Genomic DNA, 288,358 nt, shown 5'->3' with positions numbered 1-288,358 from the left:
CTCCGGACGCGCAGGCTCAGCGGCCATGGCTCACAGGCCCAGCCGCTCCGCGGCATGTGGGATCTTCCCGGACCGGGGCATGAACCAGTGTCCCCTGCATCGGCAGGCGGATTCTCAACCACTGTGCCACCAGGGAAGCCCTGTAAAGGTAATTCAATTAATTTGCCTAATAATTCTTATTTAGCTATAAAGGCTTTTCCAGCATGTGCCTTGGAGAACTGTTAGGGCTTAGACTTTCTCTTTTAAAAGTCTCCAGTTTCCCGTTTCGAAGCATTTATCAAATGACGGGGGTGGGGAGTGCCTTCTGCTTAATCCATTCCCCTATTTCTGCTGGTGTTTGATAGTTTGTCTGGGTGATCTGTGTATTTTATCAAGTTACATTTCTCATTCCCCTGGGAACTCATGAGAGAAAGGTCTATGAACATTTCTGGAAGATCTTATCAAAAGCTGTATGCTCTCTGGAAGCCCAAACACAGAGCCAGGCATCATAGCAAAGTCTAGGTCAATGCGAAAACAAAGGACACTTCTCACGTGTCTCTGTCGAGAGGGTTTGGCCATCACTCTCATTGGATTATATGATCCTTTTTTAAAAGGGAATTTTCTTTTATTCCCCAAGAGCCTTGCACAAAAGAGGCATGTAAAGTAAATTATAAAACTCCACATTTTTCTGCCTGCTGGTCAGACTATATTCCTTTTGATAGGGAGTGTGTGTGTGTGTGTGCGTGTGTGTGTGCATGTGCGTGCATGTGTGTGTGTGTGTTGGGGGGAATGATATCATATGGCAAAAACAATTATTTTGTGATCTTTCTTTTCCAATGGCTTATTTACAAAATCTATGCTTTTGATTTTCCAGGCTTTGGCACTATATTCAAAAATCAGCCCTTGGAATTCCAAAAATAATATTCCCCCCATACCCACACCCTGCCAAGAGAAAACTCTCTTATTTTCTCTCTCAAAAAAGCCTGGTTTATGTAAATAAAAAGTGCTATGGCTTCCAAGCAATTGGGTCTGCTCTGAATTTACAAAATCCATGCAGCAATTTACTTGACTAAAGGCTCCCTCCCCTGGAAAGCAGTGTCTATCTAAGCATTCCAGAGAAAGCCAGACTGTACCTTGAGTGGTGGGAGTGCAAGGAAGAGCAGGGGCAGCAGCTTCTTGATGTAGCCAAACACTAGCTCCGGTACATCAGTACCTATCAGCAGAATTAAATTGAATACCGTGGACACAGCTAGTGGTTTCCAGCAGGTGTGGGTAACCGGAAGTCACCCTCACCAGCTGGCATCACATCTCACTGGGAGACTTCAGCCCAGCCACTTGTCCTTCATCCTTCTCAGGCATCAGAGAGAAAGCAGAGGTCGTCAGATACAATCGGCATCAATTTTCTTCCCCATCCCCCATTTCTAAACTAACCTTGGTTAGCATACATTCTTTCCTTTTTCTCTCCTGACTCGAAAGATGAATAGTTCCTATTTCTGTGTAATGGCGATCCTGGCAAATGTCTAATTGTCTGTTAGGACATGGAGTAAACGTCCTCTCTTCTGTGACTCCTAGACTGATTCAGCATGTGGCACATCCGTCACTCCATTTTTGTGCTCCTCTGTTGTGGCAGTGCTCTTCCTACTCTGTATCTCTAGACACTTCTCTCCCTCCTGCTGGATCATGAGCTGCTCAAGCATGGCGACTGTGCCTTATTTCTTTTTATCTTCAGAACATAGCACAGTGCTTGCATATGATACATGATCCTTTTAGGATTATAGAATATGTGATAGACTGAGTCACATGCTTCAAGGAAATTGATATGGGAGTGCTGCATAAAATGGATGGGAGAGGGACTTCCCTGGTGGCGCAGTGGTTGAGAGTCCGCCTGCCAATGCGGGGGACACGGGTTCGTGCCCCGGTCCGGGAAGATCCCACATGCCATGGAGCGGCTGGGCCCGTGAGCCATGGCCGCTGAGCTTGCGCGTCCGGAGCCTGTGCTCCGCAACGGGAGAGGCCACAGCAGTGAGAGGCCCGCGTACCGCAAAAAAAAAAGAAAAAGATGGGAGAATGGAAAAATTGGTGATGACTATAACTGTATCTAGTACTGGAGCTCTGGAAAGAGATCAGATATTTAGATAAATATTTGGGAAAGGAAATAGCTACTTTAGGATTCCCAAGGGTAATGATTGCAGGAAGAATTAATGGGATGATATAGTCTTGTGAAATTTTTCAAATATAAATTTTGAAACAAAGAAAAAAATCCTACAAACACTTCAGCAAAAGAAACAGAAGTTACCTCTTTTGGGGGAGCACAGGTTAAGATATATTAAGGCAGAAGATATATTAAGACAGCCATTAGGACTAGTCACAAATATTCTGGTTTTCTTTCCCTTCTGGGAACACGATAGGATTACCCATCTTTTTTTCCGTGGGCCTCTCACTGTTGTGGCCTCTCCCGTTGCGGAGCACAGGCTCCGGACGTGCAGGCTCAGCGGCCATGGCTCACGGGCCCAGCCACTCCGCGGCATGTGGGATCCTCCTGGACCGGGGCACGAACCTGTGTCCCCTGCATCGGCAGGCGGACTCTCAACCACTGCGCCACCAGGGAAGCACAGTATTACCCATCTTTAACCGTCTCTGAATTAGGTAGGACTGTATGACTTGCACTGTCGTGCGGAGTGATGTTGTTGACTTCCAGCTGGAAACTTTAAGTGACAGAGCACAGTTTGCCAAGTCCTTTTTTCTCTCGTGTGCTCATTAAATAACATATTTAGATGAAGCCCTCCATTAGGCTGGATCCCTGAGCAGAGCCACTCTACTGATCTGTGTTGGACATATAGCATGAGTGAAAAATAAACCTTTGTTGTGTTAAGCCACTACGCTTTGAGGGTTCTTTGTTACTGCAACATCACCCAAACTATCCTGACTGATGCACAGGTTAACCTGCTCAAATATCCGTATGCTACCTGGTCATTCACGGTCACAGGTTCCTTCCTTTTCATAGCCTTCCCATCCCCCTAGTGTATTTCCTCATCCACACGGTTAAAGATTATTCTCTAGCTCCACTTCTGCATTCCAGCCCTAGGGAAGAAACAAAGGGCAGTCAATTTACTTGTAGGGAAATAAAGTTGTACATATCACTCTTCCTCACATTCCAGTCATGAAAACCTGCTCGAAGCAACACGTCTAATGGCATGGGAGGCTGGCAAAAGTGGTCACTAGCCGGGTGGTTATGTGCCTGACTAAATCCGGAGGAGCGCAGGATTGGTTCTATTACGAAAAAGAAGAAAATGGATCCTGGGGACAATCTACAGTGTCTGCCATAGGGTACATGGCATGTTTAAGGAACTGAAGTAAGTGTTGTATAGCTATGGCTAGAGAATCTAGTGAGACGTGGAGAGTGGCTCAGGAAGAGGCACCAGAGATAAGTGAGGCCAAGATCAAGCAAGGCCTTCCAAGAGTTATTTCAATGTGGTGGAAAGCCACCGAAGAGTTTTAAGGGGGAGCATCACAGTCAGATTTGCATTCGGGAAAATATTCTTCTGGTTGCAGGAGGGAGGGTAAATGGAAGAAGGGAAATTAGGCAGCGTTTGCAGCATCCAGGTGAGAGCTGGTCGTCAGACTGGGGCAGGGGCTCTGGTGATCAGGAGATGAAGCTTAATTCCACCGTGACGTGGAGCACAGAATCAAGAATCCTGAAAATGTGGGTGAAGGACACAGGGGTTGAGGGAAGAGGAGAGTTAAAGACGTTCCCAGGCATTCTGGCTTTAGGATTGAAGTGGAAAGTGCTGTCATTATTTGGAGGGAAACTTCTGGCAGAGGAACAGGATAGTGGGTTTTTCAGGGGCCTGGGGTAGAAGGTGGGGAGCTCACAGGTAGGCTGCACCATTGTGTGGCTGGGTCCTAGTTCTTATGTTGGGTAATTTTTTCATTTAAAAAAATAAGATTTTGTACCTTACTTAGACGTTTTATATATTATTTTGTATGTATCAGCATAATTTAAACATTTTCCAAAGGGGTCTACACATAACCCAAGATTGAGAAACACTGTCCCAGGGAACGACTATGATTTTTATCTTAAAAAAAATTCAAAATTAGTGTTAACAAGTCTGTGTCACGCTGTTAAATAATCTCCAACAAAGTATTCTCAGAGGCTAAAATTTAATTAATACAACTTCTTATTAGATAGTTTTTGTACTTGTAAAATATATTCCTAGTTAATCGAATGAGTTGCATTCTCAAAATGTTAAAAGTCAATTTCCAAAAATTACAGCTTTGGCTTTGGAAATATTGAGATTTAGCTCTTATTTCTAACAGTGCTATAAACAGCAGGGCCAGGTTCTGTTGAGATAATTACTGTTGTGTGACAACGAATCATGTTGCCTGCACATGGAAGAAGGCTTATGGTTTTATTCTGTATGAATTCAGCTCATCCAGAAGTGATCTCAAATTCTTTGGGTCCAGGGGGCCAGGGCCCGCCCCTTATAATCCCAATAAACATTGTTATCAGACCCATGTGAAGAGTATTCCCACAGGCCCTGACACTTGTACTGATAAGGAGCTAGTTCTTTATTAAAATCAATAGTTGGGGTTATATTTTGAATTCAAAGAGCTTAGTTTATACTTGATAGCAGCCCATGGCATCAAAAGCTGAGGAAAGATCAACAACACTTGAACGAACTTACTCTTTCAGCAAGATTTTTTGAAGAGGTGCTACTAGCAGGAGAATAGCCATAGCTATTAGATTAAGAAGCCCAGATTTACAATTTATTTAGAAGGAAATTGACGTAGACATTACCTGGAATGTCCAATGTGTTATTGGTTAAAATATAAGGTCAATAGAGGTTTCCCTTTTATTTTATTTTATTTATTTATTTTTTTTGCGGTACGCAGGCCTCTCACTGTTGTGGCCTCTCCCGTTGCAGAGCACAGGCTCCGGACACGCAGGCTCAGCAGCCATGGCTCATGGGCCCAGCCACTCCGTGGCATGTGGGATCTTCCCGGACCGGGGCACGAACCCACGTCCCCTGCATCTGCAGGCGGACCCTCAACCACTGCGCCACCAGGGAAGCCCCCCTTTTATTTTTTAAAAAGAGGAGAGTTTCTGTTATATGTCCCAGCAAAGAAGGATGTTAGAGAGTAGGTGCTTGTTCTTGAAAAGGTCGGGAGGCTGGAAATACCTCCAGGGTACTTTATTTTTCTGGAGGTTTTCATACAACCTTAGAAGAATTTCTGAATCTAGTCAGAAAGAAATCTTAGATTTTTAAAAATGTTTTTCAGCATTTCATGAATTTTAGACAATAAACATATTCATCAAATGTCATTTCCACTTAAAATCAACCTCCCTCCGTTGAGTCAGCCTGGGGTTCGACCCGAAAAAAAAAAAAAGAAAATACTTTCCATATTTGAATGTGTGAAAGGTGGCAGAGCAAGGACCGTATTGGCTCTGGACCTTGTGAAGGCTGGTGCTTCCTGATGGCTTTCTGTGGGCCCGGTTCTGGGCTGAACACCATACATACTTCTTTCATTTTTTACGCCATTAAAAAATTTCCAACAAAGTATTCTCAGAGGCTAAAATTTAATTAATACTTCTTATTAGATATGTTTTGTACTTGTAAAATGTACTCTTAGTTAACTGGATGAGTTGTATTCTCAAAATTAGACAATACACAGACAATCCTCAGATCACTATGAGGTAGGTACTGTCATTATCCCCATTTTACAGATGAAGTCTAGAGCCTTAGAGGTTAAAATGACACTGCTGGATCCAGAGCCTGGCCTCTTCACCACTCCTATAAGTGAACAAATACAAAATGTCAATCTGCGTAAGACGGTGGACATACAGATGTGGAAAAATTCAGTTTCTATCTATCCTATTAATACCAGGGTTGAGTCCTTCCAAGGAGATCAAAGGTCATAGGAATGGTTTGGAAGACCTGGCACTCCTTCCCTTCCTCTTGCAGGTTTCCTTTCTATGTCTGACCATGAGCAAATCAGTTGCCACTCAGCTCCTTAAGCTGCATGACTCAGGTCCTCAGCAATCACTACCATCAGTCTACCGATCAAGTCAACAAACACATGCTGAATTCCCACTCTAGATGAGGGATAAGTAGATAAACAAGGCAGGATGCCTGTCTAGTTGGGAGAGAAGATGTTAGACAAGAGATGCGTTCAAATATGCTCTGCTGGTGGCCCAGTACCATCCCCCTCCTGAACATGCTTAGTGCTCACTTGGGGCTTGTATCTGCTTGTGACAGATCTTGAAGTATTTACATTTTCACACGTGTGTATCTTTGATTCTCTCAGATGCTGTAAGCACCTCCATGTTTAAACAAGGTGATGCTGCACTCTGGGAGGTGCTTTCTCTAAAGCGAAGCATCTTCGTGGGCCTGACTGATGAAGCATTGTATTTGCAGATATTTATAGCAAGTCTAGAACTGAAAAGAATTTACTCTGAGTTTTAAAAAAAGTGTTGGCTTTTGACACTTGCAATACTTAAAAGAATTCTATTTGACCAAAAGACAGTCACAAGTCTAAAATGTTACATTTAAAACAGAAAACTACATCAATTCACACTAAATTACAAATCCTAACTAATATAATAATTTTGCTGTATGTGTGAGAGTGAATATTTGGGATATTTATGTTTCAAGAATTACTACAGTTATAAGTGATATTTTATAAACAGGATGAGTTTAAGGATTTTTCACTATTAGACATAGTTAAAAATTCTAGGTCCTTAGGAATCAGCACTTTCATTTGTATGAAACAGTCCTTAGGCAGTAATCAAATATGGGCACAAAAATGTAAGTGTAAGCGTGTTCACCATAATATTATTTATATAATACTAAAAATACTTGGGGTTAAAAATGAAATAACCAACAAGAGGGGAATGGACTACTGTGCAGACACATAAAATGTTTTCATGAAATAGTTAATAATATGAGAAAATGTTAACGTTAAGTTAAAAATAAAAGATAAGGACTACCAGACAACCATGGTAATGATCTCAACTCTGTAACAACCGTGCCCTCAGCCACATGGGGATGCCCTTCAGCAGCCTTATTTAGTTTCTGTGACTCTGACCCACTACCCGTGGAATTTAGGATTAGGGTTGAGATTGAAAGATAGTTTTCTTGGCTGGTCACACAAGTAGCTATGTGGACATGAAGCTGGGAGCGGGGCGAGAGACAGAAAGAGAGAGAGAGAGAGAAAAGGGGAGAGAGAGAGAGGGAGAAAAGGGGAGAGAGAGAGAGACAGGGGGAGAGAGAGAGAGAGAGAACACATAGGTGAGTGGATTCCCTGATGGCTTCAAGTGCTGTATCCAGGCCCTTACTGGTACCACTTCAATTCTTTCCCTTTCCACTTAAGCTGAAGTCATCGCATTGAAAAATTACTCACATTACAATTAGACAAGCAAAGAAAACAGAGATACTTTCATCTTGAAAATAGATCTGATCTTCCTTACGAGCTCCCCTGGCGAGTGAGAGAACTGTGTTTTAGACACATGCAGTGAATGCAGTGTAATCCAATGACTTTGTTAAAGAGTCTCTGCGTATATCATATGCCATGAATGCCTTAGCATTTTATATTTTAGATTAGCTTCCCCCTTACGGCTCTTCTTTAAAATGGTGTCTGGGAATTTAGAGGGCTTACGTCTATTCAGTGTCCTTCTGGAATCCATTGCTGAGACACGCAACCAGCATAGCTCAAGGCCTCTTTTTGCTTTGTTTAGCTAGCCTGGTAAGCCCTGCCTACTGACTCATTTCTTCAGCTCTTGCGGTGGGCCCCCGAAATTTTGCTGTGTCTCCTATTCTAGCGCCAGGGTCTCTTTGCCCTAAAGATGCTGATCTCTTCCATCAGGTATCTAGCTAAAGACTGACTCATTTCAGAATACACTTTGGGGCGTTCAGGAGATTCTGGGATCCCGTACATTCCATATAGAAACTGAGGATGGCTCGGGAGAACCACACTCAGGTCTACTGTTTGCCTGTCTCAGTAGGTGGTGAGGACCACCTGTGAGATGGCCTCTCCTACACTTCCACATGGAAAGTGGGCAATGGCACTGCTCTTCACGTCCACTCTCCTGTCTCCTCCTTCCAGGACTTTGGCCAGAGAGAAGGCACAACATTGTGTCTCACCATGGACTTGCTTTTTTTCCCTTTCTACTTCTCACAAGCCACCAGAATTAGAAGGGATGGGCTTTCTCCCCTTTGTCCTTAACATCCTCCTACATCATATGCTCTACCTTCCGCTGATCATACTTAACCTGTTCCTTTCTCTGGGGCTCTGAGGTGGGGGGAGAGTGGGAGAGAAATCAGCCTCTGATAAAAAAAAAGGTATCAGGATTGGAAGGTTTATATCAGAATGAATAAAATGGATTCTTATTGCTGGGAAACCAAAAGATTAAGATACCAGGATACACAACTGTATGTAGAAGATTAGCCTAAGTCTGTAAATACACACACACACACACACACACACACACACACAGGCATACACACACTCACTCAAAGGCTCTTTAAACTATTATCTCTGCTTTATTTAGATTTGAAGTGGGGCTAAGCTCCTTGTTCACTGAGAGTCTTTGTTATAAAAAGTTCAAGTAAAAAGACCATAAAGTCTTCATCATGCTTTGAAATGTGTATGCATTCTTCTGCGACCCGTGTACATCAGTCCTGGCTAGGGTTGCGGCAAGTGTTTTCTTGTAATTACCTGACGCCTGTAGATGAGATAATGATGTCAACTTCTTCCCAGAAGAGAGACACAAGATTTTAAAAGATGTTCTGAAAGATCTTTCCAGTTATATTGCCCTGCGAACCTACAAAGGCTGAATCTGGGGGAAAGTTGAAGGAAGAAAGAAGCCGTCTTTGACGCTTGCTTTTATATTGACAAAGTTTTTCCTGAATGAGTCTGATCAATCTTCCTCTAACTCAGAAGAACTTTAAATGCTTTTCTTGGTTTCCCTTCCTGGTCCTGTCACATGAAGCAAGTATACAACCTCTTGTGTGTAAAAGGATGATGAGAACAATGCATACTTCAGAGGTTGCTGTGAAAGTTTGACCAGAAATGGAAAAGTTTTCAAATCCCAGAGGGATTCTGGGCACCCTTGGGTCACTGTCGGGGCAGGGTCTGCCAGCACCTCAAAACAGACAAGTCACTTTCTTCATGAGTATCTTAGATAATTCTCCCAGATCAGGAGGTCGAGTACAGTGAGACAAAAAGGGTTTAAATGGATCGATTACTGTCTGGAAAATTGTTGGGAAAAGAGAAATGGTTTGAAGTGGGATGCTGAGGTTGAAATCCTGCTCAGGTTGAATTCCCACTCATTCTATGAGTTTGAGCACATCACTTGGCTTCTCTGAGCCTCCGTTTCCTACGTGCAAACGGTAAACCTGCTCTGCTCAGGAAGATCATTGGAAGTGAATAGATAGTCTTCAGAAAGCAAAGCAAAACCAAACCTGAATGGTGAATAAGCATGTGAGACGATAACCAACTGCACTAATAAGCAGGGAAATGCACATTCAGATGACAAGTTATGCCTCAGATTGACAAAGATTTTGAAGTAGGACAATATTGAATATTGGTCAAAATGAGGGGAAATAGGAATTTACAATCACTATTAGAGTTTCGTTGATATAATTCCCATGGAGATAAATTTGTTTATATTGAGTAAATTTGAGAATGTATTCGTCTACAACCTAATCACTTCATGTGTGCTCTGTGAAATGTCTTTGCATACAAGCACAAGGAAACGTACAAGGATATTTATTTGAGTACTTCTCATAATAACAAAAATTTGACACTCAAAATATATGTCAAAGAGGAATACATAAATTAAATATTCATACAACTGAATACCACATAGTAGTTAAAAGGAAGAGATAAAATTATATATATTATATCTATAAGATAGTGCATTTTGAAATGGATAAATTTTAAAAACCTAACGTTTTTACCCAGGTATATCTATCTATTACTATTTATGTAAATTAGAAATACTCTTTCACACAAAGATATATATATATATATATATATATATATATATATATATATATACATATCTCCAAAATAGACTGCTAATATACATACAGATGAAATGAAAGCGGTAATAGTTACCTCTGGGGAATAGAAAGGAGATGAGACTGGAAGTTGGTGTGAAGGAGATTTCAACTATATTGTGATAAGAAAGAAAAGATCTGATAAGAAAGAAAAGCAAATATGAGCAAATGCTAACAGTTCTTAATTCTGTACGTGGCTGTCTTTTTAATTTTCTTAAAATAAAGATTATCATTATTCTTGACTAATACTTAGTAGTCATCATTACCATGACTTCAAAGAGATTTATAAAATTAAAGAAAAACAATGCGTTAAAAAAAAAAAAAAAACAAAAAAAACAAAAAAAAAAAAAAAAGAAAAACAATGCAAGTGAACCCACCATTTACATAATTAGTCTGTAAAAGCAATTGAAATTTAATTCCTAGGGCTTCTGACTGTCAGATGGTCAGGAAGGAGATACAGGAAGTAGGGCGTAGGCAGAGGTGGTCGCCCACAACATCAACAAAGAAGGCAGTTAGGACAAGCCTTCCCCATGCATCTTTTACAGACTTAAACTGCCCTTTGTTGTTGTTTTGTTTGTTTGTTTTGATGTGGACCATTTTTAAAGTCTTTATTGAATTTGCTACAATATTGCTTCTGTTTTTTTGGCCCCGAGGCATGTGGGATCTTAGCTCCCCGACCAGGGATCGAGCCCTCACCCCCTGCATTGGAAGGCGAAGTCTTAACCACTGGACCGCCAGGGAAGCCCTGTAAACTGCTTATTTTGTTTCTTTGTGAAAGAAACCCCCCCCCCCGACCTTTCTCTTTCAAGACCACTCTGGATGTCCGCATTAAGCTGATCCCATCTGTATAAAAAGGTTGAAGTTGGGAGGGAGGGCCTAAGGACGGCTGTGGCATCCCACATGTCCCTGGATACAGACTGAGAAGCCCCACTACCCACCCTGACTGTCCAAACTAAACACACCTCATATTTATTTCCTTATCAAGTTTCCAGTGACCCCTGTCATCCATTCTGCAAACACAGTCGCTGCAGCGTTTGAACAGTGTAGCTCTGAAGTTTGGCATGAAATAAGAGAAATATGGAGCCTCAGCGCAAACAAAAACAGCCCTTTCGTCACCTTTATTAGGCCATGTGGTTTTCTAAAGTGAATTTTCAACCAAGGCCATTTTTACCCCATCAATTATTAAATGAATCAAGGGCATTAAAAAAGGAAGATAAGATGTTTGAGACCTTTCAAGTTCTTGAACTTTGTGTGTTCAGTTAGCGGTGATAGGAATGGAGGGGCCAGAGGAATGTGGGGAAGGGACAAATTAAAATCACTGTGACAACTACAATGGCGTAGACGCCTAGACTTCACAGAAATCACTTCTAGACTTAACAGCAATCAACTACACTGCCGTAGACTTCTAGACTTCACAGATATTAACCATGGCCCCAAGAGCAATATGGGAAAGAAATTATCCTGGACCTAAAATAAAGCAGATAGGAGACAAAAAGTGGTCAGAATGGATATTTTAAATTGTAGTAAGGGTTTTTGTGTTACACCTTTTTTTCTTGAGTTACTCATTGATCCAGTCTTAGGATACATTATGATTTAACTCAGCCTTTTTTCCCTTCTTTGCCTGAGATACATACAAAACATGAATCTCAGATGGAAAAACACTACAGTATTTCACAGTTGCCACACCCATTGGTGTTGGTGGCTTGGATTTTACTGGCTACATCCTGTCACTATATGATGGTCACTATGTGACTATAAGCTGTCACTCTGCTCATTGCTCTTAAGAAAGAACACTGGAAGGTGTGGAACAATATTATAGAATACATTTGAATTTGTTAGAATTTATTTTTAAAAGAAGTCATTATCCAAAGCTGGTATTTTATAATTTGTAACAGATTATTGATGTCAAACACCACAACCGATCAGGACAAACCTGTTTCTATCAATAGATTAGTGAAAACTGATGATCTAGATTTCTGGTTAACGACTTCAAGTTCTGAGGTAATTAAGAATTTGAAAAGAGTAAAAGAATAACCTCACAAAGACTTGTTGTAAATGACAACCAAGAAACAAAATATTGCTACTAACGTGCCAAAGAATATTTCACCTTTTTAAAAAATTGGGATACAGACATAAAACATTATATTAGTTTCAGGCATACAGCATAATGATTCAGTATTTGTATATGTTGTGAAATGATCACCACAATAAGTCTAGTTAACATCCATCATCACACACAGTAAATCAATATTTGAATACATAACATTTTTACAATGTAAAGAGCTAAGATGGTTTGATGAGCAACACCTTAATCTTCCTATTATGTAATTAAGGAAAAGTTTCTGAGAAAACATAAGGATGAACTAGAATTAGTAAACAAGATGGGAAAACTTCAACCTTACTAATACTACAAAAAATACAAATTAAAATTAGGCCCAGTAATTAGTTTGCATCAAGTTATATTCATGCAGATGTCTATTATAATACAATTTATTATAATAAAATTAGGATCTTATTATAATTAAAAATTTGTAACAACCAGTTTGGGTTTGTTAAGTGATCTTTGGTCTACTTATAACATGGCCTGCTATTTAGCTATTAAAATGATATGTATTAAAGACTAGGTACTTAAATAAAAAGCATGATAAAATCATATTAAGTACAAAAAATAGATCCACTAATGGATATACAAACTTGCAGGGATTTCCTCGTGGTCCAGTGGTTAGGACTCCAAGATTTCTCTGCTGAGGGTGCGGGTTCAATCCCTGGTCGAGGAACTAAGATCGCACAAGACTCAAGGAAAGGCCAAATTAAAAAAAAAAAAAAAGCAACAATTTAGACCAAAAGAAACAAAAACCCCAGCACTTAAAAAAGTGGAAGAAAACACCTGAAAAAATAAAAATGAGCTCTCACTGAGAAGATACAAACTCTAGCTTGCCAGTCATCTAGATGAAATAGCAGGTACAGATGAAGATCAAACCAGCTGCTAAGTTAGCAGAAAGCTTTTCTCCCAAGGCCATGCTGCAGCTGTAAATGTCATAAGGGCTCCCTTCTTCAAGGGACACTTACTCTCTTACTCACTGGAAAATCTTGTTTTCTAATATCTAGATGGTCAGAAAGTTTGCTCTTTGAAATCATAAGAATAAGAATGAAGCGCTCCATTCTTGCTGCGAGGATTTCAGTCCTTTGACCCAGAGAAGTTGCCTTGACGTTCAACCCGTGAGCAGAGTTTCAGATGAGGGATTTCTGGCACATCATTTCACATCTATCTTAACTTTGTGGTTTCCAAGGAAAAAGGACTCTGGTCTACTTTGCAGTCCAGACTTCACATTGACTCTTTCATCCACAGCTCTTCTTTGATCTGAGCCTATCAAAGCATTGCTTCTCTTAAATCCTGTAAAAACCCTTCCTTTCTTTCTTGGGTGAGACGTCCCATGGTTCCTCTGGTTTGTGGTCTCCCTTATTGGAAAAAAAAAGTCAATAAAGGTGATTTTTCAGACTACAGCTTTCTCTGCTAGCAGCCTTTGGCTGATTGGGCTAGAACACATGACAGTGGTAATGGGGACCATTTTCACGTGAGAGGATTGCTCTCTCAATATTGTATTTTTCAATGCAAAACTATTTCTTTCATAATGTAGAAAAGTTGGGCACTATGATTTTCAACTAAAATTAATCATGTAAGTCTCACATTAAGCAAACACATCACAGTACTATCCATAATTATATCTGGTTGGTAAAATTATGGGTAATTTATTTTTCCTTCCCTGAGCTTTTCTATTTTTTTCTAAAATCATTATAATAAAAATGTGTTGCTTTTTAAATTAGAAATGTCAGTAGTTACTATTTAAAAAAACCTTTTGACAAAAATTCTGCTTATTAACAAAATGAAAGCTATGCTTTTTGACAATTACACTGCAGTGTGGGAGATGGAAACCAATTTAGGGCCCCGCCAGAGGAAGAAGGCTGTGGTGCTTCCTCCAATCAGGTGATGGTGGAAATCTCTGTCACCTCTGACAAGCCACCTTGGCCTCTGTCCTCATTTCCCATTTGGAAAACAGTGATCCATAAACTATTGCTCTGTTTAAGCCTTTAAGAAGCACACTTATTTTAGGGTCTTAGCAAGAGAAGGCTGGAAGACTTTGATTTAGGAATACTGAAGAATAATCTTTTTTCAACTCCCTTAATGTTCAAATGATTTATTAACATCCTCCATTTGATAACTAAGGCCTAAGGAAGGTCATTCTACTGCTTTGAACTCAAACCAGAAATGAGTATTTCAGAAGTTTTATTGTCAGTCTCATTCATTATGTGGCTTTATTCAAGTTCATCTTTCTGGCCTTGCACAGTATTTCTGAGGCTTATTTGAAGTCTTCGGTTAAAATGCAATGCTATGGGGAGGAAGGGGATAGAGGAAAATTTAAAAACATTGTGCTAAGATATATAGAACATAAACTTTTCCATTTTAGTCACTTTAAGTGTACAATTCAGTGGCATTAGTGCATTCATAATGTTGCGTGACCATCACAACTATGTCTCTCCAAAACTCTTTCAGCACCCCAAACAGAAACTCTGTACACATTAATGAAAAACTCCCCATTTTCCTTTCCCTCCCTAACCCTTGGTAACCTCTAATTTACTTGCTATCTCCATGAATATGCTTACTCTAGATATTTCATATAAGGACAATATTTGTCCTCTTATGTTTGGCTTAATTCACTTAGCATTATGTTTTCAAGCTTCATCCATGTTGTAGCACATTTCATGCCTTTATTCCTTTTTATTGCTGAATAATATTTCATTGTACACGTATATGTCATTTTGTTTATCCATTTGTCCATTGATAGACACTTGGGGTTGTTTCCACCTGTGTTGGTTACTGTGAAAAATGCTGCTGTGAGCATTGGTTTACAAGTATCTGTGGAATCCCTGTTTTCAATTCTTTTGGCAATACTTCTAGGAATAGAATTGCAGGGTCATATAGTAATTCTATGTTTAATTTTTTGAGGAACTGCCATGCTGTTTCCCCAGTGGCTGCACCATTTTACATCCCATTAGCAATTTACAAGAGTTCTAATTTAAGGATAAAGGTAAATTTGGGACCTAATCCCAACTCTTCTAAGGATTTGGTTTATTTTTTAATGTACTGAATTCTGTGTGGCATATCTCATTCTTTGTTGCACCATTTTTTCTTTTTCTTCTGTTGAATTACAGACGTTGACTGTCTCTGAGGATAGGAGATTAATTCATCACTTGCCTTGGTATTTATGCCTCTAGATTATCCTTTGAGTGATTACACTGGTATTTCAATAACTAAAATCTTTTGGCTGGATTTCAAGAAGGACCTTCTTCATATCCAATTCCAAATTTGCAAATAGGATTACAGTACTACAAAATATATTATACATTATATTATGTCATATGTAATTTAATTATATATTTAATATATATTCCATTATAATAAAATCACCTAGAAATAAAGGTGACCTTTGTATTACATGTAATGAGATATTGTTATGTCATTCTCTTGGGGAAAGAACCTGGGGAAAAAATTTCCCACTTGATATATATATAATATATATAATATATGTTATATATATAATATATAGTATATATATATATATTTTTAAGGAGAGATTTATGCTTTAAGATTAGCTAACTTTGGGACTTCCCTGGTGGCACCGTGGTTAAGAATCCGCCTGCCAATGCAGGGGACACGGGTTCAAGACCTGGTCCGGGAAGATCCCACATGCCGTGGAGCAACTAAGCTGGTGCGCCACAACTACTGAGCCTGCGCTCTAGAGCCCGTGAACCTCAACCACTGAGCCTGCTTGCCACAACTTCTGAAGCCCTCGAGCCTAGAGCCCGTGCTTCGCAGCAGGAGAAGCCACTGCAGTGAGAAGCCCTCGCACTGCAACGAAGAGCAACCCCCGCTCACCACAACTAGAGAAAGCCCGCGAGCAGCAACGAAGACCCAACGCAACCAAAAATAAATTAAAAAAAAAAAAAAAAAAAGATTAGCTAACTTTGGTTCCAATGTGAGTACAGGTGATGCCCACTTTCTTAGAAAGCATACAAATCCTTCCAGATGGTCACTCTCTATCCTATTCCTAATTGTTCTTGGCAGTTGGCAGTGGAGTGTCTGGAGTGTTGAAATGTCGTACAATCTAATCAGTAGCAAGATATCTAAGAAGCATGCTGTATCTAAATACTGAATATACCTGCTTTTTGTTTTCCTGGTTATTATCATCTGGTCATCCTGCTTTTGTGAACTTCCAGGAAGGATACTGGTAAAGCTACCTGTTTCTTAGACACTGGGCTCCCTGGAGAATTGTCACGTTTCAAACATGGAATTGCCTGGAAAAAGCAACATCCACATTCTCTTGCACTGTCATTCCAAAGGCAAAATGCCAGAGAGCTTCCATTTCCTCCTCCAGATTTACCTTCCTGTTCTCTGTCCTGGGACCTTTATGAACTACATCAACATGTCCCTAAACCCTCCGGCTTCTGGGTTGGTGAAGTCAGTGGGGAGCCAGGAAGGCGATCAGAGGGAGAAAGAGGGAGGACAGAGATTTATTTCTCTGGCTCCTTTCCTGAGCAGTCATCTCTGGCTGGCTGGGACTCTTCACAAAAGGTCACTCTCACGTACTTCTCTTATAGACAATTCTCTCCCTTTTTGGCTTCTGCTGTCACTCTCCCTCTGTTCCTAGTTTCCTGCACTATTCCTTGTGGTTCTCCTACTTTGGTAATGAGTTTCTTTGTAAATAATGTCTTCCTGATTTAGTTTCACTTGACTGTCCATCTTTTTTTCTGTTGGAACCCGGATTGATACAGCCAAGAAAAGGGTTTGGGTGTTGCTGTGTCTTTAAATAAAGCTCACCCTGGCTAAACTAGTGATTTTCTCTCTTAGGCTGTGACAGTTCTGGGTGACACTATTTCAATAGATATCATGAAATTCTCAAAACCATTTCAACTGTAACTCAGAACCCCAGACTTGACATTTAGCATCTGTAACAGGTGGGAATGAAGGACTGTGATTGTTAGAATCATTGGCTCGGTCATTCTTGGCCATTAAAAGAAGTACATTCCAGGTGGCTGGGCATGAGGCCAAGGAGTGGCAAACACACATGCCCAAGAACAAGTCAGGGGAAGACAAGAGAAAATATTGGATACTGTGAGTTAGAGGGTGGATGCTTTGCTCAAGGGCATTCAAATTCAAATTAATAAAAAATACTGAAAAACTAGCAAAACTAAGCTATATATATACTTTTGGATACAAGCACAGGTGTACTTTTTTGGATGCAAGCACAGCTGTAATGAAAAGTGATGACATGTTTACTAATGACTGTAAGTCAAGTTAGTGACTGTGTCTGAAGCAGGAGAGGGAGGGTGTTGTCATCAGGAAGGGACACAAGGGTCCTTCTGAGGGTGCTGTATTAGCTTTCTTGGGCTGCCATAACAAAATACCACAGACTGGGTGGCTTAAAAAGCAGAAATTAATTTTCCCACATTCTGGAGGCTGGAAGCCCAAGATCAAGGTTGTTGGCAAGTTTGATTTCTTCTGAGGCATCTCCGTTTGGCTGCAGATGGCTGTCTTCTCACTATGTCCTTACATGGTGTTTCCTCTGTGCCTGCATATTTTTGCTTTCTCTGGGCCTCCCATATTTCTCTTCTTATAAGGACACAAGTCATATTGGGTTAGGGCACCCCCTAATGACCTAATAACCTTAATTATCTCTTTAAAGGCCCTGTCTCCAAATAATACACTCACATTATGAAGTGTTAGGGGTTTGGGCTTCAACATAAGAATTTGGGGAGGGCACAGTTCAGCTCATAATACATGCTGATGTTCTATGTCTTGACCTGGAAAATGGTTTCAGAGGTATTGAATTTATAATTATTTATTAAACTATATATCCACGTATTATGCATGTTTATGATGCTTATGTTATATTTCACAACTGTTCGAAGGTAAACAAGTCAGTATACCACGCTGGTCAAAAGAACAGTTCTGGACCACCCTTTCAGGCTTTTTGTCAAGGCCAATAACACTCATTTCTATGAAGATCATCAAAAATGAGGAATATACTAGGATAAGGCAATTCATCTTCTTAGTGCTGTTTTTCTTCCTCAAGAATGTTACAATATGGAATATTTCAGGATACTTATTCAGAATAAATGATACAAAAATATTTTACTGATTTTATTTTACTTCTTCTGAATATTAAAACTGTGTGTGTGTTTTACAAACTCTGGTGTCTGTATAATCTCCACTCCCCCAAACTCGCAGGCATGAGACAGGCTGCCCTCCTGTGAATTATGCTTTGAATCTGTCCTTGGGTTGTGGTGACCTTGTGAAACTTGTGGTTCTAGAAATGAAGCTGCTCTACTAAAAGAGATCAGCATTTCCAAAAGGAGCAGCATGTTACAATTCAGAAGGGAGAGAGGTGTTTTGTTTTTCATGCTCATTGAGGAAAAAAGGTGTTCATCACCAAACAGAAGTTTATCACTGTGCGTTCATTTCCACACTGTGCCATTGAGATAACTTAAAATGTAATTGAATTGTGCAATATCTGTTCTTAGTAGGACAATCAAAAATTAGGTTGTACATTTCCACTAAGATCAGGAACGAGACAAGGTTGCCCACTGCCACCGCTATTATTCAACATAGTTTTGAAATTTTAGCCACAGCAATCAGAGAAGAAAGAGAAATAAAAGGAATCCAAATTGGAAAAGAAGTAAAGCTGCCACTGTTTGCAGATGACATGATACTATACGTAGAGAATCCTAAAGATGCTACCAGAAAACTACTAGAACTAATCAATGAATTTGGTAAAGTAGCAGGATACAAAATTAATGCACAGAAATCTCTTGCATTCCCATACACTAATGATGAAAAATCTGAAAGAGAAATTAAGAAAACATGCTTATTTACCATTGCAACAAAAAGAATAAAATACCTAGGAATAAACCTACCCAAGAAGTCAAAAGACCTGTATGCAGAAAACTATAAGACACTCATGAAAGAAATTAAAGATGATACAAACAGATGGAGAGATATACCATGTTCTTGGATTGGAAGAATCAACACTGTGAAAATGACTCTACTACCCAAAGCAGTCTACAGCTTCAATGCAATCCCTATCAAACTACCTATGGCATTTTTCACAGACTAGAACAAAAAACTGCACAATTTGTATGGAAACACAAAAGACTCCAAATAGCCAAAGCAATCTTGAGAAAGAAAAACAGAGCTGGAGGAATCAGGCTCCCTGGCTTCAGATTATACTACAAAGCTACAGTAATCAAGACAGCATGATACTGGAACAAAAAACAGAATTATAGATCAGTGGAACAGGATAGAAAGCCCAGAGATAAAACCATGCACATATGGTCACCTTATTTTTGATAAAGGAGGCAAGAATATACAACGGAGAAAAGACAGTCTCTTCAATAAGTGGTGCTGGGAAAACTGGACAGCTACGTGTAAAAGAATGAAATTAGAACACTCCTTAACACCATACACAAAAATAAACTCAAAATGGATTAAAGACCTAAATGTAAGGCCAGACACTATAAAACTCTTAGAGGAAAACATAGGCAGAACACTGTATGACATAAATCACAGCAAGATCCTTTTTGACCCACCTCCTAGAGAAATGGAAATAAAAACAAAAGTAAACAAATGGGACCTAATGAAACTTAAAAGCCTTTGCATAGTGAAGGAAACTATAAACAAGTCGAAAAGAAAACCCTCAGAATGGGAGAAAATATTTGCAAATGAAGCAACTGACAAAGGATTAATCTCCAAAATTTACAAGGAGCTCATGCAGCTCAATATCAAAAAAACAAACAATCCAATCCAAGAATGGGCAGAAGACCTAAATAGACATTTCTCCAAAGAAGATATACAGACTGCCAACAAACACCTGAAAGGATGCTCAATGTCACTAATCATTAGAGAAATGAAAATCAAAACTACAATGAGGTGTCACCTCACACCAGTCAGAATGGCCATCATCAAAAAATCTACAAACAATAAATGCTGGAGAGGGTGTGGAGAAAAGAGAACTCTTTGCACTGCTGGTGGGAATATAAATTGATACAGCCACTATGGAGAACCGTATGGAGGTTCCTTAAAAAACTAAAAATAGAATTACCATATGACCCAGCAATCCCACTACGGGGCATATACCCTGAGAAAACCATAATTCAAGAAGAGTCATGTACCACAATGCTCATTGCAGCACTATTTATAATACCCAGGACATGGAAGCAACCTAAGTGTCCATCGACAGATGAATGGATGAAGAAGATGTGGCACATATATACAATGGAATATTACTCAGCCATAAAAAGAAACGAAACTGAGTTTTTTTGTAGTGAGGTGGATGGACCTAAGTCTGTTACACAGAGTGAAGCAAGTCAGAAAGAGAAAAACAAATACCGTATGCTAACGCATATATATGGAATCTAAAAAAAAAATTGGTTCTGAAGAACCTAGGGTCAGGACGGGAATAAAGACGCAGACATAGAGAATGGACTTGAGGACACGGGGAGGAGGAAGGGTAAGCTGGGATGAAGTGAGAGAGTGGTATGGACATATATACACTACCAGATGTAAAATAGATAGCTAGTGGGAAGCAGCCACATAGCACAGGGAGATCAGCTCGGTGCTTTGTGACCACCTAGAGGGGTGGGATAGGGAGGGTGGGAGGAAGACTTAAGAAGGAGGGGATATGGGGATATATGTATACGTATAGCTGATTCACTTTGTTATACAGTAGAAACTAACACACCATTGTAAAGCAATTATACTCCAATAAAGACGTTAAAAAAAAAAAGAAAGCAGCAAAGATGTTAAAACGTTACTAAAGGGGATGGACAAGATAAATGACCTGGGTCGAGTAAAAAGACTGATGGATGGTGGTGATGAGAGTTCACTTAAGGCAGGGAAGTGAAGTGAGTGAAAATGTTATCCTTCTTCCCATCCCCCTCCTCCTCCAAAAAAGGGAGGGAAGGGTGTTCATCAGATCAAAGAATCCAGCAAGATTAATGCAAGGGAATGGAAGAAACCCAACGTAAGGGATGGGATGGTGAGACAGGGTGTGATGGCCTTTTCTTGACTGAGGAAAGAGAGGCAGGGCTGGAAGAAACTGGCTGCATAGAATTTAATCCTGACACACACTGGAATAGACTATTGATTTCTTGAAAAATATAGCTATGACTCAGTGAAGACACGTAATTTTCGTTGCTTTACAACTTGAAAAAACTTTTTTACATGGACTGTTTTATTTAAAGGCAAGACCCATATCACATACTAATTCCTATAGAAGTTCGTACACGGAGGGGCTCAAAATAAGCTTGTTTCTTGTGGATTCAAATATTTTATTAGAAACAAAGAACACAATCAGTTAAGTCTAGGGCAATGCAAGGGAATCTAGGGAAAGAATGAGGCACAGTCAGGCACATTTTAATGGGCGATGGTAGGATAGAAGAGAGCTAGTTGATAAGCATTGCAAAGTGTAGCGGAAAGGAGCTTGGGTCTGGAGTCCGACGCATCTCAGTTGGATTTGTGGCTTTTGTGCGTCTGTGTGTGTGACTGCGGGGGGACCTGTGAGTCTCAGCTTCAAAACCTCAAAAATGATGACCAGGGTGGCAAACTGCTCCCTGGGAAGCCGAATGCAACCTGATATGTGTCAGATTTTGGTCACCATGGAGCTTTTTTAAAAGTTGATTTTGACAAGGTTCTGTCCATTCGTTATAAAAGAAGGGATAGGGGAACCACCACGTTGCTATGAAATTACTGAAACTGACTGATGCAGAAGGGACCAGGTTAAGTTTTCCACCATCTAATAGAAATGGAAGCCAAGAAGAGAGTTAAGTCCAATTACAGAGAATTACAGAGTCACATTTCTTAAGCACTTCAGTTTGTAGCCTATGAAATTAATACCCACTCGGCTAGTTAATATTAATTATTGCATTTGGATTTTCTCAGCTCCTTAGAAAATTGTAGGTATGACCTTGTAGCTTTATTTTCCTCACCGTTCCTGCTAGAAACAGGTTTTCTTTGTTCAAATATCCTCTCCCCCCCACCCTCTGCCATTCGTGCAGTAGCATTTGGTTTGGTCACTTTGAGCAATTGAAATTTAGGGTCCAAACTAATGTAACTTAGAGAAAGGGAAAGAAAGAAAATGAGATTGATTTAAGCAATCTATTTCTAATTGCTAATAAAAGGGGAAAGTCTTTAAGTATCTGAGAAAAACTGCTCTCTGGTAAAGCAATCTAAGGCTGTTAGAATGGCAAAAGTTCCATTCTTTAGTCCCCAGGTTGAAAAACTCACTTTAAACTCTGCCTAAAAGCTCCCAGAAATCTTTCAGGACAGTAAATAATAATGGTACCATTTTTACCGTTTCAAAAAGCAGCAGAATATAGGATAAGTAAGAGTTTCAAAGTCAGACCTATGTGTGTGGAATGGATCCTCCATTTATGAGCTGAATACACTTGGATAAAAGCCCCAGTCCATCATCTGTGAGATGGGAGCTGCTGTCTGCATCTTAGAGGATGATCTTAGAGGTCTTTTCTCACCTCCTACTTGCTAGCAGAACACAGGGCAGCAGGCTCAGGAAACTTCAGTGGCGGAATCTTGATTAGCTGACTGGTAAAAATGCCCGCATTTCCCAGTGTGTTCTGTGGAACACTAGTTCAGTGAGGGGTTCATTTTTATATAATTTTGGGAAATGCCGAGTTCTCGTCTGTTACCTTCTTGGAGACTCAAAACATATATTTTTATATTCAAGTCTCAGATGAAGCCCTCACTAAGAAAGTTGTTTAATTTAGTGTTTTCCACTTGTCCTTGACCACAGAACTCTGTTTCCACATTCTACTTATTGCCAACCATAAAATTAACCTTCAAGAAACACACTTTGGGAAATGTTGCATAAATATTTATTTATTGCTTTCAAATAAGTTATGTTGAACTGTAAAGCCCTGAAAGACTGTTCTATAATATATTTGCATCTAAATTATTTATATCTAAATTATTCTTTCTTAGGCTAATATCAAAATTACCCTTAGCATCTTTATCTCTTGGTGGAGATGATTTAATAAAATCCTGTGCCATTGGAAATTGGCTGAGTTTTAAACATTTTCTCATGAACTACAGAAAGTAAACAATCAACAATGACTGTACACAGACACTTACAGGACACTTGTGAGGTGCTTTTGTGACTTTAAACTGTAATAACTTTGTATAAACACAGGCAATTCCTAAACTTTTTCTAGGATAGACAAACATAACTGCAATATTATATTAGCTATCTGTCAGTATGATTTTTCAACCCATTATAAATACACAGTATACATTTTAGCTGCTGAAAAGTTTTGTAAATTGCACCCCTCATTCAGTGAACACTGAACAAGAGCCTTAGAAACAAATACTCAGTCACAAACATACAAATAATTAACATATACATACACTGTTTTATATTTGATGATGATAATGAAATCCTACAATTATAACTAAAAGGAGCAATGCATGACCTGGAATCCTCGTTTTCTTAACAGGTGTTATAAGAATGTGTGTCATAGGAATTAGAGACAGTTACTTCTTGGGAAGAACTTGAACCATCATATTAGGCAAAATGTTTCTAGGACCACTAAATGGAGGACAGAGGACAGAGACAAGTCTGAGCCCCTGAAGGAGTCAGTCACCTAGTAGGGACAGGATGCACCTCCACCTCACAGGTACACAGTGTCTCTCAACAGGGCTGACATGTCCATGCCTCACATATTTTAGATTCATTTCCTTTTTCAGCCATTTCAGGTCTTACTGACACCTCAACCAATGAATGCTGATTTTCAAAAAGTTTTATCCAGGTAAGGAAAAAACATCATGGATGGTGTAGTTGGTAGAATAATGGCCACTCAAAAATATCAAGTCCTAATCCCTGAACTTGTAATTGACATCTTAATAGTACTACTGGAGGATTTCAAAACAGAATGGATGGTCAGAGTGGAAAGAGACAGTTTAATCTGAAGCAATTAAAGTAGCTTAATGTTACCAAGCAAATGACTAATTAAATACATTGCTAAGGCCTCCCCCAGGACCTTGGAAATGGTTCATGAAGTGAGGGATGCTGTATTGCAAGCTTCATTAACTTCCCAGTGAAGCCACCCCTGCTCCCATGCAATCTTTATTTTTCTAATTTGTAGACGTACTTCACTGAAAACTTAAAATTTTCACAGCATACATGCTCAGTAAATATTTGTTGATTCATATTCTAAAAGGAAAACTAAAAAAATGCAAAACTGCTTTTGAGGAATGCACTTTTGCAGTATTTTTGTAGCAGTTTTTGAAGTGAGGTTACATATAGAAATAAATGGGAAGGAAACATTCTCCTTTTTGGCTAATTTGGAATTAACAGAATCTCAAAAATATCTTGATTTAGCAATATTAAGTGTTGTGCAAATTTTTTCATTCTATCCCCACAGTGAGTTTGAAATCAATTATGACTAAGTCTTTTTTAAAGATTGAACTTTTGAGATCATCAATCTATAAGTGACTCTAATTCACCAATTTGTTGCCATTACATTTTTCAAACAAATATTGAATCAATATGTGATAATCCATATTAAAATATGAAATAAATCAAAAGGTATAAAGAATCCCAAAAAAATTTGTCCAAGAACTCTGAATGGGAAAGCAAACAAAATGTTACCACTAAATAAAACATGGCAAGTAAAAGAGGTAAAATAAGAACTGAAAAGAGATGCCTTTTTTTTTTCTGGAATGTGGGTTTGTCTGTATAGTAGTCGCTGTTTTCATTTTGGTTGCTGGGTCTTTCTAGAGCCTTTGTTTCTTACCCAACAGCATGTATGCACTTATATATACTTAACGTATACCCTTCTGCTTACTTTAGTAAAATAATTTCTTTACTGGAAATATTTGTGAAAATCATTGCATATCAAAGAGATTTCTTGGAAGTGGAGAATCTTGGTTTACTTGTTTGACTTTTTTTTTCTTAAATCAGTTGATTTTTAAAAAAATAATTAATTTATTTATTTTTGGCTGTGTTGGGTCTTCACTGCTGCACGCAGGCTTTCTCTAGTTGCGGCGAGTGGGGGCTACACTTTGTTGCGGTGCACGGGCTTCCCATTGCGGTGGCTTCTCTTGTTGCGGAGCATGGGCTCTAGTCATGTGGGCTTCAGTAGTTGAGGCACGTGGGCTTCAGTAGCTGTGGCATGTGGGCTCAGTAGTTGTGGCGCATGGGCTTAGTTGCTCCGCAGCATGTGAGATCTTCCCAGACGAGGGCTTGAACCTGTGTCCCCTGCATTGGCTGGTGGATTCTTAACCACTGCGCCACCAGGCTTTCAATGTTACTTTAATATGCATGCTTAGCTAAGTTATTTAACTGCTCAGTATCCAGTTTTCATGTCTGTGGAATTAATAATAGAGACCACAGCTCAGTCAGGATGATGATGATGGTGGTGATGGTGATGATGATAAACTTCAGAGTAAAATCCAAACTCTGTACAGCAGGTGAGACTGCTCTTCCACCTTCCCCGTTTGCCTGGCCTTTTTTTCCTGCCACTTCTCTTATTATTTCAGACATGAAATAGGCTCTGGCCAGATAGGGAAGTTCATTAATCCTTAAGTTCACCCTGACATTTTTTAACTCTAGCACTATTAACTACGTGTGTTCATGCTGTTCGAGACTAGAGATTCCCAATCCTTGGTACACAATAAAGTCCTCTGAAGAGCCTAACCCCCACTCCAAATCATTTAAATTAGAATATTTAGGCATCAGTATTTTTTTTTAAAACTCAGTATTCTTCAAAATACTAACATAATATGGAGGAGAGGGTTGGATTCTGTGAAGGTTTAGATGAAACAAATTTACTAATGCTTTCGTAATTGTTGAAATTTGGTGATAAGTACAAGGGGGTCCATTCTACTATTTGGTTTGCTTTGTAAAGGTTTGAATTTTTTCATAATAAAATGTTTTTTTACAAAAGCTTCCCAGGTGAATCTTATGTGCACTCAGAATCTACTTTCTGGGGATCCCAACCTGTAATAAAAACTATGAAACTAGAATCTTTACTCTCCTTTCTTTTAAACCTCTGCATTAACTAATTAATTAGCTAATGAATGAATTAAACAGATGTTTATAAATGTTTATTCTGAGCTGGGATAGTCCTAGCCTACGTCAGACTCTGGAGACCCCTTAAGAAGCTTACAATATAGTTAGATGAGACAAACTATAGGTCTTAGGGGTAGATAACATGTTCAGCGAAGAGTAGGGCATAAAGGAAGACAAAGGTGTGTGTGTGTGTCGGGGAGGCAGGTCAGTTGTACATCAGGGAAGCATTAAGGACTGCTTCATGGAAAAGTGACTCTGAATAGATAACCAACCTACAAGGACTTACTGTATAGCACAGGGAACTCTGCTCAATATTCTGTAATAACCTACATGGGAAAAGAATTTGAAAAAGAATAGAAAAAAAGAAAAGAAATTGACTCTGAAGATGTGTTTGGTGAAATCCTACCCACTCTTTAAGATCCAGCTCAAATTCTACTTCCTAAATCCTTGATTTCTGTTACCAAACATAAATAATCTGTTTCCACTCTGTTCTGTAATCTTTTGTTTCTACATGTTATTTCAATTACGTCTCATGTTATAAGACTATAAGCTCTTTGAGATGAAGAATTGTTTTATGTATATTTGCATCCTTTAAACCCTTCTAGAAAAGTGACGAATATTATTAGCACTCAGTAAAAGTATGCTGAATTAAATAAAATAGAGTATCCTTCTAATTTATTGCTATATTAAATAATTTTGTCATATCATTTGACATTTGAGTTCACACATTGCCTTAATGGGCAATCGATATTAATTTAGGAAAGAGTACTGGTCTAAAAGAAAACTGTGTCAAATTGGAAAGAGAAATTTTTTGTCAAAAATGGACACTGCTCCTTTCAAAGAGCTATAAATAAACGCCCTAATTTTTCTGCTCACCGAGAGAGGCACACTTTCTAGCTAAGTACAGTCCTGAATGTTTTGTTCTCTTGAAAGCACCTAGGATTCAAAGGCTTTTCTTCTCTGGCTTGCTCAGCCAGAGAAGAGTTGCTTTATCAGCTGCATAAAATTTGAAATAACCCAATTCTGTCACTTTGGTGGGAACAAATAATTAAAAGAAAGTTGGTTGGCAGAGAGAAAAAGCACAAAAAAGGAAAAAGCAAAGCACAGGAAAAATATCATTGAGGCACTTTCTTTGCACTTCATTAGTTTTGAATGTGGTAGTACTTTTTGCTTTGAACTTGATCAATTCAAGGCCATTCCTAATGCTTGGTTTAAAGCACCTGAGAGGGAGCGGTGAAGGAGGAATATTTTCCACACACTAGGAAGGCCCTTCACTGGCAGAGACAGGGAGTGGATGGGGAGGAAGCTTCGGACCCACGGAGGAGAGCGCAGCAACAGGGGTGCAGAGAGCAAAGCAGAGAGATTCCTGCACAGAGGATCGGTGCCGACCAGCACTCAGCAGCCCGAGAGGCTTGTCTGCTCACCCGCCGGGGCGGGCGGGGCTGGGAGCTGAGGCTCGGGCTTTGGGCGGAGCGCAGGGAGAGGACTGGGGTTGGCTGCGTGAACACAGCCTGCAGGGGGTTAGTGCACCACGGCTGGCCGGAAGGGAGTCCGGGAAAAGTCTGGAACTGCCGAAGAGGCAAGAGACTTTTTCTTCCCTCTTTGTTTCCTGGTGCGCGAGGAGAGGGGATAAAGAACGCTGCTTAAAGGAGCTTCAGAGACGGGCGCGAGCGCCGCGGCTCTCAGCGAGGACAACAGAGGTGGGCATGAGATGCTAAGGCTGCTGTTGCAGCCACCAAGAAGCCTGTGTGCAAGCACAGGTCACTATCCACACCTCCCCTTCCGGGAGCCTCTGCGGCCCGCCACTGCCAGGGTCCCGTGATCCAGGGACACCTTCCCCAGGAGAACAGACGGCGTGCCTCAGGCTGTGGCAACGTCACGCTGGCCTCTGCTGCTGCAGGGTCACCCTGGCCTGAGTGAGCCAGAGGCCCCTAATCAGCTGCTATTTTAACCTCGTCCTGTCTGGGAGAACAACAGATGCCCTCAGGTGACCTACAAGCAGAGACGGAGCCAAATCCAGAGCTGAACACCCGGAGCTGTGCAAACAAAGAAGAGAAAGGGAAATCTCTCCCAGCAGCCTCAGGAGCAGCGGATTAAATCTCTACAATCAACTTCATGTACCCTGCATCTGTGGAATACCTGAATAGACAACGAATCATCCCAAAATAGAGGCGGTGGACTCTGGGAGCAACTGTAGATTTGGGGTTTGCTTTCTGCATCTAATTTGTTTCTGGTTTTATGTTTACCTTAGTTTAGTATTTACAGTTTGTCATCATTGGTAGATTTGTTTATTGATTTGGTTGCTCTCTTCCTTTTTTTATATATATATTTTTTTCTTTTTCACTTTTTGTGAGTGTGTGTGTGTGTGCTTCTTTGTGTGATTATGTCTGCATAGCTTTGCTTTTACCATTTGTCCTAGGATTCTGACTGTCTGTTTTTTGTCTGTTGTTTGCTTGTTTTAGTAGAGTTTTTAGTGCTTGTTATCATTGGTGGATTTGTTTTTTGGTTTGGTTGCTCTCTTATTTCTTTCTCTTTTTTTATTACTTTTTTAGTTAAAAAATTTAATAATATTAAAAAAATTTATTTTAATCACTTTATTTTATTATTTATTTTTCTTTCTTTATTTTTCTCCCTTTTCTTCTGAACTGAGTGCCTGACAGGGTCCTGGTGCTCCGGCCGGGTGTCAGGCCTGAGCCTCTGAGGTGACAGAGGTGAATTCAGGACATTGGTCCACCAGACACATCCAAGCCCCATGTAATATCAAATGGCGAAAGATCTCCCAGAGATCTCCATCTCAACGCTAAGATCCAGCTCCACTCAATGACCAGCAAGCTACAGTTCTGGACACCCTAGGCCAAACAACTAGCAAGACAGGAACACAGCCCTACCCATTAGCAGAGAGGCTGCCAAAAATCATAATAAGTTCACAGACACCCCAAAACACACGACCGGACGTGGTCCTGCCCACCAGAAAGACAAGATCCAGCTTCATGCACCAGAACACAGGCACCAGTCCCCTCCACCAGGAAGCTTACACAACCCACTGAACCAACCTTACGCAGTCGGGGCAGACACCAAAAACAATGGTAACTATGAACATGCAGCCTGCGAAAAGGAGACCCCAAACACAGTAAGTTAAGCAAAATGAGAAGACAGAGAAGTACACAGCAGATGAAGAAGCAAGGTTAAAACCTACCAGACCAAACAAATGAAGAGGAAATAGGCAGCCTACCTGAAAAACAATTCAGACTAATGATAGTGAAGATGATCCAAAATCTTAGAAATAGAATGGAGAAAATACAAGAAATGGTTAACAAGGATCTAGAAGAACTAAAGAGCAAACAAGCAATGAAGAACAACACAATAAATGAAATTAAAAATTCTCTAGAAGGAATCAATAGCAGAATAACTGAGGCAGAAGAACAGATAAGTGACCTGGAAGATAAAATAGTGGAAATAACTACCGCAGAGCAGAATAAAGAATAAAGAATGACAAGAGTGAGGACAATCTCAGAGACCTCTGAGACAACATTAATGCACCACATTTGAATTATAGGGGTCCCAGAAGAAGAAGAGAAAAAAAAGGGATGGAGAAAATATTTGAAGAGATTATAGTTGAAAACTTCCCTAATACGGGAAAGGAAATAGTCAATCAAGTCCAGGAAGCACAGAGAGTCCCATACAGGATAAATCCAAGGAGAAATGCCAAGACACATATTACTCAAACTATCAAAAATTAAATACAAAGAAAAATATTAATTAAATATTAAATAATATTAAATATTATTAAATATTCCCAGCAAGAGAAAAACAACAAATAACATACAAGGGAATCCCCATGAGGTTAACAGCTGATCGTTCAGCAGAAACTCTGAAAGCCAGAAAGGAGTGGCAGGACCTATTTAAAGTGATGAAAGGGAAAAATCTACAACCAAGATTACTCTACCCAGCAAGGATCTCATTCAGATTTGACACAGAAATTAAAACCTTTACAGACAAGTAAAAGCTAAGAGAATTCAGCACCACCAAACCAGCTTTAAAACAAATGCTAAAGGAACTTCTCTAATCAGGAAACACAAGAGAAGAAAAGGCCTACAGTAACAAACCCAAAACAATTAAGAAAATGGGAATAGGAACATACATATCAATAACTACCTTAAATGTAAATGGATTAAATGCTCCAACCAAAAGACATAGACCAGCTGAATGGATACAAAAACAAGACCCACATATATGCTGTCTACAAGAGACCCACTTCAGACCTAGGAAACATACAGACTGAAAGTGAGGGGATGGAAAAAGATATTCCATGCAAATGGAAATCAAAAGAAAGCTGGCAGGGCTTCCCTGGTGGCGCAGTGGTTGAGAGTCTGCCTGCCGATGCAGGGGACACGAGTTCGTGCCCCGGTCTGGGATGATCCCACATGCCGCAGAGCGGCTAGGCCCATGAGCCATGGCCGCTGAGCCTGCATATCCGGAGCCTGTGCTCTGCAATGGGAGAGGCCACAACAGTGAGAGGCCCGCGTACCACAAAAAAAAGAAAAAAAAAAAAAAATGCTGGCATAGCAATTCTCATAACAGACAAAATAGACTGTAAAATAAAGACTATTACAAGAGACAAAGAAGGACAGTACATAATGATCAAGGGATCAATCCAAGAAGAAGATATAACAATTGTAAATATTTATGCACCCAACATAGGAGCACCTCAATACATAAGGCAAATACTAACAGCCATAAAAGGGGAAATTGACAGTAACACAGTCATAGTAGGGGACTTTAACAGCCCACTTTCACCAATGGACAGATCATCCAAAATGAAAATAAATAAGAAAACACAAGCTTTTAATGATACATTAAACAAGATGGACTTAATTGATATTTACAGGACATTCCACCCAAAAGCAACAGAATACAGTTTCTTCTCAAGTGCTCATGGAACATTCTCCAGGATAGATCATATCTTGGGTCACAAATCAAGCATTAGTAAATTTAAGAAAATTGAAATCTATCAAGAACCTTTTCTGACCACAACGCTATGAGACTAGATATCAGTTACAGGAAAAAATCTGTAAAAAATACAAACACATGGAGGCTAAACAATACACTACTTAATAACCAAGAGATCACTGAAGAAATCAAGAGTAAATCAAAAAATACCTAGAAACAAATGACAATGAAAACACGACGACCCAAAACCTATGGGATGCAGCAAAAGCAGTTCTAAGAGGGAAGTTTATAGCAATACAATCCTGCCTCAAGAAACAAGAAACATCTCAAATAAACAACCTAACCTTACACCTAAAGCAGTTAGATAAAGAATAAAAACCCCCTAAAGTTAGCAGAAGGAAAGAAATCATAAAGATCAGATCAGAAATAAATGAAAAAGAAATGAAGGAAACAATAGCAAAGATCAATAAAACTAAAAGCTGGTTCTTTGAGAAGATAAAACAAAATTGATAAACCATTAGCCAGACTCATAAAGGGAGAAGACTCAAATCAACAGAATTAGAAATGAAAAAGGAGACGTAACAACTGACACTGCAGAAATACAAAGGATCACGAGAGATTACTACAAGCAACTATATGCCAATAAAATGGACAATCTGGAAGAAATGGAAAAATTCTTAGAAAAGCACAACCTTCTGAGACTGAACCAGGGAGAAATAGAAAATATAAACCGACCAATCATAAGCACTGAAATTGAAACTGTGATTAAAAATCTTCCAACAAACAAAAGCCCAGGACCAGATGGCTTCACAGGCGAATTTTATCAAACATTTAGAGAAGAGCTAACACCTATCCTTCTGAAACTCTTCCAAAATATAGCAGAGGGAGGAACACTCCCAAACTCATTCTATGAGGCCACCATCACTCTGATACCAAAACCAGACAAGTTGTCACACAAAAAAGAAAAAAGAAAACTAAAGGCCAATATCACTGATGAACATAGATGCAAAAATCCTTACGAAAATACTGGCAAAGAGAATCCAACAGCACATTGAAAGGATCACACACCATGATTAAGTGGGGTTTATCCCAGGAATGCAAGGATTCTTCAATATATGCAAATCAATCAATGTGATACACCATATTAGCAAATTGAAGGATAAAATCCATATGATCATCTCAATAGATGCTGAAAAAGCTTTTAACAAAATTCAACAACCATTTAAAATAGCACTCTCCAGAAAGTAGGCATAGAGAGAACTTACCTCAGCATAATAAAGGCCATATATGAGAAACCCACAGCCAGCATCATTTTCAATGGTAAAAAACTGAAACCATTTCCACTAAGATCAGGAACAAGACAAGGTTGCTCATTCTCACCACTGTTATTCAACATAGTTTCTGAAGTTTTAGCCACAGCAATCAGAGAAGAAAAAGAAATAAAAGGAATCCAAAAAAAAAAAAAAAAGGAATCCAATTGGAAAAGAAGAAGTAAAGCTGTCACTGTTTGCAGATGTATGACAGTATACATAGAGAATCCCAAAGATGGTACCAGAAAACTCCTAGAGCTAATCAATGAATTTGATAAAGTAGCAAGCTACAAAATTAATGCACAGAAATCTCTTGCATTCCTATAAGCTACTGATGAAAAATCTGAAAGAGAAATTAAGGAAACACTCCTATTTACCATTTCAACAAAAAGAATAAAATACCCAGGAATAAACCTAATTAAGGAGACAAATGACCTGTATGCAGAAAACTATAAGACACTGATGAAAGAAATTAAAGGTGATACAAAGAGATGGAGAGCTATACCATGTTCTTGGAATGGAAGAATCAACATTGTGAAAATGACTATACTACACAAAGCAATCTACAGATTCAATGCAATCCCTATCAAACTACCTCTGGCATATTTCACATAACTGGAACAAAAAATTGCACAATTTGTGTGGAAACACAAAAGACTCTGAATAGCCAAAGCAATCTTGAGAAAGAAAAACGGAGCTGGAGAAATGAGGCTCCAGGTCTTCAGACTGTACTACAAAGCTACAGTAATCAAGACAGTATAGTACTGGCACAAAAAACAGATATATAGATCAATGTAACAGGATAGAAAGCCCAGAGATAAACCCATGCACATATGGTCAGCTTATTTTTGATAAAGGAGGCAAGAATATACAATGGAGAAAAGACAGTCTCTTCAATAAGTGGTGCTGGGAAAACTGGAAAAAAAGAATGAAATTAGAACACTCCCTAACACCATGCACAAAAATAAACTCAAAATGGATTAAAGACCTAAATGTAAGGCCAGACACTATCAGACTTTTAGAGGAAAACATAGGTAGAACACTGTATGACATAAATCACAGCAAGATCCTTTGGACCCACCTCCTAGAGAAATGGAAATAAAAAACAACAACAACAAAAAAACAAGTGGGACCTATTGAAACCTAAAAGCTTTTGCACAGCAAAGGAAACCATAAACAAGATGAAAAGACAACCCTCAGACTGGGAGAAAATATTTGCAATCAAAGCAACTGACAAAGGATTAATCTCCAAAATATACAAGCAGCTCATGCAGCTCAATATCAAAGAAACAAACAACCCAATCCAAAAATGGGCAGAAGACCTACATAGACATTTCTCCAAAGAAGATATACAGATTGCCAACAAACACCTGAAAGGATGCTCAATGTCACAAATCATTAGAGAAAAGCAAATCAAAGTACAATGAGATATCACCTCACTCCAGTCAGAATAGCCATCAAAATATCTACATACAATAAATGCTGGAGAGGGTGTGGAGAAAAGGGAGCCCTCTTGCACTGTTGGTGGGAATGTACATTGATACAGCCACTATGGAGAACCGTATGGAGGTTCCTTAAAAAACTAAAAATAGAACTACCATATGACCCAGCAATCCCACTACTGGGCATATACCTCTAGAAAACCATAATTGAAAAAGAGTCATGTACCACAATGTTCATTGCAGCTCTATTTACAATAGCCAGGACATGGAAGCAACCTAACTGTCCATCAACAGCTGAATGGATAAAGAAGATGTGACACATATATACAATGGACTAATACTCAGCCATAAAAAGAAATGAAATTGTGTTATTTGCAGTGAGGTGGATGGACCCAGAGACCGTCGTACAGAGTGAAGTAATTCAGAAAGAGAAAAACAAATACTGTATTCTAACACATATATATGGAATGTAAAAAAAAAAAAAAGGTTCTGAAGTCCTAGGGGCAGGACAGGAATAAAGTCGCAAATGTAGAGAATGGACTTGAGGACACAGGGAGGGGGAAGGGTAAGCTGGGACGAAGTGAGAGAGTGGCATGGACATATATACACTACCAAATGTAAAATAGATAGCTAGTGGAAAGTAGCCACATGCACAGGTAGATCAGCTCGGTGCTTTGTGACTACCTAGATGTGGGATAGGGAGGGTGGGAGGGTAATGCAAGAGGGAGGAGAAATGGGAATATATGTATATTTATAGCTGATTCACTTTGTTATACAGCAGAAACTAGCACACCATTGTAAAGCAACTATACTCCAATAAAGATGTTAATAAAAAAAGAAATTACATGATATGATGGAGAATTTCAGTAGAGGATCTGAGGACTATATTTAAAAAGTCAAAGGGAAATTGTGAAACTGTAATTTAATAACTGAAATTAAGAGCTCATTATATAGATTCAATAATATATCAGACAAGCTGACAGGAATAATGCCTTCCTCTGTGGGAGAGGGAGGGGTAGTGATGTGCTGTACAGGGTGTCCAGTGATATTCTCTTCCTTTTATCTGGTTACATGAATGTGTTCATTTTATAATAATGTATCAAGGTGTACATAGATAACCTGTATTCTATTACATATGTGTGTTAACTGATGAGATTTGTTCATTAAAACACATAAATTATCCTCAAAGAGATACTCTGAAATTCTTGGAGGCATGGAGTGTTTTAGGAAACTGAACTCCTGTAGGTGGGCCAAAACACCAAGAGAAAATAGGTAATAACATTTTTTTTTTGTTTTTTTGCGGTACGCGGGCCTCTCACTGTTGTGGCCTCTCGCGTTGCGGAGCACAGGCTCCGAACGCGCAGGCCCAGCGGCCGTGGCTCACTGGCCCAGCCGCTCCGCGGCATGCAGGATCCTCCCGGACCAGGGCACGAACCCACATCCCCTGCATCCGCAGGTGGACTCTCAACCACTGTGCCACCAGGGAAGCCCGGTAATAACATTTTTAAGAGAAAAATGTTAGACTCTTCAATGACTTCCTCTGAACTGACTTGCTGGATGAACTGACATGCACCACTCCCTCTGTTTAGCCTTCTGATGGATGCCCACAGAATTTAAACACTCAGCTGGTAGAATCACTTCTTCCATTTGTTAGGGTGTGTGATTACAAGTCAGATGTGTTTGCTACTAAACCTGAAACTAAGCCTATTGTATCAATACTTCTTTCTTTAATAATACAAAATTTAGTTAAATATTATATAAATTAATGACAGCTGAGTGCAAAAAAAAGGAATTGTTTCTAAGTATTCTATGGAATACTTCTTTCTTTAATAATACAAAATTTAGTTAAATATTATATAAATTAATGACAGCTGAGTGCAAAAAAAAGGAATTGTTTCTATGGAAAGTTGAATGCTTCCTCAGTAGAGGTGACTCAGTAGAAAAGAAAAATAACAGACTGCACAATAAATAAGGAAGGTCATTGAGGAATAATCTTTTTGTGTGACACCCCATTACCATCTTATCCATTGAGAGGAATGTGCAGACCCAGGTGAACATACAGATATGTGCATAATAAAGATAACGTAATGATTACTACTTCATAGGGTTTTTCTGCGAACCAAATGAATTGATTTATCTAAGTGATTTAGAAAACATAGACTAAATGTTAGCTATTATTATTAGGCATTAATACAGAAAAGCCAGAACTTGGATTCAAGTCCTTAAACAGAAATAGCTGTATTTCATGAGGTTTCTTTTTTTAAGTGCTATTGTGTTACAAAATAATTTGCTGACTTAGGTGAAAACATGCCCCCCCAATGGCCATATTCTGGCAATACTGAAATCAAGTGGACCCCAGCCAATAATTGGAAATGTATGCAAATCATATAGATGAATAATATTTAAGCTTGCTTTTTTCTGTTGTACAGGGGCAATCAGAGAAAATGAAAAAAAGATGGTGACAGTTGACCACTGATATAACCATAAACGGAACAAGTAAAATCCATGGGTTTAATCAAAATTAGCTTTATTATTTATCTCTCACTATTCCGTTAAATTCTATGGCTTTGCATCTTTTTTTTTTTTTACTTTTTATTTTATACTGGAGTATAGTTGATTAACAATGTTGTGATAGTTTCAGGTGTACAGCAAAGTGATTCAGTTATACATATACATGTATCTATTTTTTTTCAAATTCTTTTCCCATTTAGGTTGTTACACAATATTGAGCAGATTTCCCTGTGCTATACAGTAGGTCCTTGTTTGTTATCCGTTTTAAATATAGCAGTGTGTACATGTCAATCTCAAACTCCCTAGCTATCCCATCCCCCCACCCTTCCTCCCTGGTAACCGTAAGTTCCTTCTCTAAGTGTGTGAGTCTGTTTCTGTTTTGTAAGTAAGTTCGTTTGTATAATTTCTTTTTAGATTCTGCTTATATGATATCACACGATATTTCTCTTTCTCTGTCTGACTTACTCACTCAGTATGACAATCTTTAGGTCCATCCATGTTGCTGCAAATGGCAAAATTTCATTCTTTTTTATGGCTGAGTAATATTCCATTGTATATATGTGCCACACCTTCTTTCTCCATTCCTCTGTTTTTTTTTTTTCTTTAAAGGATTATTTCCAGTATTTTTTTAAACATCTTTATTGGAGTATAATTGCTCCACTCCTCTGTTGATGGACATTTAGTTTGCTTCCATGTCTTGACTATTGTAAACAATGCTGCAATTAACATTGGGGTGCATGTATCCTTTCGGACCGTGTTTTTCTCTGGATATATACCCAGGAGTGGGATTGCAGAATCATATGTTAGCTCTATTTTTAGTTTTTTAAGGAACCTCCATACTGTTCTCCATAGTGGCTGTACCAATTTACATTCCCACCAACAGTGCAAGAGGGTTCCCTTTTCTCCACACCCTCTCCAGCGTTTATTGTTTGTGGATTTTTTGGTGATGGCCATTCTGACCGGTGTGAAGTGATATCTCATTGTAGTTTTGATTTGCATTTCTCTAATAATTAGCGATGTTGAATATCCCTATGGCTTTGCATCTTCCTCTGTCTGACAGAAATTTAGGGTAAGCCCTACTTACCGTAAAGAAAATCACAGACTTCTTTGATCACATTTAGGTAATAAAAACAACCTCAATTCAGTAATAGGAACACATGATGCTTGAACTCCATTCAAGTTTCAGCTTCTCTCCTTCCCCGGATCAGACCTGCTCCAGGCTGGCTGTGAACAGTGTGAGAGGGTCTCTTCCACTCTTCCCCAGCTGACCCTCTACCTCACCCCTTCTTGCTACCTCCATGACTGACCCCGCCAGGATTAGAGCTATGTGGAGGAGGGGGAGAAAAGGAAAGGAAAAGCCTGACTTAACCACATGGGCTTTCCCTGGGCTCGGGAGCTCTTAGAAGCTGTTTCTCTCCTAAGACCATGTACCCCATCACTGGGGGAGTCTTGGCTGCATTCCCTGTGTGGGAGATTGTATCTCCTCTGGCTGTTCACCTGGGCTTTCTTCTTCAGCTTCTGGGCATACAGTGGTCCATTCTTCTGTTAGGGTCACTTTGGACAGGCTCTCTGGCCCACATGCAAGGACACACATGAGTGTGTGTGTAACCATTTCCCTGACCATCTCTGTTAACACAGGTAATCTCCAGTGCACGGGCCTCTCTTTGCTCCAATATCTGAGCAGATGGCCAACCCACCTCTGCCTTTTACATTCATCTGATACTGGTTGGACACCAGTCCTTGTGGCACTCAGTGTTCAGGGGACACTCATCAAACTCTCCAGGTTCCAGAGGCTTGAGGTAGGGAGAAGCATCCTTCTTTAGGGATAGGCTATACAGCCCATTAACCACCAGACCCCCAGATTTTCTTTCCATCTTCCTGGCCTCTCCAACCTCCAACCTCAGTTTGTATTCAAAACACTATACCTTTAAAAATTCCCTCCTCAAATCTTGTACAGTAGTTTCGTACCTTACTTTGTAACATGGCATCTGTTGTCTTGGCGCTTCAAGCCAAATGAGACAAACATAATTCTCTCCCCTCTAGTAATTTTTTGCACAGTAGGAATGGCCACAAAAACTTATCTAATTCACGGATTTGTGTCTGAATGTGTAAGTGCTTACTGAATATTTACTGAATGCTGGATAAATGTGCTAATACAAGTTTCCTTTTTGTAGACATAATTTGCTTAACTGGTTATGATGGAAAATGGTTTCCTCTGAGATCTTTCATCTTGGGTGAAGCTGTCCTGTCAGGAGGGGTTTGAGCTACCTTACCTGAGATCAGTAATCAGGACTACCCTTTGTAGCCTTTTCCATGCCTATGTTTCTAGAAGCAATGGTGCCAAACTTGTGAAAAACATCATAGCTTCCTGTTCCAGAAACAACTTGCTTTATCTCTTATTCTCTCCTGAATTCCATAATCCATTCATCTGGGGGCATTTTAGATTCTGAGAAAATGGATTCAAAGCCTGACTCATCATTTTTAAAATTTTTTTATTTTTGCGGTACGCGGGCCTCTCACTGCTGTGCCTCTCCCATTGTGGAGCACAGGCTCCGGACGCGCAGGTTCAGCGGCCATGGCTCACGGGCCCAGCCGCTCCATGGCATGTGGGATCTTCCCGGACTGGGGCATGAACCCGTGTCCCCTGCATCAGCAGGCGGACTCTCAACCACTGCGCCATCAGGGAAGCCCCTGACTCATCATTTTTGTTCTGGCTTCCAGCTGCTAAATAACCCTCCAATGAGTAGGTAGAAAGGAAGTTTCACTTCTTCTTCAAATCCCTGCTGGAAAGAAATCAGGCCCTTGGAAGGCATGAGATCCAGGGACACCACATCTGGGCTGGGTGAAGCAGACACAGAGTCTTGGAACCAGGAGTGGTAACTAACCTCTGTCTCCACAGCTGGGAGGGGGTAAGCTGCTGGGCAGCAAGGAGCAGTTATCTGCAAACGAGTCTCCTGCTGGAGGGACAGAGCTGATTCCTGGCCTGCCACACTGAGAATGGAGCCAAAGCCCTTACTGTGCTTAAGAGTTCATAGCATTGTCACGTTGACCCCCTCCGTGGCTCGGGCCATTCCAGCCTGGCCTTCTTGGTGTTACTCATCCAAGGCAGCTCTTATCTGCCTCAACCTCATCACCTGCTTTTCTCTCTATCTGGAAATGCCTTTCCCCAGATCTGTGCATGACTCACTCTCACTTCTTTCAGTTCTCTGCTCTAAAACCATTTCTGCAAAAAGAACTTCACTGACCATCTTACTTAAAATAGCTCCCAGCCCTCCACCTGAGTCACGGTACTCCCTCATCCTGCTGTATTGCAATGCACCTGTCCCTGTCTGATGTATTCATTTTTATCTATTTGCTTATTTTCTGGGTCCTTTCCTTGAGAGTAATCTTCATGAGGGCAGAGGCTTCATCCATGGCTGTTCACAACACCTCAGACACTTAGTAGGTGTCCCATAAATATTTCTTTAATTAATAAGTGTTATCCTATTTGTTTTCACTTTTGTTTGCATAAAGTATCTCACATGCACAGAAGTCTGAGAGTGTGACTTACAAGCTAAATTGTGAGAAAGTCTTATAATCCAAACATGGACCTTTAGAATGGACACTGCAAAAATGGAGCCTCTGGCTTTCTCCAAAACTGCATTAGGAAATGACTGTGTATTAGTTTCCTATGGCTGCCACAGCAAATTACCACAAAGTAGGTGGCTCTGTGGTAATTTGTGTGTAAACAACAGAAATTTATTCCCTCACAGTTTTGGAGGCAAGAAGTTCAAAATCAAGTTGTCAGCAGGGCCATACTCCTTCTGGGGCTCAAGGGGACTGGGGGAGAAATCCCTATTTCACTTCTTCCAGTTTCTGGTGGCTGTTGGCATTCTTTGACTCCAATCTTTGCCTCCATCTTCATGTCATTTTCTCCTCTGTGTGTGTCTCTCTCCTCTAAGGACACGTGTCTGGATTTAGGAGACACCTGGGGAAACCAGGCTGATTACCTCATCTCAAAACCCTAAATTTAATTACATCTGCAAAGACTCTTTTTCCAGTAAGGTAACATTCATAGGTTCCAGGGGGTTAAGACATGGACATATCTTTTTAGGGGTCCACTACAGATAATAAAGGTAAAATTTGAGTTCGGTGTTTCAGATTCATAGTTAAACTTACTAAGTCTATGGCTTCCATTTGGACAGCAGTATTTCAAAAACCTCCTTTCAAAAGGAAATATAAAGTGTCAAACTGAAGCACACAGCACAAGTATAATTTGAAATTTAATCAACTGAGGATAACTTAAACTGACTTTTCACTATACCTAGTAAATAATCATCCCAAATCAGCCCCATGCAAAGGTGTGAAGCAGGCAGATTTTGCCTTTGCCCCTACTCTTTATTTCCTTTTGTTAGCCTATTTCTTTTTAGCAGCACCCCTTCCATATTCTACACTGTATTAATCAACCTGCAGGTTTTCAGAAAAGTATTTCACGTTTTAACCTTGCCATCCATATTTATTCAGAAATTTTCTGCTTTCATTTTCTTCCCTTAGTGTTTGTTGAAGTCGTGTGGCCGGTCCTTGATAATTTTTGTTTGCAGTTTAGATTTTTGTTTTGTTCTCATTGACACCCGTGTTATGGGTTGAATTGTGGTCCCCCTACCACTGCACCAAAGATATATCCAAGTCCTAACCCCCAGTATCAGACTATTATCTTATTTGGAAACGGGGCTTTACAGAGGTAATCAAGTTAAAATGAGATTATCAGGGAACCCTAATTCAATCTGACTAGTGTCTGTATAAAAGGGGGAAATTTAAACACAGAGACAGACAGGTACAGAGGAAAGACAGCCATGCAAAGATGGAGGATTTAAGTGATACATCGATAAGCTGAGGAAAGCGAAGGATTGCTGGCAACTACCATAAGCTAGGAAGAGGCAAGGAAGGACCCTTCCCTACAGGGAAATCAGGCCCTGCCAGCACCTGATTTCAGACTTCTAGCCTCCATAATGGTGAGACAATAAATGTCTGTTGTTTTCAGCCACCCAGTTTGCTGTACTTTGCTATGGCTGTCCTAGGAAATTAACACAAGCTCTGGCCTCTGTTACCCGCCTTCCTTAAGCGCACAGAATTCACTCTCCTCCTACTACTGCCCTCCTAGTTGCTATCTGGGTTTCTGTCTCAGTGTTTTGGTGAGACTTAGAATAATGAAGGGAAAGGCTAATCATTTGTTTGAAGCTCCAAAGAGGTTTTAGGAAAATGATTTCAACATTTGAGGCAAGGGAATGCATGTGTAATAGTTCAGGATAAGGGCTTATTTATACAATCTCAAATTGGCCAGTGAATATGTTAGTTCATATAAAAGCTGCATAATTATTTAACATGGTTTAAGATATAAGATAACTTAAGAAGACAGGAATCCTGTTGTGAGAATAATTGGACACAGGGTAAAGCTGGAGTAATTGTCTCATATGAATTTTTTATTTATAAAAATATGAATTTTCCCCTTATCGCCTCTTTTCTCCACCCCTAGCCTCCCAACAGGGCTCCATCTTTGCTCCTCAGGTGTGGCACGCCCCATCTCCAGGAGCAGAGAGCAGAGGGACCCATTGGTGATCCCCAGGATACAGCAGCAGGCTCGGCCCTGTGCCAGAACACTTGAGGTCTACCTGTGTCTCTAGATGCGGAAGGTGCCTCTCAGTGGCTGGCACTACTAGGGGTTGTCCTCACCATTTTAGTATTGTTTATATGGGAAAAGATGTCCGCATGACATGTAATTTGTAGTTTTGTTCTATTTTTAACTCTGAGAAGGAAAAGTTTCCTATAATATATCCATTGTCAATATTTAATCATCTAACAAATGCATGTTTTCTTATTTCCGTGCTGTGTGAAAGTAAGGCACTCATTCACATTCTTAGAAAAGGGATTACCTTCCCAGAATATATGTGCATTTTATTAGGGGCCCTGATCCGAAGACATTAATACCTGTATCTTATACTCTGTAGGGTTGGTGAGGGTAGATTTTTTGGCAGGGGTCTTGCCTAATGTGTCTCAAATCACACAGCAGAATGGCTACCCACACCGTCTTTGTATAAAGTTTTCCTGAAAGCTTGGCAAAATGAAAGTGCAGCACTGTGTGCAAACTCTGACGGTCGAACAGTAGGTGGCATCCCAGCTCATGGAGCAAAAAGGGTCATACAAAGTGCCTGAGAGGAGTGCATGTCAGCCTTGCCTTATGCAGGGTACCGGGTGATGGTTGCCTCTCCCCTGGGATCGGTGCTCTGCCGTACTACCCACAGATGATGTTTCCAATACTTTCTGAAGTAGCAACCAAGAAGTGTTGGGTCAATGTCACCATCTGGTGACTAGTGCCGCAAACCATCTAACCTGAAAGTTGTTGCTACTTTCTTGAACAAATTAGACAGAACAGAACCTAACTCCCAACAATCTGTTTTTCCTTAAGTGCCAGCATTCACTATCAAGAATAAACAAAATTTTCCCCCAACTTTTCCCTCTTTTATTTAATTACCATATTGTAATAATATTTTCTATTTGAAATACATAACATTTTAAATTAAATGATTTTAGTTTTAAATTAAATCTTTGAAGGTCAGTCTGGTGATCTGCTTTCTGTGTATAACATTGTTACTGCGGATAAATGTCTTCACAGTTCCAAACTATTGCGATTTCCTGATAATTTGGAAGAAAAAAATATGTAAATATATACACACACATATATATACCACCAAATACTTCAATTTCAGGATGCAAAATGTATCATTTTCTTTCATCCTTTAAATAAAATGTAATATTTTCCAAATCTCCATCTTGCTGTAATAGTGGGAAATTCAAACTCATTCATTATTGGATTCTCTTCCCCCAGTTTCACCAGGGTTATTCAAAGGTCCAAGGAGTCTTATTCAGGCCAGGTCTAATGTGAAGGGCCCTCTGGTCTTTGGTCTTCATGGTCACTGCTGATTGTGGTGGCAGCACACAGAGAACAGTTGGTTCCATTGGTTTATCAACTCAGGGGCAGAGAGATCTTTGCCAAGTATTGAGGTTCCCTTCCCAGAGTCTAAGCTGTCTAGTTGCACCAGGCAGGCATTGCCTCCCCAGGGGTCCTGCCGTCCCCCCAAGTTTCCACACTCTGAGCAGCTATATATTGCACGTTATGAAATTGTGTCATTGAGTCTTTGAAAAGGGTAGTAGCAGATACTGTTTGGATTGCATTTCGTGTGGCTCTAAAGACATACACCATTCTGATTTTTAAAACTGGGGTTATTTCAGAAAGGTTTTCACCCTGTGTAACACACACACTCAACCCCAAAACATTTAAAAATAATTTTCGAGCCGAGAGGCAAGTCCTACTGGCGCAGCTGCGGTTGCTCTCATGCAATGCCTCCTATAGGCAGGGAGAGGTCCGGTACTAGCTTTTCCTTTCCTGATCCTCTCTCCGTGCAGGACTCTCTCTAGAGTCATTTGCTTCGTCAGAAAGAGTTAAACATCCACAAGCAGCAAATCTACTATTTATCTTCCTCCAAGGAGAATTACTTCAAAATCAAGATATGACTGTTGGATAATACATTTAAGAATTGAATGGATATTTTAAAATGTCCTTTTTCTCTGAAAACCAACTTCCTTCAGTTTCCTTGGAAAAATTAAAAAATCCTGCAGAGCTGGTGATGATAAATGCAGCCCTTGGCCAACTTTGCCTGTGTTGGAGTGTTGGAGGTGCTGATGTAGGGGTTTTTATTTTTTTGTTTTTTTTTTTAGTTATTTCGGGGAATAGAGCTTATTTAAATTCCACCATTTGAAAAAAGAACCCACCCTCAGACAGTGCTGTTTCATGTTGGTTGAATAATTCACGAATGGGCAGATGGAAGGACACATATAGCTACAAACTGAGTGTCCCTTCAGATAAGCACCCTTCTGTTAAACATTCCCTATCCAGTTCCTCATGGTTAAAGCCAGTACTTGAGAGGAATGAACAAGATCACTTCTCCACTAAAATACCACGTGTACGCAGTATTTATTAAATTCCTTACTAGCCGAGGTATATGCCTCTGGAATATTCTAGATCAAGACAGAGTAATCAGAATCCAGGATTGTATTGCAAAATAAGCATCCTGTCAAAGAATTATGCTCCTGAGTTTCTTTATTTCTGAAAAAATAAATTTGTTTTGGAAAAGCACAATTATTGCTTTACCCATTCAAAAGCATGAGCAAATTGATACAGCCACTATGGAGAACAGTATGGAGGTTCCTTAAAAAACTACAAATAGAATTACCATATGACCCAGCAATCCCACTACTGGGCATACACCCTGAGAAAACCATAATTCAAAAAGAGTCATGTACCACAATGTTCACTGCAGCTCTATTTACAATAGCCAGGACTTGGAAGCAACCTAAGTGTCCATCGACTGATGAATGGATAAAGAAGATGGGGCACATATATACAATGGAATATTACTCAGCCATAAAAAGAAATGAAACTGATGAGTTATTTGTAGTGAGGTGGGTGGACCTAGAGTCTGTCATATAGAGTGAAGTAGTCAGAAAGAGAAAAACAAATACTGTATGCTGACATATATATGGAATATTAAAAAAAAAAAGTCATAAAGAACCTAGGGGCAAGACAGGAATAAAGATGCAGATGTAGAGAATGGACTTGAGGACACGGGGAGGGGGAAGGGTAAGCTGGGATGAACTAAGAGAGTGGCATGGACATATATACACTACCAAATATAAAATAGATAGCTAGTGGGAAGCAGCTGCATAGCACAGGGAGATCAGCTCGGTGCTTTGTGACCACCTAGAGGGGTGGGATAGGGAGGGTGGGAGGGAGGGAGATGCAAGAGGGAAGAGATATGGGGACATATGTATATGTATAGCTGATTCACTTTGTTATAAAGCAGAAACTAACACACCATTGTAAAGCAATTATACTCCAATAAAGATGGTAAAAAAAATAAATAAATAAAACAGCGGATGATCTTTGAATATTCAAAAAAAAAAAAAAAAAAAAAGCATGAGCAGAAAAGCAGAACTAAAGCCACTGCCATGTTTTCCTGAGACTCTCAGCCCAGGCCTCCTGCAGAGCAGCAGTGAGGGGTTGTGTGACTCAGGGAATCAAGCACCAGGCTCAGCTGCTGGGGCCTTCACCTAATTTTCAGTGACCTTGTGAAAAATACTTCAAGTGTCTGTGCCTCTGCTTGCTTTTGTGAGGAGAATATCAGCCTCCCACCAAGAGAGTATGGGGGTGAATAGCCAATGAGTGTAATTGAAATTGCCTTGCTAATACTGTGTGAAGAGCTGTGTGAAGTGCAGAATGATAAAGCTACTCGGTGTAGGATGACTGGAAGGTGAAGGATGACAAATGGTCTGGTGTATTTCCAGATCTACAATTCAGTCATGCTGTAGCTTGGAATTCTTTGAAGGCTTTGTCATGGTCTAAGGCTATGAATGACTTGTTTTAGTCCTAAAGAAATGAAACATTAACAACTTGCATAATCAGGCATTTCAATAAGAATTTGGAAGATATATGTCTATTTTTAGATCCTAGAGGCTTCAGAAGTCATTCAGTCCACCACCACCCAGACCCAGTGATAAAGGAACCACATCCCTGAGTAGGGCCATTTCCCATGGAAAGACACTCACCATCTCCTGGTGAATATGTTAGGCGGCAATTCTTCCTGATACTGAGTTGAATTCTGATTCCCTGTAATGTCCATCCATTGGTTCTAGTCCTATTCTCTGAAACAACAAAATCAGTCTACTCCTTTTTCCATGTGATAGACTTTCAAATTATTGAAGTCAGCACTCCCATTTTTCTTGAGTTTCTGTCTTCAGCTAAAATGTTTCCTTTTCCATTCCTTATATGACAAGGTACCTATAGCTTCTCATCATCAATGCCATCCTCTTGTAATTCAGTCTAGCTTGTTTTTGTTTCTCTTAAACTGTAGTCTTCAGAATGCATCACTACCTTAAGCAGTGGGTCTAATCGTTCAAGGCTCAGTGAGGCCTCTTTTATTTACATTTTAATCAAACAGGTATTTATTCATTATCTTTATGGATATAATAATGAACAATACAGACATAATTCTTGGCCTTGTGAAGCTTATGTTTGGAAATGGGAGAAGTACATGGAGAAGACCCCCCTCCCAAAAAGATAGCTACACAAAGTCAATAAAATAATTCCAAGTCTTGAGACAAGGACCAGGAACAAACTCAGAACCAGGAACAGAATTCTTGGGGTGGGTATGGATGGTTAGAGCTCAACCTCCATTCCCCCCTCCTTCTAGTTCATCTCCCTTTTCTCCCTAGCTTGGAAAGCTAGCACTATACTTCCCAGACAGCCTTGTAGGTAGGAGTCTGGATAGAAATTAGGTCCCACCAAATAAATGCAACTCAGGTAGGCCCTTGTTAAGAAATTTTATTAATGAAATAAAAAGCCACTGAATAATTTTAAGCAGATTCTAACATTTATATCTTTAACAGGTTTAGATAACTGATAAGGTCAATTTCCCATTATTTCTTTTTTCTTTTGAAATTTTTATGCTATTTTTCATTCAGTTATACTTCTAGATGAATTTTGGGATAATTTTATCAATTAAAAAATCCAACCGTGGATGATTATACTGGGTTAAGCTTAAAAATTAATTTGAGAAGAAATGATTTAATTTTCCATCCTTGACATATTATCTCTCTCCACTTATGTAAATTTTCTATCTCTTAAAAAATTGAAAAGTAAGCTAAACATACTGAATATTGCTACAACAAGGAATTATTGGGACACTGTGAGAACTTACAATAGTGGAACCTAAGCCATACTCACGGTCAGAGGCAAGTCTTTCCAAATGTGACATCTCAGTTGAGTCTTACAGAATGAATAGGAGTTCACGGGCAGAGAGAGAGGTGAGGGAAGAAACTTCCAGACAACTTGCTCAACTTATAGGAAGGCCCAGAGGCAAAAGAGAGTATGGGATGATGCTTCAAGGTACTGAAAAAGTTTAAAATGGCTAGCACATAAATTCCAAAAGCAGAGGAGGACAAAAATGGAACAATCTAGGTAAGCAATAGTCAAATTATGAAGAGCTTTGTAAGCTGTATTTGGGTATTTAGATGTACGTTTGGAGTTTAGATGGCAGAACCAACTTGACGTAGTAATAGAAGGGTAGGGATGGTGTTGGGAAGGGAGGTGTTAAGTAGAGTGCCCAGGCTTCTGGCTTTGGACTTGGGAGAATGGCTATGCTTTTCACAGAGACAAGAACACGAGATGAATCATATCTGAGGGGGAAAAGATCATTAATGCATGTTTGTACCTGTTGGATTCACGGGCCCGGGGACACCCAAGCGGAAATGTTCAGCAGACTTTGAATCACAACCAAAGAAGATCAAAACCACAGATGAGCGATGTAGATGGAGATATTGGTTTCTGAATCGTTGTAACTGAAGACACAGAAGTGGACAGGATCAGCCAAGGACAGTGCGAGGATTAAGAAGTACAAGAAAAACAACATGGAACTTAGACCCTTTGCTCTGAAACCCGAGGATAACCCTGGTGAATTTAGAAGTCCCATTACATTGGTGACTCATACTGCACTCATGTAAACCTTCTGGTTCCTTTCATGTAAACTCTAGCAAGGCCACCTTGTTGCAAGTGACAGAGACCCAACTCAAACTAGCTTAAGAAAGGGAAAAAAAGGAGCATGGGCTCAAAAACTAGGAGATCCAAGGTAGACTTTAGACATCACTACATCCAGGGGACTTGAAAGCTTATTTCTGATTTGTAAACTTCTATAGAGAATCTCCTTCTACATGGTAGGCAAGAGGAACCCCAGCCAACCTAGCTCACAACCTCAAAGCTTAGCAGTATCAGTAGAAAGAATATTGCTCTCTTCAAGTGTGTGTGTATATGTGTGTATATATATGTGTGTATATATATCTTATATATATATCTTAGAGAAGACACCAATTGGCCCTGCCTAGGTCTTATGCCCAACCATAACTCAATTGCAGTGACCAAGATAATGGAGCAATGTCATTGGATATCTTATATCTGGATCTCTAAGAAAAGCCAAAATTCTTGAAATCCACTCCAGACCTTCTGAATCAGAATATCTGGGGAAGAGTCCCAGAAGTTACTAATTTTTACAAGGGGCTAGAGTGATTCTTATTGGAGTGGGATCTTATTCACAGATCATGTTTTGAGAAATACTGCAGGCTCCAGCACTGCTGGGATAGGATGCTGCCTGAGAGGACCTCAGGTCTGTACCCTGTCAACTTTGGTGAATTTAGAAAATGTTCAGACTTTTGAGTGGACTTGAAAGGACTTGGGGTGAAATCTGGTCTGAATCACTTCATTAAATATATGACCAGGCAATTCATTTAACTCCCTTTGACATTTAGTTCCCTCATTTCAGCACCCAGGGAAAATACTTACCCAGAATGGCTGTGCAAGGTTAAATCAAACATTTGTGAGGTCTGGTTGCCCACTAGCTTTCACCATTGCTTAGGCCCCTCAAACCCGTGACTAAGGTCTAGGTCTTCCATTTCTCGGGGTCGGTCCTGCCTCCAGTATCATCTGTCATTTGCTGCCTAAGACAGTCGCAATGTTCAATTCTTCCATATTCTTTTAGGTCCCTAGGCTGCATTTAAGGGATGGTAAACTCAGCCTGACCACACAGACCCTCACTATCTCTCTGTCGCTCCTTTTACCTGCCATACCTCTACCTGTCCCAACCTGCACACTCAGCTGCTCAGGGAGCCTTTTTTTTTTTTTGCGGTACATGGGCCTCCCACTGCCGTGGCCTCTCCCGTTGTGGAGCACAGCCTCCGGACGCGCAGGCTCAGCGGCCGTGGCTCACGGGCCCAGTCGCTCCACGGCATGTGGGATCTTCCCGGACTGGGCACGAACCTGTGTCCCCTGCATCGGCAGGCGGACTCTCAATCACTGTGCCACCAGGGAAGCCCTAGGGAGCTTTTTAAATCTCCACATTCTGTACTTCTGAACCCAGTCTATAGGCCTGGAATATATTTTCATGTATGACTTGGTACAAATAATATTGTCTCGAGGTGAAAGTTAATCTGGGCTTTTAGAGACTGCCAGACTGCAAGAGAAATAGCAATTATCACTTTTTTTTTTCAGGAGAAAACATCTCATATAAACGACTTGATAACAGACAGACTCATGAGACTCCTTGAAGAGCTACACTTAGATAAAAGTAGACAAAAACCCACAAATGCCACACTACGTTCTCCATGTACTTGGTCCTCCATCATTTTTTAATATTCTTTTTTTTCCATCTGCCGTCTTGGGAGAAATAGAAAAGCAAAGAGCACACAGAAAACTGTTCTGTGATTTAAAAAGAAGATGACGCCACTTATGAGAGCCCTGATGGTGTCAACCAGCACATATTAGAAATGGGACAAGGAACGAGATGGTGTCAGTGCTCTGTGAACTCATACCACCAGAAAGCACTTCACCATGCTCTCAGAATGCTCCCAGATACATGCTGAGAAGAGGTTTGTACAATCGCTCTTATGTGAAAGCACAGCTTTTTCAGTATCTAACTTTCTTGGATATTAAATGCACTGTGCTGTATTTTGTGTATTTTCCCCTTCTGTGTGGTTTCTGTGTTGGTGCCAGAAGATAAGTTAGTGGGACTCTCACCCAAATCGTCCAAAGGCCTTTATTCTATACTTTGTTCCTTACAGTCAAGTGGCATTTTTCTTCTAAAAAACTTAAAGTGGCAAGACACTATTTTGATATTATTTTATCCTCTATTATCGTATTTTTCCTTCCCTGTATTCTCTTTGTTGAAACAGTTCCTAAGTTCCCCCCTCCCTGCCCCCACTCCTACCTCCAGAGAGGAAGGGACAGATAAACTTGGAAATTCTGGCTTTTATTTTCCAAATCCTAAGCCCTGGAGGGAGGAGAAAATTTATGGGCCCAGAGAAAGTGACCTTAATAAGCATGGTGGGTAAAGGATTCCACAAGATGAGAAACAGTCCCCAGAGCCCAGGGCTGTGGAGAAAGAGATGGGCAAGTTCATGCCCTACTTCCTGGTCGTGCTAGCAGAGAAGATCTTGGGTCTCAAGAGCAGAAGAGACTAAGGCAAGCAAGACCATGGAGACCAAGGCTTTGTGGGTTCTCTAACCAGGCTCATAAACTCAACGTATCCAGGTTCCTTGTGGGTAACATACATGTGAGGTTGGAAGTGGTGTGAATGGGAGACTAAGGGGGCTTGTACAGAACTCTAGAGTGTGTGCCCTGCCCAAAGGCAATCTAATTCTACATTTAAAAAGCACAAAAGAAACCAATTTGCTGTACTTGACAAGTTTTGGCCCATGGTCCCGGGGCCACACTGAATGGAGCGATGGCTGTGTTAGTAGTATTTACTGTGGGCAGATTGCTAAGATTCAGGTGTACCCAATGCCTTGCTACCACATCAGCTCCCAAACATTGCCATTAACTCAGAGTAGAATAAGAGTGGTGAAATCTTGAAATGGCCCAGGTTAATAGTAGTAGAAGTTTCAAGATGAGGCTTCAGATAGAAATTAAACTGAGTTAAAGAAATTTTCAGAAGTTTCTTGTATACCTGACTTTGTGGGCTGTTGATACTCCTATCATTAGAGAGGTGTCTAGGATAGTTATGGCTCCACCAGTGTGGAGCTTGGTGCTACTAATAACCAGCTGCGTGATCTCAGGAAAGTCACTTAGCAACTCAAGCCTGTTTCTTCAGCTATTAAAGAGAAACAATAGTAATACCCCTTCAGAAGTTTGCTGCATTAAATGAGACAACGTAGGACAAGGACCTGGAACAATGCTTGCCTCCAAATAAGCAAGCCCTCAGATTGTAACTCTTCATACCAATGAGGCTGATACCTTGTGTTCATTGCCTCACAGTGAGTTTGGTGAAATACTAATTGGCGAGCTTTGGTTGTATCAACATTGAAGATGTCAATACATTGATTCTCTTGTCACTCTTGTCCCATCTTGCTCCTCTCACCCTCATATAAAGGTACTTTTAGAGTCTCCTCCATCAAGCTAGAGTCTCAGACATCCTCAGACTCACTTGAATTTTGGGTTTAACACGGCTTAGGATCAACGTAGGTTCTTTACTACAACTTCCAGTGAAGTTGGGCTTCAATCGATAGATTAGAAGAAATCAGAAATTTCTTTTTGGAAACTTTATTTTTTGTCAACCTTATTTTCATTTCCTGTTTAAGAGTCTGTGGAAGAACAGCTTAAGACCATTCAGTGGTTGTTCCTACCTACCCAGTGGCCTGAGCAGGAAGAACGGCAGACCAGTCTTCAGTGGCTGGCGTCAGCAGGGAACTGCTGGATAGGCACCAGGGGCACATGCACACCTTCAGACCAGTCTGCAACCTTAGGTTGTGTAGCAGTAAATTAGGGAGCTGAGGCAGTCCATTGACCCTGAAATTCCTCCTTGGTCACAGCCTTTTAATCAGTGGCTTACTATTCTATTGCAATCTCTTCAGGATCTCTGTAGAAGTAGAGATCAGGCATGACCTCCCACGAGTGTTCACGGGAGGTGAAGCCACGCATGTATAGAACTTCCCTGGCTGCAATCCACCACCCCTCCCTGTTGTTGTACTGGGTGGCAACGTTTGCATAGCGTGGAGGAGAGTCCATGTTACACAGAGCAACTGTAGGCGGGTCAACATAAGTGCCTGCGTGAGAGGCTGGTGGGCAGCCCTGGGATCAGTAACCACCGGAAATCTTGGCTCCCGGAAGCCTGCTGGGATCTGGTTGGTGAAGGTTCCGGGAGTGAAGCAGCCAGCAATAGGAGTAGTAGCAGTGGCAGCAGCAAACTTCAGCACAGTCTGCGGGCTGGTATTCCTGGAGGATATGACACCGACGTTAGCCGGTTTCAATGGACAACAGCGGCACGAGCTGTCAGCAGAGCTTCTCCCAGGGTCTCTTCAGATTTGTAATATAGATGCTCTCATTTTTTCCTTTTGCAGATGTACTGTTCCCTTTGGAAGTCAAGGTTGATGCCACCTAAATGAATTCCTCCTTTATTTGCAGGACATCAAGGGCTCCCGACATTGTGAAAATTTCCCTTTAAGTTACAACAGGAACCCAGAACAACACCATATGGACCTCTCTCTGAATAGCTTGGAAAGGCCAGAAAATTTAATTGAAACTGAGTGAAAACACTTCTATGAGAGGCTAAGTTGCTGTGGTCCACAATTGTAGTCTTTGGGACTCTACTTTGATTCAAGAAGTGAAAAATATTCAGAGCCGGAAGGATAAGAATGTATCCTTTATACCAAAGACTTTAGATACCACTTCTCTCAGCTGAACTATTGAGTTATTGCAACTCCTCACTCCTGAGATGTTGTGTTTAGTTTTCTACCTAAACTGTTCACACTGGTGGAGAAAATCACGCAACTCATGGATCTTCAGCTGGACCTTTAGTTCTGCCTGGCAATTCTGGGCTGCCCTAGTTATTTTTCTCTTTGCCATCGTCTATAATGACTTCTCAAACCACCTATTCTGTGGCATCCTTCTTCACTTGCAATAAATGATCTTGTTTTCTCCTTGCTCTGGATTTTTCCCTCCTGCCTCTGTGGCAGCCATCCTCCATCAGTCAGCCTCACTGACCCCTGTATCTTCAGTTTCTCTCTTTACAGGCTCATCCTCATTATCTAAACTTGCTCACAGAGTTCCTTTAGTAAAAGACAAAGAACAAAAAAATGAAACTGTTGCTCAGCCTTAGGTTTCCCCGCAGCTGCCTGTCTATCACCACCTTTCCCTTCCAAATCAAGCATTTGTAAATGTTGTGTCTATTTCTCTCCCCACTTCCTCACCTCTCTGCTATTTCTCTGCCCACCAAAGTCTGGGGGTATGCCTCTTGCCTTTCCATAGCAACTGCTCCTTCTAGACAAATCCAATGGCAAGTTTTGGGTCCTCACCTCCATCCAGTGGCGTGTTTGACACTACTGACCCTCGGCTGTCCTCTCATCTGTCTGGGAACTCCTAAATTTTCTCAGATGCGTCTCTCTGTTTGCCCAGTGTTTATACATCTACATTCTTTGAGGTTCTGCCTGGGACCTTTTCTCTCACTCTTTATGCTCTTTCTGGGTGAAGAATCTAATCCTGCGCCATCAATTACTGTCTTAAAAAAATCTAATAGTGTAATTGGAATCATTCTTATCTTTCCAGCTCCTCAAATTACATATCCAGGCTCCAAGTCCTTTAGAATCCTCACATCAGATCTTTGAGATCATTGCCATTGCCCCAAACACTTCAGATTCTTGTCATCTTTCACTAAACTTTTTTTTTTTTTTTGCGGTACGTGGACCTCACTATTGTGGCCTCTCCCGTTGCGGAGCACAGGCTCCGGACGCGCAGGCTCAGCGGCCATGGCTCACGGGCCCAGCCGCTCCGCGGCATGTGGGATCTTCCCGGACCGGGGCACGAACCTTCGTCCCCTGCATTGGCAGGTGGACTCTCAACCACTGCACCACCAGGGAAGCCCTTTCACTAAACTTTTGAAGTAGACTTCTGGCTGGGCTACTGTGTCTCATCTTTGTTCCATCTAATCAACATCACAGTCAGAGATCTCTCCGAAACAGTCAGCCAACGTTTTCTGTTAAGGGCCAATAGTAATTATCTTAGAGAGAGCCCTATGATTTCTGTTGCAACTATTCAAATCTACCTTTGTAGCACGACATCAGCCATAGACAATATGAAAATAAATAGGCACAAATGTGGTTTAATAAAACTAGTTATGAAACAGGCAGTGGACCAGGTTTGGCTTCTGATGCATAGATTGCTGATCCCTGTTTTGAAATACAAACTTGAATACATCCTTCCCATTGCCTTTTTCTTTTTTTTAAGTTCACAGATTTTATTATTTTTTAAAATTTATTTATTTATTTTTTGGCTGTGTTGGGTGTTTGTTGCTGCGCGTGGGCTTCTCATTGCAGTGGCTTCTCTTGGTGCAGAGCATGGGCTCTAGGCGTGAGGGCTTCAGTAGTTGTGGTACACGGGCTCAGTAGTTGTGGCTCACAGGCTCTAGAGCTCAGGCTCAGTAGTTGTGGTGCACGGGTTTAGTTGCTCCGCGGCATGTGGGATCTTCCTGGACCAGGGCTTGAAGCCGTGTCCCCTGCATTGACAGGAGGATTCTTAACCACCGTGCCACCAGGGAAGCCCCCACTGCCTTTAGAATAAATTATAAGTTCTTGAAAACAGCTTATGAGCCCGGCCAAACCGCTTACCATCCGCCTGCATCACAAACTCAGCTCCAGCCATACTGGAAGACTTGAATTTATTGCATTGTGTTTTGATGTGCAGCTAACCTATTAGGTCTATTGGGGGCTGATATTCCAAACAACGCAAGCTTAAGAGGCATGAACTGATGTAGGTTTGAATTATAGCTCTGTCCTCACTAAAACTGTCATATCTGGCAAGCCTCAATTTCTTCATTTATGAGAATAAATGGGGATACTTATATTATCCGGGAATAAGAATATTATCTGCCTCTTACATAATTCAGTTGCTTAAAATCAAATGGCATATTGAAGATGAAAGCGCTCATAAACTGTAATGTGTTATATAAATGTCCATGTTGCCTACATAGGCTTGGCCAGTCCCCAGCTCTCCTTTTCCCCATCAGAACATGTCAGCCGGGGTCTCTCTGATCTTGATCTCTATATCTACCTGCTTTTTTGGCAGCATGGGTCAGCTGCAGCTCAGCAGGGCCCTGGAGGATTCAGGCCACCTGTCGTCTCCTCAGATCGACCCACTTTTTCCTTTGCAGGGCAGCCCCCTCTCACGTCCCTCCCCAGCCCCAAATCTGGTAATGGAAACCCTGGCCCAGACCCAGCCCGTTTCTGGAGCAATTTCTCACTCCCATGAGGGTTAATTAGAAATGACGTGTGTGTGTGTGTGTGTGTGTGTGTTGGGAGAGGTGGTGACAGACAAGGGAAGAATTAGGCTACTCACTATATCTAGCCTCTCTTGTTTCATTACTGTTCCAGGGAGGGGACAGTGCATTTCCAAATGGAGGAATTATAGACTGAGCAGATTGTAAGGAAAAGTATGTCACATCATTGTATCTTAATGAATCATCTATGCCCTTTGTGAGCCTGGGAATTATTCCCACCTTTGCAGCACCAGAATATGGTCCATAATTTAACATCAAATGGGACTTTTAATTTTTATATTTACCTTTTTTTTTTAAAGCTGCTTTATAGCTTCTAACTTTACTTGTCTTCTTATTTAAAGATTCTCTGACTCATTCAGGCTTCTTAACCCACCTATTGAAATTTTCTGACAGGAATCAAAAGCACAGACAACTAATCTTCCACATTCTTTAAAGTTTTGAAGAAATAGCAGCCTTAACATCTGGGCACTGGGATCAATTACACAGGAGGACACTATAAAGAAGCAGCAAAGGAACAGAGCAGAGCAGTTGTTTTTTTATTTTTCACTATCTAGAACTAGAGCAAATTACTTTTTCATGATAGAGAACTAGAAAATGCACTTTAAAAAATACTTTATAGAAGATTCATTTTTTGGATTACAAAATTACTAAGAAGATCATGACAGGCATTTACATACATAAATTTCATCTACTGTGAGTGGTGCCTTACAAAGAATCTTTTGTATATATATAAAATCTTTTGTATATGTATAAATTGCATAGTATAACATTTTCACAAAAGAGGAAGTTCTGTAGGCATTTCTATAACTGATTTTCATTTCAGATTTGATTAGAAATCCATTTCATTGTCTTAATCTTTTTCTTTTCCTGTGTAAAAAAATTCCTTTATGTAAATTAATTAACTATACAAAAGCTTCTAGACCTTGCACATTAGGGCAACTACTATATATACCCCAAATATTATGTTAAATGTTGAACTGCAAGAATAGAGCTACGCAATCTATTACTAGATTTCCTGGGCATCTCTTTAAGTTTTTGAATGAGTATAGAGACGCTTCATTATGAAACAGATATAACAATTATAAATGTATTATACATACCTGACAACAGAGCCCCAAAATATATGAAGCAAAAATTGACAGAATTAAAGGGAGAAATACAATAATAGCTACAATAATAGCTGAGTATGGACTTCCCTGGTGGCGCAGTGGTTAAGAATCCGCCTGTCAATGCAGGGGACACGGGTTCGAGCCCTGGTCTGGGAAGATCCCACATGCTGCGGAGCAACTAAGCCTGCGTGACACAACTACTGAAGCCCACGTGCCTAGAGCCCCTGCTCTGCAACAAGAGAAGCCACTGAGAAGCCCGCCCACGACAGCAAAGAGTAACCCCAGCTTGCTGAAACTAGAGAAAAGCCCGAGCGCAGCAATGAAGACCCAATGCAGCCCCCCCCCCAAAAACAAAAAAAGGTGAGTGCTTCCATATCCTACTTTCTATAATGGACTGAACAACTAAACAGAAGATCAATAAGGAAACTGAAGATTTGAACAGCACTATAAACAAACTTGCCCTGAGAGACATATATATAACACTCCACCCAAGCAAGCAGAATACACATTTTTTCTCAAGTGCATTTGGAACATTTTCTAAGATAGACCATATGTTAGAATACAAAACAAGTCTCAGTAAATATTTTAAGTTTGAAATCATCCAAAGTATCTTCTCTGATCACAAGGGAATAAAACTAGAAATCAATAACAGAAGGAAAACTGGAAAATTCACAAATTTGAGAAAATCAAAGAAATACTCTTAGCACAATTCAACCCATAACAAGGATTACTGGATTTTTCCCCCTCAAGTCCAGTTAGAAAACTGGAAAATGACTCTAATGGCCCAACTGGAGATTAAGTGTTATCCCTGAGCCAGTTAGTTGGGGCCAAGGTAACTGGAGTAAGCAGAGGCTAATCCTTGTATAGACACACAATGGGGTTTGGGTGATTTTCCAGGAACAGGAAAGGGACCTGATCAGACAATATGGTAGGTCCACCATGCTGAGAGTGGTTCACATAAAGTCAAAAGAGTTATAAGGAAATTAATATTTAAGATACACAGGGGGAAGGGAGGCTGGTAAGATAAGGATCATCTATTGCTCAGCTGGGTGAGGGAAAGCTTTCACCTCTGTTGCCCAGGCAACATGAATCTCTGCATCTGGAAGTAGCAAGGGCCAGCGAACCCGAGAGTGGTTATCTCTGGCTTTCTAAGCCAAAGAGAATAGAGCAAAATGCGTCATTAGAACAACATTCCCTGAGCTAAACATTGAGAGCTGAAGTACAGAAAAAAATCAGTTGAATAACCTAAGAAAGACATAAGATAGAGGCATAACTTAGACCAATGCCAGAGATCAGGCTGTTGCCCACAAAAGTACATATGCACGTTTCTAGAAGCATATGAGAAGGGTAGGCTGAGTCCAATAGCGAGACTTGATGATTTTAAGAATATCTTTATTTCTTTACTCTAATTCTTTCATATATATTTCATTTCTTTTGTTCTTTGTCTCTGGAGGTGGAATGGAAAGAATGCTTCTGCATTCTAGGAGCAAAGGTTTATATTGCAATTGTCACTTAAAGGGGAAGATCTTACCCACTTCAGGTGATCTCCCTGAGCGTTGTTTGTGGTGTCCCTCTTTTAACGGTGTGGTTCTCAAGGCAGAGCTTTCTTTTGTCCAGAAACGTCCGAGCTCAGCTCTGTTGTTGGTAATTAACAGGCTCTTCACCTTTCTTCAGGGAGAACTACCTTTTTCTTCTTGCCCTTGGCAGTGACCAGTCATTCTTTGACAGCTTGGTAAAATTCCTAGGAGAGAAAGGATAAGAATGGCTCTCAGCAGATTCATGAGGAAATTCTTTTGTAAGGAGTTTAAATTAGGAAATACATTGACTTTAAATAGTGTTTGTCTCATTTTGAAAACTTAGTGAAATGTCTTTCAAATATTTTAGATTCATTTAAGTTCATTTGATACATAAACTACGTGACAACTAAAAGAAACCTTCTTGAGTACTCTAAAAATATATTAAAAAAATTAACATTACAATATTGAAGAAACTTAAATTTTGTTAAATGTCCTCAAACTGGACACAACCTTACTAAGATTTCATTTTGAAATCACAACTTTAAATTAATTATTCAATTATTCATTTTAAATTGGAATTACAAGGCTGATCTCTTACTCGAATTGGCTAAATTCTTATAAACATAACAAATATGAAATATTAATATTACACAGATTCAATAACACAAATATTAATGCTATGGTTTTGATTACTTATACATTTTTATATTTAATTCTAAATCTTTGCAGAATTGAAAAATGCTTAACTATCAAGGAGATATTTATGCCTTTGCAAACAATTTTGAAGGATATCTTCTCTGCTGGTTGAAATTCTGTAAGAGTGGAGGATTTCAGCTGAGACACTGATTGGATTCTTGTGGATGACATTGATGGGCCATTTTTTGACCTGTTATCTTAAGATCCTCTAAATAGGGTGGCCTGATGGCACTCATGGTCCCTATTCCTGTGACTAGGTTGTATATTACCCAATTCTTTTATCTACTCACAGAGTATGAGGCTCCCTTTCAGTAGTACATAAATTATTCTCTTATATCCTTTTTTTTCTTTCAGGGGGTTCTGGCTGAGGGATCTTGTACCAGCTACATATTTCTACATAATAAACTACTTCAAAACTTAGTGGCTTTAATAAAAAACTCTATTTTATTATATCTCACAATTCTGTGGCTCAGAAATTTGGCAGGAATCAGCTGGTTCATTCTTCTGTTCCATCAAGTGACCTCCATTAACACCACGTGGAAGAGAAAGATTATCCAGCTGAACCCTACAGCATTCATGACCTACAAAACTGTGAAATCTAATAAAATGGTCTGAAAAGTCCAGAGAGGTTTTATTCCCATGTCTCATACTTTAGGAGAATGGCTGGAAGGCTGGGCTTAGTTGGGACTGTCAACTGAAGTGCTTACATGTGGTGTCTCTAGCAATGTGACCTTAGGGTAGTCAGACTTCTTACGTAGACTCTAAGGGCACTAAAAGCAAGTGTTCCTGTAAGCAAGGTGGAAGCTGCGCGGGCTTTTGTGATCTAACCTCAGAAGTCACATGGGGTTCACCTGCCATGAGACTTGACTAGTTGAAGAGTCACAAGCCCCATCCATATTCAAGGAAAGGGGACATAGACACCCCTTTCTATGGCAGAAGTGTCAACAAATATGTGACCACACTTTAAACCTGCCACAAAGCTATTAGAATAATTAAAGGTCTTTTCCATTTAACTCGAAAGGTCTTTGACTTTGATGTGCATTCTTTTCAAATACTTCCTGTATGTTATGAACGCATAGAAATTAAAACAATATCTGATTAATTCTAGGTATATTGCATGGCATTTTCTCACAATCTGGTCATGACTTTGAAAGGTCTTTCTATTTGGTAAAATGACCTCGAAAGATCATTCTACTCGATGAAATCCTGTACAAGAAAATTTCTGTCCTTTATTTGCTGATGAGCCACAGATGCCATCTCTTGAAATGAACTCAGAGGTGAAATGTCCTGGTCTTACATGAATGATTTTTTGAATTTTTCTAACTGATAAATGTGCTATGAAGAATATTTTATGTTCTTATATACTCAATTCAACAAATATAGAATGAGTATCTTCTGTAAGTGAAGTGCACATTAAAGAAAGGTTTGGATTTTATCAGGTGTAGATGGCTAGGAAGTCATTCAAAATGAATGGGACAAGACAGCAATCTAGGGAAGACATTTCTGAGAATAGTGTGTTAAGAAAAGATGCAAGAAGGTCTGCAACCTGCTTCATTCAGTCGGACTTGCAGACCAAATTCCTTCTGTTGTCTTACTCTATCTGGTTAACTCCTACAGGTTCTTAATCTTGATTCCACTTTTTGGGTGATTCTGTCCATTGTCCCTCATTGAAACAAGAATTGGTAGATGTTGAATAAATATTTGTTGACTGAATAAATGAATGGCCAATTTCAGAGAATCTAAATATAATAAATCAACTCTTCACACTAAAATTATAGTGCTCATAATTTAATTTTTCAATGATCAGAAAGCATTTTAAATTCTCACTAGTACCTTTGGTAATCATTGTAAATAATCAGTTATCGTTGTTTTTGTCACTCAACTTATTTTGCTTTTCTGGGTATTTTAATTCCAGGTAAAGAAGCACATACTGTATTTCTCTCTAAATGTTTTTTCTATCTAAATAAGATGATAGAGAGTCAGGACTCTAAGAATTCAGAGTGAGCTCACTGATATACAAACAATCACCAGCTCTTTTCAGTGGCTACTGTAAAATATCCTTAGGAATAGAATCTTGTTTGGTTCCAGTGAAATGCCCTGAAGAATGCACAATGCTTGATGTGTGCTAAAGGCAAGATAATACTGCAAAGTTGCCATCCCCTAAATTCAGGTGGTTTTGATCTCACTCAGTTGTGTCTTATAATGTGGGTCTGGAGAGAGATTTGCTTGATCTGCCACTGATTTAGTTGCCGGATCGCCCTACCTTTTACATTTCATTGGTTCGTTCTATCTCCATGTTCATCTCCTCTTTCCACTCCAAATATCATGTCCTCTTTGTTTTGTCTTACAGGCTTTGTGCTGCTCTTGAAAATAACCTACTATAGTTAAGGGGGCCTGAGAGGAAAAGCTATCTGTGATTTAGGGTGATGATTTCAATTTTCAACCCTCTAAATATAGAGTCTACTTGCTTGAAAAAATGTGTTTAGAATGGGATCAGTTGTGGCAGGTTTCTTGCTTTCAGGAATCTGATGGGAGTGCTGAACAGAGGGGAGGAATGAAATGTGAAATGAGTTTCATAGTCCTGAACCTTGGCAGGCTGAGCTGTGTCACAGTGGGAAACAATTCAGGGGGAGTGTGACATGGGCGAGTGGATGTGTTTTCTCCTTATGCTATTGCAGCTAAGTGACTGGGGTGTCAGTATTTTGCTACCATTTAAAAACAAAAAGGGTTCCTGGTAGGAGGGCCTCTAGTTATTTTTGATTTATTACCTAATTTTCAGACACTAGAAATTAACAACAAGAAATGAACATGGGCAGAGAATAGCAGAAGCTCTGCAATGATGATTCATTCATATGAATAAATAACATCTTTTCAGCATTAAGACAAACTAGGTGTGACCATTTTCGAAACACCAAGGTCTTTTATCTTTTATTTCCTAGAATTACATCATTGTACACTGTACAATGAAGAAATTGTGCAAAGAGCTGTTCATGAACATTAGCCTCTTTTCTAAACTGGTCCATGAGATTTTTAGTAAGTAGTCTTTGGAGGGAAAAATGGGTTTTTTTCCCCCTTTGAAAAATGAAGTAAGAGAAAGGAGTATTGCTGATCTAGTGTGCTTAAAATTGTAAAAAAAAAAAATCAGTAAAAAATTTTCATGTACAAAGATTCTAATGCCGATCTGGCCTCCTTTTCCATGGAATATAAATCTGTATGATTCAGCTAATTTTGCCACATGGTTTTTACTCAGGTAATGCAGTAATAGATTAAAAAATTAAAAAAAAATATATATATATATATTTTTTTGCGGTACGTGGGCCTCTCACTGTTGTGGTCTCTCCCGTTGCGGAGCACAAGCTCTGGATGTGCAGGCTCAGCGGCCATGGCTCACGAGCCCAGCCTCTCCGTGGCATGTGGGATCTTCCCGGACCGGGGCACGAACCCGTGTCCCCTGCATCGGCAGGCGGACTCTCAACCACTGCGCCACCAGGGAAGCCCTGCATATTCACTTTTTAAAAACAATAGATAACTCTTTAGATTTTCTATATATTCTTGTTTCAGTTTCAGTAAGTTGTGTTTTTCAAGGAATTTATCAGTTTCCTCTAAGTTGTTAAATATATTTCCATAAAGTTAAATGTGATTGCTACTGGTGGCCACCTCACAACTGCAAAAGGAACGAGCTTTATTATGATGTATGGAGAAAAATATTAGATAGACAGAAGGAACCTGGGTGCTGATGAGAATGAATTGCTTCTGAAGCTGCCCACCTCTGGGCAGCTTTTTACATAAAATAGCTTTTTTTTTTTCTTTTTTTGCTTAAACTAGTTTGCATATGAGTAGAGTGAGACTAGAGTAACACAACTTTAATCCTTAAATTCCAATAAATATTTCATTTGTACTGCTGAGCCACAAAATGAACCCACACCAATCTTTGCATACCTTGTTTGATTGAACATTTTTTATACTTTTTCTTTTATTGTTTAAAAACCAGTATGTTTATCATTCATATCACAAAGGGCTACTTTTCCTAATAAACAAGAAGTTCTTCAAATCAATAAGAAAATAACAATTGAATAGAAAAATAAGCAAATGCCACAAACAGACAATTCACAGGAAAGGAAATAAAAGTAGATCTTAAATATAAAAGAGGCTTACCTTCACTCATAATAAGATAAATGAAAATGAAAATTACACTACTTTACACTATTTTTCTTCCATCAGATTGCAAAGACAAATCTATTTGATAACACTATTCTGGCAGGTGTGGAGAAATGGCATTACATATGTTACTGATGGTTATTTAATTGGTACAACTTTTATGAAGGGTCATGTGGCACCATCATTTTTTATTGGAGTATAATTGCTTTACAATGTCGTGTTAATTTCTGCTGTATAACAAAGTGAATCAGCTATATGTATACATATATTCCCTCCCTCTTGGACCTCCCCCACTCCAGCCCACCCATCTAGGTCACCATAGAGCACAAAGCTGAGCTCCCTGTGCTATACAGCAGGTTCACTAGCTAGATACACTAGCTATCTATTTTACATATAATAGTGTATATATGTCAATGCTACTCTCTCAATTTGTCCCACTCTCCCTTTCCCCTCTGTGTCCACAAGTCTGTTTTCTACATCTGCATCTCTTTTCCTGCCCTGCAAATAAGTTCATCAGTACCATTTTTCTAGATTCCATATATATGTGTTAATATTCAATATTTGTTTTTCTCTTTCTGACTTACTTCACTCTGCATGACAGACTCTAGGTCCAACCACGTCTCTACAAATGACCCAATTTCGTTCCTTTTTACGGCTGAGTAATATTCCTTTGAATATATGTACCACATCTTCTTTATCCATTCATCTGTCGATGGACATTTATGTTGCCTCCATGTCCTGACTATTGTAAATAATGCTGCAATGAACATTGGGATACATGTCTCTTTTTGAATTATGGTTTTCTCAGGGTATATGCCCAGTAGTGGGATTGCTGGGTCATACGGTTCTAGCAATTCCATTTATGGGAATTGAGCTTACAAATATAATTATACTCATTGAAATTATATTTTCACAAGTTTATTACTTTCAGTTTTGTTTGCCATAGCAAAAGATTGGAAACAACCTATATGTCTAGGTACATAAAACTAGTTAAATAACTTAGGGTGTACTATATAATGTAATACCATGGAAGTATTAAAAAAAATGGAAAAAATCATCTAGAAAGAGAAAAAATAATATCAAAGATATATTGTTTAAAATAGGTACAGAGCAGTATATATAATGTGCTATCAATTATGTAAAAGGAGAAAAATAATGTTTTGGAATTTATATGTATTTGTGTTTGCATAAATTTATATTTTTGCAATATATGAATTTGCTCAACTTTTGTAAACTATCTCTAAAAGGATACACAGGTAAGTAAGTGATGACTTTTTTTGCCTTCAGGAAGGGAAACCAGGGGGTTAGAGGTCAGCATCAGATGAGGCTTGAACTTTTTGAATTTAAATACAAAAATATTTTGAAAAATAAAAAAGCACAATTAAAAAAACCAAATAGCCAAACAAATATATATATGTATATATATATGTATGCATACATGTAGACATGAGAACAATTTCTGTTAGTACTTTCTAAAAATCGTTTTAAAGAATTTATTTTAAGGATTTCTTTTTCTCTAAAGTTGCATCTTCATATTATTCTTTAGGCATGTTTTTTGAGTAAATAAGGGCGTGCATTCAAATTTATTGACACAGAAAGATGCCCGTATCACATACCATACAAAATTGCATATATATGTATATATACTTAGAAGACATATGTATACACACACAGACACACAGACACACACACACACACACACACACACACACACACACACTAACCCCTAGAGAGATACTTGGAAGTAGTGCAGGTATCAAGTATTATCCATAATAATCTCTCTCTAAGTGATAGCATTTTCATGATTTTTGCTTTCTTCTTTGTACTTTTCTATAATTGAATTTACTACACACAATGAATATGTATCTCTTCTCCCCCAAAGAATAAAGTTTTTGTAAAAGAATGCAAAATATTCATAAGTTGGAAAAATTTATCCCATAGTGAATAATATTAAGTGTAGTGTTTTTTTCTAAATTGCCACTTGAAATTAGAATAAAAACACTGCATTTTAAAATAAAAACTGCTAGTTCCCTTCCTTAATAGCATACCAGCCTAATAGGAGCAGTATTTTTCTAAGGTTCCAGATATTTCCAGGCGTCACAGTCCCACGTGTTTTCCTGCCAGAGCTTTCCTGGCTGCAACGTTGTTTTTTCTTGCAAAAAAAGATTTACAGAAAAAACTTGTAAAAGAAAGGCACTACTTCAGCAAAATTTTTAGACTCTTTTATCAGATAGGATTTGCAGGCTGAACACGACCCGCCTTACCTTAGCCTAATGTAGGAGGGATGGTTTGGCCTGACGTTTATACCCCTTTTCTGGAGAACTGCTAGGTTATTTCTCCTCTCCACCCTGTCCTTTGGCACTGATGAATTTTATTCAAGCTCCTCTTCAAGTCTTGCAAAGTTGCCAGCACACTTGCTCCCTACACTATATTGTTACATGACCTCTTAACCCAGTAACTCCCATCTTATAATTACAACATGGAAAGAAGTACAGAATTTCCAATGCCAATCACTAGTGTGCACATACTAAAAAAACAAAACATAGCTATAATACATATTATTACACACAAAGAAAAACAGTGTCTTTTTCCTGTGTTGTGCCAGTTCTTCAGGATCAATAGATTTAAACTTGCTGGATCATCCAACCTAAATCATGAAACAATAAATGATTTAAAAATCTGCCTACAGGGACTTCCCTGGTGGCACAGGCGTTAGGAGTCCGCCTGCCAATGGAGGGGACATGGGTTCGATCCCTGGTCTGGGAAGATCCCACATGCTGCGGAACAGCTAAGCCCGTGCACCACTACTAATGAGCCTGTTCTCTAGAGCCCGCGAGCCACAACTGCTGAGCCCATGTGCCACAGCTCCTGAAGCCCGCCCGCCTAGAGCCTATGCCCCACAACAAGAGAAGCCACTGCAGTGAGAAGCACCGCAACAAAGAGTAACCCCTGCTCGCCGATTCTGGGGTCAGAGATAAAGAATATTACCACTCATAGCAAAAGCAGTACATAGACTTTCATGTTCATTTGCATCAGTTTCCCATGGCCCCCAAGTCCAGGCACTATACAAAGAGCCCTTGGTGGATGCCTGTAGACGCATTGAGCTGCATTACAGGAGAACACTGATCTTGGGGAATCTTTCACTTTTAGAGTGAGCCTACTCTTAGTCTTGGGGAGATGTACCTCATCCCTCAAGTTTGTTCCCTACAAACACCATCCTGAAAAAGGCCTAGTAAATATCTGTCAGGGTCTTGCAATCTTGGCATACCAAGCAAGGACGTGCAGGACTGCTCAAAACCCATGGCAAAATTGCTTCACCCAAAGGGGCAGAGGGTGGAAAATTACAGACTGCATGAAATCTGGCCTGCTACCTTTTTTTTTTTACTATCCATGAGCTAAGGACGGTTTTTACGTTTGAACTCTGAATAAAAAAATTATTATGCCCCACAAAAGAGAATTCTATTCTTCTCACTAATAGACCCATATTACAAAAAATTTTACTCAATTGTTATTAAAATACCTTGACTTTTATCAATAAAAAAATCTCTTTTTTTAAATGTTTCTATATTGTATCGTTGATTTTGTTTCTTTGCCTGCAAGCCCGAAATTATCTGACTCTTTTTTTTTTTTTTTTTGCCGTACGCGGGCCTCTCACTGCTGTGGTCTCTCCCGTTGCGGAGCACAGGCTCCGGACGCGCAGGCTCAGCGGCCATGGCTCACGGGCCCAGCCGCTCCGCGGAATGTGGGATCCTCCAGGACCGGGGCACGAACCCGTGTCCTCTGCATTGGCAGGCGGACTCTCAACCACTGCGCCACCAGGGAAGCCCTAAATTATCTGACTCTTGACAGAAAAAGTTTGCTGGTTTCTGATCTAGGTAACTGAGAAAAAATTCACAAATGGTCCTACTTGTCATTTTTGTAACTGCTAATTTCATTGCTAAGCTTAGAGGAAATGTGTGACTAACCAAATTAGTTCAGATGTGTGCAGATTCTTTTTTTAAATATAATTTTTGAATAGGTAAACATGTACATTATTTAATTCAAATCAGAATTTATAAGGCTTCTTACCAGCTTTTCTCCCCTAGTCAGGTTGGTCTTTGAGTCTCCCATCGCCAAAGCTGAGGTTTATCACTTAAAAACACCTTGGCTTTGTATTTAGTCTGATAATAAAAAAGACTAGCATGCTTGAATTAAAGCGATAGAATACTGCTTATCCAAACTTTTTTATTTGTATCATTTTCTCTTCTTTCTTGGATCCAGCTTGCCTGGATTAGCTTTATTTAATCCTCAGTACAAATGTCAAACTAGTTAAAGTTGGTGTTTCAGTTATGTATTGGTGCATAATAAGTTACGTCCAAACTTAGAGGCTTGGAGCAATAACAATTTATTATGTCTCACAATTCTGTGGGTTGACCAGATGGTTCTCCTGCATTCTGGAGGGGTCAGCTGGAGTGCTGAGATGGCTGGAAGGGCCGTAATGGCCTCCCTCATGTTGCTGGCTGTTGGTGCCAGGGGCTAGCCGGGAACTCAGTTGGGATTTTTGGCTGGGGCCTTGGTTCTTCTCTAAACGGGTCTCTCACATGGCTGCCTGGTTTTTTATCGAGTGGACATTGGGCTCTGAGAAAGAGCATTCCAAACCTAGTCTAAGAAGTTACGCACAAACCACTGAATTACATTGATCAAAATATATCACAGAAATGTATCCTGGTTATGCAAGATGTTAACGTTATGGGAAGCTGGGTGAAGGGTACACAGGATCCCATCATATTATGTTTGCAACTCTTCTACAAATAAAAATTATTTAAAAATAAAAAATTTACAAAGAAATAAGTCATGGGGTTAGCTCGGATTTAAGGGGAGGGTAAATAGACTCCACTTTTTAAAAAAAATTTATTTAATTAATTAATTTATTTTTGGCTGCATTGGGTCTTCGTTTCTGCATGTGGGATTTCTCTAGTTGCGGCGAGCGGGGCCTACCCTTCATTGCGGTGTGCGGGCTTCTCATTGCAGTGGCTTCTCTTGTTGCAGAACATGGGCTCTAGGCTCATGGGCTTCAGTAGTTGTGGCACGTGGACTCAGTATTTGTGACTTGCTGACTCTAGAGCGCGGGGTCAGTAGTTGTGGTGCATGGGCTTAGTTGCTCTGTGGCATGTGGGATCTTCCTGGACCATGGATTGAACCCGTGTCCCCTGCAATGGCAGGCGGATTCTTAACGACTGCACCATAAGGGAAGTCCCTAGACTCCACTTTTTGATGGGGGAATGACCAGTTTATATTACAAGAGAGCATGTGGTATGGGAGGGGTTGTTGTAGCAACCTAGTGGGCTTCTAACAGTGTCTTCTGTTCAGGACATCTTAGCCATGGCATGAGTTGGAGAGAGTGTGTGTGTGTATGTGTGTGTATGTGTGTGTGTGTGTGTGTCTGATTTCTAATGCTTTCCCACCTGAATTTCACAATTTCACTTTTAAGCCAACTATTAAGAAATACTTCTGGGTTCGTATTGCTATCCACTCCTCCTTGGATCACTTTTTTTGAACATGATCCAGAAAAAATAGGTTGTCTTGGGTAAAGTTAAGGAATGGTCACTGACTTGACTACTGTGATGTGCTGATCCCAAGACTGGGACTCAGACATAGAAATCCATCACATGCAAATGGCGCATGAGCTAAAGTAGAGAGCATTTGTTCCTGAAGGACCTGGGTCTCTCGGTTGCAACCTCTAGAATCTAGATGAACTGCTAATCATCAGTATTTGCTTTGTGAGCTAATCAATCACAGAACACTTTAAATTTGAAAGCTTGGCTGTGATAATTTGCAAGTCATTTGTAAACACCTCAGAATTTATTTAAACTACATTTTACCATCTGCCTTTGTCTTTCCTGAAGTTCCAAATTCCACTTTCTGCTCTTCTTTTAACCTTTCATCATACCCCAGCATGGGAACAGAGGATTTATGAGGGAAGAGGAAGAAATCTGGGGTTGTTTGGCACAGAGATTCTCTCCAAAACTTGTTTAAGAAAGTGTCATATTCGTAAATGAAAGTGATCTATGTTTTACTTCTTGTGCTGTCTATCTATATCGGATTTAGTATAAGAGACATGCTAGTTTTCCAAAATGAACTGGAAAGGTTTCCATCTTTGCATGTTCAGCAAAAATTTAAATAACACAGGAGCCATCTGTTCTTTGAGTAGGACACATTTTTTAAAAATAGGTCTTTGATAAGTTAAAAATTTTTTTCAGTGACTATTAGTATATTCTAGTTTTCTATTTATTCTTGAATCAGTTTTTAAAATTTATTTTTCTAGAAAATCAGCAATTTCACCTAGATCTTCAAATTTGTTGGCAAAAAGCTGTGCATGATACTTTATTATGACCTTTCAAATGTATCCTTACTTGTGGTTTTACTGTCTTTCTCATTGATAGTTTTTCCTTTTTTGTTTTATCTCTTTTCCTTGGTTAATCTTAGCTATCTTTTTTCTTTTTCATTGTCTTTTTGGAAGAAAAAGCTCTGATTCTATTTATTAATTTTACTTTTCTGTTTGCTTTCTAATTTATTAATTTTATTAATTTCTTTGGCTTTGTGACTACTCTCAGTTTACTGATAAAGTCCAGAAGCTGAGAAAACTGAGTGGTAAAATTTCAACATGGGTATGAAAGTTGTCGAAATTGGTGGTGAGGCATGTGGTAGAGAGGGAGGCCGCTGGATGTGGTAGGGGCTTCTGAATGGTCAGTAAACAAAGTTGGGAGATGAGGGACCACTTAGTTTAGTATGAGTGGTAATCCAAAGACAGTCCTTTTGAGTGATTTCCCTGAAATGTAATGAATAATTTAAAGATGTTTATAGTAAGTAGAGCATAAAGGACAGAAAGGAAATAAAACGAGCATATTTAATGGTGCTTAGGTAGATCTACTCTGCTCTGACTGCTCTCAAATTGTTTTACAGCAATCAAGAGCTTCATGATTTCTAGGAAAAAAATTACTCAGAAGGTTATACTTCTAAATTTAAATTTATGAAATATTTTGTTATTCAGTGATGCCTTTTCTTCCATCCAGAGCCATGAACTTCCCACGTCAAGATGTAGAATCTCTCCTTCTTGAAACAAAGGCAGATTCCTAATGAGCAGAAAGAGGTTTTTAATGCCACTGGGAAAGCAAACTATCCTTCTGCCATTTTGATAACTTAAGGAGAATAATTGACATTGAATTAGGAGTGGAGGGCTTTGTCTCAGGCTTCAACAGCTAATAACGTATTACAGAGAAGCAATTCCTTGGATTCAGATTCCTCTGGGATCAAGTGTCTGTCTTACTGAATTTGAATGCAGAGCATATAAAACTTGTCCCAGCATTTAATGCAAACCAGATAATGAAGCATTTATATGTACTGCTCTCAGTAATGTCCAACAATTTTCATTACATCCCCCATCTTTAATTCCCTGGCCTCAAGAACCTGGGCCCCATAAACCTCTTAAAATGAAAAATTTCACATTATTCTCTTCCAACCTATTATTATCTCCTCATGAGTCTCCGAACCTCCTAGTTTTGCCTATCCTGAACTCAACCATCTTTGAATTTTTTGCCTACCCTCACTTTCCTCTTACAAATAATGGTTTTTAAATTCAGCTGTACACATGTGGTTCAGACGCATTCTTGCTTTCAGAGGAACTAGGAGTCACCAAACACCAAAATATATTAGACATTGTGGCAGGCATTGGCTACCTAACAAGATTTACTCTCCCCTTTCCTTTAATAAGAAAATTGTGATTTTAAGCTGGGCACATAACTGCTCAACCAAAAGGAAATCTTCTTAAAGATTTCCTTAAAAGGGAGTGTGTAGGTTTTTCTCCTATCCTTTCTTTGTCCAGCTGTCCAAAAGAGGGGTCACGGGTCAGTGAACTATAGTCTTTGGATAAGGAAAGTAGGAAATTTGGTGAGAAGAATTACTGTGGATTATGAATTGTGTCTTCTACCCTCAAGTCTTACATAGAAGCCCTAACCCCCAATGTGACTGCGTTTGGAGATAGGGTCTTTGGGGAGACCATTAAGGTGAAATGAGGTCATAAATGTGGTACCCTAATCTGATGGGACTGGTGTCCTTGTTAGAAGAGGAAGAAACACCAGATCTCTTCTCTCTCTCTCTCTCTCTCTCTCTCTCTCTCTCTCTCTCTCTCTCTCTCGGTGAACACAAAAATACCATGGAGGATACAATGAGAAGGCGGCTGTCTACAAACTAGGAAGAGAGGCCTCACCAGAAACCAAGTCTGATGGCACCTTGATCTTGGACTTCTAGCCTACAGAACTGTGAGAAAATAAATGTTGCTTATGCCACCCAGTCTGTGGTATCTTGTTGTGGCAGCCTTAGCAGGCTAATACAGGTGTATGGGAACTCTCTGTACTATCTTTGCAACTTTTCTGTAAATTGACAATTATTTTTAAATAAAAAACTTATTAAAGAAAAATACAGTGAGAAGAAAGAAGAGAAAGAAAGGTAGAACACAAAATGGACAGAAGGCATAAATACAAAGCTAGGCTGTGTTGGAGAGTGGTTCTTCTCCACCTCATTCCTTTAAATCAGCCGCTGACATTTTTGAATTCATTCCTTTCACCTTCCTGCTTTACCTCCCCTGCCTTCTTCATTGTACTTCCATATGACTAGCCCTCTATTTTGTGAGTCCTCCCATCTTCCTCCTCCCTCATATCTGTATATTTAGCTTCTTGGTTATAAGAATTAAACAAGCTATGTACTAGAGCTACTTCATGCAGCCCGTGTTATTTCATGATTATGATGTGATTCTTATAATGTTCAAGGCCACAGGTAACACATGCCAAATGAATGGCGTAGCCTCTGAAGACGACTGGATTCCAGGGACAAAGGGAGTCTGGTAGGGACCTGAATGGATTCTGACAATATTCTCTGTGTGTATAATGATATAACGAATAAGGAAACTGAGGTTCAAAGAAACCAGGTAACTTTCTAACATTACCCCCTGCTATATGATCTGAATGTTTGTGTACCCCCCAAATTTATATGTTGATATCTTGACCCCTAAGGTGATGCTTTTAGGAGGTGAGGCCTTTGAGAGGTAATTAGGTCATGAAGGTGGAGCCCTCATGAATGCGATTAGTTCCCTTATGAAAGAGACTCCAGAGGGATCCTTTGCCCATTCTTCTGCCATATGGAGGTACAATGAGAAGCCTGCAGTCTGCAAAATGACCTTCACCCGACCATGCTAGAACCTTGATCTTGGGTTTCCAGCCTCCAAAACTGTGAGCAATAAACTTCTCTTATTTTTAAGCCACCCAGTCTGCAGCCCAAATGGACTTAGACATCCCCTTACCAATACCAGTAAGTCTACATTAACAGAGAATCCTAGCTATTTAGTCCCAGGCCTCAAAGTGCCTGGCACACAGGGGCACTCATTAAGTGCCTATTGTGTGAATGTCTCAGTCCTCTTCAGTTGTTACATTGGAGTTCATAGTGCACAGCCTCTAATTTAAATCCCTGGCTACTTTGCCACATTGTCATCATCCTTGGATGGTGGTTGTTAGGACCTTTGAATAAGAAAATAATTGAATATTTCTCCAAATAATCTCCTTTTATATACTGTCACTGTCTTTGGGCTTAACAACCCCACATCCTGTCACCATGACAACACACTGTCCTTAGTCCCATTCAGACCATTAGACATACTTTATAAGTAGAATATTTGGTTTCATTCTACCCCATTTCGACTTAAATTTTTTGTGTGTGATAAAACCAGAGATACTAAACAACATATTAAGTCTTTGCTTTAAAACTCAGGCTATGGTGTTTTCATGAGGTTTTGATTTAATAGTTCACACAGGTCATGTGAGATTTGTCATGAGCATTTAACATTTAGAAACTATTTATTTTGTTCTCGCAACAAGTAGCAAGAAACTTCTATCTGGTAGGTGTAAAATTAGGTTCCAGAAACACAAAGATGAGCAAAAACGCCTTTCCTTCCCTGGGGACACTAACAACACAACACCTAGTATGTTCATGGGTATGACGCATGAATCTGTAAATTTAAAATTAGAGATAATATGGTCAGATAGCGTTTCCCTCTTTTCTGCTAACACAAACACAACCAACTATTGATGTCCTCATATCTGCAGTTTGCTTTAGATTTTACTCTGAGAGTCTCAGATTATCCTAATGCTGAAGGGTTTATAACCTATCAAAAGACAAGACAGTCAAATTAGCGAAAGGAGAGACAGCACATTAATTCCAATCAGTGGGTTGTCTTCTTGTCTTGTTTCAAAATACATTTGGTAGAGAAGCAGTTTCCTTTACCTCAGGTAATAAAATATGCTCTAGGAAAGTTTTCAGAAAATAAAAAAATTCCACACTATTTAATTATATTTTATATTCAGTCTTAATGATTATCTTTCAGATTTTTCTAGGGGTAGGAAGAATGTGCAGAACTAACTGGGATTGGTAATACCAATGGTAATAATAGTTATTATATGTATTAGGCATGGTAATCTGCCTATTTACACTCATTACCTCATTTAATCCTTATAATAATCTAGTGGAATATGTACTATCATCAGCCCCATTTAAAAAATGAGGACTCTGAGGCTTAAAGAGATTAAGTAATTTGCTGAGCTCCTAAATAGTGGAGGAGAGGGGACGAAGTTTTGGATATTATTGGTACTCATCTTCATTAATAAAAAGTCCATCTTCATTTGTTCTCAAGGTAAATGTCACACAGACCATTTGCAGCAGAATTTTTGCAATCAGGGAATATTTTATTAAGCCAAGACATTTCTAGTCCCTTGTCATATATCTCGGGTTATTAACGTCTCTCTTGTTAGGAGCTAAATCTACTTCCTGTCGCTCTGTAATACCAAAATATCTCCAGTTAGTTAGACTGTGGAATCCAGAACAGTACCCCTGAGGTCGTTGTGATGTTGATGTTTCTATTTGGATCTTCTTCCTCTCCTTCTCCGGGAGCCATTCTCTGCATCCCTGACTCACAGCACATGCTAACGGCTCCGGGTGGCAGTGATGCAAGCCGCCTTAGTTAATAAGCCCATTAGCAGTCAGCACCATTGTGGGTGGAAGAGAAAACAACTCTCAGTTTGGGGTGAAATAAAAATACACACTGTATACTGAGGCAACAGAAAGGAATGGGAGTACAACTGTGAAAGGCACAGTTATTATTCCCTTAGAGACCCCGTACTGTACAAAGCTCCTTAAAATATTTTATTCTCATCTTTCCATGACTAAGAAGTATTTCTTAATGTTGAAAACAGAAGAAAAAAAAAAACCCACTGAAACTAAAACCTGAAAGTTCATGGAAAGAATTAGGTTTCACCCAGAGTCCTGTAAATGGTCCAAGAAGAAAAATCAGAGTTTAAAAAAGGAAAGAAAGAAAAAGCAGAGCTCTTTAGGATTTCAGAGTTAATGGGTAAACCTCCAAATTGCTGGCCACTTGAAAGCAGCTTAGATGAACACCCAGAATTCTGAGACTTCAATAAGGAGGAGCCTAATTACTCAGATCTACGGTGACAGGAAAAAAGAGGTTGCTCTGCAAGATTCTTGCCCTCCAGGGGTGATTAAAATATGGTCCTAATTCCAAGATGCATCTTAGGGTGGCCTAGACCATGGTTTCTTAGCCTCAGCACCACTGACATTAGGGCCAGGTGATTCTTTGCTGTGGGGCCTGTCTTTTGCATTGTGGGATGTTTACCAGCATCCCTGCCCTGTCCACTAGATGCTGGGAACATACCTCCTCCCTCAGTCATGACAATCAAAAATGTCTCTAGACATTGTCAAGTGTTCCGTATGGAGCAAAATCACCAATGGTTTAGAGAACCAACGGCTTAGACGTCCCTTGTTCACGCTCCTATAACGTGTGGTGACCCAGCTGACACTTCTTCAGGAGACCCAAGCTATATAGGGTCAACCCAGGGGTAAGGACTTCTACACTCCTTCAGATGGCTTTGAATTCCAACTCATTTACTTACTAGCTGTATGGTCTTGGTCAAGTTACAGAATAATAAGATATTGGTAGTTAATATTTATTAAGTGCATACGCATTCACTTTTCAACCAGAGTGTACTGAAGGAGCCAGGAAATATACTAGGTCCTGTGGATATGATTCTGAGCCAGAATAATACTGACTCTGATTTCGTGGAACTTAACAGCCTAGTGATGGGATGGAAATTAATCAAACTACTGCTCATGTAAATGCATAACTACCCAGTCAGATGAGTGCTGTGAAGTAAAGTACATGGCATTAGCATGTACATAGGTCCTATGGTTGGAGAAAGCATCAGGCATTCTGAAAGATCAATGTGGTTGAGCCACAGAAAGCAGATTTGCCAGAGGCCAGAGAGTTTGCTAAGCACCTTCCCTGTGGGATGGCATGGAGTGGGTTCATGCCACATGATACGGGTACTGTTGTTAATACCCCTATTTTTTAAAACAAAATTCATAAGTTATCCCTCCCCTCCTTTCCCCTTTGGTAACCATAAGTTTGTTTTCTATGTCTGTGAGTCTGTTTCTGTTTCATAGCTAAAAACATTTGTACCATTTTTTAGATTCCACATATAAGTGATATATTCATCTTTCTCTGTCTGACTTACTTAGTGTGATAATCTCTGGGTCTATCCATGTTGCTGCAAATGGCATTATTTCATTCTTTTTTATGGCTGAGTTGTATTCCATTGTATATATGTACATCTTCTTTACCCGTTCATCTGTCGATAGACATTTAGGTTGATTCCATGTCTTGGCTATTGTCAATAGTGCTGCTATGAACATTGGGGTGTGTGTATGTTTTCAAATTAGAGTTTTCTCTGGATATATGTCCAGGAGTTAGATTGCTGGATCATATGGTAGCTCTATTTTTAGTTTTTAAAGAAACCTCCATACTGTTTTCCATAGTGGCTGCACCAATTCACATTCCCAACAACAGTGTAGGGGAGTTCCCTTTTCTTCACATCTTTTCCAGCATTTATTATTTGTAGACTTTTTGAGGTGATACCTCACTGTAGTTTTGATTTGTATTTCTCTGATAATTAGTGATGTTGAGCATCTTTTCATGTGCCTATTGGCCATTTGGATGTCTTCTTTGGAGAAATGTCTATTTTGGTCTTCTGTCTATTTTTTGATTGGGTATTTTGTTTTTTGTTATTGAGTTGTATGAACTGTTTGTATATTTTGGAAATTAAGCCCTCGTCGGTTGTATCATTTGCAAGCATCACTAATTTTGATGCTGACAAATTTATCATCCTTTTGTTTAAGGTATTTACATTTTGTGTGTCATTTAAGAAAACCTTTCTTACCCAAAGCCATGAAGACATTTTCTTATAAAATGTCTAGAGTTTTATTTTGTTTTATTTTTTAATAAATTTATTTATTTGGCTGTGTTTGGTTTTCATTGCTGCATGCAGGCTTTCTCTAGTTGCAGTTAGCGGGGGCTACTCTTCGTTGCGGTGCGTGGGCTTCTCACTGCGGTGGCTTCTCTTGTTGTGGAGCATGGGCTCTAGGCATGTGGACTTCTGTATTTGTGGCACACGGGCTCAGCAGTTGTGGCTCGCAGGCTCTTAGTTGCTCTGCGGCAGGCTCAGTAGTTGTGGCACATGGGCTTAGTTGCTCTGCGGCATATGGGATCTTCCTGGACCAGGGATCGAACCTGTGTGTCCTGCAATGGAGGGAAGATTCTTAACCACTGTGCCACCAGGGAAGTCCCTAAAGTTTTATTTTTTAATGTAAGTCTTTCACACACCTAGAGATGATTTCTGTATGTGGTGTAATGTAGGAATCTGATTTTGTATTTTTCATATGGATAACCAATTGTTTTAGCACTCTTGAACTCTGCTGATCAGTATTGCCACCTCTGTCACATAAACATTAACCAAATGTGTATAGATCTGCTTCTGGGCTATCTCTTCTCTTCTATTTGTCTTTCCTTGTCACATTATCTTAGTTATTACAGTTTTGTAATGTCTTTATCTGGTAGCATATGTCTTGATCCTATCTAATATTGTTTTTAATATTCTTGACCCTTTGTTTCTCCAGGTAGATTTTAGGGTAAACTTTCAAGTTCTACCAAATCTTGTGGGCTTTTTTATAGGAATTATATTAAATTTAAAGATTAATCTGAAAGAAGTATTATATTTTGATTTCCTAAATATATACATCGCTCTACTTATTTTGGTCTTCTTTAATACCCTTCAGTAAAGTTTATAATTTTCTCCAAGTCAAGCACATATTTTATTATGTTTGTTTCTAGATTCCTCATGTCTTAAAATTACATTTTCTAACTATCTGTTGCTAGCATATAAAAATGCAATTGATTTTTGTATATTGAGCTTATATCCAACAATCTTGCTGAACTCTCTGTTTAGATCTCATAATTTGTCTGTAGATTTTCTTGGGTTTTCTAAGTAGACAACCATAATGACTATACTCATACACCAATACACATATTTACCACATGAGGATCTGTGATGTTGTCACTCAGCCAAGGTCACGTGATTTGAGAGCAGGGAAGCTGTGGTTCAAGACCAGATCTGTTGTACTTAATAGCCTGTGTTCTTTCACCACTCAGTTATGCTACCTCTTCATTATCCCATCTTTTAGTGTTTTGTTTGATTGATTCTTTTTGTTCTTTTTTTCAATTCTTATGTATTTTATTTTGCAAACTTTTTCTTTTTGAATTGTTATGTTTTAAATATATTTTTCTTCCTGCAATAGCTAAGACTTCCAGTGGTAGCTTGGACTTGCATTAAAATATAAAATATAAGCAATATAGTAGATATTCTTGATTTGTTCTTGGTTTTAAAGAACTGTTTCTACATTTACACCATCAGGTATGATATTTACTGTAGAATTAAATATATATATCCCCTATACTAGATTAAGAAATTCCTTCTATGTAAATATTGCTCAAACATTTTATCATCAATGGAAACTAAATTTTTTCTAGTGCTTTTTTTCTGCATGTACTTAGACATTTTTCCTCCAAACTATTATTGCAGTGACTTACATTATTGGATATGGTAAATTACAGTAATAGATTTGAGCCTCAGTTTTCTCATCTGCAAACTGAGAAAAATCTTTACTTTGCTTGGTTTGGTGAGGAATAAATTAAATAGTGTCTATGAAGAATTGCCACGCAGGCACAAAATAAAGACCACACCCATGTCTTCCTTTTGCCCCATGATCCACTCTCTGCTCTGACACTGTGCCCTAGGACTGTGTTCATAATTAATGACTTCTTTGTGGCTGTCTCTAGTTAAGTTCAGCCAACGGGCGGTGGCAGCAGGCCACTGAAGTATTGGAAAAGGGTGAATAGAGTGTTTATTCTACCAGCCATGTCCTCGACAGGCCACACCAGACTGTGTGCATTTCTCTACTGAAGAGGTCAGTTCCTATCATGTAGCCCTCTCCACAGAGCTGCCTCATCCAGATTGTGTTAACCATACCCTCTCCCGCCTCTTTGAGCCCAGAGTTGATATAGCTCTCCACGCCCACATGTACTTACCAGACTCTGAGTTTTGCTGTCTTCACCTTGGTTTCCTTAATCTCTGCCCACATCTTTGTAAAATGTCCCTTTACTTAACTGTCATCAAATGATTCAGTTTGAGTGCCTGTGTTTCATCCTGGGAACCTGATGAATACAGAGAAAAATAAATAAATTGTTCATTCCATCCCACTACAACCTGAATATGGAAATGGATGAGCTATTTATTTAGTTTTTGCAATTCTAATTTTTTAATGTCCCTCTATTTTCACAGTTTTCAGGCAATGAAAGCATTTTAGGAAATTTGAAAGACTGGCAAGCCGCCTGAGTGGAAATGGATGAGTTTTTTCTTTTTTTTAACATCTTTATTGGACTATAATGGCTTTACAATGGTGTGTTAGTTTCTGCTTTATAACAAAGTGAATCAGTTATACATATACATATGTCCCCATATCTCTTCTCTCTTTCATCTCCCTCCCTCCCACCCTCCTTATCCCACCCCTCTAGGTGGTCACAAAGCACCGAGCTGATCTCCCTGTGCTATGCAGCTGCTTCCCACTAGCTATCTATTTTACGTTTGGTAGTGTATATATGTCCATGCCACTCTCTCACCTTGTCCCCACTTACCCTTCCCCCTCCCCATATCCTCAAGTCCATTTTCTAGTAGGTCTGCATCTTTATTCCCATCTTGCCCCTAGGTTCTTCATGACCTTTTTTTTTTTTTTTTAGATTCCATATATATGTGTTAGCATATTTGTTTTTCTCTTTCTGACTTACTTCACTCTGTATGACAGTCTCTAGGTCCATCCACCTCACTACAAATAACTCAGTTTCGTTCTTTTTATGGCTGAGTAATATTCCACTGTATATATGTGCCCCATCTTCTTTATCCATTCATCTGTTGATGGACACTTAGGTTGCTTCCATGTCCTGGCTATTGTAAATAGAGCTGCAATGAACATTGTGGTACAAGTCTCTTTTTGAATTATGGTTTTCTCAGGGTATATACCCAGTAGTGGGATTGCTGTGTCATATGGTAGTTCTATTTGTAGTTTTTTAAGGAACCTCCATACTGTTCTCCATAGTGGCTGTATCAATTTACATTCCCCCTAACAGCACAACAGGGCTCCCGTTTCTCCACACCCTTTCCAGCATTTCTTGTTTGTAGATTTTTTGAGGATGGCCATTCTGACTGGTGTGAGGTGATACCTCATTGTAGTTTTGATTTGCATTTCTCTTATGATTAGTGATGTTGAGCATCCTTTCATGTGTTTGTTGGCAATCTGTATATCTTCTTTGGAGAAATGTCTATTTAGGTCTTCTGCCCATTTTTTGATTGGGTTGTTTCTTTTTTTGATATTGAGCTGCATGAGCTGCTTGTATATTTTGGAGATTAATCCTTTGTCAATTGCTTTATTTGCAAATGTTTTCTCCCATTCGGAGGGTTGTCTTTTCATCTTTTTTTATGGTTTCCTTTGCTGTGCAAACGCTTTTAAGTGTCATTAGCTCCCATATATTAATTTTTGTTTTTATTTTCATTACTCTAGGAGGTGGGTCAAAAAGGATCTTGCTGCAATTTATATCAAAGACTGTTCTGCCTATGCTTTCTTCTAAGAGTTTTATAATATCCATCTTACATTTAGGTCTTTCATCCATTTTGAGTTTTTTTTTGTGTAGGGTGTTAGGGAGTGTTCTAATTTCATTCTTTTATATGTAGCTGCCCAGTTTTCCCGGCACCACTTATTGATGAGGCTGCCTTTTCTCCATTATATATTCTTGCCTCCTTTGTCAAAGATAAGGTGACCATAGGTGTGTGGGTTTAGCTCTGGGCTTTCTATCCTGATCCATTGATCTATATTTCTGTTTTTGCGCCAGTACCACACTCTCTTGATTACTGTAGCTTTGTAGTTTAGTCTGAAGTCCAGGAGCCTGATTCCTCCAGCTCCATTTTTCTTTCTCAAGTTTGCTTTGAACTAGTGGGAGGTAGCTGTGAAGGAGGAAAGGTTTCCAATCACTAGGAAGGCCCTTTGCGGGCAGAGACTGCAGGTGGCAGAGGGGGAAGCTTTGGAGCCATGGAGGAGAGTGCAGCAACAGGGGTGTGGAGGGCAAAGCTGAGAGATTCCCGCACAGAGGATCAGAGCCGAGCAGCATTCACCAGCCCGAGAGGCTTGTCTGCTCACCCGCTGGGAAAGGTGGAGGCTGGGAGCTGGGACTCGGGCTTTGGAGGTCATACCCTAGGGAGAGGACTGGGGTTGGCTGCGTGAACACAACCTGAAGGGGGCTAGTGTGCAGCTAGCCGGGAGGGAGGCTGGGAAAAAGTCTGGAGCTGCGAAGAGGTAAGAGACTTTTTCTTCCCTCTTTGTTTCCTGGTGCGCGAGGAGAGGGGATTAAGTGCCTTGCTTAAAGGAGCTCCAGAGACGGGCGCGAGCCGTGGCTATCAGCGCGGACCCCAGAGGCGGGCATGAGGCATTAAGGCTGCTGCTGCAGCCACCAAGAAGCCTGTGTGCGAGCACAGGTCACTATCCACACCTCTCCTCCCGGGAGCCTGTGCAGCCCGCCACTGCCAGGGTCCCATGATCCAGGGACGGCTTCCCCAGGAGAACACACGGCATGCCTCAGTTGGTGCAATGTCACGTCGGCCTCTGCCGCCACAGGCTCGCCCCACACTCTGTACCCCTCCCTCCCCCTGGTGTGAGCCAGAGCCCCCGAATGAGCTGCTTCTTTAACCCTGTCCAGTCTGAGCGAAGAACAGACGCCCTCAGGTGACCTATACGCAGAGGCGGGGCCAAATCCAAAGCTGAACCCCAGGAGCTGTGCAAACAAAAAAGAGAAAGGGAAATCTCTCCCAGCAGCATCGGAAGCAGCAGATTAAAGCTCCACAATCAACTTGATGTACCCTGCATCTGTGGAATACATGAATAGAGAACGAATCATCCCAACTTGAGGAGGTGGACTTTGGGACCAATGATATATATATATATTTTTTTTTTTTTTTCCCTTTTTCTCTTTTTGTGAATGTGCATGTGTATGCTCCTGTGTGTGATTTTGTCTGTATAGCTTTGCTTTTACCATTTGTCCTAGGGTTCTGTCTGTCCAGTTTATTTATTTATTTTTTTAGTATAGTTTTTAGTGCTTGTTATCAGCGGTGGATTTGTTTTTTGGTTTGGTGGCTCTCTTCTTTCTTTCTTTCCTTTTTTTTATTACTTAAAATATTTTTTAATAATTATTTTTTATTTTAATAACTTTATTTTATTTTGTTTATTTTATCTTCTTCTTTATTTCTTTCTTTTTTTTTTTCTTCCTTTTATTCTGAGGTGTGTGGATGACAGGCTATTGGTGCTCCAGCCAGGTGTCAGGGCTGTGCCTCTGAGGTGGGAGAGTCAAGCTCAGGACATTGGTCCACAAGAGACCTCCCAGCTCCACATAATATCAAATGGTGAAAATCTCCCAGAGATCTCCATCTCAACGCCAAGACCCAGTTCCACTCAACAACCCTCAAGATAGAGTGCTGGACACCCTATGCCAAACAACTAGCAAGACAGGAATACAACCCCACCCATTAGCAGAGAGGCTGCCTAAAATCATAATAAGGACACAAACACCCCAAAATACATCACCAGACTTGGACCTGCCCAGCAGAAAGCCAAGATCCAGCCTCATCCACCAGCACACAGGCACTAGTCTCCACCACCAGGAAGCCTACACAACCCACTGAACCAACCTTACCCACTCAGGGCAGACACCAAAAACAACGGGAACTACGAACCTGCAGTCTGTGAAAGGGAGACCCCAAACACAGTAAGTTAAGCAAAATGAGAAGACAGAGAAACACACAGCAGATGAAGGAGCAAGGTAAAAACCCACCAGACCTAACAAATGAAGAGGAAATAGGCAGCCTACCTGAAAAAGAATTCAGACTAATGATAGTAAAGATGATCCACCCAAGAGGGAAGAGATGTGGGGATATATGTGTATGTATAACTGATTCACTTTATTATAAATCAGAAACTAACACACCATTGTAAAGCAATTACACTCCAATAAAGATGTTAAAAAGAAAAGAAAAGAAAGCCATAAAAAAAAAAAAAAAAGACTGCTTGGCTACTCGGGGTCTTTTGTGTTTCCATACAAATTGTGCAATTTTTTGTTCTAATTCTGTGAAAAATGCCATTGGTAATTTGATAGGGATTGCATTGAACCTGTAGATTGCTTTGGATAGTATAGTCATTTTCACAATATTGATTCTTCCAATCCAGGAGCATGGTATATCTCTCCATCTGTTTGTGTTGTCTTTGATTTTTTTCATCAGTGTCTTATAGTTTTCTGCATACAGGTCTTTTACCTTTATAGGTGGCTTTATTCTTAGGTATTTTATTCTTTTTGTTGCAGTGGTAAATGAGATGGTTTTCTTAATTTCTCTTTCTGATTTTTCATTTTTAGTGTATAGGAATGCTAGAGATATCTGTGTATCAATTTGGTATCCTGTGACTTTACTAAATTCATTGATTAGCACTAGTAGTGTTCTGGTGGTATCTTTAGGATTTTCTACATATAGTATAATGTCATCTGCAAAAAGTGACAGTTTTACTTCTTTTCCAATTTGTATTCCTTTTATTTCTTTTTCTTCTCTGGTTGCCGTGGCTAGGACTTCCAAAACTATGTTGAAAAATAGTGGTAAGAGTGGGCACCCTTGTCTTGCTCCTGATCTTAGAGGAAATGCTTCCAGTTTTTCACCATTGAGAATAATATTTGCTGTGGTTTTGTCATATATGACCTTTATTATGTTGAGGTAGGTTCCCTCTATGCCCACTTTCTGGAGAGTTTTTATCATAAATGGGTGTTGAATTTTGTCAAAAGCTTTCTCTGCATCTATTGAGATGATCATATGGTTTTTATCCTTCAGTTTGTTAATATGGTTTATTACATGGATTGATTTGCATATATTGAAGAATCCTCACGTATATTGAAGAATCCTTGCAAGTGATAAATGCCACTTGACCATGGTTTATGATCCTTTTAATGTATTGTTGGATTCTGTTTGCTAGTATTTTGGTGAGGATTTTTGCCTCTATGTTCATCAGTGATATTGGTCTATAATTTTCTTTTTTGGGGATATCTTTGTCTGGTTTTGGTATCAGGGTGATGCTGGCTTTATGGAATGAGTTTGGGAGTGTTCTTCCCTCTGTAATTTTTTGGAAGCATTTGAGAAGGATAGGTGTTAACTCTTCTCTAAATGTTTGATAGAATTTTCCTGTGAAGCCATCTGGTCCTGGGCTTTTGTTTGTTGGAAGACTTTTAATCACAGTTTCAGTGCTTCTGATTGGTCTGTTCATATTTTCTATTTCTTCCCGGTTCAGTCTTGGAAGGTTGCACTTTTCTAAGAATTTGTCCATTTCTTCCAGGTTGTCATTTTATTGGCATATAGTTGCTTGTAGTAGTCTCTTACAATCTTTTATATTTCTATGGTGTCTGTTTTAACATCTCCTTTTTCATTTCTAATTCTATTGATTTGAGTCTTCTCCCTTTTTTTCTTGATGAGTCTGGCTAAAGGTTTATAAATTTTGTTTATTATCTCAAAGAATCAGCTTTTAGTTTTATTGATCTTTATTGATCTTTACTACTGTTTTCTTCATTTCTTTTTCCAATAATGTATTTAAAAGCTCTAATAATTATATGAAAATAAACCAAATAGAAAGCAAAGAATGTAGAGAGTCTCTGGATTGACTCATTTAAAATCCTCCCCAACATCAATTCTATTGTGCCTTCCTGTGTGTAAAACTAACAGTTACATTCCGCCGTCTCTCTTAAAGGTAGAGTTCCAGGTGTAACTCAGGTTGCAACATTCAAAGAAGCTCTCCCTCTGAGTTATGTGGAGGGAAAAGAAGAGTTTGGGGCGTCCTTTTCGCCAATAGAGATCATTGCACCAGTGGCATATTGCTGTCAGCAGCAGTGGCTTTCAGATTCAACAGCTTCCTATTGTGGAAGAGCCAGCAGCTGCTGAAGTTCAGCCCATTTCTGCAGTCATCCCGACAATTCTGGGAGTTGTCTCTATCCCTGAAAAAAACCTCTTCACTAGTGGAGTGGATTCTGCTGCCTACCACTAAAAACTCTAAGACAATTGGTATAGTGCATCACTGAATCCTCAGTATAGCTGAAATGAACCATAATAGGAAAAGAAGAAGACCTTTGAAACAGTAGAGTCGATTCACTTAGTCTGCACCAGGTGTTGTGCTCTGCAAAGTGCTTGGAGTACAGCCCCTAAGGAGCTCCCCATGAGCATTTTTGTACACGGGTGTGGGGAATGGCGTGGTTTGGGAGGGGGGCAAGGAGAAGCTGACAGAGAAAAACAACCAAATATTAAACATGGAGGTAAGAGCAGCGTATTGTATAAACCTTACCACTGTTTGAAGCCTGACACCTTTTAAAATCAGAGAACTCAGGAAGGGAGGAAGGAGAAGAGAGATGAAGGAAGGAAAAGAAAGGAAAGAGGAAGAATATCTGATGCTTGTAGATATTATTTGACCAGCATGATGTACAAACATTATCTTATTTAAAATACCATCACGGTATACCAGATACGTTGAGAATATTGATCCTGTTTTAGAGATGAGAAAACTGAGGCTCAGAGTCTGGGATTTAAATCCACACCCATCTATACCAAGAACTTACACTGTTTTTAACTTAGTGTAGTGTGATGGGGATAGGGAGAGACAATAAAATTTAGGGTTATCTGTACAAAGTTATTAATTTAATACCCAGTCCGTAGAATGAGATTTAAAATTGTGAGCATTTTTTCCCTTAAACTTTAATTACAGCTTGCTGAGTTTTCCTCTACATAAATTCAAATTTTTATACTATGGACATTTACGGGGCAAATTTGAAATGAGGACATGAATGTTTCTGGATATTGCTTACCACTCCTGAAAATTTTGCTGATTTGGCCTGATCGTTCCTATGAATAACTTTGCGAGGTGGGGAAGTGTAAAGTTAGGAGGAACAAGTTTACCAGAATGAACTATGATTAATGACAACACGTAATTCCCTTAAAGTTTTAAACTAAGAATGCATGTAAATGAATAACCTTTTTAAGGACAGACATGCTGCATCACCAGTAGAGTTTACTTAATTTATTTTGACAACTGCTTCTAATTACTTATATAACGCATTACATGGGTAATAAAAATGCTTAATAGGATAAGACCTCATTGCTATTTCAGATCAAGTGAGAGGTGTGTGTATTGATTTGCCAGGCATGTGTGTGTGTGTGTGTGTGTGTGTGTGTGTGTGTGTGCACGCACTGGGAGGATTCATTCAAAGAAACTTTTGAAATGTCAGGTGTAAAAAGAGATTAATTCCCACGTGGAATGTGAAAAAAACTCTTCAATTGGTGAATACTGACAATTCTCAGCTGTGGAAAGCAATAGCTAAAATTTATTTTAGGTTAAATTATATTCTAAAGCTAATTTAAATGTTAGTTCTTGCGCGAGTCAACCTATTATATGTTAATCTAGCGCCCCCTTGTGTAATAGATTTTAATAAAGTTTGGGAGTCAGTATTTATATACTGTTTTCTGATAAAGTTCTGGTATCTATAATATATAAACAATTCTTACAACTCAGCGACAAAACCCCCAACTATCCAATTAAAAAATGAACAATGAATGTGAACGTACATTTCTCCGAGAAAGATATACAAAATGGCCAATGAGCACATGAATATTTGCTCAAATTATTAATCCTTAGAGAAACGCGAATCAAAACCACAATGAAATCGCACTTCACACACATTAGGGTGGCTTATATACTATATTTTGATTTCTAATTTCTAAAGGAATATTGGATCGTGATATTATTTTACCTTTGTTTTTTTTTGTATTTCGAAAGGCATACATAATAAAAAATATAGAAAGGAGTGAGACTGAAATTTTCAGGTTTACGTACTACGCCTATGACTGTCATTGAACAAAAACCACTTATGCATCAGGACATTTCTTAAGAAAATCAGATTCACTCTCAGGAATAAAGGAAAAATAACTTTGTAAAACAGGAGAATTTGTTCTGATTCTTGGAATTTCAGGGCAAGAAGAAAATGTGGAGACCTAGTGAGAGGCAGGAAGTGGTTGGCATTTGTGTTTCCTGTGCAAATACTGCTGTCACCGTGTGAGGGCAGCACAGGCTAAACGGCATTATTAGTCCTTCATATGGAGCGTGGTTTTATGACAAATTTCTCTCCCTTTTTTTTTTTTTTTTGCGGTACGCAGGCCTCTCACTGCTGTGGCCTCTCCCGCTGTGGCGTACGGGCTGCGGACGCGCAGGCCCAGTGGCCATGGCTCACGGGCCCAGCCGCTCCGCGGTATGTGGGAACTTCCCGGACCGGGGAACGAACTTGTGTCGCCTGCATCGGCAGGCAGACTCTCAACCACTGCGCCACCAGGGAAGGCCCCGAATTTTCCTTTTTAAAGAAGGTTGTGGTGCAGATACAGAGAACAGACTAGTGGTTACTGGTGGGGAGAGGGAAGGGGAGCAACGTACGGGTGGGGAGTGGGAGGTTCAAACTACTGGGTATAAGATAGGCTACAAGGATGTATTGTACAACATGGGGAAGAGAGCCAGTACTGAACCCTGTAAATGGAGTGTAACCTTTAAGAATTGTCTATTTTCAAAAAAAAGACTCACTGTCTGTGTTCTTCTGTTCCCTTAATATCGTTATTACTGAGATCTGTTCAAGGGCAAGCATTGCAGCCAGGCTTAAATCACAAAATGACTTAGGCCAAAAGTGGCTTCTCTTACGTCAAAAACTATAACTGGCTCTTTTCCTCGGGGGAATTCTTGCCCTATCTGCTTACAGAAGTATATTCTTCCTCATAGTAAGATTTTCAATGTGGCACAAAAACTTGTTTACTAATAGAACGAAAAAGCTTTAGTTTCTCTGTAAAAGGAAGTCAAAAGTATACAAACCTATGCACAGTAATGTTTTTGTTTTTTTATATTATTTGGAAATGATCTAGATATTCAATGAATACCCATCAATCAAGTTATCTCAGTATGACTATAAAGTTTCAAGTAACCAAAAAGATTTTGGAAATTATTTTTAAGTACACATACCATAAAGTACAATTATTGTTGAAAAGTTTATTTATAAACTTATATCTCACTTACACCTATTTAATTTACTTGTTAATAACCGTTACGTTTAGATTACTCATGAAAATTTCATTAGACTTTGAACAGGTAACCATGTTCTTAAGTTATCTTTCTTGCTGACAAATTCTGTGACAGAGATAACACGAGCTTATTTTAGTAAACCTAGGTAGAATAAAAGTTTTATATTTAATGCTGATGACTCTAAAGGCATGACTTCTAAAATTAAATCAACAAACTAGATTTTATTTATTAATGTGGGCAGAGAAAGTCAGCCCACCTTATCAGTAAACAAAGGATACTGTGGCCATGAAGCCATCAGTCACTGCAGCCACCCCTGCTGGTGCTCCGTGAAGGTCTTCAGGACGGAGAAAAACAGGACACTGGCAGTAGATAGTTAAGGTGCATAGCAAAGGAACAATTTCATTGACCCTAGACCCTTGCATCTTCTAATACATAGAAAAGCACTAAATTCTTTAACTTGAGAAGTCTGCTTTTGTTTAATTAGCGCTAATCTTTTGATGTTCTACTACCTGTTTTTTGTTTGTTTGTTTGAACTCCTATATATCCTGACTTCTCCCTTACCTCTTTGGAACAGTCCCTCAGAGCTATCTGAGAGGCTGTCTCCCAGGCTTATGTCCTCAGTATGTCCACTAAACAAAACATAATTATCAACTTTTAGATTGTGCATTTTTTTAGTAGACACTGAAGACTTATCCTAGATCATGTGAACTTGAAAACACATTTGGGTTACTTTCAATATTTCTGAGAGTCTAGAAATACTTAATTCATATAGGCACTTATTTTTCTTTAAGCCAATTACATAGAGTTCTTTTACAGATTAATGTTGGCAATACCGTCTGCAGGTAGAAAAATATCACACATCTATAATGTACATACATAGACATACATAAACATATAGACAGATGAAAACAAATCTTATAACTTTTGTTTTAAAATTTTAGCTGTGAGATGGGTAAGATAATGCAAAACTCACTAGCTTATAAAAGAACAATTTGATCCAAATAGTGTTTCTGGCTGATGGCATAAGTTTATCTGTTCAGACAGCCTAAATTTTTTACTAACATTTGTGGAGTTTTAAGATTTTTCATTTGCCTAGATTCTAAGTAACTTTCCTTTCTTCCCCTGCTTCTGATAAGAATGACCTCCTTGAAGTTTGCACTTCAAAGATACGACATAATTAAGAGTTCCAAGGGAAAACCAAGTAGAACATTTACATCTCAAAGGCACGGGGAAAACGCAAGTTCCTCCAAGAAGGACTTTTGTTTCTTAAATTCAGATTTTTTTAAAATACAATATCTGCAAGCCTTTTGAGATGACTAGGGGAGGTTTGGGGATTGGTAAAAAGGATAGGTGGGCTTTGATTTGCTTCTAGAGCTGAATTCCGTTTCTTGTAAAGATTAGATTCGTAAACAAGTACAATTGTTTCTAATTCCTCTAGGGATTGGGTTGCAGCTTGAGTGACATCGTAGGTTGATCCACCCATCTGACTATATTATCTTCAATTTGCTTCTTTAGATCAGGGAAATCTTCAACTTAGATAGAAATAAAATATTCCTCTGTTTGAGACTTAGAGCTTTGTCTTTGGAAGGTTTTTCTTTCCCTTTGGGTACATAGTTTCATTTAGCTTAGGGACAAATGCCTTAAAAGAAGTTTCTATCAGGCTCTGAGTATCAGCTGCTAGTTTGGCCAACTTTTGACCATAGAGCTACTGAAAAAAATCCTTTCAAATGACTTGTCAGGTCTCAGTCGAGACAAACAAAGAGAACACTGACCCCCCTAAAAAATAAGAAAGGAAGAAAGAAAGAAAAGGAAAAGAAAAGAAAGACAATTCCTCTGAGGGCTGGCAATAATTGGTAGGACCGAAGCTACAAATGTGGTGCAACTCATATTTCTATTCCACCACATTTTGGGGTCCCCAACCTGATGGTTGCCAAGTCAAGTTCTCAGGACACAAAATGAAACAAACAGGAAGGTAACAGCTGTCCCAGGGAAAGAAAGGAGCAATAACTGATAGGTCTGGATTTGGAAAAGTAGGGACAATGTGAAATTTTATTTTCCTTTCTAGACTGGCAGTACAGACAGAGATTTGGGAGAGCTATCAAAAGAATTCTCATCCTTCTGTCAGTTTTCCTAGGATTTAATCTGTAGGCTCTGGAGTAAGTTGGGTTTAAAGTAGAGTGTAGCTCCACTATTTACCAGAAGTTGTCAAGATTTTCCAATAATTTTAATTTTAGTTTCCCTTTGGCTGTTTAAGGGAATAACTGGTAGCAGTTACAGGAGAACCCCTTGGAGTCCCGTCAACACTGATATGGGCCCATAAGGGGGAACTTCGAGGGTAGATATGGGGGTGTCTGTAAGGCCACTAAATTGGTGCACTTTTTTAAATGGTGTGTAGTCTCTTCAGAGTGGAGAGACAATTCAGACAGAAAGTTAGTAGAATGAGTACTCAAGTAAAGGGTAGAAGGAAGCAGTAGACGTTATGTGTGCCTTACAGTCTTTTGTTTTAGGTACCTCTTGTATCTTTAATTTTTCATTAGCCTTTTCCAAGGAATCTTTGAATAAAGTTACTTTGGAATTTTGAAGCTTTTTGGAAGCTTCTGCATGCCAATTAAATTAGGGATCCCATTCTGTTTGTTTGATTTGGGAGCCCTTGCTTTCAAATGAACTTCTTAAATAAACAATTTTGTCTAATTGGAACATTCCTCATAAAGCCATTGCAGTTCAAGGTTGTCTTTAATAAGATTGGTCCATGCACATAAAGAGACACCATAATTTTTTTAAAATATTTATTTATATGTTTACTTATTTGGCTGTGCAGGGTCTTAGTTGCAGCACGCAGGATCTTCGTTGTTGCTTGTGGAATCTTTAGTTGTGGCATGCGGGAACTTTAGTTGTTGCATGTGAACTCTTAGTTGCAGCATGTGGGATCTAGTTCCCTGACCAGGGATTGAACCCAGGCCCCCTGCATTGGGAGCACAGAGCCTTAGGCACTGGACCACCAGGGAAGTCCCATAATTTTTTTTAACATAAAACTGGCTGAGGTTCCTAAAGGGGGGGCATCCTTAGAACATTTAGACGACTGAGATCTAATTTTTGGAGTTTTCCTGAGGGCAAAGAAAAAAAGTTCTAGATAGCTTAACGGGTATGCTTAGGGTTGGGACTTGGGTTTTTTTTTTTTTTTTGCGGTACGCGGGCCTCTCACTGTTGTGGTCTCTCCCGTTGCGGAGCACAGGCTCCGGACGCGCAGGCTCAGCGGCCATGGCTCACGGGCCTAGCTGCTCCGCGGCATGTGGGATCTTCCTGGACCGGGGCACGAACCGTGTCCCCCACATCAGCAAGCGGATTCTCAACCACTGCGCCACCAGGGAAGCCCCTGGGTATTTTTTGATAGTATGCCTTTCACAGGATACTTCTTTTTCCTGGTAGATGGCCTTAGCTCTATTTGACCCACGACCAGCTCTTCCTCCTTGGAGGGAATTTTCTTGCAGGTGGCTAGAGACCTGTTGTCAAACTTACTCATCCGTGACCACATTATCCTTACATGGGAATCTTGTGCTTTGGAGACAATTTTCTCTCAAATAAAGGTGACAAGTTCTTCAACACTGTTGGACTTCCCGGGTGGCGCAGGGGTGGAGAGCCTGCCTGCCGATACAGGAAGCATGGGTTCGTGTCCCGGTCCGGGAAGATCCTACACACTGCAGAGCGGCTGGGCCCGTGAGCCATGGCCGCTGAGCCTGCGCGTCCGGAGCCTGTGCTCCGCAACGGGAGAGGCCCGCGTACCGTAAAAAAAAAAAAAAGGTGACAAGTCCTTTAACACTATTTATGTTCTTGATTGGTGCCTACTGATTTTAGTTTTGCTCTCAGGGAAATTCACAGTTTAAGTCTAAACCAAGCACGCTCTAATTCAGAAACCGAAAGAGTACTCAGCAGAAGGACAATCTGTCCTTATCCAAATCCTGAATAAAGTCAGAGAATTAGACCAAAAGGAGGGAGCTCAAAATCCAGGAGGAGACTCGTCAAATCAGAAGCAGAAGGTGACCCAGGGAAACACTGAGCTCAAGGCATTCAGTGCAAATACTTTGCTGGATTCCAAGGGTCATTGTCCCTTCAGGGGGTCATTTTCTTCAGATCCCACATTCTGTCACCATTGAATGTCAGCCTAAATAAGGAGGTAAATTGAGGTGACATCAAATTACCAGAAATTGGGTTTATTTGGGAATAGCCAAGGAATTGCAATCTGGGAAACACAGGCAGGTCCATTGAAGATTTGGGGTGGGTTGTACTTCTGGGCAAGGAGCTCAAAGAAGGGGAAGTCCAGCCGGAGTTAAAGCAGTAATTTCATTGGCTTGAGGGTGGGGATGTTCGTTGGTCAGGAGATAAGTCTTGGACTTCTATAAACCAGGCATTCACAGGAAATCAGTCTCTCATTTCCTAAGCTCCATTCGTCTGAGGGGGCATGCGTGAGATTCTCCATTTCATATATTCTGGTTCCATTTTAGGTTGAAACTCCTTCACACCGGGTATCTCCCACTTATACGGGAGGTATACATGCTATTAAACTTCTGTTTGTTTTTCTCCTTTTAATCTGTCTTTTATTACAGAGGAGTCTCAGCTAAGAACCTAGAGGGGTAGAGGGAAAATTATTGCCCCCCCACAAGAAGAGTTAATTTAATAACTGCCTCAAATGGTGAAAAGAGAGTGTCATTTGTTTATTTTTTTCTGACTTTTCCTTCTGTTAGTATCACTATGGAGTCGTGGATTTTTATAAATTCAATGAATTTCAATAAACTACCGTTATGGAGGGGGGAGGTTTCAAACCATCACGAATATAACCAGTGGAAGACCCTTTAAGCTGGCTCCTGGGTCCTTTGCACATGACTCCATCAGCCTCTGAAAGTGTTCTTGCTTGCTTTGGGGTACCAAATCTGAATCCTTGGTATGAAAGACAAAAATTCCTGTTCTAAGAGTGCTAAAGGCAAATGCAGTGACATCATATCTTAGATATTTCAGTGAGCAAAGGTAAAAAATACATATTTTTAAAAAATGAGTTCCTATGGGTATTTCTAATCTTGTCATTACAGTATTTTTACTTAATTTCTTTAATTTTATAGTTTTATCTCCCTCCACTTATATTTCATCCTATAATGTAAAGAAACTACTTTTAAAAACAATACCATAACACAACATTGTAAAACAACTATACCCTAATAAAAGAAAACAAAGAACACAAAAATTAAAACAAAAAACAATACCAGTATTACCACTGAAAAAAGTTAAAACATTATTTTTCCATAGATTTTCTTCCCCTTAGAGTGCATCCCAGTAAGAATGTACAGTTGGGACTTCCTTGGTGGTCCAGTGGGTAAGACTCTGTGCTCCCAGTGCAGGGGGCTGAGGTTCGATCCCTGGTCAGGGAAATAGACCCTGCATGTGTGCCACAGCTAAAGAGTTCGCATGCTGCAACTAAGAGTCTGTGAGCCACAACTGAGTCCAGTCCGCATGCAGCAACTAAGAAGTCCGCATGCTGCAACTAAGACCCGGCACAGCCTAAATAAATAAATATTAGAAAAAGAAAAAGGAAAAAAAAAAAGAATGTACAGTCAAGGTACTCTCTTTTAAAGTTACTTGAAATACATCTTTCCTCTGTGGAGTAACCCTAATAATTTAATATACAGTCAGGGTCATTTATTTTGTTTGGCTTTCAATTTCAGTCACTGAGATTTAAATAAAATGATATTCTTTAGCAGGTAATGACTCAGAAATCAGATCCCGATAAGAAATCTTCCTTCCATCCTGCCTCTTCCACCTCATTTCTCCCCACCATAGGTAATCATTTTTCATGGTGTCTTCTTTAGCCTCCTAATGTTTATTTTTGCAAGAGGATATTGCGTCTTATTTCCTTCCTTTCCTACACAAAGGGCAGCATATCATTTATTTTTATACTCCCTTGCTTTTGTACATAACCCTATATCCCGGTGATCTCTCCACAGCGGTGTTATCGCTACCTTCTTCTAACTTCATATATTGAGTTTCCTAATCCAGCATCTTTTGAATAGTCTCACTACATTTAGGGGACGATGTAGCCTCACAAGGGTAGATAGAGCCCAGAAAAGCTGATTCCCACACCTCCCCACAAACCGTCCTCCCCCTTTCAAAATGGCATTCTTATATTTCCTGGGCTCCTCCAGTCAGGCTGAGCGGGCAGTGAGTGTTTGGGGAAGGCAGTTATGCATGACACCCCTTCTGATGGCCTTGGGGGCAGCAGGACGGTGAGGCTTCTGCGTGGTTCCAACAGTTCCTGGTACAGAAGCGTCCTGGGTGACTATGGCATTTGCAGATTTGATAAAGTCCACTTAATGGCATCAGGACAAACAGTAGCATCTGGTGGCAGCAGTCACTGTGAGGGCCCCCTTGTCAGGCCCCCTCTGTGGTGATGTCTGGGGGCTTGTTCCCAGAAACAGCCTTGAGCCTGGTTTTCCAGTCAACCCAACACTTCTCTGAGCTGCCTGGGATCCTTTTAATAAAATCCTTTTTCAGCTTAATTGGCCAGAGTATGTTTTCCTTGCTTACAACTAGGAACTCTGACCTAAATGCTCTTTATGAAAAAATAATGATTAAACAAGACTAAATAAAGAGAGTGAGGAAAAGGAGTGTACCATCTGTCCTTAGTTCATCTGTAATAGATTATCCTTGACGCACTCTCTCTCAGCCTGTCCTCAATATTTCTATTATGTTCATTCTGCTTAAAAAAAGATAAAAGCAACCAAATTTTGAATTCTATGTTTTGCTTCCTCCTTGTGTACCGGGATGATAATTGCAGATAGTAAACTGAAGTTTAGCTCTCTACCCAATGCCAGCATTTCTCAGCATCGAGGCTCCTTCTTTTGTTCTGGCATCCAAGATGACTTTGAGGATGACTGCTCTCAAGATACAAATGGTAAAGAAAGAAGAGTCAAACTGTTGACTTTTGGGTCTCTAGGGAGATTCTCGTGAACTCCCTCAGTAAGGGAGATGTTAATCTTCAAAACATGATTTTCCGTTTCAAGAGCCAGGTATTTGAGGGTACCACGAAATCTGATTATTGGTTTTTGTTTTAGTCCGAAAATCTCATCTTTGAATATCAAGAGCAAAATCAGGAGAACTCACACATGAATGTTTATGCCAAAACACGGTGAGAAGAACGGGGGATATCGTAAGGGGAGGTTCGGGTTTTCTCCCACTTCTAGAGATGTGTGGCTGAGTGGGTCAGTGGACCTGGAGGTGCCTTGGGGTGATGCAGGAGCATGGGAGAGAGCTTTGTGACCTGGCTGCCCAAGAGCAGAGGGGCACAGCAGAAGCAGCCAATAAGGGACTAAAGGAACGGTTAACCTCAGCAGCAAGTATCCACAGAGAACTGGCTGCATAACAGACCCTTGCATGCCCCTGATGCCATGATCCTAGTTGAGTATCATCAAGCTCACTGCCTGGAATATGGGATCTAGGTAACAATGTTCTCCTGTTGTTATCACATTATTATCAATATGCTGGAGCACTTCTTGGTCACCGCTGGACTTAAGCACACGATTCATTAAGTTACTATAGGCTAGGGACGTCCCTGGTGGTCCAGTGGCTAAGATTCTGCGCTCCCAATGCAGGGGGCCCGGGTTTGATTCCTAGTCAGGGAACTAAGATCCTGCATACCGCAACTAAGACCCAGTGTAGCCAAATAAATAAATATATTTTTAAAAAAGTTACTGTAGGGGGCTTCCCTGGTGGCGCAGTTGTTGAGAGTCCGCCTGCCGATGCGCGGGACACGGGTTCGTGCCCCGGTCCGGGAAGATCCCACATGCCGCGGAGCGGCTGGGCCCGTGAGCCATGGCCGCTGAGCCTGCGCGTCCGGAGGCTGTGCTCCGCAACGGGAGAGGCCACAACAGTGAGAGGCCCGCGTGCCGCAAAAAAAATAATAATAAAAAATAATAAATAAAATAAATAAAAAGTTACCGTAGGCTACTGAAAAGAGGGACTGGAGGACTCCCGAGAGAACATGGCGCACAGCCGTGCCCTGGGCACACTCAGACCTCCAGGGAGAGTCAGAGCTGGGAATGAAGTAGAATATTGGGTTTGGGGAGGTCAGAAACCTCACACCTCACTGGTGCCTCTGTCACTATGTTGCAGGGGCTGGGTCAGGCTGTATAGGTTCAGGAAGAGGGAGGAGGAACAGGGGTCCTGTGAGGCTGACAGTGCAGAGAGAAGACATGGCAGAACCCCCAGAGACAGAGCCGGGAAAGCATAACATGACCTGGACAAGGCTGGTGTTGGGTGCTTTCTATGACTCCTCTCTTTATGCCTAACCGAACCCGGACACTGGGACTCCTCCGAAGATAGGGCACTCCAACTGGTTCCATGAGCTCCATTACTTTTGTTTTTCATCTCTTGATTCCTTCCCACGAATCTATAAGGCTCAGGCTGCTTTTTAGGGTTCACATACAAGTTTATAAGTAAAAACATATGGGAGTTTATCCTCCTTTCCTCATAATAGATTGTAAACTCCTCTGAGACGGAGGAACCCGCCTTCTACAAGATGCCTTCTATTATGTACTACGCAAACAGGGGAGAGTTTTCAAATATTAACTGACTGACTAGACCCCTCCATTCTGATGGGAATGCTGGCAGCTCCATCCTCAGCGTCACAGGTGAAAATAACAAATAGCACTAGATGTCCCGAACGTGTTTGTTTTTCTTTCCCAAGAGGACTACCTTGTGCTTCCCTAAGCCATTTCACCTGGTGGCTCATAAAACCGTAACCCTGCCCAACAAACTTGTCTGACAAATGACCTCACAGAAGCTGAAGCTAATAACCTTGAGGACAAACCAGCATTTCTGGCTTCACCTGTTGGCTCGAAGTATCTGGGCTGATTGCCCATGTTTTCTTAACTTTGTTCCACATTTAATTTTATTAAAAAACATTGTACTAATTGGCAAATTAATGAGGTTTCATAAGATAAAAATGTAAAACACTTAACACAGCTTTGACACCAAGCAAGCTCTCCCTACGTGAGCTAATCTTATTACCCGATCTTCAGATGTATCACCTTATTCATCCTTCTCTCCCGTAATCATATACCACTATATGAGAAAGCAATGTCTAAGTTGTTGAACTTTTTGCTTGATATATGTTTTAAGGTATGCCCCCTCCTATTTCTCCTGCATTTGCTACTTTCTAAAGTGGTCACAAATATTAGCACAGTAAGAAGTACATGAAAAGAAACTGCATTCTCTGTGCATTATTCATGGCCTTCGTTACCCAGAAAGGGCCAGCCTAGTTTTCTTTTGTTTTTGTTTTTTTGTGGTACGCGGGCCTTTCCCTGTTGTGGCCTCTCCCGTTGCGGAGCAAAGGCTCCGGACGCGCAGGCGCAGAGGCCATGGCTCACGGGCCCAGCCGCTCCGCGGCATGTGGGATCTTCCCGGACCGGGGCACGAACCTGTGTCCCCTGCATCGGAAGGCGGACTCTCAACCACTGCGCCACCAGGGAAGCCCCAGCCTAGTTTTCTATTTCCACACGGACATTTTGCAGAGCCCACATTCAGCGTGACTGGTAGCATCATGGCAGGTAATTTTTTTACTCAGCCGGATCTAGACATCCACACAAGCCTAAATCTTGAAAAGAAAGCTGAAGCCCCTCTTGGGAAATTGCTTTGCAGGAAATGTACTGCCTTGTTTGGGTAGTGTGTCCACTCAGATGGATCTCTAAGGACCCTATGACGGGATTCAAGTCAGTAAAATGTGCAGGGGACGTTTTCCTTTTTTTTTTTGCGGTAGGCGGGCCTCTCACTGTTGTGGCCTCTCCCGTTGCGGAGCACAGGCTCCGGACGCACAGGCTCAGCGGCCATGGCTCACGGGCCCAGCCGCTCCGCGGCATGTGGGATCTTCGCGGACCGGGGCACAAACCTGTGTCCCCTGCATCGGCAGGCGGACTCTCAACCACTGCGCCACCAGGGAAGCCCCGTTTTCCTGTTTTGAACTTGCTTCTCCTCCACCCAAGGAGGTAAGATACCTTTGCCTACTATGGAGATTTCAATGAGGACTGGGAATGCCAATGTCAGCTTAGTTCAGTGGTTCTCAAATTTTCATCTGCTTCAAAATCATTTGAGAAGTTTGAGAAAAGTCAGAATCCAGGTCCTAGTCACTCACTTCCCCCCTCCACACAGATTCTAATTTGCTAGACCAGGGAGGGGGTCCTAGGAATCTGCTTTTTTAACTCATCCACTGGGTGACTCATTGGTAGGTGGTACACAGACCACAATCTGAGAAACACTGGGAAGGCCCATTTACAGTCTCCCACTTAACAAGCATTTACTGGGTGCACAGGGTAAAACTGGGCATCAGGAGTAAAACTAGGCATGCAGTGTATTCCAAGAGAATACAAAGCACTGATGAAATAGACAGTTTTCAAAGCATGTTCACATCTTTTGTTTCCTCTCCACGTCAACCATGTGAGAGAGGCAGAGTACAGATTGGCTCTTAGATTGAGAGGCTACTGTCTTTAGTGGCTAACTGATTACTTTTAACAAGATGAAATGCTTTTTGTGCTAGTCAATACTGAAGTTAGTTTTTTTGAAAAACAAAAGACTACTTTTTTCTTCATTCTACTCATGAAGATATAACATTTAATTCCTATAAGAGTGACTTGTAACATTTCTAGATCACGGAACCCCACCCCCTCTTAAGAATCTGATGAAAGTGAGGAACTGGCCTCTGAGTGTACAGATGCACATGCCCATGAAACACTGCCGAAAATTCCATCCATGGACACCAGTTAATCTACCTTGTCCTAGAAGCTTGCTCTTTTCAAATGCAAACCTAACACTGTTTATTCAGCAAATATTTTTAGGACACTTACACTAGGCAAAAGCACTGTGTTAGATGTGGGGTAGCGATTTGTGTTTTAACAAGCCCTCCAGGTGGTTCCGATGTATGCTAAAGTTTGATATCCATTGGCCTAAACCAAAATGCTCCCCATAGGTTCAGATTTATTTGTGGGGGGCCATCACTGGTGTTTTTAAAACCTCTTCAGGAAATTTTCATACACAGGCAGAGTTGAGACTCACTGGTTTAAACGTTGGAAATGTGGTTTCTGGTCCCTGATAAACGCTCACTGTCCCCAAAGGAAGAAAATCCGATGTCCACACCTATGTATCTATGGATCCCAGCATGCACGGTGACAGTAGGCTTGGAGTTTTAAAGCCGTCCATTACGACCAGGCAGGCCTTTTGCAGTCATGAGGTCACTTTGGAGGTGATGTTCCAATGCTCCTCCTCCTTCCAACTAATTTATTGTTTAAGAGCAGAAGCCCCAGGTCCTGCTTTCTAGTTAATTACTAAATATTAATTTATCTTTTAGAGTTGTTTTAATGGAAAAGATAAAACACAATCTCTGAGTGGTTTGTATGACACTAGAGGATAGAAAATCCATTCCTGGGGTAGAGGCTTTTAACTTCCAATTGCTGTCCTTAGTGACAAATAGATCAATTTTTGTTACTGATCAGTTGCTCTGCTAACAGTTTCTGTTAAGACATCTATTTCACAACTAATGGAGAAATTGTTGTTTTGGAGAGCTTGTAGGCTTTTGATTCACACGAGAAGAAATTTTTGCAAGTCACTGTCCTCTGGAATATCTGCGTAGGGTCACTAAAGTCAGGTAAAAGACATTGCCTTGCCCAATAGAATGATTTTTATTAAATAAGGAAATATACATATACATGTATATATAATTTAAAAATAATAGCCATTATTATTCATTATAATTAATCTACAATAAATTGAGCATTTATTATAGATGGACACTGTATTAGACACATTACATACATTAGTTAGTATATTCTTCACCAGAATCATTCAAAGTTATTATTATCCCCATTTTGTAGATGTTGTTCAAGGTCAAATACTCCGGATTCAAAGCCAGACATTTCTGATTCCAGATCTATGAACTTTTCACAATATTGCACTCTCCTATTATGACACATAGAGTCCTAATATTCATATCGTGCTTCATCAATTACCATGAGGAAGACTGTTACGACAGAATTCCAAACTCCTCGTGTAACTGAACGCTTAAAATGTTTGAGGGGAATTCCTTGGCGGTCCGGTGGTTAAGACTCAGTGCTTCCACTGTAGGGAACATGGGTTCAATCCCTGGTCGGGGCACTGAGATCCTGCAAGCGGTGCACTGTGGCCAAAAAAAAAAAAATTTGAGGAACTAACTGCGCAACGCTCATCGTCGCCCTTTCTAGTTCCTATGACAGCTGCCTCTGTTTTAAGCTGGTAAAATACTCTTATTCAGTATTGGGTTTATCTTGGCTGTTGTATGAGAGCCTGTAGAATGGATAACTTTGGAATTTTAACAGTAATTTCAATAGTAGTGAAGAGTGAAAAACAATCTAAATATTCATCATTCAAGTTAATTATGGCAAGATCATTTGATAGAATATTGATATCTCTTTAAAGCAGTCTTCAAAAAATTATTCATAACATAGGAACTGTTCAGAAAATAATTCTAAGAGAATAAAACGAGATATAAAATTGTTCCCAATGAACAAAGTTGTTTGCAATGAACAACACATGTAAATACATAAGATATTAGAAAGTAACATAGCAGAAAATCAGCAGTATTTATATATGAGAGGTAGGGTTGTGGGTAAACCTACATTTTCTTATTTTTTCAATATTTTACAATGGGCACATATCCATTTTTAATAATAAAAATATTATTTTGGTCTATCATCAGGAAGAAAAATAAAAATTATGAGGAACCTGACAGATTATTTAGTGAATAATTGAGTTGTCTAATTGAAATGATAAATGTCTCCAATCAGTCTCCTTAGAGATATTCATGTTTGGATATAAAACTTTTCTGAAACTATGTCTGTTTTATAGAAAACCACACATTACTAACACGTTCCTTGTGAGTTTGGCATTATAAAATATTGGTTCATATATATTCATTGTTTTCATGCTAGAAATAGAGTAGAAGGTGCCTGGTACAAAGTATGTTGTCATTAAATATTTGCTGAATGAATGAATGAGTAGGAGACAATTTCTCAGGTTGTAATGCACAAAGAGGTCACCTTCTGTCTACTTTCTTTTACCGTTGCAATCTTGGATTCTTTTTTTTTTTAAATCAATCAGCTGGTATGTTTATGAGCATTGTCCTATAAATATTTTAATCATAATTTTCTCTAAGCCTTCTCTTGGAGGATTAGTGTAAATATGCTTAAAACAGAAATATGAATTCAACTAATACTAAAACTACATGTGTCTTAATGAGGGTATAACTTCTTTTTGTCAATGTAGAAAAGAAAGCCTCAAATCTTAAACTTGCATACAATTGTCTGAAATCCTTGAAAACAGTAGAAGCTCTTCCCAATAGCACAAATCTTCCTGGAAGTTCACTTGTAATAGAGTTTGGCAACAAAGTCCATGGACATTACACTGTAAATACCACTTATATCCCTGCTTTCAACAGCCTTGTTGGTAAAAATTTTGAAACTTTGGAAGTACCGTACCAGAAGGTAGACCTCAGTGGGAATGGAAAACAATGGATATTCCTAAATCTGAGAAAAGAGCAGTGACTAGATCCACCCAATTGAGAAACCACTTATCCCTAACTAAAGTTGTATTTTTATACTCCTAGGGCTTTCTGGCTGTTCTCCCAGTCTCTATTTGCCACTGACTCTCACAAACATTTTAGGACCACTTTTTTGAACAGACACAAATAAAGCAGCCTATGGCATTTCAAGAAAAAAAATTGTGTATCAAAACATTTTAAATTTACTATTTAGTTGCTTATTTATTTTTCCCATGCTTTGAGACTATGAAGAATTGGAGGGTGCTTTTAGGCAACACACATAATCTAATAATCAAAAATATACTAAAAATCAGGATCAGATAAAATGAAAGTGAACACACACACACACACACACACACACACACACACACAAAATCAGCTTTGAGCTTCCTGGAAAACATAGCCCCAAAGAAAAGTCCAAAAGAAGAAAACTTAACTTTCTCAGGCCAAGCAACACTTTATAGCATTCAGTTCTGAAAGAAATTACTCAGGGGACTTCGTGTAGGGAACACTTAAAGATATAGCACACAATAACTTCAATAATAACTCCACTGCAAATATAGATATAAGGCTGCTTATATCTAAGACTTATAATATATAAGGCTTCTTCTTATTGTGTCCTTCCAAAAAGATCAATTTCATGATACTAAAAAGCAACCCTGGGAGATCAGTCTGCAGTGAATCAAAACAGTGCACAAGGATATTACCTTCTTAGATTGTGGTTCAAACCCTGAATAAAACCTACATTAAAAAAAATCAGAATGGATGAATTGCTTCACTTGAGAACACTCATCTATTAATAGATGTAGGTATAAAGTGTCATTGATTGAAGGATGTTCCAGCCAAATACTGTAAGATCAACTAATAGGGGAGTGGCCAAGTTGGCAGCGTAGGAAGACCCTGAGCTCATCTCCTCCATGGGCACACCAAAGTTACAACTATTTATAGAGCAACTCTTGATGAGAAGAACTGGAAGACTAGCAGAAAAGATCTTCTACAATTAAAGACATAAAGAAGTAACCATGAGATGGGTAGGAGGGGCAGAGATATGGTATAGTCAAGATCTATACCTCCAGGTGGGCAATTTACAAATGGGAGGATAATTACAATGGCAGAGGTTCTCCTCAAGAAGTGAGTAGTCTGAGTCCTACATTAGGCTCCCAAGCCTGGGGATCCTGCACCAGGAATGTGAGCTTCCAGAATGTTTGGCTTTGAAGGTCAGCATGGTTTACTTTCAGGAGAGCCAGAGGGCTGTGGGAAATAGAGACTCCACTCTTAAAGGGCCTACCCACAATCTCACATGCTCTGGAATCCAGGGCAAAAGCAGTAATTTGAAAGGAGCCTGGGTCAGACCTACCTGCAAATCTTGGAGGACCTCCCGAAGAGGCAGGAGGCAATCTGGGGGCATAGACACTGGCAGCAGAGCTCCTTGGTTGCATAGGACATCTCCTACCAAAGACCACTTCTCCAAGGCCAGGAAACATAACCTACCTACAAGATACATAGAAATAAAATCAGCAAATTAAGCAAAGTAAGGCAACAGAGGAATATGTCCAAAATGAAGGAACAGGATAAAATCTCAGAAGAACTAAGTGAAGCGGAGATAGGCAATCTCCTCTACAGAATTCAAGATAATGATTATAAAGATGTTCCAAGAACTCAGGAGAAGATTGGATGAACAGAGGGAGAAGTTAGCAGTTTTTAACAAAGGGTTAGGAAATATAAAGAAGAACCAAACAGAGATGAAAAATACAATAATTGAAATGAAAAATACATTATAAGGAATCAATAGTAAATTAGATGATACAGAGGAATGGATCAGCAAACTGGAAGACAGAGTAGTAGAAAACACTGAAGCTGAACAGGAAAAAGAAAAAAAAAAAAGAAGTGAGGACAGTTTAAGAGACAACATCAAGCATAGCATTTGCATTATAGGAGTCCCAGAATTAGACGAGGGAGAGAAAGGGGCAGAGAACTTATGTGAAGACATAATAGCTGAAAACTTCTCTAACCTGGGAAAGGAAACAGACATCCAGGTCCAGTAAGCACACAGAGTCCCAAATAGGATCAACTCAAAGAGGACCACAGCAAGACACATGGTAGTTAAAATGGCAAAAATTAAAGATAAAGAGAATATTAAAAGCAGCAAGGGAAAAGCAACAAGTTATACACACAAGGGAACCCCCATAGCGCTATCAGCTGACTATTCAGCAGGAAGTCTGCAGGCCAGAAGGGAGTGGCAGCATATATTTAAAGTGATGAAAGGGAAAAATCTACAACTAAGAATATTCTACCCAGCAAGGCTTTTCATTCAGATTTGATGGAGAGATCAAAAGATTTAGAGACAGACAAAAGCTAAAAGAGTTCAGCACCACCAAACCAGCTTTACAAGAAATGTTAAGGCAACTTATCTAAGCAAAAGCGGAAAGGCCACAACTAGAAACATGCAATTATGAAAGGACAATCTCATTGGTAAAGGCAAATGTACAATAAAGATAGTAAATCAGCCATGTATAAAGCTAGCAGGAAAAAAAAAAAAAAAAAGCTAGCAGGAAAGTTAAAATACAAAAGTAGTAAAATCATCTATATCCACAATATGTAGTTAAGAGATACACAAAACAAAAAGATGTAAAATATAATTTCAAAAACAGTAAACATTGGTGGGGGGGTTAGTAAAAATGCAGGGTTTTAAAAATGTATCTACTTAAGAGATCAGCAACTTTAATCGCTTCTCGGCCTTTTGGCTAAGATCAAGTGAAGAGATCAGCAACTTTAAATAATCATATATATAATAATATATATATACTGCTATGTACAGTGTGGGGAACATAGTCAATAACTATGTAGTATGGTGACATATTGTAACTAGACTTATCATGGTGATCATTTTGAAACATATATAAATACCAAATCACTATGTTGTGTAACAGGAACTAACATAGTGTTGTAGGTCAATTATACTTCAAAAACAAACTCATAGAAAAAGAGATCAGATTTGTGGTTACCAGAGGTAGGGGGTAAGGGAAGGGGGAATGGCATGAAGGTGGTCAAAAGGTACAGACTTCCAGTTATAAGATAAATAAGTACTAGGGATGCAATATACAACATGATAAGTATAATTAATAGTGCTGTATGTTATATATGAAAATTGTTAAGAGAGTAGATCTTAATAGCTCTCATCACAAGAAAAATATTTTTTTCTATTTCTTTAATTTTATATCTATATGAGATGATGGATGTTCACTAAACTTATTGTGAGAATCATTTCATGATATTTGTAAGTCAAATCATCATGCTGTACACCTTAACCTTATATAGTGCTGTATGTCAATTACATCTCAATCAAACTGGAAAAAAACACCAACAGTGGACTGGGACCAATTAGCTCAAAAGCCTGCTGGCACCAAATTCAAGTTTTTACACATCTAGTGACTTCCCTGGTGGCGCAGTGGTTAAGAATCCGCCTGCCAATGCAGGGGACACGGGTTCGAACCCTGGTCTGGGAAGATCCCACATGCCACAGAGCAACTAAGACCATGCGCCACAACTACTGAATCTGTGCTCTAGAGCCTGAACCACAACTACTGAGCCTGTATGCCACAACTACTGAAGCCTATGCACCTAGAACCTGTGCTCGATGACAAGAGAAGCCACCGCAATGAGAAGCCCACACACAGCAACAAAGAGTAGCTCCCGCTCTCCGCAACTAGAGAAAGCCTGCACACAGCAACGAAGGCCCAACAGAGCCAAAAAAAATAGTAAATTAATAAATAAATTAATTAATTAAAAAAATTTTTTTACACATCTAGTTGTTTTAAGCATTGCCCAAATAAACAAAATTTTAGCCATTTAGAGCTGCCTATCTGCTTTGCATACTTCACCAAATAGCGCCCAACATCTGCTGGTCATAGATAAGATAAACCCTGTGATTATATAGGTGCCAAGCTGCTGCTGCCCTTCAGAGCTTTCTGCCCCAGAGGCTTCCTGGGAGACTGCTGAGAAACAGCACATAAACATTTAAGTACCCTCTTTTCTGGGAATTTCCTTGCCCTTCTCTCCTTCTGGATGTCCCCCTCCCCCAAATAATCTCTGGATTGTTTGGTTCTGGTTCTGTGAGGGACTATTTTCAGATGGATGGATGGTTATAGGAATAGGGGTGTGTGTGTGTGTGTGTGTGTGTATTTCCTAGCTCTGCCTGCTGAAAGAGCACAGAGGCAATGATTTCCCAGGAGCGATGGGCATTCCTGGCACCCGGATCTTAGTTTCCACATACCATTCTCAAATAAAAGGAACTGGGGCTCCTTGGACAAATGGCTAGCCCCAGGGCTGTCATAGGGAAAGAACAAGATGAAAGTACAAGACGAGCCTGGAATATCTCGTGGTTCCAGAAAGTAAGGAAGTGCTCAATAAAGATGGTGTCATTAAAACAAGATACACAAGTCAGCTTGAAACATTGGCCAAATCTGGGGTAATCTGAGAACAAAATAATAAACGGTAATGTTTTATGTCAGGCAGCTATAACAAAATACTATAGACTGTGGCTTAAACAATAGAAATTTCTCACAGTTCTAGAGTTCAAAATCAAGATGCCAGTAAGGTAGGTTTCTTTCTTTTGGCTTGTAGGCAGCTGTCATCTCTCTGTGTGCTCACAGGACCTCTTATTTGTGCAATCATGGAGAGAGAGAGCAAATTTTTGGTGTACCTTCTTATAAGGGCAATAATCCCATCATGAGGGCCCCACCCTCATGACCTCATCTAACCCTAATTACCTCCCAAAGCCTCCTATTTTCAAATACCATTGAGGGTGCAGGGTTCAGCCTATCAACTGGATGTGGGGGACACCAACATTTGTAATAGAATATGATGGATCAATACCCATAGAGTAGAAACCACGAACACATGGTGATATGAATAACTGAATAAATAAATAAATGGGGAAGGAATAAAAGCTCTTTGTTAGAGTAGAATTCCAACTAATAAATGTAAAAAGTGATGGAAATAAATGATCACCATTTGGCAAATGTCACAGTAATAACTCTTTTAGTCAAGAATCATCAATGAAGGCTAAACTTAGTGGGTTGAAGTATAATGAGAAACAGGATAATTACATAAAACTGATTAACCTCACAAGATATGTATTAATCACAAAGAGAAAAATAGTAACTCTACAGTGGAGAAACCTGGCAAATCCTACTTTAACTGAGAGATCAAAGTCAACCTCAACAGTAATGGGAGAAATCAACATCACATGCCCTCTAACGTGATACACTGAGAGTATACAATATTACTTTTGTGGTATTCTTGCAAAAATGTAAAACTTGAATTGAATCAGAGGAAACCTCAGACAAACCTAAGTTGAGCGACTCTTTAAAAGTCTGAAGTTTATGAAAGACAAAGAAAAACTGAGGAACTGTGATTAAAGGAGATTAAAGGTGATTAAAGGAGTCTAAGGGGACATAACAAGTTCATGCAATCTGTGATCCTAGCTTCATCCTGAGTTAAGGACTCTGTCTATATATTATACCTCTGGTCCCACATAACGAAAAGTACAGAAGCAAGCAGTAAATAAAATGGTTTTTAGTAAATACTTATTGATTACTTACCAAGGAATCTAGGTAGGTGGAGCCCTCTGCTTTCATCAGCCTCCCTCTCTTTGAGTAGCAATGTGTTTTGAACCACCCACAGAATGTAAGTGTGCACGTACACAGGTCAGAGGAGCTCTGTCCTTCACCAGAGAATTGATAGCCTATAAGCTAAAAAACTGAGTGGCTGCCTTCAAAGTGCCGGACTCTGCCAAGTAAAGATGTTTCATGATCTCAGAGGTGACTCTCATTCGTCCTTAACTCTGGAAAGCCAGAGAGCCAAGCCTCCTTGCTGATGTGTCCTGAGGACACATCTTCAAACGGTTTACCCAAAGAGTGGATATCTTGTCGATTCCCCCTTTTGGGAAATGTCACTGGAAAGACCATAAGTTCAACTTTCTACTGTATTTTGCTAGAATACTCTCAAAAATTCACCTGTAAACTTCCAGTTTCCAAGAATAGCAGGCTAGGTTATTGAGATCATCTCTCTTGATGACAACAACTAAAAATAATGGGCAAAACTCACTTAAAAGCAGTGATGGCCTAACATGACAGTAAAGAATTGTGAGGTTAAAATTAAAAGGGAAAATGGGAGCCTCAGGAAGTAAGCTAGAACAGAAGCTGCTTTTGCTCTGGGGCATTTGAAAGTTCAGGTAAATTTTAACTTTTATTTTGACAGCCTTGTGGAGTGAAATGGACATAAATCAAAGCTCAGGGCATATAAAAAGTTCAGAATTAAAGAAGAAACCTTAAAAAAAAAAGCTGTGACCCTTTAGAGGGACTATCCTTAGAGTAAGGTGGACAAGAAGTTAACCAGTTTTTACAAAGATTTGCATCCAAGTTGCAATTCACCTGGGTGGCACTGAGACCCTGGGCCCTGAATTGGATTTAAGGTAGTTTTAGACTTGTTGTGCCCCAGGTACCTGGAAACTACACAGATTTTATCGGAGGAAGATACTTTTATCATCTCCTCACATTATTCCTGAAAATATTTTCATTAACAATGACCAGCACAAAGGTGACCTAGCATTAAAAAACAAATCACCATAAGAAAGAAACAATAAGAATAGAAGTAGGCCTAAAAAGATTTCAAACACTAATTACCAGCTACAGACTACAAGCTGACTCTATTTACTATGTTTAAAGAAATGAAAGACAAACTTGGAAATAGCTACAGGGAGAAGAAACCCATATCAAAAAAATGGATAATAATTGAGAATTCATTAAAGAGATTTAGCTGATGGACAAATTATTGAACCAGGGAATAGATCAGAAGATGTTCCCTGGAATGCAACATGGAAAGATAAAAAGACAAAAAGAGCAAGAGATAAGAGAATAGACTTAGAAGGCCTAACATACTTTTCACTTTAATCCCAGAAGGAGCGGAGAAAGGTGAGGCGGAGAATATGAGACACTTGCACATATAAAAATGGCTGGGAATTAAAAACAACCTGATAAACAATATTCATCCACAGATTCAAGAAGCCAAAAAAATCCAAGAAAGATATATAGAAATGCACAGCTAGACCCAGCACACCAAAACTACAGAAAGCCAAAGGCAAAGAGAAAAATCTTGAAAACGACTAGACAAAACCCCACTTTCCTCCAGAAATGCCTCATTGGGAGCTTAGATAATGTAATTCCCAGAGCATGAATCAAGATAACCTTAACACAAAATCCTGCCATCTCTTAAATGAACACACTTCTGGTTTCCATGAATAGTTACAAGAAATTGATATCCAGTGCTGATTAATACACAGACACACTAAAACTCCTCAGCAAAAAAGGAAATTTTGTTTTTAATTTCAGTTTAATTTTCCAGAGAAGTCAGACTTTGAGGGCATCCACCATTTAGTAGGACAAATCAAAAGAAAGTAACCACTGAAACATAATGTATAATGATTTGACTCTCTGGGTCTAGGTAGAGAACCAGATGAATTTTCTACAGATTCTTTGTCAACTTTTTCAGAGTATATGGTTCACTACTCACCAGGTTTCATTTCTGAAAGATTCCGAAAATCCTTTTAATTTTTTAAAAGCTAAAGTTTGACTGTCTTGTTTATAAGAATGAAGAAGTCTTGCAGGTGAAGAGAGGTGGCATGAGAAGTGGGAGTGGCATTAGAGGGATTCAAGAAACGTGGATCCCGTTCTCAGCTCTAGACTCAATTCGTTGTGTGAGTTGAACAAGCTGCTCTACCTCGGGGGACACGGTTTTTCCATATGCCTGACTTCTTACATTCCCAGCCACATTACCTTGGAGTAAATCTAGATCCCAATAACAGGCATACACAGTAGTTCTCTGGCTCCAATCTTTGCCTGTTAGTGCAGGACCTTAAGTCCCTACACTATTTCTAGGGTACTCTCAGGTGACTCACATGTGCTCATGAAACCAGAGATGATCATTTTCTGTGATTTATACCTTCTTCCTTCTCTCTTAGATTCTGTCTGGGAGTCTGCCACTGCAGCTTCCGAAATGAAACTTAAATACCTTCCCCATCCCAAGGCTGCAGTTCAGGGTCCCCTTGGGAACTGAGGGATAGCTCTGGAGACTTCGGGGCACCAGGTGGGTGGGTCTTCCACTTTGGGGTTACTCACTGTCTCCTGGTGCAGTGCTGCCCCGAGCTCCTATGCTCATAGAGAGATCAGTGACATCCCGACATTTTGTTTCCTATAGCCCCCACACCCTCAGGAGGACTGCCTCAAGTCTGACTGGGTAAAGAGAGGAAGGCAAAGAAAGAGGAGGAGGCTATAAATACATAGTCATGAAGTGACATGAGCCAGACGCTCAGAGTGAAGCTGCTTTCATGGCCGCCCACTCTGCTTAAGCTTCTAGCATGCCTCCAAGGGTTAGAAGAGTTCCTTCCTAGAGACATGACTAGGTAACGTACCAGCGATCATTAGTTTGAACATTTCTATAAAATCAAAGTGTTCCAGGAGCGAGCCCCTTCTTATTGTATTGGGTTTAAAGAGTTCGGGCAAAAAAGAGTGGATATATGTATATGTATAGCTGAATCAGTTTGCTGTACAGCAGAAACTAACACAACATTATAAATCAACTATACTCTAATAAAAAATAATAATAAAAAAAAGAACACTCAGTAATTCAAGAAAACTTAAGAACCACCAACCTGGAAACACTGGTGCCGAGCGTGAACGTCCCATCTGTAGCACGTACATCGTAGACCCACCCCCCCTGCTGTTGTACCCACACCCCTCACACCCACCCTGACCCAGACCGAGATGAAGCAGGCTCCAATGCCAGCCTTTCAGGTCACTTCCTGAGTAAGAGATGGCTTAAAGAAAAAGAAAATCTTTAATGGAATCTGTTCTCAAATAATATGTTACAACAAAATATAAAGAATGTACACAATACAAAAATATTTAGAAGAAAAAAAAAGTTTGGGCAATGCATCAGACAAAAGGGTTCCCTGAAATCACTTCATTAGAGATTTAGTCCTTTGGATTTTTTGTACTTTCTAGTTCTTTATAAAAGTGCTAAGACTCCTGGGCTTCATTGGAAGACAGTCGTGTTTGTTAGTTGGCTGATGAAAGGACAATGCAGAGATGGGCCACAGTTTGAAGCCTTAGAAAGAGAAAGAGGTAGACAGTAAGAGCTCTATGATTTTTTGGTTTCTCTCATCATGTAACTTATTTATTCATCCTTTCTTTTTATTGCAAAACCATTAGCGGAGGGCTCGTAAGGGTTGCACTGTGTTCCCCTAAAGATATGGTGAAGTCCTTATCTCCAGTTCCTCAGAATGTGGCCGTATTTGGAAATAGGGTCATTGCATACATGTATAACTAGTCAAATGAGGTCATACTGAAGTAGGGCGGGCCCTAATCCAATATGACCTGTGACCTTATAAGAAGACGGCCATGGGAAAACACAGAGACACAGGGAGAAGACCATGTGAAGATGGAGGATTAGAGTGATGTATCTACAAGCCAAGGAATGCCACAGGTCGCTGGAAAACCACCAGAAGCTAGGAAGAGGCAAGAAACGATTCTCCTATCGGTTTCAGGAGGAGCATGGCTCTGTGACACCTTGATTTCAAACTTCCAGCCTCCAGAATTATGCGATAACAGATTTCTGCTCTTTTAAGTCATCCAGTTTGTGATATTTTGTTATGGTAGCTCTAGGCAACTAATACAAGGGCCTGTGTGTCAAACCTCATTCTAGTGGCTTTGGATCAAAGTCAAATAAGATGTAGTCCCATCTTCAGGAAAGTGCTAGATAGGATTTCAGAGAGAGAGAGAGAGAGACAGAGACAGACAGAGAGAGAGAGTGAAAGACGGAGGGAGAGGAGAGATATTAGATAAGAGGTTTGTACTACTAGGAGAAGGGCTTTAAAAACTTAATATGTACACTCTAAAATAAAGGAAAGGATTGAGCTGGAAAAACTGGAGCTCTGATAGGATGATATAGGTAAGATGCCCTCTGTCTTCTTCCTTTTGAAGTCCTGAGATGACAGCTTTGGAGATCAAAAAGATGGTTTATGTTCACAACAAAAAGGAAACAGTAATCACTAGAAGTCGGCATGGGTTTACCAAGAAGAGAGTGTCTCTCAGGGTCAATTCATCACCTTTGACAGGGAAGTCAGACTGGTAAGTGACAAAATGTAGCAGGCAAAGTGTAGCAAGAATTTATTGACATACCTGGAAGTTTTCCTTATGATATCCTTACAGCCAAGATAGAGTGGTTGAGCTGGGAACTGAGGGAACAGCTGTACCTATGGATCCATGACTAATGAATGGAACTATGACAATCTGGGCTGAGGTTTCCATCGGAAGGCCAAGGAGCTCTTTCATAGGTGCTGCCCTGTTCAGTACTTTTATCAGTGAATTGGAAAGTCAAGCATTACCAAATTTGTCTTTGATGGGCTAGATGCCTCCATCTACACCTGGATGTGGGCACTTGGTTCTGGATAGAATCGCATAGTTAAGGAGGCCATAGGGAAGCCAGAAGATGTTTTGAAGGGAATGACCAAGTTGATGACCTGAAGGAGAGTAGCCATTATGTAATAGAAGAAACTGGTGAGGTATTTGGGGATATACAGGCTAAACAATAGAGAATGCAAGAAGTACATGAAGCCGAGGGATAGTGTGTTTTACTTGGATTGAAGGGTTGTAATCACCGGGTCAAGTAATAGGAAGGCAAACTCAGCTTGATATAGAAGGAACTTTCAGATGTTAGAGTAAAAATAATACACCCACAATGAAACCTGAAAGATACCAAATCTCTATGGACTCATCTACAAATTTAGTAAAAATCCTAGCAGGATTTTTTTTAAGGAACCCATCAACTTATTCTGAGTATGTAGATGAACAGAGGCTCATAAATAGCTAAATCAGTTTTGAAAAAGAAGAGCAAAATGTTACTATTAACCGAAGAATGGTAAGGTATACCGTAAAGCCAGGATAATCAAAGAGTGTGGACCTGGTACAGCCACAGGTAAATAAGCCAATGGATCAGAAGAGCCCATGTGTCTAGGGGAACTTGGTACACGAGGGAAATAACACTCGAATCCATGAGGCAAAATGGAAGGACGGCTCAGTGGGTGTTGTTGAGGAAACGGATGGACTCTACAAGGGAAAATAGAGTTGGAAAACTTACACAATGTACAAAGATGGGTATAGATGGATTAAAGAACTAAATGTGAAACATAAACTCTAAAGCAAATAGGAGAAAATACAGAAAGATATATTTGTGATCTTGGAGTAGAAAGGACTTAATGAAACTTCCAAAGTGCAAAGCATAAGGAAAAAATTATTCAACTGTCCATTTCAAAAAATAAGAATCTTGAGTGATGACATATAAAGTTATCAGGTTACTGACAGATTAGAAAAAAGTTATTTGCAATGTGAAACCATAAGAGGTTAATACTTAGCTATACAAAATACCCCAAGTAAATATCTAGGGTATATTGGGTTGGCCAGAAAGTTCGTTTGGGTTTTTCTATAAGATCTTACACACTGGTCTGCCAGGCACACATAGCTGACACTTCATCTGCGTTTAGAATGTAAAGTCCAGTGGTTAGGTGGCTCCAGAATGCCTACGACTGTGTCATGGCTCTTCCTCTTTGTGACATTTGGCAACCCCTCTGAACTTTAGTTGCTTCATCAGTACAATAACACAAATAATGAGACTGGTCATAAAATTCACATAAGGATTAAATGAGATAATATAAAACAGAACAGCATCTGGCACATGATAAAAACTCAGTCGTGGCTGTTTTTGCATCTCTATTTCATTTTGATATTATGAGTCCAATAACTGTTACTTTCCCACATATCGTATTTCAAAATTAGTATGGTAACGCTTGTGGGTTATTAATCAGGCAATTAATTTTTTCTTTAATTAATAATCAGAAAAGGAAGTCATATGCCTTCCCTGAGACTGTGCTCTGGTGGTGTATGAGGTGTGCCTCGTGGATTAACTATTAATCCCAGAGTGAAAACTGAATTCAGCGTTGTAGAGCTGGAAAGGATGTGGGAGACCATCTTGCTAGTCCCAGCCCTTTCGACACAGGAGGATGCAAAGACCTGGAGGAGGTAAGTACCATGCCCTGAGTTTGCACCGCAAGAACCATAGCACTTCTTCTGTGGTTTTGATTAATTAATTATGACTAGAAAAGATAATTAGGAAATCAAAGTGGTGATTAGGAAAGATTAATGTCACCAGCTGGCTTTGTCAAATGGGTGTGAACTGTCTACATGAATGATCTCACTTAATTAGAGACCTAGACCCAGAGGACTCATAGTTATTCCAAGTATGAACTTGCTGGACTTCCACTTGACTGTTGCTTTGTTTCAGTAGGTGGAGCCACTCTCCCTCATTAGAATAAAGTAAACAGATTTAACTCAATTATAAATAGAAAAAAAATATGTGCTCTCCGTCACTGAGAGTTGCACAGAGTGACGACTGCCTCGAAACCCTGGGTGCAGCGGTGAGCAGTGCCGGAGCATGAGTTCCAAGCCAGAATCCATAGGGATCATCGGAGCTCCTTTCTCAAAGGGCCAGGTGAGTAAAAACCCTGGCTTTGAATAACCGGAATTTATGAGAAAGTTTCGAACTTCAAAATTAGTAAGGTGTTAATGTCTAGTTAGTTAAATTCCCTGATACAACCCGACCTGAAATCTACGTTTCAAAGTCCTCTCACCATTTTGCATCATTGTATAATTATGGTCACAAATCCATTTATTCTTATGGCTCCTAATCTCAGCCACAGCTAATTTTATTTAAATCTGCTGAATTTTTCCTCATAATTTTTTAAGAGAAAATATTTTTATTTGAATGGAAATAGACTATTTCTGCATTGTAGCTACTCATTTAGATTTCCGTGCTCTCGATGCTTTTGGTGTTACTGTGTATGTAGAAGGAGATAGAATTTTAAGAAAACACATTTGTTTAGTTATGTAATTAACACCTAGAAAATTTCATAGACGGGCAGCAACCTTTAGAATTTAAAAATGTGGATAACCTAAACATTATTGATTTATCAACTTTGTGAGTGATTTATATTATTTTAGGGCTTTCATGATTCTATAAAAGTACTGATTTCATGGACTCGGTAGAGTCTCTTGTGCACCTCTCTTTGAGGGAGGAAGAAAGAAAAACAAAAAAGGAAACCCACCTGCAAGTTGACCACATTGAAAGGACAAATGAATTTATCAAACTCCCAGATTCCAAAACATGCCAGCCACACGTAAATGTACAGTCTTTTTTTTTTCTGCCCAGGCACACTCATTCTGGTAAATCTAATGAGATTACAGATATCTTCGACTCCTGTAAGCGTCTGTGCTAACAGAGGGGGGATGGGGAAGTACAAAAACAAAAACAAACAGAATAGAGTGTTAATTGACACCTTCCCAGGCTGATTTTTTGTGGTTGTGGTTGTTTTAAATGGGGTTTCTCAGGTGTCTTAGAACTTTCTCTTTGCCCGTCTGAGCAATGTATTTCTTCTCTTAGTTTTGAACTCTTGCTTTGCACTCTGGCTTTTTTATTACAAAACAAATTGGGACAGGTCGGAGGTTAGAGATGCAAACTGCATTTGGACTGTTAGTCAATACTGCTTCACTTTCCCTGGAAATCTTCCAAAGGTCTCTCCTGAAACACAGGGACATTTTGCTGACAAAGAAGTGTTTCTTTTAATGCTGGGGGTAATTGCAAAATCCACAATGTGCTCACCTATTCTTGGGACAGGTTCTAACAAAGATAGCCCTGAAATAACTGATAAAAAAAGAAGGAAGGAAAGAAGAGAGGAGGGAGGAAGGAAGGAAGGAAGGAAGGGAGGAAACGGCTTGAATATGCTCTGACCCCTGGACCTCAGCAGAAGGCCAAATGCTGATAATAACAGCCACTCCAGGGGATAATATTTTGAAATATAGCCAGATGCATTTTCCATTCTCCATAATTCTTCCTTCCTGACTTCTACAGCTCTTCCTTATTAAAACATGGCCCGGGGCTTCCCTGGTGGCGCAGTGGTTGAGAGTCCACCTGCCGATGCAGGGACACGGGTTCATGCCCCGGTCTGGGAAGATCCCACATGTCGCGGAGCGGCTGGGCCCGTAAGCCATGGCTGCTGAGCCTACGCGTCCGGAGCCTGTGCACCGCAACGGGAGAGGCCACAACAGTGAGAGGCCCGCGTACCGCAAAAAAAACGACGACGACAAAAAAAAAAAACATGGCCGCGTGAGAATGAAGCTTATTGTCTCGTGATAGTAAGGACTCAGAGAGAGATATTTTTCTACACTAAGCCATAGCATAGAAGGGAGAAAAATGGCCAACATATAAATTTCTGTCCTCACTTAAAGGAGGTAAAATTGGATAAATAGGCAAAAGAGAGGATTAAAGGGCTAGAAGGTTGAATCTGAAAAAGGACTCCATTCCCTTGCAGGGCAGTGGTTAGGGGGAGGAGGTGGTGGCAAAGAATGAAGTAGGTATTGTATTGATTTTACTGTTGAGTTAACTAAGGCTCAGAGAGATTTGAGAACTTGCTCAAGGTCACACAGCTTTGACTGTGTAATTCCAGACAGGACTGTCTGATACCAGAGCCTGTGCTCCCGACCTGCACTGGTGCATCTTTAGATCTATAGCGGATCTTAGAGTTGCAGTCAGTTAGGGAATGGAGCCCAGCTTCAAAGTCAGTAGAGCTAACAAAGAACAATGAGAAAAGACCAATCATTAGAAGCAGTTTGAATCAGACAAAAAAAAAAAAAAAAGCTAAAAAGTGTCACTCTGTGAAATTGATCGACTGTGATATTGTAATAAATATACAGCTGGGCCTCCATATCTGCGGGTTCTGTATCTGGAATATCTTTATGTCATTTTATGTAAGGGACTTGAGCATCCGTGCAGGGGGCAGGGGGTAGGGGGAGTAGGGGTGGGGCGATGGGGAGGTGGTGGGGTAGGGTGGGTGTCCTGGAACCAATCCTCTACAGATACTGAGGGAGGACTTTTGTATCAACTAAGGGGTGTATAAGATTTGTTGTGGTTTTTTTTTTTTTATAAATCTTAAAGTTTAGAATGGTGTTATTTTTATTTTTATTTTTTTGGCGGTAGGCAGGCCTCTCACTGTTGTGGCCTCTCCCGTTGCGGAGCACAGGCTTCGGATGCGCAGGTTCAGCGGCCATGGCTCACGGGCCCAGCCGCTCCGCGGCATGTGGGATCTTCCCGGACCGGGGCATGAACCCATGTCCCCTGCATTGGCAGGCGGACTCTCAACCACTGCGCCACCAGGGAGGCCCCAGAATGGTGTTATTTTTAAAATTTTTATTGAAATATAGTTGATTTATAATGTTGTGTTAGTTTTGAGTGTACAGCAAAGTGATTCAGTTTTATATATGAACGTAAATTTTAAATTCTTTTCCATTATAGGTTATTACAAGATGTTGAGTATAGTTTTCTGTGCTATACAGTAGGTGCTTGTTGGTTATCTATTTTATATATAGTAGTGTGTATATTTTAATCCCGAACTCCTAATTTATCCCCTCCTCCGTCTCCCCTTTGGTAATCATAAGTTTGTTTTGTATGTCTGTGAGTCTATTTCTGTTTTGTAAATAAGTTCACTTGTAAGGGGTATATGAGATTTGTTCTAAAGTTTGAAAGGGAGAGGGAAAAAGGGCAGGGAGTTTTATCAAATTGACAATTTTTGAGCATCTACTAAGTGTCAGCTCCGTACTACAAAATACAGTGCTGGAAGTGTAGAAAAAATTGGACTGAAATCTAATAATGGAGAAAAGACAAAACAAACACAAAACCAAGGCAAAATCTGAGCCAAGCAGCACGCTGTTGGGGTTTAAAGAAGGAGAAATTGTATCTACTTGAGAGGGGGTGGGAGTCATACAGAAAAGGAGTGGAGTGAAGGAGCAAATGTGTCCATCTGAGTGTGGGGCGTCCCTGGCTGCCAGGGACAGGAATTTGACATGGAGGATTTGCCCGGCAGACAGGGCAAGTCATCCGGTAATTTGAGTTGGGAAGAAATATCTACTTAGTTTGGTGCCGCAGCCCAATCCTGGGGATAGATCCACCTGTCTTTTGGCACACCTTCTCCCCTGGGAACACAAAGTAACCTCCTGTATTGAAAAGGCTTGTTGGAAATTAGAATCAGAGAGACACATGCGAGAACCAGTTCTTTAGATGGCTAATCTGCCAGGAGGCTGGAGAAGATTTACATCCAGGAGGAAGCGTGTTAGCTTCCCTGATGTAAAATGAGCAAAGGTAGAATTGTGCCAACTGTGCTTAACCAGGTCAAAATACCTGAAATACCGGGTTAGTTTTGTGGTTTCGGCTCCCGGGTGATGATTTTCCCTGCTGCCTGCTTTCTCCCCAAGAGCCCTAACTTACCACCGTGAGGACCTGCAAGTAGGTCTTTCTCATGCCACGCTCTTTTTTCTTTCTTCCTTATGTTTTTACTCAAGCTGTTCCCCTGGTTTGCAAAGTTTCTCTATCACCCTATCTATTTTCCTGAACACCTACTCACGTTGCAGAACTCAGCAGAAATATCAGCCTACTCCACGCAGACTTCTCTGACACACTCTGCTCCTGGCAGAGTTAGGATCATCCTGTTTTTGTGGTTATGAATCTTGTATCTGCGTTGAAGCAAGTCTCTAAGCACTGTAATTGGGATTAAATATCCAAATCCCCTATTAGCTTGTTAGTTACTCAAAGACAGAAGCCCTCTCCTTTTAATCACTGTATCTCCATCTCTCAGAGTGCTTTTGCACAAAGTATGTGTTCACTGTGCTGGTAACGCGGTGCGATGGAGAAGAGGAGATGCAAGTTTTGGAATCTAAAGAATGCGGATGTGAACTAAGGCTCTCCCACTTGTTAGGAAAGTTATATAACCTTTCTGATTCTGGATCTTCATATTTGACATAGGGGTAATTCAATCTACCTTGCTGTGATGATTAAATGAGATCATGTAAATTCCTGACTCTGTAGGTATTCAAAAATTGATACTCTTCAATTGATTAATGAAAAGGGTTCCTATTGTGGGCATCAGATGGTCATGATAATGTCTGAATTACTCTATTTTTTAATTGTTCAGCCACGAGGAGGGGTGGAAGAAGGCCCTACAGTATTGAGGAAGGCTGGTCTGCTTGAGAAACTTAAAGAACTAGGTAATTTGAAAAAATGAATTACTTTTTATTGAAGTATAGTTAATGTACAATATTATATGTTACATATATGTACAATATAATGCTTCACATTTTTAAAGGTTATACTCCATTTACAGTTATTATGAAATGTTGGCTTATATTTCCTGTGTTGTACAATATATCCTTGTAGCTTATTTTGTACATAGTAGTTTGTACCTCTTAATCCCTTACCCCTATATTGCCCCTCCCCACTGGTAACCACTAGTTTGAGCAAGGTAATTTTTAACTTGAAAGATCAGCCTGATTTTCTTCTCACTCTGAAGGAAGGACCAGGCTCCTGCTAAAAGAGAGTGTGTCTGGAGTGACATTTATACCACAGAATTGCAGCATTGGCTATAACCTTAGAAGTACAGCCTATAAAAAAAGCAGTGATGGGGAGCATGCTCAGTAAATACTGTTGGATGAATATCCTCACTCAGATCTTTTGTCTTTCCAGCCAGACTCTTGCATAAGAGAATGTGTGTGTGCAAGACCTGGGGGTGGGTGGTAGGCGAGTCAGAGGAATTGAAAATGAAAAGCCAGGGGCAGCAAGAAGTACACTACTAGCAAGAGGACCCCTATTTGTGAAAGGAAAGAAAATAAAACAGTGATATAATAACAATAATAGTACCTAGTGTTTGCATGGTGTGTATATGTGTACACATATACATACATGTATACGAGCATGCAAATGCAAAGTGATATAATTTTAAAAGTATGGGCTAAAGTCAAGGTCATCTTTATATTTAGAACTCTGATGAAGTGTTGGGGAGGATATGGAGCAGCTCGAACCCTCGTGTATTTCTGGCGGGAAGGCATAATGGTACAGCCACTTTGGGAAGCACTTCAGCAGTTTCTTAAATAAACATACATTTACCTCTCGACCCAGCAAATCTTCTCCTAGATATTTACCCAAGAGAAGTCAAAACATATACTATAAACACTACTACCCGAATGTTTGTGGCAGTATTATTTATAAAAGCCAAGAAATGGAAACGAAATGCCTATTAACCGGTGAATGGATAAACAAAACTGGTACATCCATACTACGGGATAGTACTCAACAATAAAAAGGAACAGACTGCTGACATAGGCAAGAACATGATGAATGGCAAAGACGTCATGCTGAGAGAAAGAAGCCAGACACAAAAGACTACCAACTGTGTGAAATTTTAGAAAAGACCAAAGCATAGCAGGACAAAGATCAGTAGTTGCCTGAGGGTGGGGCAGGGATTGACCAGAAAGGGGCACGAGGGCGAGGGAATTTAGGGGGTGATGAAAATATTCTAAATCTTGATTATGGTGATGGTTGCAAGACTGTAGATATTTCTAAGACTGGTTGACCTGTACATTTAAAGTGAGTGAATTTTAGTGAATAACAATTATACCTCATAAAGCAAAAAAAAAAAAAAAAAAAAAAAAGACCCCAAGAGAGAACAGAAGGCTTGGGGAAATGGACTAGACTAGTCCCTCTGTTAACAAGCATAATTTGGTCATATTTTATATCAGGTTGAATCTCTTGAAGGTGTTAGTGAATCATGGATACACATGGACATTTAATGACTGCAGCGTACAATGACTGGTTAGTTCAGAACACTGTACTTATATCACATGAAGCTCTGTACATTGAAGCCTAAACAGGGCCTTTTAGGGAGTGACCTAGGTCCTTAGAAACTTTGGGCTAGCTGCAATTTCTTTTTTTAAAGAAGTATAATAATAGAGCTTTTATTTCCTGACCTCACAAAAGCTTTAAGGCTCGTTGCTAATCATACGTTCTTATTTAATTCAGACCGTCCCACTATGAGGCAGGTACGATGGACAGAGCAGGGAGCTGAGCTGCTTCAGCTGGTGACAGATTGGACTGAAACCATGGGCTGTTAATATAGTGTGAGAAAATTTAGAAAATATTGGTGTATTTTCTTCTGGCATAAATATATATGTATACATATTCTTTTAAAAACAATTTCTTCATTACATATACAAAACACGCTTATTGTAGTAAAGTAGACAGCACAAAAACAGAGACAGAGACCAAGACAGTGATGCCACCCATTAAGAGCAAACCAGCTTATCACTGTTACACTTTCGTGTCTAGCCTAACTGGCTCGATTCAAGCAGTATCGATATTTGCAGAGAATCCAGTATACAGCAGGCACAGGTGTACAGCAAGGGTGGGATGATGCTGTCAGGCAACAGTGGACGAGGTTTTTTACCTTCACAAGTTTTTACAGCCATTCCAGACTTTTTTTTTTTTTTTTGCAAATACACCTATTTGGTAAAATTGGAATCATCCTACAGGCTGTTTTGTAATCTCTTTTTTTACTTAGTAACCTGAAACTTTTAATTTTAATTATAGAGTGTGATGTGAAAGATTATGGGGCCCTGACCTTTGCTGATGTCCCTAATGACAGTCCCTTTCAAATCATGAAGAATCCAAGGTCTGTGGGAAAAGCAAGTGAACAGCTGGCTGATGTGGTGGCAGAAATCAAGAGGAACGGAAGGACCAGTCTTGTACTGGGCGGAGACCACAGGTCTTTTTTAATGATTATCTCTATGGAGTCTGGCACAAATACTGTAAAGGAAGTATCACCAAAACCATGAGAAGAGAGAAAATAAGGAAGGGAGAGCACTGATCAATATTTTATACCAAATTTTCTGTCTTTTTTCTTTTAATTTTATTGGTTACTACTTTATTTTGGAAACATAAATTTAGCTCTGTTTGAAGGCTTGCATTATCTGTATAACAGCAGAAAATACATGACATGTGAATGGATTTAGGCAAAATATTCAGGCTTACATTTCTAAACAAATGAGCACTGAGGAAATTCATAGTCAGTTTACTGTGCTTGATTACTGATAATAGAAACAACTCATTTAGGTCAACAACTAGAGCATGCGTTTTCCCATTATAAAAGTTAATAATTGTAAAAATTTTGAAATACACACACATATATAAAAGGGAAAAAACAATGGCAGTTGTAATTCTCTAACAACCGTTTCTACTGGAATTTTGAAAATCTGGCATACTTCCTTCCTGCCATAATTTTTTCCTTGTGTATGATTTTAACAATTGTGTATTATCCTGTTTTGTTCTTAATCTACACTACAAATTTCCTTATGTTACTTCATGATATATACAAGCATAATTGTTTATTGTTGCTTAATTTTTCATCAAGGTATGATATCACTATATATATCCATATTTTCAGATATTCAGATTATTTTCAAATTTTCACCACTATAAATAATGTGGCAAAGATAATTTTTGCGTGCAAGTCTTTCCATGTTTACTCTCAAGGTCCCACGATATGTTATCAGAAGAGGTATAAATAGATAAAAAGTACAAACATTACAATAGCTCTTGATGCAAGAGTCAGTTACCTCATCCCCCTCTGTTTTCTCCCCTAAAGCCAAAGAGTTACCAGGGCTTCTGTGACAAAACTGCCACTGAGAAACTGGAGCTCACTTTCTTTTCTAAGTGGAAAAATTTGTAAGTGGAAATTTTAAGAGTGGCAAATGGCCAAAGGAAAAGAAACCTGTAGGGAAAGACAAACATCAAGCTGAATCAATACATGAACATCAAGAAACGACTGCTTCCACTTTGAGAATCTGAAAGTTCACGATTCTCTGGAGGATTCCTGAACATTCACAAGTGGGAGAATGCAAGCACTGCATGGCAAATCCTGATCTTTTAACTTTTGTGTAAGATGTTACTTAGCATTTTCATTCCGGCAAGTTTTCTGGAGCTTGGAATGTTTGAGATGAACTTTGAGGGTTCTGGATCTGGCTAAGAGCGGGTCCTTAAATACATAGCAGGAGACTAGAAAGTTCCAGCAGAGGATCTGAGTGAGTGAGCTCCCAGGATACACTGGCTGAAGTGGATGTAAGGACTTCCGAGTGATGCTTCCCAATTGTAAAATAATTGGATTTTAAGAAAAATGGAAGGACTCTGTCATAATTCACTTGGGAGAATTAGTATTTACCGAGAGAGATAAGAGTACAGAAAACGAGCCTGATTTAACCCTGAGAGTTGAGTGGTGTCTCATGCTAAAAAATTTCTTGTGTGGCTACTGTCTTTTCACACAGGTAATTTTTAGTTAAACTATAATTTGCAATTTTATTAGAAGGTGGTTTTGAAAAAAATTACAAATTTATTAGTAATGCCATTGAAGGGAATAAATATAACTTGTTAGTAAATATTAAGTATAAGCTATACTTTCTCTATTGTTATCATTGTTTAATTGGCATCTCCAGTTTAAAACCTCTCAGAAATATTAGCCACTTTGACTTAAAGGAAAATCAGGTGGGGATGTTGCATCTATGATATGATGTACGTAATGATACTGCAAACCTGATGTCCATACAAACTTCTTTTCCTCTCAAGTTTGGCAATTGGCAGCATCTCTGGCCATGCCAGGGTCCACCCAGATCTCTGTGTCATTTGGGTGGATGCTCACACCGACATCAACACTCCACTGACAACCACAACTGGGAACTTACATGGACAACCTGTATCTTTCCTCCTGAAGGAACTAAAGGGAAAGGTAAACAGCTGGTTGGTATTTTGTTACAAAAGAATTATCTTTAGCAGAAGCTCAGGAGGCGGAAGGGAAGTAAGAACCCCTGGGCCATCTTCTTGATTAACTTCTCAAACTTTTTTCTGGGCAGCCAATAAGCAATGGGTGGGCGGATAGAGGTGGTGAGGCTCTGTACCTCTACCTTACTTGACAGTTTGCAAACTGACTTCATATGTAGCTTCCCTTCTGATTCTTAAACTACCCTTTGTAGTAGGTGGGGCAGAGAGGAATCCTCTATAAACAAGTTAACAGAGGTTCAGAGGTTAACAGACATACCAAATGTGCAGCAAGGACCAGAACTGGTCTCCTGGCACCTCCTCCTTCTACTACAAACCCCAAAGCCTCTCATTCTTACCAAGTGTCCCCTCCACATCATAGGGCCTTTTCAAACATGGAGTTTTAAAATGAGGATTATGGTGGTTTATTATTTAACATCTTTACTATGAGAAACATATATCTAAACCACAAGAGGAAGAACTACCTCCTTGGAAACTTCTTTTCTAAAAGACGTCAAGATGACATTCCAGAATGAGATTTAACATTGTAGTTCATAATTTTATTGATATGCTGTAGCCTATCAATAAAACAATTTTTTATTGATTCAACCGTAGCAAATTGGCCGTTGTGATGATACTTGGGGATCAAAACCTCCTTAATGTTAAATGTCAGCAGCAATGTTTTCCGAACAGATGACCAAAATGATAGGCTTGCAAAATGCGTAGCCAGCTCATGGGAACAGCCAAGCTTGGCTCCAGGACATCTGAAGATATGGTCAAACCAAAGGTCTGATCGAAAATTTCCCTTAGCCACTCTCAACCACCCTCTGGATTAAGTCTTTACTGAGAAAGCGAAGAAAAGAAGGAAGCTATGAAAGTAATGGAAGCACACTGATTTCTTTACAGAAGAGTTCCAGGAGAGCAGGGCAGAGTGGAAATGGGGCGCAGGGCAGGTAAACGCTGACAAGTGATTCAGGTTAGGTGTGGGCCACAGGGTGAAGCTGGGTAAGGCCAAAGCAAACAAGGGTAGCACAGGCGGGCCGGAACTTCTTCATTTTGTATTATATTTTAATGATTTCCCTGAGATTTATGTTCTAAACCAGACACACGCAATCTAACAAGTGTCCTTAACTTTCAATGTAAGATTTGCTCAAGAGAAGCATATATAACCCAATGGAACCATTGCAATTCTAGATTCCCGATGTCCCAGGATTCTCCTGGGTGACTCCCTGCCTATCTGCCAAAGATATTGTGTATATTGGCCTGAGAGACGTGGACCCTGGGGAACAGTAAGTTTATTCCTTGATGGGACTTATCTTCCTTTTTGTCCTTTCTCTTGCTAGGTGTGCTGGTCGAGCCAATGAGAAAAAATTATTTTCAGCACCAAGTCTATATATCTATATCTACACATATTTATATGTATACACGTACATACACATACGTGTATGTATTCAGGTGATTTTTACGTTGACTTGCTATTTAGAAATATATTGATATATACATACAGTTCACCAAACTTAATATTTTTTTTAATCTCACCACACTGATCTTTTCTTTAAAAGGAAACAAGAGGGCATAGGGTCAGTCTCCTTATAAATTGTAGATTAATATATATCCTCTTTCATAGCTACATTTTGAAAATTCTGGGAATTAAATACTTTTCAATGACTGAAGTGGATAAACTGGGAATTGGCAAGGTGATGGAAGAAGCATTCAGCTATCTACTAGGAAGGTATGATACTTTGTGTGTGTGTATGTGTGTTTGTATGTGTGTAACATAAATATTATGAAAAGGACTTGCTACTGACACTGGTCAGTGTAAGTTATTAATAAAGCAAGGAAGTACAATCATGGAACGTCACTGGGTCGTTACTTTTTATAAAGTAAGAACTGTATTTTTCTACGAAATATTAAACCACCAATTTTAAACTGAATTCCTTTCCCACCTCTTAAAAGAAAGAAAAGGCCAATTCATTTGAGCTTTGATGTTGATGGACTGGACCCGTCTTTCACACCAGCTACTGGCACACCAGTCCAGGGAGGTCTGTCTTACAGAGAAGGTCTCTACATCACAGAAGAAATTTACAAAACAGGTATGTAAAAATCTGAGTGAATAAAGAAGGAAGTGTACACCCGGCCAATATATACTGATACCTCCCAAATCTGAAGATGGAGCCCCAACAGACACTTCCTAAATGTCCATTGCATGATGCAATGACTGAAATGTTTTCAGTTATTACACCTCTTTCTATTCCCAGATAATATTTCAAGTCAGTCTGTACTAAATTAAAAATGTCAACCATTTAATAAATTACATTATTTCCATTTGTTGTTGTAGGGCTACTGTCAGGATTAGATATAATGGAAGTGAACCCATCTCTGGGGAAGACACCAGAAGAAGTAACTCGGACAGTGAACACAGCAGTAGCAATAACCTTGGCTTGCTTTGGAGCTGCTCGGGAGGGTAACCATAAGCCTACCGATTACCTTAACCCGCCTAAGTAAACATGGAAGCGTCATATAAAAATCTCACAGTTAATGACATAATTAGCAAATCGACTAGTTTAAACTCCTAGTTATCCTCCCAAAGGTTTGGTCTTTCAGAAAAACGTTTTGCCTTGGTAAAAGTTAGTACAATTAGTATAAACTGTATCAATTCCCTCTTGGTATGAAATTCAAGATATGGAAATGCTAACTTTTGTGAAATTAAAAAGCTTATATTCCCATTTTGGCAAAAGCCTTATCGTTAGAGAAATACACATTCATTTCCAAATAAAAATATGCTGGCATTAAAAATAAACACCTGTATCAGCCCCCGTACATAGAGTGGAACTCTTGATTTCAGGAGATAAAGCTACCCAACCTGAAAAGGGACCATATTGCCATGTTGTTCAAAGCTGTAATCCCTAGAAACTTCTTTTCTCTTTATCTCTTTGTAAGATTCTGTCACTGCTACACAGGTTTCTAAATACATGCAAAACACACACACACAGGTGAGAGTGTCAACCTGGAAAAGCAACTGATTTATTTTTAAAAACAGATTAAAGAATCACCACTTAAGGATGACTTTATTAAGCTTATGCATTTCTAGCTATGTTCTTTTCTTTTCTTTTTTTTTTTTTAAAGAAGATGTTGGGGGTAGGAGTTTAGTAATTTATTTATTTTTGCTGTGTTGGGTCTTCGTTTCTGTGCGAGGGCTTTCTCTAGTTGTGGCAAGTGGGGGCCACTCTTCATCGCGGTGCGCGGGCCTCTCACTATCGTGGCCTCTCTTGTTGCGGAGCACAGGCTCCAGACGCTCAGGCTCAGTAGTTGTGGCTCACGGGCCTAGTTGTTCCGCGGCATGTGGGATCCTCCCAGACCAGGGCTCGAACCCGTGTCCCCTGCATTAGCAGGGAGTTTCTCAACCACTGCGCCACTAGGGAAGCCCTAGCTATGTTATTTTCTTACAAGACTTCCAACTCATTTCATATAGTAAGTTCAAGTCCATGGCAAAGGCAAAAACTTGCCAATCTAGCCTAGAAATATTAGCCCATTTACTTGGAAATCTATGATAAAAAATTTAAGCCATTTAAAAAAGAATATGAACCTATTTGCTCCAGTAATGCAATGAAACCTAGAGTCCTTTACTTGACAAAAATCTCTTATCCCAGATACACCAAAAGAGATTTATGTATAAAAGGATTTGTAATAACTATTTTACATGTGTGGTGCCTTTAAAACAGTGTATTTGAAGACTGAATAAGTCAATAATACTAAAAAATAAAAACAATGGTCAAGATAGGAAAGATTGAGAGTGCCTAGTAAAAGTCATTTAATCAGATATGTCCCCATTCCTAGGTAGCTCTAGTACATTGTTGTGGATATGAACAACATGTAGCTTACTTTATCTCTTAGAGACAAAAACATAGGGAGATGGGAGTTGGAAGTCAACAGATTCACCATTTGAATCAGAATAAAACAATCTGAACATCACTGCCTCTACTCCACCACTATGTAGCGTGATCATGTTCAGATTTAACAGACTGAAGTCCGTTTTCACCACAGCACACCCTGACTTCACTGAGTCACTGGTAGAGACACTGGCACCTGATTAGACTGAGGTGCTGGAGACCCACTATTGATGGCTTGTGGAGGCACTGCAGCCGGTTCCATCTTGCTAATGTGAGTGATGAATCGAAGACGAAGTTTTAAAGCTGGTTTTAAATTACAGATAATCTTCTCTACCTAAAAAATGAAAACAAATTAAAAAGTATTTTAACCAGAGAACTTCAATTTCCAACCTTTAAAGAAGCAATTTATACATATCCTGAGACAATAAACTAGGGAGTGGAACAGGTGGATGAGAAGTTTCTCTGAATGTTTTGTGTTTTAACAAAAGCAGATAAAACTTTCTGTCTTACATGAGAAGAAACATGTGTTGCCCCTCACACACACATTATATATATATGTATATATGTGTATGTGCGTCTATCTATCTATGCATACACTTACAAAAACATACTCATTTACCTAGCTAGCCAGTCGTCCCACTGACGATAGCTAGTAGAGTTTACACTGGGAATTCTACATACCCACCAAGGGGATCATCCTTTTAAGATACCATCTTCACGTAAGGTATCACGTAAGGGAAGCATAAAGCACGATTATATGTCGAAGTTCTCTGAATAACTTACGTTCATAACATTTATCTATAAAGCTAACTTTTTGGTTTTGATTTACACTTGAAATTCAAACTAAAGAATATAAGATCTACTCTTCCTTAAAAAACTTTAAAGAAATAAATACATCAAGCAGTTCCAGAGCTTTCTTAGCTTTACTCAGATGTTTTTGGATCTTACTAGGAAAGGTCAGCCCATTAATAATTCTTCCTTTTTGTATTCCCCTTGTGTCAAAGTTCCTTAGGCCCAAATACAGGGAATATGCTAACGAGAACATGTCTGACTTGGTTCCCACGTGACAATCCTGCTGAGGCATGGAGGCGACACCCTCCCCACCCCATGTCGCCAGCTCCAAGGAACGAAGCCCTCAGACTAGGAGTCATATGTTTACGTCTATCAATTTATGTTCCTTTCCCATTTTAGAGAGAAATAACATTGAAGTATGGAGGGGAGGTCACTTAATTCCACCTATCTGCCCTCTATCCACCCTTCTCAAACAGCTGAGATCCTGGTTCCCACAGACAGGAAACTCAGTTATGATTTAAGGAGGACCCTTCCACTTTGAGACAGCTCTCCCAGGGAATGGCTCTTTATATGTTGAGTTACAACGTGCCTCCCTTTAACTTCACCAGTTTGTATACCTTTTAAAGTGACACAGAACAAATTTAATACCTATTCCAAATGGCAACGCCCAAATAGTAAGAATACAATGAATTCCCCAGGACTTTAAAAATTCAAGTTAAGCACCCCCAGTTCCTTCAAATACCCTTCATTAGTTATTCTCCTGACCCTCCCGGTTTTAGTCTTCTTGTCATGCTGCGATTTGTCTCACATCCTCACGGTGTACCCTAATCACTGTGGGGAAAACCAGGCCCTGCTTCACTTATAACACAAGGCCTCTCTGATCTTTTCAGTAACCATACCGTACTGTTTCTTCCTAATGAGTTTACTGTTAATAAACCCCCAGGTCTTTTTCAGATGTTTTGCTGCAAATATCAAGGGGAAAAGTGTGAGAAATTATAATAGGTATTTACTTTAACACGATGTCCAGAGTAATATGCCACGTAGCCTAAAAAGGTCTATTAACCTTGTCCCCTTAAAAGAAAAAAATTAACCAAAAACCCCACTCACCCAAACAAAAAAGTCTATCCGCCATATATTTAAGTTTTCTAAACTAAATGTCATTAAAAAATAATTAAAGTGAACTTACTTGCTCTTTTACACTGTCACCAGTAAACATGTACTTCATATGATACAGGAAGTCACAGATGGGATCCATGTAGTTTAAGTGGGTGCTACACTGGTCTACGTTCAGCAACATGTCATAAAATGCCACACCAATCTATTTAAACAAATAATATAAAATTATTTAAATGGTAAGAAAATGGTTCAATAATTCAGCTTGATGCAGCTAGACTCCATTACAAGACTAGCACAGAGGATAACATGTTTGTTGAGGAATTGTCACTATCAGACAGACCTCTGTGCACATGGGTGATATGATACTGCCTGCATTTATAATGGAATCCAGAGTGCTACAAACTGCCTCCTAATAGAGCTTACATGCAACTTCTCTTGCTAATAGTATTCGCTTAAACTTAAGAGCTAGACAATCCCTTTTCTAGAAACGATCTCTCAATTGCTGGGATATCTGCAATCTTAGGGAGCCTTTATATTGGACCTTCTTAGTTCCATTTGGTGGCTCATACTTTAAGGGTCTACTCCTGGCTCATTTTCTTTTATCTATACTCTTGTTATAGGTGATTGACTTCAACCATTCCCATCATTTTAATGAATTCCTCTGTACTACAGAGAATGTTCTCAAATGCACTTCTCCGTCCTTAACTTTCTTCTCAACCTTGATGACAGATATTTTCCCCTGCATCTCCAGTTCAACACATCACACATCAAACTCGTTATAGGCATACTAAGTTATGGGGACACTAAGGCCTCAAGAATTGCTCTTAGACCCCACTAAAATGGTTTTCCTACTAATGGTAATGATATGCAGTTTGAAAAACACTGGGAAAGAAATCTTAATATATCTTTTAGAACTTAATCTTATCACGGAAAACCCAGATTTTATTCTACCTCTATCATACATCGAGTTCTCTCTTGCTGAAATCTTTGTAAAAATGGTCCCACGAGATGGTACACATAAAGCAACTGGAACTCAGTCTTCACTATAGGAAGAAGTACTTCAGTGAGAAACCTAAAATTTAAAAATAAAAATTTATTGTTACTTGAAATCAGTTGAATTGTTTGAACTTTGTTAATACAGCCTACCCGGGTATTTGCAAAATTTGTAATCTTCTAAAAAACGTTTCCTTTAATTTTGGTAACATTTTAAATTAATCTCACATCTCTCACTGGCTCTTATTTTCATTTGATTATTGAAATAAATTACTTCAGATTTAGAAGTCATTCCTAATAGTAAAATTACTGAATGACAGAATGAGAATTATTTGAAATAAAAAGAGAATAACCAACCTAATATAAAGGCCATTCTCAAGAAACATGAATCTAATTAATACCAATTATACAGTCAAAAAAAAAAAAATCAGAAGATAGCCTAATATTAGTTATGCAGTTCCAAAGCCAACTTTGGGGATATATTCTGGAAAAAGAATGCATTTGACTAAGCCTCCCAAAATGGTAATGGAAAACAAGATACCAGATTGTTACTTGTACATACAAATTAATTTCATTCAAACAATTCCGAAATAAAGGAGGCTTCCTGATACCTAGAATCTACTTAAGACTTTTACTTCTAAGTTGTTCTATTGAATGAGATATATACCTCATGCACAAATGAGATTAAAAAACAAAAACAAAATGATAAATCAAATGTCTTTAAGAAATCATAATACCTACTTGGGAATGAGAGAAAGTTGCCCGATGCTAGAATGGTGCCACACCGCATGTGCCAGAGCTAACGTGTAGCTGCAGCTCATCTCAGAGTAGGACTGATGACAGGCAGTGAAATCAAAGAGGCGGAAAGGATAGCCGACCCACTCCGTCTCAGACGTCAGGCTGGGACTGCTGATAACACTCACAATTCGATCATGAAGGACGATCCAATACGGCTCCTTTAAAACCAGGAGAAAGCCTCGTGAAAAATAGCATTTACCCAGTATTCCACCCCATATCCAGTATTCTACTCCAAAGCTTAAAATAATAGCACTTTCTCATGTCCAGTTCATTTAGTATCTGATATTTACTACATGGTAAATTGACTTTGCCTATGTTTATTATACGGATAACACTGGTACACATTTGTAATTCATAACTATGTGTGTGTGTATATATATTTTGGAGGAGTGTAAGGAAAAAGTGATTCATAAAGGTGCATAAAAAACAAGTGTGAAAAAAAAAAAACAAGTGTGGAAAGCTCGGGTTTAGACAATATTACTGACATTCAAAGATGTCAGACAACTGTGTGGTGCTGACTAGACACGTGTGGAGGTCACAGAAGGGAGACTTCACATGGGCGGAGAAGTCATGGAAGACTTCACTGAAGAAGCAAGCCCTAAGCCAGCAGAGAATGAGTAAGCTTTAGAGAAGGTGACAGAAGGAATAAGGTTCTGATATATTCTCTTACATGGCAGAAGTACCTGAAACATGTCTCAACAAGCATTATTGCAGGAGCAAAGGCTCTAGATACATAACATGTTATGGGGGTTGAAAGTAGATCAGATTTTAATGGGAAAACTAAGGCTGGATAGGTAAGGTGGGACCAGAGATGCAGGGACCCATAAGTCAGGTAGATTTATTTAGATCTGATGCAAAATGCAAACAAAATAGTCACTGTAGATTTCTGAAGCAATAACAACGTGAAAGCTTAAAAAATATGAAACATTTCATTAACTGCATGACAAGCTTATACAAATCACAATGATTAACTCACTGGTAGGGCAGTGATGATCAATCCAATTGCATTCATCCATGCTGTAATGTTCTCTCTTGGCACTAAAGGCTGACTATTAGTGGGGAAAAAAGAATAAAAGAGTGAAATTATAAAAGTGACAATGGATCTTATTTTGAGAACATATATCATTTGGGGGGTGACAACTGACCTATTTCAATAAAACTACAATGGATTTTTAGCGAGTAAAAATATAAACAAAAGCTAAATAAGGCTTTTCTTCTTTTTTTGGTCATCTCCTTTAACAATGGTTGCTGAGCTAAAAGACTATTTCACTTATGTATACTTCTTCTCCAATCATTATCCCCTACTTTACGTTGGTCTTTAAGAAGGGAATCTTGAAAGACTATCTTTAGTGAGAAGTTAACATTATTCCTAAATTAAATGTCAAACAGCTAATAAAGAGTAGAAGTGGGAACAAACCCAGGTCTTCTGACCCTGTTCAGGGCTCATTCCATTTCATCTATATTACAAAGACAAGATCTGGACCCAAAAGACAGCCACTATTCAACGTGCGTTGGCCTTGGGAAAACAGGTTTGCCACACAGCTCCAAATAAAATATCATTCTCTACAAATAAACAATGAATCTTACTGCAGGAAACAGGATACACACCTTTTCAGGACAACATTTAGAAGAGCATTTCCAACATCTTGGCCTGAAACAGCCAAGGCCATGAGCTCCACACAAGTAACATGCAGTGCGTGGGCAGCGGGGTTGGGAAACTCATTGAATCTCCAGTCACAGTTTGGGAATGGACCAGGAGATTTGCCAGCCATTGGTGCAGATGATTAAAGCAATAACTATTTGATTATTTTGAGATTAAAGGCTCACATTTGTATAATGCTTTACAGTTTTCAAATGTTTCACATGTAAACATCTCATTCGATTACCAATTCATCTGATTATGAGGCCTCAAGAAGTGATTTATTGGAGAGCTTAAGAGGCAAACAATACAAACCAAATACAAATAAATTTGACATGACCGAAGTGTACTGATAACAACCATGTGGTCAACCACAGGTATAAACAATTGGTCTTACATAAGTGGGCTCTTGTAATTGTGACATGACAGCTATAGATGCAACCAAGGTATCTGTAGGCTTTATCAACCTATTTTCTTTTAATAGTTATAGGAAAGTTAATAAGAACATTACTTTCTCATGAGTAATTCTTTTACTTCAGGAAATAATTCCTTGCATACGAAAAGAAATCATGCCCATTTATGTAAAATTGCTCTATCTAGTAAATAGTGGCATGATGTATAGACATATTAAGCACAGTGTGCTAATAATTTAAAACAACATAAAAGTGAAGAAATAAAAATACCAATATAGAATCTCTTTCACTAAAAAAAAAAAATAAGGTTTTATTGTTATCTATTAATGTTTTAAAAAACATTCAGGGATTTATTTAAAGCAACAAAATTCTATGTTCTCCAGTGGCAAACAAGATGTATGTTCTATAACACATAGTACATTTATTTAGGAATAGGATTTTTTTTCTTTAAAACAGATCTCTTCTCTAAGGTCTTTTTTGAAATATAAATTTTAATGGAGTAAATTTCTGCCTATCTGACATAATGCTGCTAATTTAAGATTTCAAAACCTTCAAAACATTTCAAATAAAATGATCTTAAAAAATTGAAATCTTAGAATATATCAAAATCTTGGAATATTTAAAGACAATATATATTTACACAAATCAACATATAGTTATTTCTGAAGTGTCTGGAAAAATCACAGTAAAAAGGATATTATCTACTAGTCTGCCAATCAATTTGCAATAGTAGGAGTCATCTGGGACCCAGGGATTGTCTTCTCGTGCATTCATAGCGCATTTCAGGTAAGTGTCACTTAGACACCAGCCCTGTGGTCGATTATCCTTGAGCGACCCAATGATTGCATGGACAAGTTTTCGTTTGAGACTTTCGCGATTTCTCAGGTGCATTTCATAATAGTGCAGAGTGTTATACAAATAGGTCACTGGACGATCTGCCAAATAGAAAACGGATCGTTACAATGTTACCTGGTTACTGACAGCTGTGAAAAACTAATCCTGTATTTTCAAGATTACCAAAAAAACAGCTCAGAAAGTTATAAAACTATTTCACATGTTGGGCAATTGCATACAATGAATATTTTTATTCTAGGACAACGCAGAAGGCTTCTAACAATATACACAGCTTATACTGAAGGATATTCATCACATTCTGACATAGCAATTCCAGTCCTGGAAATTTATCCTGCAAAAATGACTTATGTGTAAGCAATGTTGCTGCAGCCCTGTTTATACTAGCAAAAGATTAGAACAGTGTAAATGGTGAAAAACAGGGGACTGGTTAGGTCAATTATGGCATGTATGAAGCAGCTTTGTACGTACTGATACAAAATAATCAACCCTAATACATTATAAAGGTTAAAAAAAATAAGGTGCAGAACAATGTATATATTACATAATATTTGTGAAAAAAAATAAACTACCAACTCCAGAGTATTTAAGGTAGGATACACAAGAAACTGGTAATAGTAATTGCCAACAGGGAAAGAAACTGACTAGCTGGAGGATAGGGATGGGACTAACTACTTTTCACTGCATCATGTGCATACATTACCCAATACAGAAGAAAAGCATTTTTTTTTTTTTTTTGGTGGTACGCGGGCCTCTCACTGTTGTGGCCTCTCCTGTTGTGGAGCACAGGCTCCGGACGCACAGGCTCAGCGGCCATGGCTCACGGGCCCAGCCGCTCCGCGACATGTGGGAACTTCCCGGACCGGGGCACGAACTCGTGTCCCCTGCATCGGCACGCGGACTCTCAACCACTGCACCACCAGGGAAGCCCCAAGAAAAGTATTTTTAAAGGAATGCTCCCTTGAACTTCATACCTACTCTGCAGTGCTAAAACGCAATTCAGACTTCTGCTTTGAAGGGAGACATCTCAGATTAAGGACTAAGAAAAACTGCCCCCAGATAAATACGCCCTGTCCCCACAGTGGCTGCTCCAGGACTTCTGTGCTCTGCCACTGACCTCACCATGCCCCAGTTACCAGGCTCAAAGCTTTAGAGTTGTCCTCGATTTCTTTCTTTTGATATTTTCCCCATAACTGGTCAATCAAGCCCAATTCCTACTTCCTTGACTATCTGTCCCTTCTTTCTCATTTTCAATGCCACCCTACTTGTTTAGATGCTAATCATACACCTGAACGTCTTGACATAAGTCTTTGAAATGGCTTCCTCCTTCCAAGACATGCTGCGGCTAGAACTGGACTCACCTTTCTAAAAGAATGCTTTCCATACCATGACTTTACTCAGTAACTTCTAGTTAACTCTTGAATATCTGCAGGTTATAAAATTCTAACTTCTCAGCCTGGCATTTACGGTGATCTACCACCAGGTACAATTTAGCCCACTGTTTTCAAAATGTCTTGTTTTTTAACACCTCCATGATTTTCCAAAGGATTCTTTCTGCTTATCATGCTCTCTTCTCCTTTCTCTTTATACAAATTACATACATCATAGTTCAAACACTATCCATCCAAGAAGCCTGCCAAGATCTGTTTAGCTCATAGTAACATTAGTCTGTTCTGAACTCATACTTCCCTCCTATACTGATTTGGTAATTAATCACACAATATATAAAATAAGGGCTCTCTAGTATATTACTTTTTTTTTGGCTATGATTTAACTATTGATATTTTTATGTTTTCTATTTTATACTTCATGGCATCATCACATAGCACTGCCCCTCAAAAACATTTTTATTAAAAATTATTAAAATAAAACCTTTAGAACTACTATTACCCAAATGGTCATGCCCAGCTTAGTTTTGTCTATAGAGCTATTAGATGGAATTAAAATTTGAAAAAGCTCACCATGAAATTTATATAAGCCTCCCAGGTGATCTAGTAGAGTCTCCAATGACTTGGATACTGGGAGCAACTCTAAAAATCTGTGGATTACTATATCAAATACTGGAAGGAAACGGAGACACACATTTCCAAAATAGATGGGTAGATATGGAGACTGGATCGGCACAGGAGGATCGACCTGCTCTGCCAGGCCCTCAAAATAGAGCTTCTCCGGGTATTTCTGTGGAAGTGAGGAAATGGTAAATGTTTATGGGATCTTTTGTAATTTTCTTAAAAAAGGAGCTAAATAAACCTGTCATTTTTCGAAGAGTATGAAACTGTGTTTGTTCCTGCAATGCAATGAAATCTAGAGTCCTTTACTCACCAAAAATCTCTATTATCCCAAAGATATACCAAAAGAGATTTACATATGAAAGGACTGGTAATAACGCTTTTCATTTTGTATTGTAAGTACCCATGTCTACTAAAACTGTAGTTTCAATTTATTCTTAACATTAGAGATACTCTAGAACCTTGAGAAAGTTAAGGGAGCTAATTCACTTCTATACAGACCAGAGAGAAAAGAGCAGAGCTGCAGAGAAAACAGCCAAGTCAAATAGCCAAATACCAAAGTTTGGCCTTAAAAGGGATTAACTGAAGCACTAATTTTAATTAGTACCTTGTGATAATTCATGTGCTTGGTGTGCCAGTCATTCTGTAGCCAGTGTTCTGGGGAATTTTCCTTCACAAAGTCACTTACTCGATTTCTAAAATCATTTGGTTTGAGCAACAGCAACTGAATTATGAAATAACAAACCTGGGCTTCATTCCCTTCATGACTACGCATGGCCTTTGGAGAAGAACAGAAAAATTAAATGAAAATGCCCAACCTGTGCAAAAGCATGGCTCTAAAGAGTCTAAATTTGAAAACAGTAAAACTCACGATTATTAGAATTTCATTATATGTCTAGTCTACCCCAAAAAAACTGTTCAGCATTCCTCCAACATATCTGACCCTTTCTTGCCTATTTTTGGCTCTCACCTAGAATGTCCATCTTTATTTTTTGAAATTTAACCTACCTTTTAAGATCTACCACCTAGGTAGATGTAATCTCATTGTTGCCTGGCAATATTTTCCCTACACCTCTAACTTATCCTTTTATTTTACTGATTTATAAACTTACCTTATTTCCCTTCCTAGACTATAACCATCTTTATATCTATGCTCTACAGCTAAGAGGTAAATGTTAACCACTTAAGCTCCCTAAATATCACCACTATAGTATTAAAAAAAAAATGTAGCATTGTCCAGCCTGGTTCAGTGATTTTTCTTAAAATTTGGTCTGAAATAGACATCAAAATCAGGAGAAAAAACTGCTTGGGGAATACTGGGTGGCTATAAGAAACACTCAGTTATGACTATGGCTACCAAAGTGTACAGAAATGGTTATAAGTACTGAAAAAAGATTCAGTGACCTTTTACTACTTCCTGCCTCTATTAGGAGCCTTTGAGAATCAACTCAAGGCATTACAAGGCCAGGACCACATCTGTCTTATTTACTTCTATACCTTCTGTGCATACAACACAGTAGATATTCAGTACATGCTTACTGAATGAATGAAGAAATTGGGGAATCTCTAGTTCCTTCGGGAATTGATAGCAATACTTGTTTTACAGTATAAATTTATTAAATCCTTAGAAACAACACAGAACAGATCAGCACAAGATCCATTAGCCACACACATCGATCCAAAAGAGAATGGGACTGCTTAGAAATCTGTTCTTAAGTAAATGTATTCTTACCAGGCAGAGAATTAATCTGTCCAATGTAACGATGTTGTACTTCCATACCATGTCATTAAGAATTTCAATGCATTTGTTGAGTTGCTGACCCCCAGCTGATGTAGAGAACTCATATACCAGGAAATCTGCAAATGTTCTCACATGGACTACCAAGGCCCTAGCTCCAATTCTCTCTAACACTCTGGAAAGCAGAGAGTAAAAAATAAATTGCATTGCTGTAGGGTATAATGGATTGCCAAATGGAATGCAGATCTAGGTTTCTGGCTTACCTATAGCCAATCTGATTAATATGATCTGTTTCCAGGAGCATTTTCCAGAGAAGACAAAGGAAGAGAGGAGGAGAGCGTTGTGCAGAAAAGTGGGTAATGATGTCATTTTCATTCGTCATTGACTTCCACTTCCTATACTCCTCCTCCACGTTTTTTTTCAGATTAAAACGGCTTTCCTGAGGTACATTATTTTGTTTAAAGAATGCCTACAAGGAAGAACAGAAGTTTATTTCAATGGTTGTAGTAAAAAGGGCTATGGCTACAGAGTCAAGAAACCAGCTCCAGGCTTGACTCTAACACTAATAAATTCCAGGTCACCTCAAGCAGCTCAGTAATCAAGGCCTGAATTTCTATACTGGGAAAATACAGAGGCTTGATTGGATTATCTGTAAATTTCTTTCCTAGATTTTCTAAACAGAAATTCCAAGCAAGCCTGAATTTCAAACTTTCTTCAATCATCTGTTGATACTTCTGCTCATCTTTGGGAAAAAAAAAAGGAAAAGAAAAAGAAATTTAAGTACTCTTTGGTTACATATCTTAGTATATCTATAAGGAAAATCCATTACACTAGCCAAGTGATTCTCAGAGTATGGTCCCCAGACCATCTGTATCAGTGTTACCTGGGACCTGTAAGAAATGCAAATTCTCAGGCCTTATCCCAGACCTACTGAATCAGAATCTCTGCAGCTGGGGTCCAGCGATCTTTAGCTAAACAAGCGCTCCAGGTGATTCTGATAAGTTTGAAAAGACCTACTGTTCCAGCCCTATTAAAAGTTACAGAAAACAGATGTTCATTATGCCTAAAATTTTCTCTGCGAAGTGGAAGTCAGATGAGGTTTTCCTTTCTCCATATTATAAAAGCCAAGTTTATAGTTTTCTCTTTGTGTGATTTTAAAAAATCAGTCAAATGTACATGATGTGTATTCTGTGAAGCTCCATTACACTGTATTTCTCCCCACTGCTGTTCTATGAGAAAGAATTTTTCAGTTAATGTGTTAAATCTCATAAGATTCTAAAACTGTTCACTAGTAAGATGAAGCCATAACAATTAAATTTTTAGAAACATATCCAGTCCTATAATAAGACAAGGAAAAAACTCAAGAGATTTTGGAAGTAATAGCAAGGATTTACAAAAAAAGAAATAAAAGCTAATTTTCTCTGGGTATCATCAAAACTCTCTAGAATAACACAGTAAATGGGAAGAATGATTTCATATACTGTAGACTCAATATATAATTCAAGATGAAATTACCTGCAGTGGGCCTGGAAAACAACTAAGGGTGTGTGAAGCCCAATTATGAGGAGTAAAACTCATGATGGTCTGAAGGATGTCTTTACACCAAGTTCCCTGAATTGAATCAGAGCCTGTAAAAAAATCTAAACACAAGCAAACAAATGTAACCCAGATATAAAAGATCATGGCCACAATTCATAAAGGATTTCACAGAGAAGTCACAAGTATGTACACTCAGAGAATTTCACTGCAGTGCATTCACTACTTAACTAGTAATCACATCGGTAAATGTGAACATAACGAGTGAAAAGAAGACAAAAGACATCTGGTATCTTTTTTTTTTTTTTAATTACAGCGCACCAATGATAAAAGATTGGTACAGGCCCATCACGACTGCTCATTTAGTTCACTCTGACAACGAGGTATTAGCACTTTACTGAGCCAAGGAAATAGAATTAATAAAGTACCACATATCTCTTCTGGTGGTTCAAACAGCTATAGACTATAACTCTCTAAACCAAAGAGGTTTATTTATGTAAAATAAGACAGTTTACACAAAGGTATTTGAGGTTGCTAAATTCAATAACTATTTCTTTAAAATAGCCATTCTCAAAGTGTGGTCTGTAGACTCTGTGGGTCCCCAGTATCCTTTCAAGGATTCGATGAGGTCAATGCTATTGAAATAATAATAATACTAAGATATCATTGGCCATTTCACTGTGTTGAAATGTGCACTGATGGCACAAAAGCAATGGTGGGTAACACTGCTGGCCCTCAGAACAAATCAAACAGTGGCACCAAACAATACTAACAGCCACTGTAATCTTCACCACAAAACACTCTTAGCAGGAAAAAAAAAAGTGCCAGTTTCACTTAAGAATATCCTTGATAAAGTAGTAAAAAAGATTGTATCTCAGCCCTTAAGTACATCTATTTGTAATATTCTGTGTGATAAAATGGAAGTACACATAAGGTGTTCCACCTACACACCAAAGTATGATGGGTATCTTGAGGAAAAATACTTGTGCGATTGAGTACTGGGTCAAATTAGTTCTTTTTTTTCAATGGAATTCCGATTTTACTTGAAAGAACATATAGTTTTCTGGATTTGGGCGTTAGGCAGACATTTTCTTGAAAATTAACAAAGGGAGTCTGTCACTTCAAGAAGAACAAATGACTGCATCTTTTACCAATGATAAAATTTGACCTTTCAAGTGAAAATTAGAATTTTGGAAAACTTATATACACTACCACAAGCCTAATAGTTTTCCAAAACTTAAAGAATTTTTCTAATGAAATCTGTAGTGAGATTAAAAAATGTAATTTTCTTATACTACATAATGAAATGTGTCAACATTTACAAGCTCTATCTACAGAACTCAGCAAACCAATGTTTTCTAAAAAAAACAATTCATGAATTTACAAAATATGCATGAACACAAAATCCATTAAATGTACAAAATAGACCAGTGGGTTATAAGGTAACAGAGTACGAAGAGTTCACTGATAGGACTTTGTACTCCATTTAAGAAACTATCAATTTTTCAATTTTGTGTGACATCAAACAATATTCATAATTAGCTGAAAATGCTATTAAAATACTCTTCCCCTTTCCATCTCCTACCTGTGTGAGGCCATTTCCTTTTTACTTACTTCTACTAAAATAACACTTGCAATAGATGAGATGTAGAAGCAAATAAGAGAATCCAGCAATGTTCCTTTACATCAGACATTAAAGAAAGATGCAAAGGGCTTCCCTGGTGGCACACTGGTTAAGCATCTGCCTGCCAATGCAGGGGACACGGGTTTGAGCCCTGGTCTGGAAGGATCCCACATGCCACAGAGCAACTAAGCCCGTGTGCCACAACTACTGAGCCTGTGCTCTAGAACCCACGAGCCACAACTACTGAGCCCACATGCCACAACTACTGAAGCCCAGTGCGCCTGGAGTCTGCTCCGCAACGGGAAGCCACCACAATGAGGGCCGCGCACTGCAACGAAGAGTAGCCCCTGCTCACCACAACTAGAGAAAGCCCGCGCACAGCAACAAAGACCCAATACAGCCAAAAATAAACAAACAAACAAATAAATAAAGCAGCTCTATAAAAAAAAAAGAAAGATGCAAAACATGTAAAACAATGGTACTTCTCACTAAAGTTTTGTTTTGGAGACAACAGGATTTATTTTTCATAAAAATTACATCATGTATGTTAACATGCAATAGGTTTATTACTGTTATTTTAAAATAAATCAAATATTTAAAAAACTCCTACTTTAATATCTGACAAAGTAAATATCATATATGTAATCCATATAACAGAAAATCTTTGGGAATTTCAATTATTATTATTATTTTTTAAGAGTATAAAGTGGTCCTGAGACCAAAAAGCTCAGGAACCATGACTTTAAAATGATGTTAGATGACCAAAACTGATGTTCAACCTAGTTAAAATGGTAGTACACAGAGAAGAATTTACATTAATTACTGAAATGGTGAAGATATCAAAACAACAACTGGTTTTTTGGAAACAAGTGAGAAGAATCTTTTCAGTAGGTTACCCTCCCCCCTGCCCCGTAGTAGTCAGGAGGGACACAGCACACTCTGACTCATCTGTGTCTGTTGGTAGTGGCTGCATATTCACTGTACCTGTTACGTGAGTTGCTCTAGCTAAGGTCAATATCAAGGCGCGGTTCAGTTCTTCAGATTCCGCTGAAAGCACCGTTTTGGGATCGCTAAGGAAGCGTGTAAACTGTGGCTGTACCTCCGAGCTACCTAATGCTGTTATAAGCCTGAGTGCAGTGCTCTCAACACTGAAAAGTGGGAGAACAAAAACAATCATTAAAAGATTAAGCTGTAGATAACATCTCAGAACTACAGAATTAAATCTAATTCTAGGTTAATCACAATGGGAAAACATGCAAACTATAAATTTCCCTTGTTTGGTTAAAAACAAACAGACAAATGAACTCGTCTTTTGTGTGGGAATGAGCTTTGCTTAATTTGTTTTAAAAGCCCGACGTGCCAAATTTTACAGCAAAAACCAACTGACATTTTTACACATTTGAAAAAGATAGCTTGTAGCCTGCAGGACTAAAAAATTTCACCCGGATGCACAGCATTTCAAAAAGTACGTCCTTTAAAATTTGAAATGTATTTTCACTTAGAGAAAATCAAAATGACGTGATACTTTAACCATAATCTGAAGTATATTTGAATCCAGTATTCTAAAGGGCTAAGTTAGAATACAATGTCGAAGGTCTTGGAAGTACTTGTTCTCAGTCCACAGATCCCTAGGCAAAAATTCAACTATCTTACTAGGTTTCTATTTAAAAACGCTGGATTCTACTTCTTCTATACTGGAAATAAAACACTCCAGAAGCCCTGGAGTTTTATGACAGTGAATAAAAATACTGTGAGGTAATGGATTAAGTTCCCCATCTCCAACAAAGTTTCTAATAAATCCAAGGAAAGACAGTCTCCAATGAGCTCACCAGAGATGGAGCTGGTTCTGGTTGGTTTGTGCAACTGCAGCCAAAGTATGAAGATGACTCAGGAGCTGAACTCTGTAATGAGGCTGAATGTGGTGCATCCGGTAGCTGAACATCTCAAGAAGCGTGTGCAAGATCCCCCAGGCATGAGACTTGAAAACAGTTGGCAAAAGCTGACCTTGAGGAACAAGACAGTTTAAGGCACCAATCAGTAACAGCTATGTATTAAGAGATACCTGAAGAAAAGTCACACTGAATAAAATCCATGCAAAGATTCTGATCATGAACACACACACATACAAACATACAGATACACATGCACACATATATACTCATATATTTTCCAAATTTTCTCCATAATTTGTACTTTAATTTTAAGGAAGAAAATCCAGATCCTAATTTTTGGGTTGGCCAAAAAGTTCGTTCGAGTTTTTCTGTTACAAAACGAACTTTCTGGCCAACCCAACAATACCAACTTTGCTTTTTTTTTTCTGGAATTTGACAAATGATACTCAAGTTCATCTGGAAAGGTAAAATAAGAGCGAGGATATGGAAAAAAATTACTCTAACCTTCCTCACTTCTTTATTTTTATTCAGTTATCTTTTAAATTACTTTCATAACGTTACTGTTCCCAACCTTTTGAAGCATGAGGATCACTTTCTAATACACAAATTGCATCACACCCCCCCCCTCCCTGCTAATAAAGTTTAATTTGACTTTCAATTATCTGGAAAAAAGAGTAACCATGGTTAAAATGATACTGTATTAATAAAAGGTTAAAATTACCTCAAATCAGAAAAACACTTCCATATTAGAAAATATCTATTATTTAGAACTGCATAACAACCAACAGACGTCGTACAATGTCTTCTGCAATGCAGGAACACCCCCTGCCTATTGCCAGTCAGACTTGGTACTCATTGCTGCCCCGGGCAAACCAGAAAGAGAGGCAAATGGGACCGTTGGTTTTTATATGAGTACAGGCATCATGTCTGTCCTGCTCACTGCATCCCAAGCACCTAGCACAATTACACACCCCCCTTTCTTAACCATAACTTTACTTTAAAACATGCATCCCACTCCCTTGACCCTCTGTGAGAGTCTATCCCTCTTTTTTGTTTTATTTTTCTCTGTAAGGTTTATCACCTGACATATTCCATATTTCGATTATTTACATTTGTTGTCTGTCTTCCTCATTTAGCAGGTAAGCTCTATGATGGCAGTGATTTCTGTACACTGCTATATCCCTAACAACTAGAAAAGTATACATTGAATGAATGGAAGCGTTAATGGTTAAAAACACCAGAAAGTCCTGTCTTACTGATAAATCCTTTGATGCCCAAAGACTCTATTTCCATATAGACCAATAAACGGCTGTACGTTTCCACTAGGGCTGGAGCCAAGGCCACACTGGACTTTGCATGAGCCAGTTTTATCACTCTGGTAGCAATGCTGTGGATAAGGCTGAGGAGAAACAACATATTAAAATAAAAGAAAATAAAAATTCATTACTTTTGACATAAACACAGGAATTATTCTACTTATTGAGAACTTGGTATAAATCTGAACTTAAATATATGAAATGAATCAGCTCTGTTTTAATCACTTAGGTTGTACAGGACACATGGTAGTGATGCACTGTACAACCTGAGACTAATTCTGGTTTCCACGCTGCTTTCAATGTGCCTCAGGATCTCTCTGCTCACAGAAAAGCAAAATTTGGGTACAACTCATGTACCCAACTCAAAATTTGGGTACATGCTTGAATGGTTTTAGGCTGTTTCTTTTTCAAATATGTAACTAAAACCATTTAAGAAATTAACTTTTGTTACAGAATTACTTAACAAATCACTGGTAAGACCCAAATATTAGGTACTAAAGGGACTTTCCTCAATTTTGTCACATATGCCAGTAAAGCGCTTGTATAATTCTAGCACAGTGTTAACCATTTGAAAAAGAGCATGTTTTTTCTAGAATCAATGACCCCCCACCTGGAGGTCCACACATACATTCTCTTTGACCTAGGCAGTGTTTGAAGTTTGAGCCAACACTTAATGGTTGAGAGTCTAGAAATAAAAGCCCTTTCCAAAAAAAACAAGAACTAGATTCACTAATGTTCATTCTTACATTGCAGAAATTAGCACAAGTGGCAGCACCATTAAGTTGAGCCCCTCCCGCTCCAGTCAGCCTCAACCCCTCTATACACGCAGGCTTCCGTGCACACTATTACCTGATTCGCCTTCACGCAGCCCCAGGCAGGCATCACTCACTTACATTATCAGCTTGGCTCCTATGGGCACTTGAGGTTCTAGAATCACACCCAACACAGCCCTTTCTGTCTTTTAGAAACCATAAATGTCAATTCTAAAAGCACTCTTATGTACAGTCAACATAGGAAAGATATTACAGTTTTTGCATCCCTGGACTCAGCAATTCTACTTCCAGCAAATTATTTGATAAAAATGGAATTATGGATAGGTGCAAAGACAGCCAGAAAGGTGCAAAGACAGCCAGAAAGATAATCTTCATAGCCATCTTTATAACACTGAGACACTGCAATCTCAGTATCCAACTATGTGGAACTGACTAAAGAATCATACATAGACACACAAAAGACTTCTTTGTAGCAATTAAAACAGATGTTCCTGAAGAGCACTAGACTAAAAACATGTTTAATTAAAAAAAAACCAAAAAACAGGTGTGTAATAGATTATATGAGAAAAAGGTGGTTATAAAATAGTACTGTAGTTAAGAACACATTTTGAAAAAACAAAAATACCCCCTATAAATTCATATATTTACACATAGAAAAAAGACTCAAAACATATATATAAATATAATTTTACAATGCTTATTTCTTATGGAGGGATTATAGCAATTATTTTCATTTTCTTTGGGTTTATTTGTATATTCTAGAATTCCTATAATAAACAATACCATTTTTGTAATAAAATAAACCTAAAGGTTTTTAAAAATATGCCTGGCCATAAAATATACACACATAATCATGAAATCAAGTCTTTGCTGCGCTGATATCAATTCCCTGGCATAGGACGAAATAAATAAGAAAGAACATACCTCATTTTGGCATGAACTGTCAGTGAATCCAGGAGGTTCATTGGTAAGGGAGTAATAGATCCTGAAGCCAAACAGCTCGTTCCAGGAAGAGGTATCCTCATAATTCCATTTCCATAAATAGTTTCTACCAGAGCTCCCATGGGTAATGTAAAACATTCTGAATTTGTAGAGTATGCATTACACAGCAGGGCGATCTTATAGTCATTCATCTGTAAACTTTTATTTCTAAGACTCTGCTGTAGGAACCTAAAATTTCAAGTTCCATTCAACAGAAAAAAAATGCAAATAATTTCTAGAAAGGTAATTTGCATTTCTAAAAAAGTTTAATTTCATGCAACCATATATTTATTCCTATAGGTATTATAGTTTCTGCCCAAAACACAGTGTTAACACATATAAAAGACTGAGAAGCATTTTAGAAAGAATGTAATGATAAGTGAACACTGAATGGTTGTTAAGTATGTACTATATATACTGTACAAAGATTCAGATAATGAAGAAATAACTCACAGATTCATGAACTAGTCTTCTACTTATCTATTTGCTTAAGTACAATAATATACCTTCATTACAGATGTCACTAAGAAAAAATGGTTAAGGGTTACCTCATAAAATGAAAGCCAAATGAAATGTGAAGTCTGACTACCCTACAGTCTCCTATGAAGAGATCTGACAGTCCTTTTCAGAAGTTCAGCTATTCCTAATCCTAACACCCTTGACGGAAGCCCAGTCCTATCTAAAAGAGGGCATCTTCTTTGAGTAATCGCAGCTTTGGAAATGATGTAAGGGAGCATGCCAGCCAGACCAGCTCAATCAATCCTGGCAGCCCAGGGAGTGAAAGATATCCCAGTCAGATCATGCTCAAGTTCCAAGTACTTAAACAATTTTGAAACATTTTCACATAGTTTTGGAAATTAAGTATTTTAACTAAGGTAAAACATGTAAAAGCGTAGACCTGAAAATTAAAAAAAAAAAAAAATATATCTCCACATACATTATAAACAGGCTTGGTTAATCTTCTAGTTGCTTTCTGCTGCAACTGATCAGGTTCCCTTAGTTATAACGTACACATTAAATATTTACCCTTACCTCTAGTGGATGTGGGAAGATTTCCATACTTCACATAAATACTGAGACCAATATTAGTCTACAACCCACTATTTATTAAATTAAAAAAATGAACTGTCAAGCTACAAACAACTTACTCATGGTGAAGCTTTAGGGAATGAGGTATTGGAATCTGTAGCCTGGAGTTGTCATTCTGGGCTTTTCTATTGAGGTGAATCCAAATGCAGGTCATTGCAAAGGCATGAGTTGACTGGGGTTTGTTAATGTCAGGAACTGGGATAAACTAGAAAAGAACAATTTAAATATAAGAAAGAGTAGAATTAACTAATTATATATATTTTAGTAATCCATTTCTGCTGTATCTCATAATTTAGCTCCAACTGTCCTTTGACTGTTCAATAACACAAATCAGAAGATCTAACAGCTATCAAATATTGAAACTACTGCAAGATTGTTTTTACTTGCCAAGAAAATAACTGAAATCCACAGGTGCTTAGTCAAGCTTTTCCTACTGCCACAAAGCATTCATAATCATTAAATTTTTATTCTTGGACTCCCCTGGTAGCGCAGTGGTTAAGAATCTGCCTGCCAGTGCAGGAGACCCGGGTTCGAGCCCTGGTCCAGGAAGAACCCACATGCCACGGAGCAACTAAGCCCGTGTGCCACAACTACTGAGCCTGCGCTCTAGAGACCGCGAGCCACAACTACTGAAGCCCGCACGCCTAGATCCCGTGCTCCACAGCAAGAGAAGCCACCGCAACGAGAAGCCTGCGCACTGCAACGAAGTGTAGTCCCCGCTCGCCACAACTAGAGAAAGCCTGCATGCAGCAATGAAGACCCAATGAAGCCAAAAATAAATAATCAAATAAATTTACTAAAAAAGTTTTATTCTTTAAAAATTAAACACATCATTATGAAAAAAATTAATCACATCATTATCTTACTGAGTGTGATAAATATGAATACAGAGTTTCTAAAAGTCACATATATGCTTTCCAAGAACATATAAGAGACATGCAATCTAAATGAGTAGCATAAAACATATTGTTTATTGATGGGTGAAATGACACGGATGTCTGGAATTTGCTTTAAAATCATCGGCATTAATAAAAAAGATGAGGAAAGAAGACGAAATAAGAATATTTCTTGGACTTCCCTGGTGGCACAGTGGTTAAGAATCCACCTGCCATTGCAGAGGACACGGGTTCGATCCCTGGTCTGGGAAGATCCCACATGCTGCAGAGCAAATAAGCTCGTGTGCTGCAACTACTGAAGCCTGAGCACCTAGAGCCTGTGCTCTGCAGCAAAGAGAAGCCACTGCAATGAGAAGTCCACACACAGCAATGAAGACCCAATGCAGCCAAAAAAAAAAAAAAAAAAAAAAAAAAAAAAAAAAAAAAAATTCTTGGTGATGGGACATGAGTGTCTTTTTCTATTTACTCTACATTTTTTGTGCATTTAAAAATTTCCATAATAAAATGTTTCTAAAAAATGACAATCATCAATATATACCATATTTTACTCAAATACCTTATATAATAAAACACTAGTGTGACACACTCAATTGGCAAACAACCAAAAAAACCATATTAACAGATACTGATATTATGTGGTCATTCAACTGTGTATAGATTAAAACAGTTTCATGCTTTTAAAAACTGTAACCCTGTTTAGAAGGTAGAGAAAGAGCTTGTCATACTAGATGTTCAACTGTGATTTAAGATAAACTTCAAAAATAATCTAGTTCAATTTCGTCACTTTATACAGGAGTAAACTAATGTCAAGAAAAACTGAATGTCTATCCCATGATCACAGCAATCACAAAAACTTGGAAAAGAACCATGTTGCCAGCTTTCAAGTCCAGTGCTCTTTTCACAAAATCACACTAAAATCCTTAAACATAAATTAGACATAATTCTAATCACATTGTTAACTATTTAGTAAAACTTACTTCTTTTTCTGGGTACAGAAGGTCAAAGAGCTTCATGACAGGGAGAAAATCAGCTAGTGCATTTTTCTGAATACTTCCAGAAATGAATTGCAAGAGAACCCACATCAGATGATCTCTGCCTTTAATCAGTCCTCGCCCTGCTAACTGTAAAAAATGTTTAAATACAAATCTACACAGCCAGTTAAAGAAACAGATACAGTAAAGTTTAAAAAAAAAGAAAGAGAGAGAAACCTTGTTCTCAGAAAGTTAGCATCTTTTTTTTTTAAACATCTTTATTGGAGTATAATTGCTTTACAATGGTGTGTTAGTTTCTGCTTTATAACAAAGTGAATCAGTTATACATATACATATGTTCCCATATCTCTTCCCTCTTGCGTCTCCCTCCCTCCCACCCTCCCTATCCCACCCCTCCAGGCGGTCACAAAGCACTGAGCTGATTTCCCTGAGCTGATCTCCCTGTGCTATGCGGATGCTTCCCACTAGCCATCTACCTTACGTTTGGTAGTGTATATATGTCCATGCCTCTCTCTCGCTTTGTCACAGCTTACCCTTCCCCCTACCTATAACCTCAAGTCCATTCTCTAGTAGGTCTGTGTCTTTATTCCTGTCTTACCCCTAAGCTCTTCATGACATTTTATTTTCTTAAATTCCATATATATGTGTTAGCATACGGTATTTGTCTTTCTCTTTCTGACTTACTTCACTCTGTATGACAGACTCTAGGTCTATCCACCTCATTACAAATAGCTCAATTTCATTCTTTTTATGGCTGAGTAATATTCCATTGTATATATGCGCCACATCTTCTTTATCCATTCATCCGATGATGGACACTTAGGTTGTTTCCATCTCTGGGCTATTGTAAATAGAGCTGCAATGAACATTTTGGTACATGACTCTTTTTGAATTATGGTTTTCTCAGGGTACATGCCCAGTAGTGGGATTGCTGGGTCATATGGTAGTTCTATTTGTAGTTTTTTAAGGAACCTCCATACGTTCTCCATAGTGGCTGTATCAGTTTACATTCCCACCAACAGTGCAAGAGGGTTCCCTTTTCTCCACACCCTCTCCAGCATTTAGTGTTTGTAGGTTTTTTGATGATGGCCATTCTGATTGGTGTGAGGTGATACCTCATTGTAGTTTTGATTTGCATTTCTCTAATGATTAGTGATGTTGAGCATCCTTTCAAATGTTTGTTGGCAATCTGTATATCTTCTTTGGAGAAATGTCTATTTAGGTCTTCTGCCCATTTTTGGATTGGGTTGTTTTTTTTTTTTGTTATTGAGCTGCATGAGCTGCTTATAAATTTTGGAGATTAATCCTTTGTCAGTTGCTTCATTTGCAAGTTGTGTTTGTGTTTTGGTCTTGTTTATGGTTCCCTTTGCTGTGCAAAAGCTTTGAAGTTTCATTAGGTCCCATTTGTCTATTTTTGTTTTTATTTCCATTTCTCTAGGAGGTGGGTCAGAAAGGATCTTGCTGTGATTTATAGCATCTAACTTTTACATTTACTAATTACTTTTTCTCCACTCAAGGCACACCCAGCAAAGCCTTTTAAATTATTTTAATATTATATGTTTTCTCCCTGACCTCCAAAACAACTATGCATATCAAAAATTAAATGTTTTAAAACATGATTAAGTCGATAATGTATGCATGAGAATCAAGTTTAATTCTGGAACATTACGAAAAATATTTCATCAAAACACGAGTACTTTATTATACCAAAAGGATGAAATTTATTGTTTTTACTCCTCAAGGACTGGTTATCCAACACAACTGGTTTCCTGGTTTCCTGTAGATTATAACAGAAACCAGTGGTGGTGATCGGGGTGGTGGGTAAGTGGTGGTTGAAAGGATTTTAACAACTCTTATGAAAATATTTCCCCCAAATAATCTAGACTATCAAGATGTTATAGATACAACAACACTATTTTATTCCCATTCAATGTGTCCAAAGCCTTAGGCCTAAAACCAACCCTTTCCACAACTTACTCTTCCACTTGTATTCCCTGTTTTGGATTCATTGTTCTACTCTTTCATTCACCTGTCTAAGCAGAAACCAGTGAGTGATCCTAGATTCCTGTTACTCCCTGTCACCTATCGTCACCAAGTCGTATTCACCTCCCAGCATACCGGGTTTCTGGCTCCTCCTCTCTGTCCTGGTTTAGGTCTTCAGCATCTCTCATCCGGACCACTGCAACAGCTCCCTTACTAATTTCTTTGCTTCTGATTTTGGCTCCATCCATCTCTACATCACTGTCTTCCTACATGTGGTCATTAGCAGCAATTTTTCCAACTTGTATATGATGATGTCATTCCCTTCCTCATTTGCTTCCCAAAGTAAATTTAACTCAGAACAAACACAGGGTCATATAAAGTTCTCCATGTCTGGCCTTACCTTCCTGCTTTCTTCATCTCACCAACACTTTCCCTTTTACATTTTTCTTTCCAGCTATCACACGCTTTTGTCCCTTTCCAAATGACCATCTTATTGTTATGGAAACACTTTCCTATCTTTTCCTCTTGGCAAATTTCTACTTGCCTTTCAAGTAATAGTTTCAAGATCCCTTTGAGAAAGCCATTCCTGATGTCTTTAATAGGGACTATTCTCTCATTCCTATCACAAGGAAACATGCTTCCATTATGCGAACTATAATATTATAATCAAATTGTTTATACCTATATCTTCCCACCGGTAAAGAGCTCTTTGAGGGTACTATACTAGTGCCTTTTCATTTTGTATCTCCTGGTCCTTGCACTGTGAATATGTGGAATGAATAAGTGAATGCAGTTTTTATGGTGACAAGAAAATGAGAAGTTAAGAAATCATAAAGGCACCGAACAAAACAGAAATCAGAGCTCGGAACTTCTGTTCACTAGGTAACATCCACACCAGTCTAAAACATACTAATCAACAGGTAAAGTGGCTCTGACAAAGGGTGTGGTACTTACCTTCTGATGAAGAGAAAGGACCATATGTGGAAAACTTGCAAACTGGAAAAGCACAAAGAAAATGAGCTGACTCGAGAGATGCTGCCAGAGGAGTTGGCTTGTTCCCCCGTCATCAAACTTCTCCTCGGTCTCCGATCGCTCCATGGCATAAACCACCAGATCCACCAACTGGTCCTCCAGCACAGGGCAGCGCTGCTTGTGCTGTAGGGCAGAGATTAAATACAGTATTCCAAAAGCCTCCCGGTTAGTTTCAGAAGTTACCAGTTAATGGGCATTAATCGTAACAAGAGGCTGAGAAGCATGGAATGAAGTTGAACTTAGAAAGTTAAGGTTAGATTTAGTCTGTTAAAGCTGCATCATGTTACATTATCATAGAGGACGAGTATCATAAAAAATTATTTTTCAGGTCTCACACAAAACAGCCTTCCCATTAACTTTTGACTTTCACTATAGACATCATTGTTCCAATATGACAAAGGGCACTACACAGTAGAAAATTTTGTTATTTATTTTTTGAACAAAGATCATTTAAAAGACAAACGAAATGGGGATAACAGTATTAAGTTTGCAATCTAGCTCAAAATATGAAAACCCTGGATTTCCAGGAATTAAATACTATGACAGGAGAGCAAACAAAGCAGTGTGTGATCTATTTATTTAAAAGTAATCACCACATGTTTACACTAACTTTATATACAGAGGTATACCTAAATAGCTTCCAGATTACTCAATGTCTATTTTTCAATGCGTGGTATTGATCTGATACTGAAAGGAAAACTTCCTCTACAAAAAAAAAAAACTTGATCTCAAAGTTAAATCTCTGCTCTTCCCTCTTAGAAGCCAAACATAATGCAGCTTTAATTTTAAATTAGACTATTTTAAAAATCTAAAACAAGAAAAAGAATTGAGTTTAAACACTAAAAATGAAAATGCAACTTCCCTTTCTAGAGGCAAAAAGATTTATGCTTTTTTAAAGTGATTTTAAAAAATGTACTTTTACCAAAAGAAATATGTTAAGCCATATTTTAAGCCATTTTTATACTTTTAATAAAATGTTATATGACTCAATAGCCAGGCAGTTGGAAGCCTTTCTAATGAATACAATACTAACATAGATGCTTTCCCTATAAACTTTAGATGTGATTATTAGTCTTTTGCCATGAAAAAGGGATATGATTTCCTTAAATTTAGGGGAAAAATGCAAAATGGGGACAAATTTGGAAAAAAAACAAAACATAATGAAGAGCATCCCCTCTTTTGCATGCTTTCTGCCAGCTCCAAACTTGTAAAGCTCCAATATAGCTGCACTTTCTTAAAGCATGCAAATAAAACAAACATCTATCCAAAACAGTAAGCATCAATGGTTGTTTCATATTTTTTCCAAAAACACAATGCCATGATCACAGTTCAATCACATTACAGGTTTACGAAGAGCAATATTAACACCACCAGTTGGGACTACAGTACTTTTCCTCCAAATGTAATTATCATCATGAAGCAGAGCAAAGTGCAACAGACAACACTACAAACTATTTCTTAAATCAGCATGCACAACTACTGTGTACAGGGCTTGAAATTCACTAGTTCTGCCAACCACCAACAACCTAAGAAATGTGTCAGACAACACAAATTTAGAGCGAGATCATTCAAAGTATACAAGAGTCAGAAAAATTTGTGAAAAGAAGTAAAGCCAGAATTTCCAGTAGGAATTTTTCTTCAGTGATGGGAATGTGCTGCTAGTTGGAAACTAACCAATTTGTCATCTATTCCTCCATCCATGATGGTCTTCCATCAGTCTGCTTCAGGAAAAAAGAATAAACTAAACAAAATTGGTGTTTAGCACCTGGGTCATTTTTGAGTTTCCCTTATTAGTATTAGCTATTTGTTTCAGAGAACTGGATTTTTACCTACATATTTTTAGGACTGCAGTGATTGATGGTCATATAGTTAATGATTTAGAGGAAAACCAAAAATATTAAGATTTTGGCAAAGTAAGAACAACTAGGAAATTTACAGTCAAAGCTGATAAGCTTTCAGTATATACCATGACTCAAGACTACCCCCAGATTTTCTGTTAACAATAAAATCAGTCAGGAATCTCTACGGCACCAAATGCACTGGTTGGTCTGAGGGTAGCAGAACATCTATCAGAATGAACTCTATATTTCCCGGATGTTTTTGGTTAAATCCAAGGATAGTTCTCACACCAAGTTTAGGGATAGCTTACACATGTTCCTTTTTTTACTCGCCAATTTTAATAATACCAAAAAAAAAAAAAAAAAAGAGGGAAAAGTCTGGAGTATAAAATGATCTGTGCTACTAACTACTTTAGAATAAGTTTTGCTTTAGTTTTCAACTGCTAAAAGATAATTACATTAAAATTAAGATTCTCCACCACATAAATTTTATAAAGTGGAAGAAATGAAAATTAGTAAATCAGTTTAATGATCTGTGAATAAAGGCTAATTATCAGTCATAGGGTGTGATAATTCTGGAAGCCAATGGATGCTATGTCTATACACAACTTGCTGAAAGCTTTCATAAATTTAAGTCTTAAGAGATAGGCATACAAATTGAATTAGTTTACATCATATGTATATGTATGTTTAGTTAAAGCCTGTGTTAACAATAAGAATCTAAATTCAGTATTTTAACAATGCAATTTCTGCATAACAGCTCAAACTGTATTGGAAATTTGTATTAAATTTTCAGTTTTGGTAAATGCTGAAAATCAGGCACAAGGAATTAACAGAAACATTAACATTAAGCCCCACCCATGCCCCTGATTTTTTCCCACCACTATTTAAAATGGCAAATGATAATGCTTTCCGTCTTAGTAAGCATATCCTATATTAAGTGGCCCCTGACAATTTCATATAAGTTTTGGTACTGCTTATGTGGTGCAATTTTAACATATTGTACTTAGGTGGGCGTAAGTTAACTTAAAATCATTATTTCAGTGCCAGAAATCAATTTTAAAGCAGTATCTATTTAGGACAGGTTGGGAAGAAAAATCCCATTGTATGTCATTTATCATATTCTCTACCAATCAGAACTGGAGTCCCATGCCAGTTAGTACCACGTTCAATGGTGCCTTTTAAGGATAAACTGAGTGATCAGTCTAGTACTTCACTGTCTCAGGGTAGCCAGAGTTCACATACCACCACAAAAGAGCTTGAGGAGTGAATCTGTTTTGTGATGCTCTTATTCAGTACAAAGAATACAAACTCTTGTGCAAATACACAAAACAGGATTCTTACACTGTGAACACTACCTTGCTGGTCACAGAACTGGGCTATTTATGACCTTCTGAATGCAACCAATTTTAGGATAAAATACCACAGCCCAATTCCTACTGGAAAATGCAATATGGACAGCTCTTAAAAGGTTTCAAAGCTTTAAGTAAATTATTGCATTGCTAGAGAGAGGACAAGAAAGTATAGTGCAGGATATAGTTCTGTAATGATAAGAGATGTGATGAGATAACTTGTTTATTTTTAATCATATGCTTCTTATACAGTGTGCTCTCATTTTCTACCCTGCTCTCCAGGTGGTAAAAATAATATATCAAGTCAATGCAGCATATATCTTACAAGTGCGCTCACTACAGTTTTCTCCCAAAACAATGATGAATTGTGAACTTTTGACAATGTTTACACTACAGTGAGATCAATATTAATAATGTTCTGTCAGCATTTCCATTATAAACTTTATTTTTTACGGATTTATGTCTTAGTCATAAACTTTTTTTAGGTTGAAACTTGTTACTGAAAGGATCAGATCAGAAACACCCTTCTCTAAATTTTGTCAATTTCTAGTTTGAGACGAGCTGCCCCCAAAAGCAAAAAGCTAAGGATGGCTAAGGATATTTGCGGGAAGGTACTTGCAGCTCAAATGACCATGGGTACTTTATTCATCAAACTGCAAAAAGAAACTGAGTCAAGTATGCCTTAAAGTGCACTGCAAAAATTAGTTTTAAGACATAGCATGAAGCATTCTTTCAAGGTTCACTGAATACTTACCTCTAACTCAAGTGAAAGCTGATCAGAGTTAAAGACTTGGTGTTTAAGATGTTACATTGACAGGTTATGTGAGGTTAACTGTCAGATACTGTGGGGTGAAGCAGTTTCAGTTTCACATGAACAAAGGCTTGTCCAAACAAGGAGACTTGGTAAATTTTTCAGAAGAAAAAACTTAAAATAATAAAAGAGATACTGCTACTAGGGTGAGGTTTGGCATGCAAAGTTTCAACACTGAGCAAGTTTTATGGCCAAGCTATATGTCCTTAAAAATAGGGCTTTATAAATGGAAGCACTGGCACAACCTTCACTATAGTATTGCAAACAGCAACGCTATTTTATATAACCTAGACAAGAATGTCTTTTTAAAATCAAAAAGCTGGTCTATTTTAATATGTTGGGCTCAAAAATTTTTAACAAAAATAATGAGAACCACTATTTTGCTTAAAATCTCAAAGGTGAAAAGTCCTGCAACAGACTTGGGACTGTATAAGAGTTTGGTTTATAAAGTTTGGCCATTTCGTGTTCCTCCTGCCACAGGTGGACTTCAGCTGCGAGGCACTCACTGCAGGAGGAGGACACTTCTGGCAAAGACTGACAAAGAAGGGTGTTTGTCAAGCAGGTGTGGGGTCACCTAAGAGTGTGACATTTCTTAGTCAATCTCCATGTTTCCAAAAAAACTTCCCCATGTAAAGCGTACCACTCCAACTTTTAAAAGTAACATATCTCTGTTAAAGTGCTTTTGTTCTCTTTTTTGTTTTGTTTTTAATTTGTTTTTGTTTTTAGGCAAAGCAACATAAGTATTTTTATTGATGTTGTTGTTTGTTTATGTTTTAATAGTCTGGAAAGATAAAGGCCACCACAAATCTTTCCATCTCTGAAAATTCCACCAGGCTAGCTTTAGCCCTAAAGTATGAAAAACAGTAAAATGGAGTGGGAAGGAAAAACAACCCATCAAAAAAGTGACAGGCTTTATCACGTGCCAGGTGTTGTCTCTTGATTTGATTAAAAAAAAAGAATATTAAAAAAAACAAACACCAAAAACCAAAAACAAAAACAATCCACCAAAAACAACTCTCATATCCCAAGAAGAAATTCATTTTAGTGGCCTTGGTCTCAGCATGGTCCTGCCAATTTCAAGCCCCGACCATACATGTATTCTCTAAATGGAATCAGTGGCTACAAAGCGGCCAGCGTATCGTTAGTCACAATACAACAGTAAGGTTGTGAACATACCTGAGCAATGTTCAAGGTCTAGAGCATTGGAGGATGGGCAGGACAAGACAGGACAGAACAAAAATAAAGGAAGAAAAAAAGAAAAGACAAAACAGTGACTATGAGGCCAGCCTCAAGGAACCCAGAGTCAGCACAAACCCTCCCACATGTTAAACCACCAAAAACAAACACACACCAAAAAGAAAAAAAAAAAATCAGCAATTGAGGCCATGCTGAAAATACCAAGGGTTATAAAAATAGACACCCAAACAACAAAAAAAGTCAAAAATTATGGTTAAGTCATGTGTAGGTTTCTCTGGCAAAAGGTATACTTGAAACTGGCCTTATAGAAAAAAAAGCAATGCAAAATAAACCAATTTTTAAAATATCTCCTTCTTAATTTAAATATTCTTAAAGCAATATATAAATGATAAGAACAATACATTGTTTAATAAACCATATATTAAAAAAAATCACCAAATAGTTCTTAACTGTTTTGCTCAGTTAGCTATAGCAAAGAAAAGAGAAAAGAATAGTGCAGATTCTATGCAGAATTTACTAGGTTTCTAGCACAGTACAGTACCTGCTTATTTAAACCTAGCATATTGCAGACCATATCCCTGGAATAAGGCTGCTCCAAAACATATCTCAACAAAGCAGTCTGTGGTTCAAACAGATCCTTTAAAGAAAATAAAGAAAATTATTGCTTCAAGATCAAAGTTAATGTTAATTCAAATAATTTGAAATTGGGATCAAAAAATCCTCTAAAGGCACTTGTTACCTTCACAGAGTAGGCAGTATCTAGTGGAAAAAAATCATAGGATTTTAGTGCTTACAATTAATCTGTTCCCACCCCTCATTTGATAAATGATGTAATTGAGGTGAAGGGACTTGCCCAAGGTCATAGAGGAAAAGTTAGAAATGGCTTCAGCTACAGTCACGTGGAAGTCTTAAGCATCACTGTAGGGAAAGGATTTTTTCCCCCAGAAATCTAATCAAAGAGGAATGGAGGCAGTTTCTATTCATTCTCCTACAAGTGTAAACATAGACATCATTTCCAAATTTGGAGAGGACTTGATAGCACACGGGTTAAGAGTTCAAGTTCTGACTATACTATTTCCTAAATGTGGGGCCTTTTAGTCAAGTTACTACCCCACTGTCTCAGTTTCATCATCTGGATAATGGAAATATTAAGATGATAGTTAAGAATAAAAGTTGTCGCAAAGTAAGCTCTTAAAACAGTGACTGGCACATAGTAAGTTCACAATAAGTTCCTCTGTTTTCATTATTACTGCTATCATGATTGCAAATTCCATTTAGTTTTCCACTTTTTCATCTTCTAAGGTTTTGCTGACTAATATGCCAAGAACCCAGCATTGTCACTTTAGTTGCACTATTTTACAATCCTCACTTTTGGAAGTTTCCTAATCACTGTCTATGTCATTTTCATGTCATTTTTGACATGAAAACATTTACATGAAAGCTATCTTGCCCTCCCCATACCCTGCTCTGTCACTACTCCAAACCCCAAGATAATAAAATAAATGTCATATTTCGTTATAGCTTTATGTCTATATCACACATTTCATTTTATGGATATTTGTGGATTTTTTTCCTTTGAGAAATTTCTACTCTACTTTTGTCCTCCCCTTTTGAAAAAAATCTAACAGGAGGCTCACTCTTCAAATTTTAGGGACGCTGCAAATTCATTTTTGGTCCCTGCTTTGTAAAGGAAAAGTGAAAACAAGGAATCAATTAAAAACTTCAATTTTCTAACACCAAGTGCTTTGCCAGAAGTGGACCATTGGAACATAGACACCTGCAATATCATAAACCACAAGCTGTACTTGGATATTGAAATCATATGATAAACCATAAACTATCTTTCATTAAATATTTACTTCTTCAGTCTATGAAGAGACAGTTTAGCCTTACACATCAAATACTCCAGGATGAAGACTCTTAGATGGATCAAGAAAGTTCCATCGTATTTAGTAACATACCTTATCATATGGCAAGAGGCCTTTCAAAGGAAAACGGAGAGTTGCAGGGTCCAATTTCCATGAATTACAAATGGCGCCTGAGTTATTTACAACTGGCAGAAGGCTGCAACGGCCTGTATGCATTACAAAAAAAAGTTTCTAAATAAATGTGAACATAGCAATGCCTGGCCCTTCATTCACTCTACAACTATTTAATGAACATCTATGCTGAACCAGGCACTGGTTAAAAATATGTTTTAATTAGATATAAGTTTGGGAATTTTCTTTGATTATTTTTAGCCCAGATGGTTAAAGACCAATTTGTACAGGCCTTCTAAACTCACAAATGTTGCATTTGTCCAGGGACAGAGGTCGGCAAGCTACAATCCATGGACAAAATCTGCCTGTTTTTGTAAAGCTGTACTGGAACACTGTTGCTTTTGCACTGTAATGGCAGAGTTGAGTAGTTGCAGCAGACTGTATAGCCCACAAAGCCTAAAATATTTGTTATATGACCATTTATAGAAAAAGTTTACAGACGCTTAATCTAGGGTCAACCTGAGTAACTTTAAACATGATGCTCCTAGAAGCCTTAGATGTAGTATATGACCATCAATCAGTTCATGTATCCAAATGCCTGATAAACACTGTCACTGCGATGTCCCACACGCACCTCAAGTTCAACATAACTTAAACTAAATTCGTCATCATCCTTCTCAATCCTTCCATAATTCATTAAATGATGTCAATATCTACTCAGTTACAAAAACTAAAAGCCTAAGAATTATCTGTCTAGTGTCTGTTTAGTTTTTGTATTTCCAGTGTCCAGAATAGCACCTGACTCACAGAAAGTGCTAAAAACTTCATCATTGACTAAATAACGTCTATATTCCAGGCTGTTCTGAGGCCACCATGATTTCTAGAAATTATTCAGGAATATATATGAGCACTGCAAAAACTGCAAATCACGTGCTTATTTTTAAAAGAAAATTCTGAGAATCTAACAAACATGAAAAAATGGAAAACAAAATAAATGAAATACAGCGCAAAGGTGTAAATTGGAATGGGCTGAGAGAGTCAGATAATCGAGGGGCAGATCTACTGTGACTTCCAGTTGCCTAGAGATTCCATGGTGCTTTACTAGCTCTACTAAAAGTTCCCTCTAATCACCAGGAAACACATCTTCTAGAATGGTTCTATCTGAAGCTTAGACCAGTCCAGACAGTTACTTAACACACTTAGTACCTGAAGCAAGTAAAAGGACATTATTAAGCTCCTAAAGTTATACTAAAATGACAAGTCACCAAGACATGTATAAGACACCATCCATCAACTTTGTTCAATAGTCAGATCACTAAAGACCAGGTACTATTTAGTATATTTTGAATTATAATCCTACCACAAATGGAGTTGATCCTTGCTGTGGGCCTGAAGGTGTCCACAAAGTCTGATACCAGGTTTCCAAGTAACTGACACAAAACAAAACAAAAAAGTATAAAAATAAAATCAAGATTGCTCTGAATACAAGAATCATTTACATAAAATGAGATAATATGTAAAGATTTAGTACAATTCCTGGCACATAGAATTACTCAAAGGTTAGTTCTCTTTTGCTTCCTTCCAAACAATTACTGACCAGTTCATTTCTTCCTGAATTAAGCCAGGTCATACCACCATGTTCTTAGCTATTCGATGAAGCTATGTATATTTCATCACATAATATATAAACTGTCTCAGCAGGATAGCAGAGAAATGAAAGAAATACGTATTACGTATTATCTAAGGATAAAGTGTTAAAAGAATAAGCACACAAAAAAATCACATTATTATCTAAGAATAAAGTGATCATTAAAAGAATAAGCACACAAAAAATCAGATTAATATAACGATTTTTAATAAAACTTTCTATTAAAAATTTTAGAAAATATCAAATTTACCCAGTGTGGAAGTTTTCCCTCAGGATATAATTTCCTGATCTCTGTGACTGCAAAATATGCTGGTAATAAACAAGCATTTCTTTCCAAGATATATGCTATAACCTAAGAAAAATAAGAGGGTGATGTTATTATTCTGACTAGTCCCACAGATAAGCCCCTTAAATGCAACAACAAGAACTATGGTATTAAAAAGTAGAGATATTACTTCATGGATTCACTGGGCTTAAACTGTAGCATAAAAAATTTGTTTATATGTGAATATCTAAAAATGAAGATTAATAAATACTAAAATGACTGCTGATAGTAAGAAACATTGAAAATGCATCAATTATTGGTAGACTCTAGTAGGAAGGCAACAGACTAACAATTCTTGCAACATTAGTTACAAAGCACAAAGATCTTTTAAGTTGTGCAGGCTGATGTTTTAAAATGGTTGAAAATACTTGAATATCAATATTGTTGCTTTCATAGTTAAAAACCATGAATTAATTAAAATATAAAATTTCCCTTTGAAATACAACAGAACTGAAATAGAACCTTTAAAACACGATTTTTGTAGAAGTAAAGAAATGGAACGTTTTACAAGCTACTGTAAGTTTTAAAAGCACAGAACTATGTAAAACTAGACTTCTTTTAGGATATGATCAATGAATTGCAGACATGTTTACCTCTCTTGCTGCTAGAAGCTGCTGTACTACAGCTGAGCTCACTGTATTGGGAATTGTTAAGGTTTTCTCCAAAATCACTTTTAAGAGATCTCGAACACCCTGATAGAACAAAAAAGTCATAGGTTAAAATATAAAAACGTACCCGGTGCTAGTTAAAACATCTAAAGTTTTCAAGGTTATACACTTGGAAAAAAAAATGTTACCCTCAAGGTCACACTTTTGATTTTTTCTGAACCAGCGCTAACATTCAACCTCCTAACATTAACCCAAGACATGTGTCATGTTCCAAAGCAGGATTCTAAAGGATGGCTTGCAATATGAATGAACGAAGAAAGTCACTTATAAATAAAAATTAAACTTTCCACACTCTGCTAAGCTTTTTTGACCATCACAACATTAGAAGAGTTTCTATTACTATGAGGGGCCAAAAAGTTTAATTTGAGCTTAACGGACAGAAATATATTTGAATATAACTTGAAAATACTCTGAAAACATGAACAATAATACAAACTTTCTGGCAGATGACCTTTTCTACTCCTTCCCATTGCATGTTCTAACTTTATTCCCCCTTCTCATCATCCATCACATACTTTAATCCCTCAAACTTATCGAATAAGGCCATTCTGTTAACTGGTCATCCATATCTATCACCAGTTGCATTATTTCAGAGCAGAATCTGATACATAGAGAAGAAATTTCATTCCATAGTATAAACAATGTGATCAATCTTGTAAAAAAGACAGACAAAACATATATATGAAAGAAATTAGAAACAATTATAAAGCACCATACAAATAAGTACGGAGGTAAAAACCACATATTAATGCTAAGAAAAGTGAAGTACAAGTACAGAGAAAATAATCAGAAAAAGCTTCTTAGAATTAATTCAAGCCAATACTTATCAGTTAAGTCATTTTAGATTAGCAAAAATACAGACATAAAGCACAGGGTCAGGTATTGGCAAGTCTTTCAAAAAGGACAATAACAAAAGTGGCTTGAATGAAGGAGAAGCTTCTGCAGCTATGGAGCTCCTGAGATGTATTATGAGACACAATTAGAGACTGTATGCTGTTGTTTTTGGTCAAGAGCAGAGTGCTGAAGACACCAGTTAAGGAAGGAAATGTGTCCAAGGGAGGTCAAGGTGAAGCAGGACTTGCTCCCTTCATCAGTTGATGCCTGCATCTCTTCTCAGTTCCATACACACCTGCTCTGTGCTTTCATTGGAAAGGGGCCCCAACATCCTAAGATCTGTGGCATGAAGGGACCCAGAGTCTGCCTGGTGACTTCCCTACTTGTCACAGAAATTTACCAGCCACCTGCATTTTTAAGAATGTTGGGAGGGGAGCAGAGAAGCTGCGAGAAACACTGAGCAATTTTAAATCCCTTCAGGAGATACAACAAAAAAGGAGATTTTGTAAATGGTTCCACTTCATTTCTCCCATGTGAAATTATGATATGTACACTGAATAAGTAATCACACCTAACAACGATTACTTTTTATATTGAATAATTAGGAAAAAAATACCTTGTAATCCACTCCTCCAATTATTTTCCGAACCAGTTTAAATGTTAAGGCCCAAAGCTGTGTTCTTTCCCATTCAAGTGTGTCAGAGTTTATCAGGGATTCACAAACCATCCTAGAAAAAAGGAATACCCATTCCAATTACAAGACAGAATTTTTGCAAGTTCTCTAATAGCCAAGGTCTGCGTACTTTGGATATTATATTTGCCACAGTAAGGTTTTTTTTTTTTTTTTTTTTTGGCCGCGTTGGGTCTTCATTGCTGTGTGCGGGTTTTCTCTAGTTGTGATGAGGAGGCTTCTCATTGCGGTGGCTTCTCTTCTTGCAGAGCACGGGCTCTAAGGCACATGGGCTCAGTAGTTGTGGCGCACGGGCTTAGATCTCCGTGGCATGTGGGATCTTCCCAGACCAGGGATTGAACCCATGTCCCCTGTATTGGCAGGCGGATTCTTAACCACTGTGCCACCAGGGAAGTCCCAGTAAGTATTTTTCATAAAGGTACATATTACTCAAGCACACTTTCAAAAAATTACGTATAGTATTTTACATTTTTTACTTATATGAAAGACTAAACACAAAGTAGAACTAAATAATATTAATTACATTATATTTTTACTAGAAAGATATGTACCAAAAGCTATTGGTTAAATATTTACCAGTTTGTGGCAAACTGTATTTTTCCAAGATGGCTGCAAGAAGACTTTCGATCCCACATGCTCTTCTAAAATGTGACATTGATACTCCTCCCATGAAAAGTATCAGTGTCATTCTCTACCCCTCAACCTGGGCAGGCCTAATACTGGCAAATGGGATGCTGTATGACTTTCAAGGCAAGGTGATAAAGCTTCTGCCTAGCCCTCTTATGAATGCTTGCTCTTGGACTCCACTACGCGGTGAGAAAGTCCAGGTTACATGGAGAAGGCACATGTAGGTTCTGGCCAACAGTGCCAGCTGATGTCTCAGATGACAGCCAGGTATCATCCACCAGATATGAATGGGGAAACCTTTGTCAGGACTCCAGTCATAGCCACTATCCGATTGCAATCACGAGACCTGAGAAAAAACTACATACTACTTGCCCAGTCAAGCACTATAATCGTGAATGTTAATAATAAAAGGATTATTATTGTTTTAAGCCACAAAGTATTGAAGTAATTCACCACACAGCAAAAGTAAACTGGAACCGACTGAGCAATTCCATTCCTGGGTATATAGCCAAAAAAAACCAAAACACTAAACTGAAAAGATACATGCACCCCAATGTTCACAGCAGGATTATTTACAATTGCCAAGATATGGAAGCAACCTAAGTGTCCCTCAACAGATGAATGGATAAAAAAGACATGCCATACACACACACACACACACACACACACACACACACACACACACACACACACACACAGTGGAATACTACTCATCAATAAAAAAAGAATGAAACTGTGTCATCTGCAACAACATGGATGGACTTGAAGGGTATTGTGCTAAGTGAAATAAGTCAGACAGAGAAAGACAAATACTGTATGATAACACTTACATGTAGAATCTAAAAAATACAATAAACAAACTAGTGAATATAACAAAAACAACAAAAGTTAACTGGAACAAGCTCATGAACGTGAGTGATTTTAGTCTCTGGACTGAAAGGCAAAGTCTGCCTGGTTTTGAGCACCGTAAGTATACAACTCTAAGAATACTGCATCCTAGAAATTAAAAATGAGATATTACAAAGGATTACTTGTTGAGCCCAACTTCCTTCTTCATTCCCTCAACCAATTTCTAAACATTAATAAAAAAGAAAATTCTGGGCTTCCCTGGTGGCGCAGTGGTTAAGAATCCTCCTGCCAATACAGGGGACACGGGTTCGAGCCCTGGTCCGGGAAGATCCCACATGCTGCGGAGCAACTAAGTCCGTGCGCCACAACTACTGAGCCTGCGCTCCAGAGCCCATGAGCCACAACTATGGAGCCTGCGAGCCACAACTACTGAGCCCACGCACCACAACTACTGAAGCCTGGGCGCCCTAGAGCCCGTGCTCTGCAGCAAGAGAAGCCACCGCAATGAGAAGCCCGCGCACAGCAACGAAGAGTAGCCCCCACTCACCGCAACTAGAGGAAGCCCACGCACAGTAACAAAGACCCAATGCAGGCAAAATTAAAATAAATAAAATAAAATAAATACATTTATAAAAGAAAGACAGAAAGAAAGAAAATTCTTTAGATTGCTCATATTCACCATTAAACGTACCTGGGTGGAAGGAGACCAGTCTCGACCGCCATTGCTAAGCAGTCATAAAGAAAAGAAATTCTTTTAGGACTATGCTGGCCATGAATGAATTTAACAATCCACTGGATGCACTGTTCGTGAGATTCCTGGAAAATCAGAAAATGATCATGCTTTAGGTCTAAACTTACATTTTGTAACTAACAAATAGCTAACAGTTCCTGGGAGTATATCAAGACTATGAATGATATACTCCATTATAAATTCATGGATGAAAACAAATTCTAAAAAAAAAAACTGAAAAAATTCAGATTTAGTACTTGAGTTATAGTAAGCTTAAAATCATACAATTATATAAACTTCCACCATTTTTACTACATGGCACCTCCAAAAAGAGTACGATTTTATTAACATATTCATGATCAATAGAAAACTCTAGCAAAGATTGTGTACGGCATTGTAAGCAGTGCCCTTACTGGCAGATATAAATATTCCTGTCACTGGGGGAAAAATCCACTATGAATTAGTACATCAGCCTCATGAGAATTTCATGAGTCTAATCCCTAAGAGCCCAATGAGTTATGAATCTAATGACATATCCAATTTCTAGACTTGCAAAACTTTAAATCTGATACCAAAATGTAGTACCCAAATCACAGATTATCTTCTAGGATATCCTCAAGATGTCCTGCTCCTCTGTGCTACCACTGTCCCTGATACACACTTCTACTGTTGAACATATAATGCTGATTTAGAAATACTTATTTTCTTCCCAGCTCCTCCATTAGAATATAAAATTTTCGAAGACAAGGGCTGTGTCTTAACTCATAAAATGTTTAACGAATTATTAAAATATTAAAGTATGTCATAAAGATGTTCAACATCACTCAGAGAAATGCAAAAATAAAACCACACTGAAATAAAATTTCTCCTGTTTTTAGATTGGCAAAGATCAAAAAGTTCAAAGATCAAAAAGTAGATTAACATTCTATTACGAGGCTCTAGGGAACAGATACTCTTACACATTGCTATCGGGAGTATAAATTGGTAAAACCCTTATGGAAAGCTATTAGGCAATTTCTATAAAAACTACACATAGACATACCCTCTGACCCAGCAACACTATAAATTTATTCTGTGTCCCACGCATAAAACTGTGCATTATAGTATTATTTAAAGTGAAAAAAGGTAAGAAGCAACCTGTCAGTTGGTAGGAGACTGGTTAAATAAAGGAAGGTGCAGTCATATAATAAATATTATGTTGCTATAAGAAAGTAAGAAAGGAAGGCAGAAGTAACTCTTAATGGATTGATGTAGAATTACTTTGAGAATTTAATATTAAGAGGAAAAAAGCAAGGTGTTAGTGAACGGTGTACACGGCATATGAACATTCTATAAAAATGATTCTATGCATAAAACACTTCTAGGGGCTTCCCTGGTGGTGCAGTGGTTAAGAATCCACCTGCCAATGCAGAAGACACGGGTTCAAGCCCTGGTCGGGGAAGATCCCACATGCTGCAGAGCAATTAAGCCCCTGCACCACAACTACTAAGCCTGTGCTCTAGAGCCCGCATACCACAAATACTGAAGCCTGTGCACCTAGAGCTCGTGCTCTGCAACAAGAGGAGCAACTGCAATGAGAAGCCCATGCACCGCAACGAAAAGTAGCCCCTGCTCACTGCAACTAGAAAAACCCTGCACGCAGCAATGAAGACCCAATGCAGCCAAAAATAAATAAATAAAATAAATGTATTAAAATAAAACGCTTCTAGAAGGAAACATGAACTGGGAATGCTGTTTGCAAACAGAAAAAGAAACAAGCAATTAAGCTAAGAAAGATGGAAGGCAGATTCATCATTGGGTCCAACCCTTTGCATTTTGTACCGTATGAATATATTATCTATTAAAAGATAATTAGGGTGCTTCCCTGGTGGCGCAGTGGCTAAGAATCTGCCTGCCAAAGCAGGGGACACGGGTTCGAGCCCTGGTCCAGGAAGATCCCACAAGCCGTGGAGCAAATAAGTGCGTGCGCCACAACTACTGGGCCTGCACTCTAGAGCTCACGAGCCAGAACTACTGAGTGCGTGTGCCACAACTCCTGAAGGCTGCGTGCCTAGAGCCCGTGCTCTGCAACAAGAGAAGCCACCACAATGAGAAGCCCGCACACCGCGACTAAGAGTAGCCCCCGCTCGCCGCAACTACAGAAAGTCCGCGCGCAGCAATGAAGACCCAACGCAGCCAAAAAATAAATAAATAAAAAGAAAAAAAATAATTAAAAGTAAAAGAAATTTAAAAAAACGAATGCATTGAAACTCTGTGATTCATGTCTGAGTAGCAAGTCGTAACCACCAGCAGCTCAAGTGCAAACAGTTCTCATTTTCCTACCAAAATGCACCACGAGAAGATGAGGTACTACTGGACTATGAGCTCTTTAAGGATCACACACTTTGTCTTTTTCAAGGCTGCATTTTCTGGTGAATGTTCTCTGTTACTAAGTTTTACTGCTCCTTTCCTCAATTTTATTATATCTTTGTACCCTTATTGTGGCATCTTTGTATCAATGCTGGGCCAGTTTCCAGTTCCTAAAAATAGAAAATTTTATCCATTACACTCCCTAACACAGCTGTTTAGAAGTACACCAAATAAATCAGCATAGGATCAAAATGGTTTTATATAATCTAACTTGGGAGAGATTTATAAAAACAACTCACTGTGCTGTCGTCAACCTGATTTTTCAATACAGATTCTCTACTGGAAGAATACAAATTGAAACAAATGGAAATCAGAATTGACAAATAAAAGATGATGACAATTTTATTTCTCCTTTCCCAGAAAGACCTTAACAGCAACATCAAAGAAAATGTGAAAAAAGAAAGGGTCAAAATTCATCAGCTGAGTGTATTAAAAATGCAGAGCTCACCTGAGAAAGACCACCCCAAAACTGTCTGAAGGCCCCCAGACAGCTAATTAGTTTTGTTTTTTCATCTTCAGGGGTGTCCATAAACATGCTAAAAAACAAAAATAGCATTATTTGCCACTAGTTTTAAAAAGGTAATTCAACATAATCAGAATAGTGGATCTTAAAAACCTCCAAAACAGACCTAAATAAAATCTTACAAAGATACACTCAGGTAAAAACAGAAAAATCTGCCATGCATATACTCACCCAGGGAAAGCCTCTTCTATAATTTCCGTTTTCTGTTAAAAAAAAAAAAAGTAAACGACGTGAATTTTGTTTTTTTAAAAAGGGAGGGGGAGGGGCGTGCCCGAGAAAATAATACAATGCAACAAGGGCAAGTCACCTTAATCAACAACGCGCAGAAACAAACAATACCTGCCTGCTTGGCCTGTAACAAAGGGTGTTGCGGATTTCAAAGGAAACTTGGAATTGGACAGCAGTTTGAGAACTGCTCAACCGTTGCACACATACACGGTTTCACAACAAAGAAGAGATGGAGGAGAGGTTGCCCGGGCCAGGTTTCTTGAGTCGTTGCCCGCGAGCCACCCCCTCTCCCAGCCATCGTCCTGGATCCCTGGCCGTTCCACTCACCACCACCTCCTCAAAAATGCTCTGCAGTTGCGTTTCCATCTGGACCATCTCCCCCGCCTTCCTTGGACACCAGGCGCGCTGCCCGGGTCAGACCCGAGCTCCGGCAATGGAGGGGCAGAGGGCCGCACACGCCTGTAGGAAACCTCAGCTCGCCGGGGTCAGTTTCTTCCCCAAGCGCCCAGCTGAGTCCGTCCCCTGTTTGTTGCAGGGCCCAGCAAACAACCGGAAGCTGCACGGCCCAGCAAACAACCGGAAGCTGCACGGAAGCCGGATCGCTGGGTGTCCGCTGATTACGAAACCCGCAGAAACTAGGGACACAGTCAGATGGTTCCGCCTGTGGAGAAGTGCGGCGCGCGAGCCAGACGAGAGCGCCCCTAAGTGGAACCTCGAGCCTAAGTCACCGCGAGGCCCGGTCGGCTGCAGACCGCAACTTTGCGGCTGAAGCGGGAATTGCTTCCCGCTTGGTGCTGATGCTTTTGCACGGCGGGAAGAAAACAAGCTTGAGACCCAGGGGCTAGAGCCTGCTGGAAATGCTCCTCTTGCGACCTGGGGCAACCTGATGTCTACGAGCTGCTGACCTTCTAGGACTCCGTCAGCAGCCTGAAGCCAGGAGTTGAAAGCTCACTTTTCTAGACGACAGGGACAATGCCTTCTCAACTGTGGTAACCTCAGTGCCTTGCAGAGTGCCAGAAGCACAGCAGGCTTTCAATGAAGGTTGAAAAGGTGAATGAACGCATCACTACTGATTTTTAATTAAAGTAATCGAATAATAATATATACTGTTTTCAGTTATGATCATCAAAAAATAATAATATTTATCAATTACTAAATACATATAGCCTCTTTGGTGGTGGGTAGGGATGGAGAAGGGTGGCAAAGAGGAAGGTTGATTCAGTGGCATGGTCGGAGCAGATACACTGAGTGGTGTGCCCCCCACCGCTGTATTCTTTGAAGCATCAGTTGACATTTTTGTGGAAACTTGCTCTCATTCTTCAAGCTGATTTAGGTGTCTCTTCTTTGTCTTCATATAACACTTTTGTGTGTAAGTAGTAGAGGACTTCATTTATGGAATATTTATCCACCGTTCCCTCAGTGCTAGACACGGTGATAGGTATTCACTGAACTGTATTACAGAGTGTATTTTGCAGAATATCTGAGCTATTATAGAAGGGTGACAGAGCCAGAATTATTAAAATCCAAGTACCCTAGCAACCTATTGTTCTTTTTTGTATGCTAAACAGATTATTTTATTGTGGATTGTCTTCAACCAGATTCACTTCTAAGACAGCTTTCATTTACTAGCAGATTTCCATGTTTCGGCTCTGTGTTTCGAAATTGGTATATTCTCTCTTTTTAAACATCTTTATTGGAGTATAATTGCTTTACAATGGTGTGTTAGTTTTTGCTTTATAACAAAGTGAATCTGCTATACATATACATATATCCCCATATCTCCTCCCTCTTGTATCTCCCTCCCACCCTCCACCCTCCCTACCCCACCCCTCTAGGTGGTCTCAAAGCACCGAGCTGATCTCCCTGTGCTATGCGGCTGCTTCCCACGAGCTATCTATTTTACATTCGGTAGTGTATATATGTCCAGGCCACTCTCTCACTTTGTCCCAGCTTACCCTTCCCCCTCCCCGTGTCCTCAACTCCATTCTCTAGTCTGCGTCTTTATTCCTGTCCTGCCCCTAGGTTCTTCAGAGAAATCGGTATATTCTCAGCAAATGCCAGCTACTCTTGATATTGGCCAGGGCTTGTACAATTAAGTAGGTAAAATGGTCAGGTAAGAATTATTTGTCATAACCAAATACAAAGTAATTTTTATATTATGCTTGCTGATGCTCTATTCACTGAATAAAAGTTGACCATCCATTTCTAGACCTTCTTCAAGTGTTTCCCCCCAAGTCATGTTTTTAAATTGATGTATAATTTGTATACAGTGAAATGCATATTTTAAATATACAGCTCCATGAATTTTGACAAATGTTGACACTTGTTTAACTACTACCTCAGGCAAGATATAGAATATTTCTATCTTCCCAGAAAGTTCTTAGAGTCCTTTTGCAGCCAATCCCCCTCCCAGAGGCAAACACTGGTTTAATTTAAGTAATCATTAATTAGTTTGCATGTTCTCAAAGTTTATATAATTGGATTCACACAGTATTTACTATTTGTGTCTAACTTCTTTCACACAACTTTGTATTTTGAGATCTATCCATGTATATCATTCCATCATATGAATATACCACAGATTATTTTTCAATTCACCTGTTGATGGATATTTACATTTTCAGTTTTGACTACTACAAATAAAGTTGCTATGAACATTCTCAAACAAGTCTCTCTGTAGACATATATTATTTTTCTAAGAGCAGAATTTTGGAGTCATATAGTAAGTATATGCTTAACTTTATAAGAAGTTGGCAAACAGTTCTCCAAAATGGTTTTTACTCTTTTTACACTCTGATACTACAAATTTGTGTGGTTTCTAATTGCTCTACATCCTTGTCAGCATTTAGTGTTGTCAATCTTTTTACTTTTAGCCGTTCCAATGGGTGTGGATTTTCCTAGTGACTAATGATGTTGATTTTTAAAAAAATGTGTATCTTATAAGCTTTTCAGATATCTCTCATGAAGGGTCTGTTTAAGTCTTTTGCTTGCTATTAATCAGGTGATTTCTTATATATACATTTATTTGTAGGAGTACTTATATATTCTGTATACAAGTCTTTTATCAAATCCATGCATGGTGAATGTTTTCTCTCTGTTTTGGCTTGCTTTTTCATTTTTAAAATGATGCCTTTGATTAGCAGAAAATTTTAATTTTGATGAAGTCCAATTTATTATGTTTAAATTTTATGGTTATTGTTTTAAGTAGCCTATGAAATCTTTATCTACCCTAAGGTCATGGAGCTATCCTCCAATGTTTTCTTCTAAGAACTAAGCTTTATAGTTAGTATAGATAGTGTAGATATATAGCTCAAGTATTTACATCCATGATTCATCTTTAATTAGTTTTTGTAGGTGGGGTGCATGTGTGTGTATGTGTTAGGGTGGGGCAGGGCTCTCTCCTCCTTGTTTCCAGAGGGGTCATGGCTGCTGCCTAGGGCTGAGTTGCTCAGCTGCCACCCTGATGGGCCTAGAGAACAGAGCCTCAAGCTAAAGAGAATTATTCTTGAGCCTTAAAGTCTAATGGAATTTTCCCTGCCAGGTCTCAGACTCACCTGGGACCCATGTGACCCCTTCTTTTGGAACAGGAATGCTGGTCTCACCAGTGTATTTTGAAGCAGATAATTTGTTTTGTAGTTTCACGTGTTCATAGAAAGGAATTTTGCCAAAGGATGAATCATACCTCTAGTTTCATCCATTTGTTCTATCACCGTTTGTTGAAATTACCCTTCTTTCTTCATTGCATTGCCTTGTATTAGTCTGGGTCTCTTTTTAGACTCTCTATTCTGTTCTTTTGATCTATTTGTCTATCCTTATGCCAATATCATATTGTCTCAGTTGCTGTAGCTAATTAGTAAGTCTTGAAGTAAGGTAGCTTAAGTTCTCCAAATTTATGTTTTAAGCTTATTTTGGTTATTCTAAATCCTTTGCATTTCCATATAACTTTAAAAATCAGCTTGTCCATTTTGCTAAACAAATACTGAGATTTTTATTGGGATTAAATTGAATCTATAGTGTAATTTGGAGATAATTGATACCTAAGCAATATTAAATCTTTTAGTCCACAAACAGGGTTGATCTCTCCATTTATTTAGTCTTCTTTTATTTCTTTCAGCAATCTTTTATAGTTTTCAGTGTGCAGATATTACATATCTTCTGTTAAATTTAATCTTATGTATTTTATATGCATTTTGGGGGGATGGTATTTCAAGTAGCATTTTAAAAATTCTGTTTTCCAGTTGTTTATTGCTAACATATAGAAATACAATTGCTCTTTGGATATTGGTCATTAATCCTGCGACCTTGCTCAATTCACTTTTTAGTTCTAGTAGTTTTTTATAGAACCCTTAGAATCGTCTCTGTCCACAATTGGTTGTCTGTAAATAGGACAGTTTTACTTCTTCCTTTTCAACTTACTTCTTCCTTTATTTCTGTTTCATGCTTTACTGTATTGGCTAGGACCTTCAGCAGTACAATGTTGAATAGAAGTGGTGAGAACACACACCTTTGCCAAGTTCTTGATCTTAGGGGGAAAACAGCCTTTCATAAAGTCTGATGCTAGCTGTAGTTTTTTCACTGATTTTCATTATCATTTCATTGATACTGTTTGTCAGATTGAGGAAGTTCTTTTCTATTCCTAGTTTACTGGAAGTTTTTATCATGAATAGATATTGGACCTTGTCAAATTTTTCTCTGCCTCTATTGAGATTTTTCAGGTTTACTCTGTTAATGTGATGGGTTTAATTGATGGGGTTTTGAATTGTGGGAGAAGGGAATTTCCCCCTCTTTTTCCTCTTAGTTCTTTTGAATGGCAATTAAAATGACATAAGGCAGATTAACAGGAGAAAATCAAATTTATTACATATATACAGGGAACCCTCATAAGCATAAAGAATTCCAAAGGCAGTAAGGCAAGATGAGGTATATTTATTATTCTGGACTGGAGAGAAGGAGGTAGGGGTCTGGGACTTCAGAGGGACATAAGGCATTCACAGGAAGATGAAAAGAATTAATATTTGGTAAGCATATGTTTGCTAGGCCATCTAGGGACAGCGGAACACAGATAGGACTTTGATCTAACTAGCCTTGGTAGGTTCCTCCCTGTCTACCACACCTAGTTCATACTTTACTATAGTATCCATGGTGTTGACTCCTTCCTCAGACAGGTCTTCTATCATAAATTCTTTTAGACAATAAATAGGGGAAGGTTCAAAGGTTCTTCCTGAGCCTTTTCAGCATGCCAGAGTGGCACATCTTGGGGCAGCCTACCCTGAACCCCATCAAAATGCTAAACCAATTTTGCTTCCATGGGATACATGCTATTCGGTCATGATATATATTTTCTATATATTTCTGGATTCTATCTGCTAATATTTTATTGAGATTTTATTTTTTTTCATATGCTACTATCATTGCCAACTCCTAACAAAACATGCCTTTTTTTGAATAATCAACTTTAACTAGTGAAGAAAACTGCTGGGAGTCATAGGCCTCCAAAAGCCCTTTAACTTTTTTTTGTTTTGAAGGCTGTGGAATACCTCGTACAGCTGAACTCGTGTCGTTCACTTGCTAGGTGACGAGCTAATAATTCTCCTGTCGTGGCTTTGACCTGGCAGATATCTAGTTCCCCAACATTATATACAACACAATATGCCCTTGTTACCATGTAAGAGCTTCTAACAACCTGAAATGAAAGCATTCCAGTTTCCTGCTGCAGAGTCGCTTCAAGAGTTAGGCTGAGTGTATTAATTTGCTAGGGCTGCCGTAACAATAGAAACTGGCTGGCTTAAACAATAGAAATGTACTTTCTCACAATTCTGAGATCAAGGTGCTAGAAATTTGAGATCAAGGTTTTCTATTTTACTCAATAAGTCAAAATCCATTATTATCATTATTTATTTTGATAAATATATAAGAAATATTTATGATTCATAAATTTATCAGTTGGTTGGTTTCTTCGGAGGCCTTTCTCCTTGGCTTGCAGATGGCTGTCTTCTCCCTGTGTCTTCACATGGTCTTCCCTCTGTGCATGTCTGTGGCGAATTTCTTCTTCTTATAATGACACCAGTCATATTGGATTAGGGCCCACCATTATGACCTCATTTTAACTTAATTACCTCTTTATTTGGACCCTCTGTCCAAATAAATTACATCTTCAACATGTGAATTTGGAGGCATACAGTTCAGCCTCAAAACTCCTTCCTCTGGGCCCCCAAATGCACGTCCTTCTAGCATGCAAAATACATTCAGCCCATTACAACAGCTCTCAAATCTTAACCACTCCAGCATCAGTTCCAAGTCCAAACTCTCGTCTAAATATCCTCTAAATCAGGTATAGGTGCTTCAGGTGTGAGGCATTCTGAGGTAAAATTCCCCTTCAGCTATGAGGCTGTGAAACCAGATCTGCTTCCAAAGCACAATGATAGGACAGATAGGACAAGCCTAGGATATACATTCCCATTCCAAAAGGGAAAAATTGAAAAGAATAAAGGGGTCACAAGTTCCAAGCAACTCTGAAATCCAGCTGGGCAATTTCCACTAGATTTTGAGGCTTGAGAAGATCCTTTTCGGTTTGATTATTTGCTCTGTCCTCCAGGATGGGTGTGTGTGTGGGTGGTGGCTCGGTGGAGCTTGTAGGCACCTAAGTGGCGTGACGTGGGCATCCAAGCATGGGAGGGGTGGTGGTGAGGTTGAGAGGCTGGTTGCATACAGGGGAGTTTATCAAATAAGCAGAAATAATAAGTTCAGTGAAAGTCTGGTTTCACACTGTGGGAGAAGGGGAATACATATGTGGAAAGAGAAAACTAGGATGAACCCTATAGTGCTTGATTGAAATTGGATATTTTGATATGAACTCATGGATTTAATAGACGGGTAGTTTTAGAAATAAATACAGTATGAGCTGTCCTAGCTTTCCTCAAACATGACCAAAGCTTTAGCAGAAAGAAAAATTAAGTGGAGCGGCAGATTGAGCAAAAGGGTGAACATAAAACTGTACCTAAGGAAGTATACTGGTGGTCAGGTCAGTGTGACATATCAGTGCAATTTTGCATAGTGGAGCCTTGGTGCTGAGAACAGGAAATATGTCAGAAGTTCAGGAAACAAGCTAAGGCAGAAATAGAGGTAAAGGTGACCAGCAGGAGTTGGGCAAAGTGAGATCAACCAGGATGTCTTTGTAAAAACGGCTAGTATATTTGGATCGCTGTTAGAGCTGGTCTTAGGACAAATAGTTGAATCATCCTGGAGAGTGAGTCCAAGGTAGTACCTCTCAGAATTGGAGAGCCCTGAAAGCCAGGATGGGTTGTTTGAGTCATCAGCTCATGTGATGATCACTTTGGGCTTGTAAATAATGGAGTGAGCTAAATTTGGTTTTCCTTCTGTCTCTTAGAAAATAGACATTTGGTTTAGAAGAAATACTGGGCCAGATTTGAGGATCAGGGGATGCACCTACCTTCCTAAGGAATAGGATATAGCAATTCTAATGGAAAGCTGGAAACCCTAGATGCTGAGGATGGAGATGAAGCAGCTTAGAATCTTTGGAGGATGGGAATAGACCAGTCAGTTGTCTCCTACTGTTGTCATCTTCTTCTCCCCCTAGCTTGGTGATGCTTGTCTTAGTTGAAGCCAGGTGTAGAAACAGGGGTCAAAGTCCATTCAGGTGGAGGAGGCTTTTTAAAATGAGAGATGTGAATTATGAATTAATGTCTTTCAGTTTGGCTGTGCATGGATTAGTTACTAATACCTGATAAGGTTCTTCCCATTGTGGCTGCAAAGAATCTTTTATTTGATGTCCTTTCCAATAAACAAAATCTCTAGGTTTTAATTTATGATCCTTTTCATTTCTTGGGAATTTGCTGTAAAGGTAGTTACTAATTTTTTTTAAAGTGTCTTAATAAGACCCTGGTAATAATGTAATATATTTCCTTTGAATCATTGTGGGTGAAAGTTTCCAAAATATTGTTTTCCCAGAAAACCATTTTCTCAGATACCCAATGGATTAAAGAATGTACATGCTGGGGAGGCTTCCCTGGTGGTGCTGTGGTTAAGAATCCGCCTGCCAATGCAGGGGACACGGGTTCGAGCCCTGGTCCGGGAAGCTCCCACATGCTGCAGAGTAACTAAGTCCATGCGCCACAACTACTGAGCCTGCGCTCTAGAGCCCGTGAGCCACAACTACTGCACCCGCGTGCCTAGAGCCCATGCTCCGCAACAAAGAGAAGCCACCACAATGAGAAGCCTGCGCACTGCAACCAAGAGGGTAGCTCCTGCTCGCTACAACTAGAGAAAGCCCTTGTGCAGCAAGAAAGACCCAACGCAGCCAAAAATAAATAAATTTATTAAAAAAAAAAGAATGTACATGCTGGAGTAACGGCAGTTCGGCTTCACTAGACACTATAAGTTTTGTTTTGTTTTGTTTCATCAGGTCTAAACCATATATGCGTGGTGGGGTCAAAATTCCCCCCTTTTCTTGCCATGTCCATTTCCCTTCTGTAGTGGCAATTTCTTGAGCCTGTAGAAAGAAACCTTTTACTGGGTTAGCAGGGTTAACGGTGAGCATTCTCGAGGCTGAACAGGATGAATATTTAAAGCTGCTTGTTGGGCTGCAGCAACAGCAAGCTGTTTCTTTTAGCTTCCCTAGTGTCAGATTTGGAATGCCCTGTTGTCTTGGTAATTGCTAACTGTTTTGGCACTTGTATAACAGTTAATAACTCTGCAACCTGTCTTTTTTTTTTTTTTTTTTTTTTTGCGGTATGCGGGCCTCTCACCGTTGTGGCCTCTCCCGTTGCAGAGCACAGGCTCCGGACGCGCAGGCTCAGCGGCCATGACTCAAGGGCCCAACCGCTCCGCGGCATGTGGAATCTTCCCAGACCGGGGCACGAACCCGTGTCCCCTGCATCGGCAGGCGGACTCTCAACCACTGCGCCACCAGGGAAGCCCTGCAACCTGTCTTTTCTTTTAGTTTTTACAGGTTGTCCTGAAGAGGTTAAAAACCTCATTGTTTTCATAGCATTCCAAAGTTTTGTGCCATTCCAAAAGAATAGCGACCATCATTATAAATATTTGTCACCTGGTCTTCAGCTAGTTGACAAGCTAGAGTTAAGGCAATTCACTCGGCTTGTTGTGCTGACTTTTTTTCTGATAAATAAAAGCTTTCAGTTATATCCTCTACGGATGTGATTACATCTCCAGCTCTGTAACGTCCCTGCTCGTCCCTTAAGTAGGAACCATCTGTAAATCTAATTAGATCAGCCTTATCAACGGGGCTCCTTGTAAGTCATTCCAGGGAGCAAGAAGATAATCTGTCAACAAAACGCAGTCGTAGTTGTTTTCTTCCTGTGATGCTGGAAGCAAGGTTACAAGATTAATGTTATTACATCAAACCAAGGTGGTGCGAGGTGCAGAAAGCAACATTACTTCATAAGAAGTTTGTTGGCTTTCAGAATTGTGCTGAATGTGGTGAGAGTTTAGAAGAGACTCAACTGGGTGTGGGACATAAATACTTAAAGGAGACCCTATTCCTGTTTCTTCAGTAGCCTCTCTGAAATAACCTTCAGACAAAGTGGAAGTCCTTTTGCTACCTAGTCTAATTTAGTTTTGGAGCATAAAAGCAAGTCATCTGTAAGCATTTTTGTAAAAGCATCAGAGTAAGACAATAACTGTCTATAAATGAACGACTTAAAAAGCGTTGTTCAATGCTTTTTCTCATGTATCAGAATTTATTGGTTAGATTACAGACTGTTTATATTGTTCTGACTCTGTAGCTATTATTTACACTGTATTATTTACACAATGCAATACAGTGCATTGTGATTATATTTTCCTTTTCTGTACAACTTTTTGTTTTGTTTTAGGGGTTAATCATTGTGCCATGTTTTTTCTTTGCTTAGTTTGGGATGTGCCTATGAGTAATTCATCCAGAAACCTCCATCTGAGATATTTGTCTCTTCTCAGGAAGTTCAGATACATAAAGTATATACCAATTTTATCTTCCTCTTGCAGACATCCCTCCTGGAACTTCTGTCCTCCTCTGCCAGTCTGGATTGGCTACTCTCTAAGCTTGCCTCCTGGCTACTATCCTGTCTAGTGTCCTGGAGATTCTCTTTTGTTCTCCCTTACATGCATCTTCTGTTCGCTCAGTTTCATGTCTTCCTCTTTCTCAATTTACTCTCCTGTTTGAAGATGGAAGAGATCATATCCTCCATTCATTTCCTCAGAAAGACTATTTCTTTCCCCCCCAACTTTTTATTTTGAGAAAATTTAAACCTAGAGAAAAATGGCAGGAATTTTGCAATCGTCACATGTTATTTTACATATTTTACCACATTTGCTATTTCTCTCTGTCTCTCTCTCTCCTCTCTGTCCCTCGTCTTCTCCCTATCAATCTATTATCTTTATATGAACTATGTGAGAATTATTTACAGATGTCATAATTCACTCCTAAATACTTCATTGTGTGTTTTCTGAAAGTCCTGCATGTGGGACCTGACTTTCATAACCACAGTACACATAGCACACTCAGGAAATTTAACATCAATATCATACTGTTATCTAAAATACATCCGTACTCACAGTTCCTCAACTGTCCCAATAATGTCCTTCACATATTTTTTTTTCTCCCATCCAGGAATCAAACAAGGGTCTTGCATTGCATTTAGTTGTTAGGTTTCTGTGATCTCCTTTAACTGAAAGAGTTCATTAACCCATTCTTTTCCCCACTTTTCATAAAATTGACATTTTTGAAGATTCCAGGGCAGTTGTTTTGCAGAATGTCCCTCGGTTTGGGTTTGTCTCATTTCTCATGATTATATTCAGGTTAAACATATTTTGTTTTCTGTAGGTATGCTATTGTATCCTTAAAAGTGTTATGTTTAGAAGGTTTAGCTCTTGCCTTTGAGACTCAGAGGTAAGCTATATAGAAAACAAATACATACATATACCTATGCATATACCTACACATATATGCACATAAAGTTTGTGCATAATTTCAAGTGGTCCACAGACCTTCCCTTTAAGCCTATCCATGTAAGCACATGAAATCTTGGCAAAGTTTTCTGCTGTAAGTACAATTGGCACGGGTGATGGGACTCATGTTTTCACTACTCAACAACAGTGCTTGAGTTACTTTTTAAGTCACATAGTGCTTACTAGAAATGTTACCTCTTAAGGTACTGTTATGGGCTGACTCGTTTCCCCCAAATTCATATGTTGAAGTCCTAATCCTCCGTACCTTAGGATGTGACTGTTTTTGGAATAGGGTCTTTAAAGAGGTAATTAAGTTAAAATAAAGTCATTAGGGTGGGTCCTAATACATGATGGTTGGCGTCCTTATGAGAAGAGAAAATTATGACACAAAGACATCAGGGAAGTGCACACACAGGGAGACCACTGTGTGAAGACAGCCATCTGCAAGTCAAGGATAGAGGCTTTAGAAAAATGCAACTCTGCTGACGACTTGATCTGAAACTTCTAGCCTCCAAAATTATGAAAGAATACATTTCTGCTGTTTACATCACCTAGTCTGGGGTACCTTGTTATGGCAGCCCTAGCAAACTAATATAGGTACCTTTCTGAATCCCCTGAAAAAAGTTTATTATTTCCTCTTCTATTCCCCTGGCATTTCATTAATACTACTAGTATAGCACATCTCACATTATATTATGGTTTAACATGTCTATTTCTTCTACCAGACTGAAGTTCTTTAGAAGAGATACAGAAACGGAACATTCTTGCATCTCCTAACACCTGGCATAAAATCTGGGGCTTGGTGGTTCTCAGTTATTATTGTTACTCTGCATTGAATAAAAGCACCCAGCGTGGCGTTATTTCATGGGTGAGGCTTCCTTTGAGGTAATAGCTATTTCTGAAATGCTGGATGTAGAGAAAGATTTGGATCACATACCTGTAAGGTTGTCATAATTTATAACAATTTGTTTCACTAGACATTTATGACTTAAACCTCCAAGGTCATGTCTGAAACCATTAAATAATTTTAGCAAATGTTCATTGAATGTTTTCTAGGTGCCAGCCATTGTGCTAGATAAAATGGAACAAAATGGCAAGCCTAACCTAATGTAGCCCCTGCCTCAATGGAGCTGGAATGCCAGAGAGATTCCAAGTTTTGGGGAAATAGCCCAGTGCCTGTCAGGCTTTAAAGAAGTGGAGTGAACTCACAGCCCTTATCTTCATGAACTGACACTTGTGGGGCTGCTCTCCCAAACACTGGTGAACTCAGGCAGCATGGCGGGACTCCAGTTTTGGGATGTCTCTTCTGGAGATGTCCCTAGAAATTGTGTCATGAATGACACTCCCTTGAAAACACTAAAAACAGCAAGAGCCTAGGAAAGCTTGGACACTTTTTGGAAATAAAATTATTTCTGGGTTTTGAAATGAACAAGAGTGGGCCACTAGAATTCTAACACTAGTAGGGCAGATCTGCACTTGAGGCAAAGAAAGAGAAGTAGTTCTCCAGACCCCAGACACAACCTTAGAAAAGTTGACTGTTCAGTAGAAGACAATTGCCACAATTGGAGGCATCAAATCAGGTTTCTGACTTTTTGAATCATCAGAGGTAGTAATCAAGGGTTCAAGTGATGAGCTGGGGTGGGTTTCTCTGGTTGAGTACATTAGTGCCAGCCTCCAAAACTGCAGAGGGTCAGTTAGTGAATATTTTAAGCTTTGTGGGCCAAGAGGCATAACCAAAGATACTATGTAGGTATGTGTATGAAATTAAAAATGTGTGTACTTATATAGTAAAAGGAAACAAATTTCACAAATTTTTATTGATAAAATTAAAAATAAAGTAGTAGAGCTTTTTTTTCCCCTAGGGTTGGGGGATAACCTTTTGTTTAGTTGAGGTTCAAAATTACTGTTACCTGTCTTCAATATGCATCTGTGCTGACTGGTAATGAGATTTTATGTATTTCATCTTGAGAAGTGTTTTTTCATACACGTAGGTATGCAAAATACTGATATCAGTCCACAAGCATTGATTCTACTTTATCAATCATTGTTTGGATGTCTAGTAACCCAGTCACTTTATTAGTATTTCAGTTCCAGGAACCAGGGTCCTATAGTCCATGGTGAGATTTTGCCTTGTCCTTTCCTGTATACTGCTGCCTCTTGGCCCTGGTTTTGCATTGCTAACACCAGTCCCACCTGGACAGCTTGGTCTAGATTCAGCTCCAATATTGGATCTCCACTTGCCAAGGGCTAGCATCTGTCCTTTCTATACCACCTGCCTATCTGGTTAGCCTTTTTTCGTAATAAGCCCTCCTTGAAGTTGGCCACCTGCCCATGCATCCCTGCTCTTATGTTACTTGAGGTCTCCCTGTCTTGATGGACTTTTTCTGCTGGACCTGAGCCTAATATCTACCTCACCTCCACCACCCTCAGAGTATCTAGTTTCTCTGAACTTTTCCTGTCTGGCTTGTCCAACTACCACCCAAGCTCGAGTGGGAGAACCAGCAAGGGCAGTTCTATAAGACTTAAGGAAGTTGATGTTGGCAGGCCCTTGGGGTTTTCCTGAGACATTAACAAGTGGGCTTTTTGTGATTCTAGAAAATTCCCAGAAATCTGTGGACAGGGGGACCTTGTAGAATGTAAAAAATATTTATGATTGGTGGGGGATGTAATGATAGCTGCCTTTCAGAGCCCAAGTGTTCTAAGCATTAGAATATGCAGAGTGAAGCTTTCAGAACCCAGAAGGTGGAGATTGTTCTAAAACTGAAGGGAAGAAGAATTGTGAGGCTTCCAAGTTTCAAGTAACTTAGAAAATGTAGGTTCAGATGACACAGGCAGTCTAGTCCAAAGTCTAAATTGCCGGGAAGCTGTGGATTTGGCTGGTGTCCAATGTTTAGGAGAACTGTTAAGAAATTTCTAAGACTTGAGAAACTCAAAAGAGGTTGGAGCTTAGGACTCAGGGGAATTGTTATAGCAGAAAATATGACCAGAAGCTGGGCAATGCCAACATCTCTACTGTACATACCTGTACATGTCCCAGGTAGATTGTCTGAGGTTTACTACCCTCAGGAGCTGAAGGATTAAGATATTTCTCCATTATAATATCCAACATTTATTAGCATGGAGATAATCTGAGATCACTTTGAAAATGAAGAATCTAATGTCAAGAGTCAATTAACTTGTAACAGACATAAGACTCTATCAGAGGCCTCCTGACTTCCTTACCTAATGTTTTCTTGTGTTCTCAAGGTTGAAGGGGGTTGGGGAACAAAGGTGGAAGAAGAGAGGAGGGGTGTTCTGACAGTGTGGGAGATTAAACAACTGGTTATGATAGTGTAGCCAAGTTGACATACAAAACAAACCACCACAGAGAGGTAGATAAAGCCAGGAGCACTGTGAACCAGACTCAAGGAGACTAGATAGATTGTCCTAAGTGCACATAGGCAATTAGAACCCAGAAACCAAGAAAAACTGAAGGCTTAAGTCAGATGAGTACACAAAAGCCGTAGGTCCTAGGAATCTCCTAATTTGGAGGCAAATTGCAATGTAGACTTAATCTATCTTTTATAAAATCAGTATGTCATGACACAACAATAACAACAAAATACTCTGCAGTGGGAGCCTGAAGACATGGCAGAATCTCGTTTCTGAGAGATCGCTCACCAAGGTGATCTGGGCAGATGATCAAGTCCTCTAGCTTTATCTGTACAGTCATCAATTTTGATTAGAATCCAGAGTGAAAGTTTGCAGAAGAGAATCCAAAAGCGCATACAGGACTCAAAGCACGTGTTTGGACTTGATTTCAGAGAGGCAGCAGTGAGTGGTGGCTTGAAGAGAGATCTTAGTTCCCTGCCCAGGAGTTGAACCTGGGTAGCCTGGATGAAAACCAGGAATCCTAGCCACTAGACCAGCAAGGCGTAGAGGCTAGAAGCAAATTTTCCCTGGCTCTTTCCCCCATTGAAAAATGCATTTCTCAAGGAGGCAAAAACAAAGTTGATTATTAGAGACACAGCACAACAACAAGTGGGAGAGCACACAGAGAGACAGTTTGTTTAGTTAAGACGGAAGCAAGGCAGAGATACACACCAGGAGAGAAAGGGTACGGGCATCCCCCCCAATGTGGAGGAGCCCCGTAAAAGGCGGTTAAGTCATTTATACAGGTCAGTTCTTCCAGTCTTTGTCTTCCCTCTGGCCAATCGTCTTATTTTGTCCCCTTGGCTAATTTGTCTCAGGACCCTCCCCTAGGTGCACGCGTACCCCTCAGCCAAGATGGATTTCAATGCAAAGGTATCTGGGAAGAAAAAAACAGGACACTATGGCCCGGCATCCCCTGACTTTTGAACCCCAAAGAGCCTTTCTTGGCATGTGTAGTGTCTCCCTTGCCCCAAGGAGGGGAAATATGTTACCTCTTGAGCCTTTACTCAAACAGGGTTTCTTAAGGTGTCCACAGGAGACAAAGCCTGGCTATTCACCCTCTCTCTGTTGTTACTTCCATTTCAGAGTAAACAGGAGGCTGATTGTAAATGCCTAACCTGGAGCCTACCTATCTCCTGTCTCAGGCAATGCAAACAGGAAGCTACTTGTAAGTGTCTATCCTGAAGCCCACTTTTTCCTGCCCCATGAAATGTAAACAGGAGGCCAGTTGTAAATGCCCAGCCTGGAGCCCATCTGTCTCCTGCCTCAGATTGATCTTGGCTACATTAAAAAAAATCACGTAGAAGGATACTTAAAAATACTGCCGCCTTTGCCAAAAGTCCAGAAGATTCTAATCCAATCAATGTGGAGCCTGGGCTTCAGAATTTAAAAACTTAAAATTAAAAAACTACTTTGGGTGCTTCTACGTTTACCTGGTACAAAGAACCATTTGCCAAACGTATTCAAATATGTTTTTGTTCATTTCTGAATTTTTGAAGACCTGGTAGTTCATTGTGGTCCATGGAAAGAAGTCTGCGAGACCGTGAATTAGATTTTCTCTGAACCTTAATTCCTTCTGTTACTGCAACAAATGCAGATGCTTCCACTAGCAGGTCTGTAGGTGGAATTGGTGAAGTGGCGGGGCATAGTGGATGGAGAAAGTGATGGGAAAGAATAGCACAAATCCTCAAAGCCACGAAAGGAAACATGGCTTTTATGCTGCAGATTTTTTCATGAAGGGAGTGCACTTCAATAACAGAAAAAGGGATTTAGCTACAATTTTCAGAAATATTCTTAATATTTATGTCATTGTATATTAGGATAGATTCATTTCTTATTTCTTTCCACGGTCTTTAGGGTTGTAATAATTTGAATAGTGGTTTCCAAAGAATGTACTGCAGTCTACAGGATTTTTATAATCTTTACACTAAAAGAGAGTTTTCAAGCTTTATTTGATTAAATAAAGGAGGTTATCATAGGACTAATGTTCTGTTGACTTAAAAAAAATGCACAACGTGAGAGTTGCCAGTTAAGTTTTATTTGGAGCAAAATGAGGACTGCGGCCTGGGAGACGGCGTTGCAGATGCTTCTGAGAAACTGCTCCGAAGAGGCAAGGCGAGGAGCCAGTTTATATAGAAGTTTTGTAACAAAGGGCAGGTAGTCTGTACGTCAAAAAATTACTGTTAAAGAAAACCAGATATCTCAAGTTAAGGAATTTAGTACTCTTCTATGTATGTGAAGATGCAAGTGTCTGGGCTCACTGAAATCATTCCTTTAATATGCACCTCAGCTATCTAGGGGCCAGTATCCTGTGTTTTCATATCCTGAGTTTCCTCAGCGCTCACGGTAGGGAGTGGCTGCCGTCTGATGGCTGCTAGATGGCAGGTATTCTTTTCAGCCCTGGGTTTCCTCAGGGCTCACTGGCTCATGTTGGAGGGTTACAATCGTTGATGACTGTGACACCCTTTGTTTACTGACATGGTAGAAAATATTTCATTTATCAGTTCCATGGAATCACACTTTGAGAATTATTGCCTTAGGGCCGTTTAAAATAGAAATGTGTAAAACCCACCATTTATTAGAACTCTCTTAGGCCACACTGCTACTAATTTAGCTTCTTTCATCAGAAATCAGTAACCCCCTCTCAGCATGAAATATATGTATCATGAGACCAATCTCGTCTATGTAAATAAGAAAGGATCCCATTTAATTAGTTAGTGAAAATTACCTTGGATTTGGGGCTATAGAAGACTTGGGTTCCAGTTCCACTTCTGGCATCTAGTAAATGTGACTTGGGACAAGTAAGTCACATAATTTAAATAATCAGAGCCTTACTTGACTACTCTAAAATGCAAGTCATAATTATCACATGATTAATACTTTATACAGATTTGGCAGAGTTGGAGTTTTTATATGGATAAAGCACATGGTTAATATGTTAGTTTTCAACAGTGACAGGAAGTTTATATAAATGTAGAAACTTTCTAGAATTTTGGTAACAAGGTGTTTTGTTTGGGGTTATTTTTAAAGAAAATCAATGATCATTGTATTAAAATTTGATTATTATATTATTCTTGTTACATATATTTTGATTAGTATTTAGTAGAAACCATAAGGAGAGAAAGAACAGTTGTCTACAATGTACTAGAAATGAACTTTTATCTCTCGACACTGTTATTTTTTCCTCTCTCTTGATTGCCCAATCACTAAAGAGCTGTGCTCTTCCCAAACATTTAAAAGTCAGTTACAGCCCCGTAATTCATACAGTTTCTCTTTGCCAGACTAGAAAAACGAAGGAGTTCTACCATTTTCTGGTAGAACAGGTTTATACAGCTAACAGAACAATGGATCCTACTCTGGGTTTATCAACGGAAGAACCTGTTATGAGAAACACTGTTAAGAAGTACAAAATAATTTGTATTGTAAGTACATTTTAACATTTTCGTCTCTGTAGCTTTGTGACTAATGGTAGGGGTATGACTCCCCGATTGTATTTGTTTGTGTTGCTATTTAAATGTAAAGTTTTAAGTAATTGTGTTCAGTTTTATCCCTTATGACAACTCTAAAGCAAAGTGAATCACATTTTGCAAATAAGAAATTTGAGTAACAACAAATTAATATTTGATCAATCTAAAAGGTTGGGATCTGTGGCAGAACATTTAGCAGCACTGATTTTACCATGATTATAATTATATTTATCTCCCAAGTCACCATTTTTAATTTATTTTGCATGAATATTTTAAGACAAGAGAGTGAGGAATTAAAATCACTGTGTCTTATATTCTTTGTTGGACTCTTGATTTTATCCTATTTTACTTCACTCCTAGAGGTGGTCTCTTTTTCCTATTTTCTCTTTCTTGTTCCCTTACATGGTAAGATCTTCCCTGTCCTAAAACAACAACAACAATAACAAAACAAAAACAAAAAACTTTCCTTGACTTCATTACATTCTCTTTTCCTTCTACCATCAAACTTTCAGCTCTAGCCATTGTCTCAATTTTCTCACCACCCAACCATTTTTTGTTCTCTAGCTTTGCTTTTACTGTACTCAAGTCACCTCCTCAAAAGTCAGCCCTTCTCCCCTATCCTTCTCCTGCTGAGTCTCCTAACAATAATACACAGATATTGTGGAGCAGTTTCTCATTTTGAATTCTTCTGTCCCCTTGCTTTCATGATGGCATTGACATTCCCATTTTTAGCACTTTTCTCCTTACCTGCTTTATTGGCTGATTTATCTTTCTTCTCATTATGCATTTCACCAAACCCTATCTAAAGATCCTTTCGTTAGGAAATCTCACCTTCTTTAATGGTTTTAAGAGCATATTCTCCACCAAGAATTCCAAGTCGGCCACTAGTTCTGACCTCTTGCTGAGTGTCTACCACACCATTCCAAGTGCCTGCTTGCTGGCTCCTCAATCCAGCACCTTCCTTGTAGCTAAAACCATTTGCATAGTTTTCTCACACCTATACTGCTGCAGTTTTCTCTTAAATTCCCTACTTTTCTTCTTTTTTCTTTCTTTCTTTTTTTTTTTTTTTTTTTGCGGTATGCGGGCCTCTCACTGTTGTGGCCTCTCCCGTTGAGGAGCACGGGCTCCGGACGCGCAGGCTCAGCGGCCATGGCTCACGGGCCCAGCTGCTCCGCGGCATGTGGGATCTTCCCGGACCGGGGCAAGAACCCGTGTCCCCTGTATGGGCAGGCGGACTCTCAAACACTGCGCCACCAGGGAAGCCCAATTCCCTACTTTTTTTAATGTCATTGCCATTCTCTCTGTCACGCAAGCATTGTTTGGAGGAGTAAATGAAACAGTGTGTATATGTATTGAGCTCAGTGACTATAACAAAGGAAACTCTCAAGATATTCTATTTATTTATTGTTCTGGGAACTTTGGCATTCTCTTTTAGCTCTTATGCCATTTACTATATTTATCCTACCTTATTAATTCAGGGAATTATCAACTCCTCGGGAGCAAAGTCTGTTCATCGTTTATTTCCCTTCGTTGTATCCTTTTAGTGGGTTGTTAGTACACGTAAACAGAAGCTCAATAGTTTAAAATCATAGCTTCAAAGTTACCCTATTGTTTCTAAATTTTAGTACAAGTTTTATTTAAAATTTTTTAATGTACCTATTGTGTTTCTAGCATTCTTTTTTCAGCCAAGCTAAAGCCAAATGTTGGTTTCTCAGTGATTTCTGGAGTCCAAAGCACTCCCCTCTCCATTTTGTAGATAGCATTAGATAGTTTAAGATATATTCGCACCTTAATATCAAGAAGCTTATTCAGAATTACATACTTAGAGTCAATGATTATACAACATTGAAAATGAACCTTTTTATCCTTGAGGAGATTACAGAATAATGCGAGAGCAAGTCATAAATATATGGAACAAGTACAAAATCACTAAGAAATAGACATGAAGATTTAACATTAAAAAGTTTTAAAGCATCCTAAGGACAGCTAGGTGTTGTCTATTGTTCCAGCAAGTTTGAATGGCCAAAGGACCAAAAATAAGATGTAAACTGAGATATAGCCGAAATGTAAATCTATGACACATGAGGTTTACCATAGGAGAGTTTCCCAGTGCTTTGTTGCTTTGTAGCGTTAGTAGCCTTAGTCAGCTGTGGCTCTTGAGCATCATAATAAGGGAAAAAGTGCTAATGATGTTATTTAATAACTGTTTATGTTTACTTTGCCCTCTCCATCCTCTCCACTGAATGAATACCTGCTGGAAGGTCACTGACCCTTGGGCTAATTTTGAGTCTTCATGAAAAAATTTTAACCATATTTTCCCAATCACTGAATTCACTTCTATTGTAAAAATTAGATATGTTAATTTCCAGATGATTTTTCAGAAGGAAAACAGACAAAATCTATAGTTTATGTAGGGTTTTTATTATCTAAGCAAATTTTGATGTTGTTTTTTTTTCTTTTATAAAAGCGATTTTTAAAAAAGAAACATAACAAAGTTTATTTGTATTGTAAAATACTTTAAGTAATCTGTGTACCTGTTGCATTTGTATTCTTTATGGTGATACATATTATTTAAGCTCTGTCATCCAGTATGCTTATCATTGGACTTAATGGATAGGGAAAGAGGTCAGTGGGAAGAATTCTCTTTAATTTATATCACAGTTTAACTTCAGTAATAGTATAAAGTCCATTACACTGAAGAGCTTTGTCAGTAGTAGTGATAATGAATGACATACACAATCTTTGGTCACATGACTTCCTGGTTACCCCTAAGACATTTGTTTGCACTGCAGATCAAAGCAGATAATTTGCTAGTTAATTATTTGGACATTTTATATATATATATATATATATATATATATATATATATATATATATATTTATTTATTTATTTTTGCGGTACGCGGACCTCTCAGTGTTGTGGCCTCTCCCGTTGCGGAGCACAGGCTCCGGACGCGCAGGCTCAGCGGCCATGGCTCACAGGCCCAGCCCCTCCGCTGCATGTGGGATCTTCCCAGACCGGGGCACGAAACCGTGTCCCCTGCATCGGCAGGCAGACTCTCAACCACTGTGCCACCAGGGAAGCCCTGGACATTATATTTTTATATGTTAAATATTCTCATTATTCTCTGATGGTCAGAGTGGGAGAGAAAAACCCTGCTTCCTGGGAATGAGGTAGTTAACGATTTCACAGTTTTGGAATGCTTTTAAATAAATGATCTCCAAACATGTATCTAGTTAAGAAAGGAAAATGGGCAAAGGTAAATGGCCCCTTGGTTTCATTTGTACTTTAACTCAATTTGGGGTTAAACTAACTAGGACTAACGTATTTGAATTTGAAGATCTGTAATAAATGGTATTTTAACATTCTTCCCAAACCTTTCTTACTTAATGCCTGAAAATAATCAGGCATTAAATAAAATTCTGTCCCCTTATCATTGTTGGATCTGGTAATGTGAAAAGCTAGCAGGCTGTGCTCCCTTAACAATCACCAAGGGAGGGCAGTTGTCTGGGTCTTTGTATATTTTAACAAAATGGTAAATGTCACATTTTTTTGTTAATAGGTTCTTCTCACTTTGTTGGTGGCTGTGTCACTTGCGTTAGGCCTGGTGGCTGGACTCAGGCAACATGAAGAGCAAGGTACTCCCCTCAACATTTTCTCAGAAACTTTCCTTCTTTCTTCTTTCTCCTCCCCTTCCCTGTTATATAACCTGGACTCGCCTCCTTTCTAGGCTAGGCTAGGCTCCCCTTTCTCCCATGCCCCACTTGTCAGGAGCCCACATCTGTGGTTAGCACTCTCCACTGCCGCTTCTGGACTTTCCTCTTTGACCTCATCTCCCTGCTTCTTTGAGATTCATATCATTCCAGTATTTGCCCCTTTTCCTCACTTTCACAGAGGACTTTGGTAACTGAATCAAAGATTCCTTCTCTCCCAGCTCCTACTCTAATCATTAATATCCTATGATAAACTTGACTTCGAAAGTCTTAGTTGCTTCACTCCCATGACTTCCTACCACCACTTTTGTACCTTGATATCACGTTAGTGTTACCCCATCCCAGAAATATCACCATTTCTTGGTTAGGCAGTGCCACTTTCCTGAAATGTAGTGCACAATAAAAGCTTCACATTTTTTTTCTCATAAGAAGCAAAGAAAAATAGGAGATCTGTGGCTCAAAGTATCAAAACACCTCCCATCCCTTTTGCCATATTACATTAGTACGAACAGTAAATAAACCATTTGCAAGCGATTCAATAAAAAGCACTTTCTATAATCTTACTATGTATTGTTTTGACACTTTTACTAAGGGAAAGTATGAGGTCAAGTGTTAGATAATTTATTCTCCTTTTTTATATGGTTGATTAACTTCTAATTTGACTCCAATGGGGAAAGTCTTCTTCAGTGGGAGACTCTTGGTGAGGTTAACTGGCAATTTTCCAATTATGTTTTCACTTAGTAATTTACAAACACTCAGTACCCCTGCTGTAACATGGGAACACAGTGGAACTGAAAAGATGGGCATTGGCTGGAAAATTACTGTCTTTTCTTGGTCACTTGGCTGTTGTGTTTCTGAGCTGCAGTACCAGTCCTAGATCTAGCAAATGCTGGCAGGTCATTTTGGTGGTATTATTCTGATGTTAGTGTGCACAGGTGGGCATCATTTCTTGGTTATTTCATCCCACAAATCACATAAACTAATTGCAAAAGGCATATGGTAATCTCTGAGCAAAATCTCCAATTATTCCAGCTCTTTCCCTCCTTTCCTTACGTTAGTACAGCTACTGACTGGCTCCCTAGTCATTGTTCCTTATTCTCTTCCTTTCATCTCAGTCTATCAGGGCTTGTGTGGCATCACTCTCCTCTCCCTCCCACCCAGGGGATTGGTGTTTAACGCCAGCTTCTTTTTGCCAGCATCCTAACATAGTCACCCCCTCGTTCTTCCACCACAACTGTTTCCTAAACCCCAACCCTTGATCATCTTCACCATTCTCTGCTCCAATTAACCTACTTTTCATAGGCAATATATATTTTTTCTAGTGTGAGTTTTTTTTTTTTTTTTTTTTTTTTTTTGCGGTACGCGGGCCTCTCACTGTTGTGGCCTCTCCCGTTGCGGAGCACAGGCTCCGGACGCGCAGGCTCAGCGGCCATGGCTCACAGGCCCAGCCGCTCCGCGGCATGTGGGATCTTCCTGGATCGGAGCACGAACCCGTGTCCCCTGCATCGGCAGGCGGACTCTCAACCACTGCGCCACCAGGGAAGCCCTCTAGTGTGAGTTTTTAAACAAGTTTTTCTAGTTTGAGTGACAAATTTCTCAATTTATGTGCACATCCTTTTTACCTGTTCTTCAACAATTGAGCACTAACGCTGTGCTAGGCACTATTCTAATTACTGGGGATATAGTGATAAAGGAAACAGACAAAAATCCCTCAAAGGGTTTACATTCTAGCATGGAAGACAGATAATTAAAATTGAGCAATATATATATATATATATATATATATAATATGAAGGGAAAGTGCTAAGGAATAAGTAAAACTGAAAAGGGGAACATGAAATATTGAGTCAGGGTGGGTGGGGTGTGCGTAATGACTTTTGAGTAAAGAGCTAAAGGAAGTGAGGAAGAAACAAGGATATTTTGGAAAAGAACATTCCAGGCAAGAGAAAATAGCAAGTGCAAAGGCCTAAGGGAGGAGCTTATCTGGCATATGTTCTATTTAAAGAATAACAGGAGATCAGTGAGCTAGAGCTAAGAGGCCCAGAGGGAGGGTAGTCATAAAATGAGATCAGCCAAAGAGGAGTTGATCACAGAGGGGTTGGTAGGTCAAAATACGGCTTTTGGCTTTCATTCTGAGTGTGATGGGGAGTGATTGGAGGTTTTGAGCAGAGGAATGACATGACATGCTGTGGTTTGCTTTTCAACATGATCGCTCAGGCTGCTGTGTTATGAATAAATGGCAGAGCGAAACCAGGAGAAATAGAGAGACCAATTAGAAAATTATTGCAATAATATAGACAAGCCATATGTCTTGGACCAGGGTGGTAGCATTGTAACTGATGAAAAGTACTTGGATTCTGGAGATCTTTTGATGTAATAGATAGATTTTATCAACAGATTGGATATGGAGTGAGAAACAGAGAAGTCAAGAATGACCTCAAGATTTTCAGCATGAACATCAGAAAATATGGCATTTCCATAATTCAGATGGGGAAGGCTATAGAAGGAGCTGGTTTGGGAAGAATAATCAGGAACTCAGTTTTGGATATGTTAAATTTGAAATACCTACTAGATGTCCAAGTAGAAAAGTCAAAAAGTAGTTGTATATAAAAGACTGGCTTTTGGGGGAAGTTCTGGCTGGACATGCAACATGGTGGTTACCAGCATCATACATGGGCTTTAAAGAAATGTGACCAGGGTATGCCAACCTTAAAGGACTGGAAGATGAAGGGAGGAGAACACAGAAGACTAGGAAGGAGGGTCAGGAATGTGGGAAGAAAGCCAGGTGATTGTTTTGTCCTGAAGTTCAAGTGCGGAAAATGTTTCAAAGGAGTGAATGTAAAAATGTAAAGACGTTTTATGTAAATGGCATATAAACTTTTCCCCTTACTTTCTCACAGGACTTTGTAGCTATCTAATTACAGTGCATGCACTTATTGTTATGTACCTATCTACTTAATACATAGTGCTCTTTGGTGTGTATCCAACATGCCATTGGACCTATACCCTCTCCCAGAGTTGCTTTTAGGAAATTTGATATCATTCTGACTTGTGATCCTGTACACATTTCTCCTGATCTATCTCTGGGAGCTTTCCAGATCTCTTTATCCCTATTGATCCCTTGGTGTGAGTTTTGCTGTGAAATTTGGTGAGCACCTTTGACATAATAATGTTTACTCTTCAACTCTGGGAAATTTTATTATGATTTCTTTAATAATATCATTTCCATTTTCTTTGTTTTCACTTTTCAGTAGTACCTCCCTGTTTCAAGGTCAACTAAGTAGTAGCCTTAATTATATCTGCAAAGTTCCTCTGCCATGTAAGGCAGTAGATTCACAGTCTCGAGGATTAGGGGATGGAATCTTCTTGAAAACCATAATTCTGCCTACCACACCCCTCTACTGAGTTTTCCATTACTGCTCTCACGTTTTTATTTCTAAGAGCACCCTGAACGTGATTTCCCTTTTTAAAATTATAGTTTACTTTCTTATTTAATGGATGCAATTTCTTTTCTGAGCATCTCAATATCAGTTGTGTGTTTGTGTGTGCGTGATCGTGTGTGTGTTTAACTCTTCTGCTCCTTGCAATATTTCCTCTTCAAAAGTTTTTCTTTTTTTCTTGTTTGTTTTGGTTTTTCATGTGGATGCTATCCTCAAAGGTCTGGTAATCATCTGTTCACATTTAAGAGTAAGACTTGTTCATCTTTTTTTCTCATTATGGCCATCCTCCATGTCTGCTGTCTCTGTGATGAAAGCAACTCCTCCCAATTTCTTCCAAATTTTGAGCCTTCTATTCTGTAGTGGGAGGTGGGGTGGGTAGCTGCTGCTTCATATGCAGACTTTCAACCAATTCCACTACATTTAGCCTCTGCTTGTCCCTCCTACCCTCTCCTTATGGCCCCTGGTGTATCTGAGTCTGGGACCTCTCTGGAGTCCTGGGGAAAAATCACTCATTATGTATTACTCATTATTTATCACTTTGCACTGATGAGTCATACAGTGCAATAAAAATTATCTAATTGTCTGTCCTAGTCTGTGCTGGGTACTTCTTGGGCTTGCACCATCAAGCTATGAGACTTCGGATAACTTCTAAGCACAGATTTCCTTATTCTTTCACTCTACAGGCAGCTGCAGGAAAAAATGCTTTGATGCTTCACATAGAGGACTGGAGGGCTGCCGGTGTGACGTGCAATGTAAAGGCCGAGGCGACTGCTGCTGGGACTTTGAAGACACCTGTGTGGGACCAAGTACGAATCCTGAGAGCAAGTTTATTAGCATGTTGGTTGTGCTATCTAATGATAGCACATTTGCATGAGCATTTGCATGCAAATGCAAATGCTCACCTTGTGTATTAGTTTGCTCAGGCTGCCATAACAAAGTCCCACGAACTGGGTGGCTTAAACAACAGAAATTCATTTTCTCACAGTTCTGGAAACTAGAAGTCCAAGATCTAGGTTTGGCAGGGTTGGTTCCTTCTGAGGCTGTGAGGGAGAATCTGTTCCATGCTTCTCTCCTAGCTTTTGGCGGGTCTCCAGCCATCTTGCGTGTTCCTCCAGTTGTGGCAGACGTAACTCAAAGCTCTGCCTTCGTCTGCAGATGGCCTTCTCCCCACGTCCTCACAGTCTTCCCTCTGGGTGTGTCCACGTCTGAATTTCCTCTTGTTGTAAGAAGAATACCAGTCATACTGGATTGGGGTCCACTCTAATGACCTGATTTTAACTTGGTTATCTGCAAAATCCTTTTCTAAATAAGGGCACATTCACAGTCATGTTGAAGTTAAGACTTCAACATTTTAGGGGAGGGACACAATTCAGCCCATTACGCCTTGTATTCAGGATCTAGTATAATCCTGACCCCCCTTTCAGTACTAAAGATAGAACCCACACTTTATTTAGTTGAGGTTGAGGAATAACAGTCTCCAGTAGATGAAATGTTGTCAAATTACACAAGTTTCAAGGGAGTTGTCTCATGGCTTATCATCTTATTTAGTCTCATTTTTAGTGGTTCTCAAATTTCAGGATGCATAAGACTCCACTGCAAAGCTGGTGATTCTTAGCGATTCCGATGCCAGCGGTCCACAGAACACAACTTGAGAAACACTGTTCTTGAGGCAGAAGAGACAGTTTGCAATATTTAATTTTCTAAGAAATCAAGGAGGTGGTGGGGGGAGGTGTCTAGTGGTTCGAGGAGAGAAGATTAGGACAGTACAGCTCCTTAAATTATGCTCTCTGAAAAGGGCAAGGAGGAGGGTATAGCCTAGTATGGATAAGATCTGTACTCCTTTTAATTCATCTCCAGAACTCTTTTCTTTCTAAGTACATAGTATATAATTGAGAATGAAGAATTCTGTGCATGACTGAAACACACAGCTGTCACCTAGCCAATGCATTTGTCTGAGCACAGGGGCTGATGTTGATTCTAGTCACTGTTTCCTGCAGGTGGCCCTAGGAAGCAGCCTCAGTCCAGCCTCTTGCTGTTGTTAGCACTGGGATTTATTGAAACTGATCTCACATTAAGTGCCTAGCCTGGGCAAATATCAGAGGCATGGTGGGGAGCTGATCTACCTTTCTTTCACTCTCAGTTGGGAGGTACCCTGCCTGCCTACATTCTTACAGACCTGACCATGTTCCTGTTACTTCTGTTGTCACTGCCACTTCCTTGTTGTCTGTCCTTAGATAAGGCTGGGCAGGCTGCTCTTCGGTGGCAACAGTCACTCAAGGTTAGTAGTTCTTTACCATTGGAAGTTCCTACCCTTGGGTGGGAATAGGACAGGTGTTCAGAGTTTCTCCAGACTCAGAGGTCTACCTGATAGGTAGACCAGAGCTGCAGCTTATAAAGCTACATTTCTCTCTGCCACCCATGCCAAATGAAGAAAAGTGGTGGATTGCCCCTTATTCGTATTATGAATTTTCATTTATGAATGAAGATAAACCAAGAATTTGACCATAGGATAATACAAGAAGAAATGCATGGAATTTGTATTTTTGTTATTGGATGCTTAAATTAAGTTGTATGCTCAAAACCGAATTATGTAATTTTCCAGCTCGAATATGGACGTGCAATAAATTTCGTTGTGGGGAGACCAGACTGGAATCCAGCCTTTGCTCTTGTTCAGATGACTGTTTACAGAAGAAAGACTGCTGTGCTGACTATAAGAGTGTTTGCCAAGGTAAGCAGGTGTTGACCCATTTGCCTGTGTGAGTTCAGTGACCCTAGAGCTGGCCTAGGCTGCAGACATTAAATCAAGTCCAAGAATTTTTAGCCACTCTACATGGAAGAAAAGACCCAATGTGTTTACTGTGGGAAGAAATGGGTTTTGTGCATGATAGAGGAAGGGAGCTCAGAGCAAAGATATTATAGAAGAGAAGAGAAAAGTTAACATTCCACATGTTCTGTAAAGCAAGGTCTTTTTCAGTCCAATGACTATGCTAGACATTCTTGTGGTTTGAGACACTGGATGGCAGATCCTAAAGTTAAAACATCACAGAAGAGATTCTCTGGCCTGAATAGCAGTTAGTTAAATGACTGATTTCGGACTGGCAGGGAGGTAATGCAGAGAGCCAAGGTTAGAATCCAGGTTATTCAATGCCTGATTTCACCTGCTTTGCCACTTTATAAGTGATGTAGATTTTTAAAAAAATCACCAATCCCTCTGCACATCTGATGAGACTTAGGAAAAACGTCATATACACATAGCAACAAGATTGCTTCAAGCTATCAACCCCTTTTTCCTAACACCACACCCAGTAGAGCTAACTAACTTACATGTGTAATATTTTTAGACAAAAAAAGAGATTAAGGTGGATTTTGGTTTTTTTTAAATAAGAGGAAAATGTTATAGTAGAAACATTATTAAGTATAGTCCCTCAGTAAAAAATAGGCTTTACACTAATAGATGAATCAGTTTTTATGTAAAATATAACTGAAAATCCACTAAAAGGGGCAACCAGAAAGGAAAGTAAAAGCCTGAAATGGTAAGTCTGTTTTTAAATAATAATTGATATTTAATAGTGAATATCGTGTCATTAAAAATCCCCCTAAATTCACAAAGGCAAGTGTAGTTTGCAGTTCGCTTATTTCTCTAATAAGTTCATTGAGCACAGTGCCTCTGAGCTTTGTGGTCTCCTGCCTTCTGCCCTAATTTTATAACTCTTTTTTTTTTTTTTTTTTTGCGGTATGCGGGCCTCTCACTGTCGTGGCCTCTCCCGTTGCGGAGCACAGGCTCCGGACACGCAGGCTCAGCGGCCATGGCTCACGGGCCCAGCCGCTCTGCGGCATGTGGGGTCTTCCCAGACCAGGGCACGAACCCATGTCCCCTGCATCGGCAGGCGGACTCTCAACCACTGCGCCACCAGGGAAGCCCTAACTTTTATATTTTAAGTTCAGAATTTTGAAAAGAAATATGATGAATTTCTAACATATGGAAAGAATAGTGTGTTTACCCATATGTCAATCACCTTGCTTCAGTAGTGATCAACTCATGACCAATCTTGTCTCATACCAATACAGTATGAATGTTAAGCTGGCTCAGAGGATCGAAGAGATTAGAACTGAGAGAATGTTGGAATAAAATCACTAAAGATGTAACATGTGGTGGGACACAAATGATTTGCTTTGCTACAGAACAATTTATCTGCTATCAGATAAGAATCAGTTACACTGCTATTAGTTTTCTACCAATTAACTCCTACCCTTACTAAGTTGTAAAATGAATAAGTGGTAAAGAATAAGCTAGATAAAGGTATATACTCCTAGGTAACTAGATAATCCATAGGTGGGCTTTCTGAATAATTCCCAGCATGACATTAAAATGAAGTTTAATGATCAGTCCTCCTTTTGCTTATTTTCAAGCTTTGGGTTTTTTTTCTTAATAAAATACCTCCAACCTCTCTTTGAACATTTTAGATTACTACAAAGCAAATCCCAAGGTTAATGTCATTCATCTATAAATATTTTCAGTCTGTATCTAAAAAAGTTGAAGATTTAACAAAATTAGAATACCATCAATATATCTAAAAATGTCTTCAATAATTATTTATTGTTAACAAATGTCCAATCTGTGTTCAGATTTTTTTGTTTTATAATATTAAAAAAATATTTGTTTGAAGTAGGATCCAAACAGATTCCATGCATTGCAACTGGCTGATATATTTCAAGTCCTTTAAAAGTGGGTTCTCCCTTCCTTTTTTCCACCCCATGCAATTTACATGTTGGATAAATGGAGTCACTTGTCCTGTAGAATTTTCCAGTCTGGGTGTTGCAGATTGCATCCTCTGTGACTTAAACAGTTTGTCATCCCCTATTTTTCCTGCAAATTGGTAGTTAGAACTAGAGGACTGTTCAGATTCAGGTGTTTATCTTTCTTTCTTTCTATCTATCTATCTATCTATCCACCTGTTTACCATGTACCCTTCACAGGTAGTGGTGTTACTTCCATCAGGAGGAACATCTTGTCTGCTTGTCTCTTTTTTGGTCATGTTAGCCATTGATGATCATTGCCTAGATCCATTAGGGGTTGCAAATGATGACATTCATATTCTATCATTTCTACTTCATTAACTAGTGGGAATGTTTTATAAACAGAAACATCCATGGAGTGATGGAGTGTAATTTTTTAGTTAGATGGAGTGTAATTTTTTAGTTACAATCTTAAAAATTTGTTTGTTTGATTTTCCCCATTTGATGTTAATATCAATTATTCTCATTGGGGCTTCCCTGGTGCCGCAGTGGTTGAGAGTCCGCCTGCCGATGCAGGGGACACGGGTTCGTGCCCCGGTCCGGGAAGATCCCACTTGCCGCGGAGCAGCTGGGCCCATGAGCCGTGGCCACTGAGCCTGCGCGTCCGGAGCCTGTGCTCTGCAACGGGAGAAGCCACAACAGTGAGAGGCCCGCATAAAAAAAATTATTCTTATTGGCTATTTCTCTTTTTTTTTATGCTTTCATTTTTCTTTAGATTGTATACCTATATTCATTAAACTCATTTTTCCTAGCAGTTGGGAAAACACTGTCCTTGAGGGAAAAAACATTATTTAAAAAAGAAAAAAGAAATTGTCCCTTTCCAGTTAAAGGAATTCCCTTTATTTTCTTGGTAAAGATGGGTTTCCTGGTATTCAGTTAGTGTAGATTACTAATCTGTGCAAATCGCTAGAGGCACTGACCTTGCCAACATGTGAAGTAGCATTTAACATGTTCTAGAAGAATTTTGTCATTGCAGTAACATGAATTAAGTCGTTTGGAAAGAGCATGTCCATTGAACATTGGTTTCTCTTTTCTTATCTAAAGATTTTGATGTTATGCTTTTCAGGAGAAACCTCATGGGTTGAAGAAGAGTGTGGCACAGCCCAGCAGCCCCAGTGCCCAGAAGGGTGAGAAGGAAACGGACATGTTTATTCTCCTTTAACAGATGGCACGCAGGAATGTAGCTGAGAGGCAGGGTGGAATTTCTCCCACTCTTTACATCTTAGAACAAAACAGTTAACAAAAGATTAGATTCCTTGTGGCTTCCAACTCATAACATACTTTGGTTTGCTTTATTGTTTAAAAAGCATTTTTACATTAAGTTATTATATTCATATTTTACAACAATGACTTAAAAAATGGTTGAAATATTTGTACTAACATCCCAAGGTCCTACGATCAGGATTAGAATTTAGATCTAAATGACTCCAGCCAGGACATCCCAAAGCTGGGATTTTGAAATGTCTCTAATATAAAATCTCATTTCTGGTGATGTTTTATTAGTGCTCTGCTTGCACGCTGCTGACTTCTACCGTAAAACTACAAATAATTAGCTCCATGTATACCTGCCCCTGTAAAATACTACATTTATTTGAGGTGAGGCAATGATACTAATGTGCCATGTTGTAATGATTCCAAAGTGCTGGGTGTGTGGGTTGGGACTGAGTTTTGAGAGGTTGAGTAACTGCTCAGTTAAACAGCTCATAAAGAATGAAGCAGAGAATTAAACTTGTCTTTCTGAGGCCAATCCCTTCCTTTTTCTCCACAGTGCACTGCCTGGTCATTGTAAACACTCAGGGCTAGAGAAATTTCATATATGGTATACCTGGGTGTCACAGATAGCCAGTGCCAAGGAGCAAACAGAAATAAAGTTAGCTAACATTATTTAAACTCTAGAACTCAAAGGGTGGTAGATCTCCAAGTTGAAAGACCCAGATAAGTTATGTAGCACCTTTTAAAAAATACTGTACATTTTTACTATGGATTAATAACATACTGGACATACCGATTGTAAAGGGAAATAATTTTTAAAAAGAGAAAGGAAAACTTGACTTAGAACTATTTCTGGCTGTATTTTCTTAGTGTTTTCTAATTTAGAGAATTATAAGTAGTACAGAAAAGTGTCTTTTTTAAAAAATCAAAATAATGGACAATTTCTTATTTTCCATTTTCAGATTTGACCTGCCACCAGTTATTTTGTTTTCCATGGATGGATTTAGAGCTGAATATTTACAGACATGGGGTTCTCTAATACCAAATATCAATAAACTGAGTAAGTCTCCTCTAATCAGGGACATGCAGATGATAGACACCTAGTTAGTTAATGTCTAGATTAACTAACACTTTTCTTTCTGACCTTTAATGCTAGCGGTTTGTCTTAGTTCTGGGTCCTCTCAAGAGTTTGATGCGTTTACTACACAACAGCTATTTTCATCCTTCTTGGCTCCTCCTTCCTTCTTCTGCAGCATGTTTATCTTTTTCTTTGTTTATTTTGATTTGTTTTATATTTGAATATAACTTCTGCTCTGTGAAAATCTGTTCATGGATACTCTCTCAAAATTGGCATTTGTCAGCCCTGGGTTCTGGGTCTCAGCAAGGTAGATATGACCAGTAAGGATGGGAACCTGAAGGAGCCTGAGCAGACTGGACAGAATCAGCAGATACCAAGGCTCCAGTAAGTGAAAAGTCCAGTATCTCTGTCCAGTTCTGGAATCAAAGTGCCTGGAACCTGGCTCCACCACTTACTAGCTCTGAGACCTTTGGCAAGTTTACTTGCACGGTTGGTGCCCTAGTCTATTCATCTGTAAAATGGTCACTTACCACCTCATAGAAATACTGTGAGACCATGGACATAGTGTACATTGGATGATTTTCAGTTGTTACTGTAATTATTATTTTTATTGGCATCTTTATCATGATGTACTTCTGAGTTAGGGTACTTGGACTTCACACAATTTTATAAAGTCAATAATAAAGAAGAATGGAGAACCCGAGGACACAAAGTTAAGAAGTATCAGAGGGTTGGCTCTAGGGCGCATAGTCTTCACTGCCCTTCAGTTCCTCTCTTACTTCCCCCTTCTACCAGGCCCTCTTTTACCTCCATGGTCCTGAAAATTTCTGACAGTTTTACTGGTTTCCTCTTTTTATTTTTCTCCAAATTATTAAAAACTAGCTTTTGACTTTGAGTAAGGTGATCACCTTTTCTGGGCCTCAGTTTCCTCATTTGTAAAATGAGAGGATTAGACCTAATGATTTCTACTACTAATTCCAGCACTGACTGTAGAAAGATCAATTACTTCCCCCCTACAGCATAAGGGACTTTGTCTCTTCAGGTTCTCCTACACTCTCTGAGGTAGATCTTTAGCAAAGAGATTTAGATGTTGGGCCTCTGACAGAACTGGCTCCAAATTCAGGATTTGTCACTTACTGCTGAGTTACTTTAGCCTGAAAAGCCATTAACAACTCTCAGTTTCTATTTCCTTATCTGCATTCCCTTGGTAGTCTGGATATCAAATCCTGTGTCCAAAAGGGAATTTATCTAGCCAGGCTGAACTGGACCCCTTTAGAAGTGGAATTATTTTATTTGCTCATCCCCTTGAGAGTTGGAAAGGACACCAGTGAAATATTGGGCCATTAAGAGCCTTCCTTTCTAAGGTTTAAAATATTTTTAAAGTCATTTGTACAACATCTCGATCCTTTAATGTGTGAAGCCATAACTAATTAGGTCTACCAAGGCAAAATGGGCTCTTCATTTCTAGGAGGTCCAATTAAGAGTAGATGTGTTAAAAGATTTAGGATTAGGACCTCCCAAGAATGGTAGGGTTGAGGTGAGGTATGTGACAGCAGGCATCACTTTAAGGAAGTCTAGAACCTCATCTCTAGTGTCTTATCAAGCTGCCTGGAAACTGAGCATGGACTAATACCACAGTGCAGTGAGTTATATCAGTGGCTACTAAGGGGTCATGGACTCTAGTGAGAACACGAGGTTGTTGTCTTGTCCTAACGTGGGTGCGAGCAGACAAAGAAGGGCCGGGATCAACAAACGGTCAGGTGAGATAGAGATGATTTAGCTTGAACTAGAAGTCAGATTTCTTGGAAAGTTAGATGTGAAACTGGGGATAGTACAAGACTAATAGTAACTATCCTTGCATCCCAGGGATAAATCTCACTTGAAAGTGGTGTATGATCCTTTTAATGTGCTGTGGAATTTGTCTTGCTAGTATTTTGTTGAGAATTTTTACATCTAAATTCATGAAGGTATTGGCCTGGAATTTTCCTTTATTATAGTATCCTTCTCTGGCTTTGGTGTCAGGGTAATGCTGATCTCACGAAATGAGTTTGGGTGTGTTCTCGCCTCTTCAAATTTTTGGCAGAGTTTGAGAAGAATTGACATTAATTCTTCTTTAAATGTTAGGTAAAATTAACCTGTGAAGCCATCTTGTCTTGGGCTTTTTCTTTGTTTGGAGGTTTTTGATTACTTGTTTTTGGTCTGTTCAGATTTTCTATTTCTTCATAATTCAGATTTGGAAGGTTGTATGTTTCTAGGAATTTATCCATTTCTTCTAAGTTATGCAGTTCGTGGGGTGTAATTGTTCATAGCAGTCTCTTATAATCCTTTCTATTTCTGTGGTATTGGTTTTGGTTTCTGATTTTATTGACTTGAGTCTTTTTTTTCCTTAATCTAGCTAAAGGTTTGTCAATTTTGTTTATCTTTTCAAAAAACCAACTTTAATTTTGTTGATTTTTGGAACTGTGTTTCTATTCTCTATTTCACTTATTTCTGCTATAATCTTTGCTGTTTTCTTCTTTTTTACTAACTTTGGATTTTGTTTGTTCTTTTTCTAGCTCCTTAAGGTGTAAATTTAGGTTGTTTATTTGAAATTTCTTCTTTTTTAATGTAGGTGTTTATTGCTATGAACTTCTTTCCTAGTACTGCTTTTGCTGCATCTGTACATTCTTCAGCTATTTCACCTACTCATCTATTCAGTCTTCTACTTCTTCTTATAGTTTATAGTTACTATGGATATATATTTATTCCATTTATATTTTCAGAATATTTTTCGGTTGGTACTTTCTTTTTAAAAATATGTTTTTTAAGGAGTAAAACATGCAAATGATAAACTTCTACAAGTGACATTACAGGGTATACAGTAAAAAAACAAACAAAAAAACCAACCAACCAACCAACAGACTCTCTTTCCTGATCTTCCTCATTTTTCTCTGTAGAAGCAACTATTCTTATTGGTTTATTGTGTGTCCTTCCAGAATTATTCTGTTCAGTCATAATTTAGATTCTTAAGACCTGGAAGAAACAATGGTAGAAGATCTTGCTTTTGATGAGTTATTCTATGATAGCTCTGGTTCAAAGGCAGGTGATCGAAAATGGTAGCTTGAATCTGTAGATAGTCAACTGATGTGTCCTGTTTAAAAGTACGAAGGTGTCATGTTTTTACATCACTGGTAGCTTAGCTTTGTTTTTTATTTTATACTCTGTGCCTTTAGGCATTTAAGAATTTGAACCATTTACCCGTGTTTCAGGGAAATAAAAACAGAAACTGACCTTATATCTCTCTCTATTGTATGGTTGTTTTCCCCACTTAAATTCTTTTATCAGTGGATGATATCTCATTTTATTTTCTATCACATGACTTCTTAACAATATTAAATGCGTCTTTCCCTGATTGAGGACATGATTTATTTATTGGGGGTATTGACTGAGAAAGAAAAAAGTTGATTATATGTTATGTCTTGGAGCAGGCCTCAAACTCGAGTACATCAGAACCACTTGGGGTGCTTGCTAGAAATGCAGATTTTTTGAGCTCCTTTTCTTCCACCTTTCAACCTCCCCCATCCCCACCAGAGTCCTATTTAGTAGACTTGGTATTGGATCCAAGAATCTTCTGAAGGAGGAAATTCCTGGATCATATTGGAAACACTGTTCTCGAGGCTGGGAAGGAGACCAGTTCCAAGCCTATCTGAGAAAACCTTCATTATTTCCAGTTGCAATGTTTGTTGCTTTCTGGACAACAATCCTTTGCACTTTTTGTTTTAACCTAAATAGAATCTCTAATGGTGAAGCTCTCTTTTAGAATTAGAGTTGGTAGGATTTTGGTATGGAAAACTTCTCATACTTCACTGCTGCAGAGGAAATATCAGTGTGCCTTAGTGGTTCTGACCTCCTTGAGCAGAGTTATTGCACAGATGAAAACAATAGAATAACTGAAAGCAAATTTGATGCCGTGCTTTGGGGAAAACAGATTGCAGGAAACTCCACTGATCAGATGGAAACTGTACTGAGTTAAAATAATAAGTGGGAAAGTTAGTTCATCTTGTAACATTGCTTTGTGGCATGGGCTTATGCATTTACACAAGTTAAATTCCTTTTCAGTTATCTAGATAGTCGTGTTCACTTTTGTTATATTGGATAATTTATGTATAAGAACTGGCTGAGAAGCGGATGTTATATAGAAATTCTTGTTGTAATGACCTGGGTCAGAAAGAGGGGAGCAGCAAAAGCAAACAAAGCTGGCACTGTGTAAAGCAGGGTACATTTAGCTCAGGGGTCAGCACGCTGTGGCCTACAGGCCAAATCCGGCCCACTCTGCCTGTTTTTGTAAGGCCTGTTAATGCTAAGAATTGTTCTCATTCTTAAATGGTTGGGAAAAAAAAAATATTTTGTGCCATGCAAAAAAAATATGTGAAATTCAAATTTCAATGTCTTCAAATAAAGTTTTATTAGAACACAGCTATGCTCATTTGTTTACATGTTGTCTATAGATGCTTAGAGGCCTTAATAGCAGAGTTGAGCTGTTGCAACAGAGACCATATGGGTTTGCAAAGCCTAACATATTTATTATCTGGTTCTTTATAGAAAAATTTTCCCGACCCTTGATTTAACTCACTCCTCTCCTGAAAACTGTCATTCCTTGGAATGGAGGAATTTTAAGCATCAGAATTTCGACCTCTTTCCATCTAATTCACCCCTAATTAGTTTTCTATTTCTCTGTGAAACTTGCACGTTCAGATTTTTAGTTATTCAAACAACTTCTGAGGAAGAAACAACGTCTTAATTTCTCACTATCCTTTGCTGCAGAAACATGCGGAATTCATTCAAAATACCTGAGACCTGTCTATCCGACCAAAACCTTCCCAAATCATTACACCATTGTCACGGTAAGTGCTTAGCCCAGTGGCAAGACTGACAGGCCCCCGAAGGGCAACTGACCACACCAGACATGCTTAGGCGGAACTGGCCAAGCCGCAGGTCACACATTTCACGAGCATGTGTGGTGGCAGTCACAGCTAATTCAGGCTGGGAAGGAGTGTCTCAGTATGGGGTCAATCCAGGGCTGTGAGATGTTAACTATGAATGAGTGTCCCAGCATTAGGTTCATTTACCTCTGTGACAGGCCAGGATAGCCTCTTGGATGTGAAAAATACCCTCTATTCTGATCTGTTGATTAACCTCCATTTATCTGAAGGTCTGCTGGGAATGGTAGGCTATGTATGAGGACAGACACTCTGATGTGGGAAATTTCTTTCTTTCCTAGTCTTTTTTTATTATATTTAATTTGATAAAGTCTCTTGTTTCATAATTGAATTCAAACCGGCTATATCTCTTTATAAATTTATTTATTTTTAAACATTTATTTATTTATTTTTGTCTGCTTTGGGTCTTTGTTGTTACGCACGGGCTTTCTCTAGTTGCAGTGAGCAGGGGCCACTCTTTGTTGCCGTGTGCGGGCTTCTCATTGTTGCGGAGCACAGGATCTAGGCGCACAGGCTTCAGTAGTTGTGGCGCACAGGCTCAGTAGTTGTGGAGCACGGGCTTAGTTGCTCCGCTGCATATGGGATCTTCCGGGACCAGGGCTCGAACCCGTGTCCCCAGCATTGGCAGGTGGATTCTTAACCACTGCGCCACCAGGGAAGTCCCAAACTGGCTATACCTCTTTAGATAAAGCAAGTAAAGCAAATGAATTCTCCTCAATGTATGAGAAGACGTACATGAAATGATCAAAATGAACAAAAGGAAGATTAACTTATTTAATATTTATAGATTTAGAATACATCTTAAGGCGTCCTCTGCCTCAGGCTTTATTGCCAAAGGATATTATGTCTTTACTACATTGCATTTAGTCTTTTATTAATATGGAACAGTAATTACAACTTATTTAAATTTTAGGCCTTAAGTAATTATATGTATGTATATATGTGTGTTTGCGTGTGTGTGTGTGCATGTATAAATGCAGATTCCATTTTGCAGATTCACCTAAACATTTGAGTTACCCAGCTCACATGTTTCCAGCTGAGGTCTAACAAGGCAATACTCTGCCTTCTTGTTTTTAACTCTCATTCTATAAACAAATGTTTTCAAAGTCCACTGTCTATTTAGTGCCATGTTTTTCACATGTTTGTGTTTTTTTCTTGGAGATTTTGCTGTTTACAATGGCCCTCAAGTGTGGTGCTCAAGTACTTTCTAGTGTTCCTAAGAGCAAGAAGTCTGTGATGTACCTTATGGAGAAGATATGTGTGTTAGATAAGCTTTGTTCAGTCATGAGTTATACTGAACTAAAAATATATATTAAATAAGGGATCTTCAAACAGAAACACACATAAAACAAGATTACATATGGATCAGTAGACAAAAATATTGTAACCAGAGGCTCACAGGAACCTAACCCTTTATTTTCTCTAGGAGCAGTGGTTCGATATTCACTAGTTCAGTGTTTGCAGCAACTTTATAGAGCATAACTGTTGCAAATAGCAAGAATTGACTATATGTACACATACATAAGTCTACATACATAATATATAATACTTATACGTGTATATATAAATAAGGGATTATACATAAGTGCTATTAATTTCCTACATATGCATATGTATCCATATTCATATATATAGTAATGTTCTGAAATAATGACCCTAAAAATCTCTCTAAATGTAGTTACAACTGCATAGGGTATCATGGGCATTCAATAAAAATATGTGAATTGAAGGAATGACTGGATTGATGGATGGATGGAAGGGAGGAAGTACAGAGACTTGACAGGCTTCCTTTTAAATTGCTGGTAACACATTTTAACCCATTTGCCAGGCTATCTGTTACTTAAAAGCATCCATGTAGTAAATTTCTTGCTATTACTGCCAATAAAACCAATAGCTAGTCATTATTATAATATAGAATCTATAATTAACAAACAGTTATTAATAACATGAGTTATATTAAAACCATCAGCCCAAATCATCTGCCTAATGTCATTCATTTGCAGCTATAGACCACGGTGGAACTAGTATATATATAATACTAGTATGTATATTTGGTATTAGGGTTCAGATCCAGGGGTTTTCTATTGAAGGGTATATGGCATCTTTTCAAATATGAGTTATGGGTCTTATGCTATTTCAATTTAAATGTATGTTTTATTAATTTATTATTTTATCTTAAATCTTTTTTAAAAATTATCATTTTAGGGGTTATATCCAGAATCACATGGCATCATTGACAATAAAATGTATGATGTACACCTCAACAAGACCTTTTCACTTTCTTCAGAGGAGAAAAATAATCCAGTTTGGTGGCATGGACAACCAGTATGTAGCATTCTCCTTGTGGCTCCAAAGTAACCTTCATTTCCCAATGTGACAGTGGATCTCTCTTCTCTCTCCACTTTGAGTTTTACATTACCTTTTTAATTTCTAAGGGCTAGGGGTGGGACAGTGTTTCACCACTATTTATAATTATAATTTGAATCTTTTTAACGTGTATAGTTGTTCACCTAAATTGTCTTCAGTTGAAACTTGGATGTTGTATTATAAATGTATCAACCTGGAAATTACTCAGAAAGATTATCTGTTAACGTTTTTACTCATTCTGTTTTCTAAATCTTTAAAAGGGAAAGAAGAACTGTACAATTTTACCAATTTGAAAAATGATCTTTCTTACTGTCCTATGTTTTTTGATTTTTGAAGTAGATGCCTGGATAATTACTTTTCTGAACTGCAACAAAGACAAATTTTAAATAATTTAAATACATTTTAATAGTTGAATAAATTTTACAACTGTTAATACTGTTCAGTTTCTCATAAATGGCACCATTTCTACTCAAACTGATTATTCTCTTGACCTCCACTCATTTGAAATTTTCTCTTCTTATAGATCTGGCTGACAGCCATGTATCAGGGTTTAAAAGCTGGTACCTACTTTTGGCCAGGATCAGATGTGGCTATAAATGGCACCTTTCCTTCCATATATAGGACTTACAACAGGTACTAAAACACCTGCAGATGTGATCTTGTCTAGGCAGGGATGATTAGAATTTTTTTTTGTTGTTGACTGCGTTGGGTCTTTGTTGCTGTGCGCGGGCTTTCTCTAGTTGCGGTGAGGGGAGGCTACTCTTCGTTGCAGTGCATGGGCTTCTCACTGCAGTGCTTCTCTTGTTGGGGCACACAGACTCTAGGTGTGCGGGCTTTGGTAGTTGTGATGCGCGGGCTTCAGTCGTTGTGGTGCATGGGCTTAGTTGCTCCGCAGCATGCGGGATCGTCCTGGACCAGGGCTCAAACCCTTGTCCCCTGCATTGGCAGGTGGATTCTTAACCACTGTGCTACCAGGGAAGCCCTAGAATTTTTTTTTTTTTGGTCTTAATCTTGATGGTAATTTTATTTTTCCAGTTGTTTGGGCCAAACAATCTTGAAGTCAACGTTGATTCCTCTCTCTTACATCCCTCATCCCGTCTGTCAGCAAACCCTTGTGCCTCTAATTCAAAATATTATATGCAGTCTGAGAGCTTTTTATTACCCCCAGCATTAACACTCTGGTCGAGCCGTCATCCTCTTTTGCCTGCACTACTGCAGCTGCCTTTTTACACGTCTCCCTGTTTCTATTTCTGTTCCCTATAATCTATTCTCAGTTTATTAGCCAGAATAATTACTTAAAAGAACAAGTCCAATTATGACACTCTTGTGCACCAAAAACTTCAACGGCTTGCAGTTTAGCAAAGAGTAAAGCCTACAAGGCCCTTGTGGTATGAGCCCTGCTGTGCCCCTGCCTCTCAGACTCCTCTCCAGCTACTTTCCTGGGTTCTGTCACTCTGCTCGAGCCATACTGACCTTTTCGGTGACCCCAGCATACCAGGCTTGCTTCTGCTGTAGGGCCTTTGCACAGGCTGTTCCTTTGCCTGAGACAATCTCACTCCATGTATCTGTACAGCCCGCTCCCTCACCTCCTTCTGGCTGTAGCTCAAAAATTACCTTCTCAGTATTGTCTTAGCCTCATCACACTAAGCTTTCAAATTCAAATTCTCCCACTCCAGTTTCTCAGTGCCCCTTATTCTGGCTCTAGTCTTGCTTTTGTTTTCCCATAGCATTTTTCACCTTTCAGTACACTCTGTAATTTATTTACGTGTTAGGCCTATTTATTGTTTGTCTTCCTTGACTAGAATGTAACCTCTAGGAAGGACGTCGTCTTTGGTTTGCTCACTGATAAATTCTGTTTAAAATGAACAAATCATGTCTGACAAAAGATAGTGCACATAAATGCATAAATGAATGAAGTAAATAAAAATCAACAAATTGAACTAATGGATAGTAATTAATGGCCTTCTATTTTAATCGGGGGAACAGTGAAGGAAGGATGGATGAGAAGGAAAGAAAACAATATACATTGAATTTATAGTGAGTCGAGTGTATCTCGGAATCCCTTTGAGTAGTACTGAATCCCTTTCAGTACTTTTATAATATATGGACACAAAATATCTGAAAATATCAACCTGCCTTCCTGAGCAGGCATATAATGAAGTTATTTTGATATGATTAATTTTTAAAAATTATTTTTACTTTTCATTTCAGAAGTGTCACATATGAAGAAAGGGTCTTTACATTGTTAAAGTGGCTGGACCTGCCCAAAGCTGAACGGTAATATCTAGTGTCAGGGAAGTGCTGGCACAGCGGGATGTTTGTGGGCATAAAATGAAAGTATTTCTTAGTTTAAATTACCATTTTGGAAAAAAACTTGGCATTTCCTTTTTACAGGCATTTTTCAAGAATTATTCTTAAAACCAGACATTTAAAGAAACAACTAGTGTGGCAGAGAAAAGAGTCAGCAGAAAGTCATAAAGTAGGAAATACAGAGGGCTGTGGCTCATCAAGAGAGGTCTTAGCAAGAACAAGACAGATTTTCAGCACTGAGTCAGACAAGTGCTTACATCCTGGAAGGTCTCATTTACTTCCTGCTAGACCACTATCCCTGCCAAAGCCAAGCAGAACCACTGAACCACTGAGCCTGGTTTTAGAGAAGGAAAGATCAGAGAAAAAGAGGAGGAAACTGCCACAAAGTTCCAGACCTACAAATCTCCCACACCCACCTTGTACCTTTATTCCAAATGGGTAACGTCTTTCTCTGTTTCAATTTTACCCCTAGACCTGATTTTTATACCATATACGTGGAACAACCTGATTCTGCAGGACATGCTCAGGGACCAGTCAGTTCCGCAGTAAGTTTTTCTTTTTAAACAAAGCTAAAATCATCTAGCCTTCACCCACAGCGTGAAACGTTATTCTTTAATTTCCACTGAATACAAGTGTATTTGATATACATGAAGACATAAAAAGAGTTAAAAGTCTAAATGATTATCTGCTTTAATAACCACAAAATAGTTAAAAGTGTAAAAAGAATATCTGGCTTATTAAGCACATCTTGATTAATTTGATAACACTTATTGAATACTTAGATGCAGCATTGTTATCTCACATCACGAGAACATCAAGGCTAGATCCCGTGTGTCAACTTAACGTGTTAATGTAGCCCATTTCGAGCCATGTCACCTGAAAGTCCATCGTGGAATATATGGCTGTCTATTCAAGCACAGTTCCAATCAGAAGTTCCTTATAATTGGACAATATATTATTGCATCAGGCAGAGTTATTCGCCTTCTAGGCCCCCATTATAATTGAGGTAGACTCTTCAATACTTGTTACTTCATTATCTAAACCATTTTGTATTTACTACAGAAATATAGTTCTTAAATATGATTTTTTTTAAAAAGCAGATTCTCTTCTAAAACCCACTCAAGGCTGCATTGTCTTGGACATGATATAAAGTTGCAAAGGTCCCCACGAGTATGGCGTTTCCTTACCCCATGGAAACTCATTTAACAGTTTTCCCCAGTTGCAATGCAAGCATATTCGTTCTGGCAGCATGACTTAGGTGTTTGTCAGAAATGCCCTTCTTCTTCCTTTTCATTAAATCAAAATGATTTCTAATATAAGCCCTGCTCAAGTCTGACCACTCTGAACCCATTAGTCCTCTTTCATATTCCTACACCACCCTTGAGTGTCTCACAGAATCTAACACTTAATCAGGTTATTCTAAGGGTGAATGGCTTAGTAACTATCTAAAGCATATTCACCATTTCTTCTTTTCCATTTTAATTGTTATCCCTGCTTTATATGATCTGAGAGGAGTTACTCTAATCTGCATTTGTCTGACCCCTACAGCTGACTTTAGGTGCCATATCTTTTTCTTCTATCCAATGCTCTAGTTTAGTACCCAAATAAATTTTAAGTGTAATTTGGAAAAGTGCTGCAAAGGGAACGATCAGGTTGCCCTGAGAGGTCTTTAGGGGCTAACCTAGTCTGGGTTGGGGATGGTTAGAAAGTTCTCTGAATAACAAAAAAGATAAAAATTTCACAAATGGCCTGATTAAGGGAAGAGCTGAGCACATTAGAGGAACAAACGGACAGACAAATGGACAGATAGCTAGACAATATGATAATGGTAAAAATAAGAATAGCAGCTAACTCTTATTGTGTGCTGCTCTGTGCCAGGTACTGTTTGAATTGCTATACGAGGATTATCTCTCACTAGTGTCAGGTGCACTGTGGACCAGGGGAGAGGGCTAAGAGGAAGCTTACAGAAGGAGGCAAGCGCCAAACCATGCGAGTTCTTCTAGGCCATAAGACGTGCAATGGGAAGCACTGAGGCATTTTAATCAGGGAAGGACATGATCAGATCTATGTGAATTTAAATATCACTTTTATCATGTAAGAGGAATGGGCTAGAGAGAGCAAGGGAAAGTGGGGAGACATGACTTAGCTTTTACAACATTTCAGGAAAGAGATGATAGTGACTTGGACTGTTGTAGTGGCAACCATCATGGATGGAAGAAGGTATATTTAAGATTCATTTTAGAGATGGACTTGATATGACTTGGTGTGAGATAGGTGATGGGGTGGGGGAATCAATGGTGATTTTCAGGTTCCTAGCATAAGCAGGCAGTTTCCTCCAATAAGACCACTGAAGGGCATCTTCTTGGAGGTGAAGATCATGTTGTGACTGGGGTGCCTGTGACATCCAAATGGAGATGTCCAGAAGGCAACTGAATATGGATTTAAAGCTCAAAGGAGTTGGCGATCAGGTCGTTTGGCAGCATACAGATGGTGCATGGAAGCGGAGATGTCCTAAGGAAAGAAAGAGTGAAGAGTGAAACTAGAAGGATTAAGACAAAGCCTCATTTAAAACTTAAGAAGAGGCCAAACAGATGCAGAAACTGGAAGGCTTTATGGCTTTGCTATTGCTATTGTTAGGAGGCTGGCATCTACTCACTTCACGTTCAGTGCAACGTGCCATCTATGGAGTGTGTACTTTGTGAACAGCTCTGTGCTTAGGAAGCAGGTGATGAGTTTGGTTGCACAGTCCCTTCCCTGCAGGAGCTCCCATGCTCCTGGGGAGACAGACACAGGCACAGATGATTTCTAAACTGTGGAGAGTCCAAAGGTAGCGGGATGCCAGGGTGCCAGGGGAGGACAGAGGAGGAAGTGCTCTGAGTGCAGCCGGGAGGAGTGAGTAGGTGGACTGTGTGAAAGGGAACATAATTATGCTGTGATGACAGGTGGAAACCATGACTCTCACTGGCAAACCAGAGTGCGTGGTGACCCTGAGAATGAGGGTCAGGAAAGTGTCATGGAGTTGATGACAGATTTAGCAGTATATAGAGATGATTTGAGTTAAAGTCCTGCCCTGTCCCTTAGTAACTGTGGGATCAGCAGCATGTCACTTAATTGTTTTAAACCTCAAGTTTCCTGGTCTCTATAGCTGGAAATTCCAATAGCACCTTCCATGAATATTTGCTGAGAGGTTTCATGAGATAATGCACTAACACTCTTAACAGTAATTGGCTTGTAAAATCCTTTCTCAAAAAAGAAAACAAAAGGCAATCATTGTTATAATAGTACTAAGAAGATTAAACATTTTTCCCAATCCTGTGGGGAAAGTGCTATTATATTTTCTTATTCACTGAAAAAAGATGAGGTTATGTTAGTTAAAAGTTATTCGCTTAAACCTTAAGTCAGTTAAATATACTATATCAATAAAGTGTAGAAAAGTCTAGAAATACAAAAGAATATAAACAATAAAATAAAAATGAACTCCAACTCATTATTCAGAGACAATCACTATTAACCGTACCTTGATATATTTTCTTTTGGTTTTCCATATATGTGACTTTACTATGAAATGCTGAATATATTTAAAAACAAAATTGGATTATGCAATATGTATGGGTGTGTATACAGTTTGGCTTTAATTTTTTAACTTTAGCATTGTACAGTGATCATCTTCCTATGCCATTGTTCTTTAAAAATATTTTTAAAATTATTTTTTATTAGAGTATAGTTGCTTTACAATGTTGTGTTAGTTTCTACTGTACAGCAAAATGAATCAGTTATACATATACATATATTCCCTCTTTTTTGGATTTCCTTCCCATTTAGGTCACCACAGTGCATTAAGTAGAGTTCCCTGTGCTATACAGTATGTTCTCATTAGTTATCTATTTTATACATAGTATCAATAGCGTATATATGTCAATCTCAATCTCCCAATTCCTCCCATCCCCATCCCCTTTCCCCCTTGGTATCCATACATTAGTTCTCTACGTCTGTGTCTCTATTTCTGCTTTGCAAATAAGGTTATCTGTACCATTTTTCTAGATTCCACATATATGCATTAATATACAATATTTGTATTTCTCTTTCTGACTTACTTCACTCTGTATGACAGTCTCTAGATCCATCCACATCTCTACAAATGACCCAATTTCGTTCCTTTTTATGGCTGAGTAATATTCCATTGTATATATGTACCACATCTTCTTTATCCATTCCTCTGTTGATGGATATTTAGGTTGCTTAAATATTTTTTAATGGTTATTGAGTATACCTACTTAAGGATATGGTATAATTTTTTTCTTCTATTTAAATTGTAAATAAATAATGTGATGAATATCCTTGTATGTTTCTGGACAAATGCCCAGAAACAGAATTATTAGGTTATAGGGTATGCCCCTGTTAAACTCTCTGGCTACACATTGTCACACTGTTCTCTGGAACACGTGTAACCATTTAGGCTCCTATAGAAGTGTCTATGGACTCTTCTCCCCAGCACTGGAAATTATCATGAAAACCTTTGCAGTTAAATAATGTTTGAATAATGTTGAAGTTGAACACTTTTTCTCAGGTATTTATTGGCCAGTAGTCTATTTCCCTTTGTAAGGAATGTGGTTTAATTTTTTTTTTTTTTTTGTCTATAGAAATATAGGGAAGTGGTATTTGGTAAATGTATTATGGGTGCTGGGCTCTGATATCCTATTTCAAAACCCAGCAATTTCAGAGAAGGAAATTATTTAATTTTTACTTGATTAGTTAATGGTTTGGTTAATTAAGCCTTAATCCATGAAGATAATCTTAACTCCAATTTTTTTTTCCTTAGGTAATTCAAGCCTTACAGTTAGTAGATTACACTTTTGGATTGTTGATGGAAGGCCTAAAGCAGAGAAACTTAGTCAATTGTGTCAATATAATCCTCTTGGCTGACCATGGTATGCTTTCTTTAAAATCATATTTTATCATTGATTAAATCTTATCACTTTGGGGAGCATACAAAAAAATAGAGATTTTTTAAAGTCTATTTCTAGACCTAGAAGCTCTTAAATGAGCAAAGAATGAGCTTTGTAGTAGGCTGTGATGAATAGAGGACTAAAATTTATACTTTTAGTTTAATTATTCTAACATTCATTCTGAAAAATCTATCCATACACTTAATTTTCTATATATTTGGAGTTAGTAGTACTTAACAAGGATGTGGCTGGGCTGTCATCATAAAAAGTGTCTTCTTTTCAGTGAATGATTCATTCATATAGATTGGCTGCAGTTTACTGAATTGGCTAGTTTTACCATGTTCTGTGTATTTTTTTGGTCATGTGAATAGACTTCTATAAAGTCCTGTCACTCCACATTTCTCTGCTTGAGGGTAGTTCTCCATTTCCGTCAACCTGAATATTAAAAGAAGTGAGACAGACGTCATGCCCTCTGCAACCTCACTTTTAAAGTACTCATTCATTCAACAAATATTTTTTAAGTGCTAACTCAATGCCAAGTATTTTCCTTGATGTGGTGTGGTAGGAAGTACATAAAGCAGAAGTGGACCTTTTCTAGACAGGGTAATCTAGATGGAGTGAGAAGAGGAAAAGGGACACGTCTGCAGAGTATTGTTTATATCTTACAACAAGATAATGTGAGACATAGTAATTTATTTTAAGTTTCTAAAATGGTTCCCTAATACTTTGACCCATTGTTTTAAAATTGAAGAAAATATTTTAATGCATATTTTGTTAAAAAATTATAAAATATAAAAATAATAAAATGAATGGTAAAAATAGTAAAAATATGGATGGAGTCTGAAGAATCTTCAAATAAAAAAGGTTTAGCTACCAATTCTTTTTTAAAGCATATGCTTCCTCATATAAATTTAAATAATACACTTATGAAAAGTAAAAATTATCTAGACTTTGTTCTCTTGCTTAATGTATTGTTTTACAAAAATGCATGTTAATTTTTGATTTAAAAATATATCATGTTGCTTTATGTAAAATCAGATGTTATAAAGATTTAATTAGCTTCCTACAGAGAACTTTCTTCTTCGAAATTACTTTAACAGATCTACATTGAACAGATGATCTGTTTATAATTCCTATCTGTTCTTCTCTTATAAACATGATCCTTGTCTTCCACTGCCAGGATTTTCAAGGCCTGCTAATTAGAATAAAATAATTGAGTAAATTGTAAAGGTTCTCAGTCAAACTTGGTTTGAGATCTGTAACATAAAATATCTCCTATTTGATCTGATCAAAGACAACCGATTGTTACCATCTTATACATTCAGTGAATAATTTTTTTTTTAATTCAGGAATGGATCAGACTTATTGTGACAAAGTAGAATATATGACTAATTATTTTTCCCAAACAAACTTCTACATGTATGGAGGACCTGCCCCCCGCATCAGGACTCTGAATATACCTCATGATTTTTTTACTTGTAAGTATGAAGATGACCACATAAAAAAATAAAGGTAATACTGAAAGCGAATAACCATAGCCTCCTGATTCTGAGGATGCAGGGATTCCCAGGCCCCCTCTTCTCACCTCTTGGGAAGACCACACAGAAGCAAATGAGAAAATCCCATGTTTAATTACAGTCTGTCATTAAAGTCTATGGTAATATCTAATATTGTTAAGTTAAAATATACTCCATTCTTAAATGCTAAAATAATTCTTTGCTTAAAGTACTTTTTTACTTAATTTTACCAGATCACAGTCATTAATAAATGTCTGTGTCAAATTCACTTGAATTGTTTATATTTTTTTGCAGTTGTCAGGTATCAGTTGTAATGTGATTTACTTCTTTTTCTTTTGAAACAGTTGATTCTGAAGAAATTGTTAGGAACCTCAGTGTAAGTATACAGTCTTCTAATACATGTGTTTAAATTAATGGATGTCTTTAATCTAAGTTTCAAGAAAGCTGTATTCTATATTTTCGAGTCCAAGCCATTTGTAATTTATTTCTTAAACCTCCATCAACTTTATTTTAAATTCCTGTCAGTTGGTTTTACCTTAGCTGTTTTTATTTTGGAGTTGACACCACCATTGGAAATTTGTTTGGGTATCAGAGGCACTGACTCCTGAATTGAATGGGCTGATGTTTCATTCAAAGGAGCTGGGCTAGTGAGCTTCAGGCGGCATCATTTTTCATATTTTTTGTATGATTTAATATTGGAAAATAGTGAAGCACAGATATCATAGATCTTTTTGTACAGGTCAGAAAAATCAACTCCCTTAAGTATAATTGCAACTGCTTTTGATTGGTTCTTGTATCCCAGGTTGTAAGTAAATAAGCAGGACAAATTCCAGATAGCTTAACGCGGTCGAAATATTAAAATATTTAATATTTTTAATATTAAATGAAATATTTATTTGTTTTATATTATATATAAAACCACCATTATATTAAATGCAATATTTAATATTAATAAAATATTCTTCTATGGTGGTTTTAATGGTTCTATGTTTAAAGTATATTTGCAAATATACATCTATTATATGGATTCATGAGTTTACCACGGCTTGGGATAGGGCTAGATTTATTTACATATAGGCGATATGCAAACATAGTAAAAACTGTGAGAATAAAATGTGAATCATTGAACGCTGAAAATGTGAATAAGGAAACTCTGGGGAAAGAGTGGTTACTATAACCTGGGACCCACTGCAAGTTTGAAGTAAGAATGAACGCTTGAGCAGAATTCTTTAGTGTTAGTCACTCCTTTTGTCTCTTACACCTAATATTCTGATCTTGAGTAAGCATGATGGATCGTCTCACTCCCTACTGGTGAAGGTGGTGAAGGGTGTACCTGGAATGTGCCCATGCTGACTGGAAGGGTAGTGGAGAATTTCCAGCAAATGGACTCTCTAAATCCACATATCATTTTCCCTTTTTTCCATCACCTCATGATCCCTATAGCTGTAGTCCTATTGGTGAAATGATGGCAAATGTCTAATAATCCTAGTGGCGCAAAGGGATTGGATACCGCAGGCTTTGGAAATCCATTACATGGCATCACAGATAGGACCAGGCCTGGAGCTGCAGAGCCCTGAGGAAATGGACTATCATTTTATGAAGTAGCCCATTATTCCCAGGGAGAAGTTCCAAGTGGTTGTACAATATTTCCAGGAATGCTGATTTGTGGGCCTATATTGAGCTTATATTGGACAAACATAACCAAACACGAAGTGGCAAGTTCCACACATTCTGGCTGCATGACAGACAGCAGCATCAACTTTGTTCTTAGATAAAAGCACCAAAATTATATCTCAACTCTAGCGTCTTCATCTCAAATTCTCAGATGCAAAGAATAACCCCATACTTCTTCAGAGGTTGGCAGTGTACCACAAGTCTTCTCTGGATTTACTCGGGCTGTACATCCAGTCAGCAAAGTGTGCCTCATCAAATGATCGGCGGTCCTTAAGGGCACATTCTAGTCCCTTGGACCTTTGAGGAAGCTGCCTCCTCAGCAGCTGCCACAATGTGCTTGCCTGGAAGTTACAAAAATAGCGGCTTAAGAAAGAAGTAACGATAAATGAAAACGTAGAAAAACAAGAAGACTGGAAAAGTAGGCAAGAAAAAAAAATATCTGGCAGAAATATCTGTGCAATAAATAAGTTTCTCTGCCCTTTTTCATTCTATAACTCTCTTCACTCTCCTACTCTCTGTATTTCTTTTAAATTTTTAAAATCAAGTTTGTAGTGTCTCTTCTTTTTCTTATGCAAATTGAACATGAGGTAATAGTGACACAGACTTGAAATATTTGTGAGATTGTTGAAGCTTAAAATAAATAAGAAACTGAGCAAGTAGAAAACAATCCATTTCCCCGTATCCTTACCTGTACTTTTTTTTCTGTTGTTTCTCAAAAAAGTCGAGGGAGAAAAAGGTTCTTTGTAGTTCTATTTCTCATTTGCTCACTTTTTTACATGTATAGATACCAGTATGATTTGCACCTTTACCAAGTTTTTAAATACGCCGTCTAGTTAACAGCAGTTATTATTAAGAAATAAAATTTCATTCCAGTTTGTGAAGAGACCCATGAATTTTTCACAAGTGGGAGAACTGGACTAGATTTCAAAAACTATTGACTTGATTTGAAAATTAAGCAAATGTAGGTTATTTAAAGGGTAAATTGAGTCAATTGTGAAGGGATTTTTGGTGCAAGTTAACTAATTCAAAAATTTTTTACTCATATTTATTAATGTCTATATAAGACTTTTCGTGTATAATTTAGACTCCAAATTTGTAATTGCCACTCTAAATACAAACTTATATTTATTCTCTGTCGAAAAAGGAGGGGAGATTTATGGTGGTTTAATGTATATACACAAGAATAAAACTTCAGACAGCAAACAATATAATTTACATCATATGTTAAATTAGAACTTAAATATTGTTGCAACAATTAAAAACAATATAACTAGAGAATGTGACTACACATAATAAGTTTAATGTTCCTATTTTATTAGCCAGGCTTAAATCCTCTTACTTTTAAAAAGTGTTTAACAAATCATCTTAGGAGGTGAAATTGTTGAATTAGTTTGCATATCTTATAGGTGTCATGAAGAAATAATTTACCTCTTTTGCAGTGCCGAAAACCTGATCAGCATTTCACACCCTATTTGACTCCTGATTTGCCAAAACGCCTACACTATGCCAAAAATGTCAGAATTGACAAAGCTCATCTTCTGATGGATCGACAGTGGCAGGCTGTGAGGTCTGTGTGCCTATTAACTTATCTCATAATACTTTTTGTTTTGCGGTACGCGGGCCTCTCACTGCTGTGGCCTCTCCCATTGCGGAGCACAGGCTCCGGACGCGCAGGCTCAGTGGCCCTGGCTCACGGGCCCAGCCGCTCCGCGGCATGTGGGATCCTCCCGGACCGGGGCACGAACCCGCATCCCCTGCATCGGCAGGCGGACTCTCAACCACTGTGCCACCAGGGAAGCCCTCTCGTAATACTTTTAACAGCCATCTTTCATTATAAATTTCCTTGACCTTACCCTGCTATTATGATCACATGAATTTTCCTGAGTATGACAATTTCTTGACCTTTTATATGCTATCTAGCACTTCTGTATTTGAAATGACTGTTACGAGGTTGCCCGTCTTAGCCTACTAATCTTTACAATGTAGATGAGAATGAGGAAGAAGGCTGACTGTCGAGAGATTATCAGAACCAGCACATTCTTAACCACTGAGACCACTGTGGTCTCCTTTAGGTGGCAGACAGGATATAAAGATGGCATCAGTTGTCTCAGAGGCTGGTAATGAGTAATGGATTAGATAGCTCTTTAAGATCTTTGTCATCTTTGTGGTTTTTCTGAAAGAGCATGCTTATGGCTGTAAGGCCAAGCTAACCAATTAGTTGAACATTTCTTTTTTTCTAGCTATAATTGTGATTCATATTGATCATTGAGCATTTGCAAAATATAAGGCCATTTTGAGAAAATATAAAGCATTCTGAATCATTCTATCCCCAAATAACCAATTAATTAATTGACTCAACAAAATGTTATTGATGCTTGCTATGTGTGTACCAAACCCTGTTCTAGGCATTTGGGATACAGGAATTATTCCTGCCCTCCTTGTCAAATGGAGAAGCCTGATAATAAGCCAGTAAACAAATAAATACACACTATCTGGTAGTTTAACTCACATTCCCTAGTTTTGTATTTTATTCCAGTATTTTTTCCATATGCATAAGTGGATATAAATAGAAGATATGTTTAGTAAAGGAAGAGGAGACAAAGGAAGAGAGGAAGTTGGGCTCTAACATAATAAATGTGTACAGGATGAGGAAATGGAGATTTGCTAGGGTCTATTCACTGAGATAACAGGAAAGCCAAGCAGGGCACCGCTAGGCCAGGGAGTGTGCAGTTTAACACGTGGCCACTAGATGACACTAGCCTTTCTTCTTGGAATTGGAGTTTCATAGCCCTTTGGCTTAGTATGGCTTAGTATGTCCTGTGGGTCAGGACAGCATTCTCTAAAAGATTAAATTGTTCCTCTGTGGCTCTGAATTTGAGCACAAAAATAAATATATTTATGCTGTTGTTGACAAAAAATTTTACTTATATAAAAGGAGAGGCTACATCAAAATCCACTAAAGCTCAGTTTGCAATAAGGTCTCATATTAATAGATTCATCAGAGTGTAATAATATTATTTCTTTATAGGACTAAAGCATTTTCATCCTGTGGAGGAGGCAACCATGGTTATAACAATGAGTTTAAGAGCATGGAGGTAACTTACTGCTTTTTTTTTAAACAAATATTTATTGAGCACCTACTTTGTGACGGACAGTGTTCAGGACTCTTGAATACCTTTGTGAACAACACAGATAAAGACCCCTGCCCTCATGAAGTTTTCATTCTAACAGGTGGATATAACCAATTGACATAACAGAGCAATGTATGGCTGGTATGTTAGGAGATAAGTGCTGCGGGAAATAAAGAAAAAGTAAAGCAAAGTAGGTGGAAATTGGGGGTGTTTTGGGGTGACATGGGGGCAGGGTGCAACTTTAACTAAGATGGAGATGGTAAGATTCATTGAGATGACGGCTGAGCAGAGACTTGAAGAAGGTGCAAGAATTAACCTTTCAAGTATTCAGGGGACAGGTGTCCAAGGCAGAAGAAACAGCCAGTGTCAAGGGCCTAAGATGGGAACGTGTCTGATATGTTGGAGGTGAGAGAACTTTTGTTAGGCTGTTAGGATATTAGACCATGGCTGCTGCTGATTGGAGAGGAAAGAGGGAGAGTTAGTTTGATATGTTAAATTCAAGGTATTTATTAGGCATGCAAGTGGAGATGTTACATATAGGCAATTAGAGAGTCTACCTAAAGGGATAGAAAAATTGAGTTTTGGGTATATAAATTATTTTGAAGATATGTGACTAGATTACATTCTCAGGGATTGAGCGTAGGTGGAGAAGAAGAGCAAGTACTGAGCCTTAAGCACTTTTCCTTGAAGAGATTGGGAGACAAAGAGTTACTAGCAAAGAGACCTGGGGGTAGAGCCAGTGAGGGAAGAAGAAAACCAGGAGAGTGTGCTGCCCTTGGAGCCCAGGAAGGAAACTATTTGAAAGAGCCCATGAGTAAAGTGTAGCCAATATTCCCCCCTCAGTAAAGCTTCATGATTTTGCAACCTGATTGTCTTACCTAGTTCCATTTGTCACACACACACACATGCCCCTTTCCAAAGAAAGAAAAATGTGTTAGGCTGTATATGAATATACTGCCTCTTAACATTGTCATGATGAATTATATCTCTTTGTAAATACTTGAGAAGTTTCTGGAGACAGCATCCTTCTCTATTAATTAGGGTACTATTTGATAATTGAGTTAATTACTGCAAGAAAAACCTATGCCTCCAATTCTTCGCTGATTATCTTGGGAAAATATATATGTGTATATTTATATTCCTGTAGCCTGAAAAGAATTGCCTATCCGTGTTTGATACTGTTCTTCTAGACATTTAGAATCTAAAACAAATTAGATCTGTTATAAATAATATAAGGTTACCTTTAATTATTTAAACATAAATAAAAATATTTAGGTCTCTTCATCCTGAAAGTAAATGGGAGATGTCTTTGAGAAATCAGTGAGCAAGTTAGTATAAGTTGTGCAAAAATATTTAATGCTTAGAAATGTCAATATTTTTTGTCATGTAGTAGTAACATATGTGAACAATGAAAAGAAAGGAGTATAAAAAGAACATATGATGTTGTATGATGAATGTCTAATTTCTGTTGTCCAGATGTTGTAGAATTGTGCGGGCATCGGTTGTCCAGTGTTGCTTGTATTCTCCTAGTCTGTTGACATAGGAGGTGCTATGGAAGCAGGTGGATTTAGAAGTAAACACAGTATGGATTATATTTGATTGGACTTGGTACAACATCTCAGGTGGAAACGTTGCAAAAATCATTTTCGAAGCTGGAAAGCAGCCAATATTTTACGATAACTATAAATGGAGCATTTAAAAATTGTGAATCACTATATTGCACACCTGTAACCTATAATATTGTACAGCAAATGTACTTCAATAATAAAAAAAATCATACTGTTAAAAAAAAATCTGGAAAGGAATTCTTAAAGAGGCTTAAGATACAAATAGAAGAGCTGTTAGAAAAAGAAAATTGTGTCTCTTCCAACATCTGTTTTTGAGATTACATGGCATCTAGTAACAGGTGGACTATTACTGCCTAGGCTATCTTTCTGGCACATGGACCCAGTTTTAAACAGCAGACTGAAGTTGAGCCATTTGACAATATTGAAATCTATAACCTAATGTGCGGTAAGTATACCTATATAACTTCAACAATCATATATGAATTGAGTTTTAAAAATATGAATTTTGAAGCTGGTGATAAGTTGAATCCCAGAAGTAGATGCTCTGTCCTAAGGAGACGGAAAGTAGAAAAGATGAGGTAGAATTATTTACTATTCAGAATTATTTAGTGGTCAATGTTAGTTCTTTTCATTTTGTTTTGTTTTAGTAATGATAAACATTAGACCCTGGGAGACCAACTTTTCTGTTAGTTACTACATGAAAATTTAATTTAATAGAACTTAGATAAATAAAACTACACTTCCAACTTTTCAGAGCAGGGATAACACAGCAAAAAACAGAAGTATTTTCTTGTAATTACAGAGAGAAAGCTTCTGGAATAAAAGGATGGTAAAAAAGTCCTATTTGGATCGACACATTACACTCAATGTTAAAAAACAGTAAAGAATTAGAGTTTTGGGGAATCTAACCTACCTTCCTGCCTATGTGCTTACCTCAGACCACACATCATTTAGCTAGGCAAGGCAATGAATTGAGTTGCAATTTCACCTTTAGCTACAGGAATTTGGGAACATAAGTACACTCACAGTTGTCACTCTTCATCTTGCCACTGGCCTGTGGTAATTGAATGTAACTTAGAGACCAAAGAGTATCCATTTAAAAATAATGTGTTGTAGCATTAACTTAAATTCTTTGTTCCCAAGCCTGAGTTTATGGTCAGGGCTACTGGCCCTTTCCAGGAAAGGTTTAAAAAGAACTAGCTAAGATTGCAGTTCTAGGAGAGATCTCTTTGGTAGTCCTCAGCAGGGACTTACAAGGTTATGTTTGTGCAATATTTGTATGTTCTGTTTTTATAGGAAAAACTATAAAAAGTTCTCTAAATTTTAAGCAAAATTCACTAGTTTAATATTTTAAAAGTATCTGTACTTAGAGTATTTTCCTATAATTAAATAAATATACTACAAGTAAGATTGTAAATTATTTAAGTTCTTTAAACTTGTTTTTACTAAAAGTGTAGCTTTTTTATGCTAGAAAACCATGATATACTTAAGGCACAAAGTGATCATTTAAGCAGAGATGCTTTTCTCCGGAGGAACAGAAACAGTTCATAAACATTCCTGTGGCTCATTTATAGCAACTGTTCCTATTTTCTAGAAAGACTAGGTATGGAAATTGGGAGGGGAGGGGGAAGCTGCTAAACTGAATGGTGTATGCAGCAGAATTTATTAAAGGAAGTGAACACTAAGTGTTTGTTTTCTCCCATCTTCTGCATAGATGTTGTTGCCTTCTAATTTAAAACTACTTTGAATTTAATTTTTAAACAGATCTTCTACACATTCAACCAGCACCAAACAATGGTACCCATGGTAGTTTAAACTATCTTCTGAAGGTGCCTTTTTATGAACCATCTCATGCAGAAGAAGTGTCAAAGTTTTCTGTTTGTGGCTTTACTGTTCCAGTGCCCACAGATACTCTGGGATGTTCATGCCCGGAGCTACAAAGTGTAAGTAATAACTTCATGTATCCATAAGAATGTAAAGGGGCAAACTCACCTATAACCAGAGTAGCTAACAACCAGGTTTGTGTTCTAGCTCAGATATTTACTAAGAGAATATGTGGTTTCTCTGAACCTTATCTGGAAACGAGAGGTACATTGTAAGATTAAGTATGTGAATATGTTTTGTAAGCTGGAAAGCACTACTTGGCAATTGTTAATCCACGGTGAGCTAACTGTCCGTAATCGTTCAAAACAGTGGAATCCTGGGGCTCTCTTTGATTTCCCTCATAAACCATCTTTCTTACAGCTTAAGAATCAGATGGTCATACTCGGTTATTTCAGAGCAGAAATAGCCCGCGGGGGCAGGGACTGAGATCTGGCATCTGACACATCCACTAGGGTAGGTGCTGCGGAGTCTGCTCAGCAGGAAGCCTAGCATTTAAAGTGGGAGGTATTCTTCTGGGTAGTAGTGAAGAACCCCTTGATGAGAGGACGCTTGGAGGCTGCCCGACAGACAGCATTGGGAAGGTCTTTTTAGTGGATCAGATGCCCAGCTGAGTTCAGCAGCAGGATTTCAGATCCCAGGAGACTCTCAACCAGGTGAGATTCCAGTGCTAAGAGGGGTCTCCCAAAGGCAAGCAATCAGAACAGGAGCTCAGAATGCAAGGACCAAGCCCCGCTGTGAGAATTAAAGCACATGGGTGGGGCTGGGATATCAGAATGGAATTGGAGCCCACTATCGGGACTCCATCAAGCTAAACCTAATGTCGAGGTGCATTTGATGCCAAGTCCCGAGGGTGGCTGTAAAGCTAAATAAACACCAGCTGCCTCAGGTAAGAATTGTTTCTTAGAGCCAGGGGTCAGGGAAGGCTTTCCATTCTCTGATCCTCAAAGTAACATCATATCACAGAAATAAATGCATAAGTAAATTACCAACCAAAAAAGATTTAAAGGGGCAAAAGTCTAAACTTCCCAGTAAAAATCAAATCCATCCTGAAAATCAGAGTAAATGTGTGGGTTTCCTACTGCTCCAGATAACCTCAATGGAACCACTATTTAAAGTAATAATAATAAATATTATAAAGTGGGTGTTTTCTTCCCCACTTTAGAGATAAAGAGGGCTCCGAAAAGTTAGGTAAATTGTCCAGTGTCACAGAAGCTCGGTCTATGTGACTGCAAACCCCAAGTTCTTCTTTGTAAGGAAGGTCCCTTCCTGCTCAGTGTGGTCCCAGGATCAGCATCTGCATCACTTGCAAGCTCATTAGAGATGCAGAATCTCAGGCCCCCCTGAGCTTGGGCTCACACTGAATCAGAATGTACATTTTAGCAAGACTCTCAAGGGAGTTTCGTGTGTGTGTGTGTGTGTGTGTGTGTGTGTGTGTGTGTATAAAAGCTTGAGAAACCCTGGGATGTTGTCATCCCAGCTTAGTAATTGATTCCAGCTACGGTCAGAATGATCTGCCCCATTATCAATTACATCTTTGCAGACTCCCCCACAAAAAATGTATTCCTGGGAGTAGCAATGTCTCTATATTTCTGAGGTAGTGGCAGAACTGGAATTTAAACTCAAGTTAGTCTGGCTTTTTTGTTCTGTAGTAAAACATTCATGTGACTACTGCAGAAATAATCTTGATCACCTTTTAAAACATGTGTTGTTACTATGATTCACTTTCTCCCCATCTCCCACGTTATCTTGCAGACTGCTGACCTTGACCGCGTGAATCAAATGCTAAATCTCACCCAAGCTGAAAGTAGGTCAATAGAAAGCACGTTAAGTCTTCGATGTTTAGACCTAACAGAATGCCATATTGCCTTTTGGAGGTTCTCCATAATAAGCTTACAGGTTCTTTTGAACATAAAGATTTTCTTGCCAATATATAAGAGGGGAAAAATGCCCCAGATCTAATAACAACAGTAGCAGCATGGAATAGTTATGATGGTCTCAAGCACTCAGCAATTCCTTGAAATGGTGGTGCGTTGTCTACAGTTCCCTATTCACTTTTTTAGATGTGAAGAGACAAACTGCCTGGGTTTAAGTCCTATGTCTACTTCTTCCCCTCTGTGTAAGCTGGGCCAAATTACTTAACCTCTCTGTGCCTCAGTCTCTTCCATAATAATGGTACTCACCTCACGTAGTTGAAAAGATTGAAAGAGTTAATCCTTGACATGTACACACTGCTATATTTAAAATAGATAACCAACGAGAACCTACTGTATAGCACAGGGAATGCTACTCAATATTCTGTAATAACCTAAATGGGAAAAGAATTTGAAAAAGAATAAATGCATGAATATATGTATAACTGAATCGCTTTGCTGCACACCTGAAACTAACACAACATTGTTAATCAACTATGCTCTGACATAAAATAAAAATTAAAAAAAAACAGCTAACCCATGGAAAGAATGTAGAACAGTGTCTGCCCTGGAGCAATATGATTATTACCTGTTATCCCTTTTATTTTTTACTTTAAAAATTTTTTAACTGAAGTATAATTGACGTATAACATTTTATTAGTTTCAAGTGTACAATATAATGATTCAATATTTGTATGTATTGCAAAATGATCACCACAATAAGTCTAGTTAACATCTGTCCCCATACATAGTTATAAAAACTTTTTTTTCTTGTGATGAGGATTTTTAAGATTTACTCTCTTAGTGACATTCAAATTGCAATACTGTGTTATTAACTACAATCAACCTGTTATCTTTCAGGTATTCTTGTATTGAGCTCTCTAGGCCTGTTTCATCATTGTAAAATGGAAATACCTACTTTTAGAGTTGTTATGAAGACTAAATGAGTTAACATACGTGTGTACTTAGAATGGTGCCTGGCACACAGTAACAGTTCAGTAAATACGTTGGCTGTTTTGACAATCTTCTTATAATCTACTGAGTGTTATTCCATGGCATGAATACCCTGCACATTTTTTAACCATCAGTAATTGGTGGAATTTAGACTAATGGCAGATAATTAAAAATGAATAAATACAGTAGGCATACTTTTAATAAAATTCCAATTTCTTTCCTAGGACAATTACGAAAGTAAGTCATCTTATAAAGTATGTGCTTTTGATTTTAAAGTTTTATCTCTTCGGATATGTCTTGTGAACTGTTAGCTGTTTAGCTAAGTAATTTATCTAAGCCTTAGTTTTATAATTTATAGAATGGAATAATAACACCTACCTCATAGGGTTGTTGTAAGACTTAAAAGAGGTTACATATGTAAAATAGTTATCAGAGTACCTGGAAAATAATAATCCATCAGAGATGGGTAGTTACTATACATAGAAACATTTGCTAATTTTCACCAACATTTTTATTTTATATTATTTTTATTTTAGTAAAAACAACAGAGAAACTAAATTTGCCATTTGGAAGGCCCAGGGTTATACAGAAGAACAAGGAACTCTGTCTTCTTTATCACAGGGAATATGTCAGTGGATTTGACAAAACTAGCAGGATGCCCCTTTGGAGTTCATATACAGTCCCTAAACCGGTAAGTTCCTGTGTCCATTGATTCACATAGGCTGGAAAGAAATTGTAGTTCTTTACTATACTAAAAGTTGAATTTTGATTTGCAGTAGAGATCCCAAAGGGAGCTCAATGGACCTGTGGCTTGTATTGATAAGACAACGTCCCAGGTTTTACTTACAGGTACTTGTAGGTGCTACATGGGTGCAAAAGAGGAATACATTGTGTTTTGCCTGGAGAGAGCAGAGTGTTTACAGGCCAATTGGTTAATTGGTATGGCAGGTAGAAAAGAAGATTTCAAAGAGAAGCAACAGGAAGTACAGAGGCACACATTTCATTTGGTATTTCCCAAGTATATGGTGGGTGCACCTAAAAGGTGATGGTAACTAAGTTATAAAGGGTTTTGTTATTTATTTGATTACTTTAAAATATTATACTATCTGCTGTGTACCATGGTAGGTACAGTAAACACAATGTGAATAAGAGGTAATCCTTCCCTAAAGGATCTAGTACTCTAAGAAGCCAGGCTAGACTTACATGTATAGGTGTCCTATGTTACAGGTCTCTGCAGATTGAGGTTGAGAATCCAATTGTTTAAATCCTCTTACCTCTTTCACTATCTGGCAAACTCCTTTTCAATTAATGTCACCGGGACAATTGGCTACCATAAGAAAAAGAAATATTAGATCCCTACTTCACACCACATACAAAATTAAATTGATGGTGAATTTATAGACCTAAATGTGAACAGCAAATCCGTATTTTCCTTTGTGTATATCTTTATGACCTCAGGATAGAGAAGGATTTCTTAGCACACAGAACAACAACAAAAACAAAAATTACATAGAGGAAACTGATTAATTTACTACATTTACATTAATGTGTGACCAAAAAAATGAAGTTATGGGTGGGACAATATATTTGCACTGCATGTAAGAAACAAGTGATGAGTATACAGAATACTAATTAGGATCCGGAATGGCTAGTAAATTTCTACCAATAAACAATTGAATGGCAAGCATCTTAGTTAATAAATGGGCAAAGGATATGAACCAAGCAATTGAAACTTATTAGCAATCAGGGAAATGTAAATTAAAGCAAAAATCAAAGTCTGCCAAAAATCAGCCCAGACACTCCTTCATGGCAGGAATGGTTTTATTTAACATATTCCCCGGCACAATACCGCTGCCCAGTAAATGGTTATTGAGTGAATGCATCAGATAAATTAATCCCAACCATTATTTTTAAAGAACTAAAGATGAAGCAGTACTTCCAACCAGAAGGGTAAATAAATAATCAGGAAGCTGTTTTTGTAGAGAAAAATCTTAGTATTTTATATACAAAGATTCTGATGACAAGCCCCTACCTATTACTGTTCTTGTTAAGGGTACAGATCTTCCATCTCTTTTTATGGAAAGGAAATGATTGGTTGTATCCAGTTTATTTACTCTTCTTGTTCCAATTCAAGATTTCTGGAATAAGCATATTTTCCCACTACTAATTATGGCTTTATGTGTTCTGAAAGTCAACTCTCCCGCTGACAATGGTTTAATTGTGGTCAGTGGTAGGAGAGCACTAATGTTGTTTTCCAACGTGAGCAAATATTTCACAAAGTTACCTGAGTTCATATGTATGGTTAATGGCAACATCACTTTCTTAATATGCACAGTGTTCAGTTGTCTGTGATTTTCTTCAACATGCTATGAAGCGTACTATGAAACAATAATATGAAGTTATTTATTCCTTAAAATAATTTATATTTTGTTTTTGATTTTGAGAGGGGCAGTATATTCAAGGCCAGTTTTATTATTCAATTCTCTATTTTGAAAAGTCCAGGTACCAGGGATTATGTGGAGTTAAGGGGAATGTTTATGTGTTTAATACTTTCCCCTGCTGTCTTGCATTCCTGAATTTATATGAGCTTTAACGGAAACCAAAGGCAGAGAGATTTCAAGTGGTCTCAGACTAAGAGTTTAGTATAATTCTTTTTTTGTTATTGTTTTAAAACTAGCTTCTTTGTTACCCAAAGTTCCTGTCCTTTCAGGATCCCACAGAACTACTTGTGTATTTCTCCTTCCATGTGAGAGGATGGAATTCTAGCAATTTTCTGCTTTCTAATTCAGAAATTGCTCTGTTAGTATGTCGTGGTTCAAGAAAATTACATACAAGGATGTTTTGAGATTCACATAGAAATGTTATAAATCAGCTCTGTGTCTGAAAAATCAGACTTTAAATAAGCACTTTTTGGAGCATGAATCCAATTGGCTTGTGTCTTTAAGTTTTATGGAACTTTTGTTTTTCTGTGGTTTTGGTGGGTTTTCTAATTGTTGTTGTTATTATCTCAGAAGAGTTTGGGGGAAGTAGCTGTGATTTGAAATCACGGTCCTACAGCAATTGCTTCAAAACCATTAAGGTTGATCAGACTGTATAAGGGTTTTGCTTCTGGCCCTCCTCAGTAGGAAGATGAGAATTGTTTTTTATGTTGTTAGGTGGAAAATTAAAAATAATAGCAAGAATTACAATTATTTAGCATATCTAATTCAGAAATTGAATATGAAGTTGAAGGGCTTTTTCAGAGAAGAAAATCTAGTACACTTCGAAAAATCTCCCATAACTAAATTTTTACAAAGTCTTTTTTGTTTCTAAAGCTTGTTAGCACTGATATTGTAAATTATGACCCAAATGTGTTTTGTGAGTCTTTAAAAACTAGGGACATTATTGTGTATTGCAAAAGGTTTTTTTTTTTTTGTTTTTTGCACTATAAGAAATATTTTTCCCTATAGAAAAAAATCACAACCAGAAAAATAATTTAAACATGTATAATTATCCTTACCATAAGGCAAGATCACAATTATCCAATCTTCAAATAAATATGTTTTAGCTTTGACATTCAGTCTACAGATAAGGAGAGTCTATATAACTTCAATAAAAATAGTTTTATCTCTTGTTTAAGTTCTATTTTGTCTCCATGCCAGACTAGAAATGAAAGTGTCTCACTTTCCTGTCTGTGCTTATCATCTACTTCCCTTGAAGAATTTTGAGAGCTAGAGTTCAGATTTCATCTGAGTGTCTGAATTCTATTTATTGTTTTCCTGACTTTCTATCCCCTGGCTTAAAAAACTCTAAGGAACTCTGAACAGATGGAAGGATGAAACTATTTGTGAGTGTGTGTGTGTGTGCGTGTGCGTGTGTGTGTGTGTGTGTGTGTATGTGTGTGTGTCTGTAGGGGAGTGGTGGGGTAGTAAGGTGGTAGTTCACTATGTCGTTTCTCAAGAGCCCAAGATTCAGAAATGATGTGACTATACCTCCCCTCCATCCTTCTAGAGAGCTGCCTACTGCATGATCTCACCTTTATAAAGGAGGCTATATCCTGTCTTTCCCAGTCTTGATGTATTTATATTTGGGGGTTCAAGTTTGATATATAAGAAACACATCTAAGATTTTCAGTTAGCAGAAAACGTGTAACTTTTTTTAGTACTTTCTGACTAAATACATCCTGGTCCTTTTCTCCCAACCCAAAGTCTATGCCACTTTGAGAAAATAGTAAACATTTTGCCCAACTGAATTGTTTGAGCACAACTTCCATAGCTGCAGGCACATTAAAATTACAATAAACTTCCCTCCTTAAGATTTTTATGATTTTAACTATTGAATATAGGCATTTCACTTTCCTTATATTGTGGAAAATGCATCAATGGCTGCATTCATATATTATATATTTCTTGAAGTAAAATGGTAAGGTGTGTGGTAGGAAATATCAACTCACAATATTCTGGGTGTCTATAGGGCTGACTGGGTTGACTGTCAATCTCCCTAGTTCTCCCACTTTGCATCATCTCTATGTGCCCCTTTACACCAAGTGAAGAAACCTTGTCATTCAGAATTGTTCACTATATGTTTTTGAAGGAATATAAACAAATGTTTTTAGCTTTCTAGTATCTGCACCAGAAGGAGAATGAAATAAATGGTGGGAGTGGATACACTGCATCTAATACTAATATCTTCATATTTCTTGGTCTACTCCTTGTTTTGGTGACTATATCACTGAGGAGCTTCCTAAGAAAGGAAGAAGAGAAGATACATATTTGAGACTTTGTGCATCTCAAAGTGTTTTTATTATTCTATCTATATGCTTAATTGAGGGCTTAGCTTTAGAATTTTAGGAACAGTTTTTCTTCAAAATTAATAGGACATTAGACTTCTAATGTGTTTATATATGCCTTTCTTCTTTCCATCTCTTGTCTTTAATTCACTTTTTGAGAAATATCTGCAATTTCATTTTCTAGAGCTTATTGAAAATTTTATTTCTGCTGTCATATTTTTAAATCCCAAGAGCTCTTTCTGTTATCTCTTTCCTTTTTAAATGCTTTCTGCCCTTTCTCTATGGATGACATACATACTCTCATCTCTGTGAGAAGTGAGTTTTCTTCTGCTGTCTGTATTGTCTCTTTTTCTTCTTGGTTCCTCTCCCCAACCCCAATGCATATCTGGTGGTCCTTGGCTGTCAGCTCATAAGTTAAGGGTGAGGCACTAAGCTACAGGGCTGAGCTTGCCAGCTGATAAGCTTCATTACAGGTTAATCAGGAGGAGAGCCAGACATTTTGTTGGTGACTCCCAATTGTATCTAGTTTTCTTTTCAGGCTGGTTTGTTTTTCAAAGAAAGGACACTTCTCATGTGAACCAACATACACGGGGGGGTGATGAGACTGGAGGGAATCTTACCATTCAGTACATAGATTTTAAAATTTAATTCCATTGCTTTCACCTGCTTTCCAGGGTGCCTTGTGTCCTTTAGTCTGGTTGTCTCTTTGGATCAACCTCCCCAGTGAGTAAAGCTTCTGTCTGGCCTCTTTTACAGACTTTCAACCTATCCTCTTCTTTCCAACTTTACATACATCCCCTGTCTTTAGGAGACTCCAAGTTCTACGCTTCTGGTGTTCTACAGAAGGAATCAGTTTCTTTGAGTTTTTCCCGACGAGAGGCTCTTTGTTATCAGTGTTTACTGGTTTACCAAGTCAAGGTGACAGTAGTAAACACATATGCTTATCTGACTTCCAGTTTCTGAAAATTTCTTATCATCTCTTATGTGTCTTCATCATTACTGTTCTTTTAATGGGATTTCAGAGGGGAGCAGAGATAAATGTTTGTGTACAATCAAGTTGAGAAATTTACTCCACTGCTGTATAGTGTTTTCCAACTGGAATGTTGCAACATGTTAGGCATACATCCTCTGCTTGTGTTTCCCCTCATCTTCATCTCCTTCCTGTCCTATATCTCATCATGGAGCTCTCCTGCCTATGAATATAGCACACAGTGTATGCTGCCTTTTCCTTTGTGAATTGATCTTGTATATTTTATTTATTTATTTTTTCCCAGCTTTATTGAGATATAATTGACATATAACATTGTGTAAGTTTACAATGTGATGATTTGATATGTGCACATATTATAAAATAATTACCACATATGTTTTAGACACCATAGCTAATTTTTGCTTTTAGCACAATATAGTGAATAGAGGAAGAACATTCTCATTTAATTTAATCTTCTTTTTTATAAATTATAAAATAATTTTTAAAGAAATATATATGTTGTGGGCAGTAGAGGGCATATAAATCAGAATTTCTGAAAAAATTAAATGAATAGCAAAATGTTTACATACTCATAATTGTATGCTCATCAAAATATGATTATGTAATACTGTATTACCTTAAGTACTTAGGCAGCGCGTTTATAGATGCCTGCTAGTAAATAAATTATTGTATTAGTCTTTAAAGTTGCAAAGAAAATTATAAAAATATATTCCTATATTTCAAGATGAATAAAGCATAGCTACAAATTTATTAAAGTCCCCAAATAAGTAAATTTATACAACTACAGCTTCTTTGAGTTAATCTTAGGTTAATTAGAAGTTCTTGCTCAACTGAAGAATATTATCCTTAAGTCATATCTGTATTTTAAATAGTTTATATTTTATTTTCAATTTTTATTTGCAAACACAGTATATATCACCACCTAAAGTTAGAGCCTGAAATAGATTTGGGTTTTTAGCAGTAGCTCCCATTATCCCTGTGCACTCAATTCAGGTTTTAACCTGCAAATATTCCTTTCCAAGGTGTATTTGATTTGCCCTTCCCATGTCCCTAACCAGAAGGGAACCACAGAAGAAAACATTGCTGAAGACATCCATTTCCATTGCTTGCGTAGACCTGATTCACTAACAAAATAAGAAAAGGTTAAATGAAAAACATTCTAGGGAAGTTACAACCCAAGTAAGGCGATGGGTGAGCCACAATGTGGGCGTCATTTTTTTTTTTTCTTTTCTCTCTTTCAACAGGGAGACACATCGCCTCTTCCTCCCACTGTCCCAGACTGTCTGCGGGCTGATGTCAGGATTGCTCCTTCTGAGAGCCAAAATTGTTCCTTCTCTTTAGCAGACAAGAATATCACCCACGGCTTCCTCTATCCTCCTGGTTTGTATAACTCTTTTTTAGAGCAGCAGCTTAGAAAGCCCTCATCAGCTGGATGTGGGCATGTGCCCTAAACATATGCTCCCCACCAAAACTACCTGCTTGGGCTAAACTAGCTGCCAGGAGGCTTCCAGTGATTGTGGACTGGCCTGGAGCAGCGCAACAGCTATAATAAAGACTAATAAATTTTGCACTGGGAACCACACATCAGCTCTAATCTGGCCCAGATGTTCAGAGAGTTCGGCAGGTTTAAGTTTAATTTTAAAACTGAAGATTCTTTGGAGAGGGACACAAGCGTCTAAAAAACATTTTTTTTTTTTTTTTTTTTTCTGGTGACTGGCCAAGCTAAGGCTTGCATTGAGAACGCCGCTGTGCCTGTGAAGACAAATCAGGCTGGAATTGGGGCCTCTCGCTCAGGCTGTATATCCAACAGCTTTATGTGGATTAAGCAGTTGAATAAACTTGAAATATTTTTTCAGGAAGCTTCTCTCTTGGGAACGTGCAAAAGCCATTGTGATTTTTTTAAAACCCAAATCTCTTCTCTGTTCAGCAGGGATTGTCATTTCCTTGATTTACTCATGAGATTTTCAACAATTTCAGCTTCTGAGAATGGGTTTTCTCCAGATATTTGGCTCCATTTTTCCGGAAGCCATGACCAAAGAGGTCAATTTAGAGATTTATAATTTAGAGGTTCTGAGATTTATAGTGGGAAAAAAAGGCCTAGTGAAAGCAAGTAGCACAACAATGTAAAATTCCTAACAGAGAATTAGGATAATAAACTGGTATATCTTGTTACAATATCTAGAGACAATTAGAGCGCCACCAAATTTATGTAAACCCTAGGATAAACCTTAAATAGTTGCAACATTTTATTAATAAAAAATTTTAAATTGGCATTATAAAATTGTATCTGTTAAGCCCTAAGATATTGGTTGATTTATAAATGTTTGTCTTGACAAGGAAATGAAATGAAAAACTAATCAGCTTGTCTCAAAAAATATTAAGGATTGAATGAAACCACCTTCTAACTCTCCATTACAAATTGTTAGCATTTCCATTGTAAGCAGATTCTTCTTATGTTTCCTGAAAAGAAGGTAATGTTATGTTCATTGACTTTACAACTTTCAAAGTTTAGTTTAACAAGTAGAAAAGGCTTGTAGAGGATCTGAGGACCATGAGTAGCATGTGAAATCTTGAAGAAAAAGACAAAAAAATCTTGCCTCTCCTGGCCTTTTGGTTCCCATACATTGGCCTTTCATTTGAGTATTAGTTAAGGTAGCCAAGGGTAGTTTAAATATAAAAAACATTATAATAAACATTCATAGGCTTGCAGCAGTTTAAATCCTCACAATATTTCAGTGAGAGAGATGCCATGAGACAAATGAAGTACAGAGGACACAGCGCTTTGCCCAAGTGGGTCAGCTGGTGGGCAGTGGAGCTGGGATTCCAACCCGGGCAGTCTGGTTCCAGAGCGCACAGGCTCAGCACACACTCCTCTAGTCCATGTGTCTTCAAAGCCAACCATTTGTGGTGCTGCCAGCAGTCTTCACTGAGTTAAAACCCACTTTCCTAAGAAAATTTTACTTTGGAAGAGTTATTTATCATAGCATTATTATTTTATGTATATTCAATAACGATGCTTTCCTATCGATATTATATTTGTTTTCTAGAGACTGCTGTAACAAATTACCCACAAACTTGGTGGCTTAAAACAACAGAGGCTTATTCTCTCAAAGTTCTAGAGGCCAGAAGTCTGAAATCAGGGTGTTGACAGGGCCACGCTCCCTTTGCAAGAGAGAATCTAGGGTAGAATCCTTCTTTACCTCTTCCAGCATCTGGGGGCTCCAGGTGTTGCTTGGCTTGTAGTTGCATCGCTCCAATCTCTGCCTCCATCTTCGCATAGCTTTCTCCCCTGAGTCTCTCCTCTTCTCAATCCTCCTTCTCCTTGTAGGACACCAGTCACTGGATTTAGAACCCACCCTAAATCCAGGATAATCTCATCTTGAACTTTTAATTACATCTGCAAAGACACTACTTTCCTACCTATCACATTCAGAGGTAATGGGGTGTTAGGACGTGGACCTACCTTCTGGAGGGTCACCAGCCCACTATAGGTATCAATCAAATGCATAAAACTGCCTGCATTATTGATGACTTCCACTGGAGAGTGCTTTGTATCTATGTGTTTTGTGTGTTAATAAATTTACATTAGTATGTGTAATACTAATGGGCCTATTATGTGGAATGTCATACTTTCTCTTATAGCTAGATTTAATAAAATTCATTTGTTTTGCAGCAAACAATAGAACTTCTGATAGTCAATATGATGCTTTAATTACAAGTAATTTGGTCCCTATGTATGAAGCATTCAAAAGTAAGTATATACTTAGATTATTAATTTTAAAACACCCAAGTGACTCTTTGAACTTCTAAACTAAACACATATTTTATTGCAATTTGTTCTCGTTATCAGTCATTTTGTTCTAATTTTTTTTTTTTGGCCGCACCTTGTGGCATGTGGGATATTATTTCCCCGACCAGGGATTGAACCTGCGCCCCCTGCAATGGAAGCATGGAGTCTTAACCACTGGACCTCCAGGGAAGTCCCTGTTCTAATGTTTTAAATATTGAAACAGGAAGAATGTCTAAAGTAAATTCTTTTCAAATTACTTGAACTTTGGATGACTTGTTGCTAGAATTTTGATAATTTTTTAATCCTAATTTTACTGTAAAGAGCTAACCACAAAATAAAATTTTACTGATACTCACCATAAGTAAATGAAAAGTGTTTGTCCCTAGAGTCACAATTAATAAGGCAGTATGTGTGTTCTGACCATTTTTTAATACAGTCCCCAAAGCAGCTCAGCCCTAGGGAGGCATTTGGAGACATATTTAACTGTAATTTTGAGACTGTAACTACATCAGCAACAAAAAGCTATCATGGGTGTGGCTGTTTATTTTTGTTGCATAGACTATTTTGCAGTATTACTCAATGACCACTGACAAGTATTAAAGCAGAATTGGATGCTATTTAAAAGTACCTGTTTATAATAGAAAATATTTCCATGTTCAATAGAGGCAGACATTTTTAACGCTTTATTCTTTTATTTTTAGCAATGTGGAATTACTTCCATAGTGTTCTTCTTGTAAAACATGCCATGGAAAGAAATGGAGTCAATGTGGTTAGTGGACCAATATTTGATTATAATTACGATGGTCATTTTGATACTCCAGATGAAATTACAGAGTAAGTAATTTGAAACAAAATGGACTTTTGATCTGGCAATAGGGTATCGTAAGGGGAAACCTCAATATTTAAAATTAAAGCTCAGTATTCTAAACATTACATAACATATTTATATAGAGATGCAATTGTTGACTATTTTCAATTAGTCTATCTAAATATTTAGCAAAATTTTTATATGGCAAAGATTTAAACTAATAGGCAAAGAAAAAAATGTCCAGGAATAGTTAGAAAAATTTTTATTTGGATAATTTCTAAACTAATGTGAAAGGGAAAACGTGGTTTTGTCAAGGTTAAGGAGGTAGGGAAGACTTACTGTGCTATCAGTAAACAGAGAACCAGTTCAGCAATAAATAAAAAAAAAATCAAGAAGTGACTATTCAAAATACTGCCCAGGGCTTCCCTGGTGGCGCAGTGGTTGAGAGTCTGCCTGCCGATGCAGGGGACACGGGTTCGTGCCCCCGTCGGGGAAGATCCCACATGCCGCAGAGCGGCTAGGCACGTGAGCCATGGCCGCTGAGCCTGCGCGTCCGAATCCTGTGCTCTGCAACGGGAGAGGCCACAACAGTGAGAGGCCCGTGTACCGCCAAAAACAAAAACAAAATACCACCAAATATTTTGGATAGTGGATGATTCATAAAAGTATCTCCCAGGAGATAGTGTAGGCTTCCTATAGAAAACTAGTCCTACTAAACTGTACAGCTTTGGACTAAACCTGGTCATACATGTTGCTAAGAATTACTTTTGAACTCAGCACACAGGAATAGAGAGTTTTAGAAGTGTCATCCATGGTTTCTCTTTATTATCAAAATGGACAGTACTGAACTATGGTACTAAGCCTAGATTATGTAAAGCAATGATTTCTACTCATACCTTCTGATAAGATAACATTCATCATCACTAAGTGTGTGGCCTTAAATTTTGTTTGCCTTGTCCTTATTTCAGTGTTTATGGATCCTGTCTTTCACCATTTAATAATCCTAGCAAACAATTTGATAGCACTTTACTCCATGCTAGGTATGCTTCTAAGAATTTACAGATACTTCATTTAATCTGAAAAACATCCACATGTTAGATTCCATTAGTTCCCATTTAGAAAAGGAAACTGAGGCACAGAGAGGTTAACTAACTTGTCTAAGTTCCACAGCTAAGTAGTAAAGCCAGAACCCAGACAGTCTAGCTCTGATTCTAAATCACAGTAATACATTACTACTTATACCAGTTCATTTTCCTTTTAGTGGACTCATACTAATAGCTTACCTTTATTTTGCATTTGAAACTTTTAAAAGCACTTTCATGTTTGTTATGTGAGACTAAAGGACTGTCGTATCAGTTGTATGGATTTGTCCCTGTCTATGCTGCGAAGTTGGTAGCATAAGAAAACCTCCATGTTAAAGTTGAGGAAAGTTAGAAAGTCATAGACTATTAGGATTAGTACACATCCGAACGACTAGTAGAAGTGCGCAGCTACAGCTGAAATCCCAGCTCCTTCATTTCCAGCCCCTACTCTATTAGGAAACGTCACTGTGATGTACAAGTCAACAAAGCTAGGAGGCAGAATACCATGCTCTGCTTTTCATTGTATTTTAATATTTTCCCATGATGTTAAAATGACCAGGCTTGGACTTCTATAATCTTGATTCAGACTCATTAAGGTTTAAAAATGTGTGGTAAGATTTTGTATTTTCTATTTATTTACTTTCTTTTACTATAATTTTACTTTGACATTTCTTTAAAAATATAAAAAGACATTTCTAATCTTCAGAAGCAAAAGTATAATAACATCAAATCTTTTCAATTATGTTTTTAGATATGTAGTCAACACCAGTGTTCCCATCCCAACACACTACTTCGTGGTGTTGACCAGTTGTAAAAATAAGAGCCAAACCCCCAACGCCTGCCGTGGGTGGTTGGACGTCTTACCCTTTGTCATCCCTCACCGACCTACCAACGTGGAGAGCTGTCCCGTGAGTATGCTCCTGGAGAGGCCCTGGGCCCTGAGAAAATGATTAGTCAGAGCTCATCTGGGCTTTCATAAAAGTGGCTCTGACTACAGTATATTTTTTAGGTGTTTCATGGGTTAGAGTTGTAGTAAATATGACCTCAGTTTTGAACTTTTCCTTAGACTGTTGATCTCTATGTAATTAATATCAATTTAAACATGTATATGCTTACATGAACATGTGTTTATATATGCATGTCATATATTTTATTTAGATATATTTTATTCACATTCACTAATAAGGAAAGGGGTTGTATCTTATTAGGCTTTTTATTCTGAATGCAAACCTTAAGGTTCTGTCCCAAAGTTGGCACTAAATTAATGTTTCTTAAATGAATATGTAAATATAAAAATTCCATCAACTTGAAACATGAGGTCTGAAAATACATATATATATAGTATGTATATATATGTGTATATATATTTACCTAAATACATATATACATGTATGTATTTACAAAATAAGTTAGCTCGAATAACATTCCTTTTTTAACATCATGTATTAGGCCACCTCAAAACCTTTTGGATCAAGGCAAATTATATGTAAATAGTTACTTCAACTTCATATATGTTCTTTATAGAAAAACATATGTATTCTGGTAATTGGGTTTTACTGAAGTCATTCAGTGAATATATTGACTACCTATTAAGTAAACACTATCACGATAGAAGCTTTTTAGAATGCACCAAGGAAGAATACATTGTCTCTGCCTTCAAGGAGTTCATATATAACTTTGATATATAAATGAGATACAGACACATAAATGGGCCAGTCGATCATATAAGAATTATTTTAAAAATTAGAAGTAAGAGACATTACAAAGTTGGGATTCATTGTCAAATACTGTTGTTAAGTATTTAGTGTTTCAAATTCAAAACACTTTGGCTGGAATAACAAATAAAGGTTACATAAATTGAGGTGGGAGAAGGGCTGAGCCCTGAAGGATGGGTGGAATTTGAACAGATTGAAAGGATTAGGAAGACTCTTCTGTGGAGGAAATGAAGAAGGGAGGGACTTGGCAACTGGCTGGATACAAGAACCAAAGGAAAAGGGAGACTCAAAGCTGAATCAGAGATTTTAAATGCAGGTAATTAGGGGAAAAAAAAGAGGGAAGTTAGGAATGAGAACTATTTTGGCAGGTAGGTAGGATAATTAAGTGTAGGTACATCTGGTTTGTAGAAATGGGTGTTCACATGGAAAATCCCATGAGCTAGTAGAGATGGAAGTTAAAGCTTAGGTTCTAAGCCAGGTTGGGATTCATCTCTATTCTTTCATCTGTTCAACACATAACTGCCTTCACCATACTGTGTGCTATGGGCAATACACAGATAAATCAGACGTGAATTCTAGCAGAAAAGGCTCATAGTGTATCACTTAGAAGCCTAGTAAAATAAAAGAAAGAAAAATAAGTGGCACAAAGAGGGACAGATAAAATGTAGTAGGATTTCAAAAGAAAAATACTTTCTGGTAAGGAAGGCGACATTCTAGCTGAGTCTTGAAGATAGGATTTGAACTTAAGTGTTGAATGGTTGCTTTCAGTGACTCAAGATGGATGGCAAAGTTTAGAGGCTAAGCAGCGGGTCACTCATAGTCCTAGAATGAGGAAGAGTTTCCAAACAAGAAGCTATCAGGAGATGTTGTGTAGTTGAATCTCTTCCTATTTGTCCTGTCAGAAGTTTATTTAGTTGAGACAAGGGGAAGCCAGCATTCTTCACTTCCTCTTCCAGTGGCCGACTTTGGTGACTGATAGGGTGTGGTGCTCTTTTCCACCGAACCAGGAATAAATAGTTCTTTATCATAGAGGTTCTAGATAGCCGTTTTGGAGTGGTTAGAATGGGTGTGAAAAGAAGAAATGATTCACTATCCCTGGTCTAGGCCCTTATTGTCTTCTATCAGGACTTTTGAAAATGAATTTTAAGTAGTTTTCCTCCTCTCCTTCACCTCTGTATTTCACTATCAAGTTGCTCATCTTAAAATTTAGTTTTTCATGACGACATCCTTTCTCATCCATTTGATTGTCTATCTACCCTGAATAAAACTACAAAAATAAACAAACAAAAATCTCCCAGCCTGTGCTTAAGGCTCTTCACCATTTACCCTCAGTTGACTTTGCAGACCTAAGTTCCAGGCGAACTGAGGTTCCTGAAATTACTTGAACACCCCTTGATTTTCCCTACCTCCATGTGCTTGCTTATGCTCTTGTCTCTTCTAGAACGCCCTTCTTTTCCATCTGCTAAAAATTCCACCTACACCTCAAGGTAAAGTACAAATGATATGAAGCTTTCCCTGAGCATCCAATGTGGAGATGATCTCAAAATTAACAGGGCATCATCTCTATTGAATAAGACATGATCACTAATAAATTGGACATATTCCAAAATTTTAAGGAATTGGCAGTATAGTAATCAGACTATGATATCTATAAAGATAACAATGAGGCATAATATGATGGGTATGAAACAAACTTAAACCAAGCTATAATTACAAGAGAGATTGTGACATTAATAAGATGTGACTGTCAATTAGATAGAGGGAGGGAAGAGAGGATAGAGCCAAAGGTGACTGAAAATTTAGGTGTGATTGGCCAGGAAATATATAAGACAATCAGTTGTTTTGGGAAGGATACATTTGCTGTTGGTGGTCTTCTGATTAAGAAACTAGTTGAGGGCTTCCCTGGTGGCGCAGTGGTTGAGAGTCCGCCTGCCGATGCAGTGGACACGAGTTTGTGCCCCAGTCCAGGAAGATCCCACATGCCGCGGAGCGGCTGGGCCCATGAGCCATGGCCACTGAGCCTGCGCGTCCAGAGCCTGTGCTCCGCAGTGGGAGAGGCCACAACAGTGAGAGGCCCACATACCGCAAAAAAAATAAATAAATAAAAAAGAAACTAGTTGCATATCTAGGAGGGTATGAGAAGCAGTATAGAATAGAACGCAAATGCATGAGTTTTGGAGTTGGGTATCTGGGTTCAGTTACTGATTTGGCCTCTTTGGGTAAACAACTGAGTGTCACTTTCTTCAAATGTATAAAAAAAATCACCCCCTCATGATGTTGTTTTGAAAATTAAATAAGATATTTCATATAAACCCCTAAGAATTCTAAGTACATAGTAAGCAAATGGTAGCCATTATAAAGAAATCACATTTTATTAAGCAATTACATTCTAAAGTCAACATAAAGTGAAATTGTTTACAGATAAAATCACCCAGAATCAAATCACCCACAAAGTACTGTACATACACAAGCTGTACCCTAATAGGTGCAATTCAGCCAACATTTCCACCAGCATTAGAAGAGGTAATTGTGCTTTAAGCACACAATGAAATAGGCTTTCTTTAAGTGTCATGTTGTATGAACATTCTTCACTTTCAAATATTCTAATCACTGAGTGGGGGGAAGGTACTCACACTATAAAATGTTTAAGGGAACAGATACCAGTTGTAGAAATGGTAGACTCACAATTCCACCTCACACTTGATGTAGGGAACTAGATTCTTACTTCCTTATATATTTTCTGTCTTCCTTTGTTCTTCCATCATTTCTTTCCTCCTCCTTTTTCTTTTTTTCCCCTCAACTTTGTATGGCTGAATTCCTGTCAGATAAATGAGAACGCTGCCATAACTCCAAGTGACTATCATTATTGTAACTTAGTATATATTGGAAATGCAATTGGGGGTACACGGTTGTACTGTAAATAGAATTAGGGGTAGACAATACAGGTATGGAACTTGGAAGAGAACAGAACTATAGAGATAGATTTGGTATTAAATCATGGGAGTGAAATAAAATTTCTGAAGGGGAGAAAATAGAGAGAAGAGATCCAAAGATCAGATGGAGGAAAATGTCTATTCTTCCAGGATAGAAAAAACTAAAGTCAGCTGAGGAAACAGAAGGTGTCATCAAACAAGTAAGCAGAGCTATGGAAGACAAAGAAGGAACTTTTAGAAGCTTGGGGTAATAGCTAAGTGAAAGGTCTGCAAAAATTCTACTGTTAGGTCATCCTTGACAAAATGGTTTTGTTAGTGTGATGGCAGTGATAACGAGACTGTAAGTGAATAAGGAAGAGATTAAGGAGGTGGTTAGGGGAGAAAAATACTGAAACTGGTATTGCCTCAAAAAACTAACAAATTGAGTTGTATTTTAGGTTTATACAATACTTCTATTTATGTAACAGGTCTAATACATATGTAATCAACAAATTTTATATATATATAAATCTAAAAGCATATATTTAAATATGGCTCATAAAAGCTTCATATACACAAGGCTTTTATTCTCTTGGGATGCAATGGTACAGCTAGAGCAGCTGTCTACAGCTGGCTTCTGTTCAGATTGGTTGGTGCTGGTGAACTATCTGATATGGAATAGCTTGAGTATCACCCCTGCCTAGTTATAATTATGTTGTACTTAAGATCATTTAAGTACATTTCATTTCATTTAAGATCATTTCACTGCAGTTTTAAAAAAGCGAAGACTGTCAGGTGTTCCCTAAACATTCAGTTAGATGGATACCAAATAAGCTGGGAGAAAATAGAGTTATAAAAGCCATGGGGGGGGAAACTTTATGAAAAACATCATCAAAACTATTAAATGTTACTAAAATGTGAAATAGTGCAAGCAAGAAAAAAAGACTGAATTGGATTCCCATTAGAAATATGAGTTAATATTAGTACATCACATATTTATTTTAAAAAATAATAACTCACCTCATGAATCTCACATGGAGAAATACTTCAGAGGTTCAAAACAGTGGTTTCGTCTTATACTTCCTCTGGCTCAAATAGTATCTGCCTATTTTAATCTTGCATATTTAAAAAACAAGTGAACCAGTATGCTGAAGTCAACTGAAAGTCATTTAAGCAGACTCATCTCATTAAACAAACTTGTAAACTTTCTTACTTTTAAAAAATTTAACTGGAAATTTAGCAATATCATATGAATATCAGGAAATTAATAAATAAAGAATAAGGAATTTCACAGAAATCCATGGCTCTAAATTATTGCACTAACCTTTATATATACAGTATATATAGTATAAAACATTTTTTTACTATACTATTTATTATACTATTTTAAACTATACTGTTTTTTATATGTAGTTAAAAACCTATTGAAAGTCAAATGGCCAAGAAATATCTGAAAAGATACTCAATATAACTCAGGGTAATAACACTTAAACAGGGATAAAGCACTATTTCACATCATGGTTTGGTAAGGATGTGGGGAAATGGGGATTATCCTCCATTGCCAATGGAACTATAAATTGGTATAAACACTTTGAGGAGTGCTAGGTTTATTATCTGGTGAAGTTAAAGTTACATGTACTCTATGACCCAGCAATTCCATTTCTATATCCTAGAAACTCATGTTCTTGAACACAGAAGACATGTGGTAATTTATCATGACACTGTTATTTATAATGCCAAAAATACTAGTAATATGGCAATGAAAAACATAAACTGTGCTACCACAAACCATAGCTAAAAACAAAAGACTTAACTAGATCTAGATATTTCACTATGAATAGATTACAAACATAATATTGAATGAAAAAGTAATTATAGAATGCCACTTACATGATTTCTATAAATTTGAAAACATAAATCAATGCTATATATTGTATACTGATGTGCAGTAAAAGTGTAAAAACACAAACTGGATTCACACTGACTCATGATAACGATTAACTCTGAGTAGAGAAATGTGGGGACTTAACTTCATCTTTAATGTCTCATTTTAAAAAAAAAATTGTATCTGAAGTAAATATAAAAATGGCTGTGGGCTTCCCTGGTGGCGCTGGGCCCGTGAGCCATGGCCGCTGAGCCTGCGCGTCCGGAGCCTGTGCTCCGCAACGGGAGAGGCCACCAACAGTCAGAGGCCCGAGTACCGCAAAAAAAAAAAAAAAAAAAAAGCAACAACAACCACCAAAAAAACCCAGGAAAAAGGACAACTTCTAAGTTATAAAAGATCTTTCTGTTAATGAAAAATCATGCCCCAGGGAAAATAGTCTTTTGTTTTTCTTTTTCAGGAAAATAAACCAGAAGCTCTTTGGATTGAAGAAAGATTCAACGCACATGTTGCCCGGGTCCGTGATGTGGAACTTCTTACTGGGCTTGACTTTTATCAGGAAAAATTCCAGCCTGTCTCTGAAATTTTGCAACTAAAGACATATTTGCCCACATTTGAAACCATTATTTAACTTAATATATAAAACAACTTGGGCAAACTGTAAATGATTTTTTCTGCTGAAGAATGTAAAAGTTTTCTATTTTTCCTTGACTCCTCTAAAAGCCATGTTGTATAATTTTCATTATTCTCTTCTCTTCTTCATTTCAATAAAAACATATTATTTTAAAGTTACACTTTTTTTGCCAGAGATTGTGCTATGTTGTTCCTTGCTTATTATATTTATGATCTCACTTATAATCCTGGGCTATATTTTTCTTCCCAGCATTATCTAAATAGAAGGGAGAGTAGGAGAAGTAGATCTCCCTTTTGAATCAGTTCTACATCAGTTTTGTTATAAAACTTTTTATACTTGGCAATCAGGCAATATTTATTAAAATAAAAAGTACACATTACCTTTATTCAGTAATTTCATTTGTAAAAGTGGTGTCAACAGATATACTTTGCAGAAATGCATGAAAATATCATCTTTTACGAAGACCAGAAGGTAACCTAAAAGACTTGTTGAGCAAATTATGGAGTTTATTTAAGCAATCAATGGGATGCGATTCCACTACTATAAAGAAAGAAGTTGATCTACATATTGACTGTATGACTATTGTTAAGTGAAGAGAAGTGGTAGAATAGCATGTATAGTATACTATCATTTTTCAGGGGCTGGCAAAACTTCTCTTTAAGTGTTGGATAATAAAATTTTTCAGGCTGTACAGACTCTGCTGCAACTACTTAACTCTGCCATTACACCAAGGAAGTAGTCATAGATAATATGTAAAAGGAATTGGAGTAACTGGTGTCCAACAAAACTTTATTTACAAAAGTAGATGGGGGGCTGGAGTTGGCCCATGGTCTGAAGTTTGTCAACCTTGATTTGTACACTAAAGCCAGGGTGGAGAGAGGCAGGAATTAATACTAAGAGACAGAGGGAGATAAAATTTTTATCTTGTGACTTTTGGCGTTGCATAAAATTTTTAAAAAACTCTCTCTATATGTATCTCTTTAATTTTTCAAAATGTGATTATTAAGCAAAGAGATCCCAGTACTCATTTGGGAGGCAATATCATTGGTCAGATTTTTGGATTTGCAGACTGGCAATGTTCCAGATTCATTTCTGATATATATAGACCAGTTCATACAGGGGACACAGGCTTTGCTGGTGAGAAAAAATCTTGTGGCACGAGCTTCAAAAAAACAAATTATTTCTATTAGGACTTCAATGGAATTATGGTCATTAATTACAAGTAATTTAAATATTGGGGTTTTTTTTAACTCTACTTATAGAGTTAGTTTTAAAACGTACAATTCAGAGAAGCTGAAAGACAAGACAAAAATTGGAAACTATTTCCAGCTATGTGGCAAAAATGTTGATGCCCTGTATACAGACAGAATTCCTCCAATCAGTGGTCCCCTGCCCCACTGTGGCCTGGAAACCAGCTAAGATAACCTGGAATTTAGACTCCACTATGGGGGGAGACAAGTGAAGGATGGTTACAACCTTGAACTGAGTTTAACTCTGGTTGTCCTCATTGCTTCTGAGTTTCTCTTAAAGCAACTAAATTGTTTTTGATATCAGATCAAATGGGTGCTCAACATAGAAATAAAAATTTCAGTCAGAGAAACACTAAAATTGCATATTTTGCATAGAGATTGTGTAAGGTTTTTTTTGGTATAATCTTATCCCATTAAAAAGAAATATGTATGTGTAAAATCATTCTTAAGGAAAGACACCACTGATTTAACAATTCATGGAATTACAGGGGATTTACAATCGTTACTTTATAACTTTCAGTATGTAGCCTACTTTTTTTTTTTTTTTTTTTTTTTTGCGGTACGCGGGCCTCTCACTGTTGTGGCCTCTCCCGCTGCGGAGCATAGGCTCCGGACGCGCAGGCTCAGCGGCTATGGCTCACGGGCCCAGCTGCTCTGTGGCACGTGGGATCTTCCCGGACCGGGGCACGAACCCGTGTTCCCTGCGTCGGCAGGCGGACTCTCAACCATTGCGCCACCAGGGAAGCCCTGTAGCCTACTTTTTAAATAATGATCTTGTCTTACTTTTAAAATCTGAAATTGTAAATAATAAAGTTAGTTGCATTTAAAAAATATTTATTTAGAAAGAACTTCAAAGATACAGAAAGGTTGTGAGAATAGTATAAAGAACTCTGTATAACCTTCACCCATCTTCACTGATTGTTAATATTCTCTCTATGTATGTTTATGGATAGCTTTATTTTTTTCCCTGAACTTTCTGAGAGTATATTGGAGTCATTATGCCCATTTACCCCCCCAGAACTTTAAGGTGTATCTCCTAAGATCAAGGACATTAAGTCACACAACCACAGTCAGGAAGTTGGATGTTGATACAATATCATTATTTAATTTCCAGATCAAATTTAATTTTTTCTCATTTTCAATAATGTCCTTTAAAGTATTTTATTTTCTGGGATGCAAAACAGAATCATGCATTGCATTAAGTTTTCTTTCCTCTTTGGTACAACAGTTCCTCAGCCTTTACCAAATAATGTCAACGTTTTGAAGAGTCCAGGCTATGTATTTTGTAGGCTGTCCCTCTGTTTGGGTTCGTCTGATATGTCCTTATGATTGGCTCCATGTTTTGCATCTTTGGCAGGAGCACTACATCAGGGACAGTGTGTCCTTGGTGCTTCACTTCCGGAAGCACAAGATGTTCAATCTTGCCATTATTATTGATGCCAAATTTGGTCAGTTGGTTAAGTTGGTGTTCACCAGTTTTCTCTGCTGCAAAGATAGTACTTTCTCCTTATAATTTAGAGGTTATTTGTGGGGAGATACTCGAGCCCCTATAAATATTCTGTTTCTCATTAAATTTTCACCTGTCTTTAGTATCCATTAATAATTCTTCCCTGATTCAATTTTTACTATGACAATTGCAAAAGGGTGATTTTAAAAACTGCCATTATTCCTTCTACATTTATTAGCTTTCTACTGTAAGGAAAAGCTTTCCCTTCTTATTTTTGTTTGTCTGTTTATTATTTGTTTCTTTTTTAAATTTTATTTTTAAGTTTATTTTTGGCTGCGTTGGGTCTTCGTTGCTGTGCGCGGGCTTTCTCTGGTTGCGGTGAGTAGGGGATACTCTTTGTTGCGGTGTGCAGGCTTCTCATTGCAGTGGCTTCTCTTATTGTGGAGCACGGGCTCTAGGCCAGTGGCCTTCAGTAGTTGTGGCTCACAGGCTCAGCAGTTGTGGTGCGTGGGCTTAGCTGCTCTGCAGCATGTGGGATCTTCCCGGACCAGGGCTCAAACCCGCGTACCCTGTATTGGCAGGTGGATTCTTAACAACTGTGCCACCAGGGAAGCCCTATTATTTGTTTCTTATTTATATAGACTCATGGATTCTTTTTTATTCCAATTGATTAAAATGCACGGAATCATTGTTTAGTTAAGTATTCAAATTGCCCCAAATTTGGCCTGTGCAAGCTCCTACAGGTGGGTTCTTGTGTCCTTTTGACATATCCTCATTATTTTCTGAGCAACTTCCTTACTTTCTGATACCAAAAATAATGTTTTAAGCTCATCTTGTACTTATCTGTGCTAACTCTGGAATCAGCCATTTCTCCAAGGAGCCCTGGTTCCATTTAGTGGGTGCTGGTACCCTAATTACTTCTGGCGTATCATTGTATCTAGGCTCCTTTAGTCAACAAGAGTACAATCTATAGCTACATCTCTTTGTCTATGTGTCTCTATTTATATCTCTATTTATATTTATAATTACATGTGTAAAATGCAGTGAGTTCAATTACCATTCAGTACTACATGGTTCTTTCTAACCCTTTCCCATTTCATAATGGTATCTTCCTTCTCCAACAGTGAGAAACTTGGTTCCCAACATTATCAACATATTTACTCATTTGCTCAATCCTATAATACGAAGAATGAAGGAATTACTAACCAACACCATTGAGAGAAACAAATCTACTAAGTAGAATTCAAGAAATGTTTTTAGTTCTTTGTGTCTCAAGACTAAGAATTTATAATCACAATTCTGTGTTCCAAAATGACTTGTATTAATCTTTCCCCCTTCAGTGTAGTTATGTTATTCTTTCATGGATCAGGCCTTTGGTGTTGTATCTAAAAATGTCATCCCCATACCCAAGGCCATCTAGGTTTTCTGCTATGCTCTCTTCCAGGAGTTTTTAATTTTGTGTTTTACATTTACGTCTATGATCCATTTGGAGTTAATTTTGTGAAGGGTGTAAGGTCTCTGTCTAGATTAATTTTTTTTCTTTGCACGTGGATGTCCACTTGTTCTAGCACCATTTGTTGAAAAGACTACCTTTGCTCCATCGTTTTGCCTTCACTCCTCTGTCAAAGATCTGTTGACTACCATAGTTAATTAAGTCAATCTCCTATGTAAGGGCCTTTAACGGTTTCCAATATTTTGTAGTTACAAATATACAGCAATGAATAACCTAATCCATATGTAATTTTGTCCAAAGTGTATCTTCTGTGAAAATTCCTAGAAGTTGGTAAACATATATATGGCACTTTTATTTTTTAAAACTAAAAGTACTATATTGGCACAACTTTAATTCCTAAATTGGTATATTCAAAATCTGAATTTACTGAGATGTAGTTTTTCCCCACCAACAATGGAAATAATTTATTTTTTCTAAATCATAAAAGAAACACATACTCATTGTAACACTATCTAAACTACATGTATATATTTATACTATTTAACTACATATATAAACATTTTATATATAAACTACATTTACATATCAAAAATATATAATATATATTACACATTATTAAAATCACACATAATCACAGCAACCAATGATTATAACAGTTAAACTCTATTAATTCATGACCCCTGGGCATAGCTCTCCTTTGAATATAATATTTGAACATAGGATTTGGAGAAATGTCAATCCACATTACTTTGGTTCAGAGTCAAATGTTTTTCTCAGGTGAATTTCAAAATTTTCAGGAAAATACTTATGTTTTAAGGATTTAAAGAATCCTTTCTATCAGAAAATTTAACTTATTGGAGTAAGTCCGGAAATGACTACTTGATATTTCAATAAATGCCTTGATTTTTTACAAATTGGTACCCAAAATGTGTAGCTGAGAATTAATGGAGCCTTAGGTGGGTGTAGTAAGAATCCATGTTAGCATCCATGACCAGTCATCACCCCAAGTCTTCTTGAGTTAGTTTTTGTCTTTTGGCCAATAGAACTATATCATCTCTCAGGTGATGCAGTTGTCTTTCCTTTTTACTCTGCTGACATCAAAGTATATGATCAACTAAAGTTTTGACAAGTGCTTTGTGTATAAATGATAATTTAATACTACAGAATTACTTGCTTTTTAAATAGAGGAAACTCGTATTACTTCTGTTTTTAGTTGTACGTGTTTTGGTAGACAGGCATATAAGAAGGACATTTTTGTGAGTTCCAGTGTTACTGAATCAAGGACTACAATTAATTCTTGTTTGTAGAAAGAGAACATTCTAACCCAAATGGGGTCAACTAAGGTCTTGGGAGCAGACTTGGAAAGAAGGGAAATTTTAAATGTTGGCTTATTTTCCAGATTTAGTTAAGATTATGGAAATTTATTTTTTCAATGCCTTTCTCCATTTGTTCTTCTCTTTTTTTTCTTTCCTTCCTTCATCTCTTCCTCTCTTTCTTTCTTCTTTCCTTTCTTTCTCTCTGTCTCTTTCTCTCTTTCTTTCTTTCCTTCCTTCCTTCTTTTCCTTCCTTTCTTCCCTTCCCTTCCCTTCCCCTGCTCTTCCCTCCTGTCCCTCCCCTCCCTCCCTTCCTCCTTTCCTTCCTTCCTTCCTTCCTTCTTTGCTTTCCTTTTATGGTTTTTAGTGCCATAGTCTGAATTAAGGAAGCTCAGATTCTGTTCTTCCATAAAATAATCAGAAACAAATGAGTTTTCTGGGCAAGTAGAAGCAGATGGGTGGAGATGAAGGGGATAAAGAGGTGTACCTATTTATGTGCCAAGAATTCATCTTTACCCATTAATTTAGCTGGCATTTAGTATAAGAATGTCCATCAGTGTTTGATCATTTTAGAATAAGTACATGAAATTTCTCTCAGTCTATTTATGCTTATAGATTTGACTGATCTTGATGCTATAAATCCCATCTGGTTTTGGCACTTGAGTTTATTTCCAAATTACATTTGGGTTCTTTGAAAATCTTCTTGCCCTAGGGACATCTCTTTCCTTCCTCCACCTCCATCCCCACCCCTGCATCACCACTACCCTACCACTACTGCTTGTCATCTGTTTACTTTGAGAGGGCTGGGCCTGGGAATGGAGACAGGACATAAACTGAAACAGTTTTCAAAAACACAAACAAGGCTGTTGGAAGAAATAACTTCCTTTTTACACAGCACCCTTGGAAGACCACAATCACTCCCTCAATCAGTGGACTCAACGTTTGAACAAACTTCAAGAAAGGAACAAACCTCAGCCTTCCAACGACAGGATTCATGCAATTCTGACTTGTCCCAAATCCATGTTGTAAACGTAGCTGAATAACAACTAGTAAATCATGACACCAGACTTAGACCTAGGCTGGTTCTGTTATTCTATGATATTATGTTTCTCAGTGTGTAAATTAAAGATGTATAGGTGTAGAAGAAATCTGGAGCGGCTAGCTAGTCCATCTCATATGGCTCACTCCACTAAAGTATAATGTTTTATATGTCTAAGGGATAAACAAAGACCTTGAACAATTTTTCCTATTTCTTGAAATTAAGGAATTTTGCCTAATGATTTGCATAGTGTCTTCTCTATTTAATGTGTTAGCTGTAAAGTTTGTTTATAATAGTCTCCCAAGGAATCATCTCTTCTCGGTTGTGTTATGAGGTGGTAGTGAATTGATAAGACCATGAATCCCTAAGTTACAGACACCGGGGTTTAAATCCTGGCTTCCTAGCTGTGTGACCTGGAGCAAGTTTCTTAAACCTACAACTTAGTTTTCTCATCTGTAAAAGGGGAATCATTTAGTACCTACCTCATAGAGTGGTTATGAGGATTCAGTAAGTTACCAGATCTAGAATATGTGCAACAGAGGCTCTGCTGTGGTAGCATTGCCCTCTCTCAATCACATAGAAAGCACTCTTCTTGAATGAACAAGGCAATTGTTTCTGCTTCACTTGGGTTTGGACACAATTTCAGTGACTCAAATTTGTGGATTGTGTCAGGTTGATCTTTGCCCTGTGATTTGGAGGTTGGACTCCTATATTTCCTGCCAGGATGAGTTAGTCACATTAATAGCATCCTCCATTATGGTTTGTGGTTGCCCTGATCTTTCAATTTGGTCTGCCTCTATTACAGTCCTTATTCATTGGTTAGGTCCAAGAATATTTTTATCAGTTATGCACACATTAGCAATTTAAGGGGGAGGAAAAAGCAACCGTGGCATGCTTAATCTTGTTACTCCGGGATACCGAAAAAACCAGAAACAGATTGTCCACAGTGTCTCTGATCAACTGGCTTTGGCAGTAGAGTCATATGTTTCCTCCCGATCTGTCTGGATGTCATCTCAGAAAATGGACTTATTCTGATGATTTTATCATCAGTTATCACCTCAGATTGTGACTTCAGTCTCTTACAGCATTTAAGCAGAGTTTTCCACAAATTAAAAACAGAAATTTAGAATCAAATATGTAATCAATTACTTTGATACAAAATATCTTCCTCTCTTGCTGTCCCTTTGAGACTGGAACCAACTACCTTTTCCTAGTCATTCAACAACATGTCTTTCCTGTTCAAGATCTTCTCATTAAATTTATTTATTCAACTAATGTTTACTGAGTTCCTACTATGTTCCAGACACTGTTCTAGGGACTTTGGATAATCAGTGAATAAAATCAACAAAGATTCCTGCCCTTGAGAAGCTTATATGCTAGTGAGGGAGATAAACAATAAATAATAGGTACAACAAATAAGAAAATTAAATTATATATGTTAGAAAGAGATAAATGCCATGGATAAAAAGGAAAAATAAGGCAGAATAAAAAAGGACCAGGACAATGGGTAGTGGAAATGTGGAGGATAGTTTGCTAAAAATAATATATAAGGTGGTCAGGGTAGGTCTCCTTGAGAAGGTGAGATCTAATAAAGAATTGGGGGACACGAGGTGTTAGCCAGGCAGATGCATGGGGGAAGCTATGAAGTAATGTCCCTGGTATGTTCAAGGAGCAGTAGGAAGCCAGAATGGCTATTAAGAAAAGTTTCTTGTCCCCTCAGACCTCTCATAACCATTTCCTGCGATACACGGTAAGAATAAAAAACTAGGGCTTCCCTGGTGGTGCAGTGGTTGAGAGTCCGCCTGCCGATGCAGGGGACACAGGTTTGTGCCTCGGTCTGGGAAGATCCCACATGACGAGGAGCGGCTGGGCCTGTGAGCCATGGCCGCTGAGCCTGCGCGTCCGGAGCCTGTGCTCCGCAACGGGAGAGGCCACAACAGTGAGAGGCCCCAACAGTGAGAGGCCCGTGTACCGCCAAACAAAACAAACAAAACAAAACAAAACAAAACAAAACAAACAAAAAAAACTAGATAAAGGAGATTTTTTAAAAGTTGCCACCAAATCAAAAAAGTGATCAAATTTTTTTCTTTCAGCTCTTTTTGACACTCTGAGTCATTCTGTCCCAGAATACGATCTTCTTGTAGGCAGAGACAATAATGAATGGGGCCTACCAAGCCCTAATTAGCAATAACAAGTCTGTTAGCTATAATAACCTCAAGTATAGCCCTGCATTTTACCACCTATTCGTATTAGGATAAACCAAATGAAATTGCCATTCTTGTAACTCAAAACCTGCTAAACATTGACAATTTCATGTGGTTTGACCTATACCCCACTTTGGTAACATTAAAATGACATGTGTTTCACTTTTGGCTAAAAAACAAAATGAATCAATATTGATAACAGAAAAAAATAACATGAAGTGTATTGATTTTCAGAGATGTACTTTGACATTGTCATGGAGTTTTAATTGTTTGCTTTATGAAACATTTTAAAATTCATAAGTGTGTGTACCAAACACTTTCACATATCTTCTCATTTAATTTGATATACTTATGATTACTCCCAGTCCATATGTAACAAACCTGATAAGAATAGAGATTGAATTATTTCCTTGAGGCCACAAAGTTACTAGAATGTTGAGCCAGGATTGGACTCCACGTTTTTTGATTCGAAGTCCAGTGCTCATTCCATTTTATCATAATTACAGTCTTTTACTATCAATTAATCAAGATATTGAAGGATACAAGAACTTAAAAACCCAGGTCTTGCCTTTAAGGAGCTGATAATACAGCCAGGGCAGTGTTTTCTAAGGTGATTTCTGTGGAATCCTAATGTACTGGTGTGACAGTTAATTTTACGTATTAGTTTGTCTGGGTCTCTTCTGGGTATTTCTGTGAAGGTATTTTTGCCCCATTTAAATCTGTGGACTTTGAGAAAAGCAGATTGTTTTTCATAATGTGGTGGGCCTCATCCAATCAGTTGACGGACTGAATAGAGCAAAAGTCTGCAGTCCTCAAGCAAGAGGGAATTCTCCAGAAGATTTCCTTAACAACATCAGCTCTTCGGACTTGAACTGTATATTGTCTCCTCCCTGGGTCCCTATAGTGTTGGCGCACCCTGCAGACTTTGGACTCGCCAGCCTCCAAATTGTGTGAGCCAATCCTTAAAATCAATAGATCAATAAATATTTTATATATTTAATATATATGTAATATATTATATATGTTATTTATATCTTATTAGTTCTGTTTCTCTAGAGAAACCTAATAGACCTGGAAAGCTCCATTACAAAACAGTCTATATGTTTAGAAAGTACTAAGCACTATTATGTCCTTTGGAAATATACACAGTACACATTAATATATCAGAAGCTTCAAGGATTAGTTTTACTTAAAAAAAACTTTAATCAAAACAGAAAGTACCAGCAACCTATGCATGTAGTTCTAGTGTTCTAAAGAATACACTTTGGTAAATGTGGAGCAACAAAGCCAATTTGTATAAACTAGTACTACATGGAAAGACCTGCCAAGTACTTTAGGAAAAGCACAGGGAAGAGGAAGTGTGCACAGTGGTCAGAGGCAGACTCTTGCATCACGTTGCGTGAACTCCGTGTGGTTCATTTTCATTGATAACATGGGATAATTTAATGCCTGTTGTAAGGATTAAGTGAAATAACACATGCAATATGCTTAGAAAAGTGAAAATGCTTCAATTATAGGTTGCTACTTGCTCTGAAAATTTACAGCAAGCCTATAGGTTCCAATGTGACAGAATTTAGACTAGTCTTAAAAATTAGATTGGGGCTTCCCTGGTGGCGCAGTGGTTGAGAGTCCGCCTGCCGATGCAGAGGACACAGGTTCGTGCCCCGGTCCGGGAGGATCCCACATGCCGTGGAGCGGCTGGGCCCGTGAGCCATGGCCGCTGAGCCTGTGCGTCCGGAGCCTGTGCTCTGCAACGGGAGAGGCCGCAACACTGAGAGGCCCGTGTACCGCCAAAAAAAATAAATAAATAAATAAAAAATAAATTAGATTGCAGAAAAAAATGTATTTTAATGACCATGTAAAACAACCCATGAATTTTAAAATATAATTTTTTAAACCACAGTAGAGGTACTATTAGACACATTATTGAGATTCAATTACATTGTCAACTAGAGTCTTAGTGAAAGACTGGCTGATAGATCTTTGTTCTGTTCTGATGGACCTTAACTTCAGAACTTACGATGACATCACTGTCTCTTAAAGTAATTTTAGTGCATATACTGTATCACAATGATTTACTTAGATGCTTGTGAGCAATTTGAGAGTAAGAACCTTGTCTTACTCATCTTTGTACCAGTAACTACCAATGTGTCTGATTGAGAAGGGCTCAATAAACGCTAAGTTAAACTTATCTGGACCCGTTTAAGCTTATGTTAGAAAAACGCTAAGAGTTTCGGCTACACTAAACTACGCTTAGAGAGACTTTAGATGTAAGGATGTAATAACATGATTTGTCCTGCCATATGTTTAAACCTGAGTGAGAACAAATTCTGCTCAACTCTGATCTTTCTTCTTTTCTCTAGCCACCCAGGTACCCTGTAGATTGCCTGTAGTTTACAAGACACATGGACAGCAGACTAAAAAATTTATCTCATAATTAATTGCATTATATTCAGGTATGCAGAGGAGTCACCATATGCTGGTTGACAGGGAAAAAATTTAACAAAATCCAGTCTTGTTTAAAGCCTAGTGTGACCTTATAATGTAAGTGATATTTTTGGGTAGTGTTCAGACACTCTAGGATGAAAATATTTAGTTCTCATATAGTGTCTCCCCTCTTCTTCTCTCTTGGTTGGAGTCCAGGTTTAAAAGAAGTGGAGTTTCTGACCTTGTGGGGTTGCGGGGAGAGATCCCTGGCCTCCTGTTGTCCATGAGCATGCGCTGGCTGGCATCTTCTGGCCTCAGAAGTAAGTTCCTTTCTGCCTTTCATGGAATTGCCCTATTCATCTCCAGGCTTGAAATCTACAAGTGGTGATCTCAAGGTCCATCCATTTGGCCTGGCCACCTCAGTCCCAGAGTCTCTCACGACATCCTCCGTCTATCTGGCTGGCCCTGAAATCCAGTCTTATCCCCTATTGTGGGATTTCCTCTCTCACACTGCTGGCCCTGAGCTCAGGATCCAGGCCACAGGGAAACTGAGTAGCTCAGGAAAGCTAACTTCAGGGGCTCCATCTGTCTACCACTCTGCTCTGTGTCTATGACTGCGCCTTACATTGGATCAGGATAGCTTCCTCCCCAAGTTCACAATGCAAGACCACCTCCCCTGTACCCCCATAAGTTATTGCCTCATGAACCTAACATGTTTTGGGTTGCCAGAGATATAAAAACTGCTACAAATATCTGATTGCTTCTTCTACTCGTTCTTTATTCTCCTCCTTTCTGCAGTTCACTGAGGCCCAAAAGGAGCAGTCTTTTCTCCTTCTGGAGCTTCCTCAATGGAAACTCTATGTTTTGGCAATCAAGTCAGTCCCTGAATATGTTAAAGGGGAGATGGAGGAATTTAGACAATCGTTTCCGCAAATAATAATCTGCCGTAAGGGTCTAGTTGTCTTTATGCAAAGTCCTATTTTTGAATATTAGAACATCAGCTTTTCTTTTGGTATTTGATAAAAGAATGCAAAACATTAATTTCTCCACTTCACCCGTATCCACATTTGGGCAAGTCAGGATGACGGCTTGTGCTCAAAATAGGCAAAAGAGAAAAATCACCTTAATGCTTTTCAAAATGAATTTTTTTGGAGAATTAAAGATGCTTCTTGGGCTTCCCTGGTGGTGCAGTTGTTGAGAGTCCGCCTGCCGATGCAGGGGACGTGGGTTCGTGCCCCGGTCCGGGAAGATCCCACATGCCGCGGAGCGGCTGGGCCCGCGAGCCGTGGCCGCTGAGCCTGTGCGTCCGGAGCCTGTGCTCCGCAACGGGAGAGACCACAACAGTGAGAGGCCCGCGTACCGTATAAAAAAAAAAAAAAAAAAAAAAACAAAAAAGATGCTTCTTGCTTAATGAGTTTATGGGGGGTAGTTATTATTAGTTACTTAAAAATGTTGCACACAGTACTTAGGGACATAAAAGATACTGGAAATGAGGCAGGTAAAACTTTAGTATTTCTTTAATGCACTGTACCTTTCTAGGAAGACTTTAAAATCCTTTCTCACTTTTTTTCCACGCACACACAAAAATTATTTTTGAAATAATTATAGACTCACAGGAAGTTCAGAAAATAGTACAAGAGTCCAGTATACTCTTCACCCAGCTTTCCCCAGTGGTAACATCTTACATGACTATAGTAAAATACCAAAACCAGGAAATGTCATTGTACGATATTGTTAACTAGCCCAGTGGCCTTATTCAGATTTCACATGCACTCATAAAATATTACTTGTTTATATTTACACAGTACCATTTTTCTACACAACCCTGAGAGCAGGTACAGATGCAGCAAGTAAGGTTCAGAGAATGTAGAGTGTTGTCCCTCGTCCAATATGATACCCCCCTCTGAAGAGTATATGGTGGCCAACAGGGTGAAACCAACTGGTATTAAGGGCCCTGCCCTGAGACAATTTCCTTCTGGAGGCTTAACTATGCCCATCAGAGATTTGCTAAATTCACCTGAAACCTTTGCGCCTTTTTTGAACTGCACATATTCCTAAGAGATTGACTCACTCAGTTCTTTATTTTTTTCTGGGATCTCAAGAAATGACAATGCCTGAGATGTAGGTAATGCTTGGAGGATAAGATGCTGATGATAATGGGGAAGGACTAGCAAAGGGGAGTCAGAGGCTACCCAGGGCTAACATGCTCTCCTCCTTCACAGATTTGCTGTGGGAAAGCTGTATTCATTAAGTACTTCTGGGACAACTGTGGAATGTGGCCGCCTCAGACAGAGTGGGTAACTTGGGTTTTCAGATGTAATGGCATATGAAGAAGTCGGCTATTAAAACCTAAAATTGTGATTGTCTTTATTTTAAAATAAGAATAACGTAGATAATACATGAGCATAAAGTTGGAAACCCCCAAAACAGCAAGGACGAAAGTGGAAGAGTTACACTCATGTTTCAAAAGGCAATTAGGGAAAAACAGCACAGTGCACCATAAGGCTGGAAACCAGTGGTCTGGAGGTTTGAGCAGTGCCAATGAGGAGAAAAAATTTCCATAGAATTTCAATAACCAAGCAGAGTCAGAGTGACTCAAGACACGTCTGGAGTTCAGACTTATTTGATGGAAACTTTGTAGGCTGGGTTTTCCTCTTTCCCACTCTGACTTTACAAGCCAGAGCCCACATACTTGGAAACGGTAACTGGGCAATTACTAAATGGTTGCTGAGTGATGGCGTAAATAGTTGGAAAAAAGCTTGAATTTGGATTCATGACAGCTATCAAGGTAAGTCTTCCTACCTTCACGTTATAGTTTATATACTAATAGGACACATGATTATCGAAGCAAAGTCAAAGTTTGCTATGTATTTCCAGTTACAATTCATCTTGATTTGTCAAGTGTTATACAAAAGTATAGAGGAAATTTTTTTTTAGATTTCTAGAAAAGTTTTCTTCAAAAAATACTTTGCATTGGGAGGCTCCACGTGTTCTCGGAAGCCACCACAATGTGCTTTCTGAGAGGGCATACAGAAGGCTCCCACGTAGAGGGAACTTAAGTTAAGGAGTTAAGTTAAGTTCTGTCACCAAGGGCTCCAGGAATGACCAGCTCTTTCTTCTCGGGATCCAAAGCTTGGGACAAGGACAGGCTGAGAGCAGAATTGAAAGAGTCCTTGTCACTTTCATATTGTATATTTATTCATATATGTTCATGGGTATACAATGACTTTGTGTATTTATCCATCTGGTGGAAATAATATTCTCTTAGCTACGAAATTTCACTTCCATCACCACCACCACACACACATACCTGTTTTATTGGGTGAATATTTTGATAAACTGCCTGAGAAGGAACATAAAACACCCACGGGCCAGACTTAACCTGTGCTAAGTAGTTATTGGTCTGTGTTTTATTGCAATGGTGAGGGCTGTTGTTTGTGGAGGGTATTGCTGGCAACCAGCCCAAGGCTGGATTTCGGACAGTACCGAGGATTTTCTGATTGACACAGGAGAAGGGGGCAAACAGTGAAGATTAACTTTACTAAGTTTTGCTGGGTGATATGTGATGTAATTTCCTTTCTTCATCTCCCCTAGAAATCTTCAGTAAAATTGGCATTACTTATGAATGAATTTTAGTGTCGGATTCCTTTTGGGGATGTGGCAAAGAGCTGAGTTTAGTTTCAGAGTAGACACAGGGTGAGAACAGAAGCCACCACAGAATTTCAGGCACGCCTGGGTTACTTAGACTTTCAGGCAGTGATCCATCTCTCAATTGAAAATGTTGTTATGATTATCAGGTTATCTGCTATTAATACTTGTTTTCCAACCTAGAATGTTGAAGCAAAAAATGACTTCTTTCTGATGAGAAAGTATTTTCTTTCATGTATGCTTTATGGTTCTCTCCGTGCGTCACTAACAAAAATTTAAACACATGTTAAACTCGTAATGCTAATAGGACTCTTTTTGCAAATGGGTATTTTGGACTATCCACTAAACAGGGAAACTTCAGGTGTAAAGAGAGATGAATTAATAAACACTAGCATGGAATTTAAAATATTACCTTAAAAGCTAAAAATAACTTTAAAATTTTACTTGTTATAAACCTATAAGTGTTTACTGTAAACAGAGAAATATAGAGAGGCAAAAGAAATAATACTCGAAATACTACCAAGCAGAGCAAATCACTGATAATGTCTGAATGCATATCCTTCAAGTGCTGCTTGTATAAGGCCATATTCTGTGTATTGTTATTTGTCTCCTATATCCAAGTACTGAGCTAAGTGCTCTACATACAATATTTTATTAAACCTCTTTCTATACTATGAAATAAATGCAATCTTACATAAATGGAAGCACTTGGTTCTTCCAAGGGGTAGAAATTAACCCCTTTGGAAGTTTTCCAAAGAGCATTCTTATTTATGTATGGCCTATGGTACATGAAATAGGTAAGCTTTGTTGTCACTTATGTTGCAGTGCTCGCCATAATTCTAGCTGTCCAGACACTGGTCTAAGTTGAAGAATTCCACAAGAAGATTTCAGGAATATAAAGAAATTCAGACCAAATCCAAATCTCCTAATCTACTGAGGAAAGAATTTGGGAATATCCAACATACAAAGAGTTCTCTCTTTGTTAACTGGAATTGGAGTATAATATCCTTATACTTGACTCACTTTCAAATATGAAAGTGTTAGGATTGCCAAAGGAGGAGCTTAGCCATCCCAAATAATCAAGACAGTGTGTTAGAACCTTATATATTTTGGGATATTTGTTAAAGCAGTTAGCAGTCCCATAATTAATGCAATTACAATAATAGTTGTGGTTAAGAAATGAATATAGAGACAACATGGTGATGTGAAAATATCTTATGCTACAAAAAGTATATAACATAACACTTTTTAGTTTTAACAAGCTATGCATTCTTTTGTTTTTTTTTTTTAACATCTTTATTGGGGTATAATTGCTTTACAATGGTGTGTTAGTTTCTGCTTTATAACAAAGTGAATCAGTCATACATAAACATATGTTCCCATATGTCTTCCCTGTTGCGTCTCCAAGCTATGCATTCTTTTACCGTGTTTCAATTTCTTAACAGACACACTGTCCATTTGGGAAACATGAAAACTTCTTTCCAAATGAAATTGTTAAAGGCAAAATCTATGAAATATGAGTCACCCGCCAGACTTCCAGGAAACCAATACTGGGTTTACGTACACATGGTGATTCACTCTTCCAGGATGTTTAAGCGGATGCCCTAGAAGGTGGGTGGCAAAGAAGTGAAGCTAAGAGCAAGAACAAGAATTAAAGAGCATAATGTGTCTTATTTCACACCTATGGGTTCTCACCTGAATGTATGTTCCTGGTATTTTCACGCATTTTAGGGAACTACTTGATCTTTTGGTTTTTTCTCGTTCCTACTCTGTGATCGGTGGTAATTTACTGTAAGATGGAAGTTATCAGGAAACAATGGGACCACTGAGGGGCTGAGTCTTTTTAAGTAGCTAAATTTTTCACGTGCCTGGAGGTTTACCTTTAAAAAGCAATATTTAAAACCATGTAACCATACTTGAAGGATTGCTTTATAAATGTATTACAGCCTTTCCTGCTCCATTAAATAAGCTACTCTACACATAACCAAATATCTTCCTAAAGACCCTGGGTGTTTTCACGAACAGCAGTGCACGCTGCCCTTTGGTCGGTATCCTTTTATTAATGTCTTGTGTTCGTTCTTCCTCCACCCCTTATGGTCCCCACATCCACCATGTTCTCTCCCTTGGCTCCAGGTGGTTGGATATCACTTCGCTTTCTGCTGTTGTGTGACTGCTTAGACCAGACTTGCCTGCCATTTTTCTCATTAGCATAACAGAGATTGTTTTATAGGCTGAATTGTGTATCCCCCAAATCCATATGTTGAAGCCCCAATCCCTGTTACTTCAGAATGTCATTTCATTTGGAAATAGGATCTTGGCAGGTATAATTATGTCAAGATGAGGCCATTACGATGGGCCCCACTCCAATACGAGTGGTGTCCTTATAAGCAAAGAAAATTTGGACACAGATACTTACAGAGGGAAGATGATGTGAAGTTAGAGAAAGAAGATGGCCATGTACAAGCCAAGGAGAGAGTTCTGGAACAGATCCTTCCTCCAGAGCCCTTAGAAGGAACCAACCCTGCTGACACCCTATCTAGGACTTCCGGTCTCCAGAACTGTGGGAAAGTAAATTTCTGTTGTTTAAGCTACAGAGTCTGTGGTACTTTGTTACAGCAGCCCTAGCAAACTAATACAGGTTGACTTGGAAATCATTAATACCATGAAAACTAGCTATAAATAGACTATGAGAGAATGAAAGAATATATCTTCTGTGAGTAGCTCTTATGAGCTTTATGATATGAATATTGGCTACCCTGAGGCCTAGTCACATTATGTTGCCTTCTTAGATGCTAATATTCATTCATCCAATTATGTATTTAATCAGTGAATGCTTATTGAACTCTTTCTGTGTACCAGACATTGTGCCAGACATGTCTGGCACAATGAAGTGTTTGTACAACCTTCAGGGAGCTTATAAGTCTCAGAAAGGAAGACGGTCATGTATGAAACTAGTTACAGTAGAGCACTACAGGTGCATAGGATGTTGGCGAGATTCAAAGGGAGAAGTGATTTATTTTACTTGAAATCTGTCTATGGAAATGGTGATTCTTGAGCACACAGAAGAGAAAAGAGGCAATCACACTTGGGGCATGATTTGGACTGAATAGTGTCTCCCCAAAATGCATAAGTTGAAGCCCTCATCCCTAATGTGATGATATTTAGAGGTGGGGACTTTGGGAGATATTAGATTTGGATGAGTTCATGAAGGTGGGGCCATTATGTTGGGATTAGTGCCCTTATAAGAAGAGACACCAGAGAGCTTGCTCACTCTCTCTCTCTCCACCATGTGAGGATTCAGTGAGAAGGGTAACCATCTATAACCCAAGAAAAGAGCTCTTACCAAAACCTGACCATGCTGGTACACTGATGTTGGACTTCTAGCCTCTGTAATGGGATAAAATGAATTTCTATCGTTTAAACCTCCCAGTCTAAAGTATTTTGTTTTGGCAGCCTGAATTGACTAAGACAGGGCATGAAGCACAGGGCATAAGCAAAGAGTCAAAAGAAACTCATGGCTAGAGGGCTTAACTGTTCATTAATTTGTTCATTCATGCATGCATTTATTCATTTGTTCTATGTGTCAGGAACTGTATTAAACCTTGGGAGGTCAGTGGTGAACTAGCAAAGTCTTTGTTCTTACAGAATTTATATTCTAATGAATATATAATAAACTAGTAAGCAAATAAACAAGATACTTTGAGATTGTGAAATGCTATCAAAAAAAGAAACAAGAATGAGGTGAAGAGTAACCAGGGGCTACTATAGATAGAATGCCCAGAGAAAGTTTCTATGAATGAGTGACATTTAGCTAAGTTCTGAAAAATAAGGGTCAGGCAGCCATTCAAAGATCTGAGGGAGAGTGGTCCAGGTAGATGGACCTGCAAATTCCAAGGCAGAAAAGAGCTGCACGCATTCTAGGACCCAGAAGGAGGCCAGTGAGGCTGCAACACAGTGAATAAAGGGAGAGATAGGTGAGAAAAATTGGAGAGGTATAGAGTGGCGAGGTTATGGACAGTTTTGTGTGCCATGCCAAAGACAATCTTGTGGACAATGGGGAATGTTTGAGGATATTAAGCCAGGAATACCATAGTAAATGTTCTGCTCACTTTGATGACAATATCGAAGATGTGTTTGTAGGATTGCTGGATAAATTATAGTCTTCCCATCAATATTTGGAAAATATTTTAACTAAAAATATTGATTGTTTATCTGGAATTCAAACTTAATTGGGCATCTTGTATATTTATTTACTAGAATTGTCAGTCCTGGTTGGAAAGCATAGAGCAGAGGTGAGGCTGCTATTGTGTTTTCCCAGAGAGAGATGACAAAGGCCTGAAAAGGTAGGCAAGTGGAGGATTGAATAAAAGAGAAGGGAAGGGCTTCTCTGGTGGCGCAGTGGTTGGGAGTCCACCTGCGGATGCGTGGGACACGGGTTCGTGCTCCGGTCCGGGAGGATCCCACATGCCGCGGAGCGGCTGGGCCCGTGAGAAATGGCCGCTGAGCCTGCGCGTCCGGAGCCTGTGCTCCGCAACGGGAGAGGCCACGGCAGTGAGAGGCCTGCATACTGCAAAAAAGAGAAGGGAAATAGACCTAATTGGATACGGTAGTTGTTTATTCTGGTGGGAAACAGAAGTGGAAACTGAGGGAAAGGGAGGAGTCAAGAGTGACTTTAAGTTTTTTTGACTTGAGTAGATGACATTGCCTGTCTCTTAGAGATACAAGAAAAAGAGATTTGGGGGAAGGAGTGAGTTAGGTTTTAGAAATGCTGAATTTAAAGTTCCAGTGGCCTATTCATATGCAGGAGGTCATTGGATATAAAGGTCTGGAGGTCAAGAAGAGAATTCTGTGTTCCTGATTGGTGAGCCATCAGCACACTGTTTTCAGTTTTATCTATGAAAATGATCACACACGGAGTGCACATTAGAGTGATAAAGGGGCCAGGACAGATTTTATGATAATTCTGATATTTAAGGGGCAAGAAATGGGAAGAGAAACAAAGAGGAAGAGAAGCAATAAAATGTGGACACATCGAAGAAAAGGGAAGTTTAGAGAGAAAAAGAATAACTTCCCTTTTCAGGCAGTAAGAAGGACCAGCTAACCAGAAACATCTTTGCTAAGTAACACCTAGGTATGTTGGATAAGATATGACAAATATGCTTTAAATGTGTAGCTAAATTTGCAAAAATTAGCTGCAACTAATAGGTGCGTGCGTGCACCTGTGGGCGTGTGTGTGTGTGTGTGTGTGTGTGTGTGTGCGTGTGCGTGCGTGTTTATGTTGAAAGAGACTGAGAATGTTTTGCTAAGTTGTGTAGAAGGCACCAGGGCAGGTTTATACAAGTGAACATATGAATAAATGAATGAAAAGTGGCCTTAACTTCCTCTGTCAACTGCAGAGAGAAAAGAATCCAGAAGACTTGCGACGTGTGAAATTTAAGAATAGTTCTGTGGGGCTTGGAAAAGAAAGATTATTGGTGAGCAGATTGATAGATAGATAGATAAATAGATAGATAGATGATAGATAGATAGATAGACCAACCAGGTGGTTTTGAGTTCTGGAAGGTGAGTTCCCCAGATGGTTGAATTCAAAATACATGAAATATTACGATGTGTGTGTCTAGATATTTATCTATCTATATAACTACCTATATCTTTTAACCTAGTAGCATGCTGCCTCACATCTTCCCTTAGTTTCAACATCTGCTGCAGGCTTATGGATGCTAGTAGCCAGGACAGAGTGGGGAAGTAGTTAGAAGCCATGCATTATGTCCTGCCTCTGTTATTTATCTAGCTGAGTGACCACGAACAAGTCACTTAGCCTTTCTAAGCCTCAATAACTTCCAAAGTGGTTGTTTGGGGGATTAAATGAGATGAAATATGCCACAGGGCTTTGCAAAGTATAAGACCTTACATAGTCCAGTTATGATTTATTAAAGAAAAACAAATCTTTCCAGACAAATAAATAGTTAAAATGAATAAGTGACAAATGAAACCAGGGCTAAATCAGGTACAGGGAACATGTTGCTATCTAAAATTATCTTAGGTATTTTAGGTATTAAGTGGTTTTTTGTGTACAAAGTTCGGTTGTTTTTACTGTGTTGTTGTTTTTACTGTGGCAATACCAGTTAAACGGTGCTTCCTGCTTGATTGGAAAATTGAATGCTTACCACCCCTGTATAAGTGGAAGCAGTTGGAGATGCTCTTAGTGGGACTGGGGACATTCCCTGACGGGCAACATTACTTTGTAGTTAAGACTCACGGACTCGAAAACTATCCCCAACAATTTACATAACCTCCTTGTAAAAATGAGGCTAAAAGTGGTATCTGCCTTATTATGGGATTGTTAGGGGAATGACATGATGTGAGATTTATAGAGCACTTAGAGTGGCTGGCACATAATAAGTGCTGTATAAGTATTTGATTAATAAATACTTTCTGCACCTCCAAACCGTCAGCTTTTATCAACTGCTGCCCCCGAGCTTTTCACCAAATGCTGGCTTTTCCTCTGTTTTCTTAACAACGCTGTGCACTGAAGCAATGCCTTCTCAGAAGGCCCCCGGGACTCTCCATTGTTCTGGATAATAATCTAACTCTGCTGCTTTCTCATTTTACAAGCTTGGGATGCGGGCAACAGCGTGACAATCATTTGTATTATCTCAGTGAATTGTCGGAGCCCCAGTGGAAGGGCTTCCTGGCAAAGCAGTGCATCTGCCTCTTCCCTCTCCTAGGATTGTTTTTGGAATCATTGGTTTGCTCTGCTCTTTGAAAAGGCTTTATGGCACTTTTCAAACATTGCTCGTGAACTGTTGGAGATCATCTTTCCGGAGGACAATGTCTCAGAAACCTCAGTAAATGTGCCGGTTTGAGTCTGGCAATGTATTTTGAATAATTGGCAAGTGCTCGAAAATGTATGAATGATGCTGTTGTGTTGTCGCTTAAAGTAATAGTGAAAAATGAGGAACTACCTAAATGTTCAACAATATTGAACAAATTAATAAATGATGGTATGCTCATCTGTATAGATAGCAGTAAAATAAGAGAAATTTTAATTTGTATATGAAAAGATCTATTGCTAAGTAAAAAGCAAGTTACAAAACCATGTGTAGGATTTGACACTTCTTAAAAGAGTTAACTTTTATATGTTTATACTTGAATAGAAAAGGCTTAGAAGAATTGGCACAAAATTATTAATGATAATTACCTCTGGGTAGTGGTATTTTGAGTGGTTTTAGTTTACTTATTTTCTTTTTGTTGATCTATATTTTCTAAACTTTCTTCAATGATCATGAATAGAATACACAAGGGCAAAAAAAGGAGAAAAATAGTTTAAAGAGGCATTTTATAACTTTGGCTAGTTTATGTCATCAAATTATTTGGGAAAAAAATGTCCATGCATCCCAAGAGGGCTATAGGGGACGAAAAACTTGCTTTTACCTGCCTAGGTTCTGTGGACTGAAATTGACAGAAGACAGAGTCGCAAGAGAAAAGCATACATATTTTTAGGTGTATACGGGTGTCTTCTAAAGGAAAATGACAACCAGAAGAAGCCATTGGACCCCAAAGCTTATATGTCTTTTTAAGCAAAGAATGATAAATTGTAGGAATACAATAAGACAAAGGGGTTTGGGCTAGGGGGAGTAAATTGTGAGATAGCGATAGAGAATGTATGCAGGAACTGATGGAAGATAAGGGTTAATTTAGTAGGTTTGTTTGTACACCAGTCTCTGGTGATGAGGATGTTCTTCTCTTCCTGGTGTAGGGTGGGCACCTCCCTCATGGGAAATTTTATCATGTGCTTTTAGGTAGAAAAAGGAGGTCACAGAGCCCTTCCTGTACCTGCTATTTCCTGAGTGCTTTCAACTCAAAATAATCAGTATGTCAAAGCAGCATATTTTGGGGTGACATGTTCCGAACCCCTTCAGGGCCATCACTGGCCTTAGGATTGCCATGCTTTTCCCCTGACACAACTGGTGAGGGCCACATACCTGCGGGTTTAATGAAGGCTGATGGGGTAAACGCAAGTGCCGAGAAGCAGAACAATGGACACGTACTTCTTCCCGCCTCCCTCCCCTTCCTCCCCACATTATTCTCAATGGGAAAGAAGATCTCTATTGCACAAGGTCAAAAGTGCTTTACTATCTAAGGTCTCAAGAGGGAAAAAAGGAGAGAACAATCTTTATCTCGACCTAGTAATCAATGGTGAGCTATCCAAACCACAATGACTCCCTTTTGCTAAACTAATTATCTTGGTTGAAAGAGTATCTTTGAGCTACTCCCAATGGACAAGTCTCGGTGACGAGGAGAGGATCTGGAAGCTTTTGGCTAACAACTCCTAGGGGTGCTGCCAACAGGTCTCCTAAGGCTGTTTGCAGGCTTTGCGGGCAGATTCCCAAAGCCCAGAAGCCTAAAAAAAAATAAAAATGAACAGAAAAAGACTAGATTCTTGGGCTTCCCTGGTGGCGCAGTGGTTGGGAGTCTGCCTGCCGATGCAGGGGACACGGGTTCGTGCCCCGGTCCGGGAAGATCCCACATGCCGCGGCGCGGCTGGGCCCGTGAGCCACGGCCGCTGGGCCTGAGCGTCCAGAGCCTGTGCTCCGAAGACTAGATTCTTTTCTCAGGGCTTAGGCAGCCAGCCTTGCGCTCTTCTCTCAAGCCAAGGCTGGGGGGTGAACCTGCCACGTGGTATTCTCTGATACTCCTGCCAGGGGGTTCTTTTTGTTTCTAGTGGCCAGAGATTTCAGGTTCCACTAACTCATTGCCTAGCTGGGATTTTCCTTTTCATTAGAACACTTCTGATTAAATTCAGGCGTCCGTGGACCCAGTGTATGCAGAAGGAACAAGACGGAGAGACGCATTTTAGGGTAACAGTGAAGGACTAGGGCTCTGAGCCTGAGTCACTACTTACCAGCAATATTTTAAGCAGAGCTTCTAAGCCTCAGTCTCTGTCTTTGTGAAATGGGGATACAAACAGTACTCATTTCAAGAGGTCACTGTGAGGACTAAATTCAATTGTGTCCTTAAATGCCTGGCATATAATAAGTATTTAATAAAAGTCGACATTAGCAAAGAACAGCTGTGAGGGAGTTCAGGATTGGCCTGATTCTGTTTTGAGGGGTGGTGGAAGGACAGACTGGACTGAGTTGATGACCAGACTCCATCTCACTGGGGAATGTGACCACCCTACTCCCCTCCAGTGGAGTCATCTAGGTACTTATGTCTTCAGTAAATGTACTTCTTTCTATTCCAAAACCCCAAACCATAGTATGTCAAACAGCACTACTGTTTGGAGGTTATGTTTGGATGTCTGTTTTCTTGAGTAGTTCATAAAATTTATGCCTATAAATGTATGTTCTTTAACCACAGAGCTTCAGATGTGCAGAAATCTGCTGGGAACGTTACCAGGGAAAAAAGAATGCTTCTTCTCATGCTGTCAGTTTCCTGGTAAAGCGAATACCAGAAAGCTCAGAATATTTAAGTTATTTGAGAATAGTAGGAAAAAGTGAACTATGAAACACTAAAAATAAAGAAAGCCATTGAATCTACTTAAACTGATCACTGCGGCTGGCAGCAGCTCTTTGAAAGTCAGTTGCAAAATGTTATAGCTTTCAAAGAACCTTTTCATATATTTTCTGAGGTTGCCCTGAAAGGATTCCTCTTTTCGTGAACATTGCTATTTAGGAGGATTTCTAGAAACCAAAATGAATTTGAAGGTAAGCATGGTTCTTAAAGGAACAGAAGCCTGATTCAGAAATGTTTATCGAACTGGAGAACTCCAACTGACTTTCCCATCCAGACACACCAATTTTTCTCATTTTCAAAGCAGACCCCATGTTTTAAAGTCCCATTTAGGAAATCTGCCAACAGCTCCTTGTACACAGGTTAGTGCTACGTGTCTACAGTTTTCTATGAGATTGGGCTTCTACCTGTGACGTTTCAGGCGGCACACACAACCCGTGTCCTTTCAGATTCTGAAATCACTTTTGATGGCTGGAGTGGCTTCTCTACCTCTGCTTCTCAGTTAAATATTTGCCTCTCAGGCTAAAATCCTTTTTTTCTTCCTCTTTGGAATCCTCACTGACTTTAACTGTGCGGAAATTTTACAAACAATGAGATTCTGTTAATACAGAAGCAGTAATTCAAAGCCTTGGAAGATGAGCCTGGATGTACAGAAGTGGTGACTTGCAGTGTTCCTGATGTACTTGGGGAGAGATGTCAGGTGCGTGTGTGCATCAGGGATCAGGCACTTTAATGCTAAATATGCAGATTAGATGAGCTAATGTACCTGAGGAGTGCCTGACTCAGAGGTGGGCCCCAAATGTTCTGCCTGCTCCTCAAATTCCAGCCCACCCTGGCAGCACCCTTTCTATAATAGAGGCAGTTATTATGTGTCCCCTGATCCTTCTTTTCTCTCCGGGCAAACACCTGGGGCTTTCTCCTTTTCAGTCACTCCCGATACGAGTCTCTGTACTTCCTCGGCATCTTTGTATCGTCCTCAGATTAACAATATTTCTTTCCATTTCAATTTTGGCACCTGGAACTGAACTCAGTACCCAAGGTGAGGTGACTTCCGCAGAAGGTGGCCTTTCTATCCTTTCTGAACAGGATTTCTCTACCAAAGCAGATCGAAATCACTCTCTTGGTTCACTCAGTGTGCTACTGATCTCCATCAAGTCGCAGAGTCTACCTACACATTTCACCATTCATTGGTCAGGGACTCGTCCTTCAGTCTGCTGAGAGTATCCCATAAAAGGTGTTATCAAATGCTTTTTGGAGATCCAGCTCTGCTCTTATGGCATTGCCTTTATTTACCAGTCTCCAAAAAAAGAACAGGGTGTTATTTTCAATGAGGGTGGGAATTTTTTCTCATTCAAAAGACATTTATTGGGGCTTCCCTGGTGGCGCAGTGGTTGAGAGTCCGCCTGCCGATGCAGGGGACACGGGTTCGTGCCCCGGTCCAGGAGGATCCCACGTGCCGCGGAGCGGCTGGGCCCGTGAGCCATGGCCGCTGAGCCTGCGCATCCGGAGCCTGTGCTCCGCAACGGGAGAGGCCACAACAGTTAGAGGCCCGCGTACCGCTAAAAGAAAAAAGAACTCAGGTTTGCTTCCTCAAGGCTTCTACTCATCCATTACATGACGCTGCCTACTGACTTCCGTTTATCTATTTGAAAAATATTTATTGAATGCACACTAGGTGCCAGGCACTGTTTTTAGTGCTTAGGATACATCAGTGAATAAAGACAAAGTCTCCTGCCCTTATGAGTTTTAGATTCCAGTGGGAGGGACAGACAAAAGAAACAATATAATTTCATATGAAATTATATACACGTTAACAGGTGCTAAGTGCTGGGGCAAAAAGAAAAAGAAGAGCACGATCAGAGGAATCAGGAATGCTGGGCAGTGCGAGCCAGGGCCCGTTGTCATATTAGAGAGTGAGCCTCATTGGAAGGGTGGCATTTGAGCCAAGACTGGAAGGTGACGGAGTGAGAGAACCAGGCAGATCTCTGAGGAAAGGCTTTCCAGGCAGGGGGAACTGTGGGAGCAAACGCTCTGGAGAGGGATGTGCCTGTCCAGTCCGAGGACCAGCAAGGAGGTCAGGATGCTGAGTAGAGGGAGTGAAGGACAGAGGAACAAGAGGTTAGGTCAGAGGGGAAATGAGGCTCCATGTTGGGCTGTGAATTTAATGGGTGGGTAGGAGGCACTGGAATGTCTTGAGCGGAATCGTCATACATTCCGCCTTAACTTTGAGCAGGGTCACTACATCATCCACATTGAGATCAGACTGTTAACAGGGAGAATGTAGAAGGCAGGCCATTTAGGAGGTATTGCAAAACCCAGGCAAGATTTACTATCACTTGTATTCTGATAACCCAGACGTCAGTGGGATCAGTGGAGGGAATAAGTGGTCAGATTCTGCATGTATTTTGAAAATAGAGCCACAGATCTGCTGAAGGATTAGATAAAAGGATTGAAGTAGAAAGAAAAGTCAAGATGACACCAAAGTATTTGTCCTACCTCAAAGGATAAAGTTGACATTAACTAAAACAGAAAAGGCTAGGGAGAAGACGAGGAGCTTAGTTTTGACACCTTGAGGTTCAGATATTGATCAGACATCAAAATGCAGTAGGTGAGTAAGCAGTTGGGCACATCTCAATCAACTTTATGCATCCAAATACAGTTTATCAATAAAAGTCATTTACCATATATATGCTTGGAATTGTTGGTAAGCCCTGAGTACCTTTCCCCCGTAGTCCTTATTTGCTTATAATTATATTGTTGGTAATGATTCATTTATTAGCACCTTCATTAGACTCTAAACTCCAGGAGGGCAGGGATCACCTTTGTTTGTGCTCATTTGGTCACTCAGTAGTGCGTGGCAGGCGGTAGGTTTCAAGGCACATATCAACCACCCAATAAGTATTTGTTGAATGAATTGATATTTGTTAAAAGAATGATTTTTTTTAATTTGGAAGAGGGATGTTGATCTGTAAATATTTGGAGATAAGAACAAAATATTTTTTGAATTTTTCAAATCTCACTGCCATGCTATTTCACCAGAAGTATCCACCAACTTTAATTCAAGACTAAAAACACAATTTTATCAGAAATTATATTTGTCCTAGATGTGAGATTTCGACAAGTTTGAGGCATCAGGACATGTGACTATTAATATAGCTTGTAAATTAATATATGTATATTAAATATTTGCATATATAAATCAAACAGATATATGTATACGTACAAATTGTCCTCTTCAAGTGAGATGGCATGTCTGAAATGACAGTGCATCCCAGGGAAAAACATTAATAAGATTTATAAAAATTGCAAATAAGCAAATCAGAACTTTTCTAGAATGCTACAAGCTTGTAAAGAAAGACTCACTTTATGTAAACGTTATGGATTTAAGTAGATGGTACTGAAGTAAGTGAAGAAGGAAATGGTGTGGGGTGAAGTGGGTGGAGGATCTTGATGCAGAAACCATGGGGAGATTGGATTCTGAGATACTTGGCCTTCTGTGTGCTTCTGAGGGACTCGACCACAAGGAAAGAAAACATTGTGTCCTTGGATTCACCAGTGTCCCCACAGGGGAGTTTTCTGGAGTCTCAGAACCACTTCTCTGTCTGCTGAGGTTGAAGAAAGGAATGGCCAAGACCCAAGTGAAACAAGTACATCCTACTCGTTTCACTTCTTAGACATTTCTGAATTCCTCATCCTGAGATAAGGAAAGCGCAGCTAAATCCCAGAGGAGCAGTGTTGCGTGAGGCCCAGCAGGACAACGGTGTACCTCGACGTATCTCAGTTCATTTAGCTTATTTCCGTGATTTTTCCTGAAGCACAAAATTCTGACCGTGGTTGAAACCGGACCCTGGTGTGGAAAAAGTGAGATAATGTGTCTGTATCTATTTTTCCAAGGTTTTCAGGCCAATTCGTGGGTCTGTAAAACCTGAACAAGCCAAGATTTCCTACAGCTTTCCTGACCTACACCCAGCTCCTAAGGGAATGTCTCCCTCATCCATCAGAGAAATCCATCAGGGAATAAACTCTTGATAGATTAAATATCACAGACAGATCTAATGATATTGGTGTCATTATCTAATGATAATGGTATTGCTTATTGCGATTTGAATGTATTTTACCAGTTCTCCATGCCTCCCTCTGCAGAGTGAAGGAAAATGTGTGCCTTTGGCAGTTACGCATAGCAACGCAGTGAAAATTTCTGTAACTTTCTAAGCATCGAGTTTTTCATCTTTAAAATGGCATAATAGAATACATCAGACATTTTTATGGATTAATATATGTAAAAATATATGCTTATCAGAACATCTGGTACAGATTAAGTGTTCTAAATAGTTGCTTTTAATACAGAGAAGTTGTATGAAACAGCTTTGTGATGCGATCTAGGCACTGGGGATCCCTAGCAACAGATGTAAGCCCATTGTGTTCCTTTTAGAACGCATCACCACATTTCCCATATTCTGTGGGTCACTATCTTACCTCAATATTCTTAGTGATGTGCCTGAAAAATGCATATACCTCTGGTTGTGAATCCTCCTATATACTTCCTTTGACCTTGAATTAATTGACTGAAGAGTCAACAGCAAACAAATCTCCACAAATTTCTATCTTTATGGCAACTGTGAGCAAAACAATTCCTGAAAAAACCTATCAATGTAACTGCCATTGAAGGAACCAAGAAATGCATAAGTGTTTTGCCTTAAACTGGCAGAAGTTCCAAATGGAGGGCAGAATGTCTAGAAGTGAACAGCAAATCCTCTGGCTGCTCTCAGGTATAAAGGATATAAAGTCCCCGTGGAGGGCTCCCTAGAGGAATGCTCCAAGTTTCTGGGATCTGGGGATGGTCAGAGTTGTTTCTCACCTCCAGGACCCATCATCTTTACCTCTTCCACCCCATGTGCTCTGATCTTCCCTCACTAACTCTGTTCCAGCCACACTGGCCTCCCCAGCATCCCTGGGACTGGCCAGGCAGGCTCCAGCCTCAGGGCTGTGCACTTCCTGCTTTCTGCAACACTCGTCCCCAGATGTCCCCCCTCTTCTCCTTCAGGTCTTTACTGAATTGTCAGTTTCTCTGTGAGGCCTTCCCTGGCCACCATGGTTAAAACTGCAGACACCTCTCTCTCCCCACTTATTTATATCCACAGAATTGACCCCTTGCTAATATACCAGATATCATATTTATTTATTTTCCTTGTTGTCTGCATTCCCTCCACTAAACTGTAAATGCCAGGAAGACAGGGATCTGTGTCTCTTTCAGTCGCTGCTACGTTCCCAGTGCCAGCCATGTAGCAGGCTCCCAATATCTCTCTGTCTGATACATGGATGATGCCCAATAAAAAATGGGTGTAAGGGCCTTGATGGTGGTGGTGGTGATGGTAATAGTAGAGATTCAAATAGGTATCAAGGTGGGCAGATTGACCATGAGGTGGGAAGACTGAGGGACTGAGAAGGTCTGATGGGCCTGCTGAGATTAAACATATTTCTGACCTAGCTCTACAATGGATGTAGATTAGACGTCTGGTGACAATTCCTGGGCCGCCATGTCACTGATATTAAGTAAGGGCACAGTTTTCTGAAAACAGAACCCTGAGGAGGACAACCCAGGAATCCCAGGGTCATGGGGATGGAGGACATTATAAGCTGTCGGAGTGTAGATGTGACAGCCCTAGGAGGGTAGGAGAGCAGAGAGAACACTGAGATGCAGTAGAAACTAGGGCAACCTTAATACTTTGGGAATATGGATCATCATTTCATTCCAAGGCTGTGTGTGTTCTTCGAGCGTTTCCACGTGTGCCCTCTGTAACACCTTCTCCAGGTGTGCCTGGCCACTTACCCTGGATTTTTTCATCCCTAATGACCAAGGGATGTTCCATTTTGTTCCACTTGCCTCATCAGATGCGGGATGCTGGTTCATCTAGCTCACTAGTTTCTGCTTTCTTTTATCCAGATAACGAACTTTATCGTGAAGGGGGAATGCTGTCAGGGAGAGGTTCAATAAAATAAGGCTGCTGTATTTGTTTCCTAGGGCTGCTGTAACAAAGTACCATAAATTGGGTGGCTTAAAGCAATAGGAATTTATTCTCTCACAGTTCTGGGAGACTAGGAGTCTGGAATCAAAGTGCCAGTAGGTCCGTGCTCTCTCTGAAAGCTCTAGAGGAGGATGCTTCCTTGCCTCTTCTGAGCTTCTGGTGGCCCCCAGCAGTCACTGGTGTTCCTTGGCTTACGGTTGTGTAATCCCAACCTCCAGCTTTACAGGATGGTCTCCCCTCTGTGTCTTCATATTGTCTTCTCTCTGTGTGTTCATGTAGGAAAAACCTACACTCATCTTCCTAGGTTTCTCCTCTACACTCACACTACTACTGTCCTCACAACACTTCTGACACCAGATGTGTGTGGGGTTTTCCCACATCAAGCAATTCTGTGACACCCGCTGGGTCTCTTACGGTAAAACTCACTTCTGACACTGTCTCTTTGGAGACAGTATCAGGTCCCGCAGGTTACGTGCTCAGTCCCAGAAGACTCAATCAACCCCACTTGAGATGGCAATTGCAAGTAATAGGTTCCCAGGTTACCCCAAAACTCTCTCCGACTTAGCTATGAATTGGAGGTTCCTGTGACCTCCTCCTCTGGTTAGATTAATTTGCTACAAAGACTCACAGAACTCAAGAAAACACTTACTTAGGTTTACCAGTTAATCAAAAATAGGATAAAGGATACAGATGACCAGCCAGATGAAGAGATACATAAAGTGAGGTCTGAGAGGGTCTTGAGCATAGAAGCTTCTGTCCTCGTGGAGGTGGGGTGCCATCTGATACATGGATACATGGATACATCTGATACATGATACATGGATACATGGATACATCTGATACATGATACATGGATACATCTGATACATGATACATGGATACATCTGATACATGATACATGGACACATGGATACATGGATACATCTGATACATGATACATGGATACATCTGATACATGATACATGGACACATGGATACATGGATACATCTGATACATGATGCATGGATACATCTGATACATCTGATACACTAATCTGGAAGCTCCCTAAACCTTACACTCTTGGGATTTTTATGGAGGCTTCCTCACGGGCATGATCAATTATTAACTTCATTTCCAGCCCCTCTCCCCTCCTAGAGAAGTGAGGAGGGCAGGACTGAAAATTCTAAGCTTCTAGTCATGGCTTGGTCCTTCTGGTGACCAGCCCCCATCCAGGAGCCCAGCCAGAGTCAACTCATTAGAACAAGAGATACTCCTAGTGTTTCTACACTAGGAACTGGGGGCAGATAAATATATATAATGTGGTTTTGACACCTCACTTCTAGAGGTGGATTCTGTGTTTCCTTTCCTTGAATCTGTTTTATTTTTCTTTTATTGTCCATCAGATTTTATTCTTCATTCTGCTTTTGAACACTAACACATTTTTACTATGTTCTGTTTTTGCCACTCCCTGTCTCATTTGGGGGTTATTTCCTCCATGTATATTCCTTTTGTATTAGTCAAAGGGGTAAGTTTGTACTGACTTCTTAGGCAGTACATGGGGTGGCTTCGTGCCTAATGTGGCAGTGACACTACATGACTTACCAGCTAGGTCATAAAATTCAGTAACTGCCCCCTGGCTCTCCTGGGAAGTTTGCTCTCAGAATTCAGCCACCATAGTCTGAGGAAGCCCACGTAGACAAATGAGAGAGCACAAAGAGGCATTTTGGCCAATAGCCCCAGCTGAGGTCCCAACTAAGAGCCAGTATCAACTGATGAGTGAGAGTACCTTCAGATGATTCCAGTCTCCAGCTGTCCAGTGACCCCAGCCCTCACTTCTTTACAACTGAGGCCCCAAACACTGTGGAGCAAAATAAGCTTTCTTCCTGTGACATTTCTGAATTCCTGACCTAGAGAACCTGTGAGCACAATATAATGTTTTTTTATTTACACCACTAATTTTGGGGTGGTTTATTAAGCAGCAATGGTGACTAGAACGGGTAGGGGAAAAATAGAGTATTCACTAAATGGTTCTGGAAAAAAGATAGGTGGCCATTTTAAAAATAAAACCCATATCTCATACCAAAATAAATTCCAGATGGGTCAAAGAGTGAAATGCAAAAACGTAAACAAAAATGTTACTAGGATAACATTGGAGAATTAAAAAAAAAAAGCTTAGAAGGAAGATTTTTCTAAGTGTGATATAAAGCCCTGAAATTATAAAAGATCAATAAATATGACTACATACAAAAATCATAGTTGCTTGGGAAAAAATCATAAGCCAGAGTCATAAGTAAAGTCAAAAGATCTTGACTATATTATGGGTCAGTAAGAAGAAAACTGACAACCCAGCAGAAAAGTGGACTAACAAAAGGAGTAAACAGCCAACTCACAGAAAAAAGAACAGCAAATTCTTATATAAAGAATGTCAATCTTACTCATCTGAGAAATGCAAACACTACAGTGAGGTACCCCTTTTCAGCCAACAGACTGACAAAAATAAAACTTGAACCATAGAATGTGGGAATTAAAAGTATGGGCCCTGGAATCCAAAGCTGCCTGGCTGACCTTCGGCAAATTTGTTAATCTTTGCCTGCCTCAGTTTCCTCATCTGTAAAATGGCGATGATAACAATAGTATTTATCTCTTAGGGTTTTGTGAGGATTAAGTGACTTAATGTATGTAAGCCATTTAAAACAGCGTCCAGCATTATAATAGGCATCAATAAGGGACTGCAGTTATTACTGCTAAATTGAGAGGCTGGGGGTGGGGACTGGCACACATGCATTGCTTGTGGGAGAGTAAATTCATTTACTCCATGTAAGGGCCATGTGCCAGGATCTTTAGAAACGAAAAGAAGTGACAATCCAGCATTTCCATGTATTTAAGTATATTCTACGAATGGGGTCCACATTTGGGAAATAAGGTGTATGCAGAGGTATATTCATTGTAACATTGTTTGTAGTGGCGAGACTAGAAACAGCCTAATATCGCACTCCATCCACAGGGAATTGGTTTAAAAATGTGGTTCCTTGGTACAATAAAATCTTGTGAAACTACTGAAAACCTTTCAGTCTCCTCAGAGTAAACAGATAATGAGAACTGCCTCATGAGTAGGGAGGGAGGGTGAGGGCACAGCTCTCTAGCTGTCACTGTCTTGTAAACAGTGAAGGGAAGGGAGCAAAAGCAGTCTGCAAATTGCACAGCTCAGTGCCTAGTGTATTGTAAAGGCCCCCAAAGTGGTAACTGGCATTGTTTTATTATTTGTCATCATTTATTTTCTCCATATAATAGAGCCACATTGCCACGGGCCACCTGGAGTTGTATCAATGTCTATTAGAGATATCATTGGCTTTAAGCGTTTGCTCAAAAAAAAAAAAAAGCATCTCTCAGCTGCTTGCCAGACAGGTCTGTCACAAGCAGCTGTTTCCCAGTCAGTCCCAGTCATGGCTTACAGCCAGGGAGCTGGAGAGCATGCTTGAGTGAACCCTTAAAGTTCTTTTCATCTCTGCTTAGGATTGCTTCACTCTTGTTCACAGTACAGCAACTGCTAGAGAGCAGGGCTGCCCGTTCTGCTCACGCGGTAACCTCTGCTCCCAGCTGGGAGGCCAATTGCTTCCCTGAGGACAAAGGCCTAACATTGTGACCCACAGAGTCCGCATCCCCCAACCCCGGTTGGAAAGACACATAATAATTTACGGAAATAAAATTTTGATACATTTTACCATCTGTGAGGAGGTTCAAATACTTCTAGTCTGAAGAAAGTGTAAAAATAACCAGGATGAATCTTTATGTTGTATTTTTTCATTTTGTCAAGCACGCATTCCTCTGAAATGTTTTTGCAAGTTTAACTGTGTAAGATTGAGGAGAAAAGGCACAACTTTCAATTTCCTTATAACCTATTATAGATCACTTGTTACTTAGAGTGTCTTAGAACTCAAGTTAAAACAAGAAATATTTTTATTGATTTCCTTCCTCAACATCATTCGGTCATTTGCTTTCTTTTCAAATCTCCTTTCAGAGGTACAACACCTCATTTACTGGGATAAAACCTTATTTTCAAATAGATATTTGAATAGATTTTCTAATTTACTGTTTCCTATGTTCAAAATGTACATACCTGAATCACATTTCAAATGTATGTTATTGTTATCATCCCTTTCAAGTTTTTTTTTTTTTTTAACTTGTCAATTCCAGTGCTTCCCTGTTCTCTGAATTACCAAACTGTTTCTGGCATTGTCGGGGTGGTGGTGGGGGATCTTGACTTATTCTCATTTAAAAAAGGGAACCCATAAAACTGGTGGATTAAGAACTGATGTCCGAATAGTTTCCAGTTTATGACTCATAGTCCATATGTCTCATTTCTTCCTATACACAGATCTTACACAACTAGCAAAAGCCATATTTCAAAATCATCTAGGTCTGTGGTCTTATTTCTACTTCTTCCTTATTTTTCAAATCTCAGCGAAAGCATTCCATCCTCAAGGACCCCTTCACTGACCACACATCCTACTCCTACCACAGATTGGTTCAGACATTCCAGTTATATATTCTGCCCTCTTATACTTCACCATAGTGTTTATTACCATTTTTTATTATAGTTCTCAGCATTTATTTGATTATTATCGATCTCCCTTCACTAGACTCTTAAATTCCTTGAGGAGACTGATATTCTCTTACTCATGTATCCTGAGTCTAGAATAACGCTTGGCTCATAGTAGGGATTCAACAAATATTTAGTGAATAAATGAATAAATAGAGATGAAAACAATGAAGGCATGACTAAAGTCCCCAGAACTGTGACCAGTATATGGTGGCATTCAATAAAATGATAGTTGATATGATTATTGCTGGTCTCCATTCCAGATCAAATCAATTTGCTGAGTATTTTAGTTTGTTGAAGTCTTGATGGTGGCTTCAGAAACAAAGTTATGTGCTCTTTCAAATAACTTTCTTACAGTTGAATTCTTTTCTGTAGTTATGCAATAGACAAATATGTAGATAGAGATAGAGACACGTGTGTGTATGTGTACACGTGACTGTGTTAATAAGGAATAAATCACGGCTTCCCTGGTGGCACAGTGGTTGAGAGTCCACCTGCTGATGCAGGGGACACGGGTTCGTGTCCCGGTCCGGGAAGATCCCGCATGCTGTGGAGTGGCTGGGCCCATGAGCCATGGCCGCTGAGCCTGCGCGTCCGGAGCCTGTGCTCTGCAACGGGGGAGGCCACAACACTGAGAGGCCCGCGTACTGCCAAAACAAAAAGAAAAATAAACCTACTAAAATCAGATCATGGCCAAAAGGAGGGGCATTCTTTTGAGAATACAACAACAGGTAAGATCCAAAGACAGTAAGTAAGGTAGAGCTGAGCCACACCGGTAGTGGGTTAGGGTGTTGAAAATCAGGAGGTCACTTCACGTTTTCTCCTGACTCTGCTTCTCTCCAAGTGCCCACTCCATACTTCCCTGTCTGTATCTACCAGAATCCTCTGCGGACTCAGCTTGCACGGTGAGTCCAGCGTGGTCTCTGTCAGCTGCTCTTTCTACATTGTGACTTTCGGCTCTGTCTGATTGCAAAATTCTCAAGCCACAGCAAACCTTAGAGCTCAAGCCAGAGAAAACCCCGGTCACAGCAGAGTGAATGGATGGGCTGGATTTCTGTGAGGCATCTGATCAAATCATTCGTGACCGCAAGAGCAGGGCCATGTCCCAGGATATGTAAGGCTGTCCTTTCTAGTGGCTCTCAGGAGAATAGGTTTTCTAAAGTAGACTACAGGAGGTATAAGCAATGATAGTCATAAGGACTATAGCCCTCCAATTTGGGATTTGTACCTTTCTATGGGCTCCCAATACATTGTGCTGCCCTTTCATAGTTCTCAACATACTGTATTACAATTAACTGTGAATATTTCTGGCTTCCACACTGGGCTAGGAGCTTCTCGTGAGGTTGGACCATTCTTGTTTTTCTTTCTTTATCCCATGTTTCTGGTACAGTCCTTGGTATACAGTAAGTAATCAATAAATGTGTGTTCCAGAGCGCAGGCGGATTAGCATTCAGTATGCATATTTGCAACCTATTTTTCACACTAAATATATATTTTGGGTAAACATATGGTAATTAGCCAAATATGATGATATGGTAATTTCTCGCCTTTCAGTTCTAGAGCCCTAGAGTCCAAAGGTTCTGTTTTATTTTCTCCACAAAATAAACCTCCAGTTTTCTGCTGACAAGGGGGAAGAATAGTCACCAGCTGCATGGAACTGGGGAGAAGATCTGACCCTCTAACTGCTTCTTAAACAGACTTTGAACCAATTTGCCCGTTTTTTAGTCCTACCTTCACAGACTCTAACAGAAGTACCTGGTGTAGCCCATTTTGCATATGTCTGGTTACATCTTGGTTTTCTTCACTTTTGGTTTAGGGTTAGGCTTTCTTTGGTCTGTTAAAGCATTTATCAAGTGTCCACCTGTTTTTCCATCCACTATTGTGTTATTCTCGTCATGTCTTGCCAATTCTCTTTGTCCCCGAGGATTTATGCCTTTAAAAAAGGCATTCTTTTGTCTTAGTATGGTCTGGGGAGAAAGTGAAAGCAAATGTACCCATTTGATCCATCATCTTTTTCCAGATGTCCCTGTTTGCATGATTTCCTTTTTTTAATTTTTAAAAATCACTTTTATTGAGGTACATTTGATACATACTAAAATTCTTTGATTTTAGGTCTACGATTCAATGAGTTTTGACAGATATATGCAGTCGTATAACCACCAATATCATAATGTAGAGCATTTCTATCACTCCAAAAAGTCCCCTTGTGCCCATTTATAGTCAATTTCCTCCTCTCACCCTGATCCTAGCAAACACAAGCCTGATTTCTGTCACTACAGTTTTGTCCTTCTAGAATTTCACATAAAATTGTTTATAATATTCCCTTAACCTCCTAATGTTTGTAGAATCTGTAGTGTTTGTGCCACCTGTTTCACAATATTAGGAATTTGTTTCTTTCCCAACAAGTCTAATTAGAGGCTTATCAATTTTATTAAGCTTTGCAAATAAATATCTTTTGGTGTCATTGAGTTTCTCCATTTCTTTCTGGTTTTGATTTCATTAATTTCTATCCTTCACTATGTTTGTTTCTTTTATATAAAATATAACAGTCCTTAGCTACCCATTATTAATATGATGAAAAGACATTTTTAATATGTTTTGTCTAATTTTATTTTATTGGTAATATAGTATTCCTTTGATTGGCAGTTCCCTATTATTAGTTAGGGCATTGCTTTGAATGTTTTCTTGGCCATATGCTTTTCTATTTCTGGTAAGTGCCTTTCTTTTTTAATAAAAAGAGTTGGGTTTTTTGTCATTTTTTTTAAATACTTAAGTTTTTCAAAATATCATTAACTTTAAATGATTATAAACTCCCTTGTATATTAAGAAAGATCATACTTCATCTCTCTCATTTATTCATTCTTTTAAAAAACGTTTGTTTGAAAAACCAGGAGCTATGAGGTAAGTTTTGATAATCACCTATATTTTTTTTCATATGCATTTGAGGGGTTTTTGTGCATGTGTTTATGTTCACATTTTTATCTTTTAGAAGTTTATACTGGAATAAAATATGAGATATCTTTTTTTATACTGTTTTTCCAATATTTTGGCTTTAGGGGGCTTAAGGTATAAAGAAGTAGAAAGCTTTTTCCCCCACTATTCTCCATATTACGAGAATGAACAAATCTGTCTCACACTGGGCCAGACTTAAGCATCTGACGTTCTGGATGATGTCACCAGCACAGTGAGGAAGAGGAAATTCTTACTCTTTGGGGTTCACAGCTGCAGTATTCCTCCTTGTCTCCCAAGATTTTAGACTATGCTGCAACTATGGCATCTTTGTAGCAAATGTTCTCTCAGATGAGTGAGAAGGAAAGCCACGTGCTTGTCTCAGGCTTGGTCCTGTGTGTCCCGTGATCATACCTAACCAGCTTTGATGACCACATCAACAGAAAAAATGGGATTCCCCATATTGATGAGTCAAAAAAATGTCAGGATCTTTCCTACATACGTGTTACATGTGATTATATACTTGTGGGGGTAAATATGGATAATAATTTTGAAGAGAATGGTGAGTTAAATTTTTTTTTTCTGTGTGAGGGATCTGATACCTGACCAACTAGAATTATCCACTTGCCTCAGAGCTGGGAGAGGAAGATAAGGTGGGCGGCCTTGGCTTTATTTTGCCCAATATACAAAGATAAAGGAATTGCTACCAGTTTTCAACTGCAAAAATATAATTGTAATACCTACTTCAAGGATACGTAACACCCACTTCAAAGCCAGGTGTCGTTAAGAGACAAAACAATTTCTAAATTTTTTAAGCTCTCACAAACAAATTAAGTGTGAAGCCTGAAAGACTTGAATGTTCAGTGGACTATAAACCGTGGGAATACAGAACTCAGGAGATGATGCATGAAAAGTCCCTGCTACACTGCAATGAGAGAAAGTTGACTCTTGGTTTCTGTGGAGTGTGGAAAGGAGAAGGGTGAGAGGGAAGGGCTCAGTTAGACACCTTTCTGATGGCTTTACCTTTTGTGAGCTGAAATCCTGGTTGGGAAGGTAAGTGTTAGGCAGGTTGAATAGAAAGGCTGAAGCAGAGATGCTTCTACCCTACTTCCCGATTGGGCCTCTGTGGGCAGAACGTTCCCCTCATCGATATGGAGGGCCTTCGTCCAAATGAAAAATGTTTACACCGTGTGGCTAGGCAGAATCTGATGTAGCGGATGAAAGCTGGCTCTACTGTAGGAAGGGAGCAATACTGAATTTCTCGCATGCTTTTGGGGATGTGGAAGTTACCTGAGTTGAGAGCCAGTGGAGTTACCCAGTGGGCCTTATAGTCAAAGATAAGATGACCCTAACAATCATCTCAGCGTTCCATAAACTGACCAAAGGCAGACAAGTTGAGAAGGCATTTATTCTTGAAAAACTGCTAGGGTTGGATAAGAACAGTGGGAGTTTGTAGCCTTTAGCCATCAGAGGGGTAGACTTGATTTCGTGAGGTGATGGTGGAGTGTGAAAATGGCAAAATCTATAGAAAACAGCAGGAAGAATCTGAAGTTTTAAGTCCAGGAGAGTACTGAAAGAAAAAATTCTCAGAAAAATAATAAGAATCCAGAGTAGCTATAACATATTACCTACAAGTCCAGTTTTCAACCAAAAATTACAGTACTTGCAAGGAACCAAGAAAGTCTGACTCAGATTCATGAAAAAAAAATCAGTGTGTGTGTGTATGTGTGTGTGTGTGTGTGTGTGTGTGTGTGTGTGTGTATGCATACTCTGTTTTCTTAATTTCTTTAAAAAAACCTAAGGTTTAAAACAATGATTATAACACTGCATCATTGGCTTTATAACATATAGATTAATACATTTGATAATAATGGCAGAAATGAGGAATCAGAACATGGAGATCTATTACAGAAAACAATGTTATATTTTACCAGAATGAAGTCAGTATTAATCTGAAGTAGATGGTAAATTAAAGATGCATATTATAACCTCTAGAGCAACTACTAAGAAAGTAACTCTTTAGAAAAGGTAAAATTCAACAGAGGAATTAACATGGTATAATAAAACATATTTGAAATACAATTTTAAAGAAGTGAAGGAGAAACAGAAGGACAAAAAAAAAAAAAAAAACCATGAGGCATAGAGAAAACAAACAGCAAAATGGCAGGCATGAATTCAGATTACTTGGCAACCCCAGGTTTTGCTTGACATGAGGTATAAAAGAGACAATGTGGGGTGGCAGAGGCCGTGGACAACCAAAAAGTGAAGACTGGACAGCAGTTCCCTTTAGATGGGGTCTGCATTTGCCATTTTCCCACAGTTTCTATGACTCAGTTGCATTCACTTTCTGCGCTCACTTCACTGACTTTGTTACTTGACAACGAGGTGTGTTTTCTCCATCACAGAGGGGTCAGTATCCCTTCCTGATCCCATGGGCTCTCCCTTTGCAGATGCATATATCCAATGGGAGCTCTCAAACCTTCCCAGAAGTTATATTTAAATCATTTATAGTTATATTTAAATATTTAAATCATGCATAATTTATGTAAAAATTAAATCATTTTATTCTCTTTCTTAGGGGTAGGGATTGAGTGATTTAAATATGGAACGGATCTATTTAAATTTTTATGTAAAGTTGGGAAAATGTAAAACATTTTGTTGACATTTAGAGATACTAGTGTAATTTTATGTTATTATTTGTAACACCAGTTTATAAATGAGGCAACCAAGGCTCAGAGAGTTCTCGAACTCTGTACATGGTCAAATTGCAATCCAAGCTTCTTCCAGGGGAAGTATTCTTGCACTTACAAAAAAGAAAGAGAAATCAGGAAGTCAGGCAAAGTCTTAAAAATAAATTAATGCCATGGAAAAAAACTTTTTTTTCTAGATCTCATAAAAATGAAAGAAACTTGTTTTTTCATTTTAGACTGGGCTAGATGTCTTCCATGTTCCACTGGAGAATTGGAGGGATTTCAGCTGGAGAAGCTCTGGAGCCGGTGCTAAAATAATTACTCTATAGTATATTTCATTTTTTAAAAGCTGAGAAGAGAGTTGTTTCTCAACTTCGAGAAGTCATAGTTCAAACATAGATAACAAGTTGGTTGTGTTTGCTGTTTTGGCCTTACTCGTATCCAAACTTTCAGGCACTGAGGGGCAAGTGTTTACATATTTTTGTACAGTACAACTTAAGGAATCATAAAATCTTCCACCCTCATCTTTTCTGCTGTACTAGATTACAGTTCTCAATCATCGAATGACACATTCATTGTTCAGCTTTACACTAACCGGAGAAGTTTTGTTGCGGTTTCTGTCTCTTGACCTTATTGTGCTTTGGAGTGTGAAGCTGTCCCTCAGATCATTTTGAATATAAACAAGATGGAGACAAGACTTGTCTATAGCTCAGCGTGTGGCTAAACAACATGCGTGGCCCACTTGATCCACTTTTATTCTCATTTTAGGGTTTCAACTGGATTTTTATAGTTACCCATAAAAGTCCCAGTTGGGTGCTTCCCTGGTGGCGCAGCGGTTGAGAGTCCACCTGCCAATGCAGGGGACACGGGTTCGTGCTTCCTTCTGGGAAGATCCCACAGGCCACAGAGCGGCTGGGCCCTTGAGCCATGGTCGCTGAGCCTGCGCGTCCGGAGCCTGTGCTCGGCAACGGGAGAGACCACAACAGTGAGAGGCCCGCGTACCGCAAAAAAATGATTTTTTGACTTGGGATGCAGACAATACACTTATTTCATTTGTTTTCTCAAGTTCAAAGCCACTTAGGAATGACTCTGTTGAGTTGCTTTTAGAAGTTTTTACACTCATTTGACCAGTCTCCGTAAATCTTTGTCCTTGACTCTGATTTTTGGAAACAGTCAAAGGAAAATTTAGAGCCACGTTTGGGGTAAAAAAATGTATGACTATGTGGTAGTGAAAAGCTGTTTCTCTTGGGTGGTTTGGTTTGAAAGCTGACTCAAAGGTAATTAAAAAAAAAAAAGAGCTCAATAGTGCTTTGAGGGATGGCCTTTACTTCTTCCAGATGTCAGTTACCCTTTCCACTAAGCTCTCGTAATATACTATGTGTGATTCTATTATGCATATATAATTTGGGTTTTAGTTTTTTGTTTACTGCCTTCACCCTGTTTGATCAGACTGAGAGCCACTTGGGAAAGATATACTTCTGTGCATCTTTGATATTGTTGGAGACCACTGACATTGTTGGAAGCCAAGAGATTGAACTGAAGGATTCATTATTAGAATGAATGAATCAATCAAGCAGTATAAATGGAAAGCATCCCAAGTTAACTATTTTAAAGGGGACAACACACACCTTATATGTTAAGCATCCATTCTCATTAAAAAAAATATTTGCATATATTCCTGAAATCAAAATGAATTGAAAATTAATTGATATTGGATGGTATAACTTTCCTTGGTCACTAAAGTCAGTTCCGGGTATGGAAAGTCATTGTTTTCCGCCTGACAACCAAGACTCACGTCACTACACACTTGTGGTTTTTCTAATTGATGAGCAAGGAAATGTAAAAGTTGTAGAATCAAAGGTGAAGCAAAACCCACCAAGAATTATAGCCTACTGTTCGTGTCCTAGTTCAAAAACAAAGTATCAAAGTATTCCAGACTGTTGAAATTTTTGACGGTGCTAACAAGTACTGGCGGCAATCTCAGGAGAGTGCAGCGCGGACACTTTGAAGCTTTCGAT

The 288,358-nt window shown here is 38.8% G+C and overlaps 3 protein-coding genes and 1 pseudogene across 6 annotated transcripts; 2 read left to right on the top strand and 2 right to left on the bottom strand.

Annotated features, from left to right (window-relative positions):
* Positions 1 to 51,623: 51,623 nt before the first annotated feature.
* Positions 51,624 to 52,449, bottom strand: LOC309972061 (small ribosomal subunit protein uS2-like; annotated as a pseudogene). Its single transcript has one exon. The product of its transcript is annotated as a small ribosomal subunit protein uS2-like (transcript).
* Positions 52,450 to 113,468: 61,019 nt separating this feature from the next.
* On the top strand, positions 113,469 to 125,652 carry ARG1 (arginase 1). Its single transcript, XM_082855682.1, has 8 exons — positions 113,469 to 113,640; positions 118,169 to 118,241; positions 120,616 to 120,790; positions 122,644 to 122,803; positions 124,027 to 124,121; positions 124,460 to 124,564; positions 124,789 to 124,925; positions 125,171 to 125,652. The coding sequence occupies exons 1-8, from the start codon at positions 113,584 to 113,586 to the stop codon at positions 125,335 to 125,337; spliced, it is 969 nt and encodes a 322-aa protein (XP_082711808.1). The 5' UTR covers positions 113,469 to 113,583; the 3' UTR covers positions 125,338 to 125,652.
* Positions 125,653 to 126,085: 433 nt separating this feature from the next.
* On the bottom strand, positions 126,086 to 168,405 carry MED23 (mediator complex subunit 23). Of its 2 annotated transcripts, XM_082855678.1 has the most exons (30): positions 168,223 to 168,405; positions 167,839 to 167,870; positions 167,593 to 167,680; positions 164,697 to 164,821; positions 162,455 to 162,566; positions 160,930 to 161,028; positions 160,262 to 160,363; positions 159,724 to 159,793; positions 158,346 to 158,458; positions 156,926 to 157,021; positions 156,364 to 156,381; positions 151,109 to 151,309; positions 148,157 to 148,300; positions 146,343 to 146,488; positions 145,138 to 145,383; positions 143,381 to 143,523; positions 142,062 to 142,236; positions 141,217 to 141,380; positions 138,588 to 138,712; positions 137,336 to 137,541; positions 137,067 to 137,247; positions 135,942 to 136,112; positions 135,287 to 135,503; positions 133,172 to 133,408; positions 132,030 to 132,195; positions 131,398 to 131,470; positions 130,365 to 130,579; positions 129,582 to 129,702; positions 128,701 to 128,832; positions 126,086 to 127,056 (listed from the first exon to the last, which is right to left on the bottom strand). In XM_082855678.1, the coding sequence occupies exons 1-30, from the start codon at positions 168,268 to 168,270 to the stop codon at positions 126,889 to 126,891; spliced, it is 4,134 nt and encodes a 1,377-aa protein (XP_082711804.1). In that variant the 5' UTR covers positions 168,271 to 168,405; the 3' UTR covers positions 126,086 to 126,888. The 2 variants fall into 2 exon arrangements, with proteins under 2 accessions (XP_082711804.1, XP_082711805.1); XM_082855679.1 differs by lacking the exon at positions 156,364 to 156,381.
* Positions 168,406 to 185,556: 17,151 nt separating this feature from the next.
* Positions 185,557 to 245,883, top strand: ENPP3 (ectonucleotide pyrophosphatase/phosphodiesterase 3). 2 transcript variants are annotated; one of them, XM_082855681.1, is made up of 25 exons: positions 185,557 to 185,690; positions 189,299 to 189,374; positions 193,573 to 193,695; positions 195,492 to 195,617; positions 198,753 to 198,813; positions 199,861 to 199,958; positions 204,780 to 204,859; positions 207,161 to 207,280; positions 207,846 to 207,955; positions 209,534 to 209,599; positions 210,105 to 210,177; positions 214,452 to 214,560; positions 215,928 to 216,056; positions 216,440 to 216,471; positions 219,209 to 219,336; positions 220,798 to 220,864; positions 222,826 to 222,913; positions 224,233 to 224,411; positions 226,105 to 226,156; positions 227,753 to 227,907; positions 234,220 to 234,355; positions 236,649 to 236,726; positions 237,467 to 237,599; positions 239,407 to 239,563; positions 245,625 to 245,883. In XM_082855681.1, exons 1-25 carry the CDS (start codon positions 185,613 to 185,615, stop codon positions 245,793 to 245,795), a joined length of 2,625 nt encoding a protein of 874 aa, XP_082711807.1. In that variant the 5' UTR covers positions 185,557 to 185,612; the 3' UTR covers positions 245,796 to 245,883. The 2 variants fall into 2 exon arrangements, with proteins under 2 accessions (XP_082711807.1, XP_082711806.1); XM_082855680.1 differs by having other exon boundaries at positions 185,559 to 185,690; positions 209,537 to 209,599.
* The last annotated feature ends 42,475 nt before the right edge of the window (positions 245,884 to 288,358 follow it).

The sequence above is a fragment of the Leucopleurus acutus genome, assembly GCF_964270905.1.
Source record: "Leucopleurus acutus genome assembly, chromosome: 15".
Classification (NCBI taxonomy): domain Eukaryota; kingdom Metazoa; phylum Chordata; class Mammalia; order Artiodactyla; family Delphinidae; genus Leucopleurus; species Leucopleurus acutus.
The sequence above is the reverse complement of the archived record's forward strand: the minus strand, read 5'-3'. Positions and strand labels throughout refer to the sequence as shown.

Bases quoted from the DNA above. Each gene is read 5' to 3' on its own strand.
- ARG1 (XM_082855682.1), top strand. From the start codon at position 113,584: ATGAGTTCCAAGCCAGAATCCATAGGGATCATCGGAGCTCCTTTCTCA. The intron at 113,641-118,168 runs GTGAGTAAAAAC...TTAATTGTTCAG, and splicing joins CTCCTTTCTCAAAGGGCCAG to CCACGAGGAGGGGTGGAAGA. The intron at 124,926-125,170 runs GTATGTAAAAAT...TTGTTGTTGTAG, and splicing joins AGAAGAAATTTACAAAACAG to GGCTACTGTCAGGATTAGAT.
- MED23 (XM_082855678.1), bottom strand. From the start codon at position 168,270: ATGGTCCAGATGGAAACGCAACTGCAGAGCATTTTTGAGGAGGTGGTG. The intron at 137,542-138,587 runs GTAATTTCATCT...TCTTCCTTGTAG, and splicing joins GTTTTCCAGGCCCACTGCAG to GCATTCTTTAAACAAAATAA. The intron at 132,196-133,171 runs ATATCCTTTTTA...AATCATCTGCAC, and splicing joins GATTGGCAGACTAGTAGATA to CAATGGCTGGCAAATCTCCT.
- ENPP3 (XM_082855681.1), top strand. From the start codon at position 185,613: ATGGATCCTACTCTGGGTTTATCAACGGAAGAACCTGTTATGAGAAAC. The intron at 210,178-214,451 runs GTAAGTTTTTCT...TTTTTTCCTTAG, and splicing joins AGGGACCAGTCAGTTCCGCA to GTAATTCAAGCCTTACAGTT. The intron at 226,157-227,752 runs GTAGGTCAATAG...TTTTTATTTTAG, and splicing joins AAATCTCACCCAAGCTGAAA to TAAAAACAACAGAGAAACTA.